The following is a 288,358-nucleotide window of genomic DNA, read 5'->3' on the forward strand; positions in this document are numbered from 1 at the left end:
ACACGCACGGCACAGCGGACACACCAGGAACCGCGGTGTTGGCCGTCGAATGGCGCTAGCTGCGCAGCATTTGTGCACCGCCGCCGTCAGTGTCAGCCAGTTTGCCGTGACATACGGAGCTCCATCGCAGTCTTTAACACTGGTAGCATGCCGCGACAGCGTGGACGTGAACCGTATGTGCAGTTGACGGACTTTGAGCGAGGGCGTATAGTGGGCATGCGGGAGGCCGGGTGGACGTACCGCCGAATTGCTCAACACGTGGGGCGTGAGGTCTCCACAGTACATCGATGTTGTCGCCAGTGGTCGGCGGAAGGTGCACGTGCCCGTCGACCTGGGACCGGACCGCAGCGACGCACGGATGCACGCCAAGACCGTAGGATCCTACGCAGTGCCGTAGGGGACCGCACCGCCACTTCCCAGCAAATTAGGGACACTGTTGCTCCTGGGGTATCGGCGAGGACCATTCGCAACCGTCTCCATGAAGCTGGGCTACGGTCCCGCACACCGTTAGGCCGTCTTCCGCTCACGCCCCAACATCGTGCAGCCCGCCTCCAGTGGTGTCGCGACAGGCGTGAATGGAGGGACGAATGGAGACGTGTCGTCTTCAGCGATGAGAGTCGCTTCTGCCTTGGTGCCAATGATGGTCGTATGCGTGTTTGGCGCCGTGCAGGTGAGCGCCACAATCAGGACTGCATACGACCGAGGCACACAGGGCCAACACCCGGCATCATGGTGTGGGGAGCGATCTCCTACACTGGCCGTACACCACTGGTGATCGTCGAGGGGACACTGAATAGTGCACGGTACATCCAAACCGTCATCGAACCCATCGTTCTACCATTCCTAGACCGGCAAGGGAACTTGCTGTTCCAACAGGACAATGCACGTCCGCATGTATCCCGTGCCACCCAACGTGCTCTAGAGGGTGTAAGTCAACTACCCTGGCCAGCAAGATCTCCGGATCTGTCCCCATTGAGCATGTTTGGGACTGGATGAAGCGTCGTCTCATGCGGTCTGCACGTCCAGCACGAACGCTGGTCCAACTGAGGCGCCAGGTGGAAATGGCATGGCAAGCCGTTCCACAGGACTACATCCAGCATCTCTACGATCGTCTCCATGGGAGAATAGCAGCCTGCATTGCTGCGAAAGGTGGATATACACTGTACTAGTGCCGACATTGTGCATGCTCTGTTGCCTGTGTCTATGTGCCTGTGGTTCTGTCAGTGTGATCATGTGATGTATCTGACCCCAGGAATGTGTCAATAAAGTTTCCCCTTCCTGGGACAATGAATTCACGGTGTTCTTATTTCAATTTCCGGGAGTGTATATATACATATATATTGAAGTCTTATTGTTCTGTATCTGGCCTATAATTAAAGGAACGTTTTTTTGTAACTGTAACTCATGCTAAGAATCAATATATCTTCCCTACTTCATAGTTATTGAAAATTGAAATTACTTTGTTATGAACACTGATGTTACAGTTCGTATGATCGTTCAAAAACACAAGTTTGCAGTGGATTTTATTTCTCGGTAAAATACTATTTCATACCACAACTAGCCCAAGAACATGAGACTCTCATCAAAAAAAAATACGTTGTCACTATAAAGTTTGCCAGACCAGAACGGAGCACAGCAAGATTCCTATCAGATTCTGAAGGTACATTAACTTATTTGTACTTGGTACTATATCCTATCAGCAGCCCGCGTCAACCTGCAACACATCATAAAATCTGCTGATCTGCACTGCCAGTCTGGGAGCTAAAAGAAATAATATTATTTTACTATTATTTTACCGCTTCCTTGCGGTATGCTCGACTATATTGTAAGTCGTTTAAATACGCCGCGGCAGCGGCTCTTCGTTCTCCACGCAGCTCAGCACCACAGATAATATTTATATAACTGAAAAATGTCTCAACAGGATGGGATAATAGGCAAGCAAGCTTTAACAATTAATAATACAAGTTTTCATTTAAACAACTCTATTAAAACATTTAAATATCTCAGTGATTACAGACCTTTGTGAATTCACACGTAATGGCGTACATTGCTTAGTCTCGACAAAAGAATGCTACATTAGCGTTCTCTACGACAACACAGGAGATCTTACTCGCACAACTTCCAAATTAAGAAGACAAAGACATTCATATTCATCACGTATTATATACTAGTTCCTTTTTTAATCTCTGTTTAACATTTATCTTCTGTGTCGGTTTTATTACTCGCCGACGCAGACGTTCTCAAAAATAAATAATAAAAAAAATACATAATTTTATACAATGACACAATATGATACACCTAATTTTCTAATTACTACATAATATGTTGTTTTTGTTTCTTACTAGACGTTACAAAGTGTACGCAACTGTTAGTGGTAAGTACTTATTTTTCTAATACAAGTAGGGAGGTCGGGTTTACTGATGATGTGCTTCTATCCTTACACTATAAACAAGTGCTTCTACTTCAGGAACGCTTACACATAATTTGAAAGAGGAAATTAAAAAATATATATATGTTTGAATTTATTAATATCCGAAGGTTTCCAGTTGCGTCATATGTGCCTGTAGCTAGCATGTTTTCGACACAGGACTATCAAACTCGCGTTTAACATTGGACAAGAACGATGAAATTATTTTTATATCTGGAGTCACGTTTGCTTCGTACAGTTTACCTTTTGGTCTCGGTAGACTAGTGGTAAAGCACATACTTGGAAACCGAAAGCTGATGGTATCGATCCTGGTCAGGTCTTAAAATTTTTGAGCGTATATTTACCCTAACCTTCACCTCTCAGTTATATGAACGAACACCACGAACAAAACTACTTAGTATTCCACATGAAACTGTACATCCTCTTCCCCTGGTAGCTTAGCTGGTGGGGGTTAGAGTCATGGAAGTCGCTGAAGTATCCACGAGCTTCCAACCAATCATGCTTTATGACTATTTCTTTATCTGTAATTTATTTTGTTATGATGAAACAGTCCACATGAAAAGGTGATGAACTAAATAGTCTTACTAGTTATTATCATCACTAGGGCCCGGATTTTAATTACCTAAAAAAACAGTGAAATATGCAAGTGTTTATGACCTAAAACTTACATAAATATGACCTTAAAAAAATAAAATATTACTTAATAGAAGTTTATTTAAAGCATTCTTGTTTGTTTATTTAATTTTTTATTCACCATAAAGTAATAAAAATTCATTTCTCAAAATATTGTAAGTATAGTTCTTTCTTTCTGTAGGGTTTGTGGCTAATTTGCACCTATTTTTTGAATGTCTGGATGTTTTATTTTCTAAACAGAAAGTACAGTGAAAAGACCATATATCGAAACAGTAAAACAATGTTTTTATTTCTACATAGTATTTAAAGCGTTTCACATTGTTTAATACTATATGTCGATCTTCAGTATCTGCAAAGTTGCACTGGATCACAAGGTGCATTTTCAGGTTTTCTATTGTCAAAGGTCTACGGTTGTCGTTGAGGATATTTTTGTACCTGGAAAAGCTCCTCTCCACTTCACAAGACGTCACTGGAGCGTATTTGAAGCCAGCCAGGTCACTGGAGTTCAGCTTTGTTTCAATATCTTCAAATGTTACGGCATTCCCTGAAAGACTCACTAATTTTGCACAGTGTAGAATATCCAGGATTCCGTTGGAGAACACTTTGCAATTTGGTTTTCACTTTATCAGCCACATGACCACGAGCTCGACCCAAGTCATTCTGCACATGTTGCACAATTCTCAGGGCCTCACATAGGTGAGTACCAACAGCTTCCAGTCGTTTGATGGCTTTTGATATCACTGAAAAATTGGCGTAGATGTATGCCAGGTTTCGAGACAATGTATCTGTAAAAACTTCTTTCACAATTTTGATAGCACTTGATTCATCGCTATCAAGCTCACAGAAGATTGTCTTAATTTGGATGTAGTTGGTGTAGTAATACTCAGCAGCATTAAGCCAAGAACCCCATCGCGTAAGAACAGGTTTAGGTGGGAGAGGCGTTGAAGGTGCTTGTTCCTTGAATTTCTGCACCCGTAGCGGAGCCTTCACATAGATTTTCTTGCCACAGGAAATTAATTTCTCCACGTCAGGGTAATTTGATCGCAGGTCTTCGGCAACTCTGTGCAACGCCTGTGTAAGGCAAGTGGCGTACACCATACTGGCGTAGATAATCTGAAGCCCTTTGGCTGCTTTAGCCATATATGAAGCACCATCTGTTACAAGCAGCAAAACGTTGTCTCTTTTCACACCATCCGGCCACAGTAGCTTCAGAGAGTTGTCAAACAAAATAGCAATCGTCGAATTGTTTACTCTATCGAGAGCTTCACACGTTAGTAGGAACATATCTCCACGGCCATCAACTTTTAGAACACCAACAACAACATTTGCAATATATCGCCCACTAATATCCGTAGTTTCATCTATCGGCAGCCAGATCTTTTGCTCAGCATATAGTAATTCGTATTTTGTTGAGCACATCATTGTAGCATATGGATAAAAAGTTCTTTCTCAGTGTAGATTCATCTGGAACTTGATGTGTTGTGTACTTCTGCAAGAACCGTCTGAGGCGTGGCTCCTTCAGCTTTTCCAATGGGATGTTGCAGGATACCATCATCTCACACAAATCCTTGCAGAATGATAGCACGGTTGACGATTGATTTGTCTGTTCAAATAACAGCGTTTGCCTGCTGTTATTTTCAGCACTTCGTTTCACACAGCTGCTGTGTTTAGCGGTATTACAGTGTTGTTGCACATTAGAGCGCTTTTCTGCACTAACTTTAACTTCACACAGTTTACAAAATAATATTTTCCCATCAGTACTAAAGAACTTCTCTCCAAACTCTCGAACATATCCTCGCAACTTCACGCTGTTGGAGCACTTTGCTTTAGGCAAAGGCTGGATTCAAACTGGTTACTGGCAACACCTGTGCGACTGCGATGACTATTACGGCAGAAGCCGCCTTTGTTGGCTCTGAGAGCGTATTGTCGACTCTGCGCAACAATGTTTTATGTTCGCGAAACGACTGTTGTGATACACCGATTTTCTGCTACAGTCCTGAGAAATAAAGCTGTGTACTAATTTATCTGTTTATCTTTCATAATAGCACATTAAATATTGTCTCGTGAGCAACATATTCTTTTTCATATCCGTGTGTCCCGTGAGATACCAGTAAGATACGAGAAAAACGGTATATGCTTTTTTGGCAAAAGTTGACGGAAATATTACCAGTTATATTAAAAGTTAGCCGCAATATGACCTATCACTAAAATTTGTTGAAATATGACTTTATATGCACAATCAAAATACATTTTTCGACACTAAAATGTCTTGATTTGTGTATAAATTATTCTAAAATTCAACCTGTAGTTCAGAAAAAAATGTGACTTGTCATTAAAATCCGGGCCCTAATCATCACAGTGTCTGGTAAGTAATACCTTTATGAATGAATTACTATGACTGAATCATTCATCCATTAATCTTTTAAGATAGTCTTTTAATACCTTTATTAGAACTTTTATTAAGAACAGGAGCTGATAAAATGTCCAACATTGGATGATTTCAGACTTGATTTTTCCCCATTATTAGATGATTCTTATTTGCATTGAGAGATATTTCTACACGAACATTTGATTCTTCACTGATAACATGATGGAGCAGCCAGTTCAAGGAGTTGATATTGATACCATAAGACTGTAGTTTTATAACAGACGCTACAAATCTTGTTAGCTTTATGATTTTCCTTATTTAATTTCAGGATGCTCTTTTCTGTAGAGTAGCACTTCCAAAACTACACTGATGGATCATAAATAAGGCTGTGTGTGGAAAATTGGTCTGTACTCTCTTAAATTTTACTTTATCAAAAGCTGGAAAACGATGGAATATTTTATCACACTTATTCGTCCTTTGTAAATAAATTTCAACTACCATATATTTAAATTTACCATGAAATACGCCTCGAGTCATAGAAGAGTTTACTAATAGCTCAAAAGCTTGGACAACATTTTTAGACATTTGGAAAATTCTCTTTTGTTATCAGAACTATTACACTAACGATTTCAGAAATTATATTGGGTATTGTTCAATTAAAGCAGCTGTCTGTTAGTCATAATACAGCAATTGAAAATATTTTATGATTTATGTTCAATGCCTAGCGGCTGCCCCTGTAGTGTCTCGACAATTTCGGGGTAAATTATAGAGACATTCGTAATTCCACCGTCTCGAACACACGTTATTTTAGGGATAAGTGTGGTAAAGTAGAACTGTGTCTACTGCCCCACAATTATGTGTGTGCAGGACGGATGATCAGCGTGAGCAGGTAGTCGCCGAGCCCGCCTAAGAAGATACACGGCCCGCTCAAGGAATAAACGCGTCGTAGTCTGTGCGACCTAAAACATTATTGTTGCGAACATCTAAAGGTTGTTGAAAGAAAAGAAGGGACTTTTTATTCATTCATTCTCTCACTTACTGTCGTAAAGTCTGGACAGTTGTTTTGTTAAACACGGACAGATTAATAGACTGTATTTATAGAAAAATGATTGTTACAGCTTCTGTAGGACCGGAAGGTGTAGAGCTTACGGGAAATGTTTCCGTGTATGAAAACTGTTATGTGTTATGAAAATACAGTGAGATTGAGCCCAAAGTATTCTCAAGTGTACCGAGTTATTTAAAAGTATAGAAAATTCCTCCAGAGTAGCATCTATTCTTCGGAGAAGAAGCTGGGCCGAATATCGCAGCCGACTATCTTGAAAGAAGATCGGCGAAGCGACTCCAAGTACGTTCGACAGCCAAGGGGGAGTGTGAGCCTTGCACACCAGTATCACACTGCCACCCTTAATCACCGGAAACCGCCAGACCCCTTCTATCACTACTAGGAATAATTAATAGAGTTAGTCGGCCACTACTATGTTGGAGTGCATCTGATTTTGGTTACATTTGTTATTTGTTTTCTGCACGTTATTGCTTCTGATCGATTTTTGGTTTATTTGTAAAATTATATATGTTAATTGTGTTGCTCAGCCCTTTTAACTTTTTAACCATGAGATACTGAATTTTGAAATTTGCTCATGTCGAAACGTGTTCTTGATAATTGTTAGTATACTCCAGTGATTTATATCTCCGTGTTTTCTACGTGAAACTGTGTTGTCAAGACTCCTATTTCCTGACTTTCCTCTGTTGCACTCATACTGACAGTAATCTCGTTTGAATTCGCGTCATTTCTGTGCTTGACTTCAAAACCGTTAATTAGGTTTAATATGTAACAATATTATTCTTTGCAACCAATTAAATAAAAGAAACGTTTCCTAATTTCCTTCAAAATATGATGACAATAACTTCAACACAATGTTGGCTTGTGACACAGTGATAAGACAAATGACAAACTGTCGAAATGCGGAAAATAACAATTGAAGTCTTATTCACAAACAAATAATACACAACATGTGCTCATGCATTCCGTAACTACCATAAGTAAATTATTTTTCCATTTGTTTACTATAACTTAGTTCCAAACAAAACTTATCAGTTCACAAATATTTCCTCAAAGCAAAAAAATATTAGCATTTAACAATATATTAAAACTTATGTTGAGAAATCCATTTTATGAACTGAACAATTTTTAGTGCGGCCTTGGGAAGCTGTTTTACATTATATACGCACTTCTTAAAAGTTCACGACTATCTGGGTTCTTGATGTCTCCTGTTGCATCAAAATTGTCGTCTAAGTTGTTGGATTAGGATGGACGACGCTTTTACTACTGATGGAGAGATTATTCTGTGGCGAGCTCTGCAAGCCCCAACTTCAGCAACATATGCATAGTGATGAGCCAATGAAAAACAAATTAGCGCAATCGTCTAAGGAACAAATATTACTGACTCCAAACTCCATAAATGAATTTTTCCATTTTTGCCGCGAACATTTCGTGGTACAAACTTCAAGTGCCTGAATGTCTCACGTTTTTACAAAAGTACTGCGGGCAACAGATTCCTGATGAATCAACATTAAAAGAAAACCAGATTTTTGTTAACAGGAGGTTGAGAAAAGTGCGTGGCGCTATATAAGTAATTACCATATGTGGATAGCCATCGACGAAACAGTGGACATATGTGGACATTTTATTGGCAATCTCATTGTTGAGAGACTCGAAGAATAACCCTCGAAGTTATTACTAATTTCTTGCAAAATGTTAAATGACAGTTATGGCGTGAGACAATTCAAGAAGAAAAAACTACTGTGTACTCAGACGCTAAGGCCTATATGCTGAAAGCTGCAACTGCCCTACGTGTATTCAATCCGCATTTAACCCACTTCAACTGTGTGCCCCCTACTCTGCAACTTATCGCGGAAGAAGCACAGCAGCTACATAAAAATAAAATAATTTCATACACTCAGAAAGCGTATCTCACTTCCCAGTATCGTGTGTCGCTCTTTAGAGGGCTGCTGCCGAACCTAGCATTTCCCTCTGAGCCTGTCCTAACGAGGTGCAGTACATGGATTGAAGCTATCAGGTTTTATAACGAACATCTTCAAGTCGTGAAATCAGTGCGTGATTCATTTCCGAGAGTGTCTTTATCTTTAGTACGAAGACACAAAATGCTCCTGCGTACATCCGTAGCAGTTTCGGCCCCCTTGTCAGTAGCGTTACAGAATTATAATTTATCAGGTTGCCTTTGTAGAAATCGTTGGAAATTGTCAGAAGACCATATCGCAAGCAGACTGACTTTAGAGACGACAGGGGTAAAGATAAATTTGACGCTGTTTTCGCAAGAAGTCCAGACTACTCGACTTTTCTTAACTTCCTCAGTGTGGGAGAAGAAGACGTTCCAGTAGACATATTTCCGCGTATATTTCATCTCCTAAAAACATTGTTTCCGATCGGGGACATTCTAGGATTACAGGGAATTTGGAGAAGTACCTAGCTCATTCGTTTCAAAATGAGAAGTAAAGTAGGGTAACTTAGTAACATCTTCAAATTTAAAAAAAAGACACCAGCCTTCCTTTTATCTATATGGGGCAGTCAAAAACAGTACGAAGAGCTTGAAAGAGTCTTGCAGGGTAGATTGTTCTGAGAATTAACTGTTAAGAAAAAAATTGGATAAGTTGCGCCGTTTCCGTGATAATTGCCGGCCTGGGTGGCTGAGCGGTTCTAGGCGCTTCAGTCTGGAACCGCGAGACCGCTACGGTCGCAGGTTCGAATCCTGCCTCGGGCATGGATGTGTGTGATGTTCTTACGTTAGTTAGGTTTAAGTAGTTCTAAGTTCTAGGGGACTGATGACCTCAGATGTTGAGTCCCATAGTGCTCAGAGCCATTTGAGCCATCCGTGTTAATTAGCATTGCGCGCGCCAATTCAAGTGGCGCGTCAGATGCCGTTAGCGTCAGTTGTTCTTATAGCGTAGGTGATAAGCGCATGAAACTGCTCAGCCTTTGGTTCGGGTTCGATCCTTACTACAATTTTTATACCGTTCTCTCGTTCGGTTCTAGCAAAGCAGCTGAAGAACACGTTTTGCAACACCGTCTCTGTCTGGCCGCTTGAACTTGAGCGCGTAACGGCCTGAATGGCTAATTTTAATGCCAATTAACTAGGAAACGGCGCAACGTATCGATCTTTTTCTTAACATTCGTTTTCGTGGCGAGCGGCCGGCCCACGAGACTAGCTGCTGTGTCCGCGGAGAGGATGACGGGACCTTCTAGTAAACATACATTGAGGTGACAAATAATAGCAAACATATACAGATGGCGGTAGTATCGCGTACGCAAGATATAAAAGGGCAGTCCTTCAGAGGAGCTGTCATTTGCACTCAAGTGATTCTTATCAAAAGGTTTCCGACGTGAGTATGGCCGCACGACGGGACGTAACACACTTTGAACGCGGAGTGGTAGTTAGAGATAGACGTGTGGGACATTCTGTTTCGGAAATCGTTAGGGAATTCAATATTCTATGACCCACAGCGTCGAGAGTGTACCGAGAATACCGAATTTCAGGCATTACCTCTCACCATGGAGAACACACTGGCCGACGGCCTTCACTTAACGACCGTGAACCGCGGCGTTTGCGTAGAGTTGTCAATGTTAACAGACAAGCAACATTGCGTGAAATAACCGTAGAAATCAGTGTAGGATGTACGACTGACGTATCAGTTAGGACAGTGCGGCGAAATTTGGAGTTAATGGGCTATGGTAGAAGACGACCCACGTGAGTGCCTTTGCTAACAGCACGACATCGCCTGCAGTGCCTCTCTTGGGCTCGTGACTATATCGATTGGACCCTATACGGCTCGGAAACCGTGCCCTGGTCAGATGAGTCCCGATTTCAGCTGGTGAAAACTGATGGTAGGGTTCGAGTATGGCGCAGATCCCACAAAGCCATGGACACAAGTTGTCAACATGGCATTGTGCAAGCTGGTGGTGGCTCTATAATGGCCTGTGCGGTGTTTACATGGACTGGAATGGGTCGTCTGTTCCAAATGAACCGATCACTGATTGGAAATGGTTATGTTCGGCTACTTGGAGAGCATTGCAGCCATTCGTGGACTTAATGTTCCCAAACCACGATGGCATTTTTGTGGATGACAGTGTGCATTGTCATGAGGCCACAGTCTGAAGAACATCCTGGACAAGTCGAGGGAATGATGTGGCCGTCCAGCTCGTCCAGCATGAATCCCATCGAATATTATTGAGACAGAATCGAAAGAGCAGTTCGTGCACAAAATCCAGCACCGTCATCACTTTCGCAATTATGGACGGCTATAGGTGCAGCATGGATCAATATTGCTGCAGTGACTTCCAACGACCTGTTCAGTCCATGCCAGGTCGACCAGCAGCGTTACGCTGGGCAGAAGGAGGTCCGACACGATATCAGAACGCATTCCGTGACGTTTGTCACCTTAATGTAGTACCGTTTGTCGCAATAGTTATTCCTAACACTTAAAAATAAAAGTAAATTACATATATTATGCTAGGAGTTGCTAGAAGTGCGTCTCTTCACCGTTCAAGCATTTCCGACTGGAGCTCATGACTCTCCGCAGTTTCCTCTGACAAATGGCTGCAATTTCTTGGCGAATGTTAGTTTTAAGTTCATCTAAAATGCATGGATTTAATTTGGACTCTTTCTCTTTTAAATGTGCCCCAGAGATAAAAATCGCACAGAGTTAAATCAGGGGAATGAAGATGCCATATATCGTTACAGATAACTCTATCTTGAAACACGTCACAAATTTGGTGTGATGACAAGTTGCATGTATGTGCTGTCGCAGAATCCTGCTGGAAGGTAGCGAAAGCACCTCCAATCTCATTTAATTGGTCTAAAAAAGGCCGAAAAATGTTTTACACATATCTCTTACTGTTAATTTTTTTCTTGGATGAAGTAGGGCCTATTATTCTCTCACCGCTAATAGCGCACCACCCTCCTATTTTTTTCGATCATACGGGAATGCCTCGTATATTACGTTAGGCTTTCTAAAGCTTCAATAACGATTCACTTCTGTAGGAGCATGATTCAGCCAAAAAGAAACTTAGGTAAAGGTCAATTTCTCCCTCATGCTCTTTATTCAAAATCGATTCACACAACAGCAACCCTTTTTTCAGGGTCACCCGGTTTATTTCTTGCACTGCAGTTATTTTATAGGTCAGTAACTTCAGTGATTGTGTACCCGTTTGAACAGAACACATGAAACTCCCATTTACTTTAGAAAGACATGGCAATGATTTTTTTGGAGATCTTTCCAGAGTGTGCCAAGTGTTATCCAAAGTTTCTTCTGTGATTACTGTACGCCATTGTCTACGTTTACAGTCGGCCAGTGTGGCCGAGTGGTTCTAGGCGCTTCAGTCTGGAACCGTGCGACCGCTACGGTCGCAGGTTCGAATCCTGCCTCGGGCATGGATGTGTGTGATGCCCTTAGGTTAGTTAGGTTTAAGTAGTTCTAAGTTCTAGGGGACTGATGACCTCAGATGTTAAGTCCCATAGTGCTCAGAGCCATTTGAACCATTTGTCTACGTTTCCTGTCAGTAAGACTTCCATTCCGCGAAATTTGTTTATCAATAAATGATTCGTGCTCTGATTAGGAACCTGAACATCAAGAAATCCCTCTTGAAATAATAATCTTATTACACGTATTAATTCTGTACGCACGTATGAATCATATATGAATAATCTTTGGCGAATGGAATCCTTGTATTTTGCCCTTTTACTTGAAACACTTTCACTCAGTACACTGTATTGCGTCATTTAACAAACATGTGCTACTGCGCAAGCAAAGAACTCGCAGCGGAGTGGTGTCATTCTCCCCGCCAACGCCGTCACCGGCTGGCTGCCGACAAGGCAACAAAATCCCCGCCATTTTAATGCGTTAAGGATTAATCTCCCTGTACTTCATCGCCATGTGATTCGTCGACTTATTGAGAAATTTCGAGAAACAGGCTCAGTTTTAGGTGGCGAACGACGTGGAAGACCACCTAAACTAAATGAACAGAAGTTGTCTGATATTTTTGACTCTGTGCAACACAGCCCAGTTAAATCATTGCACAAGTCGGCACAAGAAAATGGTATTGGGCTTGCAATCGTGCATAAAATGATGAGGTTAATATTCAAATTTTTGCCTTATAAAGTGACAGCAGTGCAAGAACTGAAAGCTGCAGATCGTGAAAAGCGAATCCGTAACTGCAAATGGTTTATACTGTATGTGCTACTGAGAGGAATACCACTGATATTCTTGATATCACCTATTATATAGGTCAGGCGTGGTTGCACCTTTCTGATCACGTTAGAATACGAAAAACGTTATTATGGTCAATGAAGAAAACTCGTACTGTGCTTGAAACGCCATTGCGTGATCAGAAAATTGGAGTGTGGGTAGAAATATTCAGAAGGTGATTCTGCAACTTCATTCTTTTTTAAGAAAAAAGGAGTGAAATGTTAGTAAGAGGGTCTGTGACGATCTTCCAGGCTTGTGTCACGTCCACGGTAACAATGGGCACAGTTGTGGAGGAATTTGGTACCTAAGTGTGACATCATTAACCCAACTTACATCTCACGTGAACTGAGCTCTGGCCTTCTTCTCTCACGTATCGACACCTTGCTCTTTGAAGCGTCATCGAGCTTGAGGATTACGTCACAGCTCATCAAGCTTTTGTATCTCTACACAGGAAGGTTGTAGGCACCTTCGAGCCAATTTTCAAACTTCTGCGTCGTAATGGAAGACAGTTACTGGGTTTCAAAGAAGTAACACTTTAATTATGTTGCGCAGCGAGACACACCGTCAAGAGAGGAAGTACTCGTTAAGCGTTACTGAAATGGCGGAATCCATAGCGGGAATATGCTATAATTACCAGCCATCTGCCAGCTTAGATGGTCATAGGATATTTTCACACTGAATCTCAGGAAACAGGTACACTATGTGTTCAAAGTATCCGGAAACCTGGCTGAAAATGACTTACAAGTTCGTGGCGACGCAACGTTCTTCTCAATACACCACTGAACAATAACTAATAGACAAACAATAATGAAATTTCCGGCAGTTGCACATTAAACACAGCCGTATGCAGGGGTGCTCACCGCATTTCGCTCTAGCACACCATTGGCGCAAAATTACGAATGTTCCGGAATTTCTGGAACAGACTACCCTCATACGTTGTCGTGAGTTGACTGCAACGAGAAAATCCGAGAAATATGTGCCACTAAACAGCTAAGGCGGTGCAAGATGGACTATCCCAGTTGCAGGGTGTCTACGTGACAGCTCCTAGAGGAAACAAAAATTTGTTTTTCTATTTTTCATATCATTTTTGGCCAAACTTAAAAATTTAAAATGCTGTTATCTACTCACTAAGAGTTATGAACTTATATTAAAGGTTTAGCACGATACGTGAAGTACCAAAATTCGAAACTGTCTATATGTCACAAGATTTGGTATGTAGGGCATCCGCAACTGATATGCATGATAAGTAAGTTAGATCCCCTTCAGTTGTATTAATATTTATTTGAACCAAGACCGGTTTCGCAATTTTAAAATCCTATCTTCAGGTGTATGGAATTATAATATCTGGTAATACATAACATGCGTTCTATACGTGCTGAGGCAACGTTAGCCTCACGGCGCGCATGTTACCCAGACTATATTCAGCCAGTATTTGAGAAAGACGCCACTTAGCTTTTTCCAGCAAACTATATACATAATTTCGAACCTTTCAGAAGATTTTTCTCGCTGACAGCCTCCTCCGCCCACCACAAAAGCATGAAAGTAACGGATGATGATAAACAGAAGGCCGAAATTCTAAACCTATCTTTCAGAAACTCCTTTACGGTAGAGGACTGCAGCACCATTCCCCCTTTCAATCATCGAAGAAATGCAAGGTCGGCTGACATAGTGTTTAGTGTATCTGGGATTGTAAAACAGTTAAGATCCTTAGACGCCTGAAAGGCATCTAGTCCAGACGGTATCCCCGTATGTTGATTATGCTACAAATATAGCACCATTCTTATCCATCATCTATCAGACATCATTGGAACAGCGGAAAGTTCCACGGGACTGGAAGAGGGCCCAGGTCATAGCAATCTACAAAAAGGGTAGAAAGTCGGATGCACATAATTACCGACCAATTTCACTGACATCGATTTGTTGTAGAATCATGGAACATATTTTGTGTTCAGACATATACTCGGAGAATCTCATCTGCAGAAACCAGCATGGTTTTAGGAAACAGCGGTCGTGCGAGACACAGCTGGCCCTTTTTGTGCACGATATACAACAGGCTCTAGATACCGGCTCCCAGCTTGATGCCATATTTCTCGACTTTTGAAAGTCGTTCAACTCAGTTCCCCACTGTCTCTTGCTCCAAAAAGTGCGCGCTTGCGGTCTATCCGATGACATATGCGGTTGGATAGAAAGTTTTCTAACAGACAAAGAGCAGTATGTCACCCTGAATGGGGTGACTCCAACAGACACAAGCGTAACTTCAGCTGTGCCCCAGGGCAGCGTAATAGGTCCGCTGCGTTTTACGATTTACATAAACGATCTGGTTGATGGTATTGACAGCGGCATTAGACTGTTTGCCGATGATATTGTAGTCTACAGGAAAGTAGTATCACACGAAGGTTGTGAACTGATCAATGAGTATTTGCAGAAAATAAATGCGTGGTGTAATGACTAGCAGTTATCTCTCGATATTAGTGTAACCTACTGCGTATAACAAGGCGAAAATCCCCATTAATGTACAAGTACAAAATAAATACCCAGTCTTTGGAAGCGGTAACAGCCGTCAAGTATCTGGGTGTGACTATTCGAAATGATCGCAAATGGAATGATCAGATTACACAAGTAACGGGCAAGGCGAACTCTAGATTGCGGTTTATTGGTAGAATCCTGAAGCGATGCAGTCCTTCAACAAAGGCAATTGCTTACAATACGTTAGTTCGTCCAGTCTTAGAGTATTGTTCGTCTGTATGGGACCGTTACCAGCTGGGTCTGATTCAAGAGACTGAGAAGGTACAAAGAAGAGCAGCAAGATTCGAGACTGGTACATTTAGCCATCGCGAGAGCGTTACAAATCTCATAGAAAGTCTGAAGTGGGATACACTTGCAGATAGACGACGCGCTAAACGGAAGGGGCTGCTCACTAAATTCCGAAATCCGATCTTCGCCGAGGATGTAGAGCATATATTATTACCACCAACTTTCAAATAGCGCAATGATCATGATCACCATTCAAAGGTAAGGTAAATTAGAGCTCGTACTGAGGCGTTCAGACAGTCGTTTTTCCCTCGTGCGATCTGTGAGTGGAACAGAGAGGCGTAAAAATGACTTTGGCGCGAATTGTGCCCTCTGCCACACACTGCTTGATGGCCAGCGAAGTATACATGTAGACGTAGAAAGGAAAAAACATTATTGCTTACTGCTGAGGTATGGCGTGTTTAATTTATTACTTCTTTACTACAAACGTATCCGCTACACGTTTTGCAGACGGTATGCATACACACCACTGAATGAACCTGCAAAATCAAATCACTGTACGACAAGTAGTTCAGGAGATATGACGTCATAAACATTGAAATACTTCAGATGTTTTACACGTAGGAGTTGGCTTCTTTAAGGAATTTGGGGCCGAAGGGATTACTGCTTAGAGCTAATACGGAGGTTTGCCGACAGTGGTTCTTCCCGCGCATGACACGCAAATGGAACAGGAAAGGCGACAACTGGTAGTGGTTTCAGAAACACTCTCCACGACACACCCGTGTGGTGGCTTCCGGCGTTATAGATGTAGATACGAGTCGTGTTTTTTTAAGTAAGTACAGTTTTGAAATTAAAAAAAGACGTGCTAAGATACCTCAATAATTTTATTGTTACATGAAAGCCTGTACCTTAATCTAAGCACTGACGCCAATACAGTCTGTTTCTTCCTTGTTTACATTGTGTACTGAGTGTTTAAGATGCCTCCGATAATCGTATGAGTCCCTGCGACTGTGATGTAGGGGCTGTTATAAGATTTTTTAGTGCTAGAGGTCTAAAAGCGATCGATATTCATCGTGAGATCTGTGCAGTTTACGGAGAAAACATTATGAGTGATGGAATGGTACGATAGTGGGTGAGAGCATTTAAAGATGGCCGCACAAATGTGCATGTTGAACAGCCGTGGCCGTGGCCGTGCGGTTAAAGGTCTCTGCAGTCTGGAACCGCAAGACCGCTACGGTCGCAGGTTCGAATCCTGCCTCGGGCATGGATGTTTGTGATGTCCTTAGGTTAGTTAGGTTTAACTAGTTCTAAGTTCTAGGGGACTAATGACCTCAGAAGTTGAGTCCCATAGTGCTCAGAGCCATTTGAACCATTTGAACAGCGGAGTGGGCGTCCTTCGGTCGTTAATGAAAGTTTGGTGCAGGAAGTGAACAATAAGGTGAGAGAAAACAGACGATTTATGATGTCCTCCTTGCGGGATGACTTTCCTAATGTTTCTCGTAGTGTTTTGTATGGCATTGTGACCGCGCACTTGAATTACCGAAAATTGTGCGCACGTTAGGTACCGAAAATGTTGACGGATGTGCACAAAACCAAACGTTTAGACAGTGCATTGACTTTCCTTGTGCGGTACCACAACGACGGGGATGATTTCTTAAGCCAAATTGTTACGGACGATGAAACATGGGTGGCCTACATCACACCAGAATCAAAGTCCACGGAAGTTGAGCAAGGGCATCGTTTTGCTGCAAGACAATGCCCGTCCTCATGTGGGGAATCAGACCAAAGATCCCATAACATCTTTTCGATGGGAAACTCTAGATCAGGGGTCTCCAAACTTATTAGTCCGCGGGCCACATTGACTCCTCCACGAAGTCATAAGGGCCAAAATCTACTTAGTGGGATTAAAGCACAGTAGCACTCCATTATCACTGTTATGTAAGGCTAAAGGAAAGATGAAATCGCAAAAATCTGAGGTTGTGGGAATAGCTATCACTGAAACGAACTACGATTTTTATTTAGTTACATAATTTTGATTGCTGGACGTACCTGACCGAAATTCTGGCGTATTTTATTCTGGCGAATTTCACCGACAAAAAGGTATGTCACTGCACATTCTTCACGAAAGCGTCCTGCAACGTTAACGAAATCTCAAAATCATTGTTAGCAACACTATTACTGCAAGGCGTAACAGAGGTTGAGTATGTCAACGCATTGTTATTTCAAGCGGTGCAACAATAAGTTTAGTTATGTAGTCTTGTTGCGAGTAGCAGAGCCAGAGCATATATTTGATAGTTCTGTTGCGTGATTGTGTTATGTTGCGAGTGTCTCACGAGTTTTTTAGTGTTTTATGCGCTGTACTACTAAGTGAGACGACGAAGTGTGGGTCAATTCAAAGTTTGAATTCGAAGAGACAAGGAAAATCTGAAAATCGAAATTAGTATAGCACAACTTGAGTATTTTTTCACTGTATTTTTTAGTGGAACTACAGTGTAATTGTGAGTATTTAACTTAGTAATTAAAGTCGCGATTGGCCTCGAAACTCAATTGTTGGCAGTATAGGTACTAGAGTGCTGCAACGTTCAGTGTTTGACCGGTCACGACTCGCCTGTTGACGGGGGGACCGAGCCTCTCGTGTCCGGTTCCACACGGCTCGGTTCGGCCACGTACTCGCCCCATGTCTGTTGTCCGGATTCCGGACACGCGGATAACCGAGCATGACCGGTCACCGCTGTCTTCTCACATCGCCTCGCCCCGGCTCGCTGCACTGTACTGTACAAATCCAACGCCCCCCCCCCCCTCTCTCTCTCTCACTCTCTCTCTCTCACACACATATACACACAATGCAATGTATTTATTTCTGTCTCTCTCTCTTTCAATACAGTAACGTTTCCAAGAACGGGTACGTGACACAGCTAAATTCATAAAGCACTTGGAAAGTAAAATGATATTTCAGTACAATCGCGGATAGAAGACGAGTCTCATTTCCAAACAGAAGATATATTTTTCCTTTCATTAATAGGAAACATTAAATACGTGCTGTCCCTGTAAAGACAACCACCTTCACAAAGAAAGCATTCAAAGAACATTAAACATTTACGGACGTAACTTGTCATACTTTTCACTTGTTTGCAACAGAAACACAATTACAGTTATTGTTGAACAGCAGTGAATCATTAACGTGTTCCGGGTTTTATTGGCTGCGGCGATTTGTTAGTAACATTCCGGCTTTACCAAAGCATCTTTCACTAGGTTTACTTGTTGCTGGGATACGTAAAATACGTCTTGTAACTGCAGCCAGGCCTGGAAGATCTGTTTCATGTCTGCTCCACTACTTTACGATGTCATCCTCATCTCCGGGGTGCATTAAAATGTAGAGATCTACTTCATTTGCTGCGGCTGATCTGTTCTTATGACAATGAACAAAAGAGACAAGTAATACAGAAATGATGTGGAAATCATCGCAACGTTCCCGTAAAAACGAGGTGTTTTACGGTAAGGAAATATACGAATTATAACATTCCCGTTTCTCTATAATACACTATCCACTAACCATGCAAAATCGATTATGTTTATGATTGCATGTTGTACCTGCGTAAATAGCACACATTTCTCGCACATTGCTAAGAATTTCCTGCTATTCAATTACTTCAAGCATATTATATCACGGAAAGACGGCCAAAGAAACGTAGCGATTTTATGCCTGGAAGTGATCACAATCTTCTCACAAACGATAGTCAAGGCTCGATTTTTAATCCTTTGTACCTCCTGTTGAATAATACATATCTGTTAGTACACATCAATTGCGCTAGTTAATTATAAATCCATCGCGTATCATAATGAAACAGTGCTTTTAACTGCAGTAATTACTCACCTGATAGTCAGTGTCATTGACACTGCAAATTTGTTGCAGTTTGTGAAACCAAAGAAGAAATAACTGGGTTGTCGGTTCTTTTTCGCCTTCTAATTCATCTGTAGCCTCTTTAAATGGTCTCAGAAAATGCGCAGTTTTTCAATCTGTAAGCACCGTCAGCAAAGCAGCAACTTCGTTATACTGAGTGTGTAAGGATTCCAGCATAGTGTACAAGCTGTTCCAGCGTGTGCAGACCTCTTGTTTCAACGATGATTTTAAAGACGAGCAGATGCCATTTTTCTTAATGTACCTTACAATGCATTTTGCAGTATTTGTTGTTGATGCGATGTTCGGGGAATGATTTAACAAGAAGTTATCTTCATCGAAAGCATGGCTAAGTGCTGTATTTATACAATGAGCAGCACAAGGAATCCTTTAGTGATTTTCCAAAGCCTTTATTACATTGGCACCCTGGTCGGAGACAAATACAAAACTGTGCAACATGTCCGGCGAAATGTCCCAATCAGCTGCCGGCCGGAGTGGCCGTGCGGTTCCAGGTGCTACAGTCTGGAATCCTGCCTCGGGCATGGATGTGTCTGATGTCCTTAGGTTGGTTAGGTTTCATTAGTTCTAAGTTCTAGGCGACTGATGACCTCAAAAGTTAAGTCGCATAGTGCTCAGAGACATTTGAACCATTTGTCCCAATCTCTTCAATTTCTCCCGTCTTCTTAACGTCCGGGAATTCTGTTGTAAATAAAACATTGATCACAAGAGACCAATCTGTGTTAATGTAATATGTTGTAAGCGTCAAATAGTGCACCTGATTATGCGAATCAGTCCACATATCAACTGTCACAGCAGTTGTTTTATTAATAACTTCCGCACTAACAGAAGGCATCACACTGTATCGTATTGCATCAGCTTGTTCTTTGACATGTCTGCTTATAGTAGAGGGATGTGGCATGACATCTGCCACATTCTTATCCATAATGCGCACCTAGATGTATTAATTCTTGGCCTAGTTCTGTGAAACCTTCACCAGAAACAACATTAAAAGGTCTCATATCTTTAGCACACACTGCAACACAAAAGTGTGTTGCAGTGTGTAATACTAATTTTATTACTACCGGTATCCCTGACGGAGCAGTATCTTTGTGAGGTTTCTTGCAACTTTCTTTAAATGAATGATTCCCGACTGGAAACACAATAATGTGGAGCAGTTTATGCACGATACGTACCCAGCAGACGCACTGTTTTCGTCTACAACCAACAGAAATGTACTCCATACTTGGCTTTTTAGACCTTCCCGTTCCTTCAATGTGTAAACATTGATTTCAATCTTACGTCTCACTGCACTGGCTTCCTCGCGCTGCATGTTTACAGAGAGAGAGACACACCACAAATGAGAAGCCCATACTGGCTGCAGTCTCACACGGATAATGACACGTGTAATGTGTCTGAAGTTACGTGCTACGTATTCGGTCACGGCTTCTATGCTCGGTCACTGGAACTAGTGCGGGCAGCCTATCCAGTTAGGGTGTGCTCGCCCCACCTCGTATTTTGTGCTCGCTTACCCGATCATGCAGGACTCTAATAGGTACCACCTCAAATATTTGGCGGGCCGGATACCGGGGATGTCCGGCCAGCTAACGCGGGCCGGTTTGCCGGCCCTCGCGGGCCGGTTTCGGCCCGCGGGCCGTAGTTTGGAGGCCACTGCTCTAGATAACCCTCCGTACAGCCCCGATCTTGCGCCCAGTGACTACCATCTGTTCCTGTACTTGAAGAAACACCTGGGCGGTCAGCGTCTTCAAGACGATGACGAAGTCAAAACAGTGGTGACGCAGTGGTTAACAAGTCAGGTGGCAGACTTCTATGAGGAGGGTATTCAGAAACTGGTTCAACGTTATGACAAGTGCCTCAGTATTGATGGAAATTATGTAGAAAAGTAGATTAAGGTACAGGCTTTCATGTAAAAATAAAATTACAGGGATATCTTAGCACGTCTTTTTTTAAATTTCAAAACGGTACGTACTTAAAAAACACGCGTCGTACAACTTCACACACCAGTCGACTGTGTTGGAAACGATTGTAAGGTATTCTGCTCATTCCACCACTCCAAGAATCCCCCGCGCGAAGTACCAAGTAACGTTGTGCGTACGGTACATTCCGCCGTGGGCGAACGACACTCACACGCATCGTGGCGACATCACCAGTAGGTGGATGAATGCGACAGATGCAGACGGGGTGGGGAGGCGTCCGGCGCTGGCGGTATATTGGAGGTCGGCCTGCAGCGCGGCGTCAGTCGCCGCCATGACCCCCCGGCTGCGGCGCGCGGCGCTGTGCACCCTAGCCGCCGTAGCGGCGCTGTCCGCCGTTCCCGTCGCCCTCGCGTCACGGAAACTGCGTGAGTACCGGCAGCAGAGCGTCTGCGGACAAGCGCTGCGCTCTCCTACTGACCACTCACCACGGAACGTTAAGCCGTCGGCACACGGACCGTGCATCCGAGCGTTGAGCGTGCCGAGTTTCTGGCGTCATAGCGTGGAACAGCACGTTCGGGAGACTTTCCGAACGTGCGGACCAATATCTGGCTTGTCAGATACTCTGAGCGTGCGTCTGAGCGTTGACTAATGAGATGGCACAACGCCACCTGCGTCACACGTACGCCGTCTCCCTTCAGTACAGAGTTGCGAGGCGTCATATTGACGTTCATTTCAAGCCTATATCTATATATGCCATTTGTGAGCATCAGAAAATTGAGAATCACTGGAAATCCCGTTGTTAGTTGTGTGATTCGTTCCAATAAAATAATGAGAAAAATCATATTCGTGGCAAAAGAATTATTGTAACTTGCGTATTATGAGAGTTTGCTATTTGAAGGCAGCGACACACTGAAGATCCACCCAAAACGCATTGTTCTAGGTACAATTTGTTATAATTAAATTTCAATTAGCAACATAATTATCTACGATTAACGTTTTTTAGCAGGAGCTAACATAATGTCGTTGGTTTAGCGTAACGAGCAGCGTCTCTGTCCAGTAATGAGATTTTGTCGGGGCGGTGGTTTGCGTCGTAACACATCCAAATCTTTTTTCCTAACATTCCCGTTTTTATTAGATTCTGATACTTTATTATTAGTTTAATATCAGTATATGCTATAATGTTTGATGTTATGTAAATACAAGTTCACCTTTTTTTGAGGGGTGACTTTGTTCGATTGGCTTAATTTAAGCTACAGGGCAGCTTGCGCTACTTGTATAAAGATATTTTGCTCCTTTTTCTTTTACGCTTCGTAATTCACATGTTGCAAGGAATCTGCTACTGGGTAGGAACAATGATCAAGTAAGACCGACATTGGGGTTTTACTAAAATGTGGGAATGATGAAATAATGTTTATCTTATGCGGAGAAATATTCCAAATTTGTACCGCACTGTTTGTAATGGAACTTTTATAAGCCTGTGTGCTTATTGACGGGACATGGTACTTTCCTTTTCGTGGACGATGGAGGAAATGTGCGCTTTAATAGAGCTAACGAGGAAATTTTACGCGCGCCCGTTGAGTGAACAGTGCGATTTAGGAACTAGAAACATCCCTCAAACTGCCGCTGGAGTGCGTTGCGATCGCGTGTACCACTTTGGGGCCCATGTACCGTATGCACAAGTCGCATCGTTCCTGAGCGTTCAGCAGCACGTTGAACTTGGCACGCTCAACGTTAACGTTCGACAGCACGGTCCGTGTGCCGACGGCTTTAGTGTCCGGGCTTCAAGTGAGGCTCAGTGCGTAGATTTCAGCATGCTGAGTTCGGCGACTTTGTAACAACAGATCAGGTCGAGGTTGAGAAACATTACAAGGTGTACAACTTTGCTTCCGCCGTTTTTTCCCCAACATTTGAGGCTTTAATGAAACGAATTGGTTACACACATATCATTCAAAGTATTTTCCATCGGTGGCCACTACTTTCTCCCATCTTTCGGGTAGTGTACGAATCCCGAAAAAATTGTTCATCTTTTGAAGCGACCGACGAGTCGATCCAATTTGTGGTTTCTTCATGAGATCGGAAGTATTGGTCAGCCAGGCCATGCGCCATTTATCTAAACAGGTGATAGTCAGAGGGAGCAATGTCTGGAGAATACGGCGGGTGGGGTACGACTTCCCATTTTAACGTTTCCCAAGTGCGTTTTGACCTCTTTTGCAACGTGGGGTCGAGCGCTGTCATGCTGCAAAATAACTTTATCGTACCTCTCGCTGTATTGTGGCCATTTGCCTTTTAATGCTCTGCTCAGACGCATTAATTGCGTTCGATAACGAGCACCTGTGATTGTTTCACTTGGTTTTAACACCTCATAGTACACGTCGCCGAGCTGGTCCCACCAAATGCAGGGTATTATCTTGGAGCCGTGAATATTCCGTTTGGCCGTCGGCGTGGAAGCATGACCGGGATATCCCCATGATATTTTGCGTTTAGGGTTTATCGTAATGAACCCATTTTTCGTCCCCGGTCACAATGCGATGCAGGAATCCCTTCCGTTTTTGCCTCTGAAGCAACTGTTCACAAACACGCAAACGCCGTTCAACGTCTCTTGGTTTCAGCTAACACGGGACCCAAGTTCCTTCTTTCTAAATCATGCCCATAGCCTTGAGACGATCTGAAATGACTTGCTGTGTCACTCCCACGAATCGTGCCAATTCTTCTTGAGTTTGACGCGAGTCTTCACTCAGCAATGTCTCCAATTCCGCATCTTCGAAAACATTCTCTTCCACCACAGTGCCAGTCTACGACGTTAAAATCACCGTTCTTGAAGCGTTGAAACCACTCACGACACGTTCTTTCACTAATAGTGTCCTTACCATACGTACTTGAGACCATTCGATAAGGCTCAGGCGCTGTTTTCTTCGTATTGAAACAAAACAGTAACACCTCCCGCAAATGACGAGAATTAGCCTCGTAAACTGACATTTTCAATCAAGAACAACTTTATGATGCATACACAAATCGACTAATGTTTGAATTAGGTTATGTTGACCGAGGTCCAGGCTAACTGCCTGACGTCTGCGATCTGTTTCTTTCTACCCCTACTTACAGTTGTCGCCACCTATCGGCAAACGGCGGAAGCAAAGTTGTACACCTTGTAGTAAAATTTGAAAATATGTTGCCAGAAAATGTGTTTCATTACTGCTGCGGCGCATGTGCAATAGAACTTCAATAGACGGATGAATCATTGTCTAGTGAAATATCGAAAATTGGCTCAACCACATAAAATTCGTGATTAGGTCTCAAGTCACACGACACCTTTCGAGACCAGTCTCTCATTTTCAGGTAAAATAAACGGGAATCTTAAAAAAAAAAAAGAGCCTAAGAATGAAGTTACCTCAGATTGCAATTAAATGATCTCAGTTGCATTTTAACATGGTCGATTTAGAGGCTTAAGCCTAGCGGCTTCTAGCTTCAGAGGTACCTGCTTACGTAAAAGAATTATAGTAAGTCAGAGCATATACAATACAGTTGTATTAGTTATTGATCAGATGTTAACAGTTTTCTTGAATTCGTCCGATCGTCTCATATTCGCGTACAAAATCTACACACAATCACTGTTTCATATAGTCGTAGGCAAGAAATATTTATACAGTGATACTGTCCAATGTACGTATGTTGAATATCATTGATCGTACTGACGTAGTTTATACTATAAATTAACAGACATTTACAATGTGAGTCTATGTCTCACACTCCAGTGTCATAGCGCGTTTTTGAGAAAGAAAAAAAAGTCAAAACCAGATTAACATCTTACCATAAAGGGCATAGAAATGTAGCAGTCATACCAAATCAATTTCTAAAATATAACGGTAGAGTCTTGCATTTAAATTGTTGTGGAAATATCTACATGGATACTCTAAAAATCACATTTACGTGCCCAGTAGCCCATTTAAGTGTCCAGTAGCTCCACGTTATACGATGCAGGCACACTATTCACAGCATCGTGCTAGATCATGTTTCGTGGACTGTTCCATCTGTGACGTAAAAATTTATACTATTTTATGTTACGTGATTCACTTGTGAGGGCATTATAAACAACAGTCACTAAAACCAACTAGGAACCATATATACTGTATATAGATATACATTTCAACCTCTGATCGTTGTGAAAAACGGAGACCACAGTGAAAATCAAAACTGTATTGTTTGCAACATCTAGTTATATCTTCCAGCTACTTCTCTACATAGTCGCCGCTCCGTCTTAGACATTCGTCATAGCATTGTACCAACTTTCCGATACCCTCACAGAGCGAGGTGGCGTAGTGGTTAATACACTCCTGGAAATTGAAATAAGAACACCGTGAATTCATTGTCCCAGGAAGGGGAAACTTTATTGACACATTCCTGGGGTCAGATACATCACATGATCACACTAACAGAACAACAGGCACATAGACGCAGGCAACAGAGCATGCACAATGTCGGCACTAGTACAGTGTATATCCACCTTTCGCAGCAATGCGGGCTGCTATTCTCCCATGGAGACGATCGTAGAGATGCTGGATGTAGTCCTGTGGAACGGCTTGCCATGCCATTTCCACCTGGCGCCTCAGTTGGACCAACGTTCGTGCTGGACGTGCTGACCGCGTGAGACGACGCTTCATCCAGTCCCAAACATGCTCAATGGGGGACAGATCCGGAGATCTTGCTGGCCAGGGTAGTTGACTTACACCTTCTAGAGCACGTTGGGTGGCACGGGATACATGCGGACGTGCATTGTCCTGTTGGAACAGCAAGTTCCCTTGCCGGTCTAGGAATGGTAGAACGATGGGTTCGATGACGGTTTGGATGTACCGTGCACTATTCAGTGTCCCCTCGACGATCACCAGTGGTGTACGGCCAGTGTAGGAGATCGCTCCCCACACCATGATGCCGGGTGTTGGCCCTGTGTGCCTCGGTCGTATGCAGTCCTGATTGTGGCGCTCACCTGCACGGCGCCAAACACGCATACGACCATCATTGGCACCAAGGCAGAAGCGACTCTCATCGCTGAAGACGACACGTCTCCATTCGTCCCTCCATTCACGCCTGTCGCGACACCACTGGAGGCGGGCTGCACGATGTTGGGGCGTGAGCGGAAGACGGCCTAACGGTGTGCGGGACCGTAGCCCAGCTTCATGGAGACGGTTGCGAATGGTCCTCGCCGATACCCCAGGAGCAACAGTGTCCCTAATTTGCTGGGAAGTGGCGGTGCGGTCCCCTACGGCACTGCGTAGGATCCTACGGTCTTGGCGTGCATCCGTGCGTCGCTGCAGTCTGGTCCCAGGTCGACGGGCACGTGCACCTTCCGCCGACCACTGGCGACAACATCGATGTACTGTGGAGACCTCACGCCCCACGTGTTGAGCAATTCGGCGGTACGTCCACCCGGCCTCCCGCATGCCCACTATACGCCCTCGCTCAAAGTCCGTCAACTGCACATACGGTTCACGTCCACGCTGTCGCGGCATGCTACCAGTGTTAAAGACTGCGATGGAGCTCCGTATGCCACGGCAAACTGGCTGACACTGACGGCGGCGGTGCATAAATGCTGCGCAGCTAGCGCCATTCGCCGGCCAACACCGCGGTTCCTGGTGTGTCCGCTGTGCCGTGCGTGTGATCATTGCTTGTACAGCCCTCTCGCAGTGTCCGGAGCAAGTATGGTGGGTCTGACACACCGGTGTCAATGTGTTCTTTTTTCCATTTCCAGGAGTGTACATTGGACTCGCATTCGGAAGAACGACGATTCAAACATACGTCCGGCCACCCAGATTCAGGTTTTCAGTGATTTCCCTAATTCACTACTGCAAATATCGGGATGGTTCCATTGAACGGGCACTGCCGATTTCCTTCCCCATACTTGCCATCATCTGAGCTTGTGCTCCGTCGGTGTTAAACCCAATTTCCCTTCCTCCCTTTCAATACCCTCGTCACCGAAGGCAGCCGCCTGTGCTTGCCAGCCAGTTCTCCACGCCGGTCTATAGCTCGTTTTCTGTTCCAAAACCATTCACCGAAATTTGAACGTGACCAAAACCAGCAAAGGGTGTTAATGCTTTTGCTTTTTCAGGATTCGTGTTTCGCGCCCTCTTGTGGCCCGATCAGGGAAATGTGCAATATTGACAAATGCATGGATAAAATGGCAAAGGGTCCTTCGAAGATCCTACAGAAAGGCAACACCCTCAGTGCCACCCACGTACCTTTGTTGAGCACTATAAAAATGTGCCTGTACAGAGACTTCGACACCCATTCAGCTGTATGGTGTTCCGCTACTCCTCTAACACCTGCTCAGAGACATGTGAAATCTTCAGTAAGTGCTGTAAATCCATGTTACCGATATTGATGTGCATTTTCCACAAGATGGTCGTGAATGCTGGTGGAAGGAAACTGATATGTAGAAGGAAGCAAGTGTGTGGGCTCAACGGTGCAGCCAGATATGAAGAGGACTGTGTGTAAAGGCGAATTTTTTTAAAGTCTCTTGGATATCCTACCTGAATATGAAAGGTACTATCGAAATATGTCGTTTGATTTATGATCTCCATACGAATTTTATGTAGATGAGCCAAATTTTAATATTTCACTAAACAATCATTCATCTGTCTATTGAAGTCCAATTACTCATCGCCACAATAGCAATGGGATACATTTTGACTCAGCATAGTGACTCGGGAATATGTCTGGAAAGTGCATAACACGAGCATTATTGAAAGTTTTCATTTTTTTCCCTTGATTCCTAAGGAAGAATTAACCCACAGGAAAATAGAAAACAGAGTAATCATGCCACGTCAAAAAACGAAAATGAGACTTTATAACGACTTAACAGCGGCAGTCGAATAGTTAAAAAAAAAAAAAAAAAAAAACAGCGGTCGCGCGGTTCCAGACGAATAGTAAACAGGGGCTACACTTCACAAAAGCAAATTGGACAAAGTAATCTGCCAAAAAAACGCACCATAACCCATTGTATAACATGTTTTCAAGTAAACACTCAAATAATTCCGGGTATCATGTAAGCTATTACCATTTCGCTTGTGATTAAAATTGATGTGATTTGCACGGAGGATTACTACCCATACTGTGACATTGCAGCTTTTTGTCTATCGTTATTGAGATAAGAATAAATTAACTACCACAGGGTCGTAAAGTTGAAACGCTCCTTAACGGAATTGTCGACGCTTTACATCGAGTGATGCTCGCCTTTCTACTGCTTGTCGCTTTTGATTATTATTAATAGCTTCCTTCCAAATGTGACCAGAGGGAAAAACCATTGTTAGTCCGCACCTAATCCCCAAAACCGTCAGATCTGTTTATATCAAGTAAAATATTGTAACGTTGCCTTTTCTCACACTACGAAATAAGCATTCGCTTATAAATATGGGTACTGGAGTTTCGAATTGATTCCTGCCAAAACTGTGAATTCGTCTGACGGAAATTTTCAACCGAAGAAACAAATTAGAATTCTTTTCTTGCACATATTTTTTGTTTTATAGATAATCGCATTAAACTTTATTTTGCTGTCAGGAGCTTATTTAAAGTAGAATAATGCTTGTAACTGCTCCAACTGACGCCAAGGAACCAAGGTCTTTAATCTTTTTGTTCTATAAGAACTCATTGAAATAATTTTGCAAGATGCTCTTTTAGTCATATTAACATTTTACCTTTCTTAAACATATGTACTTGGGGGCAGAGCCTCTGTGACTTATTATTTAATGTGTGGTCAACATGTACCATTTTTCTCCTGGGAGCAGCGGGTGGAACTCTTTCCTAGTTGTCCTGATTTTAAAAAATATTTTTTTTATAAATCTACGGCTGTACATTGTGAAACGTCCCCTTAGAACAATTATGAACGACAGTGCTGGAAAAACTCTTAAGTTATTTGATTTTCAAATAGCTGAGCAAAACTGAACGTACTCAAACATTTCTCTCTTTACTTATTCTGATCATCACTAAACTGACACGCAGTATTTTATCGCAACGCAATCTTACTTTCAATAATCCCTACAAAAGAATGGCCGTGACTAAGAATAACCTATACCTTTCATGAATCACTTACCTCACAAAAATCTTCATTACTCGAACTACTGCAATACAGCGAGCGCCAATACTGCCAGCTAAATGAAAGATTCTAACTACTGAAGGCACTAGCTACTGATAGGCACAGTTAGCCAATGAAAGATTTTGATAGAGAAAAAACAATTTATTTACCTTAATAGCGTTCAAAAGTCATAATATATATATAATTTTGTGACATCCAATTAAACAAATTTCCTTTTTCTGGTGGACACACGTCCAGATCGTCCGGTCAAGACTCTGGCATCTCTCTCCCCACATCCACCACTGCTGGCGGCTCACCTCCAACTGCCCAACGCTATTCGCTGTTCACATCCAACTGTCCAACGCTACACAAGCGAATAATCCAACAATGAGTCCAACCAGCCACAGACTGCACACAGCGCAGTCAGCGATTTTCATACAGAGCACTACGTGGCGTTACCAACATGAAAACCTAAGCAGCCTACTTATAATTCGACTGTGGACTGACATTTATTTTGTGAGCAACTTTGTTTATAGGCAGACGAAGCTTTCTAATGCGATTTTCATTGGTCCTATCTGGGCAACGAGGTTGACATTCATAGATAAATGAATAGTCTGTAATTCATGGATTGGGGCACATTTCAATTATGAAAATATGCTATATGATCAAAAGTATTCAGACATTCTCATGTAATTGCGAAACTGACCACTACATGTCAAGAGAGGCGGGCGCGCCAGTATAAAAAGAGGCGGGGAGTTCTGTGTTGTTAGCAGAGAGTCAGTAACAGCTGAGTGACTTTCGACGTAGATTAGTCATTGGATGTCACCTGAGTAACCAGTCCATTAGCGACATTCCAACCCTTCTAAAGCTGCCCAGGTCGACTGGTGGTGATGTAACTGTGAAGTGGAAACGAGAAGGAACAACCTCAGCTAAGCCAGGAGCAGAAAGACCTTATGTACTGACGGACGGGGACCATCGAACATAGCGTAGTGTGGCTGTAAAAAAAATAGGATGAAATCAGTGGGAGGAATCACTCGTGAGTTACAAAGTTAAAAAATAATGGCCTAGAGTGGTTTAGCAGTTCCTCATAAGGCACACATTTATGTAGCCAATGATAAGAGAAAGTTGAGGTGGTCTAAAGAGCAGCGCACGACCGTGGGTGACTGGAAACGAGCGATTTGGAGTGACGAGTCACGCTATACCCTGAGACGATCAGATGGTAGGGTTTGGGTTTGGTGAATGCAGGTACAGGTGCATGTGCGGCGTACAAGTAGACGAATAGATTACAATTAAACTGCCTCATCATTCTGTTACTCACAGTTCAGCCAAAACCTTACGAGCTGGCCACAGTTCAGTAGCGAACGTGGTAATATTGATGCTTATTTATACAAGCAGGTACTGATTTATCCTCTCGAAGCTGTGGATGACTTGTTCGTGGTCATCCACCTCAGTAAAATCGAGCTGGGTTTACCGTGCATCGAATCTAGAACTTCGGTGATATCCAGTTTTGAGACTGAATATTAGGGCCACGGTAGTGAACAAATGCCCTACTATACTTGTGACATTCCGACATGGCTATGAATTCTTCGAAGGATCTCGTTGTATATTCTAAATACACAGGCGTATCGGATAACAACTGTTTTACGGTTACGTTCTTTCTTCTTTGCGTTTGAAGTAAGTGGATCTCACTCTTTAAGAGAAATCTTTTGTTCTCTCCGCCATGCACTGTGCTCGTACAGTGTCTTGAAAAGTATGTACGTAGATGCAGAAGTACTAGTGACAACGCATCCTAGTGGTAGGATTTCGATCGCCTCTTCAAGATCGAATCACAGAGGCTTAAAGCCTACGTCATCACTACCGTTACGCTCTATTCAACACCGTATCTCTGACAGCCATAGAGCAAGATTGCAGATTCCTTCCAAGACATTCACTGCACACGTAAAATCTGGTAATGAGATCGAGAAGGGGTATACGCTGAGTGCTTTTCAGATAACGTATTTGACTTTCGCGTTACTCGCTTTATAATTCTCCTATTTATTGTTGTTTTTCTCATTTTCTCCTTAACTTACTGAAATCCCTATATTACACACTTTACACGTAACACAGTTTTCATTCATTCTCGTTACGTACTGGAGTCATTTATTTTGGTATTCATCAATATTTGTCTTATCGAATAGATATCTAATGTTTGGTGCGATCATTTGTTATATGACTTCTTTTTGGACCAACCCTTTGCTGTACATAGGAACTTCATTTCTGCTGCTTTGATCTGGCATTGACCTCTTAGTTTTAGTATCCCTGTTTCGCTCCCAGAAAGACAGAAGTTGAACAGCTATTTCTTTCGTGAAATTTTACTTGTGTTTCAATACAGTATATTGCTCCCAATGGTGTTTCAGAAAGACATAAAGTTTCCATCGTGTCTTTGATGTGTCGGTAATAAACGTAGGTCATCATCGAGGCTTCGAGAACAAGGTGTCAATTTTCTCCGTACTCACAGGAAAGGTGTTTATAGTGTATAACTTGTTCTAATATCACGCAGTCGATACTCATTTCGATCAAGTATAGTCTTCGTCTTAACATCTCGAGTTAATCTTGGAGCCAACCCCATCACGGCCCCATGTTACATCTGAGGACATGATTTCTAATGGATCTGGAACCGGATGCGTATCAGACAGCTTTCGTCGCCTCTCAGAGCTGGTGCCTGCTGCGCAATTCCTCGTTAACGACAGTGGTTGGCGGTTATCAGTCGCAGTGGATCATAACAAGCGATCTGCCCACTAACGACAACCCACTTCCGTGACGCTGCGTGCCCCTGTTACCCCTGAGACAAGGATGTGCTTAATGCCCAGATCAAAGCTGTAGGGAAAAGTTGTGGGAGACAAGTGAAACGTAACGTCTGACACAGCGTTCATTACGCTTTTATATTATTAGCTGAGACAACACTAGTAGAGGAGGGAGGACAGGGGAGGGGGGGGGGTATTTGTCGCAGTAGATAAGAAACTCAAATCTACAGAGATAGACACTGAATCTGGATGCGACATTGTTGGGGCAAAAAGCAGTATCAAGGATGGACATAAATTTATAATCAGATCATTGTATTGAACACCAGATTCACCTCTGCATGTAACTGATATCTTTATAGAAAATCTTAGTGGGCTGGTACATAAGTTCTGCAGTCACACTGTCATCATCGGAGGAGACTTTAATCGTCTAATAATGAAATGGAAAAATTATAGTTTTGTAAGTGGTGTTGGTGAGAAGACGCCCTGTGAAATATTACTAAATGCCAAATCTCAAGACTACCTAGAACAGATGGTTCACAAACCAACTCGCGATGGAAAGACACTGGATCTAATGGCAACAAATTGACGTGACCCCTTTGAGGATGTCCGCACTGAAACTGGTATCAGTCACCATAAGGCGGGGGGGAGGGGGGGGGGGGTTCAAGGGCCTTGTCACGGCAGGAGTGTCACAGCAGTCAGCCAGACTGGCACACTTCCTCCACCACCACGCCGTGCAGTCCGAGGGTGAGAAGTGGGAAACAGCGAATGCGTTGCATTTAAATGGCAATGTAGTCGCACTGCACGTGACTTGGTTTTGTAACTCACATTTCTCAACAACATAGACCACAAACAAAACCAATTTCCAGTATTATTTAATTACTTTTGGTGCGCTGAAGACGTAATATAATTTTTATTCGGTACAAATTGTGAGCATACAGACAGACGCGGACAGTTTCACAGATTTTCGCTCCCAGGTTGTTACATAATCGTTCCTTATTCAGTTTCATAGTCGAAAAGACGTCTTTCAAACATATATGTTGATCGAAATATTGTAGCATTTTTGCAACGTCATTATGGAGACGTGGAAACTCTACCTGAGGAAAGCAATGCATACGTCCCGGACAGTTTTAAAGTTATGGGGATTTGTCTGTAGAACGGGAATTATCTTGCACATCAATCAGTTACGCCTGCACATGCAGATGCAGGCTTTCAATTGAAACAGCAAACGGTCTCGAAAACAGGTGTAACATTGGCATGTCCTCAAAACGTGTAGGAAATTATCCTTGTAATTCTTTCAAGGCCGCAATGAATTCTTCAAATCTCCCGTTTTCTTTAACGGCAGTGAGCTTAACGAAATGGACTCTCTTTATCACAATGTCTCCCTTCTGTAACGCGTTTTTTTTAATGCATCTCTATCAAATCAGAAAGAACTTGTTTCTCATCTTGCAGTGTCTTATTGTGGGCAATATGCAGTCAAGTTCATTTAAAATGCGAGAACTGCAATCCAGTCCGGATGTTCTAATTTTCATTTCGGCACTCCATTTTCCTTCATAAATTCAACAACAGCGAGTTTGAAGTCGAAAAATCGTTCCAGGCATGCTCCTTGATTTAAACAATTTATTTCAGTTATACATAAAGTCTCTATACTCTTCGTTCAGTTCCATCGAAGACAGTTACAACTGACAGTGGAGTAATTCCCGCACGTTGACTAATTTTTCTATTCATACATCAATATCTTCACATGCTGTATGTCTGTGAATGTCGCACAGACTGCTTCCCGACGTACAGAACGATGAATACCATCTGTCGATCGTTTTAATTTTTTGCTCTATCGCCGGCCGGAGTGGCCGAGCGGTTCTAGGTGCTACAGTCTGGAACCGTGCGGCCGCTACGGTCGCAGGTTCGAATCCTGCCTCGGGCATGGATGTGTGTGATGTCCTTAGATTATTAGGTTTAAGTAGTTCTAAGTTCTAGGGGACTGATGACCTCAGACGTTAAGTCCCGTAGTATTCAGAGCCATTTGAACTTCTTTTTTTTTTTGTCAAATAAATATTTAAATTCTTTCTGCGTGGTATGGAATGTCGTTTCGTAGCAAATTTGTAGTACCCATTATTTGCGCGTTTGCGAAATATACGTTGAGAGCTCCCATCCCTTTCTTCTGTCATTGCCATTCATCCTTAAAGCCTTATGACGATAGATCACTAGCTGTCTCTTTTTGTGCAAACAATACTGGACCCATGAAAGTCCTCCATATGTACTCTTGTGCAGAAAGGTGTAAAGGTGTGCAGTATACTGCTTCATCCACTTTCAATAAGCTACCACAAGAATTCAAAAATCTTAGCAGTAATCCACGCGCTTTCAAATCGAAACTGAAGAGTTTCTTCGTGGGTCACTGCTTCTATTCTGTTGAGGAGTGCCTTGAAAAATTAAGTTGATTCTTATGTTACATTGTTGACTGCGTTTACTTAAATTTATGGCTTGACTTTCTTTGGGTTCACAGACATCTTATTTTGATCTTTTATTACTTTCAGATTGTAGTTTCATGTACTGACACGTTGCACGACCTTGGAGATTTGCTGTTCAGTTTGATCCTACGGAACTAGACGTGTAAATAAATAAATAAACCACGAACAAATAGCGACGGGTATATAGTGCTGAAACCACGATTCTGCCGAATTGAAGAGAGTTGTGACGACCGAAAAATGCCACAGCGCAATACTCCAATAAAATGTCGCGCTCCTCCGAGTACTTCCGAGCAGGACTGAGCAAAGCCGAGACGCATCATGCTTTGGCCCTCCCGCGGCCCGTACGCGTGAAGTCTGGCACGCCTTGGCAAGCCCTGCCATAAGCAACTGCAGCAACGACGATTAGTGAAATACAAAGGGCAACTAAAACAACGGAACATTTTTCTTGCGTCAGTAAGCTACATAAAGAGGCGCTAGCGTCATTTCTCAATAAGGAACACGAAACATTTAGCTATGCAGAAGAGCATGTAGAAGAACTGTGGCTCAGTTTTAAAAGCATAACTCACCACTCACTTGATAGATATGTTCGTAGTAGAAAAGTTCATGGTAGCAGGGATACTCCGTGGCATCCAGTAAGTGAATAGAAACCTCTAAAGAAACGGAGACTACTGCGTAACAGGTCTAAAATTAAATAACATTGGGCTATAGATGGAGAGATGTAGAAAGACACGCGTTTACCTGTCAACAGGCAAATACGTTAAGCCTTCACCGTCTACCGTGGCAGGATATTGTCGAAAGATCGCTCATATATAAAGGCCAGAGTTAGTGCCCAGGCACTCATGAACGAGAATGGAACGGAAATTTTGGGTGGTAAAGCAAGAGCAGAAATGCTTAACTCCGTTTTCAAATGATCCTCTATAAAGGAAACTCCAGGCGTATTGCTCCAGTTCAAGTCTCGCGCCACTGTAAAGATGATTGATGTAGATATTAATGTCAATGGTGTTGAGAAACTACTGAAATCGCTTCAATGAAACGAAGCTAGGTCCCTTCGAAAGTCGGATAGTTTTCCGGAGATTCCATTCAGGCTTGCGCTAGTTTGAACGTCTTAGACTATCTGCTGTAAAAACCTTACCGTAGTAGAGACAGAAAAAGCTGAAAATACGTGCAGGCCAATACTGACGTAGAGGATGCGGGTGTGCTCTGGTGGAGTTTGGTGGGTCTAAGTGAGTCAAAAGCCACTCGGTGACAGCAGAATCTCTGTAATAATTGCCAACAGTTCGTATTAGCAACTCAAGCCCACATCTGGGCCGGCCGAAGTGGCCGTGCGGTTAAAGGCGCTGCAGTCTGGAACCGCAAGACCGCTACGGTCGCAGGTTCGAATCCTGCCTCGGGCATGGATGTTTGTGATGTCCTTAGGTTAGTTAGGTTTAACTAGTTCTAAGTTCTAGGGGACTAATGACCTCAGCAGTTGAGTCCCATAGTGCTCAGAGCCATTTGAACCAACCCACATCTGGCGGATGTATTACTGGTGTAAAAACAGGTTCGATGGGTCACTAGAAGATATTTGCAAGTCGATTACCTTGCACCCCTTTTCGCTGAAAAGCTACAGTTTTTGCAGGGAAAACTCCCCTACCTGCAGTGTCAATCTCGGGTTCTCGGATGAACTGCAGACTCAATTGCCAATCAGATATTTTGATGGCTGTTTTAGTTATATTAGCTAATTAAAATGTTTTCTACAAATAGACCACTTGTATAATTTCTTGAGCCAAAACGACAGTGTCCATCTATTAGCTGAAGTTCTTTTAAACTTGTGATGAATACAATATGAAAATGAGCGTAATATTAAAACTTATTTACTTGATATAACTTTTCTCAGAGCCACCTTAGAAAATTGCATGCTCATTTCGACCATTTCCTTTGACAGAAAACCGCAAAAACAAACTATACTTTTAGCTTGTTTTTACATGTTTCGAGTAGATGTATGCTTGAATTTTTTTATTAAATCAGCAGTAACTTAAAATGAGATTTTCACTCTGCAGCGCAGTGTGCGGTGATATGAAACTTCCTGGCGGATTAAAACTGTGTGCCTGACCGAGACTCGAAACCTTAGCACTTCGCGGGCAAGTGCTCTACCATCTGAGCTACCCAAGCACGACTCACGCCGCGTCCTCACAGCTTTTCTTCCGCCAGTACTTCGTCTCCTACCTTCCAGACTTCACAGAAGCTCTCCTGCGATGCTGCAGAACTAGCACTCCTGGAAGAAAGGCTATTGTGGAGAGATGGCTTGGCCACAGGCTGCGGGATGTTTCCAGAATGAGATTTTCACTCTGCAGCGGAGTGTGCGCTGATATGAAAGGCAAAGGTCCCGAGTTCGAGTCTCGGTCCGGCACACAGTTTTAATCTGGCAGGAAGTTTCAGCAGTATCTGTTTAAAAGCTGGAAAAATTACACAATGTAATATCAACAGTCTAGCAATAGCAGCACAGCAATTTACATTTCATTACACCAGTAGAAACTGAAACATACCAAAAATACGTCGCAGAATTGCGCGTCCCACGTGTAATAGCGCTGTTCCCGAGGCAGACGCTGTTCCTTGGTGATGTCACACCGCCAGGCAGCGAGGCCCATGAATCTTTCTCGTAGCCAGTAGCATCTTGTTTTTCTACGGGCCTTGGTCAGGCCGAGTGCGGATACTGTGACAGATACCGACTCGAAAACTCCACGATCCGATGACCTGCCTGGTTCTACGGGCAGTGTTTACACTGTTTGACAACTGCTATGGAACAGCTGCCAATTGCTATGGAATAAACGACAACTGCTACAGAACACCCGGCCAATGATATTAAAAGGTGATGTAGAGGGTAGGACGTGCAAACTGCAGCGAAGCTTGTGCACGAACGCTCTGTATGTGTTCGATAGCCGGCCAGAGTGGCCGAGCGGTTCTAGGCGCTTCAGTCTGAAACCGCGCGACCGCTACGGTCGCAGGTTCGAATCCTGCCTCGGGCATGGATGTGTGTGATGTCCTTAGGTTAGTTAGGATTAAGTAGTTCTAAGTTCTAGGGGACTGATGACCTCAGATGTTAAGTCCCATAGTGCTCAGAGCCATTTGAACCATTTGTGTTCGACAGTTCATGCAGTATGGCATTTCACGAAGGTCGTTGTGGAACCGATTAGAGAGACATTCCGTGTGCTACGGCAACATGTCTGCAATACATCATTTGAGTGCTCACAGTTGTGGACGAGCAGATGGACTGCTCGCAGCTGATCAAAGTGTCACTGCTGTTGACACAGTAGTGGGTATGCCCTAAAGTGTCATCTCATGATACAAAATAAAGGGCTGCTGAAGGTGGAAAGCTATGCGAAAGCATGTCGATGCTGACAGATGGACAACCACACTGCAAGAGGATCGACAGATAGCCCTAGTGGCGAAAAAGAACAGACATCTCACTCCTAGGCAGATCACTGCAGACGTGCACAAGTGTTTCTTCAAGTGGTTCAAATGGCTCTGAGCGCTATGGGACTTAACTTCTGAGGTCATCAGTCCCCTAGAACTTAGAACTACTTAAACCTAACTAACCTAAGGATATCACGCTCATCCATGCCCGAGGCAGGATTCGAGCCTGCGACCGTAGCGGTCGCGCGGTTCCAGACTGTAGCGCCTAGAACCGCTCGGCCACCCCGGCCGGCGGCCGAACATCGTTGCATATCTTTGCGTGAGGTATCACTACAGCACAGCAGTATTGCAGGAAGATTATTGTCGATAAGTCCGTCTGTTTAGTTGTGCGGTAGCTCGACTTTCTTTTTATGGACGACAGTGCCGGGCCATACAGGACCGCTGAGTCGCCGGACACATTGCAAAATGAAGATATGGAACTTATGGAATGGTCTGCATACTCCCCAGACCTAAACCTTCTAGAGCATGCCTGGGGTGCTCTTGGTAGATGTGTTTCTCGACGAGCACCCCCTCACAGAACTGTGCAAGAACTGAAAACTGCCTTGAGAGACAGTTTGCGAGCCAGCATGAATAACAAGTGCAAAATGTGCATTAGTTCCAGAGGAGGGTATACTCCATACTGAGAGTCAAACTTTAAGGTTATTTATGCCTGTTATCCTCCTTTCCCATGGAGTGAAATCTGTACCATTTTTCGTTATAGGAGTGAATATACCAATCCATCCTCTAATGCATATATTCTAAAATATATGTCTTCCTTCATTGCCTGCAATTAATCCCGTCCAAAAATGTGTCTGTTCCTTAGCAATTGTCAAGCGGTGTATACGCGCCAAAGTTGATTTACTGTGGTGTTGCTGTTCCAAATGTCACATACGCCACGTACTGATGGCCCCCTTTTTCATTAACTAGCCGGGCACTGACCTGTAGACGGATGGCGGCGCACAGCGGGTGTCGTGACGGAATGCAGCACCAGTGTACAGGGGCAAGCGTCCTTTCTATGACATGAAGCCCTCTTGCCTAGTTTCGCGCGTTACAGGTAGATCTTCAGTGTTAAGAGGCTGTTTTCATAGCAATACTTCGTTGAAGTTATTGTTAGGACGACACTTGAGGGCAATACAATGGCATTATATTATAGTTGCAACTTGCTGTTTTAAATTTCTGATACTGCAAAATGACAAAGCAAAAACACACTCTAAGACAAAAGCAACGATGTAGCACGAAGGAATTATCCAAATGGGACGGACGTCAGTAGATGTGATCTACATGTACAGACAAACAAATCGTTACAGTTTCAGGAAAATTGGATGATTCATTCAAGAGAAAGAACTTCACAGATTGAGGAAGCAGTTATTCGACTTGGCTTCGATTGACAGAGTTAATGGATGTTCTCCTGAGGAATATCGTGCCAAATTTTGTCCAAATGGCGCATTAGAGCGTCAAAAACACGAGCTGGTTGAAAGGCCTTGCCCATAACGCTCGAAAAATTCTCAATTGGGGCGAGATGTGGTGACCTTGCTAGCCAAGGTATGGTTTCGCAGGCAGAAAACAAGCAACAGGAATTCGCCGTGTGTGGGCGGGCATTATCTTGCTGAAATGTAAGCCCAGGATGGCTTCCCATGATTGGCAACAGGAATGGCGTAGAATATTGTCGACGTATTGCTGTGCTGAAGGGGTGCCGCAGATGACAACCAAAGGGGTCCTGCTATGAAAAGAAATGACACCCCACACCATCACGGGCTGTGTGGTGGGCGACAGTCATTCTGGTATCCCACCCATGTCCAGGGTGTCGTCAGACACTTCCTCGCCCTGGAATCTCATTGACTGGAGCAGAACTGTCTTCAGTGATGAGTCCCGCTTCGAACTGAGCCACGATGACCAGTGACGACGTGTCTGGAGAGGCCCCAGACAGGAATAGGATACTACCTTGTCTGTCGCCCGCCAACCAGCAGTGATGATCGGGGGTGCCATTTCTTTTCGTAGCAGGACAACTTTGGTTGTCACTGGCGGCATCCTTACGTCGGCGATATTGTACGCCCCGTTTTGTTGCCCTTCATGGTAGTCCACCCTGGGCTTACATTTGAGCAAGATAATGCCTGCCCGCACACGGCGAGTATTTGCTGCTTGTCTTCGTACTTGCTAAGCCCTACCTTGGCCAGCAAGTTCGCCGGACCTCTCCCCAATGGAGAGCGTTTGGAGCATTATAGGCAGTGACCTCCAACCAGCTCGGAATTTTGACCATCTAACGGATCAGTTGGACAGAATTTGATGCAGTTTCATCCATGAGGACGTCTAGCATCTCTATCAATCAAAGCCATGCCGAAAAACTGCTTGCATAAGCGCCAGATGTGAACGAACGCGTTATTGACTTTCTCAATTTATGAAGCTCTTTCTCTTGAATAAATAATCCATTTTTTCTGAAATTGTAATCTCTTGTTTGTATTTACATGCACATTAGATGTAGCGATTTCAGTTCCTTTCAGATAATTCCTTCTTAGTGCGTCGCGTTTTTGTCTCAGAGTGTATAAACTGAAGAGCTATTTGAAAAACTCTTTGCTGTACCTATCAAACAATGGAAAATCCAGGATGGAATGTAACAATATTATGAGAAGCTACTCACCTTATAGCGGAGATGCTGAGTCGCAGATGGGCACAACAAAAAGACTCTCACAGTGGCAGTGTGGTTTCAGTTGTCTGAGACTGCAGACGTGTGTGTGAGTTGCGTTTGCGTAGTGTGTGTGTGTGCGTATGTGTGTCTATTGTTGACGAAGGCCAATGGCCGAAAGCTTTAATTGTGAGAGTCTTTTTGTTGTGCCTATCTGTGACTCAGCATCTACGCTATATGGTGAGTAGCAATTTTCCTTCTGATAATAGTAGAAATGTTGGAACACGTGAGGCAATACTAAGCTTACGATTTATCTTAGAAGAAAGATTAAGAAAAGGCAAACCTACGTTTCTAGCATTTGTAGACTTAGAGAAAGCTTTTGACAACGTTAACTGGAATACTCTCTTTCAAATTCTGAAGGTGGCAGGGGTAAAATACAGGGAGCGAAAGGCTATTTACAATTTGTACAGAAACCAGATGGCAGTTATAAGAGTCGAGGGGCATGAAAGGGAAGCAGTGGTTGGGAATGCCTCATGTCGATTAATCACGGGATGCCTGAAGCCTACAAACCGTGATCTCCTTTATATGTGTTCTGGAATAACCCCCCCCCCCCCCCCCCACAGATCAGACGGCAAACGTTGGCGATGGCCGAACGAAGCAGGCAGTGCGAAGATAGAAGACATCCCTGTACGCACATCAGCCAGCGGAGGCAAGACTTAAATCTAGGAAAGACTTCATAAAAGTTGAACGTCCACTAACCGAAAGTCAGTCTACAACTAGAGAATCAATGTGGAAACAGAAATTGGATAAAGGCAGTCTGAAAAGTTGGAACATTAAAGAAAAACTTCCTGCTGGATCACAATTGGAATGGAGAGTCTGGAAGAGCCTAAATAGACTTAGATGTCAAATGGGAAGATCACAGGATAACCTGATCAAGTGGGGATACGCCGAAGAAGAGCCCTGCCAATGTGGAGGAAAACAAACCATGACACACCTGCTGACCTGTCCATTTTTGCTGGCCCCATGCACTTTCCAAGACCTGTGGTTGGCCAACGACGCTGCAGTGAAGTGTGCCGAACACTGGAGAGAGATATGAGCCTTGCTTTAGACAATAATGACGACTTACAATATGTGAAGATCATGAATGTATATATGAATGAATAACTATCATTTACTTGTATTTGTAATCTAGCGTATATAGCGTATTAATTAATTACAGATGTAGCTCAGACACGATTAAATAAAAAGTGGTTGGGAAAGGAGTGAGACAGGGTTGTAGCCTCTCCCCGATGTTATTCAATCTGTATATTGAGCAAGCAGTAAAGGAAACAAAAGAAAAATTCGGAGTAGGTATTAAAATTCATGGAGAAGAAGTAAAAACTTTGAGGTTCACCGATGACATTGTAATTCTGTCAGAGACAGCAAAGGACTTGGAAGAGCAGTTGAACGGAATGGACAGTGTCTTGAAAGGAGGATATAAGATGAACATCAACAAAAGCAAAACGAGGATAATGGAATGTAGTCAAATTAAATCGGGTGATGCTGAGCGGATTAGATTAGGAAATGAGACAAAGTAGTAAAGGAGTTTTGCTATTTAGGGAGAAAAATAACTGGTGATGGTCGAAGTAGAGAGGATATAAAATGTAGACTGGCAATGGCAAGGAAATCGTTTCTGAAGAAGAGAAATTTGTTAACATCGAGTATAGATTTAAGTGTCAGGAAGTCGTTTCTGAAAATATTTGTATGGAGTGTAGCCATGTATGGAAGTGAAACATGGACGATAACCAGTTTGGACAAGAAGAGAATAAAAGCTTTCGAAATGTGGTGCTACAGAAGAATGCTGAAGATAAGGTGGGTAGATCACGTAACTAGTGAGGGGGTATTGAATAGGATTGGGGAGAAGTTTGTGGCGCAACTTGACTAGAAGAAGGGATCGGTTGGTAGGACATGTTTTGAGGCATCAAGGGATCACAAATTTAGCATTGGAGGGCAACGTGGAGGGTAAAAATCGTAGAGGGAGACCAGGAGATCAATACAATAAGCAGATTCAGAAGGATGTAGGGTGCAGTAGGTACTGGGAGATGAAGAAGCTTGCACAGGATAGAGTAGCATGGAGAGCTGCATCAAACCAGTCTCAGGACTGAGGACCACAACAACAACAACAACAATAGTGTTATATCTTTGCTGTACAAGTTTTTTGTAAAGCTTGTACATATCATTTCTCTGATGGTTCTAGTCGGGGTATCATCGAGTGAAAGAGTGCAGTAGCTAATGTCCTGGATTCATATTTATGAGGAAAGAGCTTTAGATCCTTATCTGACTATTCTAATGCAGAATTTTCGTGGCTTTCACGAATCCCTTCAAGTGAATGATGGAGTGGCTCATTAAATACTTTACGGCTGATTTCATCCCCATCATTCGCCAGTTGAACCAGAAATCTTTGTGTAATGACACAGATATCGTAGGAGCATTAAACTCTTTAACTTTTATTCCTTCTTTCATGATGGATTAAGAAACTCCTTACAACAGTGCTACAGTATCCCTTCACTGTTATCAGTACAGTTGCGGACTTCTTCCATATTCAGTGTCCGCAACGTGATCTTGAGGTCCCGGCTTTGATTATCGACGCGGTCGGAGATTTTCTTCGCTTGGGGTGCGGGTGTTAGAGTTGTCTTAAGCATTTCATCTCATCTTCATCAGAAAAATGCGCAGGCCACCGAGGTGCCGTCAAGTAGAAAGAACTGTACCAGGCGACCAAACAACCCCAATGACGTCATGTCATCATTTAATTTCATTTTCCAAATTTTGTAAGAAAGTCCGGTACCTTTACAGTAGTTCTTTCACCCAGTTTCTGCGATATTTGTCTTACATGACGGGTATTGTTGATATTATTGAATGTTAAATGTACACATTGAACGAGATGCTGTAAAGTAGCAATAAAGTGTAACCGCAAGAGACTAAATTCAACATACAAAATTCGAGCTTTATCGAAAAGTAAGAGAAACGGTATTAGTGGGTTATCGGTCTCGTTAAACAAGTAACACGAGCGTAATTACTTCTGTGAAAAATGCTCCAATATGAGATGACACAGTGTTCAACTGGTAAGCAATCAGATTTGATTTTTATGTTGTAATGCTTCTGATAAAAGTTTAAGAACCTGGGTATTTCTGAGATAGTGTTGGCAATAATCTTTTTTTAATAATTTATTTTTGTTGCTTGCCTCATGCATGTATGTCAATCGGTGTAACGTTGTTAGCCTAGCCTGCCAACTGGTCCCACGTTGTGTTACAGCGCCGTACATCAAGCCGTGCTCCCGGAACGACATCCATCTGGACGAGTGTGCTCTACACAGTGCTCGGACTGCGCTGCCGGACATCATCAAAGGTCAGTGCCGACACACTAATAACCACCTTGTTGTTCGTAGTCGAACCGAAAACTACATTTTTTAAGTTTTCCAAAAGTGTAACAACTGTATTCCACTTGGGGATGTTGCAAGGCGCCACTAGCATTAAGGCTCTAGTCCATCTAATGCACTCAGTATCCCCGCTCTTGGTTCAAGTCCACCCACTACGGTCCAGGTGTATGTAAAGGTATTGTGCACAAGGGAATAGAAGGAAAGGGATGGCCCTAACACGTGGAGTGTAGCTGTATGCCTTAATTAAACATTAATAATTATTAAGTAGTGATGGGAACCATCAACTACTGTAATGAAAGAAGGGCCACAAATGCAAATTCAATGGTTTCTAAGGACAAACAAGGATAAAATACTCAACCCGGGAGAATGTGATAACTGTGGATCTAAAGCAGGAAAGGACCGAAAGAGCTCTCATAGAACAGGCCGAAAGGTCAAGGAGTCATATTAACTGACTATTGACTGCGAAATTAGATTAGCGGTGATGACTGAATTGGAAGGTTAGTGAATAATGATAAAGAAAACCCCAAAGAGCAAAATCACGGCCGAGAGTTCATCTTACAGTAAGTGACTGCTTAGTATCAAACAACGTTCCTATCATCCTGTATGAATTTCGTGTGCCTTTTTGCTGTGAAACTTACATTGGACGAGGCTGGACGAATTCACAAGCGGAGACAGGCGCTGGGATGGTGGGGCCCATCTGCTAGCAAATCGACTGCTCCTCTACAAGTTCGTCCGTCTCTCCATTGCTAGCGACGAAGCAGTCCTCTCTCTCTGCCCATCTAGGTGAAGAAATGCCCTCTGTCTGCGACACACGGCGAAGAAGCGTCTGATAATTCATTCTTCTGCTCCCTCGCGGCGTGAGCCCGCCAAAATTGCCATTTTGGCCAATACAAGATTGCGGACTTCATTTCTTCAGTCCGAAAACTCCTTACAGTTTTGTTCTGGAAGAATCAGTCACTTTTCGGAAGATTTCTATCGCCGAGTTATCACCACTCATTTGCTGTCCTATGACAGATCGCTGCTCCCAGAGAGTGTGAACGCAGACCTACCAAAAAGTATCCCGCCAAAACTTTCTGTAACTTTGCCTTCTCCATATTTATGCTCTAGGCGACAGGTCGGAACGAGACAACAAACTTACCTGTGGAGGCACCCCCTGGCTGAGAGCAAGGCGAAATGAATGGAAACTGCAAAGGCCATGCTTTCACTCCCTGCTAACTACCAGAATAATGAATTCGACATGCATTTTAGAATTAAAAAGAAATTAAAGAAAATCCTCTTTAATCATCATGAATACCTCTCTTTGCATATGCATTTGAATTTATCGATCAGTTAGACCTACCATAACGAGGTATCAAATGTGCTGAGTAGAAAAAAATGAAACGTGAAGCTGGACGCAGCCAGATGTGATTCAGTGTCCATATCATTTAAATCTGATGGTCAGTGGGATTTTCTATCACTCCTCGAAAACGTACAGCGCCAGTTTCTTCAGAGATGCTGGAGAAGTGTACCGGATCCTCAACTGTCTTTCTAATATACCCCGTGAGTCCAAAAGCTTCGAGGTTGGTTGAATAAAAACATAGAGAAAAGTTAAGATGGTGGTTCTAATGCTTTCGCTATACTACACAGTCTCCCTCCTCCTCCCCCCCCCCCCAATTCCGCACCTCTGCCCCCCCCCCCCCCGCCCCCCCGCCGCCTACCTTGAGTACGACACACAGGACGTTCATAAAACCATTCACACTCGCTTGTCACATTGGATTCAGTATCGGTGTTGTCTCGTAGCGTTGACCATTCATTTGAATTTCTGAACTTGCTAGTTTCCTCGTAGGTTCCTGTTTGTAACACCAAGTCTCGTCACCCGTGATGGTTTTTCCCAGAAAAGAATTATCCACTTTTTCCATTGAAATCAAGTCACGGCTTGCGTCCACGCATCATTGCTTTTGTTCGGACGTCAACGTGTGCGGGACGAATTTTGCTCACACTTTTCTCTTCGTCAAAACATTCTGGAGAGTGTCCTGAACACCTGATTTAGAGCTATTGCTCCACTCTGATTTGTGACACAACAACGTTGACGAGTTAGAGACGCACGTCCACTGCGTATCACTGCCTGCTCCCAACTGGCTGGTCGAACGCACATCTGCTGTTTACAGTCGTTAATTCAAGCTGCCGTAGCTTATAGACCAGGACTAAAATCAGTCCCGGAAATTTTATTAAGGACACTGTAGGCCATAAATGATAGCTAATGTTCCAATCTTAAGGTTGTGGAGAAGCCGGCCGCTGTGGCCGAGCGGTTCTAGGCGCTTCAGTCTGGAACCGCGCAACCGTTACGGTCGCAGGTTCCAATCCTGCCTCGGGCATGGATGTGTATGATGTCCTTAGGTTAGTTAGGTTTAAGTAGTTCTAAGTTCTAGGGGACTGATGACCTCAGATGTTAAGTCCTATAGTGCTCAGAGCCACTTGAGCCATTTGATTTGATTGTGGAGATCAGCGAGGGTGACCAGTTGCTTCCTCATGCTTATGACACTAGTCTCGGTCATTTTCATTCTTGCGAATAGAACGTCATCGTCCTTGGAAGATGCAGTTCCATGCTGGGAACAATTACTATCCCATTGGGTAAACATAGTCAAAAAAAATGGTTCAAATGGCTCTGAGCTCTATGAGACTTAACATCTGAGGTCATCTGTCCCCTAGAACTTAAAACTACTTAAACGTAACTAACCTAAGGACATCACACACATCCATGCCCGAGGCGGCATTCGAACCTGCGACCGTAGCGTTCGCGCGGTTCCAGACTGTAGCGACTAGAACCGCTCGGCCATCCCGGCCGGCTAAACATAGTCATCTGAAACTTATTCACTGGGCTTACCAGTGACCTCTCATTTTATTGTGACTATAGCATATTCTTAGGAGAGCAAAATAACTTATAAATTATCATTGTATCTAAGAAAAAGGAAAATGACGGCACAAACAAATGCTTACGACTCGAATATTGTATTACTCTGTGGAAAAGTTGATGTGAATTATTTCAACTATGAAACAAGGACTCTTGCTGATCCAGATATTGACTAGTGTGGACGTTTTAGGAATTTGAGAGTCATTATTGGCCGCCATTAAGGAAAATTTTTCGTGTAAAGCATTTCCATTTAATATAAAGAGATTGTGTTGGAAGAATTCTTTCTAGAAAATAGCTGTATGATTTCCTGAATGCATTTCAAGTGATTCAAAAGCCCAAATGGAATTTATTTCCTTTTCCATATATTAGCTTGTCTGGATATGAGGCATCGTAATTTTGTTACTGAAGTTACTGAAGTGACTCCTCTACGAAACGTACGTACTTACAAGGTTAGATCACTGAATGCTTAATTTCATCGATGATCTGAAATGAACCTACGTTAACATCTATGTCATTTTAGCAATATTTTACGGACCTGTCACAGCGTTACTGACGGGTGCCGTTGTTTCTCTCCGGCGAAATAACCTTCCTTACAGACGATCGTGAACTTCGAGGGCTGCTGCGGACAGACCTACGATATCAACGGAGACTGTCGTCGCATCTGCAACCACACTCTTCATTTCTTATTAGGTAAAAGTACAATTAGCAAAGACTTGGTTCTACAAAAATTCAGAATAATAATTAAAGTCAGGCGTTCAATCAGTTGAAGGACTTTAAAATACTCTTACCAACTATAGTAATAATTAGTGCCAGCAAACTTTCTTTTCGCAGGAGAACATGATAATCATAATCCTAAATAAATTAATTAACTCTTTGATATTGTCCTATCAAAGTTAATAATAAATGAATGAATAAATAAATAATTAAAGAAATAAAAATAATAGTAATCACTCGCTAGTTGACTTGCTGGCACTTTAAATGAGTTTACAAATATTTATACATAGCTATGTTAAAACCTCCGCCCAAACCATTGTAGAATCTCCGTCATACGTGACGATTGGAAGAGACAATATGGGCTGTACACTTCCTTTGGTCTTGTTTAAATTTTACTGCTAAATTCGTGTCACAATATAGAACAGAGTAAAAGAATAGCCGTCAGATCTTCTTAAATACTTCACTTGGGCAGTAGTCTAGGTTTCGTGCAGTCTGTACCATCAAAATGTTTGTTTTTCAGTAACCTGAGTACATCATAAACTCTTATCAACTTAAGTACGGCTACATGAGATTTCAAATAAAATTTCTAACTGGATTGACGATTTCATGGAAGAGAGGGCACTGCATGTTATGTTTGACGGAAAAATCATCGCCAGATGTAGTAGTGCCTCTGTAAGTACGTTGAGATCCTTGCTGTTCTTGTCATATATTAATGACTTGGCAGACAATATTAGTGCTCAGTAATCGATGGAATAAGTATTTCACAAGCCAGTTATTTCGTGGATAAATTACGTTCTGTTTCAACCGCCTGTGCCTGTCCCTATCGTCGACTCTCAGCGGGTCTCACTGCATTTTTCTGCAATCTTCATGTAAACAGTAACATCGACTGCGAATAGCTAGACGGAGCCTCCAGTCTTAACCGAAAGATCATTAACGCGTGCTGTGAATCAATACAGGAAACTACAGAGGGCGCAACGTGGACTGATCAGAACGTGTTTAGCAACACCTGGGTGCAGCTACGAATTTGCGGAGTGTCTTTAAAGGAAGTTGTCAATAATTGGGCAGTAAATGTCCAAGAAACTGATGTTTGTTAGTGTGCACTGTTCGTTGAGGGTCTTTTTCCTATAGTTTTCGGGGCGCGTAAATTTCTGTTTCTTCATATATAACCATTAATCCAGAGAAAAGACGCTTTACAAGCTGTGTACACAAAGAAACACCAGTTTTTATGGACACCAGCCGCCTCATTATCAACAACTTCCTTTACAGATACTCCATAAGTTCATAGCTGCATCTAGATATTAACACTGCCGGAGAAAATGTAACACCCTCACGGACAAGGTCATTTTATTGACAAGTGAGGTGACAGGCAGTTCATCATTGTACAAGTATATGATAACAATGCAGATCAGATGAAACACGCATGTCGCAGTAAAGGGTGCCACGCCAGTTGTATCGGTACACCGTGTCCCCCCTCTGGCGGCAACGCAGGCGCGTATTCTCTCATGCAAATGATCGCAAAGGTGCCGAATGGCATCCTGCCATTGATTGTCCCAAGCATCTTGCACCTTTCGTTCCAGTACAGCAATGGCTCTTGCACTGAAGAACGAGTAAGTTCCATCTTTATCATGTGACATACGTTGCTGAAGATAAGATGGGTAGATCACATAAGTAATGAGGAGGTAGTGAATAAATTGGGGAGAAGAGGATTTTGTGGCACAACTTAACTAGAAGAAGGGATCGGGTTGTAGGGCATATTCTGAGGCATCAAGGGATCACCAATTTAGTAATGGAGGGCAGTGTGAAGGGTAAAAATCGTAGAGAGAGGCAAAGAGATGAATACACTAAACAGATTCAGAAGGATCTAGGTCTCAGTAAGTACTGGGAAATGAAGAAGCTTGCACAGGATATAGTAGCACGGAGAGCTGCATCAAACCAGTCTCTGAACTGAAGTCCACAACAACAACAACGTCTTCAGTTGGGGAAAGGTCTGGTGATCTTGCTAACCAGGACAGCTGTTGTACACCACGAAGAACACGTTGCGTATGTGGACGAGCATTGTCGCCCTGAAAAAGCAGATAGTCCTTCTGTCGTAAAAATGGCAGTAGCATTGGTTAACACCCTAAGCGACGTAGCGGTCCCTGGTTACTTTACCCTACGGAAATACCAAATGTGACCCCACATCAACAAGCCTGGAACGGAACCTATGTGGCGTGAACCATTTCACTCTGAAATAGCCACCTAACCACATTTACACCCGCACACAGAAAGAACCTACTCTCATCACTAAAGAGAACAGAGGCCCATTGCATTATCTTGTCAACCCTTTCACGACGCCAAAGTGGCCATGTTTGGTGGTGTCATGGTGTCAGTGGTAGCCTGGCCAGAGGCAAGCAGAAGGTTCCCACTGGTCGCTGATGACAGAGCAGATGCAACATGTGCTCGGATTTAGACTCTGGATAATGTTCGGTCGGCCGCCAGTGCTCGCACAGTGTGTCGATCTTGACGTGTCTGCACCATGTCGACGTCCAGAAATTGGTCAACAGGTGTGAGTATTTTCCACAGGTCACTGTTGAAAGCAGCGACATATCACCCATACACTATGCCCAACATGTGCAGCAGACTGTCTGTACATCCATCCAGCTTCCCGCAGGTCCACTGTGTGACCCCCCTCAAATGGCCGAAGCTCTTCGCCAGGAATACGTATTCGTCGGTGGGCCATGGTTATACCCTAGAATGAATGTTGTAAACATTGTTCACCTCTGAACTCAGCAAAGTTAGAGCCTGCAGAGTGAAGACGGAGGATGTACAGACAGGCCTCCTTAGCACCATCTGAAGATCGTGACAAGCAAATCACTAACATGCAACTCCTCACTATGCACATATAATATTCTGGTGCCACTGAACACAGCCCTTCAGGCAAATGTATTGCTTTTTGTTTTTTTTTTTTTTCGGCAGTGTATATTCTTGTAAGCCGTTCACGTTGCGCCCAACACACGCTGGCGTCTCTACAGTTCCGTATATTCACTAGTGTCCGCTCACACAAGAGGACGTACTGTATATTCGACCTGGACGCGCCGTCCACTGCAACTATTTAGACTTTTTTTATTAAATCTAAAAATCATTTTAGCTTTTTTTTTGCTAAAGAATGAAAAGTGAAATTTCGGACATATCGGAATATATCACCTTTTAATGTTAAAGCATCTTAATACTTGCAATGTATCGAATCGTACAACTTTTATAACCATGCAGCCCCGAATTTTTTCGCAACAGCATTGGGCACCTAACTTTCACGTGCACCAGACTTCTATTTTTTATCATTTCACTTTGCTTCTCAACAGCACAACGGAAGTTATATATTCTTTCTTTCCATATACTTTACACAGCTAAGCTTCGTTTTCCATCTCCTGATATGTAAAACTTTTTCTGTATCCATCACCTAATGCATTTACAGTGGCAGTTTCAGATTTCCTTGAAATGGCCTGAATGTGAGGGCCAAAAACGGTCGTGGTCTTAAATAAAGTACAATGGGCGAGCAAAAACATTTCCTTTCGAAGGCCATACAGTCCAGAATCGTGTGCCAGTTAGGTAAAATCGCCGTGAGCACTGAGGCAGCGAAGGACCACGTTGAAGATACCCGTTTGGTAAAACACAGAGTCCTGCTGCATGAAGATGTCTGTAACTGAATGATGCACATCCTCGTCCGACAGGAACTGTCGACCCCTCAACGCCTTTTTTAAAGGATCGAAGGCGTGATAATTGCACGGGGACTATAGGGCGGGTGCTCGAGTGTCACCCACTTGAGTTGGCGTAACTTTGCTGCCCTCCCACATCGAGTAGCGTCTTGTGTCGAATCGCGAGCAGTACGAAATTTTGTGCACGATTCCACAACGGTGGTTTTCGACAAACATGCTGCTCCACTCACAATCTTCATTCTTCGATGGATGTTCAAATGGTTCAAATGGCTCTGAGCACTATGGGACTTAACATCTATGGTCATCAGTCCCCTAGAACTTAGAACTACTTAAACCTAACTAACCTAAGGACATCACACAACACCCAGCCATCACGAGGCAGAGAAAATCCCTGACCCCGCCGGGAATCGAACCCGGGAACCCGGGCGTGGGAAGCGAGAACGCTACCGCACGACCACGAGATGCGGGCTTAATGGATGTCTACCAGCGTCTGTCCTTCGGCGGCCAAGAAAAACACGACGGTACGTTGGCCCTGTTTGGACGCATTTGGTAATATAGTTCACGTTGTATATATGCAGACCGAAGTGGCAAATGAAAACTTTTTCCAAGCCCAGGGTGAGAACCTGGGGCTCCTGTTCACTAGGAAGATGCGCTAATCACTACGCAACCTAGGCCCAGTTGTTCTGCGCGACTGCACGGACTACCCTAGCATACCTCCCTCCTCAATCCAAATTCCCATTCACGCCTCAACCCACTTGGTATTCCCCTAAACTCAAACAGCGTTGCAGAGGCTCTCCAATTCCATTTGAATAGACACCTCAGCGTCGAATGAAATGGGGCATCTTGCCTAAAACCCAGGCATAGGTGTTTTAATCAAATGAAACTATTGAAACTTCTTAATTTATTTAATTCTGAAACTGCTGAGTGAAACTGAATGCAAGTGAACCTGCTTAAACTGCTGAGTGAAACTGAACGTATTCTCACTTTGCTTGTCTTCATCGTTTCATTTCTTACCTACAGAATTATTCCTGACAAATACAACTCAAACGCAATCTAACTGCTCAAAAATGATAAACTGACTTCTAATAATTAATACAAAAGAATGGCCCTGAATTAGAAGAAATCCTAACAATAACCCATAGATTTCATAAGTCACTTACCTCACAGAACATCTTCATTACACGAACTACAGCAATGCAGCAAACACCAACAAAGTCAGCTAAATAAAAGATTCTAACTACTGTAGGCTCTAACTTCTAATAGGCATGTGGTTAGCAAAGGAAAGATTTTGTTGCAGAGCAAACAAAGTATTTAGCAAATTTTACCTTAGCAATGTGACATCCAGTTCAAAAAATTATATAATCGTCTCTGATATCCAGTTCCAAAAAATTATATAATCGTCAATAATTTTAAATCTCTACGACAGATATGCATTCAGACCATCCACTCGTGCTAATACTGCAAACCTCCAACACTGCTAATTATTAACCTCTAACCTCCATCACTGCTGACTACTCTTTCCCAACTTCCATCACTGCTGGCTGTTCACATCCAAGTACTAGTCCGACCAGCCACAGAGTTTTCTACAGAGTGCACACAGCGCTGTCAGAGTTATTAATGCAGAGTACTACATAGTGCTGCCAACATACAAACACATAAACAGCCTACTTACACTATATGGCTTCAGAGATCTTTTCAAATCTCAAATATCTATGATGTGTGGATGCAGACTGAAGCAACAAATGAAAGTTTGTACCAAGGACAGGATTAGAACCTGGGTCTTGTGCTCAGTAAGCAAATGCGCTAACCACTATGTCACCGTGACACAGTAGTTTTGCATAACTGCAACAGATTACCATAGCAACTCGAACGGCGTTGCATAGTATCTCCAGTGCATGCATGATCCCCCATTTCTTCGATGCTGAAGTGCTATTTCTGTACAGTTGGAGAGCATGTGCAACGCTGTTTGAATTTAAGGGGAATACCTAGTGGGCTGAAATGTGAATGGGAATTTGGACTGAGGAGGGAGGAGAGCTAGGGTAGTCCATGCAATTACGCAACGCCACTGTGCCAGGATGGCGTAGTGGTTAGTGTGTCTATCTAGTGAGCTGGAGATCTGGGCTCGTATCCCGACATTGGAACAAATTTTTCACTCGTCAGTTCAGTCTGTATAGATCGATGATGGATGTTTGAGAATGAAAAGATCTCTGGAAACATATAGTTTCATTTGATAGTTCACTTTTCTGCATTTACCGCACGCACGTTGGAAAGACACGAAAGCCATACTAATCCCTTTCCTACATGTCAGTGGTTATATACGTACATGCATCGCAGTCGCGCTACGTTTCGTGTTCGCTGCAGCAAAGCTCTCAGACGGGAACTTTTTTATTGCCCCTTATACGTGTCATCAACTGGAGCGGCTTTTCGTTTATTGAATATACAGATGCGGTATAAAAGCACCTTCTGAAATTGAGAAACAATGAAATTAATGTATTAGTGTGTTCCCTAGCACTAGTGGAATAGCTGTATTTACTGCTGGAAGTAGTCGCAGAGTTGGCAAGCTGTTAAATCGACCATAAAGTGCTATGACAGTGATGATTTCGTAAAATGTAACGTAATATCATCCGGCGAATGTTCTCTAAACTGCTTTCCCGATCTGCATCTCGACTTATGTCTCATCCGACCTACCTCACTCACTGGGGCTCCTCGGTGTTCATCTCAATGGCTCCCCAGCCTCTTTTCGCCACTGGCTAGACGCAGCCGTGAAGTCTAACAGTCTTCTGCACCCTATGTGAACTGATCACTTGTTAAATAGCATTCACACTTTTTCTCTGCGGAGGACACACAGCTCACATCATGAAGAAAGAAGGAAAGAGATGATGGCATCGTTTGCTATGAAACCCTGAGGATTTATTCAGCTGCGTAATCGGAAAGTGCTTTTCTACCTCCATACACAATGGCCCCTTTCTATGCTGTATGTGAGACTTGTGTCCTAAGTGAACAAAAATATGGAAACACCAAAAACACAACACATTGCGAAGCCTAATACGATGAAGGAAAGCCGTTGGCATTCAAACCAGCTTCCAGTCGTCACGGAATGGTTAAATACAGGTAGTATGTGGTTTTCAAGGGAATCTTATACCATTCTTCCTGCAGAATAGTGGCACGTCGAGGTATTGACAGTGGAAGTTGATATCGATCACGTATTCTTCTCTCCAAAGTAGACCACAGAAGGCTCCATGATACTGAGTTCTAGTGCCTGTTGTGGCCTGGGAAAATACGACGGCTCATCCCCGTCCACACAAAACCACTGCTGGACGATGCGAGCTGTGTCAACAGAGGCCCCTGTCGTTTTGGAACTCGGTATCACCATTGGGGAATAAACATTGTACCATGGGGTGGATCTGAACAGTCAAAATGGTCGCATAATCCTTGGAAGTAATGCAGCCTTGCAGGTTAACCGTGGTGCCCATGAAATACCATGACATGGCTGCCTATATCATCCCCGAACTTCCGACATGTTTCACTCTTGGGACTTCTACTCAACTAGAAGTTGAAAAACTTCATCCAAGACTTATCCAACGAAACGACTTTCTTCTATTGCACCATAGCCCAGGTTTTATAGGTTCGGCACCTGTTTCGTGTTATGGGCATTTGCATCACTGATGAGGTTTTGGAATTACAGCTCACCCTACGGTTCACTGCTTGTGGAGCTCCCTTCGTATTATTTTGGTGCCGTCAGGGTTCGCAAGGGTGACATTGAGTTCGGTAGTGACTTCTGCAGCTGTCTTCCTCCGTTTTGCGTCACAATCCTCTACAATGAACGACTGTTACGATCACTGAACGCACACTTTCGTCGGCATTACGGCTTAGCGCATAACGTTTTTAACCTTTCCCTGTATGCGATATAAAACTTCGATTCAGTGCCTCTTGAAATACCGAACACTTCGGCTACCTTTGCGACGAAAGCCCCCAACATACGAGCACCAATAATTCGCCCACGACATAATGCACTCACAACTACAGAGAACCCTGTTCTGACAACAGACGACAACTCTAGTGTCCATTCGTGGTGAAATACAGCACGGAACCTGCACGCTCGGTTAGCACCTGTATTTATGTTCAAGCATGTACTTCTCCTTGTGTTTCCATATTTTTGTCCATCCCCTTTGTTTGTGCTGTCTGCAGATGATGGTACGGGATGTGTGTATAAAGTAGTGTCATGTTTGTGTGATGATGAAAGACGGGAGTGATTAAACTCAGTGCGGGAATTAGCCTATTCCCTTGAATATCACCAAAGGGGTCGCCAGGCTTAATGTCCCAATATGATGGATTGTTCACCATCAACTGTATCACATACTCGCACTTCATGAGACACTTTTATTTATTTATTTATTTCATTAACAGTACAGGGTAACCCACCGCCTTGAAATGTAAGGTGGGTCGGATGCTTCTGAATCTAACAGCAAAGACTTCTCATTGTTACAGTCTTATTGGTATACAGTTGTTAATCCTTTTTTTAAATAATATAAAGAACATAATACATAAAGATTTCTCTGAGGTTACAGCGAATTGAATGCTTAACAGTTGTTAAAACGGTTCCATATAATTTGTTACTACTTAGTTGATGAGAATATAATTTAATTTATACAATGCAAATGTCAAAGAAAAATAAAAAAAAGAAAATGTAACACAATTAGCGTGGTTAAGAATAATTTGTAATACACTCCTGGAAATTGAAATAAGAACACCGTGAATTCATTGTCCCAGGAAGGGGAAACTTTATTGACACATTCCTGGGGTCAGATACATCACATGATCACACTGACAGAACCACAGGCACATAGACACAGGCAACAGAGCATGCACAATGTCGGCACTAGTACAGTGTATATCCACCTTTCGCAGCAATGCAGGCTGCTATTCTCCCATGGAGACGATCGTAGAGATGCTGGATGTAGTCCTGTGGAACGGCTTGCCATGCCATTTCCACCTGGCGCCTCAGTTGGACCAGCGTTCGTGCTGGACGTGCAGACCGCGTGAGACGACGCTTCATCCAGTCCCAAACATGCTCAATGGGGGACAGATCCGGAGATCTTGCTGGCCAGGGTAGTTGACTTACACCTTCTAGAGCACGTTGGGTGGCACGGGATACATGCGGACGTGCATTGTCCTGTTGGAACAGCAAGTTCCCTTGCCGGTCTAGGAATGGTAGAACGATGGGTTCGATGACGGTTTGGATGTACCGTGCACTATTCAGTGTCCCCTCGACGATCACCAGTGGTGTACGGCCAGTGTAGGAGATCGCTCCCCACACCATGATGCCGGGTGTTGGCCCTGTGTGCCTCGGTCGTATGCAGTCCTGATTGTGGCGCTCACCTGCACGGCGCCAAACACGCATACGACCATCATTGGCACCAAGGCAGAAGCGACTCTCATCGCTGAAGACGACACGTCTCCATTCGTCCCTCCATTCACGCCTGTCGCGACACCACTGGAGGCGGGCTGCACGATGTTGGGGCGTGAGCGGAAGACGGCCTAACGGTGTGCGGGACCGTAGCCTAGCTTCATGGAGACGGTTGCGAATGGTCCTCGCCGATACCCCAAGAGCAACAGTGTCCCTAATTTGCTGGGATGTGGCGGTGCGGTCCCCTACGGCACTGCGTAGGATCCTACGGTCTTGGCGTGCATCCGTGCGTCGCTGCGGTCCGGTCCCAGGTCGACGGGCACGTGCACCTTCCGCCGACCACTGGCGACAACATCGATGTACTGTGGAGACCTCACGCCCCACGTGTTGAGCAATTCGGCGGTACGTCCACCCGACCTCCCGCATGCCCACTATACGCCCTCGCTCAAAGTCCGTCAACTGCACATACGGTTCACGTCCACGCTGTCGCGGCATGCTACCAGTGTTAAAGACTGCGATGGAGCTCCGTATGCCACGGCAAACTGGCTGACACTGACGGCGGCGGTGCACAAATGCTGCGCAGCTAGCGCCATTCGACGGCCAACACCGCGGTTCCTGGTGTGTCCGCTGTGCCGTGCGTGTGATCATTGCTTGTACAGCCCTCTCGCAGTGTCCGGAGCAAGTATGGTGGGTCTGACACACCGGTGTCAATGTGTTCTTTTTTCCATTTCCAGGAGTGTATATAGAGGGAAGTGATATGCTGTATTTGGATGAGTAATACAGTCTAAGTAGCATGTTGTTTAGTAGTGGCCTATTTCTAGCCATTTCAGATGAGAAGGTCTCGGTACAACCTCGAGCTATTCTCATCTGAAATGGTTTGCGCTAATGTATGTTTACACATATTATACAGATTAAATGCTGATTGAGCCCTTCATACATGGAATACATGAATTTTAGCTTCACATGAGAAATACACTAATATTTGTAACTTGTTAGTTGAGATAGAATATAGCTCATTGCTAACTGATGCATTATTCCTTAAATAACTTAATACATTTCTGATATATGAAATTCATTGATTATAGCTTTGAATAGAGAAGAGAATATACTTCTGTCTGCACACAATAAGACGATCAATACATGACTGCTTGTGTGCAGTGTACTTTAAACACTATACCGGATGCCATTGGGGAGAAGGAGTCTCGGAATAAAAGTTCTTCGAGCCTTGTCCTCCCAAGCGACATTACCTTATTACTACAGTCTTAGTACGCGGTGCTGGTGTTTATTACTTTTATGATTGTTGTGTTGTTTGTGACTGTGTTGTGGCATGCAGCGTCATACATTGTTGGTTTTGGTCCCTTACATGTCGATCCCTTCTGAGTCATGTTCATTTAGTGTTCCTTCCTCTGTAAGTAGGCTGTTTAGGTTTTTATGTTGGTAACGCAACGTAGCGCTATGTATGAATATCACTGACTGTGCTGTGTGCAGTCTGTGGCTGGTTTGCATTGTTGGAATATTCTAGTGTTGGGCGGTTGGATGTGAACAGCGCGTAGCGTTGCGCAGTTAGAGGTGAGCCGCCAGCAATAGTGGATGTGGGGAGAGAGATGGCAGAATTTTGAGAGCGGACGATCTGCACGTGTGCCCATCAGAAAGAGTAAATTTGTAATACTGTATATCGTGAACTGATATATATATGATGACACTGACGGCGGCGGTGCACAAATGCTGCGCAGCTAGCGCCATTCGACGGCCAACACCGCGGTTCCTGGTGTGTCCGCTGTGCCGTGCGTGTGATCATTGCTTGTACAGCCCTCTCGCAGTGTCCGGAGCATTAAGGTAAATACATTGGTTGTTCTCTATCAAAATCTTTCATTTGCTAACTATGCCTGTCAGTAGTTAGTGCCTTCAGTAGTTAGAATCTTTTATTTAGCTGGCAGTATTGGCGCTCGCTGTATTGCAGTAGTTCGAGTAATAAAGATTTTTGTGAGGTAAGTGATTCATGAAAGGTATAGGTTACTGTTAGTCAGGGCCATTCTTTTGTAGGGATTATTGAAAGTCAGATTGCGTTGCGCTAAAAATATTGTGTGTCAGTTTAGTATTGATCAGAATAAGTAAAGAGAGAAATGTCTGAGTATGTTCAGTTCTGCTCAACTGTTTGAAAATCAAATAACGTAGAGGTTTTCCAGCACTGTCATTTATAAATTTTTCTAAGGGGATGTTTCACCTCGGTTTCGGACTCTGTGGTCGTGTTTGTGTCCTCCCATGTGACACAGTGGAGATGTCTGGAATTTAATATGGACATTGGCGCATAGGCTGGATATCAAGAACTCAAACTCCACCACCACTCCCCCCTGTAAGCCAAATGCTTGAAGTGAAAATTTTTTCCACACCCAAGGTTCGAACTGGCTACCTGCGAGCTGAGCTTCACCGAGCATTCGCACGTTTTCAACCACGGCTACAGAGGCTCACGCCGTAATTGCCACACTTATAACATGCGGTGATCACATTGATGTGTTACTGGGGCTGCCACCTGAGCGACGCGCCTGTTGTTGGTAGGTGACCGCAGGTACGGACTGCAGCCACTGGACCCGCTGCGGCTGACGGAGGTGCTGCTGGAGCAGGGCCGCGGGCTCAGCCTCGCTCTCCGAGACGTCGACGTCATCGGCCTGCACGCCACCGACATCAACAGCGTACGGTTAGTACCCGCACACATCTCTCTCCCAGTCACTCTCGGGGCATAAATACACTACTGGCCATTAAAATTGTACACCAAGAAGAACTGCAGATGATAAACGGGTATTCATTGGACAAATATATTATACTAGAACTGATATGTGATTACATTTTCACGCGATTTGGGTGCATAGATCCTGAGAAATCAGTACCCACAACAACCACCTCTGGCAGTAATAACGGCCTTGATACGCCTGGGCATTGAGTCAAAAAGAGCTTGTATGGCGTGTACAGGTACAGCTGCCCATGCAGCTTCAACACGATACCACAGTTCATTAAGAGTAGTGACTGGCGTATTGTGACGAGCCAGTTGCTCGGCCACCATTGACCAGACGTTTTCAATTGGTGAGAGATCTGGAGAATGTGCTGGCCAGGGCAGCAGTCGAACATTTTCTGTATCCAGAAAGGCCCGTACAGGACTGTTCAAAGTGCCGTCAATGCGAACAAGAGGTGACCGAGACCTTTGTACCAATGGCACCCCATACCATCACGCCGGTTGATGCGCCAATATGAAGATGACGAATACACGCTTCCAATGTGCGTTCACCGCGATGTCGCCAAACACGGATGCGACCATCATGACGCTGTAAACAGAACCTGGATTAATCCGAAAAAATGGCGTTTTGGCATTCGTGCACTCAGGTTCGTCGTTGAGTACACCATCGCAGGCGCTCCTGTCTGTGATGCAGCGTCAAGGGTAACCCCAGCTACGGTCTCCGAGCTGATATTCCATGTTGCTGCAAACGTCGTCGAACTGTTCGTGCAGATGGTTGTTGACTTGTAAACGTCCCCATCTGTTGACTCAGGGATCGATACGTGGATGCACGATCCGTTACAGCCATGCGGATAAGATGCCTGTCATCTCGACTGCTAGTGATACGAGGCCGTTGGGATCCAGCACGGCGTTCCGTATTACCCTCCTGAACCCACCGATTCAATATTCTGCTAACAGTCATTGGATCTCGACCAATGCGAGCAGCAATGTCGCAATACGATAAACCGCAATCGCGATAGGGTACAATTCGACCTTTATCAAAGTCGGAAACGTGGTGGTACGCATTTCTCCTCCTTACACGAGGCATCACAACAACGTTTCACCAGGCAACGCCGGTTAACTGCTGTTTGTGTATGAGAAATCGGTTGGAAACTTTCCTCATGTCAGCACGTTGTAGGTGTCGCCACCGGCGCCAACCCTGTGTGAATGTTCTGAAAAGCTAATCAATTGCATATCACAGCATCATCTTCCTGTCGGTTAAATTTCGCGTCTGTAGCACGTCATCTTCGTGTTGTAGCAATTTTAACGACCAGTAGTGTACGTTTTACAGCTTTTCTTTATCTGCTGTGAGTACTCTATGTGATCAAAGGTATCTATGCGTCAATCACTGTGTGATATCCCCACTTGTTGGATATGTCACTTCAGTTAAAAAAAATAATAAACCCGGTAAAAGACCAGATACGCACAATGGCCTGCTAATACCACTAATTCAAAAGTGGATTACAAACCATCTCGGCACCAAAAACATTCATTTCAACAGTAAATATTCTCAAACCCTCATACTGAAATATGAACGTACAATGGATTTAGAGCGATGTTTTGCTATAAAACAAGACGAATTGAAAGTGGTGAGCCGCACGTGGTAGCCGCCTGGTCTAGGGCGCCTTGCCACAGTTCGCGCGGCTCCCCCCCTCGTAGGTTCGAGTCCTCCCTCAAGCTTGTGTGTGTGTGTTGGCTTTAGCGTAAGTTAGTTTAAGTTAGATTGAGTAGTGTGTAAGCCTAGGGTCCGATGACCTCAGCAGTTTGGTCCCATAGGACCTTACCACAACCACCAAAGTTGCGACAGCGACAAGCTGTTTTGTTGCAACTTGCACGTCGACACCTCGACGCCGTATCCATGGTAAATAAAGGCGTCACTCAATCAGTATTTCCACTGTCTCTACGATCTAGAAGCAATCTCCAATTCCTGGAATGCGTTTATACATATCGACCTGTATTGCAGTACGCATGTAATATCCAATGGCTGTCGCAGCTCTGAAATCGTCTTCTGCTGGATAGTATATATCGATACGACGACGCCATCTGCATGGGAACCTTTGACATCACTTAACCACTACTGTCTTTGCTGACATAAATCTGGGAGTTTATGATAAATCCCCACACGTGGCTATCGGTGTTCTCTGCAGATTATCATTGGTTATCTCTTTTATATATATTTTTATCACGTATGGAAGAAATGCTGTTTATAGGAGTTACTTTATATAGAGTAATGTACTTATTTGTTCATTTGCTATTACCGTTCGTGTAACTGTGCTGTATATACTTTATATTAACAATGTCTTACGTTCTGTATACCTTATTCGCTGTCGCTGACGCAGAGCATCTCGTTTGTAAACTACAACTACGTTGCTCTCCTTATCAGTTGACGCTCGTGGAATTACACCAGCTTCATTCACCCCCACCACCTACTATCATGAGTATAAATTCTTTTTTTAACATTTGTTATATATGATGCATTTTATATATTACTACTGTTATCAGACATCCCTCTAAATCAGTGCTTCCCAACCTTCCTTAGATCATTACCCCTGTGTACAATTAGATATTAGCTAGTACCACCGCCCTACCTCCATCCCCCCATCCCCCACCCCTGCCATCCGTTGTCCCCCCTACCCCACATTATCACCAACTTTAGCACCTAACTAAACTGTAGGATGAAATACTTTTCTTGGAATACTCTTACTTTTAAAATGAGGAAAGATGGATGATATTTAGCGTGTATGTGTGTGTTTGTGTGTGTCTGTGTGTGTGTGTGTGTGTGTGTGTGTGTGTGTGTGTGTGTGTGTTTGTCTGTGTGTGTGTTAGGCTGAATGACGAAAGAATTCATGGTGCATCGCAAATGCTACCCACAACTCCTTATCGGGAAAGAAAGCTATCTATCCACACAAGGGTAGACACTTGTTACAAAACACACTTCACCTGCATTACTTCTCTCCATTTTGGCACTTGCTTGACCTGCATACTGCAGTCCTGTTTAAAATCAAATGTGCGCACTATGCTTACTGTTCGTGCTGCATTCCTTACCTCTGAAATGGCAGAAATTGGAAGACTTCAGACTGTTAGTGCTTTGTGTCTGACCATAGCCACTAATAGTAATAGTAATAATAATAATAATACAAACATATATATACAACTACAGAAATCCGTAATTATTGATACATGTTCAATTACCCGGAAGTTCCTAAATGCAATATAACACATACCGTACAGTTAATAGGAAGTGACGCTTGATCAAGGTCCGCGTCACTTTCCATTCTTAACCAGACTTAACGTCTGAGAAAGTAAAGAAATAATAATAATAATATAAAGTCCCAGGAGAAGATGGAATTATTGCAGAACTATGGAAACTAAATGATGTAAGATTAACAGGAAAAATTCACAAAATCATATTAACCATTTGGGAAACAGAACAGATCCCTTCTGAATGGAAATGCGCACTCATCCATCCACTCCACAAAAAAGGGGACAAAACTGAACCAAATAATTACAGGGGTATCTCACTCGTACCGGTCACATATAAAATCCTATCAAAAGTTCTCATGAATAGATTAGAAGAACAAGCTGACCCACAAATAGGGGAATACCAGGCTGGTTTTCGCAAGGGACGATCATGCACAGAGCGGATCTGGAATCTGAAAATGATTCTCCAGATGAGAAACACCGGAAACACAGTGGTCACTTTTGTAGATTTTAAAAAGGCTTACGACTCAATAGACAGAGTAGCGCTCTGCAAGACGCTGGAAGAATTCAGCATTGACAGAAAGACAAGAGCAATCATTCGGGAAACATTAACTGACAGTCTCCGAGGTTAAATTTATGGGGGATATCTCGGAACCATTTGAAATCCAAACTGGAGTGCGACAGGGTGACGGACTTTCACCATTACTCTTTAATATCATTCTTGAAAAAATTATCAGGACATGGGAAAAAGAAGTCAAAGGAATCCAAATTGGCATTAGAAAAGATAATAGATTCAATGTGAAGTGTTTAGCTTTTGCGGATGACCTTGCAATCCTCACAAATAATAGAAAAGAAGCCACTAACGCCATAGAGAAGTTACACGAAATTGCACAAAGAACTGGCCTGCAAATCTCATATGAGAAAACCCAGTACATAGAAGGAGTGCCACAAGACAAATTGCCTATTGTGACAGCCCATGGGAAAATCGTACAAGTACCACATTTTAAGTACCTGGGAGAAATCATCCAGCCATCAGGGATCAACCTAAAGGCCAACGAGGAAAGAATAAAAATAACTACAGAAAGCATATAAATTCACGTGGAACTATTATAACAAAAAGTCCATATCCATTAACGCAAAATTGAGGCACTACAGCACTGTCGTACTTCCGGAGGCACTGTATGCATCTGAAACAACACAAAAAGGTGGGCAAACTAAAATCAAAGAAACAGAGAAACAATAAAGGAAAATTCTCAGGAAAATTTTTGGCCCGATACAAGAGCAAGGAATCTGGAAGAAGAGACCAACATCAGAATAATATAAATACACAGACAAGATTACAGATACAATAAGGAAAAGAAGAATGCAGTTCTATGGACATATCCACAGGATGAATGAAAAGAGAATTTCAAAGCGAATTCTTAAAGTCATCAGCTCAGGCAGGGGAAAAACTAAATGGATAAAAGAAGTTGAAGAGGACCTCAGACAAGCACACATAACAGTAAACGATGCAGAAAATAGAACTGAATTGAGGAACATCATCAAAAAACATAAATTTGACACCACAACACAGAAGAGAGCAGGATGCAAATGGGCAGCGGAGCGAAAGAAACAACACAGTGAACACATGAAGAAAATTTGGGCTCGGAAGAAACATAAACAAACATCATAAAGGAATTCAAGTTCAAACGCTCTCTTAAATGGGAATAATCGAAAGTAATAATAATAATAATAATATTGTGTACAGCACTATAGTAGCCCTTATGTAGTTACTGCTGTGTCGTGCTGTCAATTAGCTCATTTATCTGTTTCGAAGCGAATAATGGAGCAATTTCTGGAGTATTGCAGGTACTGTCTACAACTTGCAGAAGGCATTTTCTTGAGACACTTAGTATTTGTTACGTATATGTCTCACTTTTATCATGAGCTATGTACAGGACAATGCACAACATACGTGTGTAGGGGGTGGACTACGTCCAGAACCTGTAACCTTCACCGGATTAATGCTACTAATTCAGAAAAAGAAATTATTGATGACTTGTATATTCAATATTAGTCTCGCAAAATTGTGACAAATAATTAGGTTCGTGACTGAAACAGAATCGCATCGTTTAGTTTTTACTCCTCAGAAAATTTCGTTTTACTCCTCAGGGGGTATTTGCCCCAGGTTGGGAACAACTGTTCTAAATCCATTCTATGTTAGTATTCCAGTATGATGGTCTGAGGATGCTGAAATACTGGTTGAAACCGGTTACCATTGCAATAAATGTTTTTGCGGTGGGGAATGCTTTTAATCCATTTTTAAACTACCTTTAGTCAGACCGCTGTTTCTCCACGAGAAATGTTCTCAAAAATTGTTAATGTCACTAATGTTTATTTCTCAACGATTCAGCTCTGGTTCAGGAAACACCACTGGTCTGTAACACAGCTTATTAATGTAAACAGTTCTATAGTAATACTTCGGTCTTTGGAGTCTTTATCAAGTGGGCATGTCAGCACACTTCGAAAGAATTCAGATACACGTTGCTAGAATCGTAATAAATCTGTGTGGTCTGTATGAATGTGCAACAGACTTGCATGGGACTTAATGGAAAGTTGAGGAAGAAAGGCTTAGTTGATTGGATATAACTGATGTAACTGACTGAACATTCCGCAGGCTCGTAATTAGGAGATTTTTGAGGATGTTGAACATGACAAGACAACAAAAATAAGGTGTCTTTATACGGGATGGGAGAGGGACCTCAGCTGTTCAGTATAAAATGTCGAATCAAAAACACCTTCAGCCGTCTATATTTCCAATTTTATTCTATTTTTGTTGCCAGTTTTGGCATTACACTATGTCATATTTAGACCCTGTGGAAAGACAACAATAATAACACTGTAAACAACATAACAAAACGAACGATGTAAAATTTAAGAAATCAAATTATATACTGTGGTAATTTGTTGTAAACATGTAACAAAAACTGAACTGTTCAGGGAGTGACATCAAAGTTGAAGACAACTTAAGGAATAAAATGAATGAACAGTTGCACACTGTATGAGTATAAACTAGGGAACAAAATATGTATGTTATTTAACAGTACAGAGAACCTACTAATCGGAGGTCAAAGTCACATGTTATGCATAGATAACGGTGTCACATGTTGACAAACAACCAGATGTAATGTTAATGTCAATGTCCGTGAATCAACTGAAGCAAAACAATCACAGTCATATGCTGATGGGTATGATCCAGATAAATATTTTACCTTCAGACCGTACTCGTCAGCATATGACTCTGATGATTTTGGTTCAGTTGATTCACGGGCAGTGACTTTAGCATTACGTATTGGTTATTTGTCAATATGTGACTCCGTGGTTATCTACGTGTAGTATGTAATTTTCACCGCCGATTAGTAGGTTATAAAATGACTTTTACCTTAATAATATGAATATATATGTATGAGTTTGGAGAGAGAGAGAGAGAGAGATTGATTTTGATTGAGACTTTAAGTCGTAACTGGTACCTGAATTTTGGTTGCTGCCTCCTTAAATGATCAGCTTCTGCACCAGTTGATGACGTATTATAATTTGGAGAAAGTTATTGTTCTTTAATATTTAAAGTACGACTCTGTTGGTTACCTGGCCATATTGCGGATAGCTTTGAGCCCAAGTTTTCGTAGCTTATCATACCTAAGGGACCACTGTTGTAAGTAAATACGATCAAACAGCAACCTGCTTTTCGCGAGAAAAGGAGATTGCTTGGCACACAAACTTCCTTCAAACTACACGTCCTGCTACATCAAAATTGGTCAGTGGAGTTCAGCACCATACTATTGTACAAGAACATAATCCGATTAAGAAATTATGAGAGGTTGTTACGTATTGAATGAAAACTATAGAGAATGCATTTCCTTTGCTGTATTTTAGTGAACTTTGTACACTTACAATTCTGTCGATTGATAGCCGGCGACGACAATGAAGTTCACCTCCTTTTCCGAAAACAAGATGTTTCTATTCTTCACTTCCAGAAAATTTGTATACATAAATGTTTGGTAACTCTTACTCGTACTTTAGTCAGTTTTATCACTACAACAACATGTAACAATACGTTCTGAGCGACGGCCTAACAACACGTCCTCTTTCCACAAGATACAGATTAACAGTCCTCTTTTTTTAATAAATAATTTTTTTGTAGTCCATACTCAAAGATTTACAACTACTATCGTTGTGGGGATTGCGCGCTAAAGAGTTTCTTGCTGTCCAGCTGCGCTTCGCTTCACTTCACTTCAATTACTTTTTGATTCACATTTACCTTTACGGTATTTACATACATTACTGAGCTTCTCAGAATAAAATCATGCACAAATTAGTTTTAAAAAATGGCAGTGAGGCTCACATAACATTACAAGGTTCTCTTTACTGTTGTTGTTGTGGTCTTCAGTCCTGAGACTGGTTTGATGCAGCTCTCCATGCTACTCTATCCTGTGCAAGCTTCTTCATCTCCCAGTACCTACTGCAACCTACATCCTTCTGAATCTGCTTAGTTTATTCATCCCTTGGTCTCCCTCTACAATTTTTACCCTCCACGCTGCCCTCCAATACTAAATTGGTGATCCCTCGATGTCTCAGAACATGTCCTACCAACCGATCCCTTCTTCTAGTCAAGTTGTGCCACAAACTCCTCTTCTCCCCAATTCTATTCAATACCTCCTCATTAGCTATGTGATCCACCCATCTAATCTTCAGCATTCTTCTGTAGCACCACATCTCGAAAGCTTCTATTCTCTTCTTGTCTAAACTATTTATCGCCCACGTTTCACTTCCATACCTGGCTACACTCCATACAAATACTTCCAGAAACGACTTCCTGACATTTAAATCTATACTCGATGTTAACAAATGTTTCTTCTTCAGAAACGCTTTCCTTGCCATTGCCATTCTACATTTTATATCCTCTCTACTTCGACCATCATCAGTTATTTTGCTCCCCAAACAGCAAAACTCCTTTACTACTTTAAGTGTCTCATTTCCTAATCTAATTCCCTCAGCATCACCTCGTTTTGCTTTTGTTAATGTTCATCTTATACCCTCCTTTCAAATCACTGTCCATTCCGTTCAACTGCTCTCCCAAGTCCTTCTCTTTACTGCTATACACATTATGAACATTAATAACAGCGACTAACTTCAGGGCGGATTCCTGACTGGAAACGGAGAAAGAAAGGTCCTATGAATATGTGTCCAGAACAGCGCCGTTGCGACGATAGATGGCGCTGACGAATGGAAGTTCCCTTAACCACGTGTTGTGTGTTCCTTATTTGTTATTGGCTCTGTGATTGAGGCAGGATACTGTAAGAAGCAAAATTGTCCGGCATTCATGTCGGGAACAAGCCGAGATGGTATTGGTATACGGCCAAGCAGATAGAAACGGTCAAGAGGCAGCACGGCTATGCAAAGAACAAGTACTCTCACAGACACCGACCACATCACACAACATTTCAAGCCTTTTTTGGGCGTTTTTGAGGTATTGGGTCCTTTCAGATAGATGATCATGCAGGGAGGCGGCGGACTGTGTGTACACCAGATTTGGGTGACCAAGTTCTACAGGGTATTGAGACGAGCCCTAGTACAAGCTTCAGGCAAGTGACCCGCCAACATAGCGTAAGCCAAAGTAAGATTATGTGTACGTTACATGACAGGTATGTGTGAACGCGTGCATTGCATTCCACGGGGGCCAGTTTGGACGTCCATTGTGACGTGGATGCGATGCAGCTCTATGGTGTGTTCCGGGACGATTTGTTGTCGTTGCACGCACACCGTCTATTTACGGATATAAGTTCATAGGACCTTTTTTCCCTCCATTTCCAGTCAGGAATGGTCCCTGCAGTTTGTCTCTCATTTTAACCTTAATTTATCTTTAACTTTGATGTCACTCGCTGCACAGTTTGGTTTTTGTCACATGTTTACTATGTATTACGACTGTATACAATTTGATTTCTTAAATTTTACACCGTCCCTTTCGTTGTGTAGTTTACACTGCTGTTATTGTTTGTTGTCTTTACACAGGGGCCTGAAGATGGCGTAGTGTAACGCCGAAACACTTAGCAAAAATAAACTAATATTGGAAATATAGACGACTGAAGGCGTTTTTCGTTTGATGTTTTACAAAAAATTAGGTGCATTCAAAAAGGAACGAGCCGAGTGCTGTAAAATGAAAACCGCCGAAGGAATTCTAATGCCAATGTCTACGGAAGAATGAGTGGTCACTATAAGAGCGCTGAGGACACGAACTCGCCGCTAGAGAGACATGGGATCGCACTTACGTGACGGCAGGGTGAAGTCGTGCACACGTCGACGTCCATAGCACTCAGTAGTGCTGAAAACAGAGAAATAGAGGCTGTAAATTAAGAGCAAAGAGATGGGGTGCGTTTCCTCACAGTGGAAGGAGTGTGGCGAATGGAAATTCATCGAAGAATGTCACAAGTGTACGGAGAATACTGCATGTCCGTAGCAGTTCTCATGCTCAGTCTGACCTCTGTGGGAATGGCTGTCAACGTAACTCACCGGTCTTCACTAATAAGGGCGTCCAACGGCTGGACCGTGGCATTGGTCAAGTGGTGTGGATTTCCAGTCCGTTCGTCGTTGACCAACGGCTTTCATTCTCTTTTGAATCATTTGCGCAACGCCCTGACCCTTGCAACGGACATGCAGCGCTCTTCGAACACTTTTACCATTCTTTGATGAATTTCCATTCGCTATGCTCCTTCCGCTGTCAGGGGACGCACTATACCCCTTCGCTTTCCTTTTGAACTCTCCATTTCTCTGTTTTCAGCATTACTGAATCCAGTGGACAATAGACGCGTGTACGTGCTCGCTCTTCGTTCGTTCGTGTTTCCCCGTGTCACTCTAGCGACGAGTATGGTTCACAACGCTCTTACAGAGACTACACTTTCTTCGATAGGCGATGGCATTACAATCCCTTCAGCGGTTTTCGTGTTACAGTCTCTGGCTCGTTTCCCTTCGCACTAAACTATACACAAATTAGCTGTCTGAAAAAGTACTATACGGTACTGTTACTTCCACAGGTCCGAAAAGTTCAGTTTTCATTTAGACATTCGTTAATAAGTTTAAATGTATATGAGTAGCAGTCAAATGAAAATCCAACACCCGCCACAAAGTGACCATAGAATGGTTCCATTCAAAGGTAACCACCACACGTGTCAAGACATTTATCTCACTGGAGACGAGATCCACAACCGCAACCAGAGTTGCACTTACTCATCTGACAGTAACTGACGTCCACGCATGTCTTTCTTCAGGTCACCAAAGATATGAAAATCACACTGTGAATGATCCAGGCTGTACGGAAGACGGTGCAGTGCTTACCAACCAAATCTACGAAGCATAGCCTTCGTCCTGTTGGCACTGTGGAGGCAGGTGTCATCGTGCGACAGTATGATTCCGTCCGACGGCATTCTGACAGCTCGGGTGCTAGGGAGCGGGAGGTTGCATGTTCATATCACGTCAAAAAAATTTTCAAATGTGTGTGAAATCTTATGGGGCTTAACTGCTAAGGTCATCAGTCCCTAAGCTTACACACTACTTAACCTAAATTATCCTGAGGACAAACACACACACACACACCCATGCCAAAGGGAGGACTCGAACCTCCGCCGGGACCAGCCGCCATATCACGTCAGGGTCACCGGTGTGAAAGTGGGGTACTAAGGTATACTAGAACCATCACCGAATTACATACGACACGGCATGAATGGTTTTATTGCACAGAGCGAATTTACAGAGCTTCCACACCGTTACAACGTTGAAAACGCACTGATTGTCTCTTCTTTTTCTCCCTCAACGATCTTCTCCCTGGGGCGTCAGAGAGGTTTTCGCCTTTCACAGCTCTCGATGTTCCCACATATTCATGCAAACAACCATTTTCAAGCATGAGCCTTCTCAAGAATAAACTGAGAAGAAGTCTTATTGATTAGAACTTGGAATTACGCCTGAAATTAAAAACAATGGCATAGAAACGTGACTTACTCAACTGTCCATGGAGATGCAACGCCATTGTTCACATTAGTGTTCTTCACTCATTGGCATGATTTAATTTCATAGAAATCTCATAATTTAATTTTACAACTAAACTACATTTTCTAAACTGCAGCATGCTGCAGATAAAATATAGGTCTGCAATTGGCAGGTTTACTTCTTTATGGAGCGGGTGCTGCCGCACTTTTTGGTCTTGTGTTATAGTAAACACATGTAACTTCTTCAGAACTGGACATCAATTATGTTTAATGCATAACAGTACAACTATTCAGCGCAGCTCTTGCAACTGTAGCGTCTTTTGCAAGTAATGTCATGTCGTGACGTAACGCATAGAACTTCGCCGTAATTCGACCCATTGGAGACAAATGACTGGCCTTAACAAAAACTTTTTTTTGCCATCGTGGCGTTTTTAAGTCTACATTAAATTAATGAAAGAAAAAGAATGCACTGTTTAGTCAGTAAACATTTTTTTTTTTTTACGCGCGCCGCTGTCAGCGGCCTCTAGGGTCCAGGGCTACCGTCTTTGATTAGTTATCAAAACATCCTCGGTCCTGGGTTCGAACCCCGCCATCGCTTAAATATTTAATAAAAAATCATCAGAAATGACATTAGAAGTCACCCTCATTCGGCCAACGGCGTCATCAAAGAGGGCGCAGGTGCAGACTGAGGTTCAGCCCTTGGGAGCTACCCCTAAAGGCGGAAGAATCAGCAGTAATCAACAGCTGAGGATGCAGAGGGCAATGGAAATCACTGCTTGAAAGACACATAATACGTATCCACAGGACATGTGCCCTGTTACTGAAAAACTGTCATGAAGATCTCTCCATGAGCAAAAGATTCTGGACTAGTCCCCCACCTGTCCGCAGCTCGTAGTCTACAAAGGACTTTCCTGGCCAAGAGAAGTCCACTAGTATCAAACGTAGGCCTTAAACTGAGGAATAAACTTCTGAGAATGTACGTTTGGAGTGTAGCATTATATGGTAGTGAAACATGGACTATGGGAAAACAGGAACAGAACAGAATCGAAGCATTTAAGATGTGGTTCTACAGAAGAATGTTGAAAATTAGGTGGACGGATAAGGTAAAGAATGAGGAAGCCCTCCAGAGAACCGACGAGGAAAGAAATACATGGGAAACACTGACAAGAAGAAGGACCAAGATGGTAGGATATCTGTTTAGACCTCACGGAATAACTTCCAGGTATTAGAGGGAGCTGTAGAGGGTAAAAACTGTAGAGGGCAACAGAGATTAGGGTATATGGAGCAAATAATTGAAGATGTAGGCTGTGGCTGCAATGCTACTCTGAGATGACGAGGTTGGCACAGGAGAGGAATTCGTGGCGGGCCACATCAAACCAGTCAGAAGACTGATGACTCAAAAATTAAAAAAAAAGCATGGGTTTTACACGGTAACCACCGGTGTCTGTGCATACCATTTCTCCAATGCCTGTCTTGTGTGGTCTACTTACTTTTGTTGAGTCGGCCAGAGTACAACTTTTACCATCACTGCAGGGGGAGTTTTGTACATAGACTTCTGCCTGTATTGTCACACATACAATACGGTATGCAATTAATCATGCAACTCATAAAACTAAATAACCATGACAAATCTGTATACCTCGCATATATATTAGTTTAATATAATTGTATTGCAAATATGTATGTCTTGTTTGTATAAAACTGTCAGGCCAACTGTGATTTTATTTGTAAGATTGTTTGAAAATGGGCAAAGGTGTCCAAAAACAATCACCATCAAGAAATAAAAAAGCGACTTATGATGAAACTATAACCATTATATCGCTATTGTGATATTGCCATTCATACTTTAACTAAGACTTAAACCTTTACTTAAAGTTTATTAAGTTAATTTTAGAGAGCGTTGTGGAGTGAGTGAAGGTGCGGGGTCGAGTAATGAGAAAGATATGTTGAAATTGTTTGAATATACAGAGGATGAAGGAAAGGAGAAAAAATAAATAACTTCTCGTTTCGTCTATTTATTTAATCTTCACAGCCTATTATCTGGGAAACTAACGTAGGCCACGCACTTCACATTCTTATGGGTAATAAATATGTGTATATTAATTATTTATTCGTGGTACTTATAAACATTATGAAGTGTATGGGAGAGTTGGAAGGGGTTGACCTCAGAGAATGTATCTCAGTGAGACTGAAAACGTTCATAGCAAACGCTAGTTCAATAGTACCGTAATCCATTTCATAACAATGTGCTATCTTTGAGTAAAAGTATAAAAATTTGGCTTTCGAAAGAAATTTCAGTAATTGTATTGCCGACCTTTGGGATAGTGTTTCTGATTTGGCTGTGTTCCCGCTCACTAAGTTATAACAGGTCTGACATGCCAGTTGTAACTATTGAGATATCATGACATCATATCTTTCCCAGTAGATCAGCGTCTCCAGAAGCGTTGTCAGTGTTGTAATGTGTCATATCTTCTCTTTTCATATGTGTTGGGACAGTGTGTTCTGCAATGTCAGATCACTGAGTACATCTTATTGACTACTGAAGAACTCCTTTTCCTTTGGGGTACCTAGTTATTGAGATGCCTGGAGTTACCCTCCTCATGAGTCGGTTTACTGGGTGCATTGCAAGAGTAATTTTACCACGTGGAACTGTGGCGGAACACCCCAGGAAAGAAACCCATTGCCAGAGGACAGTTTTTCAGCTTGAGGAGAACTCCATTTCTCTTCGGTACCTCAAAAAAGCTGGTTTTACTGGCTACAGCTTAGTCCCTCGCTTTCAGTGATTCTTACTCTCACTGACACATAATTTGGAATCTGAACAGCAAGGTGTTGGCATGCAAACTGATGACGCATTTTGTCAATGTCACTCCTACAGGTACATTAACTGCACAAAAGCTAACTCATCCTCCTGAATTTCCATGTTCCTAAATTCCAGGCTGAATGACACTTTCTCTCAATGTTTTTGTGGGCAGATAAGGATATTGCACACCTTCTGGCCTTATTTTTTTTTTGTTAGATAGATACACTGAATAGCAAAAAGAGAATCGCCACAACGAAGCATTTCTGAGTGTGCTGACGTCTCATCTGGTCAAGTACCCTCATAATACCATTGTGCATTATAGGCTGCTGGCCATTAAAATTGCTACAACACGAAGATGACGTGCTACAGACGCGAAATTTAACCGACAGGAAGAAGATGCTGTGATATGCAAATGATTAGCTTTTCAGATCATTCACACAAGGCTGGCGCCGGTGGCGACACGTACAACGTGCTGACATGAGGAAAGTTTCCAACCGATTTCTCATACACAAACAGCAGTTGACCGGCGTTGTCTGGTGAAACGTTGTTGTGATGCCTCGTGTAAGGAGAAATGTGTACCATCACGTTTCCGACTTTGATAAAGGTCGAATTGTAGCCTATCGCGATTGCGGTTTATCGTATCGCGACATTGCTGCTCGCGTTGGTCGAGATCCAATTACTGTTAGCAGAATATGGAATCGGTGGGTTCAGGAGGGTAATACGGAACGCCGTGCTGGATCCCAACGGCCTCGTATCACTAGCAGTCGAGATGACAGGCATCTTATCCGCATGGCTGTAACGGATCGTGCATCCATGTATCGATCCCTGAGTCAACAGATGGGGACGTTTACAAGACAACAACCATCTGCACGAACATGAAACTTCCTGGCAGATTAAAACTGTGTGCCCGACCGAGACTCGAACTCGGGACCTTCACCTTTCGCGGGCAAGTGCTCTACCAACTGAGCTACCGAAGCACGACTCACGCCCGGTACTCACAGCTTTACTTCTGCCAGTACCTCGTCTCCTACCTTCCAAACTTTACAGAAGCTCTCCTGCACGAACAGTTCGACGACGTTTGCAGCAGCAAACAGAGACTATGGCTGCGGTTACACTTGACGCTGCATCACAGATAGGAGCACCTGCGATGGTGTACTCAACGACGAATCCGGGCGCTCGAATGGCAAAACGTCATTTTTTCGGATGAATCCAGGTTCTGTTTACAGCATCATGATGGTCGCATCCGTGTTTGGCGTCATCGCGGTGAACGCACATTGGAAGCGTGTATTCGTCATCGCCATACTGGCGTATCACCCGGCGTGATGGTATGGGGTGCCATTGGTTACACGTCTCGGTCACCTCTTGTTCGCAATGACGGCACTTTGAACAGTGGACGTTACATTTAAGATGTGTTACGACCCGTGGCTCTACCCTTCATTTGATCCCTGCGAAACACTACATTTCACCAGGATAATGCACGACCGCATGTTGTAGGTCCTGTACGGGCCTTTCTGGATACAGAAAATGTTCGACTGCTGCCTTGGTCAGCATTCTCCAGATCTCTCACCAACTGAAAACTTCTGGTCAATGGTGGCCGAGCAACTGGCTCGTCACAATACGCCAGTCACTACTCTTGATGAACTGTGGTATCGTGTTGAAGCTGCATGGGCAGCTGTACCTGTACACGCCATCTAAGCTCTGTTTGACTCAATTCCCAGGCGTATCAAGGCCGTTATTATGGCCAGAGGTGGTTGTTCTGGGTACTGATTTCTCAGGATCTATGCACTCAAATCGCGTGAAAATGTAATCGCATGTCAGTTCTAGTATAATATATTTGTCCAATGAATACCCTTTTATCATCTGCATTTCATTTTGGTGTGGCAATTTTAATGGCCAGTAGTGTAAATTGCTACTGTATTAGGTAAGAAAGTATTCAGTATACAGTCAGGAATACAAGTGAGGAACTAAGGGAATTTCCCAGTTTAGATCTATCAATACTGCAGTAGTCACTTAAAATTTTATAATACATAGACTTAAAAATACACTGTCTGACAAAAAAAGCGTCCAGATGGGGAACAGAAAATGAAATGAAACTTTATGGGTTGAGAGGATATGTGATAGTATTTCAGTGATTTCAAAAATTTGCAAAGATCTTCGCAGTACAAGCTCACTTATCAATATGATGTTGCCCCCTCCCCTCTGATCTGGATGCATGCTCGTATTCGATTGGAAAGGGATTCGTAAAGCAATTGTATCCTCTTCTGAAGCATGATGGCCCATTAACTGCTGCGTCTAGCACTGGGACGCAGCTAGTGTTCGAGCAGGTCCCTCACATCTTCTTTCAAGGACAGCTCTGAAGATCTTGCTGGCCATGGGAGTACATCAACTTCACACATCCAGTTTACAGAGACATGTACCATTGGTGGGGAAGTATTGTCCTGTTGAAAAAAGGCATCATGATACTGTCAGTCGAGGAATAATACACTAGGATGCAGGGTATCCGTGTCATACGATTGTGCTGTCAATGTTCCTGGAATCATTTCCCGCCGTCACCGGATGCCCCTCGCACTATGACGCCAAGAGTGACACTGCTGTTCCTCTCCAAAACTTTAACAGAATGGGTTCTTCAGGTTGCCACCATGTTCGCTGACGGTGGTCATCTGGGATAGTGCAGAACCATGATTCATTGCTGAACACAGTAAGATGCGACTCATCAGCAGCCCTTGCTTCCGAATCATGACACCACTTCAAAGGCAAGTGTTTGTGTTGTGACGTTAATGGCAGCCCACGTATGGCATGGTAGTTCCCTGGCCTGGCTGCTGCTAGTTCCCGATCAATGTAACAGGAGGACACATGAAACTTCCTGGCAGATTAAAACTGTGTGCCCGACCGAGACTCGAACTCGGGACCTTTGCCTTTCGCGGGCAAGTGCTCTACCAACTGAGCTACCGAAGCACGACTCACGCCCGGTACTCACAGCTTTACTTCTGCCAGTACCTCGTCTCCTACCTTCCAAACTGCAGAGTGACAATCTCATTCAGGAGGACACATGTTACAGGGAGTCCATTACTTGCTCTCAGATGGCACGTACAGATATGAAGGTATTATAATGTGCTTAGCGCATAATAAAACGATCCTCTCTCGTGATAGTCAGATGGAACCTTGACAATAAATATGCCTACCCTCATGTTCCTATGCAGTCCAATATTTGGCCACTGTCACATACAGCCGCCTAAAAATTTGGTTATTGTTCGATTTGATCAGCCATCTAAATGGAGACACGCAGTGAGGCCTTTTCAAACTCAGTCAGATGCTGATAATGCTGTCTCAAACGAGTATGCTGCATCCCTTGCCCTTCACAGTGAGCACTTAACATCTGGCGCTATTCATGCCTCTTACATAACATAACAAGTCCTCTAACAACAACGAATAACACTAACACACTCTGCTGGCCGTTACACAGGATGGCAACTGTAATCGTTTACAAACCCGCCCATGGTGTGTACGTGTATGAGTCTACCTATACATCTGACCATGTCTCGTGGGTGCCCCCTCTTTTTTTTTTTTTTTTTTTTTTTTTTTTTTTTTTTTTTTTGTCAGGCAGTGTAGATTCTCTAGCATGATACTGTCTGTGTTTGTGAAGGTGTAGAAGGAGGTTCGAGCTTTTTAACAACCAGAATGGCGAACAACATCAGCCACGATACCTGTATTTTGCTTGAGAGAAACTGCTGCAACAGCAGCTTTCCTTACAGTTAAGGACATCTGCTGTAATATATGCTGAACTTTTATGATCATTTTGAAAATTTTCCTCCCTACCCTCTGAGAGCATAAGATGTCTAGCAATTATTCCCTGTTTAACTTTCCAGATTGGAAATACCAACGCACACTATGAAAATCAACCTGTCTGTACCACATGTTGAAATTGTGGGAAACTATGAGATCCAGGGGAAGGTATTGGTGGTACCGATTACGGGAAAAGGGAAAGCAAATATCACTCTTGGTAAGCAAGTTTACAGCTCACTGTTAAATAAGAATGGAAAAAATCAAAAAGTGCTGTAACAGCTTGTCTCTTCAGAGGGCACTGTGTGTTTCAGACGGTGTGCACGCATCTTACACGTTCAAACACGACCTATTCAGGAAACCTGACGGCAAGCAGTACATCAGAGGCAAGGAGCACACGTTAAGGGTGACTGCAGCTAATGGTGGTGCACACTTCGAAAACCTCTTCAACGGCGACAAGAAACTAGGTATGTTGCAACGGTACTTCCTGTAATGTCCATGTTTTCAGCCTAAATAGCCACGATTTTAATAACGTTTGAGTAATTTCAGAGGGTCAGATTTTACCACAGTTTTTGTCACTTTCTTCTACTCTTATTTTCAAAAATATTTCTCATTTCCACGTCACTACGTAGTTGAGGCGTCCTAAATGTCCGATGCATATGTTCCTTTTAGACGTTTTGCAAATGTTGACACTCCAGTCTGCCTATCTAATTTTCGGCATTGTCCTGTAGCACTAAATTCATTTCAAAAGCTTCTATTCTCATCTTGACTGAATTGTTTATCGTCCATGATTCACTTCTTTCCAAGGCTGCACTCCGGACAAATACCTCCAGAAAAGACTTCCTAACGTTTCAATTTATATTTTGTCAATCTGCGTTTTATATTCTCTTTACTTCGGCCATACTCATTTATTTTGGTGCTCAAAGAACACAAGTCATGTACTATTTGTAGCGTCTCATTTTCTAACCTAATACCCTCAGAACTGCAAGTCTTAATTTGGCTACAGTGCATTGCCCTAGTTTTACCTTTGTTCGTGTTCATCAAATAATTTCCTTTCAAGACATTATCTACTCCGTTCAATTGATTTTCCTGGTCGTTTTCCGTCTCTGACAGAATGTCGATGTTATCGGCAATCCATAAAGTTTTATTTCTACTCCCTGAACTTAAATTTCCTTTCCAAGCTTGTCCTTGGTTTCTTTACTGTTTACTCAAAATGTAGATTGAATAACGTCAGAGATAGGCTACAAACCTGTCTCAGTTCCGCCTCAGCTACTGTTTCCCTTTGATGTTCTACGTCCCTGTATCTTCCCCAAGGTGAACTTCTACCAGTTTTTACATTATCCAGTAAGTAACTCTCGTTGATATCTTGCAACCATGACTTATTATTAAAGGTACAGCTGGATAATATTTAGACCCGTCAGGGCCTGGCTATTTTGGAATTGGAATTATTATAATATTCTAGAAGTCGGAGTATTTCGTTTGACTCATACATCTTGGATACCAGGCGGAACAGTTTTGTTACATCTCTCTGAAGAAACTTAATAATTCTGGGGAAACGTCTTCGCCACGGGCCTTTTTTCGACTTAGGTCTTTCAGTGCTCTGTCTAATTTCTCTCAACGCATCATATCTCCCATCTCATCTTCTTCTGCTTCCTATTCCCTTGGCATAATGTTGTCTTCATGATCCTACCGTTAGGATACATATTACAAGTCAAGTACTCCAAGTGAAAAATCCCTACGAAGAATCCGTGTAACAAGCACATGCTAGACTTCTCTCCAGTCACTAAATATTTTGTGGGCGTATGAGAAATAACACGAACACGGGTTCCTTTTGGCTTCATTTACTCTGAGAGCCATGAGCTAATCGCCACACAGGGTTGTATTATGTTTAACATTGATGTACGAGTTCTGATAAAAGGGATAGGAGACAATTCGCATTACTAAGAAGCTATTTGTCGTACAGTATTAGTACCCGACTGTTTTCCCGTCCATACAAAATCTAACTTGTTTGAGTAGCTCAGCGACAATGAACGACAGCAACAGAAGAAATGGTAATCAGTCTCCTCAACAGTATCATTGACTGGTTTTCTGCAAATGGTCTCACTCTTAATTTTAAAAAGACAACATTTTCCGTTCTGCACATCTATAGGTACTACACTAATGATAAGCGTAACACACGACGAGAAAACAATAAAGAGGGAGGAAAATTCAGAAATTTTAGGTGTCCATATTGACGAGAATTTAAACTGAGAAAAGCACATTTTAGAACTCCTAAAAGAACGTTTGCACTTAGAATTATTGTAAATATTGGGAAGAGACAAATCGCTAAGTTGATATACACTCCTGGAAATTGAAATAAGAACACCGTGAATTCATTGTCCCAGGAAGGGGAAACTTTATTGACACATTCCTGGGGTCAGATACATCACATGATCACACTGACAGAACCACAGGCACATAGACACAGGCAACAGAGCATGCACAATGTCGGCACTAGTACAGTGTATATCCACCTTTCGCAGCAATGCAGGCTGCTATTCTCCCATGGAGACGATCGTGGAGATGCTGGATGTAGTCCTGTGGAACGGCTTGCCATGCCATTTCCACCTGGCGCCTCAGTTGGACCAGCGTTCGTGTCGGACGTGCAGACCGCGTGAGACGACGCTTCATCCAGTCCCAAACATGCTCAATGGGGGACAGATCCGGAGATCTTGCTGGCCAGGGTAGTTGACTTACACCTTCTAGAGCACGTTGGGTGGCACGGGATACATGCGGACGTGCATTGTCCTGTTGAAACAGCAAGTTCCCTTGCCGGTCTAGGAATGGTAGAACGATGGGTTCGATGACGGTTTGGATGTACCGTGCACTATTCAGTGTCCCCTCGACGATCACCAGTGGTATACGGCCAGTGTAGGAGATCGCTCCCCACACCATGATGCCGGGTGTTGGCCCTGTGTGCCTCGGTCGTATGCAGTCCTGATTGTGGCGCTCACCTGCACGGCGCCAAACACGCATACGACCATCATTGGCACCAAGGCAGAAGCGACTCTCATCGCTGAAGACGACACGTCTCCATTCGTCCCTCCATTCACGCCTGTCGCGACACCACTGGAGGCGGGCTGCACGATGTTGGGGAGTGAGCGGAAGACGGCCTAACGGTGTGCGGGACCGTAGCCCAGCTTCATGGAGACGGTTGCGAATGGTCCTCGCCGATACCCCAGGAGCAACAGTGTCCCTAATTTGCTGGGAAGTGGCGGTGCGGTCCCCTACGGCACTGCGTAGGATCCTACGGTCTTGGCGTGCATCCGTGTGTCGGTGCGGTCCGGTCCCAGGTCGACGGGCACGTGCACCTTCCGCCGACCACTGGCGACAACATCGATGTACTGTGGAGACCTCACGCCCCACGTGTTGAGCAATTCGGCGGTACGTCCACCCGGCCTCCCGCATGCCCACTATACGCCCTCGCTCAAAGTCCGTCAACTGCACATACGGTTCACGTCCACGCTGTCGCGGCATGCTACCAGTGTTAAAGACTGCGATGGAGCTCCGTATGCCACTGCAAACTGGCTGACACTGACGACGGCGGTGCACAAAGGCTGCGCAGCTAGCGCCATTCGACGGCCAACACCGCGGTTCCTGGTGTGTCCGCTGTGCCGTGCGTGTGATCATTGCTTGTACAGCCCTCTCGCAGTGTCCGGAGCAAGTATGGTGGGTCTGACACACCGGTGTCAATGTGTTCTTTTTTCCATTTCCAGGAGTGTATTTCCATTCAGTAATGGCATATGGAATTATGTTCTGGGGTAACTCGTCTTCAAGATAGAAAGTCTTCATTGCTCAAAGACGTATTGTAAGAATAATATGTGGTGCTCACCCATAAACATCGTGCGGACGTCTGATTGCGAAGTTGAGCACTCTGACTGGTTCAAATTGCTCTGAGCACTATGGGACTTAACATCTGAAGTCACCAGTCCCCTAGAACTTAGAACTACTTAAACCTAACTAACCTAAGGACGTCACACACATCCATGCCCGAGGCAGGATTCGAACCTGCGACAGTAGCGGTCGCGCGGTTCCAGACTGAAGCGTCTAGATCCGCTCGGTCACACCAGCCGGCAATATTCTAACTACGGCATCACAATATATTTATTCCCTCATGAAGTTTATTGTAAATATCTGTAGTTACGAGGAACAATGATGTACATAATTACAATCCCTACTAGAAGGAAGAATGACATTCATTATTCCACTTTAAGGTTCTCTTTAGCACAGAAAGGGGTGCTCAGTGCTGCAACTGGAATTTTTGATCACTTACCCAGTGATATAAAATGACTGACAGACAGCACAATACAATTTGGAAACAAACTAAAATAGTTTCTCCTTGACAACACTTGCAGTCTGTAGAATAATTCGTGTTATCGTAACGTATAAAAAGCGGTGGCTAGAAATTATTAACTCACATCTGTGTATTTAATGATAATAATAATAATAATAATAATAATAATAAATTATAAATATTCAGAATTTGGCTATATTCACAAATTAATTTGCGATGTGAATGAAAAATGACTTCTTCCATATTACTATTTTTTATCGTGCAAATGATCTATTGAACATTAAACTAACTAATAATCAGTTTACTATGAATGTATTATATGTGTTATAGCTCTCTCCCGGAAGAAAAACACAGCGGAGCCTTTGAAAATGTCATTCAAAAATGTTGTAAGCAGTGCAAGGAGACGTGTGTAGACTCAAACAAGTTTTATTTTCAAAGTGAACACCAATAACAAAAATATTTGGTAATAGCCAAATTTAAACCGTCAGTCTCAGTTCATCACTGTTAGAAATCGAACTATAAATGTATCTTTTCTTCTTTGTTGTTCTCCTCCCACTGTTGATCTTTACTTTTACGTAAAATTCAGTTCACAACGAATATAAAATTCTTTCGAATACATAACACTGGCTGCTAGAAAATTCGTAACACTACAGGTTATTAATGAGTTTACTGCTGGTTTTTAAAAAAGATTATCGCTTTAGTGGCAGCCAACAACAAGGTTGTGCGTTGTTCTTTGGCTCTGAATTTATTGGCCTTCTACAAAACGTGTTTCTTTTCTTTTTTTACGCTTCTTATTCTCTACTCTAGAGAGTAGAGAGGGATGTTTGAGATCTGTCTTATTATATTGTCGCGGTTCTTTACAGTATTATGTCCCAGTGCGCTTGGGAGCGGGGTAGATTGGTTCCCATTTGGAAAAAATGGGAGGAGATTACCTGTTCCGGCATTCGCCTGACAATTGGACTGAGGGAGTAGAACTATATCAGTTTATTTCTGGGACAATATCATCCATCGTGCCGGTCAGACATTAAAATTTTGTGTATGTGTATGTATTTATTTGTGTGTGTGTGTGTGTGTGTGTGTGTGTGTATGTGTGTGAATTGATGTTTGCACCGTTTATTTTGCTCGCAACTCTGTTTACTGTCAATATTTTTCGGTGCCCAAAGAGGTACACAAGGAAGCTGGCGAGTTATGCTACGATCTCTAGTCCACTGGCTGTCTATAGCCAGTATAGCGATTCCTCAATTTTGAACATAGTGAAATTCACAGTTAAAATGATCGATAAAGCTCAATGAGTGATGCATTGCTGTAATTTAGCAGTTCCCAGGAATCAAACATCCATCGAACGTTTTGTGACAGGATGGATATTAATTGCTCCCGGCCACCGGTTTCATTCGTAATTGAACACATGATCGATCGCTTACTAAATCCGATGTGCAAGTATGTTCTCCTATAATTTAACCACACACTCTTATTCTTCCATTCACAATATTGTTTGTACAAATGACCCCTCCAATAACGTTCTTTCTTATAAACGTAGGCTTCCGCGGCCATTGTCACAGTCAATAAATTTTTTCTGGGTTTTTGATCATATTGTCAATATATAGTTTTACGTATTGACAATGTGGTCACAAACCCAGAAAAATTGTATTGACAACGTTCTTTCTTGTTTAATTACAGCACGGCGAATAAACACGTTCTTTAGCAATTCCTCTTATACTTAACCCTTCAAAATCCAACAGTCTAAAGTCATCTTAAACTGCTTTCCTCAAAAATGATAAACTTTTTGTGTTTTTTACAAATGTCTCTCAGGCATCACGTCACCAAACAATTTACCAGAATGCCATTTCTCCTGCCTTGATTTTACCGTTCTTGACTTTCAACATCATTCTACACAAATAATAGCTCTTAGTATCATTTCGTGTAACTTTTTGGCCCTCTCGCGCATCGTGCCACCGACCAAACCAGCAAACGCCATATTTCTCTCTCGACTCCACTACTCCCTGTTACCCTGATTGTATATGGATTTCAATAGGCACTGTTCTTAAATTACAAAATATATACAAGTTCAATATATAAAAGATACGAATTTCAGATAACGGAAAAAATTTAACTAAAGTAAACAATAAACACGCAGAGAAAATTCTGTCTTAATACAACATATTCTTTTTAGTCATGCGAACAGCCTCGTCTTTTTCATTCAATTTTTTTATTTATTGTCTTTTTCGTCAGGCGTTGTTTAGAAGACGTCGATACAGTATACCCCATTAACACTCAACAAGTAATAATTTTAAAAATTGTTCTCGAAATTATATTACCCTCAAAAATTCGAAAATGGCATTACGTATGTCAAAAAGTAATCCGTGCGTAAACTTCTGAAGCATGTTGAAACAGCCGTTTTCCTCCAGTATCACCATTGCGCTTTACTCAGAAAATACGAGACTGGTTCAAAATGTAAGGTTTTGTTCGAGATACCAAAGACTGTAATTCGATAGTAGGTGAATATGGATGGGGGGTAAGAAATGAAACAGGAAGCCGCCTGGTAGAATTTTGCACAGAGCGACACTTCATCATATCTAACACTTGGTTCAAGAATCATAAAAGAAGGTTATATACATGGAAGAAGCCTGGAGATACTAAAAGGTATCAGATAGATTATATAATGGTAAGACAGAGATTTAGGAACCAGGTTTTAAATTGTAAGACATTTCCAGGGGCGGATGTGGACTCTGACCACAATCTATTGGTTATGAACTGTAGATTAAAACTGAAGAAACTGCAAAAAGGTGGCAATTTAAGGAGATGGGACCCGGATAAACTGACTAAACCAGAGGTTGTACAGAGTTTCAGGGAGAGCATAAGGGAACAATTGACAAGAATGGGGGAAAGAAATACAGTAGAAGAAGAATGGGTAGCTCTGAGGGATGAAGTAGTGAAGGTAGCAGAGGACCAAGTAGGTAAAAAGACGACGGCTAGTAGAAATCCTTGGGTAAGAGAAGAAATATTGAATTTAATTGACGAAAGGAGAAAATATAAAAATGCAGTAAATGAAGCAGGCAAAAAGGAATACAAACGTCTCAAAAATGAGATCGACAGAAAGTGCAGAATGGCTAAGCAGGCATGGCTAGAGGACAAATGTAAGGATGTAGAGGCTTATATCACTAGGTGTAAGAGAGATACTGTCTACAGGAAAATTAAGGAGACCTTTGGAGAAAAGAGAACCACTTCTATGAATATCAAGAGCTCAGATGGCAACCCAGTTCTAAGCAAAGAAGGGAAAGCAGAAAGGTGGAAGGAGTATATAGAGGTTTTATACAAGGGCAATGTACTTGAGGACAATTTTATAGAAATGGAAGAGGATGTAGATGAAGATGAAATGGGATATATGATACTGCGTGAAGAGTTTGATAGAGCACTGAAAGACCTAAGTCAAAACAAGGCCCCGGGAGTAGACAACATTCCATTAGAACTATTGACAGCCTTGGGAGAGCCAGTCCTGACAAAACTGTACCATCTGGTGGACGAGATGTATGAGACAGGCGAAATACCCTCAGACTTCAAGGAGAATATAATAATTCCAATCCCAAAGAAAGCAGGTGTTGACAGATGTGAAAATTATCGAACTATCAGTTTAATAAGTCACGGCTGCAAAATACTTACGCGAATTCTTTACAGACGAATGGCAAAACTGGTAGAAGCCGACCTCGGCGAAGATCAGTTTGGATTCCGTAGAAATATGGGAACACGTGAGGCAATACTGACCCTACGACTTATTTTAGAAGAAAGATTAAGGAAAGGCAAACCTACATTTCTAGCATTTGTAGACTTAGAGAAAGCTTTTGACAATGTTGACTGGAATACTCTCTTTCAAATTCTAAAGGTGGCAGGGGTAAAATACAGGGAGCGAAAGGCTATTTACAATTTGTACAGAAACCAGATGGCAGTTATAAGAGTCTACGGGCATGAAAGGGAAACAGTGGTTGGGAAGGGAGTGAGACAGGGTTGTAGCCTCTCCCCGATGTTGTTCAATCTGTATATTGAGCAAGCAGTAAAGGAAACAAAAGAAAAATTCGGAGTAGATATTAAAATCCATGGAGAAGAAATAAAAACTTTGAGGTTCACCGATGACATTGTAATTCTGTCAGAGACAGCAAAGGACTTGGAAGAGCAGTTGAACGGAATGGACAGTGTCTTGAAAGGAGGATATAAGATGAACATCAACAAAAGCAAAACGAGGATAATGGAATGTAGTCGAATTACATCGGGTGATGCTACCGGAATTAGATTAGGAAATGAGACATTTAAAGTAGTAAAGGAGTTTTGCTATTTGGGGAGCAAAATAACTCATGATGCTCGAAGTAGAGAGGATATAAAATGTAGACTGTCAATGGCAAGGAAAGCGTTTCTGAAGAAGAGAAATTTGTTAACATCGAGTATAGATTTAAGTGTCAGGAAGTCGTTTCTGATAGTATATGTATGGAGTGTAGCCATGTATGGAAGTGAAACATGGACGATAACTAGTTTGGACAAGAAGAGAATAAGAGCTTTCGAAATATGGTGCTACAGAAGAATGCTGAAGATTAGATGGGTTGATCACATAACTAATGAGGAGGTATTGAATAGAATTGGGGAGAAGAGCAGTTTGTGGCACAACTTGACTAGAAGAAGGGATCGGTTGGTAGGACATGTTCTGAGGCATCAAGGGATCACCAATTTAGTATTGGAGGGCAGCGTGGAGGGTAAAAATCGTAGAGGGAGACCAAGAGATGAATACACTAAGCAGATTCAGAGGGATGTAGGTTGCAGTACGTACTGGGAGATGAAGAAGCTTGCACAGGATAGAGTAGCGTGGAGAGCTGCATCAAACCAGTCTCAGGACTGAAGACCACAACAACGAAAGACACACACAACACTGGTACTTATTACTTTTCTCAACGTCACCATGGTCATCTACGTATTTGTACCAGCGGTAAATCGATCTGTTGAAACCGGCATAAAGGAAAACAGGCCTCAGGTCTAAGAGTCACAGTACAACAACCATCTGAAAGTCGACGTTCATTCTCCAGTAGGGACTGGTCAGATGCTTCTCTAACAATTCTGAGAGATGAAATTTCGTTGTGAGACAACACAAGCCCATCAGTGGCACCGAGGCAGGGCCAGCTCTCATTAGAAAGCGCAACTGACCTCCACCCTGCCCTCCAGTGAACTCCCGCATGACGCCATTGAAGTCGCAAATGTCTGTGTCTTGGCGGGTCAGTGGAATGCACGGTACAAGGCGCCTGGCTCGGAGCTGCCCTCCATGTAACCGATCTGTAACCATCCGTTGTGTCACTTTGGTGCTGACTGCTGCTCAAATTGAGGCTGCAGATGGAGTACGATGCGCCAAAGCCATACACCGAACACGATGGTCTTTCCTCTCGATAGTGCCACGTGGCCGTCAGGAGTCCCGTCTTCTTGCTACTTTACATTCTCCTCACCAATGCAGTGATGTACAGTAGCTACATTCTAGATCTACAGATCTACTAGATCTACATGCATACTCCGCAAGCTACCTGACAGTGTGTGGCGGAGGGTACCTTGAGTACCTCTATCGGTTCTCCCTTCTATTCCAGTCTCGTATTGTTCGTGGAAAGAAGGATTGTCGGTATGCTTCTGTGTGGGCTCTAATCTCTCTGATTTTATCCTCAAGGTCTCTTCGCGAGATATACGTTGGAGGGAGCAATATACTGCTTGACTCTTCGGTGAAGGTATGTTCTCGAAACTTCAAAAAAAGCCCGTACCGAGCTACTGAGCGTCTCTCCTGCAGAGTCTTCCACTGGAGTTTATCTATCATCTCTGTAACGCTTTTGCGATTACTAAATGATCCTGTAACGAAGCGCGCTGCTCTCCGTTGGATCTTCTCTATCTCTTCTATTAACCCTATCTGGTACGGATCCCACACTGCTGAGCAGTATTCAAGCAGTGGGCGAACAAGCGTACTGTAACCTACTTCCTTTGTTTTCGGATTGCATTTCCTTAGGATTCTTCCAATGAATCTCAGTCTGGCATCTGCTTTACCGACGATCAACTTTATATCATCATTCCATTTTAAACCACTCCTAATGCGTACTCCCAGATAATTTATAGAATTAATTGCTTCCAGTTGCTGACCTGCTATATTGTAGCTAAATGATAAGTGATCTATCTTTCTATGTATTCGCAGCACATTACACTTGTCTACATTGAGATTCAATTGCCATTCCCTGCACCATGCGTCAATTCGCTGCAGATCCTCCTGCATTTCAGTACAATTTTCCAATGTCACAACCTCTCGATATACCACAGCATCATCCGCAAAAAGCCTCAATGAACTTCCGATGTCATCCCCAAGGTCATTTATGTATATTGTGAATAGCAACGGTCCTACGACACTCCCCTGCGGCACACCTGATATCACTCTTACTTCGGAAGACTTCTCTCCACTGAGAATGACATGCTGCGTTCTGTTATCTAGGAACTCTTCAATCCAATCACACAATTGGTCTGATAGTCCACATGCTCTTACTTTGTTCATTAAACGACTGTGGGTTCAAAATGGTTCAAATGGCTCTGGGCACTATGGGACTCAACTGCTGAGGTCATTAGTCCCCTAGAACTTAGAACTAGTTAAACCTAACTAACCCAAGGACATCACAAACATCCATGCCCGAGGCAGGATTCGAACCTGCGACCGTAGCGGTCTTGCGGTTCCAGACTGCAGCGCCTTTAACCGCACGGCGACATCGGCCGGCAAACGACTGTGGGGAACTGTATCCAACGCCTTGCGGAAGTCAAGAAACACGGCATCTACCTGTGAACCAAATCTTTCTGCAGTATCGTAGAAAGAACATCCAGCTTGTCGTAAACCGATTACACGACTCGTTCAAACTTTGAGAGGTGCTGATAATGGCGTCTTTCTGGCCTTATAGGTACTCTTGACTAACATCAACTTCACTTCACGACGTCCAATCTCAAAGGTAAATGAAAATGGAAATGAGCGTTTGGTGTCATTGGCCGGGAGGCCCCTTGCGGGGCAGGTCCGGCCGCCCTGGTGCAGGTCTTATTACATTCGACGCCACATTGGGCGACCTGCGCGCCGGACGGGGATGAAATGATGCTGAAGACAGCACAACACCCACTCCCTGAGCGGAGAAAATCCCCGACCCAGCTGGGAATCGAACCCGGGCTCGTAGGACGGCAACCCGTCACGCTGACCACTCAGCTATGGGGGCGGACAGTCTCAAAGGTAACTGACGTTCAAGACAGTTACAGCGCGTATTTATAGCAAAACTTATTTGCATCCTCATAGTGGCGCTACTAATGCACTCTTACGCTACTGGCGCCAAGTCTCAACAAACATCACCTTTCAGCTGTAGAACACGCCTACTAATTTTCGTTTATGTCACCCAACTCTTTCTTGGTGCTGTGATTTTTTTCCGTCAGTGTATTTCCGTGACATTGCACTGGTCAGTATGAGGGGTAGTCATTAAGTTTAAATTAACACTTCAAAAAATCAAGCTGCGACCATGAAACCTGGTGACGGTGTTGATCATTCCCTACATACTCACCTTTCAGTGCGACAATTTTTTCCCAATTATGGATGACTGGGCGGAGACCTTCGTAGCAGAACTCTGCATTTTGGTAGTTAAGGAAGCTTTCCAAGACGAAAATTACTTTGTTGTCACTGTGTAAATGTCTGTCACGCAATGATTTCTTCATCTGTGCAAGGAAGAAAAAGTCACCGGGTTCAATATGACGAGAATGTTGGTGGGGGGAGGGGGACTGGAGTTGAAAGAGGCAAAATATTGTAGCAACATATGGGCATGTGTCCTGTGCAGGATTAGTTGGGACGTTTTCGTGGATTAAACCACACCCTAGGACACGGGTGGCCGCTATTGGTTTCAGTCCGGCTTGTAAAAGAAATTCGTGAGGGACAGAGAGAGAGGGGGGCGGGGGGAAAGGCGCTCGCATTGGACTCCGCCCGGTACACGTTTTCGGACACTCCCACCGACGCTCGACTGTCCTCGGTTTTACGGCTCATTATGCAGACCAGTGAGAGTTTCGATTACTCAGTGCATATGCAGAGCCATTTCACCGCCGCTGGATTTTTGACAACAAAGAGAAACACCATTCCAGTCTCAGAACGAAGTTATGGGCCATGTGCTGACATGCGTGCGGAAAGTGGAGGAAACAGCTTACTGCTTTGAAGGGTTGCGCGGAGAAGTACACTACTGGCCATTAAAACCGCTACATCAAGAAGAAATGCAGATGATAAACGGGTATTCATTGGACAAATATATTATACTAGAACTGACATGTGATTACATTTTCACGCGATTTGGGTGCATAGATACTGAGAAATCAGTACCCAGAACAACCACCTCTGGCCATAATAAAGGCCTTGATACGCCTGGGATTTGAGTCAAACAGAGCTTGGATGGCGTGTACAGGTACAGCTGCCCATGCAGCTTCAACACGATATCATAGTTCATCAAGAGTAGTGACTGGCGTATTGTGACGAGCCATTTGCTCGGCCACCATTGACCAGACGTTTTCAATTGGTGAGAGATCTGGAGAATGTGCTGGCCAGGGCAGCAGTCGAACATTCTCTGTATCCAGAAAGGCCCGCACAGAACCTTCAACATGCGGTCGTGCATTATCCTGCTGAAATGTAGGGTTTCGCAGGGATCGAATGAAGGGTATAGCCACGGGTCGTAACACATCTTAAATGTAACGTCCACTGTTCAAAGTGCCGTCAGTGCGAACAAGAGGTGGCCGAGACGTGTAACCAATGGCATCCCATCCCATCGCGCCGGTTGATACGCCAGTATGGCGATGGCGAATACACGCTTCCAATGTGCGTTCACCGCGATGTCGCCAAACACGGATGCGACAATCATCATGCTGCAAACAAAACCTGGATTCATCCGAAAAAATGACGTTTTGCCATTCTTGCACCCAGATTCGTCGTTGAGTACGCCATCGCAGGCGCTCCTGTCTGTGATGCAGCGTCAAGGGTAACCGCAGCCATGGTCTCCGAGCTAATAGTCCATGCTGCTGAAAACGTCGTCGAACTGTTCGTGCAGATGGTTGTTGTCTTGCAAACGTCCCCATCTGTTGACTCAGGGATCGAGACGTGGCTGCACGATCCGTTACAGCATGCAGGTATGATGCCTGTCATCTCGACTTCTAGCGATACGAGGCCGTTGGGATCCAGTACGGCGTTCCATATTGCCCTCCTGAACCCACCGATTCCATATTCTGCTAACAGTCATTGGATCTCGACCAACGCGAGCAGTAATATCGCGATACGATAAACCGCAATCGCGATAGGCTACAATCCGACCTTTATCAAAGTCGGAAACGCGATGGTACGCATTTCTCCTCCTTACACGAGGCATTGCAACAACGTTTCACCAGGCAACGCCCTTCAACTGCTGTTTGTGTATGAGAAATGGGTTGGAAACGTTCCTCTGTCAACACGTTGTAGGTGTCGCCACCGGCGCCAACCTTGTGTGAATGCTCTGAAAAGCTAATCAGTTGCATATCACAGCATCTTCTTCCTGTCGGTTAAATTTCGCGTCTGTAGCCCGTCATCTTCGTGGTGTAGCAATTTTAATAGTCAGTAGTGTATTTTCGCCTGTAGGTCAGTGCTGACCACACATGCAGGTCATTTGCTGCTTACTGCCTACGTCTGTGCTACACACTGATAGATCACAAGAGTAGTTAATGGGCAACAACGGCACGAAGATTACCGACTATTCGCGAAATCTGACGATTTGAACAACAGTAGCAGACGCCATAACTTGCTGAAAAAATTAGTTATCTGCTGTCAGTTAAGTGTAGTTTGTTAATTTCATGCAAGTGTTTACATGCGTCTTTACTGTCGATGGAAAACTAGATAATGAATGTCGTCATTAGTAGAAATAGACGAAGAATTATTTCTTTGGCTCTGAGCACTATGCGACTTAACTTCTGAGGTCATCAGTCGTTTAGAACTTAGAACTAATTAAACCCAACTAACCTAAGGACATCACACACATCCATGCCCGAGGCAGGATTCGAACCTGCGACCGTCGCGGTAGCTCGGCTCCAGACTGTAGCGCCTAGAACCGCAAGGCCAATCCGGCCGGCTAATTATTTCTTCAAAGTGCACAAAGATAAACCTGTTTGTTTGTTGTTTAGAGAATGATTACCCCTTGTGAAGTAACATAGTACGCAAATGTACTTTTCTACTAAACATTTTACTCAACAACAGCTTATAGCGAAATTGCAAGAAGACGAAGTTAAAAATGTCCATTTCCAATTTGGACAAGCAACAGTAAATTTTGCCAAATCGAAGACACAGTGCGACAATTCGGTTACACCTAGTTTCATAATAAATAAAAAAACTGTCTAATGGTTGAAGACTCTCGCTGAGGATGAATTTGTAAAGGAGTGCCGTTTGGACACTGCAGATATACTATATCCCTATAAAGAATAAGAGTCCGAACAAATAAGTTTATCGAGACAATCTGTTATTCGACCAATTGTTATGAAGGCCGATGACAAAGTTCGTGATTTTGTTGCCACATTCGAAGTATTTGCGATCACTTTGGACGAGAGCATTGATTTGTTAGGGACAGCTCAGTTAGCAGTTATTGCTCGTGGTGTAGACGGTGGCTGCAATATAACGGAAGAATTATTAGCATCACAGCTATCAAAAGGAACCACTACTGGTGAAGATATTTCTAAAGAAGTGAAAAAACTTAACGGAACGTTCAATCTGCAGTAAAGTCTGATGGAGCACTTATAATGGTCGGTTCAAAAAAGGTTTTATTAGCATAATAAATAAAAAATGTGCTGAATGAAATAAGAGGAAAAACAGTTAAAAAATTCTTCACTGCATTATTCATCAACAAAATTCATGTGCGCCTTAAGAACTCAAGTAAGTATGAGAATCAGACCCATGGGACACCAGAGGTTGCCCTAGGACCTAGACACCTTTCCTCGGCAGTTCATTTTCAGAGCCGCCTGCATATTCGTTAGGAGATTTCGGTAGTATGCCCTTGAAACGGGTAGCTTATTATGAGCATAATCCGTTAGTACCACACCCTAGCAGCCCCAAAAACCAATCATAACTTTTCCCAAAGATAGAAGAGTCTTAGCCTTTCTCAGCAGTGGTGGAGACGCATGTTTCAAAAGAAAAAAAGGTTCAAATGGCTCTGAGCACTATGGAACTTAACTTCTGAGGTCATCAGCCCCCTAGAACTTAGAACTACTTAAACCTAACTAACCTAAGGACATCACACACATCCATTCCCAAGGCGGGATTCGAACCTGCGACCGTAGCTGTCGCGCGGTTCCAGGCTGTAGCGCCTAGAACCGCTCGGCCACCCCGACCGGCACGCATATTTCCACTGCTTGCTTAGTTCTTTCGTCTCGGGGTCATAGTGATACACCCAGCAGTCGATCACTGTCCATAGTGATTAGGTGGCTAACGAAGTCACCTGGGGCCTGACATTGCCGTTGCTGCCTCCGTTCGGTGAACTTTTTGAATGGGTGTAAGCAGCTGCCACCCGGTCACGAAACTTAACAACGGCCGAGAGAGCTGTGTGCTACCAAATAAATGCCCCTTCATATCTGCATCCAGTGACGCCTATGGGCTGAGGATGGCACGGCGGTCGGTCGGCACCGTTGGGCCTTCAAGGCCTCTTCGGACCGAGTTTGTATAAGTAGTTACGGAACCTAACGGGCGGTGACCATTGTCAATTTCAAAATATTGTGCTAAATGTTGAAAATTGACGACCGGCATATCAGAATCAGAATCGATGCAATAATGAAAAAGTCTTGGAACATTTTCAAGACATTGCACGATATTTTGAACATGACTAAGATTCCCCCCCCCCCCCTCCCGGCGGTTGGTTTCCGTGACTGCTCACTTCCATTCAGAAATCACACCGAATATAGGCATCTCCAGCAATGTTGCAATGTTGTTTGGGCACACTGGAAGCGAGGGCACTAATTAGTGTGCTGTATGATGGTGCATTGGTGCCATACGCTTCCACCGAATCAGCATAGAATGTTGCAGTGTTCCGTTTCATGTACAGAAAACAAATTATCGCATGATACTTTACTGTTTCAGTTTGCTGTACCGCATTGTTTTGCAGACATGTCCCTGCGAACAAACAGAAAGTTGATGAGGTGACTCTATTTTTTCGAGGTAATAATTACGACTGCGTAACTACGCCTCGTAAACTACCATTAGTTACCAATGAATTGCAGCTGGAGTCGTTTCCTATAAACAAAAAATTATTACTCTATAAGCTACTTAATGTCGACCATATATCCCTCAATGCCTCCATCTTGAAGCTGCATTTCGAAACTAAACTGTACAGCTATTTCCATCTATTGGCAGCGCTTAAAGCTATGATGGTATCTTCTATGTAGATTTGGAATTTAATGTGCACCCATGTGAGTCCTATTACCTTTCTTTTTATGAATAATTTCTGTACAATCACGTACAGAATTATCATGGCCTTTTTAAGGCGTTAAAACCTGTGCAAAGAACTGAGCGTCCATTTCCACAGATATTTTCTGTGTTGTAGCATGAACTGTCTTTCGGACGATAGTGCCATATCTACAATTTATTTAATATTTACATTATGAAAGCATCATAGAACCTGAAGATCGTGTAACAATTTCATTTCAGAACCAATTAGTGTAACTGTATTATTTTATCCCTTAATAATCTAATGAATTTTATTTGTTGTCACTTACTATCAGTTGTTAGGTTCTCTATACGGTCTTACAAATTTTTTTTAATCGGAAATAATACCTACATAATACAGTCCTTTATGGAGCATATGCCCGCCAAATAATTTAGGGAAGGCTTCCCAGTTCTGATAGAATTTAAGTGGAGTTGTTTTCTTTTTCTGTAGACGATGAAAACTTGCCGAAGAATCTTTAGCCAAGTCATTCTGGCATGTATCCAGTGTTCAATTCACCACAAAGATTCAGGAGAGATCTACTTTCTACTGTGTGTATTACACTCATCTCCTAACGAGGAGGCAATCTTGGACGTCGGGAGAAAAAACTTCAGTAGTCTAGTCTAGCAAATGTACCGCAATGCATTCACATCAAGATGCACCCAAGCTTTGGGGGCAGAAGTACTGAGATCATTAACCAGAAACATTCCTGTCCCAAACAAGATGGTTATTCTCTACAACGGTCTCATAAATGCCTGTGTTCATTTCACCTTCGACTATAAGTACTGTTCCCAACCTAAACTAGAAAGGTAAGCTCCATTCATCAAGCCACCTGCATCTTACTTTTGCATCGCTACAACACGCTGCATCCATCATGCATCCAGCAAGCCCATAAAGGTTCATCTGACTCATCACTCTACGTCAGTGATTCTCAACCCGGTGGTAATAAACCCCTGAGGGGTAAAACGTAATTTTCTGAGGAATATAGACAAAAGGATTCAATTGCGTTTCAATCACGAAATTAACTTTCTAAAAGGGCATTGCTGTCATCACTACTTCATAAGACTGAAGTACTGATGACATAAATTACCAATAATTTCACTTGTCGTCAACATGAGACGAAATATGGCAGAGGTTACAGCTTGTGAAGCGATTGCATAAACATCTTTCTCACACATTCCACGAACTACACAGATACTTTGCACTTTGCACAGTGTATCTGTGACAATAAAATGGTTCAAATGGCTCTGAGCACTATGGGACTCAACTGCTGAGATCATTAGTCCCCTAGAACTTAGAACTAGTTAAACCTAACTAACCTAAGGACATCACAAACATCCATGCCCGAGGCAGGATTCGAACCTGCGACCGTAGCGGTCTTGCGGTTCCAGACTGCAGCGCCTTTAACCGCACGGCCACTTCGGCCGGCTGTGACAATAAAAATGAGACATATACATCACATAAACTTAAAGCATATTATTAAAATCCTTTCCCCAATTTGTAGGTAGTTACCACAATAGGCTAGAAATTGCTTTACTATTCACTTTGCAACAGTAAAACAGTAACTATGTAATGGATAATACACCGCTGTTGGGCCTACACATAATAATAATAATAATTATTATTATTATTATTATTATTGTTCTTACTACTACTAGCTGTTTCCGGACACATGTTCTTGTGGAAAAGGAAGAAAAGAGAAAGCACACTTTTCAAATAAGCATGGGGAGTGGATATATGTCCTAATCTCCCTCTCCCCCCCCATTTCCTCCTGCTTCCCCTCTCTCTATCCATCACCTCCTCTTCCTTCTCTCTGTCCATCTTCTCCTCCCCCTCTCTCTCCACTTTCTCCTGCCCTCCCTCTCTCCCCCTCTATGTGTCCACCACCTTCTTCCGCCGCTCTTTCTCTCCATCATCTCGTCCCCTGTCTCTCTCCATCTCCTCCCGCCGCTCTCTCTCCCCCTCTTGCTATCCATCACCTCCTCCCGCCTTTCTATTGTCCACCTTCTCCTCTCCCTGTCTCCATCGCCTCTTCTCCCTCCCTCCTCATTTTCGCTTTATATGTCGATTTCCACCCACCCCTCTGTCCACCTCCTCTTCCCCCCTTTCTTTAACTTTGAACCTTCTTTATAGTCAATGAAAGTTCAGATTCTGTAGTAGTATTCTAATCATAATCCGATAATCCATAATATAACTTTCCTGTTTGCTAACAACGTTTCGCTATAAGACAGGGTGCCCCACATAAAAACGATACAACTCATGCCCCGTTCAACTAAAAACGAACTAACTAGAAGAATACAGGTAATAGTAACGTTAAAAAAACATGTAGTCACCTGCCTGCTTACAAGAGATGACGGAAGTGGTGGCCATGGCCATCCAGGCATCGCTGACTTCGTGTGATGACGTTACCAGCAACACCCTGTAATTCTGCAGATATGATGTCGTTAATTTCTCTAGTAATGTTCGATTTGAGATCCTCTGTTGTACGAGCATTGTCAGCATAAACTTTGCTTTTTAGTGTGCCCCATGAATAAAAATCACGCACTGTAGGGGTTCTTGGAGGCCAGAGGACCGCTCTGAAAAGTCTGTCTTCAGGGAATCCAGTGGTGATGTGCGCTGTACTTTGGTTGGCCATTTGAGTGGTTGTTCCATATTGTTGGGATACTGCATACAGCTTCTCTGCATCTGTTAAGCGTGCATAGAAAAAGTGAAAGATCTCTTGATATCGGGCACCGTTAATGGTGTAACTGGAAAAAAAAGGGGGCCAATAATGCACTTGCCGAACAACGCACACCAAACACTTATCTTCTCTGAGTGGAAAGGTTCTTCACATACAATATGTGGGTTGTTATTGATTGGCGACTCCATAGTGTCCTGTGCACTACGACCAGATAATGGGTATACTTGATAGGAGAGACAGCATTGGTCGTATATTTTTGTTTATTATCGCAAAATCGATTTTCGGTCACTTAGTGACCATCTTCAGTGCTGTAATATATAACTTAAATTAGTAAGCACTGGTGTCAATAAGCTTACGGCGATCACGTAGACACCAGTGCTTACTAATTTAAGTTATATATGACAGCACTGAAGATGGTCACTAAGTGACCGAGAATCGATTTTGCGATAATAAACAAAAATATACGACCAATGCTGTCTCTCCTTTCAAGTATATGTGGGTTGTCCTGCGACCAGTATCTGCAACAAACGAAACTAGGCCTCATCTGACATGAAGTAAAGCAAGGGTTCCAAGTAAACATTAGAAATTGGCGTTAACAGCCAGTTACAATACACCACATTCACAATATAGGCTTTAAATTTCACATCTTTTGGTATACAATGTACGAGGTACACCATCCTCCTGCAATAAACTCCTTACCTACTCGCGGGGCTAGCGGGGGCTTCTCGTAATTTCCATGCGAATTCTGTCTACAGTTTCTCAGGTCTTCACTGTCGGTCGCCTGCTCCTCTTCATATTCTGAGCGGATTACACAGCTCTCCAGTTCTTGTACAGATTTTAAATAGCGCCGGTCGTGGGGAGTTTCCTACTAGGATACTTCTCTTGAAACATTTCTTTACATTCCTTGATGGAGCCTGCTTTTATGTAACACCCCACAATATCAATTCGCTGCTCTAATATATATATATATATAGGTTTCGGCGTGGATAACTACACCTTCTTCAGAACAACAATAAAACCCACAAGTGTCTAAGAAGACCTTTGTCAATGATTAAAAGAACACCATAGCCATACATTTATAAACGATACCTAGGTTAACACTAGGTGCTTTTTTCGCAATCGAGGCGGGTTTTTAGTTTTTTAATACACTCCTGGAAATTGAAATAAGAACACCGTGAATTCATTGTCCCAGGAAGGGGAAACTTTATTGACACATTCCTGGGGTCAGATACATCACATGATCACACTGACAGAACCACAGGCACATAGACACAGGCAACAGAGCATGCACAATGTCGGCACTAGTACAGTGTATATCCACCTTTCGCAGCAATGCAGGCTGCTATTCTCCCATGGAGACGATCGTAGAGATGCTGGATGTAGTCCTGTGGAACGGCTTGCCTTGCCATTTCCACCTGGCGCCTCAGTTGGACCAGCGTTCGTGCTGGACGTGCAGACCGCGTGAGACGACGCTTCATCCAGTCCCAAACATGCTCAATGGGGGACAGATCCGGAGATCTTGCTGGCCAGGGTAGTTGACTTACACCTTCTAGAGCACGTTGGGTGGCACGGGATACATGCGGACGTGCATTGTCCTGTTGGAACAGCAAGTTCCCTTGCCGGTCTAGGAATGGTAGAACGATGGGTTCGATGACGGTTTGGATGTACCGTGCACTATTCAGTGTCCCCTCGACGATCACCAGTGGTGTACGGCCAGTGTAGGAGATCGCTCCCCACACCATGATGCCGGGTGTTGGCCCTGTGTGCCTCGGACGTATGCAGTCCTGATTGTGGCGCTCACCTGCACGGCGCCAAACACGCATACGACCATCATTGGCACCAAGGCAGAAGCGACTCTCATCGCTGAAGACGACACGTCTCCATTCGTCCCTCCATTCACGCCTGTCGCGACACCACTGGAGGCGGGCTGCACGATGTTGGGGAGTGAGCGGAAGACGGCCTAACGGTGTGCGGGACCGTAGCCCAGCTTCATGGAGACGGTTGCGAATGGTCCTCGCCGATACCCCAGGAGCAACAGTGTCCCTAATTTGCTGGGAAGTGGCGGTGCGGTCCCCTACGGCACTGCGTAGGATCCTACGGTCTTGGCGTGCATCCGTGTGTCGGTGCGGTCCGGTCCCAGGTCGACGGGCACGTGCACCTTCCGCCGACCACTGGCGACAACATCGATGTACTGTGGAGACCTCACGCCCCACGTGTTGAGCAATTCGGCGGTACGTCCACCCGGCCTCCCGCATGCCCACTATACGCCCTCGCTCAAAGTCCGTCAACTGCACATACGGTTCACGTCCACGCTGTCGCGGCATGCTACCAGTGTTAAAGACTGCGATGGAGCTCCGTATGCCACTGCAAACTGGCTGACACTGACGACGGCGGTGCACAAAGGCTGCGCAGCTAGCGCCATTCGACGGCCAACACCGCGGTTCCTGGTGTGTCCGCTGTGCCGTGCGTGTGATCATTGCTTGTACAGCCCTCTCGCAGTGTCCGGAGCAAGTATGGTGGGTCTGACACACCGGTGTCAATGTGTTCTTTTTTCCATTTCCAGGAGTGTATATTAACCAACGATTGCTGATGCGCTGCAATGTTGAAGGTTCTTATATATATATTTGGCCAGCTATGGACTGCATACAACTTAAGACTTATGGTGTTTCTTTTTCTTCCGTTCTTCCCAGTACTTCTTCATTTTCTCGCCAACTGCTCCTCTCTGCTCATGTGTCCACACTCTCTTGGGTCGAGGTTTTGGCTCATCTTCTTCATAGTTTGCTTTTTCTGTAAGTAGCCTAAAGTGATTCCTGTCACGTATCATTTCTTCTGTAACACCTATTTTGTTGGCGTCTTTCTTTACTGCTTCTATCCATCCTACAGTTTTTTTCAGCTTACTAACGTAATTAAAAATTTTCTTAGTAATCCATGTTTCTTCCATTCTTTTTAAATGTCCATAAAATTTTAGCCGTCTCTTCCTCATTGTATCTGTGATCTTTTCTGTATTTTTCTATAGGTCTTCATTTCTCCTTTAATCCACCTATTTTCCTTGTTTTTCTCAGGACCTAGAATTTTTCTTAGTATTTTGCTCTCTCTTTTTTCTAGTTTTCTTAAGTCATCTTTCTTATTCAATGTTAGGGACTCTGATCCATATAATGTTTAATCTTCGCTTGTATGGATATTGATTTCTTATTTTAGTAGTTTTGTGTTAATTTATATGCAAATTCTAACTTTTTTTATTCTTTCCTTATTTGTTGTGTTATCCGGTCCATTATTAGAGTATTGTGTAAAGGTTTGAAGTAAGTCGGTGAAGAACTTTTAGATACTTTTGGTAATAGCGTTTCCCATTTATATATTACATTTTTATTTACGATTTGTATTAAATATGTATTTAAAAATAGGTATTCAAAAACATGCGCATATTCGAATCCAACTTTGCGCCAAAATTTCGAAGAAATCGGTGAAGAACTTTCAGAGACATACAATTTTGAACAAATGAACATTCACATTTTTTATTTATATGGATTACCATTAACGTTAGTGGTAATTTCATTCAGTTCAGAAGTAAGAAGTCTTGAAAAAATGTGAAATGAACACAATAGGCCTAAGTGTAGTGTATACATTTAAACTTAGGTGGTTTTAAATCGGGGTGCAGGATTTGGGTGAAGCGAGAGCCGCTAAGGAGATGAGTGGTGCAGAAGAAGCACGTTTTGTAACAAGCGTCTACCCTCAGTGCTGGTAGGTAGTTAGCTTTCTTTGCGGAGAATGAGTTGAAGATAGCACTCGCGATGCGCTGATAATTTCATCATCATTCTACATAAAAGGTTGTTAGAAACAGGCAGTACCAGTTGTCTCATTGACTAATTAGTCTGTGGTTTAATAAAACACCTAAAAACCTAAATCCCATTTACTTTAGTTATTTTGAAGATGAAATTGTCAAAAGAAGATTCTTTTTCCTTCTAAAATTTTGGTAGACATTAATGTTGATGATCATGAGGGAAGGGGGGAGGCGGAGAAGGTAATAGCTAATACATGATTGCACTCATGGGTAGTGGTTTCAGAAAGATTGGCAACCACTAGTCTACACGTACATCTGCACTCAGCGAATCACTGCGTAACATCTGAAGGAGAGAAGTTTTCTTATTGTTACATTCGTGGGAATTGCAGTTTTTACGCCTTTGCAGATGTTATTTGCCTGGTTTTAATTGCACACTCTCCGTATATGTACGAGTGCGACTGAAGAATAATGCTAGTTTCTGCCATGAAAGATGGTTCTTATAGCTATCCAAGCAGCTTCTAATGGGATGTATGACGTCTTTCTTCAAATGTTTGCCAGTTAAGATTTGTGTCTTAAAGTCTCTAGGCAATTAAGCACGTCTATGGCCATACGTGCCGCACAATTCTGGGGAGTTGGACAGAATGCTCTTTATCTTATTGATTCATATCCAAACAACTGAGAATAGTTAGTAACTACAAATAATCAAAGATCAGACCGCTTACCTCCCACAAAAGGCGTCCCACAAGGCTCGATACTCCGACTTTTCCTATTCACTTTATACAGTATATACGGTGGAAATGATTCATCCTCATTCTTGTCATGTGAGGCATTAATCTATACAGGTGACACAACTCTGTCCACATAAGTTGATAATTTAGTGGAGCTGCTAGACAACGCAGATACAACAATGGACAATGTACTAATTGATTCCAGGCAAATTGGTAATAACATTGAAGACATTGTTTTCAATTTAAGTGTTTTCACGACGATTCCAAAATAATTAAAATATTGGGTTTCCACATACATAAGAAACTCAGCTGAGCGAGTCACGCAGAAAAATTGTGCTCCAAACTGTCTAGAGTGATTTACCTGTTGTGTAAACTGAGGAAAAATGTGAGCAAAAGACTATTACCGTACGCATATTTTGCATTTTTCCACTCCCACCTTACCTATGGAATTCTTCTGTAGGGTAAATGCCCTGGCTCAAAAACTGTTTTCAAATGACAAAAAGAGGCTGTCAGATGTATAAAAGCACTTATTCCAACAGAAGCACTTAAAATCATTTCAAAGAGCTTCATATTATGACACTACCTAGCCTGTTTGTGTTTAGTTGTCTCCTCAGTGTTAAAAAGAGTTTAATTAGTTTTAACTGTAGGTTGTCAAAACACGAACGCAGTACAAGAAGTGGACAATCAATTAATTTACCCTACAGTAGGCTCCTTAAGGTTCATAACACCCACAAACAACTGGGTCTCAGAGTTTTCAACAGACTTAAAAAAACTAACCATTGTGTCCCCTACAGCACATTTAAAATCGTTTTAGCAGAGTGGTTTAAGAAAAGAACATACTACTCAGTAAAAGTGTAAGAGGAACCAAATTTAAGTGACATACAAAGTTCTGACTCATTACTCTCACACTAAATTGTAACACTACAGATTACTAGCAAATACTAATAATCTATATCAAATGGTCTATTAACAGGTTCATGCTAACATAATTCTGAGATTATGAGTAGCGCTGTACCATTGATGTAAACATTATGAAATTTTAAGTATCCCTCCTCTTAGCTTTATATGTAAATATTTACACCAATAATATATAAAATGTTCAAAGGTGAATGAATAAATAAATAAATAAAAATGTTGAGTATCTTTTTGTTAGTCCATCAGTGGGTCCCACACTGCTGAACGATATTCAGGCATAGGTCATACAAATATTTTGTAAGAAATATCTTTTATATGCAAATGTCAGTTTATTAGTGTCCTATCAACGAATCGCTTTTCCTCCAACTATGCCAATACGAACGTTCCACTTCATATTTCTACACATAGCTACTCACAAATGATTGTATGCTATGACTGGCTCTAGTTGTGACTCATTAACCTGGTAACCAACAGACGCTCCACTTTTACGTTGTCTGAAGGGCACAACTAGGCATTTATCTACATGAAAAGTGTACCAGTCTACAACACTTGTATTTAACATATGTGGAGAAGGACAGCCTTGTTTGCGATCTTGCGGGTATTGGAGCAGATGAGATGTGTTCCCAGTCTTAAGTTTCTCATCTGTTCTGACTCCCTGAGTGCCCTTCAGACCATGCAGCACTTGTACTCAGCGGATACGGTCGTCCAGAACATCCATGATGCCCTACTCCACCTGCAACGGCAGGGGAAGGAGGTTTCTTTCTGCTGGGTGCCGGGGGCACGTGGGTATTAGGGGAAACGAACTGGCGGATGTGGCTGCCAATGATGCACGTTCCCTCCCTCACGTTGTTGAATGTGCCGTCCCCCTCCATGCTGTTACCTCCCTTTTGCGTTTTCGTGTTATGCGTCAATGGGAAGAGGAGTGGATGGCAGTCGGTGAAAATAAACTGCGTCTGGTCAAGGCCACCACGCGGCCATGGCGTACGTCCTACCAGTCATGCAGGCGGGATGAGGTTCTCCTCACTCGCCTCCGCATCGGTTTTTTACTCCGGCGAGAGGACCCCCCAATCTGCAGCCCTTGTGGCGTCCAGATTACTGTCCGCCACATTTTACTTGACTGTCTTTTATTCTCTGACCAGAGGGCGGTGGTTTCCTTGCCACCGGATTTGCCCTCTATTTTGCAAGACGACGCAACGACTGTGGTTAAGGTCTTACGGTTTTGTGTCCTGTCCAATATGCTGCCTCGGATTTTAGGGAGAGGATTTTAATGTGCTGCTGGGTGACTGGTTCACCCAGGTTTTAGGTAAGAGGTCCGCCAGTCACGATTACCTACTTGTTTCACTTCGATTTCTGTTCTCTTTTCCTTGTGTTTCCTTTCCTTTTTTAGTGCGTTTCTTCTCCTCTTGTCTTGCCTCTGTATGTGAGGTTTTGGAACTGCGTCAGGTCTTTGTCTTTTATCCGTTTTCCTTGTTCGCTGTCCGTCTTCGTCCTTTCACCGCATGTGTTCCTGTTTCTATGCGTTTGGGCGCTGATGACCACGCTGTTTAGCGCCCGAAAACCTCAAACCACACACACACACACGAATGTACACTGAGGTGACAAAAGTCATCGGATAGCGATAGGCGCATTCATAGATGGTGGTAGTATCGCATACACAAGGTATATAAGGACAGGACATTGGCGAAGCTGTTGGGTTGGGTTGTTTTGGGGGAGGAGACCAGACAGCGAGTTCATCGGTCTCATCGGATTAGGAAAGAGGACGGGAAAGGGTGTGGGCCATGCCCTTTCGAAGGAACCCTCCCGGCATTTGCCTGGAGCGATTTAGGGAAATAACGGAAAACCTAAATCAGGATGGCCGAACACGGGATTGAACCGTCGTCCTCCCGAATGCGAGTCCAGTGTACTAGCCACAGCACCACCTCACTCAGGTGATGCATGTTGAAAGGTGTCCGTTGTGATTATGGCAGCTCAACGGGAATTAACAGAGTTTGAGCCCAGGATGATAGTTGGTGATAGACGCGTGGGCATTGCATTTTGGAAATTGTTAGGGAATTCAATATTCCATGACCCACACTGTCAAGAGTCTGCCGAGAAGAGCATATTCCAGGCATTACCTATCACCACGGGCAGTGCAGTGGCCGACAGCATCACTTACCGACCGAGAGCAGCGGCGTTTGCGCAGAGTTGTCATTCAAGGAAAACTGCGTGAAACAGCTGCAGAAATTACTGTGGGCAACGAACGTATCCGTTAAGACAGTGCGGCGAAATTTGGCGTTAACGTGCTATGGCGTCAGACGACCGACACGAGTGGCTTTGCTAACAGCACGACATCACGTTTAGCGCCTCTCCTGAGCTTGTGACCATATTGGCTAGGCCGTAGACGACTGGAAACCGTGACCGGATCAGATGAGTCCTGATTTCAGTTGGTAAGAGCTGACGTTAGAGTTCGCGTGTGGCGCAGACCCTACGAAGCCATGGACCCACGTTGTCAACAAGGCACTATGCAAGCTGCTACTGCTTCCATTTTGGCCGTGTTTACATGGTCCTCTGGTTCACCTGAACTGACCATTGGCTGGAAATGGTTATGTTCGGCCACTTGGAAATCATTCGCAGCCATTCATAGACTTCATCTTCCCAAACAAGGATGGGATTTCTATGAATGGCAATGCACCATATGACCAGGCCACAACTGCGATTGGTTTGATTAACAATTTGATAATTTGAGTGAATTATTTGGCCACCCAGATCGCCCCACATGAATCCCATTGAACATTTATGGGAAACAATCGAGAGATCAGTTCGTGCACAAATTCCTGCACAGGAAAAACTTCTGCAATTATGGACGGCTGTAGAGGCAGCATGGCTCTGTATTTATGCAGAGGATCTCCAAGGACACAAAAGAAAAGTTCGGAGTGGGTATTAAAATCCATGGAGAAGGAATAAAAACTTTGAGGTTCGCCGATGACATTGTAATTCTGTCAGAGACAGCAAAGGACTTGGAAGAGCAGCTGAACGGAATGGACAGCGTCTTGAAAGGAGGGTATAACATGAACATCAACAAAAGCAAAACGAGGATAATGCTGAGGGAATTAGATTAGGAAATGAGTCATTTAAAGTAGTAAAGGAGTTTTGCTATTTGGGGAGCAAAATAACTGATGATGGTCGAAGTAGAGAGGATATAAAATGTAGAATGGCGATGGCAAGGAAAGCGTTTCTGAAGAAGAAAAATTTGTTAACATCGAGTATAGATTTAAATGTCAGGAAGTCGTTTCTGAAAGTATTTGTATGGAGTTTAGCCATGTATGGAAGTGAAATGTGGACGATAAATAGTTTAGACAAGAAGAGAATAGAAGCTTTCGAAATGTGGTGCTACAGTAGAATGCTGAAGATTAGATGGGTAGATCACATAACTAATGAGGAGGTACTGAATAGAACTGGGGAGAAGAGGATCTTGTGGCACATCTTGACTAGAAGAAGGGATCGGTTGGTAGAACATGTTCTGAGACATCGAGGGATCACCAATTTAGTATTGGAGGGCAGCGTGGAGGGTAAAAATCATAGAAGGAGACCAAGAGATGAATACACTAAGCAGATTCAGAAGGATGTAGGCTGCAGTAGGCACTGGGAGATGAAGAAACTTGCAAAGGATAGAGTAGCATGGAGAGCTGCATCAAACCAGTCTCAGGACTGAAGACCACAACAACAACATCTCCAACGTTGCTGCACTGGAGGTATCCCATGACTTTTATTACCTCAGTGTATACTGTTTGACTCACGGGATTATCACAGAAACGCTGAAATACATGAACTGGTGGGCGCTTGAAAATATCAGCTATCCCCCGAAACCCTTCGTAAAATGTGTCGAGAGCCAGTATCACGTGAGAGCTCTAGGAATACCGGTATATTACTGGCAACTACGTATGGCTCCCGCAGTGCGCACAGGGGCTTTCAGTCAAGTCATTCTTCCGCGTTCCTCCTGCAATCGGAAGGGTACGAAACCCTAACAGCGATACAACGGGATAATTATGTGTTCTACCATGCACTTTACACTGGTTTGGAGTAAAGTAGATGGATGTAGACATAGACTAAGAGTCAGTTGCCAGTTGTTTCACCATTATTATTTGGCCCAGAATTAACCGACTGCTGCATAGGAGGTATCCCATGACTTTTATTACCCCAGTGAATACTGTTTGACTCACGGGATTGTCATAGTCGCAACCTGTTCCAGTCGCAAATAGCCCGCGGGAAGAATGGTTGCTGATAAGCCTCTGTGTGATTTCGATTGCCTCTAAACTTAAATTCACGGCTTTTTCACGGGATATACGTGAGAGGATGCAACATATCGATTGACTCTTGCAGAAACGTACACTCTCAGGATTTTAACAGTAAACCACACCGTAATGCACGACGTCTCCTTTGTAGCATCTTCCACTGCAGTTGGGAAAGCAACGCGGTAGCCAGTAAAAAAACGTGCTGCTCTTCTTTGGACCTTCCACATTTCCTCTATCAATCCTATCTGGAACGGATCCCAGACTGATGAACAATATTGAATTACTGATCGGACGAGGGCTTTGTAAGCTACCTCCTCCATGAGTGGACTACAATGCCTGATGATTCTTCTAATGAATCTTTGTCTGGCGTCTGCCTTGCCTGCTATTAGTTTTCTGTGGCCATTCCACTTCGAATCCCACCGTACTCACACTCACAGAAAATTAATGGATGTGACTGCTTCTAATGATTGTTCTGCCACCGTGTAATCATGGTCTGGTTGGTCTTTCTGTTTATTTATGCGCTGTATATCACATTTCTTTAGCTGCCAACCCCTGCACCAAGCGTTGATCTTCAGCGTATCTTTCTGCATTTAGCTACAATTTTCTAGGATTGCAACTTCTCTGTATACAACAGTGTCATCTGCGAATTGACTCATGCGACTTTTGACATTTTCCACTCTGTCATTTATACATATATTGTGAAAAGCAGTGTTACTAGAAAATTCCCTGAGGTACACCCATAGTTACTTTTACATCTGAATATATCTGTCCATTAATAGTGACATGCTGTGTTCTATTTGCTAATAACTCTTCACTCTAATCACAATTCTGGTTTGATATTCTATGTGGTCACATTTTGTTCACTGGGTGAAACTGCCTTCTAATAGAAAAGAAACACATCATCTTGGGTGCTGTGGCGTCTGCTGCCTTCTGAGTCTGCTGGATAAACAGAGTGAGATGGGTTTCACATGACTGGTGCTTGTGGAGTTTATGTTGATTTCTACAGCGCACATTTTCAGTCTGCAGAAATATCGTATATGTGAGCATAGAAAGTGTTCCAAAATTCTTCAACAAGCCATGTCAGCGATGTGGATCTATAGTTTATGCGTCTTTTCGACAACAATTCTAGAAAACAGAAACGAGCTGCTCTTTTTTCTCCATTACTTTACTCCTCCAGTGACCAACATTACACTGTCGTTAGGAAAGGACCAAGTTTTTTCACATATTCTATGTAGACTTTTTATATTTTATTGAGTCGAACCGAAGATATATTACCACACTTATTTTGGACTCAACTCAGGACATAGTTCTTAAATTACTTAAAAGTCTCAGTAGTTTACTGAAACATTAACCTTTATTTATTCAGTTGTGTACTTCACTAGACATGAGTCTTTCATAAATGGGTTGTTTGTTTTAATTACATTATAACATTGACATCAAGAATCCCCTGAATTAATTTTAACATTTGGCAAATGTTTAACAATAGATGCTGAAAGTTTACCCCTTTCTGCAGACCAAATGTTCCCCATTATCGAAAAAATAATTTCTGAACTGGAGAAGATGCCTTTAATATCAACCTTTCCCTTTCTTCTGCCCGCATCTCGTGGTCGTGCGGTAGCGTTCTCGCTTCCCACGCCCGGGTTTCCGGGTTCGATTCCCGGCGGGGTCAGGGATTTTCTCTGCCTCGTGATGGCTGGGTGTTGTGTGCTGTCCTTAGGTTAGTTAGGTTTAAGTAGTTCTAAGTTCTAGGGGACTGATGACCATAGATGTTAAGTCCCATAGTGCTCAGAGCCATTTGCACCATTAGCCATTTTCCCTTTCTGTGCAACAGAAAATTCTCAAGTACGTAGAGTGCAATGAACACATTCATTGCTACCATCATTACAAAGTTTCAAAAATTTGTATTCCTGTTACAGGTTAACATTAAATACACACTTTCTTTTACCCCTCGCTAAACAATGAGACAAAGAAGGAAAAGAAATTAAAAAGATCAAAAACATGTGGAAGTTACTTCACACACGAGTATAACATACACTATGTGATCAAAAATCTCCGGACACCTGGCTGAAAAAGACTTACAAGTTCGTGTTGCCCTCCATCGGTAATGCTGGAATTCAATATGGTGTTGGCCCACCCTTAGCCTTGATGACAGCTTCCACTCTCGCAGGCATACGTTCAATCAGGTGCTGGAAGGTTTCTTGGGGAATGGCAGCCCATTCTTCACGGAGTGCTGCACTGAGGAGAGGTATCGATGTCTATCGCTGAGGCCTGGCACGAAGTCGGTGTTCCAAACCATCCCAAAGGTGTTCTATAGGATTCTGGTCAGGACTCTGTGCAGGCCAGTCCATTACAGGGATGTTATTGTCGTGTAACCACTCCGCCACAGGCCGTGCATCATGAACAGGTGCTCGATCGTGTCGAAAGATGCATTTGCCATCTCCGAATTGCTCTTCAACAGTGGGAAGCAAGAAGGTGTTTAAAACATCAGTGTACGCCTATGCTGCGATATTGCCACGCAAAACAACAAGGGTGCAAGCCCCCTTCATGAAGAACACGACCACACGATAACATCACCGCCTCCAAATTTTACTGTTGGCACTACACACGCTGGCAGATGACATTCACCGTGCATTCGCCATACCCACACCCTGCCATCGGATCGCCACATTATGTATCGTGATTCGTTACTCCACACAACGTTTTTCCACTGTTCAATCGACCAATGTTTACGCTCCTTACACCAAGCGAGGCGTCGTTTGGCATTTACCGGCGCGATGCGTGGCTTATGACCTTGAAATCCAAGTTTTCTCACCTCCTGCCTAACTGTCATAGTACTTGTAGTGGATACTGATGCAGTTTGGAATTCCTGTGTGATGGTCTGGATAGATGTCTGCCTATTACACATTACGACCCTCTTCAACTGTCGGCGGTCTCTGTCAGTCAACAGACGAGGTCGGCCTGTACGCTTTTGTGCTGTCTCTTCACATTTCCACTTCACTATGACATCGGAAACAGTGGACCTAGGAATATTTAGGAGTGTGGAAATCTCGCGTACAGGCATATGACTCAAGTGACACCCAAACACCTGACAACGTTCGAAGTCCGTGAGTTCCGCGGAGCGCCCCATTCTGCTCTCTCATGATGTCTAATGACTTCTGAGGTCGCTGATATGGAATACCTAGCAGTAGGTGGCAGCACAATGCAACTAATATGAAAAACGTATGTTTTTGGGGTGTCCGGATGGTTTTGATCACATAATGTGGACATGTTGCCCTGTTCTGTTGCCAAATGAATAAGTGAAAAGCCAAGACTCTCCACCGATGTCCGTGCCTGCGAAAAGGTCGGCTGTGCGAGGGACGCCAGTAAGAGAATGTTTAAAAACACCATGTTGAACATGAATGTCTAAGATTTAAAAAAATTCTCACCAGTCATAAAATTCTCAAACCCTGGACATTTCTGCAATACTGGACATTACCCCAGACTGCAGTAAAGAACCAGGACTGCCCAGGCTAATACCGTATGGTAAGCATAACTCAATGCAGAATCGTATAGGTACTCGACCTGCATACATACAATCATGTTTCCTCTGTTTCCCGATTTCAGCTGATTTTATATCCTGTAGCCAGTTATTTCGATATGTCTTTTTGATGCTCTTGCAATGATTTAAAGGAGGAACTGCAGTATGATTTTCCTCGGTGAAACAGTTTTTGGAAAATAAATTTAGTATTTCAATATTCCCTCTGACATTGCAATTCTGTCAGAGACAGCAAAGGACTTGGAAGAGCAGTTGAACGGAATGGACAGTGTCTTGAAAGGAGGATATAAGATGAACATCAACAAAAGCAAAACGAGGATAATGGAATGTAGTCGAATTAAGTCGGGTGATGCTGAGGGAATTAGATTAGGAAATGAGACACTTAAAGTAGTAAAGGAGTTTTGCTATTTGGGGAGCAAAATAACTCATGATGCTCGAAGTAGAGAGGATATAAAATGTAGACTGTCAATGGCAAGGAAAGCGTTTCTGAAGAAGAGAAATTTGTTAACATCGAGTATAGATTTAAGTGTCAGGAAGTCGTTTCTGAAAGTATTTGTATGGAGTGTAGCCATGTATGGAAGTGAAACATGGACGATAAATAGTTTGGACAAGAAGAGAATAGAAGCTTTTGAAATGTGGTGCTACAGAAGAATGCTGAAGATTAGATGGGTAGATCACGTAACTAATGAGGAGGTGTTGAATAGAATTGGGGAGAAGAGGAGTTTGTGGCACAACTTGGCAAGAAGAAGGGATCGGTTGGTAGGACATGTTGTGAGGCATCAAGGGATCACAAATTTAGCATTGGAGGGCAGCGTGGAGGGTAAAAATCGTAGAGGGAGACCAAGAGATGAATACACTAAGCAGATTCAGAAGGATGTAGGTTGCAGTAAGTACTGGGAGATGAAGAAGCTTGCACAGGATAGATTAGCATGGAGAGCTGCATCAAACCAGACTCAGGACTGAAGACCCCAACAACAACAACAACAACTCTGTCATCTCCTTTATCGCTGCGCTTGTGGTCACAGAGTGCCTGGACGTATGCTTATATTTGTTTACTAACTATATAGACCAAATGGTCTCAGTATTTTCTTTCAGATCGGTAGATATAATTTTGCATTGAAGTTCACTGAATGCATCACACAAGGCTCTTCTTATGTTTATTTTGGCTTTGTTTCGTTTTTATTTGTCTATGGAACTATCGCTACGTTTAAAAATGATGCAAATGGCTCTGAGCATTATGGGACTCAACAGCTGACATCATCAGTCCCCTAGAACTTAGAACTACTTAAACCTAACTAATCTAAGGACATCACATACATCCATGCCCGAGACAGGATTCGAACCTGCGACCGTAGCGGTCGCGCGGTTCCAGACTGAAGCGCCTAGAACCGCTCGGCCACCACGGATGCCTGCTACGTTTAAAGCTGCAGTGAAGCATTCTTTGCTTTCATAGCAGCTTTCTATAATTGCTGTCGAACCACAATGGGTCTTTCCTATCTTGCACAAATACACGCGATACCAGAGCTGCACCGCGCTGATCCTGTCCTCTTGGCAGCACTGCCAAAGCGGTTCTCCCCTCCCACACCCCTCGGTAACAACTACCTATCTGCGATTTTTTTCTACACAGATTTTGGAAATTTTATAATCTGTAAAGAAAATTTAATAAAAATGATCGTATTTTCGATGGAAAACGCTCAGCATACAAGGCAATAGCATCTTCAACATTTCTCCTACATTCTCCCTAACTCAGGATCATTTGAAATTTTCTTTTGTGGTTATCGACTATTTACACGTCTGTTCTCCAAATGTTAGGTAGGTGTGCAGGCAATAAACACTGCGCAAGTATTGTAATGTTTAGAGCCGCTATCCGTTCTATGTCTGTCTGCACGATGCCTGTGCTCCGGTCGCTGTGTACTGCCTTTTGTGATACGTCGTAGTTCGCCGTATGGCCACTGTGGCGCGTCTAGTACTACCGGTTCGATGTGTCGGAAAAATACAACGTTGCGAATGGGGTTTCTAATTAGAACTTATGAAATGCTAGCCTGTCCTAGCTTGGAGATGGGGTCCCACGTGCCACTGAGTAGTAAGTCGTAAATCATGATTGTGTACCCATTTCTATTCCTCCGATTACAGCACGATCTGTGGGGAAAAAAAGAAAATGCGTTGGACAAAACGTATGTACATTTTGCCATATAATCGTAATCTGCAATAAAAAACGGGTGTTCCAATTGAAGGTTTCAAAGTTGTCCCCCCGCCACACCACCACCACCCCCTCCACCACCACTGATGCACGGGATAGGATAGAGGGTCGGGTGTGGCATCGTTGGATGTCTTCCTCCAAGATATACAAATTGGTTTTATACTTTTTTTGTCTTTTGATCCAATGTGTAGTTTTCGAGATATTTCAGGGTCTTCAGTCAAAATCAACACCCTGTGTAATACATGCATCTGTACCACAGTTCATTCTGGCCTTTTGTCCAAATTCTCCACAAATAATGCAGATTTCAACATTTTCATAAAAAATATTGAAGACTAGACGGTGGTCTGAGGTACTCTGATGAACACTCGCCAGTCGATATGCAGCAAGAGAAGTCACACTGCGTTCAGAGTAAAGACACTTCGACTATCAAAATTTTATCAGTAAATTGCCAAGTATTCGTAACAAGGTCCCGAATTTACTTCCCTCCAGGAAAGCTCTCGCGCTCAAATTATTCTTGGGACCGAAAGCCGGCTAACACCCGAAGTGGAAAACTGTGAGATATTTAGCGACTCGTGGTACGTACATTGGATAGACAGTTTGGAGGCCATAGCACGGGGTGTGTTCATTGCAGTCGACAAAAATATTGTCTTTATTGAGGTCGAATTGACGTATGACGTTGAAATTATCTGGACGTGTGTAACTGGTCTAGGTGAATCCAAGTTAATTGTTGGATTTTTTTACCGGTACCCGATTCTGCTGTGACAGTTCTAGAATCATTCAAAGAAAGTCTACGGTCAATGACGAGCAAATACGCAGATCATGCAGTACCCGTTGGACGCGACTTTAACCTACCGAATATAGTCTGGGATGTCTGTGGATTCATTGCGGGGGGTACTGACAGACAATCGTTCAAAAGACTTTTGAACGCTTTTTCTGTAAACTATCTTGAGCAGCTAGCTCGCCAGCCCACACGCAGTGAAAATATCTTAGACCTTGTAGCTACAAATAGGCCGGATCTTATGTCAATGTCAGTATAGAAACAGGGATTAGCGACCATGATGTCACTAAAGCAACTATGGTTACCAAAGTTAATAAATCAGTCAAGAAGACTATGAGAGTGTTTCTGCTAGATAGAGCAGATAAGCAGTTGTTAGCATCTCACTTGGTTCAAGTAAGATTGACGTAGAGGACTTATGAGCAAAGTTCAAGCAGACTTTAACTCGTGATCTGGAGAATTATGTGCCTAGTAAATGGATTAAGGACGGAAAAGATCCGCCATGGTTTAGTAACGAGATTCAGAAAATACTGAGAAAGCAGAGGCTGTTGCACTCTCGGTTCAAGTGAGAACACGCAAATGACGACAAGCAACGGTTGGTAGAGATATGTGCGTCTGTGAAGAGATCTATGCGTGAAGCGTTCAACAACTATCACCGTCATACCTTAGCAACAGATCTGGCAGAGAAGATGGCAAAATTCTGGTCCTATGTAAAACCGCTAAGTGGGTCTATCGCTTCTATTCAGTCACTTGCTGACCAGTCTGGTGTGACAGTTGAAGATAGCACAACGAAAGCCGAAGTCTTAAGTTCCACGTTCAACGAATCGTTTGTCCACGGCACAAACAAGAGGTCGTTCGACTACCGAACAGATTTCCATATGGACGACATAGTAATAAGCATCCCTGACGTAAAGAAATAATTTGAGGAGGAAAACAAATGTCACAAGGCCCGGGTGGAATCCCAGTTCTGTTTTTCAAAGAGTATTCTATGGCATTGGCCCTTTACTTAGCTTGCATTTATCGTGAATTTCTTTTCTTTCGCTTACGCCATAGCCCCGCAACGATCGCAGGGTCGGCATGGTTACAACGGATTTGGCAGTGTTAGTGTTAGAGATGGCCGGATGCCCTTCCTGCTGCCACCCCGAACCCTCCAGGATGGAATCATTGTACCCGAACTGTCTGCGTCTAGTGTGCATCCTGAGATAGTGCGAATGTGTTTCAAATGTCTGCGATACATTTAACTGAGGCGGAACGTGGAGATCAGCCCGGTATTCACCTAGTGGGATGTGGAAAACCGCCTGAAAACCACATCCAGGCTGGCCGGCACACCGGCCCTCGTCGTTAATCCGCCGGGCGGATTTGATCCGGGGCCTGCGCGCCTACCCAAGTCGAGGAAGCAGCGCGTTAGCGCGCTCGGCTACCCTGGCGGGTTTATCGTGAATTTCTCGCCCATTGCACAGTCCCAGGCGACTGAAAAAAGTGCAGGAGACGCCTGTGTGTAAGAAAGAAAAAAGAACGGACCCGCAACTACAGACCAATATCCCTAACTTTGGTATGCTGCGGAATCCTTGAACATTCTCAATTCGAATATAATAAATTTTCTTGAGACTGAGAAGCTTATGTCCACGAATCAGCATGGTTTTAGAAAGCATTGCTCCTGCAAAACTCAGCTTCCCCTTTTCTCATATGATAAACCGCAAACTAAGGATCAAGGGCAACAGGCAGGTTCTTTATTTCTAGATTTCCGCAAAGCATTTAACATGTTGCCTCATTATGGGTTGTTAACGAAGCTAGAAACATATGGAGTAAGTTCACAGATATCTGAGTGGCTCTAGTACTTCTTAAACAATAGAACCCAGTATGTTGTCCTCAATGTCAAATGTTCATCAGAGATGAGGGTATCGTCAGGAATGCCTCAGGGACCACTGTTTTTCTCTACATACATAAATGATGTGGTGGATGGTGTGGGCAACAATCTGCGGTTGTTTCCTTATGATGCTGTGGTGTACGATAAGGTGTCGAAGTTGAATGACTGTAGGAAGATACAAGGTGACTTAGACAAAATTTCTGGATGGTGTGGTGAATGGCAGCTAGCTCTGAAGGTGGGGAACTGTAAATTAATGCGGATAAGTAGGAAAAAAGACCTGTAATGTTCGGATACAGGATTAGTAGTGTACTGCTTAACACAGTCACATCGTTTAAAAATGCACAGCAATATGAAATGGAACGAGCGTGTGAGGACTGCAGTAGGGAAAGCGAATGGCCAACTTCGGTTTACTGGGAGAATTTTAGGAAAGTGTGGTTCATCTGTAAAGGAGATGGAATATAGAACGTTGGTGCTACCTATTCCTGAATACTGCGCGAGTGTTTGGGATCCATACCAGATCGGATTGAACGAGGACATCGACACAATTCAGAGGAAAGCTACCTGATTTGTTACCGGTAGATCTGAACGAAACGTAAGTGTTACGGAGATGCTTCGGGAACTCAAATGAGGAAGCCTTGAGGGAAGGTAAAACGACCTTTTCGAAGAACACTATTGAGAAAATTTAGAGAACCGGCATTTGAAACTGACTGCTGAATGAGTCTACTGCCGCCGACATACATTGAGCGTAAGAAGCACGAAGATAAGATACGAGAAATTAGGGCTCATAGGGAAGTACATAGATAATCGTTTTTCCCTCGCTCTATTTGTGAATGGAACAGGAAAGGAAATGACTAGTAGTGGTACAGGGCACCCTCCGCCATGCACCGTGCGGTGGCTTGCAGAGTATCTATGTAGATGTAGATGTAAATCCTGATAATCAGAACAAATTTCTTTTATTTCCGCCACTGATTACAAAAATTTTGGTTCTTAGACTACCGGTTTTGCTCAGCAAATACCATCAACATATTGGGAGAAAAACTTTGGAAATTAAATACAATAGCAGACAGTTTGCATCCTGAAAACAAAACAGAACACTGATGGCACTGATGCAACCACTTTAAATCATGTTGTGGAACTGTTTCCGAGACCAGTAACAATAATGCAGCGGTGTGACTAAAAGTCGTCACATCCCTATTCCACTGGTGGCAAAGATGAATAGTGACTGGTACTGAGATTATCAACCCATAATGAGAGTGATGATTAAATTTACTTCTCTATTCGACTTTCCACTTCACAATAATATCGTTAACACTGAACCAAGGAACATTTAAGCTCTCACAGAAAGTCCAAATTGAAAGCTAGTGCCACCATACCTTGTTTGAACCCCTTCAATTCTCTTCGTAATCTTGATTATGCTCTTTCCCACCCTGAAGGTGATAAGTGTTGCTGCATTTATAAATCCATGTGTAACGTGAGACTGCATAATCGTGTGGTATGAGATGAACACACAACTCACACACACACACACACACACACACACACACACACACACACACACACACATACAGATCAATCAATCAATCTCTTTATTCATCTGTTAACTGTATACATTGTATGAATGTAGTCAATTACAATATAGTTTCTTATCTTTAATTTGTTTCAAAAACTTGTATAATAAATACAAATGTTTTATGTCAGTATATACAAATAATATTACTTTTCGATATTCAGATATTCTTCAATGTTATAAAAGCTATCTGTTAGTAAAAATTGTTTAAGATCTACCTTGGATTTATGAAATTTTATAATTTTCTTTATTTGAGAGGGCTATTCACTAAAAAGTATTTTGGACTGGTAGTTTACACTTTTTTGGTAGAGTGCTCCTTTGTGGATGTCTCTGTGAAAATCATCCCTGTTCCTTGTTTCATGGTTATGAACCTGATTATTTAATGTTGAAAATTCCTGGTGAGTTTTCAGAAATCATACACATTCATAGATGTATAAGCTAGGAATAGTCATTATTTTAAATTCTTTAAATGTTTCCCTGCATGACAATCTGCAGGGAACCCCTTTCATTATTCTAATAGCCCTTTTTTGAAGTTTGAAAGCTTGTTTTGCCATACCTGTATTTCCCCAGAAGATCACACCATATCTAAGGAAACTCTTCACGTAAGCATAATAGGCACACAGCAATGATTCATGTTGCAACATTCCCAAAGCATTCTTAGCACATAGCATTTACTTAATTTTTTACGCAAAACCTATAGATGCTTTTCCCATCTCATGTGCTCATCCACCCATATACCGAGGAATTTTGTGTATGGAGCTTGTGCAATAACATAGTTTGCTAACTCAGCTTGTACTCTTCTTCTAGCTTTACTTTTAATATTACTGAAATTCATCAATACCATTTTATCCTTATTTATGATCAAAGCAGTATAGCTAAACCATTTTCTTGTCTCATTTATTGTCCTAGAGACACTCTGCTGTAGATTATCCTCAGCGTATCCTTTTATAAAAATGCTAGTGTCATCAGCGAACATCACTGTTTCTGCAACTGTCAGATGGTTTAGCCAATCGTTTATGTACATAAAGAACAACAGAGGGCCTAACTCAGAACCCTGGGGCACTCAATAGCTATATTTTTTTTAATCTGATGGATACTCTTTGCCTTCATGACATATTTGTACTGTCTGTTGTCTATCAGAGAGATAGGACTTGAACCATTTGAAGGCAAGTCCCCGGACCCCATAAAATTCTATTTTCATAAGCAATAAGTCATGGATGATTAAATCAAATGCTTTAGATAAATCTAAGAATATCCCACAGCTTAATTTGTTCTTGTCCAAGGCATTTAGAAACATTTTCATGAATTGGAAGACTGCCATTTCTCTGGATCTGTTCTTTCTAAACCCATTTTGAGCATTAGTCAGTATTTTATTTTTATTCAGGAAGCCAGCTAGCCTTTCATACATTACTCTTTTCATTACTTTAGAGAAACTTGACAATAATGACACTGGCCTATAATTATTTATGTCAGCTGTGATATTCTTTTTGTGAATTGCCTTTATTATGGAGAGTTTTAGTTTTGATGGGAACAACCCTGTCCTGAAAGAAGAATTAATAATGTCAGTTAGGTGAGTATCTATACTGGTAGAACTATGTTTGATTACCTTGTCTGGAATTCTGTCAATACCACAAGACATTTTATTTTTTAGTTTATTAATAGTATTTGCAACTTCACATTCTGTTGCTGGTTACAGAAACTTTGTCTTTTCACAAGTTGGTACTTTTTGTTGTTTGAATTGCACAGACTTTTAATTACGTTTGGTGCTATCTTCACATAATGTTCATTGAATATATTGGCTACCTGTTGAGCATCTTCTATAACTTTGCCCTCACTTTTAATTTTGACATTATGGGTCTTGGTTTTACATCTTCCTATGCTATTGACGAGCCAAAAACCTTCTTAATAGCATACTGTCACACCTATAGAAAGTAATACATCAGCAATTATGCAGGGAATACATTCGATAAGTCCTTGGTAGGTTTCCAGAGGTATGCAGCACCATGTGTCAATACACTTATTATGCAGTTTGTAATGGTCGCCTAGTCGTTGATATTGCTAATTACTATAATCGCACTATTTCACTCCAATTTACGGAGCTTGTTAGCACTTGATGTTAGGTTGGCGCCATTAAAATGCATTGTAGTAATCGCTGCTGCTTGCTGGATCGCTGCTATGTCTCGATGCTGATGCTGGCTCTAAATCTGGTTTCAAATGGACAAATGTCAATGTTTACTTTAACATATGGATAACCTAGCTCAACATCTTTGTCTATTTCAGTATTTTCAAACAATAGATCATTTTCAATTTCTTTAGTTCCTAAGTCTAATCCCTCTTTCCTACACTTAGACACATCCCTCTCTGTTTGCAAGGCATTGACATTTAAATATAAACCTTTGTTTTGATCTGTTCCTCTTAACACTGTGTTGCCACTAAACAAACTACTGTTTTCACCCCATTTTTTATGAAATCCACTACAGATTCTTGTCCACCATGTAGGATACCAGGTTGCACTTACCTTTGCTAATTCTTTCCAAAAGGCATCTTTGTTTCTACAGTTTCCATAGTTGTTCCACAAAAGTCTAAAAACTTTTCCCCTTTTTCTTGAAAACACACATTTACATTCCATCCCTTTATATTTTCTTTAGTATTATTATTATTACCATTCTCATAGATTAGTGTTTCATAGTTCCCAATAGGCAATAGCTTGTCCTCAGATACACATTCCCTAGTCTGCATTTCACTCAAATTAACCTCATTATTATCCATGTTTGTCACATCAATTATCTTTACCACATAATCACTTTTCAATTCTACAAATACTTTTATTTCTTCCTCCACACTCTCATCAATATCATCACTTGATTTAGGATCATTATTTAAATGTCCCTCTATTACTTCTTCCTCCTTCTCCACAACAACCCCATCTTCAGTTTCCCCCCTATGTATCTGAATCTCAGCAACTTTGACTCCATTAAACACTTTGTCATCCCCCTTCTTGTCAAATAAACCCCCCAAAATAGATTCTATTTGTGGTGTGTCTGACTTGTTATTAACACCAGTATCTTTTTCAGCCCAACTATGGAACTCTGCAATACCTTCAACTTCTGCACTTTCACTAACTACCTGTGCTTGAACACTGTTTTTATTAACTGTATCACTTTTACTCATAGTATCCCAAAACCTTTTATTAAATTCTAATTTATTCATTCTAACAACATCAGTATTTTCATGGTACTTACTCTTTACATTGTATCCTCTCCTTTTTCCAGTTTCGATTATGTGTTTTCCTGTCATAATATTGTCTAGCCCCAAAACTACGGACATCTAGTGGGACTGTCCACCGTTTCCTGGCTGGTTCCCTCGGTGTGTCCGTTTGTAGTTGTCGTTTTGTTCACTAGTTTCAACAAACCCCCTTCTATCTTGTTCTCTTCCCCAATACCTATTTCTATCATTCCTGTTATATCTCCTCCATCCTACCTCCTGTGTATTGTTTCTGAAATCATTTTCATATCTCCTCTCTCCCCTATTTGGAGCATTATTTCCAGAATTTTCAAAGTCTCTCCTCCCATAATAATCTCTATTTACATTCCTGTTCCACCCCCCCACCCCCCCACCCCCCCATACTGGTTGTTGCCAGAGCCAAAACTTTGGTTCTTTTCTCTTTCCAAGGCCCTATCTAATCTATCTACAAATTTCAGGAACTCTTCCACTGAATCGTCTGGTCCATGGACCAATTCCCATTGCAGTCTCTCTGGTAACCTTCTTTTTAAAACATCAATTTGTGTCATAATATCAAAATAGTTATTCAAATGAGCAAGTTTTTTCAATTGATCTCTGCAAAATTTTTGCATTCCCCCTACTTTCCCTCTATACACTGGTCCATTTAGAAATTCTGACTTTAATCTGGCTTGTATGGACTGTGACCAAAATTTACAAATAAATTTAGCTTCAAACTCTTCAAAAGTATTCCAAGAATCATTATTCTCATTTTCCCAGGATAGGGCCTCCCCTTCCAGAAACCGTTTTACTAACTTAATTTTTATGTTATCTGACATTCCTACAACAAACATATCCTTACATTGGTGAATAAAGTCAATAGGTTGCAGATTTTCACCAGGAAAGCATTTCACTTGGATGTGCCCATACATTGTATTTTGATTGTAAATCGTTTGTTTGGTCATCAATGCGTCCTCCAATTGTGTATATTTTCTACTTTTGTAGCTACATTAGTGGTATACAGGTTGTATTCTTGTTTAAGGTTTTCTGATGTTTTGTCTATTCTCTGATCTAATCTTTCAACTTCAGTATCTACTCTGTTGTAGATGACAGCAATGCTGTCTGTGTTAGCTTGTATGTTTTCATTTAAGCTTTCAACTTTAACTTGAAATTCTTTTCTGAAGTGTATCAACTGCTCTCTAGTGTCCTTACTGAGGGTAGTTTTAATTTCCTCACACTTCTCATTGAGATGAGTACTTAATAGATCAAAATTCAATCTTAACTTATCCACTCTATCTGTGTTTTCTTTAAGTTTCAAACTTACTTGTTCACTCGATTGTTTAAGTTGCGAGCTTATTTGAGTTGCAAACTCTGCTAGCCACTCTGTTAAGTTTAATTGTTCACCATCCTCTGGTGCAATTTTTGCATTTCCTACGATTTCATCACTCTCAGGTAGAGACATGTTAACTATTAATTTTTTTTTAATGGCAACAACAACAAAATACCTTGCTTTATGTAGCTATGCTATGATGTGATCGGTGTTCTTGTTGGCTTTCTTCACTTCTATTCGGTTTCATCGAAGCTGAAGTCTTGATTGATGAATTCAATTGACATAATCCAGACGTTAATCTTCCAAGCGGTGTGATGATAGTTTTTCGTAGTCGCACATACACACGTTTTTTTTTATTTTTGTTTTCTTTTCACTTTGACATATTTTCACTGTTGCCACACTGCACAAATAAACTTTTTTGGAGTGCTAAGCACTTACGAAATTTATCGCTGCACTATTGTCATCGATGCAATTAAAGATCCCGGACGAGCCCCCACTTTTGTAATGGTTGCCTAGTCGTAGGTAATGCTAATTACTATAATCGCACTATTTCACTCCAATTTACGGAGCTTGTTAGCACTTGATGTTAGGTTGGCGCCATTAAAATGCATTGTAGTAATCGCTGCTGCTTGCTGGATCGCTGCTGTGTCTCGATGCTGATGCTGGCTCTAAATCTGGTTGTCTAGGGTTAAAAACATGAGGTCCCATGTTTTTTATGTGCTGTTGATGATAAAGAACGAGCGAAACCAACAAATAAGTGAACATCAAATATTTATTACTCTGGTGGCCATCTTAATTCCACTGTCCACCAAAGACCATGACACAACACAAAGTAGTACTTCCTGTACATGTTCTTTGCATTGTTTATCCACCTCAAACAATAACACACAAACACACTTTACCAAAGCGACATTCCGACTGCGCCCCGACCATTCTTGCTGCTTGTATTTATAACATTGTCAAAGAACTACTAAACAGAGATATAGTTTATAAGTCACATGTACATCTGTTATCATAATTTGTGCAGAAAAGTTATTAATTTGCATCGAGTGACATAATTTAACATGTTATTAAAAGGACAGACAGAGTTGTTGACTTGCCAGAATAATTCTTTGTTACAAAAAGGCCGTTTTATAGAAGTTTGTCAACTGACTTCTCTAATTTGCATAAATAAGTAAATAACATGAATTATTAAGAATTACATTGGTTTTCGTCTAAAATAGGATTGATTACTTGAATACTGAGTGAAAACGCTCCTAGTGAACAAATAGGTTTCACTAGGTGATTTTTATTTAAGGAGATCCAAAATACCTAAGTTGGCCACTATTTTTCGTACTTCATATTAATTATTTAAGATGAACTTAGTGTTTTTACATGATGACATTTGCTGTATCAGTGGTCAAGTGATATTAACTTTTGTGTGGGTCAGTTATTGAGTACAATTTAATGGGTTGACTGTTTATGGAGACATGTTATGCAATCATTGTTAAAATACACAATAACTTTTCTATAATCATAAATACTCGTTAAACTGGTTGAATTTGGAGAGTATCGCATACTTCGGTAAAGTAAAGCCTTTAATATGTTCCGTTACAAGTTCCCATAAATTATGGGTTTTTTATTTGTGAGCCTGAAGCTGGCACCCAATAGCATCCCAGAAGTGTTCTGTTGGGTTTAGAACAGGATAATTTTGTGGCCTAGACATCAATGTGATTTCTATGGTGAGCTCCCAAAATGACTACAGCATGATTCTGGCCTTGTTATTGTCACCTAGCTGGAAAATGCTATCACCTCAGTAAAGATATCAAGCATGAAGTGACGCAGGCAGTACACAATAATATTCAGATAGTTATACCTCTCGTGGTGCCCTGAATTACTGCTACAAGTCCCATGGCAACCCTGGTGATTGTCTCTCATAACATAGCACTAACCCTACACGCCTGTGTCTGTGAAACAATGTTTCAAGCATCTGTTTTCTGGATGACAGTGCTCCTAGATGCGATCATTGAACTTGTGTAACATTAAATGTTATTTATCCAACTAGGACACATGTTTCAATTGATCCATAGTCTAATCATGATAATCACACGCGTAGCACAATCATAATTGATGAAGTTATTGGGTCAATATAGGAATATGTAAGGTTTGTCTGCTGCAGGGCACAACGTTCGACAATTTTCACTGAACAGTGTACTCTGAAACACTTGTGTCTGCACCAGCATTGTACTCAGTCATTAGATCTGTTGCAGATCGCCATACATCCTGCTTTACAGAGCAAGGAAGCATCTGACCTTCACAATCAGTGACAAGTTGTGAACACAAAGACGATCTCATCAACTTGTTGCTTCACTATCCCTCAACCATTTCCATATATGCTCATGGCAGTAGCATACAAACAGATAGCCAGCTCCACCATTTCCAAGATGCTCATTTCCAGACAATGGACTTACAAATAGTCACTTATGTCAGTGGAATTCGCAATTTGTGGCCCATGTCATCATTGGAAAGTTTCTCCATCCATCTCTGGTCTACTTACTGTTTCCCCCCAGTTCCCTGAACCGGCCTCTGAGTATGTTTTTGAGTTCACACCACAAATAATTCATATAAAATACTTTAGGGCTCATAAAACTTTAGCTTGGCTTTATGAGCTACCCAAGAAAAATTTATTCTGCATAACGTTATGGACTGAAAGTAAGCAAATAACGCTAGCTTTTTTATTTTTGTAATGCCTGTGACTGGAAATATACATGTTGCATATTTTTTTACATGTTTCAGCGATTCTGTAGTGTGATCCTCTAAGATCAATCTGTTATGAAATTCTAATCCCAAGAGTGTAACATTGTCAACTCCTTCTATCTGCTTGTTGTCAAAGGTTAGACATGTACTGGGAGGAAACGTCTTACAATTGCTGAACTGCCTATAGTGTGTTGTTATTAAGTATACTACGAAATAATTGACTAGGAACTGTTTTTGATGTTCATGGAAATTTCAATAATCAATATTTCTAAAACTATACTTGATTTTTGATTAATTACAAAGTTAGTATCATCCGCAAACAAAACAAACTTAACATCTAGTGATGTTACTGATGAAAAGTCAGTAACATACACACAGAAAAAGTAAGGGGTCTAAGTTGGAGCCCTATGGGGCACCACAAGTAATTAATTCCCAGTTGGGTGATAACTGATAGCTTCAAACAGGGCTATCTCCTATTGATACCCTTTGTTTCCTATTCAAGAGACACAAATTGAAACATTCTGCGACACTTGCTGTTACACCATAATATCCTAGTGATATTGCATAGTAGAACATCTTTGACAGCTCACGGAATCCGCTAGTAGTCTAAAATTTATTGTTTAATGAATTAAGTATATTTTTATTGTATTTGTGTGTAACCATCTCAACATCAGCACCCTTTAGAAATATGAACTGTGGCTTTGAAAAAATATTAATGGGTTTTGCAGTTAGACAATTAAGAAGCCACTCATACATTGCCTCTTCTAAAACTTTCAAGAATGCTAGCAAAAGTGGTATTGGATGGAAGTTTGATGCTTTTTGTTTATCTACCTTCTTATACAGAGGCTTAATTTAAATTTTTACCAATCAGGAAAGGTTCCAGTGATAAACAATTTGTTACACACATAACTAAATGTCTTACTAAACTCGGAGGAATGCTCTTGAAATAAGAAATATAACTAACACAAGTTAAAAGATCAGTAGAGGAAGATCATGGGACAAGTCACTCACACATATTCTTGTCTTGGCAATCTAGTTGCAGCACCAGAATGTTTCTTTCATTCCCAACCTAAAAGCCTGCCAATTTGATGTGTTACTTAATACTATCACTTTCCCTTTCTAGGAGATTCTGTCAACAAATTCATCAATGAAAACTGGAGAGATGTGATGCAAGAAATCCGTGCTCCCATTGAGGAGACAATCATACAAGTTGTGAAGAGAATCCTAACCAGCTTTGCCAATGTCGTACCCTATGATGAAATCCTGCTCCCAAAATAATGAAATATGAAGAAAACAGCACCTGTATATCACTGTGTATCACAGTCAATAAAACTATTGTCATGTTTAAGCAATATTTTTTTTCATTGTTACAGGAATGCTTTCCCCCAGCACATCAAGTAACCATTCATCACAATCTAAAACAATTAAATCCTTTTGTTCTGAAATCTGGGCTTGATATCACTAACTGGCTTTGTTTATATAACGAAAGAAGTAAAAACAACAAGACATTGTACAGTTGAGGAATGTATTGTTAATAGAACATAAACAAGAGTGAAAATGTTGCCAAACCTTCAGATACTCTCCTTTTTCAGAGCTAACTAGCACACAATACTTTTTTTCTTCAGAGATAGCTACTACAGAAGCGGCTTTCCCTATTTATAATCTCTGAAGGACATTGTCTGGAAGCTTATCAATGTTTTCCCTCTTATCTCATACCAACAGCTACTCAGTGTGACAACTGCATGATGAGTTTTTACCTCTACTCCTTTCACTATTTATATTCTGTCAAGGACTTTGCATTACCAGGTTTATTTAAAAAGATAGGCAAGTTATGGAGAAAAGACAATGATCACATCCAATCATTTTCTGTGGTCGTTAAAATATTTCCTTGTGGGACCACAGAAACATATGGTAGTTGTACCATCAAAATATTAACATACAAAGAAATTGATCATGAAACTGAATATTTTAAGGTTAGTCACGATGTAAATACCATAACTGCCCTGTCAATGTTATTTCCAACATAATGGGTAAGATCAGAGAGAATCTGTGTTTGTAGCAGTAGTGAATAGTAGCTGGATATTATAATCAGAAAATCATAAGTGTTTCCCTTAGGTCAACACAAAGTAGCAGACTAATTTGCAGTCTTGTTTAAGCTTGGAATAAATTATGTACAGTACGGTAAATTCATTTAATCAATAAAATACGTCACCTATCTTTAATAACTGATATTTGATGACATACATTTTCAACTTGTTCTCTCTTGATGGAACATGTTTGATTATTCATGTCTGTATACATGACTTAGAGTTTTGTTGCACAAGAGCCATCCAGAAGCTAAAGAACATTTGCAAATACAGTCCACAAATTTGGCTTGTGGCACCTGCTTCATGGTGTGTAGTGTTGAGTGAGATGCAGACAGCTGCAGCATGCAGTTGTAAGTTGGACCTCATGACGCGATAACTGCAGAGATATCTGTGACTATGGCTTGCAAATCCCCTGACTGTGAGGTGCCAGGTTTATTCGTTTTCTATAGGCATAAAGTTGGACTATCTGACATTCACCACTGTCTTGTTACCATTTAAGTCAAAGCTGTAATGAATGCAGCCAGTGTCCAGAAGTGGTGCATAATGTTTAAGAATGGAAGAAAAGATGTTCATGACAAAGAGAGATCAGGGGCACCCTCCATCATCAGAGATGAGCTGAAACAAAATTTGGATCACTATCAGCGACATCCATGAACAATGTCACATAGAGTTTCGTTCAATTTTGCATGTAAGTATTACTCAGCATGTAGCATGCCATGAAATCTGTGCACAGTTGGTGCCCTGCATCCTCACAGGTGACGAGAAAACTATGAGAATGGGTGCTGCATTAGCATTACTAAAGGTATGGCAACATATTCATGACCAGCTTGTTACAGGAGATGAAACATAGGTTTCTCATAACACCTTAACAATGAAATGGCAGTCTACAGAATGACATCATCCTCAGTTGCCACAAACCACACAAGTTCAAACTAACTGCATCAACTCGAAAACTAGCTTCAGTACCCTGGTACAGTGAAGTGGTCCCACTCATCGATATCATGCCCCACAAGGCAGCAATCAATAGAATACAAAAAACACAAATACAACTAGCAGATTGTCTATGGCTTAAAAGAACAAAATAGGCAGTAATGAAAAGTATTACCGACATACATGTGAAAGTTATGTGCTTTAACTATGACGAGGCATACCTGTTTCAAAAACAAGTCATAATATAATGGAGCCATAGTGGTATCATCAAAAGATAAACACAAAATCAGCTCGGCATCATCAGACATAAATGAAATATCCTATATACTAAGAGTCACTTCGTTAACAGCGCTACTGTTCAAGACAAACTGCCGTACAGTAGCCACACAATGTTTGTGTCACAAATTTGCCCAATGTCACTAGCTGTAGGTATACACATATTCTGTAATTATATACTTGAGTGATATGGAACAAAAAGAAGAATACAATTGGTAAAGTCTACGTAGGCTTACCAGTTATGTAAGACATTACAGTAATAAAATGCAATACATAAAACATGACCAAAGTTAGACTGTTAAAAAGGAAATAGTTAAGTGACAATTATTCTCATACACTCTTGTGGCTAATTTTAGTACAAATATAATGACATTCACAAGCAAAAGGTTACAGAGTTCAAAGAATAATACACAAATGACAAAACAAATACTGAAAGAAGCCAAATGAATGAAAACAGACCATAGTAAGTTATCAGGCTCTCTATTGGCATGAGCGCCAGAATGCCGCATAGGCCAAAGTGATCACTGTAACTTAACCGTCAGAGTGCCCCTTGCACTCTACAACATACTGTTCCTAGAAAAGAATGATAAAACACCATACCAGTCAATTAACAACATTATCTAGCTAAAGAAGCTTATTGTATACTCAGAGAAAGGACAAGAAAATGTGATACCGAATATGCTCAACGTGAGAAAATGAAGTAAACAGTGTAAAGCTCTCTATACTAGACAAAGACAAGATGTACAAAAGAGGCATGTCAAGTGAAATGAGCACATCTCAAGGGTTGGATCCCCTCACTTCCAAATCAGAAGATTTCCCTGCCTGGGCTACTCTCAGGGTGCAATCGACGTTTATGGAAGAGCCCCCCTCCCCTCCCCCCTCCATGTTGTCTACCACTGCTGTCTACTGATGCCGTCAGTCCATTCATCTGTCTGCCAGCCGCCATCCATCTGTCCATCCATCCGTCTGACATTCGCCACTGCTGGTGCTCGCCGCTACTGCTGCCACCACTGGTGCTCACTGCCACCGCCATTGCTGCCCGGTGGTCATCGCTATCCGTCTGTCCATCCATCCATCCATCACCATCCATCACTGTCCTTCTGTCATGTCCATCGCTGTCCATTTGTCACCACCTTTGACATGAGCCCTCCCACGTCCACTGTCATCTACACCCACTTCCACTATCACTTTCCAGAGTGCCGCCCCTGGCCTTCCCCTTTACACCTCGCCTCCCCTCCCCCCACTCACCCATTTCCCCATCTCCTCCCCTGCTGCCTATCCCCATCTTTACTCTCTTCCCCCAACCTCCACACCTGCAACAGCTCCCACTCTGGCCCCCGCCCTCACACATGGCTCAGCTGTCACCTCTGCTGCAACCCCTCATGTGGTCAGCTTCCCCCCTTTCACCCTCCCCGTCACTTCATTGTGTGCCATCCCCACCTGCATTATGCCACGTTGGGCCACAATTGCCACCACTGAACCCATGGCACCTCCCAGCACCTCCACCATACCTACAGGATCTGCCGCCCACCACCTACCTCACCTTCCCATCTCTCTCCCCTCCTCCCAGGCTACCCTCACCAAAAAACCCCAGAAGCACATCAATGCAAACTCTGCTGCCACCCCTTCCAACAAGAAAACACAGCCCCCTCCCCCTCCTGCCATCCTCTCTGATACCACCCCTCCTTCTGTCACCCATACCATGGCCTCCGCCCTCCATACATTTGTCCTGTCAACCCTGGACTCCAAGTTCCTCAATGCCCGTACCCTCACTAGGGAAATACAAAAGTATCTCCCAGGTGCTCCCATCTCCCAACTGATTCCCCACAGGGATTCTGTCCTCATGAAGTCCCCCTCCCCTCCTTTCACACAAACCTCCTCTGTAAACTCCCATGCATCTTGTTGGGCCCCCACACATCCTTGATATCCTTCCTCTCCTCTTGCTCTCCTTGTCAGCCTCATTCTCCCTGTCGCCCCGCAGCCTACACCACCATGATCACCAAGCTCAACCCAATGATCATGGAGGATAAGGTGCTGGCTGAACTAAACTCTCACCCTAACATTGAAATCTGCCCTGCCCACTGTATCCACAATACCTTTGGTCCCACTTACCTCATGAGGGTCTTTTTGGAGTCCGCCCCTTCCATCGACCACCTCCTCACTCACAGTGACCTGATTTTTCACCTCCTCCACCCAGTTGAATCTTCCCAATCCCCTCCCCAATCCTATCACTAATTCTTCCAGAACATCTGCTCCTTCCACACCAACAAATACCCCCTCATGAACACCCTCTCCTAACATCAGGTTGACACCTTCCTCCTGAATGAAACCTTTCTCCAGACCCACCATACTGTCTGCATCTCTCCCTGTATCCTCCACTAAACTGATGCTCCTGGTCCTCGAGCGCAGGGTAGAGTCATGATCAGGCACCTTAAGCACATCTACATCTACATCTACATGGTTACTCTGCAATTCACACTTAAGTGCCTGGCAAAGGGTTCATCAAACCATCTTCATACTACTTCTCTACCATTCTACTCTCGAATGGCTCGTGAGAAAAAGGAACGCCTAAATCTTTCCATTCGAGCACTGATTTCTCTTATTTTATTATGATGATCATTTCATCCTATGTAGGTATGTGTCAACAAAATATTTTCGCATTCAGAATAGAAAGTTGGTGATTGAAATTTCGTAAATAGATCTTGCCGCAAAGAAAACCGCCTTTGTTTCAGTGACTGCCACCCAACTCACATATCATATCAGTGACACTCTCACCCCTATTGCACGATATCATGAAATGAGCTGCCCTTCTTTGCACTTTTTAGATGTCCTCCATCAATCCTACCTGGTAAGGATCCCATACCATGCAGCAATATTCCAGCAGAGGATGGACAAGTGTAATGTAAGCTGTCTCTTTAGTGTGTTTGTCGCATCTTCTAAGTGTTCTACCAACAAAGCGGTCTTTTCTTCACCTTCCCCACAATATTATCTATGTGGTCTTTCCAATTTAAGTTGTTTGTAATTGTAATGCCTAGGTATTTAGTCGAATTGACAGCTGTTAGATTTGGGCGATTTATCGTATACCCAAAATTTATCGGATTTCTTTTAGTACCCATGCACTTTTATTTGTTTAGTGGTAATTGCCACTTTTTGCACTATCAGAAATTCTCTCTAGATCATTTTGTAATTGGAATTGATCCTTTATTAGTTCCAGTACGGTCCTATTTGCAGATGACACAATCTTCCTAAACTACAATTATGACCTGAATAAGCTAAAACAGTCTGTGGGCAATACACTTCCCCAAGTAAAATATTGGTTTAAGTCAAATGGTTTTCTCCTGAATGAGAACAAGACAAAAAAAATGTTATTTAGCCTAAGGGATAAAAGCCATTTTAATGATCCCACCTATGTAAAGTTCTTGGGGATATACTTAGACAATAAATTGTCCAGGGAACAACACATAAAATATATTAGTATCAAACTGTCTAGAGTAATTTATTTATTAAGGTGTCTTATAAAATATGTACCAGCAGCCTATGTTAAGACTTCGTATTTTGCATTCTTCCAAAGTATTGTGTCATATGGACTTATTCTCTGGGGAAACTCAAACCATGTTCAAAATATATTACTTCTGCAGAAGAAAGCAATCAGAGTCATTACATGTTCCCAGCATAAAGCACATTGTAAGGCCATGTTCGCCGAACTCAAAATAATGACTGTTATAAATCTATTCATATATCAAGTGATAATCTATGCAAAAAATAACCTACATGAAGTAAAACATAGAAATAATATCCATGTCACAACACAAGGAAAAACAAGTCCATATATACATCATACTGTAGATTAGCAAAGACAGTCAATAGCTATGAGCTAGTGGGCCATAAACTATTTAATAAGCTTCCGCAGACAGTACAAGATCTTCTAGAGTTTGAATTTAGGAAAACATTAAATAAGTGGATTTTTGCCAACTCCTTTTATGAATTAAAAGAATTCTTTGACTGGGACATTGAATTGTAAGTCAATAATGCTTTATTATTCTGTTTATTAATGGAACGATTCAGCTGTACAAAAATTTGTCCATTGTGCAAAAATTTCTCTATTGCTGTAATGGCCTAATGACAATAAAATTATCTTATCTTATCTGATGATTTTACTAGATGGTAAATTACAGCATCATCTGCAAACAATCTAAGGGGGCTGCTCAGATTATCACCTAGATCATTTATGTAAATCAGGAACAGTAGAGGGCCTATGACACTACCTTGCAGAACGCCAGATATTATTTCTGTGCTACTCGATGATTTACCATCTTTCACTACAAACTGTGACCTCTCTGAGAAGAAATCATGAATCCACTCACATAACTGAGACAATACTCCATATGCACACAATTTGATTAATAGTCACTTGTGAGGAATGGTATCAAAAGCCTTCTGGAAATCTAGGAATATGGAATCGATCTGAGATTCCTTGTCAACAGCACTCATTACTTCATGGGAATAAAGAGCTAGCTGTGTTGCACAAGAACAATATTTTCTGAATTCGTGTTGGTTATGTATCAATAAGTCATTTTCTTCAAGGTGATTCATAATGTTTGAGTACAGTATATGCTCCAAAATCCTACTGCAAACTGTGGTCAGTGATGTGGGTCTGTAATTCAATGGGTTACTCCTATTTTCTTTCTTGAATATTGGTGTGACCTGTGCTACTTTCCAGTCTTTAGGAACAGACCATTCATCAAGTGAGTGGTTGTATATGAATGCTAAGAAAGGCGCTATTGTGTCTCCATACTCTGAAAGGAACCTGATTGGTATGCCATCTGGACCAGAATACTTGCCTTTCTTAAGAGATTTGAGTTGTTTCGCAACACCTAGGATATCTACTTTTATGTCACTCATGCTAACAGCTGTTCTGGTTTCGAATTCTGGAATATTTACTTAGTCTTCTTTCATGAATGAATTACAGAAAACTTTATTTAGTAACTCCGCTTTAGTGGCACCTTCATCGGTAACGATTTCCATCACTATCATGCAGTGACGATATTGACTGATTTTCACCACTGGTGTAATTTACATACGACCAGAATCACTTTGGGTTTTCTACCATATTTTGAGACAATATTTCATTGTGGAAACTATTAAAAACATCTCGCATTGATGTCCGCATTAAATTTCGAGCTTCTGTGAAACTTGGCCAGTCTTGGGGATCTTGCGTTCTTCTGAATTTTGGTATGCTTTTTTCATTACTTATGCAACAGTGTTCTGGCATGTTTTGTGTACCATGGTGGATCAGTCCCATCTCTTATTAACTTATGTGGTATGAATCTATATATTGCTGTTGATACTGTATCTTTGAATTTGAGCCATATCTGGTCTATAATTACATAATTAGCTTGGAAGGAATGGAGGCTCTCTCTTAGGAAAGCATCAAGCAAATTATTATCTGCTGTTTTAAATAGATATATTTTGTGTTTTTTTAGTGGTTTTGGTTGATATGGTTTTGAGCCTCACTACAAGTACCTTGTGTTCAGTAATCCCCGTATCCATCATACACTCTCTATTAGATCAGGACTATTTGTGGCTAAGAGGTCAAGTGTGTTTTCGCAACCATTTACAATTCATGTGGGCTCATGAACTAATTGTTCAAAGTAATTTAGTGAAATTTCAGAAGATGTTTTTTGTCTACCACTGGCTTTGAACATGTATTTTCACCAAAAAATCGAGGGTAGATTGAAGTCTCCACCAATTATAACTGTATGAGTGGGGTACTTATTTGTAATGAGATTCAAGTATTCTTTGACGCGTTTAGCTATTATATCATCTGAGTCAGGGGGTCGGTAGAAGGAGCCAATTATTATTTTGGTACGGCTGTTGAGTATAATCTCTACCCATTGTAATTCACAGGAACTATCTATTTCAACTTCACTACAAGATAAACTACTATCAACAGACACAAACACACCACCACCTACTTCATTTAATCTATCCTTTGCACCTCTGTAAAAATTTCGGCAGAGTTTATCTCCGGCTTTAGCCAGCTTTCCGTTCCTATAATGATTTCAGCTTCAGTGCTTTCTATCACTGCTTGAAGCTCTGGTACTTTTCCAACACACTTATGACAATTTACAACTACAATACCGACTGTTGCTTGGTTGATTCTCGTCGTTTCTTTGTCCTGCACCCTTTGAGACTGGAGCCCTTTTTGATCTTTCCCAAGACTGACTAACCTAAAAAACCGCCCAGTCCACGGCATACAGCCCCTGCTACCCGTGTAGCCACCTCCAGTGTGTAGTGGACATCTGGCCTATTTAGCGGAACCCAAAACCCCACCATCCTATGGCATAAGTCGAGGAATCTGCAGCCTACACGGTCGCAGAACCATCTGAGCCTCTGATTCAGACCCTCGACTCGGCTCTGTACCAAAGGTCTGCAATTGGTCCTGTCGACGGTGCCGCAAATGGTGAGCTCTGCCTTCATCTCGCTAGCAAGACTGACTGGCAGTCTTTACCAACTTAGATAGCCGCCGGAAACCAGAGAGAATCTCTTCCTGGACCCTTTCCACATCTTGGGTGACTCCCCCCCAGTATGCACACAGAGTGCACATTGGTTTTCTTCCCGTCCTTAGCTGCCATATCCCTAAGAGGCTCCATCACCCACCTAACATTGGAGCTCCCAGTGACAAGCAATCCCACCCTCTGCACTTGTCCGAACCTCTCGGGAAGACGCGAGGCCACCCTTGCTGGCTCAGAAGTACTTTCAGCAGTGGGCAGCACCTCAAACCTGTTACAGTGGCATAAGGGTACAGCCTTGAGGCCAGCACCAACTTTTGCCTTCCGCACAGGGATTCGTGAGCCCACCACGGTTTCGCCAGTCACCGTCGGGCAAGTGTCAATCAGCAGGAACGTCCAAATCCGAGGGCGCAGTGGCATCAGAGATCCCAGGTGATGCTGCAGGTTCCAGAGCTGCCAAAGCGCTCACCTTGGGTGTCCCGATGTCACTGCAGCCCAGGGCTACAGCCTGGAGCCTGTTGACCACAGCCAACACAGCTTCCAGTTGTTTACAGACAGTGGCCAATTCCCCCTGAATCCGTACACAAGTCGCAGTCCCTATCCATCCCTAACAATGTTTTTTTTTCCTTTCTTTTATCTCACAAGCCATTCAAAACAAACAGATGGCTGATGACTACCTGAATTTTCACTATACTGGTACTAAAACACCATGCTACAACTCTCAATTACTATAATATGCCAGAAATTTGTGAATTAAACTATGCAAGTATCCAAAACACGCAAAGAAATTAAGAATTAAACTATGAAACAAATAAGTGAGCTAAGAGTGTGACTTGCTGCTGGCTGCTGCTTATCCAGCAGCGGCAGGGAGCTCACATCCCCATCCGGCCACAACCCCTCCTCAATGACCCCACTGAACACCTCATCCTTAACGTCTTTTTCCCTTCCCTCACCATCACCTGCACCACCATCTATGTCCACTCCACTGCTCCTATTCCCTATGAATTCATCTCCCACACTGACCGCACCTTCTCCACCTATGTCATTGCTACCGACATCAACATCCCCCACCGCTCCCCTGCCACCCTTCGGTGGTGGCATCAGTTCCTCCCCACGATCCAAGGTGACCTTGTTCCTCTTCTTCAGCACACCTGTCGTGAAAGCAACACCACCTCTGATGTTGTTGTTGCCTCTGCCAACCTCCTTGGGCATATCACCCTAGACATCCTTGATCCCACAGGTAGTGACTACCTCCCTGTCCTTCTTACCATAATGTCTGATCACCACCCACCTCTGGCTCCTCACCCTGCATCCCCTCCCAAGGTAGTCCATAACTACTGTCACACTAACTGGGATGCCCACTGGGAATCCATTGCCACCCAGGTCAAAAGCCACCCTCCTACCTATCACCATCTCAACAACATCACCCACGCCTCATCCTTCCTTTGGAAGGCCGTTACTGACGCCATAGAGGCCCAAGTTCCTATTAAAATCATCCACTCCCACCATCCCACTCTCCCTCCGCAGAATGTCCTCCTCCTCCATGAATCCCACAGCCTCTTTTGCTCCCTCCTGCACACTAGTGACAGGAATACACTCCACCGCCACAGGCAACTCCAGCAACACGTTCGGAGCGTAATGACAGCAAAGAAATGCCAGGATTGGCACCAGACCTGTACGTGACTCAACACCACCCTCCCTATAAACTCCTCCAAGTACTAGTTGGCCTTCGATCGCCTTACTGGTTCCCATTCAGCATCCCATTACCCACTTCTCCATAACAGCCACCCTCTTCCCGACAACATCAGTAAGACAAACCACCTCACTTCCCACCTTTCTGAGGTCTTCTTGGTCCCTTATGATCCCCACTTTAATTATTCCCTTTTCTCCACTGTCATGGAACACACCAATACCTCAGTCGCTCCACTCGCTCCCAATCTCCAGTATTTATGGCAGTTACCCCCTCCGACATTTACACTCCAATCACAGCACAAGACATTAAACTTATCCTCCAGTCAAAATGCAACATGGCTCCTGGTCACAACTGTGTCACCTACCACCACCTCAAAGAATGATCCTTCTCCTTCCTGACTGTCCTTACCGATTTATATGTCATCCTCTCCACCGGCTTCTACCCTGACCTGTGGAAGACTTCCCGCATCCTCTTGTTCCTCAAACCCATCAAATCCCCTTCTGCCACCTCTTCCTATCATCTCATCTGCCTCACCTCCATCTTCAGTAAGTTCTTCGAATCCATCCTCTCCTGTCATATCTATCACCATCTTAATCAACACCACCTCCTCCCCCTTACCCAGTGTGGCTTTCGACCCTCCTTCTCCACTGAAGACCAACTTCTTAACCTCATCCACCTTCCCTCCCTCCAACCTAACTCCCATCACTCTGCCATATTTGTTTCCCTCGACCTCCAAAATGCTTATGACCGTGTATGGCATCCCAGTCTCCTCTTTAAACTCCAAACCTATGCCCTGCCTATCATTTTTGTCTGTCTGGTCACTTACTTCCTCTCACACTGTCCTTCCTATGTCACCTCCACAATACCAACTCCCGTATCTTTTATCCCACTGCTGGTGTCCGCCAAGGCTCCGTCCTCTCCCCTCTACTCTATCTCCTGTACACCTCTGATATGCCCAAGCCACGCCCACCTGTACACCTCCTCCAATATGCTGATAACACCGCCTTCCTGGCACTCTATCCTATCCTTCAATGGCCCCACTTCAACCTCCAAACCCACTTCGACCAGTTCACCACTTGGTACAACCAGTGGTTCCTTCGTATCAACGCCTTCAAGATCCAGACAATCATCATAGGCTGCACCACCTGCTCCTTCCGTCTCTCTGATTTCTACCTAACTATTTATGGTCATCGCATCTAGCTCACCCCCATCCTGAGATATCTTGGCCTCACCCTCGACCGTCACCTCACCTGGACCCCTCATCTCCTGACCATCCAGTAGAAAGCACACATTCGCCTCTGCCTCCTGAAACTCCTGTCCCGTCGGACATGGGGATTGCATACTCCCACCATCACTGACACCTACAAATACGTCATCCGTGCTATCCTCTGTTATGCCAGTGTGGCGTAGAGCGCCATAAATATCGATATCTGTTCTGTGCGTAAGTGTGCTATCTTTGAGGAGAGGGCTTTGGGCAGGATGTTGGACGCTAGCGGCAGTTAGCCTCCGGACTTGTATCTGTGTAGAAGCTAAGTGTGAATAAATCTGTATCTGAGAGAATTCTAGTTGTTTACCTACAACTAATCCATATTCCCTCACTGGTGACCCCATTTTTGTGTAATACGCGTCCGAGTTACCGCTCGAAGGTTATTTACGCGCCTACCGCGTCGGGTTTCTCCGCGATCGCGAGGGCCTTTGTTTAGCTCCAGACAATGGCCTTTCAGCATTCACCGCCGCCCGGATTCCAGCAACATCTCTCCAGCACTCCTGCCGTCGTAGTGGACATGCCGCAAGAATCTTCGGAATCCTTCAGCCAGAACATGCAGTGGAATTCATCGAGTGCCGCCAGTTTCTTCCAAACGCCAACGGTCGTGGACTCTGGCTTTGTTAGCCTGGACCTTCCCACGTGTTCTCCACAGAGTGTTGGTCGGAACATTCCTACTCCTGTGTCGAACACACAAATCAATACAGTTCGTGGCGTCGAGCGAGGTTTTGCTACTTTGGAAAATCCAGTAGTAAATTCAAACTCGAATCAGTTCCCGCCACGTGTGTATCCTTCCGCGCCGGCTAGTCAACAGGTGTTCAATGCTCGCCAAACAGCAAATATCACACCGAGTGTGCATCCTAGTGGACGTGTGTGGGATCCTTGTGTTGCTTCTAATCAAGTCAACATTTCTGTGCTGGACAGTAATTACTCCGACATCTACAACCAGCCCCACCACTCACGGTCGAGTGAATACTGTGTGCATAACAGACATTCACCAGCGTACTTAAGCACTTGTGGCTTCTCTCCGAGCTACCACGTCAATGAGAATGCACATTTTGACTGCGATCCTCACACCGTTCGAGCGTCCGTCGCTTCTCAGCCGCCCCCCTGGCGTCAAGTGAATTTCGCGATTCCCACATTACGGGTCGCCAATAATTCGGACTCGCAATCTTCTGCAAGCTCTACTTCCGTCCGAAGTAATAGGCGCACCTCCGCAGTGACTGCAGTGCCGAATCTGCCGAAACTACCAGACTTCAAACCCGCTCACCCGGAGTTCTGGTTTAACCTGGTTGAGCAAACATTCAATGTCTGTGCTTTGGACGACGACGCACGCTTCACCTGCCTCATGAACCATCTTCACGACCGCGTCGATTTAATTTACGATCTGGTCAAAGCACCCCCCCTAGCAGGGAAGTATGCTGTGGCGAAACAGACGATACTGGAGCGCGTCTCTAAAACCAGGAGAGAAAATGTGCGACAGCTCATCTACGAAGAGCATCTCGGCGACAGGTCTCCGTCCCAGCTGTGGCGGTGCATCCGTCTTCTCGTCGATGAGCAAGTTATGCCTGATGACACGCTCGCAGAAATCTGGACTGAAAAGCTGCCTTTGCCTGTCCAGACTGCAATCTCTGCGTATGAAGATAGGCCAGTAAATGAACGTTTACGCGCCGCCGACAGAGCATACTCCACCAGGCAACGTGAGCTCCGTGCACTGCAATCTGCACGTGACCGCACTAAGATGCTTTCTGACGCCATGCCCTTGTCTGGTGCTGCTGATAACAAGTTTGTTAAACTAGCCGCCCTGCCTGCACCTTCAACTCCCCGCAACGACAGTGCATCGGCCTCTGTGGAAGACTCTGGGGCACATACTCCGTCACCTAGCAACTACCCACAGGAGCACAGGCCCGCCCAACCTTACTGTTTCTTCCACGCGAGATTCGGGGAGCAAGCTCGCAAATGCCAGTCACCGTGTTCTTACCCAAACTCCAACCGCAGGTAGGCTGTGGTGCCACCTCCTGCGATGTAAACAACGGGCACCATCCCACATTGCACTCCGTTTCGGACAATAACAGTAAGTGTGGTCGAGTCTATGTTCGCGATTTACGATCAGGTGTATGTTTTCTGGTAGACACTGGTGCAGACGTCTCTTTGCTGCTGGTTCGCCTAGCAACCAATAAAGTGCAACCACACAAAACAGTACTTCGTGCAGTGAACTTGTCTACCCTACAGTGTTTGGGTTCCACTTCGTATACAGTGAAACTTTCGCCTGAGTGCAAGCTGGAGTGGACGTTTCTAGTGCCAACAATTGAAGAACCTATTCTCGGAATTGATTTCCTCAAGCACTATCAGTTGTCACTAGATTTTGTGCAAAATACTGTGTTTTACCCCCTCCCCCCCTTACCAAACATATTCCTTTCGCTTCGCCGAGTGACAGTTCGGCTAACACCAAACATGTGTGCTGTGCTAAGAAGTGTGTAAACCTATCCTTGGAGCTGCAATCTTGGACAAACAAGTGGCTAATGGAGTGCACCAAGTCTTCGAAGTTGCGGATGGAACGTACAGAAATGCTGCTGCATCTCCGCGACATGCACCACGAGTTGGCCTCCACACAACAACGCCTCGCGGCACTACAAGCAGACGACTTGTTGGCTACAGACAAGGTCAGTCCATGCCAATCTGGTGTTCCTGTGCCCGCGCACGTTAACGACAATGTTGTGAACTCTGTAAACTGTGTCAGCACCCCCTTTTGTAATGATAGGGTATGCTCGAGTGCTCATGCTCCTTGCGTTCCGAATGGAGAATTAACTTGCCAAGCTCGTGGCAATGAACTACGGCCATCTGCTGTTCAGCCACGCCCACTCGTGCCTACAGCGCTCGTAGCGGCACGGCCCGCTACCAAGAACCAGTGTACCAACCTCGCCCATGTTAACACGTGTGCGGCCTTTACGCAGCCTACGAGCGGGTCGCACACCTGTACTTCCGTGCCCTCAGTGCCACAGCTTGGCCCGTCCGCCACTGCCTGCTCTGCTTCATGGACATCTGACTGTCGTGCCGCACCACGTATTGCAGTAGTCACTAATGGCACAGTTTATCGATTACGTCTAACTGATGGGCCGCCCATATCGCAACGCCCATGCCGCCTCAAGCTGGAATTTATGAAAATTGCAAAAGAACAATTGGACGATCTGTTACAAAAGGGAATAATTGAACCTTCTTCCGGTTGCTGTGCTAGTCCTATCCTGTTTGACCAAAAGAAAGACGGTACTTGGCGTATGTTCGGAGACTATAGGCGTTTAAATGCCCGCACCATGATTGATAAATATCCGGTCCCACACATTGCAGACTTCAATCATGCGCTCGCAGGTGCAAAGTACTTCTCTGTTTTGGACCGTAAGCACACATTTCATCAGATTCCTATGGCTCCGGAGGATATTGAAAAGACTGCCATAACCACTCCCTTCAGGCTGTTCCAATACAAATTTATGCCGTTTGGGTTGAAAAACGCCCCCCAAACGTGGCAGCGTTTCATCAATCAAACTTTATCCCATCTAGACTTTTGTTTCGTATACATGGACGACATATTGGTTTTTGCTTCTACTTTGGAACAGAGTGAGGAGCGTGTTCAAGCCGTGACAGATATTTTAGCAGCCGCTGGTATTGAACTGAACAATAAAAAGACTCAATTGCACCATTCATCCGTCACATTCCTAAGTTATGTTGTGTCATCGGACGGTCTGACACCACCACAGGACAAGATCAAGCCTGTTCTCGAGATGCTACGCCCTCAGACCTATAGGGAATTACGCAGGTTCATCGGAACAGTTAATTATTACCGGAAACATTTGCCAGCCGCTTCTGTGGTGCAGGCTCCTCTCACAGATGCTCTCGCTGGCCCACAAACTTCTGGCACCCGCCAGGTACCATGGACACCAGACATGGACAAGGCATTTAATGAACTCAAACAGCTGTTGGCCTCCGCTGTCACTATTGCTCACCCACGGGCGGACGCCACAATGTTTATCACTACTGACGCTAGTGACAATGCTATCGGCGCAGTACTGAGTCAGACATACAACGATGTTACAAATCCCCTGCAGTTTTTCTCAAAAAGCTAAACAACGCGCAGAAGAAATACTCAGCATTCGACAGAGAATTACTTGCAGTTTACGAGGCCATAAGACACTTCAGAACTGATATTGAGGGACGAGATTTCTATGTGCTCACTGATCACAAGCCGTTGGTTCCTGCCATAAAAATCCTGCGGTTGATCCGCCCCCACGACACTTTCGTCACATCGATTACATCTTGCAATTTACAAATGACATTCGCTACATCCGAGGAGCGGACAATGTGGTCGCTGATTTTCTCTCACGTGTTGGTGCTGTCACAACCTTAATTGACTTAACTGACCTACCTCGGTTGCAATCGGCAGACCCCGATACCATGCAGTTAATTTCAGACCACAGCTCCTCTCTCTAACCGGTACGCTCTACTTTCCCTGGCATATCTGACTTAGTGTGGTGTGATGAATCGACTGGTACGTTGCGGCCATTCATTCCTAAGCCCCTTCAACGCCAGGTCTTTGACAAACTACACACATTAGCACACCCCGGTGTCAAAGCTTCCACCCGTCTGGTAGCTGAACGGTTTGTCTGGAGAGACATGCGCTGTGACTGTCAGTCTTGGGCAAGGGCATGCATGGTGTGTCAACAGAACAAAGTTTCCAGGCACACTTCTCCACCCCTTGGCTGTTTTGCCCAACCGCCAGGCCGGTTTCACCATGTTCATGTCAACCTCGTAGGCCCTTTGCCCCCCTCCGAGGGTTTCCGTTACTTGTTTACAGCTATTGACAGGATGACTCGGTGGGCTGACGCTGTGCGTATTCTGAACATTACCTCTGAGACAGTAAGTTGAGCATTCTTAGATTCGTGGATCTCTAGATTTGGCTCACCTGTTTACCTCACCACTGACCAGGGGCGACAATTCGAGTCTTCAGTTTTCTCTGACTTATGTAAAATGTGCGGTATTGTCAAAATTCATACTTCTGCATACCACCCCCAAAGCAATGGGCTTGTTGAGCAATGGCATCACACCTTAAAGTCTGCCCTGTGTTGCCATGACTCACTATGGACAGAGGCACTGCCCTTCGTGCTTCTTGGCCTTTGTGCGACTTTCAAGGAAGACCTCAAGGGTTCCGTAGCCGATTTTGTGTATGGCCAACCTCTGGTTTTGCCTGGAGAATTAGTCACTCTGACCCCACTTCCACGGCCCTCTGAACTCCCTTCATTTCTCGAGCGGGTGCGCTTGCACTGCAGCAAAATTCAGCCGCCACCTCCGGCTGCTCATACACCTCCGCACGTGTACGTACAGCGCACGCTAGACTCTTGTGAGTATGTGTTTCTCAGAGACGACTAAGTCAAAGCCCCGCTTCAGTCGCCCTACACAGGTCCTTACAAGGTTGTCAAACACTCTGAGAATAACATGGATCTCCTCTTAAAAGACTCTGTAACCACAGTCTCACTCAACTGAGTGAAACCAGCTTTCATTGAGCCTCAGGTGAACCTCCCTGATTCTGCCCCTATTTCTCCCACTCCTGCTTCGAGCGGCCATCCATCTTCCCACACCATGCATTCGGGTATTGATTCTCCACAGCGTGCTTCTCTGCCGAGCACTGCTCCTTCGCCGCGTTCATCTAATTCGAGTGGCCAATATTTTCGGGGCTTCACTCCTCACAGCCCTCACAGTTGAACTGCCAACCACTCAGATTCTACCATTGTGTTACCATCTTCGTGTGACAGCTCTTTGTCACGCCGTTCAATCCACGCTGGCTCCTCGTTGCCTTCGGTCACGCTCCCTCGTCAGTCAGCTGATCGCCCGAGGTTGTCTCCTGCGCAGTCCAGTGCACCTGCCACCCCCCTCTTAGCAGATGCTTCCCCCTGCCATGGCTTTCCCACACCTCCCTGCCTCCCTACCATTGCTCGTACAGGTGCCATCCAAGAATTCACAACACATGTGCACCCTGATGACATACATAAATTATCTGTTGTCGTAGATGGCGATACGGTGTGTGTGGTACTCGCGTGTGACAATATTGAGGAAGGAAGTGCAGAATCTCGTGTGGTGCGCTGCTTTAAATTGAGCAGAAGTGCTGCGTGTGGCAATTTGCGTGCTTTGTTAGGTCTTCTGGCAAGGTGATTCTCTGCCTGCCGGCTGATGAAGTGCTACTCCTCCACTCCAGGACGGGACGTCAACTTCAGCCGCCAGCGTCGCTTGCTGACTTCACCGTCGACGTACCGGGTTTCACCCCCCGGTCTCCTACCAGTCGACCGCTTCCGCCTGATGCAGAAGAACTGTGCGTTACCTTCCTAACTTCTCACCCGCCCCCCCCCCCCCATTCACAGGGACGTACCCCATTCTGTGCGGGGGGGGGGGGGGGGGGGGGACTATGTGGCGTAGAGCGCCATAAATATCGATATTTGTTCTGTGCATAAGCGTGCTATCTTTGAGGAGGAGAGGGCATTGGGCAGGATGTTGGACGCTAATGGCAGTTAGCCTCCAGACTTGTATCTGTGTAGAAGCTAAGTGTGAATAAATCTGTATCTGAGAGAATTCTAGTTGTTTGCCTACAACTATTCCATATTCCCTCACCAGCATTGCCTGGGTCTCTGCCCGCTCTCCACCTCCCCCCTCCCCCCCCCCCCCCCCCGGCTTTTACAAGGCCATCCAAATTCTGAAACGCCACACTCTCCACCTTGCCTTCCGTGTCCGCCTTCCGCTCCACATGGCTCCAGTATGACCTCGTCCCCTTCCCTCACTTCCTCCTTTTCCTCCAACATACCCTCATTCTTTATACTGTCTGCAGGCTTAATCTCCCCCACCCCCTGGTGTCCTTCTTCCTCTCCACTCCCTGCCCGTTGCTGCACCTCTATTGCTACATTCCTCCCTCTCTCCTCCTCCACATCCTCCATATCCTTCATCAGGGCAATTTCCAGCACCTGCCCCTCCCGAATGATGAACTTCACAGTGATGTCTACCCTCCCTACCTGGCCTTATTCCCCTGCCCTCTCAAGGCCCCCCCCCTTTTCCCTTCCCCTCCTTCCCCAAGAGCAGTTTTTCTCCTCCCCCCCCCCCTCAAGTCTCTGCCCACCCTCCTCGGCTGCTTTCCTCTCACGTCCTTTCCTCCCCAACCCCTTTTGGTCCACCCCATCGCCCCTTCTCTCGCCCTCCCTCTAGCACCATCCCTTCCCTCCTTTCTTCCCTTCTCCCTCATATCTCTACCCCTGGCAGATCCTCCCAGTCTGTTCTTCGCCATTAGTCTGCTACATAATCACAACTTTTATGCTCCAGTTGTACTTCACCTTGTGTTCTTTTAATCCTTACAGTGAGCGTTTTTTTTTTTTTTTTTTTTTTTTTTGTAGAATATCTTTTTAGATTTTTATTTCCATTTTTACAGTCACCCCTTTTGTATGCTCTCTTCCATGGGATGCCAGGGTTCTGTAAAGAAAGCTACAGAATACTTGCATAACACCTTAACTAACAAAATAGATGAGATGCATCTTTGAAAAACTACAGTGATAGAATTAGAAAAAATAATTATGTCTTTAAAATGTAAAAATTCTGCTGGAGTTGACAAAATTTCCAGCAAGTTACTGAAATACTGTTGTAAAGAAATAAGTACAGACCTCTGCCATATTAGTAATACGTCATTTGGAGAAGGTGTTTTTCCCGACAGGCTAAATTATGGGCTTATACGACCAATTTATAAAAAGGGAGAAAAGACTGAGGCTACAAACTATCGACCAATTTCATTACTCTCAGCTTTCTCCAAGGTACTACAGAAATTGATGCATAGCAGAATGGTTGAGCATCTTAGTAAATATAACATCCTCAGCAGTAGCCAGTTTGGCTTTCGGAAAGGGGTGTCAACCGTGGATGCAATACATGCCTTTGTTGACAATGTTATGGAAGCCATAAATAATAATATGATGACGGTTGGAATATTTTGTGACCTATCAAAAGCTTTTGACAGTGTAAGTCACCATATTCTCTTGAGTAAAGCCAAGACTCTTGGAATGGGTGGAACCATAGGCACGTGGCTTGAATCCTATCTGTGTGGTAGAAAGCAGAAAGTAATCGTGGGAAGGACTGCATGGTGGCCAGGTATCTTCAGAATGGGGCTCCTTTACTGCAGGAGTACCTCAAGGCTCTGTATTGGGCCCACTGCTCTTTCTAATACACTCCTGGAAATTGAAATAAGAACACCGTGAATTCATTGTCCCAGGAAGGGGAAACTTTATTGACACATTCCTGGGGTCAGATACATCACATGATCACACTGACAGAACCACAGGCACATAGACACGGGCAACAGAGCATGCACAATGTCGGCACTAGTACAGTGTATATCCACCTTTCGCAGCAATGCAGGCTGCTATTCTCCCATGGAGACGATCGTAGAGATGCTGGATGTAGTCCTGTGGAACGGCTTGCCATGCCATTTCCACCTGGCGCCTCAGTTGGACCAGCGTTCGTGCTGGACGTGCAGACCGCGTGAGACGACGCTTCATCCAGTCCCAAACATGCTCAATGGGGGACAGATCCGGAGATCTTGCTGGCCAGAGTAGTTGACTTACACCTTCTAGAGCACGTTGGGTGGCACGGGATACATGCGGACGTGCATTGTCCTGTTGGAACAGCAAGTTCCCTTGCCGGTCTAGGATTGGTAGAACGATGGGTTCGATGACGGTTTGGATGTACCGTGCACTATTCAGTGTCCCCTCGACGATCACCAGTGGTGTACGGCCAGTGTAGGAGATCGCTCCCCACACCATGATGCCGGGTGTTGGCCCTGTGTGCCTCGGTCGTATGCAGTCCTGATTGTGGCGCTCACCTGCACGGCGCCAAACACGCATACGACCATCATGGGCACCAAGGCAGAAGCGACTCTCATCGCTGAAGACGACACGTCTCCATTCGTCCCTCCATTCACGCCTGTCGCGACACCACTGGAGGCGGGCTGCACGATGTTGGGGCATGAGCGGAAGACGGCCTAACGGTGTGCGGGACCGTAGCCCAGCTTCATGGAGACGGTTGCGAATGGTCCTCGCCGATACCCCAGGAACAGCAGTGTCCCTAATTTGCTGGGAAGTGGCGGTGCGGTCCCCTACGGCGTTCACGTCCATGCTGTCCGGCATGATACCAGTGTTAAAGACTGCGATGGAGCTCCGTATGCCACGGCAAACTGGCTGACACTGACGGCGGCGGTGCACAAATGCTGCGCAGCTAGCGCCATTCGATGGCCAACACCGCGGTTCCTGGTGTGTCAGCTGTGCCGTGCGTGTGATCATTGCTTGTACAGCCCTCTCGCAGTGTCCGGAGCAAGTATGGTGGGTCTGACACACCGGTGTCAATGTGTTCTTTTTTCCATTTCCAGGAGTGTATTTATAAATGACTTAACACTATGTACAGAATATGGGAAAATACTCATGTTTGCTGATGACACCACTTTATCAGTTAATAATCTCTCAGGGAATGTGTCAAATGAGGCTGGAAATAAAGCTTTTGCAGGTTTGACAAACTGGTTTGAAACCAATGGCCTTACAGCCAACCTAAAAAAGACAAATTACATTCATTTCTCTTCTAACACAAATGTTACTAATGAAATGAACCTAAAAATGGGTGAGCATGAGATTTTGAAGGTTGAGTCCTCCAAGTTCTTGGGTCTGCATATAGATAGCAAAATGAAATGGCACCACCATATTCGAGATCTGTGCAAAAGGCTAAACTCAGCAACGTTTGCCTTAAGAATAATTTCAGACACTAGGGAAATGAGCACAATAAAAACTGCATATTTTGGCTATTTTCACCAACTTATGGACTATGGTATAATATTTTGGGGAAATCAACCAATAGCAAAAAAAGTATTCCATGCACAGAAGCGAGCAATAAGAATTATGTGTGGAGTACATCCTAGGCACTCATGCAGGAATCTGTTTAGTGCTCTACGAATCCTTACAACACCTGCCCAATATATTTTTTCCCTGATGTGCTTTGTTTAAAAAAATAGCAACTTATTCAAAATCAATAGCTCATACCACAGTTACAACACCCGAAGGAAACTGGATATCCATTATGAGCTAAAAACGAAAAGCATGGTCCAGAAGGGGATTTTATACAGTGGCACCAAGATTTTTAATGCCCTCCAATCGCACATTAAAGAACTGGTTGGAAACATGCCAAAGTTTAAAGAAAATCTGAAGCAGTTCCTTTTAGATGAATCTTGTTACAATATTGATGAATTTCTTAGCAAAAATGCATAGAATCTCTTGTTTGTGCTTAAACCTTACTGTGTGACCTCTACAATTGATTAATCAACTCTGTAAGTACAGTGTAACTTAATACAATTCCCAAATTTATATATGTCTGTATATGACACCTGTATGACTTAAGAATAATACCCAAATTTATGTATGACTGTATATTCTTTCAGATGTCCTGTATCTTAACTAATATGTAAGGGTATATGCTAAACTTCACAGTTTCTTTAATCTAATGATAAGATCAATGTATCTGTGCACAAAACAATAATCTGTAAAATAACTTGACTCGTTCTATATCCAGGGACATGTTTCCATATGGATCTATGGAACATGAAATAAATAAATAAATAAAAAGTTCCCCCTTTTTATATCTATGTTCTGCCATATCTTCTCCTATATGTTGTTTTAAATGTCTTCTGTTATATACTTAATGTCTTTTGGCTGAAGAACAGTGCCTATGCTTTGAAATACAATAAAGGGAAAAAAATATGAAATGAGCAATACTTTGTCAAATGAGGCAAACTAGGCATTATGAACAAAACTGCCCTGCCCTCTGAGCACTTTTTCCAGTGGCCGGTTTGGCCGATATAACATTTATCACAGTTATTATAATAAATTCTATATACTCCACAGCCATCAAATTTATCATACGTCCTTCTCAATTTATGTTTTATTGCAATTTAAGGATGTTTTTAACTTGAAATCCATATCTAACATTGGATTTTCAGAAACATTTCTCTATTTGCTGGGTCATTTTGCTGTGAAAATTTCATTGGAATGATTGTCATTTGTTCTTTATTGGTTCTCTTTTCTAGTTGAGTGTGCATCTGTCTGCTGTTTATTATATGTTCCTTTTGCTTATTGTAAGGGAGTGTGACATCATTTACAGAAAAACCTTTAGCTATTTCAATTTGCTCCAAATGTTGAATTACATATGATCAATAGTGATGCATACTGTGCTACCCCTGAATGTCTTCATCTGGCTATCCATTATTTTGTTTCATGACAATGTATGTCCACATACTGCCTGGCGGTCACAAGTCTTGTTGCATGTGATATTCTGGTGGGACATCTTTGACCATCCTGCCTACAATCCAGACCTGGCACTGTCAAACTTCTTCCTGTTTACAAAACTAAAGGAGCACCTTGCTGGTAAATGCTTCACAAATGATGATGACCTGAAGTATGCTGGTATGCTGTTGTAACGTTGTTGAATAGCCAGGCAGCCACATGGTATGGAGAGGGTATACCCAAATTGGTGCCAACCTGTGACAAATACCTTGAAGTCAAAGGCAATTTCATGTAAAATTAGGTGAAGTCTGTGTCAAAACATGTACATTCAGTTTTTATATTATTAAAGAATATCTTGGTAGAGTGAAATGTTTCTTACCTTCTGGATGGCCCTTGTATTGAGCTGACAGATCCTACAAGAATGTAACATTATCCTTGGACAAATAAATTACTGATACTGATGTGTTCTGACATAGGGCTAACTTATATATTTAAAAATAGTGCACTGGCCCTTGTATTGAGCTGACAGATCCTACAAGAATGTAACATTATCCTTGGACAAATAAATTACTGATACTGCTGTGTTCTGGCATAGGGCTAAATTATATATTTAAAAATAGTGCACTGGTCTCATTTATGTCCTTACGTACCATTGTACCTGAGCACATCACAATACTGAATGCAGATTCAGACTGGGAAAAAACCAGTATCCCAATAGTTTTTACTGCTTTTTTCTGTTTTTAATAGTCAGCAACTAGTGTTAAACAGGAAAAACAAAAATGTTAACTTTGCTAAAAATTCTCTTGTGGGTGATAAGCAAACAAAGGATCAGTCAAATTTCAGTTTTGTAGCTCAAAGAGTATAGATTGTGGCACAAGGATGAAGAGTACAACAATATAAAAACTATGTAATTGGGAAGTTAGAAACAAGATGTGTGAAAAACAGTTTTAAGATTAGTGTCGACTTTGATCTAAAAGACAAGATAATGATAGGTATAAACTAAGAATAAAAATTTTGTGGTTTGGAATTTTTTTATTTCAGAAATTGACCTGTGCGTAAATAATACAGCCTACCCAAAGGACATATTCAATGGAATCCTGTGTGAGTGGGAAAGAATACTAAGTTAAATGAATTTACAGTTACAGCCCACTTGATGTGTTGTAATTTTTTGCTGAGGAAGTGAAGCCAGCTTGTGAACACTGGCTGGTGAAACAATAAGGTCAATACTATAAACACTGTGAGTACCTGAACATGATATCAAAAAACAGCTCTTCATGGTGGTGTGGATGTATAAGCCAACAGTAGCTTCACTTACAGGTGTAGCACTGATTTAAATTTAGAGATGACTGCTTTGTAGCTCCTAGGTTTTGATGCACTGTCATTCCATTTTACTATTCCACTGATGATGACATCATGAACTTCATCCCATACTGTTACCTTATTTGAATGGAAACACAAACTGGAATGTATGATAACTGCAATGAGCATAAACAAGAATGAATGAATGAATTTCATAACCCCATTTTGACTGTGGTAAATTATTAGTAGTTTCTAGGAACCCAGTATGATTGTATTATTAACTTAACAGTTCCACAAGTTAGTGCTCACAAATCATCTGGAAATTGCATTATCACTGGTTGACTGACAACATGAAATTTATGGGAAAATGGAAAGTGATAAATTAAAAACTGAAATGAATGACCTTAGAGATACATTTTATGGCATTTTCCCATTTGTATGTAAGAGGTGTCCCATGAGCAAAACAGACACAAAAAGTACACTCCAGCAAGGCAGTTTGGTACCTAGTCAAGAAAAATATTATGGAACCTAGAGCTTCTTTAAATCACAGGTACTATAGTTCTCTTTTAGTCCAAAGGGTGCTTTGTGAGAATAGCAGGAAAAAATTGTAAATTAGATTCCAGATTTTATTATAGCTACTGTCAGATAAATTGTATGAAACAAATGTTATTCCATGAATGAATGGAAAGAAATGCATCCAAATGATATCATAAACAACAAGAAAGTTTTGAAGCATTTAGCTTGGCCATGTGCCAACAACATTTCATATGTTGCCATACAAAAAATTATTTTTAAAATTGCAAGACCACTAGCCACAGTAATAAACAAAATTTTTTCTGGTGTTTTCCCAGAGTTTTTGAAACAAGCGCAACCAGCACTGGTCTACAGAAAACGGTGATCCATTGTTATTTGACATCGTCAAATCAGAAGACAGGTGATCTGCTATGTTAAAATGTATGAATAAAAATCCTTTATTGATCAATAAAGGGATTTTAGCGACTTGGACTTAGAATGTTTATCCACACATATTAAAAGGTGATCCAATGGAAGTTTCACACTATTATCAGTAATTCCTGCACTGGCATAACTGATGGATTGATATGGAAAAATTGACCTTTCAGTTGCTTTGAAGATAACAGCATATTTCATAATTCAAACACAGATTTTAAAAAAGGATCACCAACACTACTGCAATGTCTGGTTTGCTAAGAAAGATAAGTTAGACATGTGAAGAGAAGAAATCGATTGTATTAACACTTTGTGACCTTAAGAAAACATTTTTATGAACATAATTTAAAGAATTGTTAAGCAAGTTCTTTGGTGTAACCGGTGTTGCCATACAACCTTGGTGTCCTACTTTTAAAACAGACTTTATTCAATCAAAGAATAATGTCATATGAACAGAAGTTAGAATATGGCATGAACCACATAGTGGCCTCTCCTATTTCTAATGTTTGTAAATGGCAGGTCTTATTGTTCACCTGTGGACTATGCTCCTTAGGGGAGGGAGGAGGGGGGGAGGATCTTGATAAACAGTACCATATAATAACAATAAGGGGGTACTGGAAATGGATGGCTTAAACTTAAACCACAGTTAGATGAGGAAGACATTACCCTAGTTCTCAAAAAGGCTTGTATATATCGGACTTCGTCCATGAGGTGAACAAAGTATTTTAAATACTGGTTGCTCAAATTTGATCACCAGGATACTGATTCAAAACCTGTATCCAAAGTAAATAATGTAGTAAAGTAAAGTGAGAGAACGTTAAGATCTATATTTCACTGAATATGCAGTACTTAGTTTTCACAATTGAAGTGATAGCTTTGTAGTGTGATAGGTTGCAATCCATAGGTAGTAGATAAAAGTTTGCATCCCAGTTCTTTGAAAAAATGTTGTTTCACTCCTCACTTTCTCTGCTGGCAGGCTGCAGCTACTACAAGAGCAAGTGGATTTGTCTAATCGAGATCATTTTGCTAGCATTCTCTGTCTCTCTACTGTATTCAGACAAGGAAACATTATGCCAACTGCACTATGTGAATTACTGTCATATAATGGCTTTTAAATTTATCTGCTCAGTGAATCAATGCCCTGCTATGCTTCATTCTGAAAATAAGGATGTAACCAGTCTCACATGTGTGCAACATTTCCTGATTTGCATTAGTTTACTTACATCACCAGTAGAACTATCTTATAATGATTTCCTTTCACTTAAAGGCTGTAATTCAATTTCTGAAAGAAAATAAATGGTCTGAAATCTGATTAATTAAAGCGATGAAATGCTTTCTTATGTTATTTTCTAACATTTCAATTAATTAGCAACATCTATTATTTAAATTCTCTGAAAAATTTTTCAATACTCAGCACTACTTCCTCCTCAAAATCTCACAACAAAAACCTTTTCTGTGCAAATAATATCACAGATCAATTTCATTATTATTTCAGAAGGAGGCAGTACTTTCCTTTCACCATCCAAGAAGCAAAAATGTTAATAAAAGTAATTAATTAATACACTGCAGTATCAAAGGATGATTATTGTTTTTATAATTACATTTATTCCAGTCAATTTTTTAAAAAAGCTCAATGGCTCTGTTCAGGTTTTCTCACTCACTCACAGATATCATTCCCATCAACAGTTCATGCTCTCTCTATTGAGCCCTCCTTAATCCCAACAGATGGCAGTGCTCTCATCTGCGCTCCCCCCCCCCCCCCCCCCCCCACCACCACCACCAAAATCATTTGCAGCATGAAAAATAAAGTAAAATCTATTTTAACTGAACTTCCTCTTTATTTAGATACTTCAAAAAATTCTACTGAAATTATATGTCATTTGCGTGCTGCATTACATGCAGTACAAAAACACACAGTTTGTGAACAAAATTCGTGTAAAAGTATATATACAAAAAAGTGTTACCTTGCACTTGCAAGTACTGGAAAAAAGACATCACACATAAATGAAGACATTGTGTCACTCTTCTATTGCTTTGAACAACATGATTCATCATGTACAATGTGCACCATACATCCAATCTGCATAACAATAGCTCTAGGTAGCTAGGAAAAGACAGATAAGATCCAAAGAAATGCCCCCTACAGGCAATAATATTAAAATCCTACATCTAAATCTACATTCAAGGGTTGAATGAAAAGAAATGCCTCCATCTTCATTACTTGGGTTTGGATGGGAATATTTTAATAAATCAAATACAGAACTAATGCTTAGAATATGATCTTTGATTACCAATATTCACTTTTCCACATAATCACCAGCCAATTGGATACATTTCAGCCAATGATGAAAAAGTTTTCTGAAGCCCTCATGGAAGAAGTTGACACTCTTTGTGTCAATATTCCATAGACTGATGTTTCGTTTCCGGGTCGTAATGGTGTACCGACAATTCGTCTCCTGTCACAACTGAATGGAGAAAAGCGCCTCCTTCATTCACATAAAGAGAAAGGAGTTCCTAGCAAATTTGAAGTCTGTGTGCTTTCACTTCAGGAGTCAGCATCTGTGATACCCATGGTGCACAGATCTTCTGATAGCCAAGCAAAGCTATGATGTCACCCACACGTTCTTGTGAAATGCCAATTGTGCTTGCAATTTCTCTTTGAGTGATATGAAGATCATCCTGAATCAATCTGTCAACATTTTGCTTGTGAAACACGGTGGTTGCTGTCACAGGACATCCAACTCTTTATTTGTCATGCAGGTCAGATGTTTCCACCTCAACATCTATAAACTTACTCAACCAATGACACACAGTACTCACATCAACACAATCACCATAAACTGCTTTCATTCTCTGATGAAGCTCCTTTGGGATGACCTCTTCTGCTGTCAAAAATTCAATGACTGCACATTGCATAAATCGCATTGACTGACCATCTACACAGGGTTCCATACTTTACACTGTTAACAACACAACCGTTCAGTGCTAAGGGTTCCCAAATTCAAATGGCTCTGAGCACTATGGGTCTCATCTGAGGTCATCAGTCCCCTAGAACTTAGAACTACTTAAACCTAACTAACCTAATGACATCACACACATCCATTCCTGAGGCAGGATTCGAACCTGCAACCGTAGCGGTCGCGCGGTTCCAGACTGAAGCGTGTAGAACCACTCAGCCACAACATAAGGGTTCCCGCCAACTGCAGATGTAGAGAAGAGGCTATGGAACAAGACAGTACCTGCCACATACCAATGCTGCTAACTGTTGAAGAGTTACGAAAGTAGAGGCATTACTTTTCAGTCAACCCTCGTACATGCTCCATAATCCATGGCAGAAGATACCTAGTACCATTACTAGTCATTTCCTTTCCTGTTTCATTCACAAATGGAACAAGTGAAAAACGATTCTCTATATGTCTCTGTATGACCCTTAATTTCTCTTATCTTGTCTTTGCAGTCCATATGCAACGTGTACATTGGCAGCAGTAGAATCATTATGCAGTCAACTTCAAGTGCCTGTCTTCTAAGCTTTCTTAATAGTGTTTTATGAAAAGGACATTATATTTCCTCCGAAGATTCCCATTTGAATTTAGGAAGCATCTCCATAATACTCACATGCTGTTTGAACCTACCGACAACAAATCTAGCAATATTCCTCTGAATTGCTTCAATGTCTTCCTTTAATCCAATCTGGTGGGGATCCCAAACACTCAAGTGGTACTCAAGAATGGGTTGTATTAATGTTCTATATGCTGTCTCCTTTATAGGACAGCTGCCCTTCCTTAAAATTCTCTCAAATCAACTGAAGACAACAATTTGCTTCCCCACTACTGTCCTTACATACTCATTCCATTTAATATCACTTTGCAGCATTACATCTAGGTATTTAATCAACATGACTGAGTCAAGAAGGACACTAATAATGGTGTATTTGAACATTACCAATTTGTTTTTTCTACTCATCTGCATTACCTCACATTTTTCAACATTTAGAGTCAGCTGCCATTTATCACACCAACTAGAAATTCTGTCTAACTCTTCTTGTATCATCTTAGAGTCACTCACTGTTGGCTGTGATTAATTACCAAAGCATTTGCAACAAGGTATCAGTGTATGAGGCATTCCTAAAAAACAGAGGAACTCACATAATACCAAGTACAGAAAGCTGAGTAGAACCTTAAATCGACAGTAGTGGAACTTTTTGGGGAATATCGAAGTGCATATTGAACAGACAGATTAATGGTGAATGGAGGTGGTACATACAGGGCGTACATAAAGTCTGGGAACACTTTCTATTATTTATTGCACAAGAACCAAACATTGTACAGATATCATTCATATGTCATTTTGAAGAGAAACCTTGAAAGTTTTCTTTTTTGTGTATTGCCGCAGCATAGTTTGGTAATTTGCTGATGGTCAGCACTAGTCACAAACATGGCTTTCTGTGTGTTAGAGTTCGACAAAAATGAGTGTGCTACAGCTGTTCAGTGGATGTTTAGAACCAAGTACAGTAAGAAGCCACCAACAAGGAAGGCCATTTACCACTGGAACAATAAATTCATTACAATGGGTTGCTTGTGACCGGCAAAGAGAAGCGGACATCCCAGTGTGAGTGAAGTGAATGTGGAGCACGTACGAGAGACATTCATACGGAGTCCAAAGTAATCAGTGCGTCCCGCGAACTCTAAATGGCTCCAATTACAGTGTGGAAAGTCCTGCAAGAGAAGCTGTCTGTGAAACCATTCAGATTGGAGCTAGTGCTGCTCAATGCCTCAGTGCTCAATGACTATGGCAAAGACAAGCATTCTGAGTTTTGTTCGCAGTTGCAACAATTGAATGAGGATGGGGATGGCATTGTTGATCGCTTAATTTTTAGCGACAAAGCCACTTTTCACAATAATGGGAAAGTGAACAGGCATAACTGTCAAATTTGGGGTACAAAGCATCCACACGAATGCAATGAATTTGAGCGTGATTCCCAAAGGTAAATTTTTTTGTGCCTTGTCACGTCGAAAACTGTATCGACCAATCTTCTTTGCCGAGAGCACTGTCATTGGATGTTCCTACCTGGACATGTTGCAACAATGGCTGATGCCTCAAATGCAATTGGACTCTCCGTTCATCTTTCAGCAGGATGGGGCTCCACCCCATTTTCATCGTGAAGCTGTGGGTACCAGAACACAGAGCTGCCGCATCGATGGATCGGCCATGCTACAGAAGGGGACAGCTGTTTCTTGAAATGGCCTCCCCAGTCACCAGATCTCACTCCATGTGGCTTTTTTCTGCGGGGACACATTTAAGATCTGGTGTATGTGCCACCTCTACCACAAGATGCAGCAGAACTTTGGGAGAGAATATGGGAAGCAGCTGCCATAGTTGATTTTGCCATGCTGGGATGGGTATGGCAAGAATTCGATTACCATATTGATGTCTGCTGGGTCACTCATATTGAATGTTTGCAAAAAAAGCTTTCAGAGTTTCTCTTCAAAATGCAATATGTATAAATCCTGTACAATGTTTAGTTCTTGTGCAATAAATAATTGAAAGTGTTCCTGGACTTTATGTATACCATGTATGTTGCAGTTGACAAGAAATTCAACTCATCAAGATTGATTGAGTGAATGATTTTTATTTGGTTCTATTTGACTACATTTCGTATAAAGCACGTACTTGTAGTATAGGACAAGTCAATTTATACCTATCTTCTTGCAATATTTAACCTATTTATTACAATTTAATATATCACAGTGGCAATACCTATAATAATGTTGCATATATTTTTCACGCATTTTTTAGGTCCTGAAAATTATTTACATACTACATTATACTCATATTTACATTTTTCTCTCAGTATTCAGGTTATCAAGTCATTTACATATCATAATACGTTCAATTAGTTACAGTACTTCTATAAAAGTAATAGCATTTTTCATTCATTGATACATGTACTCTCCTACACTATAAAATTCTTTTTCCATTAAATAATCCTTGAAAAGTTTTTGGAATTTCTTTTTGCTCACATTGTCCTGCAAACTCTTTGGAAGGCAATTTATGAGTTTGACACCTGAGTACCGAGGACCTATTTCTGCAACTCTCAGTCAGTGTTGTATACTTCTTAGCTGACATTTATTTCTTGTTTCATATGTATGAACGTCTACATTTCTTTCTAGTGCTGCATTTCCTTTTATTAATGATATTATTGTTTTGTAAATGTATAGAGATGGAGATGCCAGTATTTTTAGACTACTGAAAACAGTTCTGCATGAGTCTCTTTGTTTCTTGTTCAAGATGGTCCTAACAGCTTTATTTCTTTTCTTTTTTTTTTTCAATATAAATATTCTTTCTGTATTTTTGCTGCTGGAATTTTCCCAAACAGTAATTCCATATTGTAGGCATGGCTCAAATAGAGCCTGGTACACTGTACATAGAAGCTCCTTGTTGGCATAATGTGCAAGCTGTTTCATAACAAATATTGCAGTGCTTAATTTACAAGAAACATTATGTATATTTTGACTCCACTGGAACTTATTGTCAACTGTAATCCCCAAAAAATTAATAGTCGTAATTTCTTTCAGTCTTGTTTCATCTATGAATGTATCTACGTGTTCTTCCTTCTCTCTGTTTGTGAACACCATGAACATTGTCTTTTTTAGATTTAAAATTAAGTCATTTTGTATAAGCCACTGTGCTGTGTTATTTACTCTCATAAATTCACTTCTTTCCAGTGTTTCCAGATTTCTTTGTATATTCATTATTGTCAAGCCATCTGCCTATAGTATTTTTTTTTTATCTTTCTCACTGACATCAATATTGTTTACAAATAGGTTGAACAGAAGTGGGCCAAGTAGAGATACTTGAGTAATTCTGTACTTAATATTTCTGATTTCACATCTGCATCCAGTTTCTGTTTCCACATACTGCTTTCTGTTGCTGATGTATCATTTTATCCACTTGGCTACATGTCCATGAATACCATAGCTTTCAAGTTTTTCAATGAGTGCAATATGGGTGATTGTGTCAAATGCTTAAGACAAATCCAGAAACATAGCAGACACAAGACTTTCTTTTGTCTAATGCATTTATAATGTATTTTGAGAGACCTGAGATGCTTTTTGTAGATTTCCCTTTTTGGAAACCATGTTGTACTGGAATCAGAATACTGTGTTTCTCCAGGAATGTGGTCAACATGCTATGCATGAGCATCTCTAGTATTTTTCAGAAACCAGAGATTAAAGACACTGGTCTGTAGTTATTTGGATCATTTTTCTCTCCTTTCTTAAATATTGGTACTACTTTGCTTACTTTTAATTTTCTGGGAATACTCCTTCTCTAAATGAGCAGTTTGCAATATCCAAAAGAGGTATGATTATTTCTTCATTCACATGTTTTATTAAATAATTTGATACTTCATCATCTCCTGCATACTTTTTGGGTTTTAATTTCTGGATTATTTTTATGAGTTCTGTTTTTGTCACTGGTTCCAGGAACATTGAGTGGGATGGTTGGCCAAATGCTTTAGCATACTTTGACCACTGAGATTTTTCCCCTTGTAAATTTTGTTCAGCATCTATAAAGTTGTTGTTGAGTATATTAGCAATTTTTATTCCATATGTAACTCTATTGTAATCAGTTCTCATTGACTTAATAAAATTGCTGCTTTTTACACTTATTTGGCTATATCTTTCACTGTTGGTTATATTCCATGTTGTTTTACTTTTTCTATTTGAATTTGCTATGGCTCTGTTTATTCAAATGGCTTTTGCTTCTCTTATTAATTGCCTATACTTCTGATACTGTTTGTATCCTTCCCTCTAGTGCTGAGTTCAATTATTTCTTTAGTAATCCATTTCTTACTGTGACTCTGCTTTTTCTGAAAGAATTCTTTGGGGAAGACTACATGAAAGTGATGCATTAGTTTGTTAAGAAATGTGTCATATTTCTCATTTGTACCTTGTGCTTGTGTTGTTTTGGCCCATTCTTCTATCCTCAATGTTGTTTTGAAAATTTTCATGTTTTGTACATTGCTGATCCTGACTTCTTTCTTATCTTGCATTTCTTCTGTTTTTGAGCTCCTATTTATGTGGATGTGAATTATTAACCCATGATGGTCAGAGATTGCTGTCTGTAGAACTTTTGCTTCACATTTACTGTTTTCAATATTTGTGATTATGTTGTCAATGATGGTCTGACTATGATCAGTCACTCTTGTAGGTACATCTATTATTGTTTTCATGTTACACTGTAATAATGTCTCTTTCAATTTTTGTTTTGGTTTTGATTCTTTAGCCATATCTATGTTTAGTGTCGACATATTACAACATCTTTCATTTTAATCTTCAGTAATAATTTTTCTAGTTTTTTCAGAAATGTTGTAATATTACCACTTGGGGATGTTTATACACAGATAATTCTGAGCTCTTCACTCATTATGTCAGTAATTTCAAAATCTTTCTCAATGCAGGCTGGAAGGTTTACATATTTACAGTGTTCGGTATCTTTTAGACTTCCAATTTTCTTCTTGTATGTAGCAACACCTCTGTCTTTATGTTTTGATCTACAGAAATAATTAGTCAAATCATAGTCTCTTATTATTAGGCTGCTGATGTGAGATTGTTTGGACAAGAACACAGTATCAGGAGTAGGCATGAACCTTCTATCGACCACCAGACTCATCCCATGAAGTAAAACTTTAGAGAAAACTTAAGTTTACTTATCTGTAAGTTGGCAAACCATTGGAGGAGGCATTAATCATCCTACAATCAGTTGGGAAAACTTAAAGTTCTGTAAGTGGTGGGAGTGATAGGATTCCCCACACAACGTTACAGATTCCTGCCTTCTCTGAGAGCCACCTAGGACAGATCAGTCACAAGCCCACATGTCATGGAAAGATATTGGATCTAATAGCAATAAATAGACCTGACATCAATGTGGATTTCCACAATGTGGATATCAGTGACCATGACGCAGTTGTAGCAACAGTTATTGCCAAAGTACAAAATATCACTAAAAGAAGTAGGAGGCTCTACATGTTCAGAAAACTAGATAAGAACAGCTATACATTTTTCTCTGGAGAGGAGTATGTAGAGGAATTGTAGGTTTGGGATATTTGACCATGCACTTGATTCATATGCATGTAGTAGAACAGTTTGTGATGGAAGGGATCGTCTATAGCACACGCTCACTGTTAAGAAATTTCTGAGAAAATGTAAACTGCTACATAATAAGTCTAAAACAAAGCTTACAGCTACAGATAGGGAGATGCTGAATGAACACATGTAGCTGTCAAGAGGGCAATAAGTGTAGCCTTCAGTGAATACCACAGCAGAATATTATTTAAGCATATGGCAGGGCACAAGCTGATGCCTGGTACTGAAATTCAAACACTTGCCAACACATGTAGCACTTATGCCATGTCACCAGCTCCATCCATTTTTGGGGTAATGGCCTGTATTTTGAGACATTTTGATGGTGCTTGGGGTCACATACATAAATTCAACCACAACAAGACCTGCCGTCTCTTGTATAAAAGCTGGCCATCTGGCCAGGCTGGGCTGCTGACACAGATGGGCTTTGAATCAGTATCCACTGTGTATTGATTAATGCTGCAAGGCTGCCAACATACTTCCTTCCGCAGACCACTGTCAGATGGAGAGATGGTTGAACTGATACCCTCCTAGTCACTGAGCCATGGGGTGTGTGACAGCATCAAACGCTGGCCTCAGCTGGCAACCACCTCACCAGAAGCATAACAATAACAGTAAGCTGCCACATCTGATACAGTACTATTGAGATATGCTAACTATGCAAGGCCTTGACACTATATGGACAGCAGTATTGATATCCTTATGAAATCATTTTGCATCACAGTGGGCCATGATATCAAACCTGAGCATGTCTACGGAACATCTACACAGTGGGTCAATGCTGGACCATGCAACCAGAGGAGAGCACACACTTGTAACTGATGTAGCTTGTTGGAGTAATAAAGAGTTTAAATGCAAGCTGCCTGTCTTGCTGCAACTACCTTCACCTTCAATGGCCAACCCTTTGAACCAATCATTCCCACATGAAAAAGCCATTGTTGTGTTGACCACTAGAAGAACAACTCTTCCACCACCACTTCTTAGCGATCATTGCACTTCTGATGTGCTACATGTTGACACGCTGTGACATAAATGTAACCATGCATCTTGCTGTACCATTACATTCTAGTGACAACAATGGGATTGGTAAAGATGCTACGGTCGTCAGCAACACAAGTAAGTAGCAGTATGTGTTCATTGAAACCATTTGCAGGGGTCCTCATTCCCATTTTTCTGGCTTTATGTCCATCCTCTTTCTGTGTATAATATATTGGGAACAAGGGCAGGTGTATTTTGGGGAGGTATAGACAAGTGTAAGCAGGAGATAACTGTGAAAATGGTGTATGAGTGTAGATGTAATTTAATGTTGTCATCTAAGTTACAAGTTTAGGGGTTCTCCAAGTGACTCAGCATATAAATATGTGGTATGATGTCCACAAAGTGCCTGAGTTGTGTATGGAGCTATTCTTTCCTTTTTCCATTTCTGTGCCACACACCTACTCCTTATTCTATTTGCTAGTAACATAATTATAAATCATGGGACAGCACTGATAAGATAAAATGTAGATCAATATCACAACAGTATCTTTTTTGTGTCTTTGCATCATGTGGAACTAACTAAAAGCAGCAATACACTGAAGGCACTACATGGATTTGAGACAGTTCATTGTCTCTGACTTCAACAATTAAACCGCTCCAGGTGTCGAGAAAGAGTGTACACAACAGCAGGAAATCCACTTAGGATACCTGTCAGAATTAGTGTAAGGGAGAATGTATCAGGTACTAGGAAGTTTTGTAGAGTATCATAGGTGTTTTAAGAGACACAGGTTGCAGCTGGGAAGTGCCTGTGATTAAGAAAATCAGTGATATTAAAGAGTGCATGCAGCATGGTACACTGAACAGACCTCTTGGGGTGAGAGATACACTTCAAGATTAAAGTGATAGGTCTCCCGTTCTTCTGTACATTATAATGTGACTGTAGTGACTCGACCATAGATTACTTACTTTTTATAAATAGTTTAGGTTAAGCTCTTTTTCTGAACATTTGTGTGTCTATCTTATGGGTATGTCTACACTTGAATGCATTTATCAAACAATGTAAACTCCAGGTTAGATTATTAACAATATGAGGAAGAGAGAGACTGCTACTTACCATAAAGATAACATGTTAAATTGCAGACAGGGGCAACAACAAGACACTTACACATTAGTTTTTGGCCAAAGCCTTTGTCAGAAAAGGAAACACACACACATTCATTCACACAAGTAACCACACCTCATGCATACATGACCACCATCTCCGGCAGCATGGATTGGAGCTGCCGAAGATGGTGGTTATGCGTGTGTGAGGTGTGGTTACCTGTGTGAATGAATGTGGGTGTGTGTTTCCTTCTCTAATGAAGGCTTTGGCTGGAAGCTAATGTGCGAGTGTCTTTTTGTCATGCAGGTTCGCAACTTAATATGTCATCTTGATGGTAAGTAACCATCTATCTCTTCCTTATATTCTTGAAAGCATTTAGGAATGCCAAATGTTGCATCCATCCAAGAGGCTTGGATAAGAGTGTTGTGCTGCTACCCAGTCTTTTGACAGAAAATGAATGTGGGTGTGTGTTTCCTTCTCTAATGAAGGCTTTGACTGGAAGCTAATGTGCGAGTGTCTTTTTGTCATGCAGGTTCGCAACTTAATATGTCATCTTGATGGTAAGTAACCATCTATCTCTTCCTTATATTCTTGAAAGCATTTAGGAATGCCAAATGTTGCATCCATCCAAGAGGCTTGGATAAGAGTGTTGTGCTGCTACCCAGTCTTTTGACAGAAAATTAAAAGGCTTTAGCAAAATTAAGGAGAAGCATCATGGGAGTCTCTGCTGAACATTAATAGCTGCACATTGGTAGCCATCAGTCTGGTGCCATGTGGGTCACAATGACAGACACATCAGTGGATTGATTGTGAGGCACAAATAGCCAAACACTGCACTGTATAGAGGTAACCATGTAGGAAGTGAAGTGATGACAGCACACCAGGGTGAGTCTTTTGTTATGGGAGACGTGACTATGTGCTGGGTTTTAGTGAAACAAATGGGCACCAGAGGCACAAAAATAAGTCTGTATTTAAAAGTAAGGGTCAGTTCTCAGCAGCACCACCATGATGCCAGAGCTATGCTGAGCAGTGAGATGAGTGGGCTCTGCCAGCAGCAGCCATGGGTTCAACATCGTGCTGCACCTGACATCAGCACTAAGTTCTTCACAGGACTTGTCATAGGCCTGTCATTCATGCCTACTGCCACTGACACCAAACTTCTAGTGAGCCTTGGCACCACAGCACCAGACGCTGTCTGATGCCTGTCCAAGGGCAGCAGGTTACACCCACTGTACAACAGATTCCACATGTTGCTACCAATGCCACATGTGGAGCTGAGGAACCTTCCCCCTAGTGGACTGCCATCGCACCACAGTATGTAGTGGCACTGATGTCAGTGGCTGTGGTCTCCAAAGGTGGCCAGCCTCAGCAGTGCAGGGCACCGGCTCAGCAGCTATGGGCAAAAGTGTCGCCTGTTCATCAGTACCAGCCAGGGGCAATAGACAGAGGCATACCTGCCTCACTATATCATGTACTGAAATCAATAAGAGTCACTTGTAACTGTCAACAGCATTTCACGTGGGTCCCCAAACTTTTAGATACAATATATAATTACAGGGAATGTGTAGTGTTTGTGGAAACTTACCATGCTTAGCATAGGCTGGCACTATGTTAATGATTTTGTGAAGTGTGGTAACTAGGTTTGAGAGGATAAATGCTGCTTTTTAAGGTTAAGCAGGATGGCACATGAGAAGAAGTGGGTACCTAGTTTTGCAATGCCATAGAGGTCTCCAGGATCCCTATATTCCTATCCTTACAAGGTGGTTTAACAGAGCTCCCAAATAGAAAAGTGAATGATGTGGACTGTAAGTGTTTTATGGATTAACTTTGTCTAGAGACTCAGTGGAGCAGCATAGAAAATTTTGCAGGAAACAGAGAGTGGACATTGAAAAGTAGTCTGAAGCATGATTAGTGTGGAGAAGAGTAACAAATGGAGTCAAGTGTAGTAGTATATACCAGAAATATTACTGTTGTGTCATATAATTTCAGAATCACCTAGTGACTAGAAGTATACAAACTACAGATAGACTTATCATTCATAATTGTGTCCAAGTGTCTGAGCCCAAGAAAGTTGAACAGTGAAAATAGTGTAAATATAAACAGAGGAATGATGAGTACAAGCATACAGTGGCTAAATTAGAACTTGTACTACAGAATGGTGTTTTGTAGAATATGGACTGTAGGAATAGCTCCTTTGTTGCAGCCAGACTTTAGCTACTCATGAATTTGCAGGGACGAACTGCTCTAGCAAGGGGTGAGTAGTGCCATGGGCACAAGCTGTGGTCCAATTACCAACGTTTGATGGGCTGTGTACATGACCTTGACTGCAACAAAACCTGCCTTGCCTTGTATAAAGGTGGGCCTAACAGCCAGGATGGGTTGTCAACACTGTCGCGCTTTGAATCTGCATCTGCTGTGTATTGGCTACCACTACAAGGCAGCCAATATTCTTCCTGCTGCACATCACTGCCAGGTGGGAGTCAGGGTCAAACTGAAGCTCTCCTAGTTACCAAGCCACGGGGTACCTGCCGGAGCCCGTCACTCACCTCAGTTAGGCATGACACAGCCGCCTGCCAGCAGTGTAACAACATGAAATATACAAAATTGGAGTCTAATCCTTCTGTTATATTTTCATCTCCCAAGAATAACAACAAATTTCCTCTTTCATTCTATGTCTAATGCAGCTGCACACATAGTAGGTAATCCATACAGAAATATCTAAAGTTGTTATTTATGTAAAATCTCAAGCATATTTCAGTTGTTTATATTTACCTACCTGATTACAATGATGTGAATGGTTTTACTAGAATCATGAGTAATTAATAGTTACAGCTAATTGAAGTTATTATATATCATATAATAGTAAAACCTTTTCAGCTAATAAGCAGCAGTGGAGGTATTCTACATCTGAATCTACATCTACATCTGGTAGCGGGTTCATTGAACTGCCTTCGCAATAATTTTCTATTATTCCAGTACCATCCAGCATGTGGAAAAAATGAACAAAGATATCATTCCTTGCGAGCTCTGATTTCTCTTATTTTATTATGGTGATCGTTTCTCCCTGTGTAGGTTGGCATCAATAAAATATTGTCGCATTCAGAAGAGAAAGTTGGTGATTAAAATTTCATGAGAAGATTCTGCCGCAATGAAAACACCTTTGTGTTAATTATGTCTATCCCAAATCCTGTATCATTTCAGTGACACTCTATATCCAATTTCGTGATAGTACAAAATGTGCTGCCCTTCCTTGAACTTTTTCGATGTACACTGTCAATCCTATCAGGTGAGGATGCCACACCATGCAGCAGTATTCTAAAAGAGGATGGACAAGTGTAGTGTAGGCAGTCTCTTTAGTAGATGTGTTACATTTTCTAAGTGCCCTACCAATAAAATTCAGTCTTTTGTTTGCCTTCCCCACAACATTTTCTATGTGTTCTTTCCCTTACAATTCATAAACATTTTATTCTTTTTGTTTTAAATGTTCACATGGTGTATTACTTATCGTACAGCAGACAGACTGCATATTATCCTGTCTTCCTCCTTTAAGCTCTCAGGTTTTCAAATCTCATCTGATTCAGCCCCAAAAATCAGTCTTTCCTTATCATCCTGTACAGTAAGTCTCCCCTCACCCATGGTTCTAGGTGACTTTACTGAAATCTGCCCCTTTTACAAGACCTCTCCAGTCCCTTTCCTTCACCCTTCTTCCTTCCCCTTCAACCCTTCTGCCTGAAGGGAGAGCCACTGGCTCAAAAAGCTTGCCAATTACAAGCATCTTTTATGTGTGTGTTCTGCCACTGCTTAGTGAGTAGATTTTTTTATCTATCCAATTAAATAATTTTGTCATTTTATAATGTGTACAACAAATATGTTTGTGAATAATAGGAAGCAGAATAATATCTTTGTATCTTAAACTCTTGGGCAAGCTAATAAATACACAACCTGAAAGTGCTAATGACCTGCAAATTCTAGCTACAGGACAGTGCTGTTAGTACTGGTGACCATACTACAAATTATTTAGTGCACACTGTCACTTCAATGGTTCTGTCAGTGCATATTATACCACTGTGAAAGCCGGCCGAAGTGGCCGTGCGGTTAAAGGCGCTGCAGTCTGGAACCGCAAGACCGCTACGGTCGCAGGTTCGAATCCTGCCTCGGGCATGGATGTTTGTGATGTCCTTAGGTTAGTTAGGTTTAACTAGTTCTAAGTTCTAGGGGACTAATGACCTCAGCAGTTGAGTCCCATAGTGCTCAGAGCCATTTTTGAACCACTGTGAAACTTAACAAATATTGTGACTGTGGTTACTGATTGGGTGAGTTTTCTTCCATATGTGTTTGAACACATATAATATAATGCGCATACATAGGGGCAGAAATCCATTCCAGTACGATTATGCCATAGGTGGTAAATCATTGGAAGCGGTAACGACCGTAAAATACTTAGGAGTTACTATCCGGAGCGATCTGAAGTGGAATGATCACATAAAACAAATAGTGGGAAAAGCAGGCGCCAGGTTGAGATTCATAGGAAGAATTCTAAGAAAATGTGACTCATCGACGAAAGAAGTAGCTTACAAAACGCTTGTTCGTCCGATTCTTGAGTATTGCTCATCAGTATGGGACCCTTACCAGGTTGGATTAATAGAAGAGATAGACATGATCCAGCGAAAAGCAGCGCGATTCGTCATGGGGACATTTAGTCAGCGCGAGAGCGTTACGGAGATGCTGAACAAGCTCCAGTGGCGGACACTTCAAGAAAGGCGTTACGCAATACGGAGAGGTTTATTATCGAAATTACGAGAGAGCACATTCCGGGAAGAGATGGGCAACATATTACTACCGCCCACATATATCTCGCGTAATGATCACAACGAAAAGATCCGAGAAATTAGAGCAAATACGGAGACTTACAAGCAGTCGTTCTTCCCACGCACAATTCGTGAATGGAACAGGGAAGGGGGGATCAGATAGTGGTACAATAAGTACCCTCCGCCACACACCGTAAGGTGGCTCGCGGAGTATAGATGTAGATGTAGATGTAGAACAGAAATAGATGTGCATGTCTTTACCTGTAAAAACTGTGAATTTTAAAACTGGAACTGGCCATCAACTATGGTATAGTGTAAATAAAGTGAGATAAACCACTTTTAAAATTCATTTATTGTTCAGTCTACGTCATTTGTCACTATCTTTTACAGCATCAGTTTCCAGGGTATCTTTTCAGTGCAGCAAGAAATGTAACTTTAAAATTTGTCAAAACTGAGTGCATGATTAAGAAGCAGATAAAGGATTCACAGCAAACAACATCAGGCTGCCGCATATGATGCAGCACTACCAGGGTATGCCGACAATGCAAGGCCTTCACACTACTGAGACAGCAGCTACCACCATCCTCATATCACCAATTCGCACCACTATGGGCCACGAGATCAATGCATGACCACACCCACGGAACATTGACATCATGGGTTGACATTGGGCTGTGTCACCAGATGAGGGCACACACCAGTTACTGCTGTAGCTTGTTGGAGTAATAAAGAGTTAACATGCATGCCACCTGTCTTGCTACAGTCACATTCACCTCTGACAGATGCCCACAGTCCTTGCCAACAAGATCCACAATGCTCAGAAGGGGGAGCCATCACCATACTGACCATCTGTTGTAGAATCTTAGAACATATTCTAAATTCAAATGTAATAAGTCATCTTGAACGGAATGATCTCCTACATGCGAGCTGGTATAGATTATGAAAACACAGAACATGTGGAATCTAACTCGTACTTTTATCACACGACATCCTGAAATCTATGAATCAAGTCAGTCACATAGCATTTGACCCAGTACCACATCTACACTTATTATTGAAAGTACAATCATATCAAGCAGAATATCTGATGGGATTGAGGATTTCTTGGTACAGAGGACACAGCGTGTTATCTTGGATGGAGGGTCACTGACATGTACAAGCAACTCCAGATCTGCACCAGGGAAGTATGTTGGGACCACTGCTGCTCATGTTGTATATTATACATAATATTATATAATTTATTTATTTATATAATTATAATATTAATGGTAACCTCATACTTTTTGCAGATGGTGTAGTTATCTATGATGAAATACTGCCTGAAAAAAAGGGCACAAATATTCAATGTGATCTTGACAGGATTTCAAAGTGATGCAAAGACTGGCAACTTGTTACATGTCCAGAAGGGTGAAATTGTGCACTTCACTAAATAAAAAAAAAGTAGTACGCTATGACTACAATACAGCTGGAATTGGTCAACTCATACAAATATGTGAGTGTAACACTTTGTACGGATATGAAATATACACATCAAAAAATATTTTGCATCACCTCAGTTCCGAGAGTTCCAGAACCTGTACAGAAAATTGGAACAGAGATCAACATAAACATCATTTTTGCCATTTTTATTGCTCATTAAAACTGCACATTGCATGTTGTACCACAGTACAGTGAGTCCTTCAGAGGTGGTGGTCCAGATTGCTGTACACACCGATACCTCTAATGCCCAGTAGCATGTCCTCTTGCATTGATGTATGCCTGTATTTGTCGTGGCATACTATCCGCAAATTCATCAAGGCACTGTGTGTCCAGATTGTCCCACTCCTCACTGGCAATTTGACGAAGATCCCTCAGAGTGGTTGGTGGGTCACATCGTCCATAAACAGTCCTTTTCAATCTATTCCAGGCACCTTTGATAGGGTTCATGCTGGCCACTCTAGTTGAGCGATGTCATTATCCTGAAGGACATCATTCACAAGATGTGCACGATGGTGGCTCAAATTGTCATCCATTAATATGAATGCCTCGCCAATATTCTTTGCTTATATAGCTTTTTAACATTCAAAATATGACAGTATTCATTGTTTGAAACAGTAATTTTGAAGTTATCAATTAAAACTTGATTGGTTTCCTAAAACAACTTACAGAATTTAGGTTTACAATTTTTTTCAATCTTTCCAGAATAATTAACATGTTGAAATATTACAGTAATCATCACCATATAACATGAAATACCTTTTCGCAATAATGTTTCATTTATAAATCTTAATAACTTTTTAAATACAGGTTTGATTTTGATACTAACATGAATCTTTCATCTTTACACTTAGCTGAACAATAATTACAATCAGGTTTCTGTGTACAAATTTTGCAAGTACAGGTTTTAAAATTTGTTTACATTTGTTGCACATGTTTTCAAATAGTAGCTATATTTTATCGCATTTTTATTACATTCCATCACATTCATATTCCAGGTATCCTAAATACATCAATATATTGAATTCATAGAATTACAGTGTATGGTCTGAGTCTGTACTACTTTGCATGAACATCGCAAGACAATATCGGGTACATCGAGATAGTCATAACTGCATTTTTTGCTCAAGGCTGTCGCACTCAGGTACTTTAAACCTACTTCCCCCAAAGATAGATTGAAATCAAATCAAACCCAAAGTGGAAGGAAAGAATGGTTAACAACTGAGATTACAACATTGCATGCCATCACATATACAGAACAGAGGGCCAGTACAAATCTCTCAATGAAAATACATTACAATAAATACAGGGTTATTACAAATGATTGAAGCGGTTTCACAGCTCTACAATAACTTTATTATTTGAGATATTTTCACACACATACAAAAACTCAAAAAGTTTTTTTAGGCATTCACAAATGTTCGATATGTGCCCCTTTAGTGATTTGGCAGACATCAAGCCGATAATCAAGTTCCTCCCACACTCGGCGCTGCATGTCCCCATCAATGAGTTCGAAAGCATCGTTGATGCGAGCTCGCAGTTCTGGCACGTTTCTTGGTAGAGGAGGTTTAAACACTGAATCTTTCACACATCCCCACAGAAAGAAATCGCATGGGGTTAAGTCGGGAGAGTGTGGAGGCCATGACATGAACTGCTGATCATGATCTCCACCACGACCGATCCATCGGTTTTCCAATCTCCTGTTTAAGAAATGCCGAACATCATGATGGAAGTGCAGTGGAGCACCATCCTGTTGAAAGATGAAGTCGGCGCTGTCGGTCTCCAGTTGTGGCATGAGCCAATTTTCCAGCATGTCCAGATACACGTGTCCTGTAACGTTTTTTTTGCAGAAGAAAAAGGGACCGTAAACTTTAAACCGTGAGATTGCACAAAACACGTTAACTTTTGGTGAATTGTGAATTTGCTGCACAAATGTGTGAGGATTCTCTACTGCCCAGATTCGCACATTGTGTCTGTTCACTTCACCATTAAGAAAAAATGTTGCTTCATCACTGAAAACAAGTTTCGCACTGAACGCATCCTCTTCCATGAGCTGTTGCAACCGCGCCCAAAATTCAAAGCGTTTGACTTTGTCATCGGGTGTCAGGGCTTGTAGCAATTGTAAACGGTAAGGCTTCTGCTTTAGCCTTTTCCATAAGATTTTCCAAACCGTCGGCTGTGGTACGTTTAGCTCCCTGCTTGCTTTATTCGTCGACTTCCGCGGGCTACGCGTGAAACTTGCCCTCACGCGTTCAACCGTTTCTTCGCTCACTGCAGGCCGACCCATTGATTTACCTTACAGAGGCATCCAGAAGTTTTAACTGCGCATACCATCGCCGAATGGAGTTAGCAGTTGGTGGATCTTTGTTGAACTTCGTCCTGAAGTGTCGTTGCACTGTTATGACTGACTGATGTGAGTGCATTTCAAGCACGACATACGCTTTCTCGGCTCCTGTCGCCATTTTGTCTCACTGCGCTCTCGAGCGCTCTGGCGGCAGAAACCTGAAGTGCGGCTTCACCCGAACAAAACTTTGAGTTTTTCTACGTATCTGTAGTGTATCGTGACCACATGTCAATGAATGGAGCTACAGTGAATTTATGAAATCGCTTCAATCATTTGTAATAGCCCTGTACTTGAGAATCCTAACACATAATGAGGAGCCCAAAAGCATATAGTATTCACAAAAAAAGTTAACAGGCCAAACATAACATAAAATTGAAACAAGCATGGATACCACATAATTCCTTGTTAATGGTGCAGACCAGGAGAGAAAAGAAGTCACAGCCATGAAATTCAATGAATTTTTTTCTGACTGTTGCCAAAAAAGCTGGGATACATACTAATTCATGTCTCCTACAGAACCACAGATCATCTTTAACCACCGAGTGAGGTGGTGCAGTGGCTAGCACACTGGACTCGCATTCAGGAGGACAACGAATCAATCCCGCATCCTGCCATTCTCATTTCGGTTTTCCGTGATTTCCCTAAATTGCTCCAGGCAAATGCCGGGATGGTTCCTTTGAAAGGGCATGGCCGACTTCCTTCCCCGTCCTTCTCTAATCCGATAAGACCTCTGACCTCGCTGTCTGGTCTCCTCCCCCAAACAACTCAACCCAACCCAGCCCCCATCTTTAACCATATGCAAATTACATCATACAAAGCATTTCATTTGAAAATTACAAACTACTGTTAAATAAATTGAAAAATCATGAATTAGTGTAAAACTGTTCAACCCTATGGATACGATGATGTACCAAGAATGATTTTAAAATCATGTGCAGACTTAATCAGTCACATGTTGTGCTAATTGTGTAACCAATTAATGAAAACTGCAGTATTTCTGAACAGATTAAAACATGCACTAGCGACATCAATCCACAAAAATGTAGAGGGACATGTAATATCTAACTACCAGTCAACCTCTCTGCATCCCATGTTCTCGAGTGAATGATAGGATCTATAGCTAAACTATACAAAAAGCTTTACTGACATCCTCACAGTTCAGTTTTCATAAGGGGTTCTCCACTCACGGAGCTATATTTAGTTTAACAGATGAAATTGAAGGTGAATTAAGTTTCACAAGATATCAAATGGGGATCTTCTATGACCTTCTAATGCATTCCACTGCACAGATCATAACATGTTTCTTACAAAGCTTCCATACTGTAGCATCTAACTTACACAACAGAAAACGAAGACTTGTTCCAACAGAGGCAGATGTAACAATAAACTCAGACTGGGGAAATGCAAAGTGTGGACTGCCCAGGGCCTGATCCTTGAGATACAGATTTCCTCCATTTACATTAATGATGTACCAATTATGATCAATAAGAGGCAAAAATAGCGATGTTTGCTCATTATGCAAGTATTCTGATCAAAGAGTCCAGACCCACAATGCACGGCACAGCCCAAACAGTCACTAACTCAATACACCAAAGTTTTTTAAAAAATAAAAATATCCTGTTCCAACAGAAAATAAAAAAATCTTCAAGTTTGTGATATGAATATTAACAATCAGAGAATTAACAAAACTTCAACATGTACAATTTCAAGGCATTCAGATGGACAGTCACTTAGATGGAATGGGCAAACTGATCAGCTGCTCAAGAAACTTAGCTCATCATGATTTGAATTGAGAGCCATTTGTCACTTTCTTGGCAGAGAACTAATACTGTAGTCATATTTCACATATTTCCGTTTAGTAACCGCCTATGGTACAATCTTCTGCGGAAATGTTGCAGGAACTGAAAAAGTTTTCAAACTTCAAAGACAAGCAGAGAAATAAATACATGGAGTTAATAAAAGAACATCCTGCAGAGTCTCTTCAAGTCTCTCAGGACATTTATGTTTGCAGGTCAATATACATTATGCACCAAAATATTAGAACCACCTGCATAATAGCATGTTGGTCCACCTTTAGGACATGATACAGCAGTTTTTACATGTGGCACCTATTCAACAAGCCTTCGATAGGTTTCCAGAGGTAGTGGCACCAGATGTCTATATGCAGGTCATGCAAATTATGGGCCAAAGGCTCATGGTGCAGAGCTGGCACCTGATAGAATACCAGATGTGTTCAATTAGGTACAGAATCAGGCAAATGTGGTGGCCAAGACATCAATGTCAGTTCCCCATCATACTCCTCAAAGAACGATTCTGGCCTTGCAGCGCATATAGTTATCCTCCCAGAAGATGCTATCATTGCTAGAAAAAACATCAAGTCTGAAGGGATGCAGGTGGTCCACAATAATGTTCACATGGCCCACAGTTATTGTGGTGTTTTTGACTACTGCCACTGTTTCCATGGAAGCACAGGAAAATATCCCCCACCACATAATACTAACCCTACTAGCCTACGTCTGTGACAGTTCATATTTCAAGCAACCTGAATGATGGCATATCCGGACACAACCGTAGACTTAGTATAACAAGAAATAGGATTCATATAACCAGGTGACACATTTCCACTGATCTAGGGTTGATCTCAAAAGTCCTACATTCACTTGAATTGTAATTGATGATGTTGGTGGGTCAACATGGAAGCATGTATGAGTTATTTGCTGCAGAGCCCAATGTTCAACAATACACACTAAATGGTGTGCTCCAAAACATTTGTGCTTGCACCAGCACTACTCTGTTGTCAGATTAACACGTATTTCAGTTAAAAAATTGTGTGATTTGTGTGCCAGGAGGAGCTGCACATGGAGAACACCAATGTCACAAGTAACAATGAGGAACACATTCTGAGTAGTGTGACATTTTGTTTCCAAGTTTGCATTAACTAAAATGGAAATCACATTTGTCCTGTTTCATGATGAGAAACATGTTCTGTGTGAGGATAGCTTTACTCCTGTACCTTAACAAGTGTTGTTCTATGCCATCAGATCTGACACAATCACTGCCAATCATGCTTTAAGAGTGGGCAAGCCTCCAACCTCCACATTCTGTGATGAGGTGGTTGATGTCCAACATCATGTTTCACTGACTTCAACCACTTTCCATAGGTGCTCATAACAGCTGCACATAAACAGCTGACCATTTGCGACTAATATCATCCCTATAATGATTACCTATTGATCTCTCCTCTGCTTGTGTACTTTCCTTACCACATCACAGTACCCACAATACCACTAGGTGGAATTTAATCTTGTGGGCAGTGGTCATATTGTTTATAATATTTCGGCTTATCAGTCTCTCTCTCTCTTTCTCTTTTTTCCTCTCTCTCTGTTCACAACTGTGAGAAAAAATAATGAAAATTCATTTTCACCAATGCTCTGCAATATAAAGATGGAGATTAAATATGCAGAAGTATTCAAAATGAAACAAAAAACATTCCTTGTAGATCAAATTTATGAAAAGAACACATTATTAGAGTTAAAAGGCGTTCTTTAGTGTAAGAGAAGAGGAATCTACTAACATGAAAAGACACTCTGAAAAGGAAAAAAAATACTTTTATTTATGCCACAAAGAAAGAAAAGTTGTAATTTAATTTAATTTCTGAGGATAAAATAGTACCATAAAATGGGGTAAATAGGATCATAGGGGTGTATAGGATCAATTCTGATGGAAAAATTTTAAAACATTAGAAACTACACAGGATTGCAATAAAATATGGAAACCAGTGCGTCAATCGGCAGTATTGCCCTTGAGGAACACATTCACGAACATTTTGTGTTTCAATAGTGGCTACCCTGGCTTTTAGAGCACTGTAAACATGTGGGTGGGGATTCCCATGTTTATGTATGTTCCGAAAACTTGGTATACAGTCGTGTCTGGTCTGAAGTTGTGTATCATCAAAATCAGTGCTTCTACCAAGAATTGAGTTCTGAATTCAGGTCCTCCTTTGTTTTTGGTGAGTATTAAATATATTTCTTGATTTCATTTTATTTCGCTCGAACGAATGCACTTTAAAAAAAAGAATGCGGTGAATAGGATCTGCATAAAATAACACTATTATCGGGCTTACATTTGGTCATGGAATACTATCTGCTTGTGTTTTGAATGTTTCATTCTATTTAATTAATGATTAATGATTAAAATGCCCATAAATTACATTCCTGATCCTTGTGGGAAATCCTACACAAAAAGAAGCAAGGATGAATTAGCCCAAGCCATTGCTGCTGTTAAAGGAGGGGGCAGTATTAGGCAAGCTGCCAGAAATTTCAGCATTCCATACACAGTTCTCCACTGTCATTTGAGGAATAAGAACGTGCGCCCCCACGGGGGACAAACTGCACTCTCCGCAGATGAATAGGTGTTGACTGTGGACAGGCTCTCTATTTGTGCCAAGTGGGGCTATCCCTTTGACTGGTTGACTCTGCGATTGTTTGTCAAAGGATTCTTGGACCAGAGAGGTAAAGTTGTTAGAAAATTCAAAAATAATTTACCTGGTCATAAATTCATTGTTAGCTTTTTGAAGAGGCAAAAAGAAAAATTGAGTCTAAGACTGAGCCAGAACATAAAAAGAGCATGTGCTTCTGTGTCGAGAGCTCTCCTGCGGGAATATTTTGATAATTAAGAGAAGGAAATTAAAGATGTTCCCCCTAAGAAATATTGTGAATTTCGATGAAACAAACTTAGCAGATGATCCGGGACGTGCGAAAGTGATTACGAAAGGAGGATCAAAATACCCTGAGAGAGTCAATTATGTTTGCTGCTGCAGCAAATTGTTTGTTGTTTATCAGTCAAAGCACTGGTATGCTTCATGCAGGGATGGTGCTCCCAAAGACACCAAGATTTAATAGAAGTGAAAATGGGTGGTTTGATGCTCAGTGTTTTGGTGACTGGATTACCACAATCGTTTTGCCTTATTATAGGAAGTTAGGAGGCCCCAAAATTTTAATCAGTGACAACCTTTCCACTCATGGCTTCAGTCAAGGCTTGTGAAGAGAATAGTGTAAGAATGATTTTTCTTCCCAAAAACTCTACGCATCTCACTCAGCCTCTTGACATGGCATTTTTTTGTCCACTGAAGACCAGCTAGTGAAGCATTCACCAAAAATGGAAGTTGGGCTCCGGTCGTAAAGAGACCACCATTCCAAAGGATATGTTCCCCTGATTACTAAACCAGCTTGTGAGGGCTCTGGAAGTAAATGCCGAAAGAAACATCCAGGCTGGCTTCGAGAAATGTGGGATTCTGCCATTCAGACCTGAGAGAGTAATTAGCAGAGTTCCTGGTGTTGAAGATGATGGTGAAGGACCCACAAATCCACAGGATGTTGATGGATCCTTCATAGAATTACTCCAAGAATTTTGAGGAAGCGATGAAAGGCCTGTGAGACAACGGCGAACCAGGGTTCCAGTGAAGGCTGGGAAAAGTGTGTCAGTACATAATTTCCTTGATGATGAAAAGAGTGATGCCTCAGACAAAAGTGATGATGTTTCTGGAGATAACGGCTCACCAACTCTCTCCACCAATGAACATGAGAACCCAGGTGAAGGCACCAGTGCAATCAGTGGATCTGAAATCTTCTTGCCTTATGAACTTCAGCATGGTGACTTTGTCATTGTTAGATTTGACACAAAAAATGGACACAGGAGGTTCATAGGCACAATTGTTACTGTAACTGAGTCAGCAATGACTGTTAAGTGCCTTCGAAAAAGGGTTGGGAAAAAGAACACTGTCTTTGTTTTCCCAGATGTGGACGATATATGTGAGGTGACCCCAATACAAGTGGAGAGAAAGATAAAAGTCACTAACATTCAAAGGGGCCAACACACCTTTTTTGTGGATCCCATGTTTTTAGAATAAGTTGTAGCATTATTTTAAGTTTTCTACGTAAAATGTATTTCTTATTTTCAATAAAATAATTATAATCATATGTATACTTCTTTTTTCTATTTTGCAATCATCTTCTACTTATTTTAAAAAATAAGCCAGTGATCCTAATCACAAAACAAGCATCTTAATGGAATAATTTGGGAAAATACTATGACTGATCCTATTCACCGACCTTCCGAACAATAGGATCAAAGCATTTAAAAAATTATTAAAATTCATCATAAACAATAAAGAGAAAGCTGTATATTGGATTCAAAACTACAGATGAAGACACATAAAATGGCTTTTGTTTCATCGCTTTACATTAATTGGTTGAGGAGATACACATCTTTGAATGTGAAAAGTGATACTATTCACCCCGTTTTACAGTATATTTCTTTATTTATACTATAAAAATAAAAATAAATACTTTAATTTATTCTCCATTTTTAAGCATCCACATTAACTTATACCAGTAAATTGTCGGTTGTAACATTACATGCGACCAATTTTTCTTAAAAAATAGGTAAAATAGTAAATGTGCGATAACTAAAATTCTCATGAAACAAATGCTCAACTAACTTGACTTGGTCAATATTATTAGCACACTACTTATTTAACATGTAATCTACAGGACAAAATAAAAATCATATCATTTCACAGATGATACAACTACTATCAAGTGAGAAAGATTCTTGTCATGCAGTTCATGGAGCATATACAGTATTGACTATGGCCAAATTGTGGTTAATTGCAAACAACTAAAAAAATAAATAAAACACTGAAGGTCATCCAGGAGATACTGTGGTGTTGGATAACACAGATACTGCCAAACATTTTGGTTCCAGGATTAACAACAAGCTCACCTAACAAAAACACATTGTATGTGTATGTGGGAAGGTTTCACATTTTATGCACCTCCTATGAAAATTGAGAGGTACATTTCTGTACTACTTGGTGCAGGTAGAACACAGTTAATGATCACTCACATAGGCAGTGAAGCAGAAACCTGTGGAGCAAACAGGCATTTCCTGTGGACGATAATGGCAGAGTTCACACAGTGAGACAGAAACAAAGTCCAAAGCATAGTGAATGTCCTCCTAACTGTGCACAAACAGTATAGAGAATGATCTGAACCAAAACATGTAAACTCAAGCACATACCAAAGGCCTCAGAAAGTAATGAAAACTGCCGCACAAGTGCAGGATCGTGTCATCCACAGACACTATAATGTCAATTGATTGGCTCATGTGCCCTGCCCAGGGAGGCATCCTCCACAGAACCAAGCTGCTGCTGTGGTAAGAAAAAAAGTATCTCCAACCTTTCCTCTATATTGATACTCAGGGGGGAGATGGAGAATTAGGATCACTGTCACATTCTAGGTCCTTCACCTCTCTAATTGACATACAGTGCTGGAGATGGCAGTGCTTATGCTGAGTTTGTTAAGGAAGGAGAGAAAGAGATGCTGAAATCCTCATCAAGAGCTCCCACAGTACCTCCTCTTTGCAAACATCCAGGTTGGATGTCGGTGCTATTTGTGGAATTGCCAGCCAATTGATGGTTTCCAGGATGCTGCTTTTTCCTGCCTGCTGGGTAGTGGGTGTCAACAGTAGTTGAGATGAGGACAATGGTTTTGACTCTGTGTGCACATCAGACCAAGAATGCACAACCTCTGACAAATGACTGATGGATGGAAAGAGGAGGTGTTATGTCGTATTGCAGCTGGAGCTGATAGTAGTGCCTGACTTTGTGCTCCTGGCTGGCCACAATCTTGAACATTTACTAGTCCCTACTGCTGATGATGATTCCTTGTGTCCACCCACAGTTCCAGTTGTGTCAGGCACAGCAGGCCAAAGAGAGTGCAGGGTCTGCATGTGTATAAAATTTTGTCCAGACTGTACACCATTTATGGAGGCAGACCAGTAATTTGCAAGGAAGCTGGTGGGTACTTCTCTAGAGTCAGCTGTTATCATTATCTTGAGTGTTTGCATTTTGGAAGTTCTGACTACCTGCTCAGCTTCCAAAATGGATGCTGGATGGAAAGCAGTAGTGGTCAGATGCTCAATACCATTGCATTTACAAAAACCCTGAAACATTGATACCTCGAATTGAGGATTGTTATTTGAAACCAAAGTAGAAAAAAAAAATGGTTCAAATGGCTCTGAGCACTATGGGACTCAACTGCTGAGGTCATTAGTCCCCTAGAACTTAGAACTAGTTAAACCTAACTAACCTAAGGACATCACAAACATCCATGCCCGAGGCAGGATTCGAACCTGCGACCGTAGCGGTCTTGCGGTTCCAGACTGCAGCGCCTTTAACCGCACGGCCACTTTGGAACCAAAGTAGAAGATGCCTGCTCTATTGCAAGTATGATGGAGAGTGCACTGTTGTCATAACAGTAGTATCGTGTCACATATGGGAAGTTAGGGCATCGATAATTAGTAACGACACTGTTCCTCAGAATGGTCCAGTCAAATTAATATGTACTCTTTGCCATGGTTGGTCAGGGGGTGGACGAAGGTTGAAACACTGTGCTGGGGCTGACTGATTATGGGTGCAGGCCTTGCTGTTCTGGGTCATATATTCTATGGTGATGTCAACACTGAGCCAATATACAAGACACCACATTACTACCTCCATTCAGAAAATTCCTCAATGTGCACTATGGAGAAGCTACTTTTGGCGGGGGGAGTGTGAGCAGAAAAACCACCTAGCATTCAGTCTCATCCATAGCCAACAATAATACACTATTAATTGCATTAAGTTGCTGATGTAATCGATAATATATGTGCCATGCAGGGTCTGTGCACTTAGACAGGCAATCCAGCCAACCCCAATGTACAGCAAACAACACACTGGAAAGCAGGTTGTTTCTGTTGCTACTTCGTGAATCATAACTGGGAATTCATCAAGGGTGTATCACTGATTGGAGTCTAAGGTAAAGCACAGCACCTTTGCCTGTCAAACTTTGCATCTGGACAACATAGCAAGCAGGAAAGTGCACATATTTTTGAGTAGCTATAGTTAGTAAGAAACAATGCCCACCACTGTACTCACCGCGCCATCATATCAGAAGTTTGAATTGGGGGTCAAATAGCAAAATGAATGGATTTTGATTGGTGATCAGGTGAAATTTGATACCACAGAGATATACATGAAATTTCTTGATGCCATTTACAGTAGCCAACGTTTCTTTCTCTATTTGCAAGTAACTTTTCTGTGGTGCATTTAAAGTTCTACATGTAAATGCAGTGGACTGTACTGTGCCACCGGCAAATTTATGGGACAGCACTGCACCAATGCCAGAATCTATGACATCAATGTCTAGTGTTAAGTGGATTGACCATTGTTTTACAAGGAGCCAACCTACAATACTTTTTAAGTTGCACAGCTTTCTGGCATGCCTCTTACCAAGTGAATTTAACTTATTTTCTGAGCAATGGATTACACAGCTGGGAATTCTGGGCCAAATTGGAATGGATTTCACATAATGATTAAGTTTTCCTAAGAGTGTCTGCAGTTCTTTGAAGCCCTTGGAACTGGTAAGCTATTGATTGTGTCCACAAGATTCTGTGTAGCCATGAGTCCTCCTTTAGTTAATATACATCCTAGGTGTGGTGTCACCGCCAGACACCACACTTGCTAGGTGGTAGCCTTTGAATCGGCCGCGGTCTGCTAGTATACGTCGGACCCGCGTGTCGCCACTGTCAGTGATTGCAGACCGAGCGCCGCCACACGGCAGGTCTAGAGAGACGTCCTAGCACTCGCCCCAGTTGTACAGCAGACTTTGCCAGAGATGGATCAATGACCAATACGCTCTCATTTGCCGAGAAGATAGTTAGCATAGCCTTCAGCTACGTCATTTGCTACGACCTAGCAAGGCACCATTACCAGTTTATATTGAGATTATAATTATGTATCATCAAGAGCGATGTTCTCCAATTATGGATTAAAGTTAAGTATTCCAAGAGCTTCGTACTTTATTTATTAGACTCAACTCCTTTAATTGTTCCAGACCTCACGCCAGTCTGTGTGAGCTTAAACGCGTGCATTTCGGCCTCCTCTAGCAACACGGTGTTGGCTCTTCTGCCATCACATCACTAGGTATTTTACATTGGCTCAAAGCAACACACATAATGAGCATCAATGTAGACTATGGGCTAGAAGCCATTCCAAATCCCACAGATGCTGCTCCCATGCGGCCCCACTAATTACCAAGTCATCTAAATAATTAACATAATTTTGGATACTTTGTATGAATTGCTCAAGATATCTATGAAATATTGTAGAATGCTTGTGACTCCCAAATGGCAATCTGTTACAGTGATTGGACAAAAGTATGGAAACACCAAAAGTAACACACAAAACCTTACCTAAAAAGGTGTAGGAAACCAATTGCCATTCAAAACAGATTCCAATCACCTCAGAATGGATAAATACAGATTGTGTACGGTATTCTAAGGACTCTTATACCATTCTTCCAGCAAAATAGTGGCTCTTTCATGTAACGATGGTGGTGGTGGACAGCATTCATGCACATTTCTCTCCAAAGTAGACCACAGATTCAATAATATTGAAATCTGGTGACTGCAGTGGCCTGGGGAGATGTGACAATTTATCCTCCGGCTTCAAAAACCAATTCATGATGATGCATGCTGTGTGCACATCAGCTCTGTTGTCTTGGAACACAGCATCACAATTGGGGAACAAACATTGCACCATGTGGTGGACCTGATTGGCCAAACTGATCATATGAGCCTCAGCAGTAATGTGACCTTGCAGAGTCACCATGAGGCCCATGGAACCACAATATGACTACCCAAATCATCACTCTATCCCAAACATGTTACATTCTTGGGCTGTAAACTTGGCCAGAAGTTGGAAACAGTGTGAAACAAAACTGATTCAACCAAATTACTTTCTTCTGTTACTCCATAACCCCACTTTCATGTTACAGGCATTTGCCCAACTAATGAATGATTTTGGAATTCTACCTCACCCTATAATTCCCTGCTTATGGTGCTCCATTTGTGTTGTTTTGGTGCAACATTTAGTTCGACAGTGACTTTTTCATCTGTAGGCCTCTTATTTTTTGTCACAATCCTCTTCAATGACCATCTGTCATGATGACTCACCACATACTTTTGTCTGCATTGCGACTTGGTGGATGATGTTTTTCCACTTTCCCTGCATGTGGTATAAATCTTTACTACAATGCTTCTTGAAACACCAGACACTTTGTCTATCTTAGTTACAAAAGCACTCACCATACAAGCACCAACTATTTGCCCACATTTGAATTCACTTAGCTCTGACATGATGCACTCACAAATACGTGAGCACTGTTCTGACCACAACTGTCTCTTACAATGTACTGAGGATATTGCACAGGTGCTGTTTGTGGTCAGAAATAACAGCATGAACTTCAGGCCTGGCCAGCATCTAAATTTATGTTCAGACACACATTTCTGACGGTGTTTCCATGTTTTTTTTTTTTCTTTTTTTCCTATCTCTGTATAACAATACATGTCAAACAGCATATTAATCTGTAAAAACTGTTTTGTCTGATCATCTACAGACAACTGAAAATAAGCATCAATGAGCTCTATTTTAGATAAATTATGGCTCCCAGCCAATTTTGCCAACAATTCCTCTGCCATAGGATTTGGATACAGATCTATGTCAGCATGAGCATTAATGAAGGTCACAAGTTTTAAGTGATCCATTTGGTTTTGTACCTACTACACTGGCTAGAGGATACTAGGATATTACTCCCATATTTTACAATATAGTTAGTTTCACTTTAACTTGACTGTACATGGCAAAAGGCAATGGACATCCTCTACAGAACTTAGGCACTGCTGATTGACTTAAGGGCATGGAACCCTACTGCACAACCCAGTATAGGTTCAAGCAACTGCTTATATTGTGCACATAATGTATCAGTTCTGTGAATTGTATCACTGTTGTAACTAGATTTACATTAGCCTGAATTTTTAAAACCAAGAAATGCAAATTTGTCTAAGCCAAAAATGTCAGTCGCTCTCTGGGAGTTGACTACTAACAGGGTTAGTTGCCAAGTGACAATTTTATACATCGCCTGGGCTAAGCTCTGACACCTCTATATCAACTGTACACTGTACATCACCACTCTGTACTGAAGATAATGCAGCTGTGGGGAGCCAAATTCACTTCACTTCAAAATTTGTTTGCTAGCTGGTACATTTTTCTGTATTGACAATATGTTGAAGTTGTAATATGTTCTTTTATTACAAGATCTTAATATTTGCACTGAATATGGTCACACAGTGCCTGAAATTGATTTGCTGTAATAAAGGAGTTTGAACCTCGAATGACTGATGCTGCAAATTTTCTTGTTTACAATAGTAATATTGTGGTCACTGAGCACATGGTTCCCAATGGAATGTGACCTCATAAAGAAATTTGCCTAAGTCTAGATTCATCCATCTGAACACAATTGATTAATGCCTGCATGAGAATCTCAGCTAATGATCCCATTAATTCCTATATCTATTTAGCAATATTTTGATGTTTTACATTACGTTATCTTGATTAATGTAGGAGCGTGGCACCAAAATGTGTAAAATTGTTGTTTTGACTAGTTTAACTGCAGCCCCAAATGTGGTGAGTACAGTTAGTCATTATTGCTGGACTTACAGTTACATATTGTAATATGAGGTTACAAATTGATCAATATGAATATTATGAAATGTACGGATATTATATTTTGTCCATTTTTCATGTTTTGTGGTTATGTTGTTAGGCAATGAGGTGAGTTGCATAGTGGTCATGTGATTGAGCTTAAGGTACACATGCAGAACAAAGCTGGCAGTCTTTTATCGGTGAGTTGTCAGTTTGGTACAAGCTATGGAAGCATTGTACAGCAGGTAAGCCACCTGGACTTCAGTGTGTTATTTCAGACTTAAAATATTTTGGTGCATGCAAGTTGAGAACATAGAATATTTTCAGGACTTTGAATTTTGTTGGACTCAGAATGGTAAGCCATGTTTCAGTGATTGAATAATTTATAAAACCATGAACTTTATTGCTGTTTATATATTTGTAGGTAGGTGGTGAAGTGCCTTATGTAATTCATTATTGGGATGAACTTCAACGGTTTTAGTCATACCAGTGGTAATAAACTTCACCTTTTGCATTGGATGGTATCAATATTTATGCTGTCAAACTTTAAGATATGGCTATAGAGTTTTACAATTTTATTGTGTGGTTCCAAAAACTTATTGTGCACTTGCTGAAATCTGTCAATGCTCTGCTTGTGCAACATATATAATTTAATTTTGTTATCTAGATTCACTGTGCAATTGATGTGAGGCCACCATTATCACATATTTGTGAGCTTATTTGAATAAACATACAATCAAAAGTTTAAGCTATATGTGATAGACAATATTATTATCCCATGGGATTATTTTCATGTTGTTTACCCTTCAATTTTATTATTCATTTAATGCTTATTTATTTATTTTCATATTCACTAATGTCTGTGCTAATGAGACAGCTGAATGGTTGATATAAACTTCTTTTGAGGACTTACTGTTGTATCAGGATACTTGGTTCCCCCACACACCAGGCAGGCCAAATGGACAGTTGTCCAACCAAGAGGATGTAGGCAAATAATATTTCCTTGTATGGCCTGGGCTGTTTACCACAGAGTTACACATAATCTCCACAGTGCCTGGGTGTGCCAACCTCACTGACAGGCAGTGTGCCTGTTGCAGCACAGTGTGTTGTCAACAGGGCACTATCTACTATACCAAGTCATGTGCACTCACAGCAACACAAAGATTCCCACCACTCCCACCTATCCAGGCCACCAACAGACCATGTGAAGTCAGTTAAGCCCCATACAGTTCCATCCAGTACATCAGCAGTTCAATCCCAGTGCTAAAAGTTGGAAGAACCAGCAGTTTCATCTCAGTTCCCCATGCCGGCAGACCTAACCCGGTTCATCCTGGTATGCACCAGCAGCATGTCAGCCATCACATGACAGCAGCATCGGCTCAGTAGTATCCCAGGTCTTCACACTGCTACCTACCATGACTCTATAATTTGTCGTGTAGGTCTATTACAGACAACATCATAGGACAGACATTCCTGTTATATGTAGTTGTGTGGATATTCATACAATAACGTAATACCTGAGCTCCTTTTAAAAACTTATTCTTTTAAAGTGTCTTTGATCACTCCTTCAGTATGAGGATACTTTATTTATAAAACAACAGGGCATAAACAATCCCTTTCAATTCAGTGAGCCACTGTGAAGTTTCAAGATCTTGTAGTAGATTGATCATGTTTGTGGGTTAACCATATCTGCATATAACTCAGTAGTGTTGCAAGGTAATGATGCTATTGTTGGTTTTGCAGTAGTTGTAACAGCAATTCCTGCAATTGTTGTTGGAATCCCCACTGTTTTGCTTGCTGTTATTGCAACTGCTGTTGCTGTTGCAGATACAACTGCTACTGCCGTATCTACAGAAATTCACGATACATGCTTCACAGTGAATAGCTGCACAGTGAGAAACTGCTGCTGCTGCCGTATCTACAGAAATTCATGATACAAGCTTCACAGTGAATAGTTGCACAGTGAGAAAATCCTCATTGTCTCTCATCCATCCTACTCATCATTAAAAGAACACAATTCAAGATCACTCACACTGGTGGTGGCACAGAGACCAGGAGGGCAAATGGTGGTTTCTGTGGTTGATGGCAGCATAGTTCACAAAGTGGACAGCAAGCCAGAAGTGGAGTAAAGGGTGTAGTGAAAGTCATCATAAGAGTGCACAAACAGTCCACTGAGTGATCCAAATCGAAATAACATAAACACAGGCAAGGTCAGTCACTCTATCATCAATGGTGCGAACTGAAGGCTTCAAAGAAAACTGAGAATGCCAGAAATTGCAAGGCTGTGGTGTCTATACATACTGCCATGTTGATGGGTGGGCTTATGTGACATGCCTGCAACAGCAGCCTCCACAGGAGCAAGCTGTGGCTGTAGAAGGTAACCTGAGTAGCTCTCACCTGTCCTCCATATAGGTACTCCAATAGGGCAGAGAATCCATAACACTGTTAGATATTAAAGGTAAAATAACACATTACTTCTTATTCATGCACCAAACACTATCACTCATCCAGTTAAGTTACAGTTTGCCATATAGAGACACTCAGCAGACTTCAGAATAATGCAGTTAGAATTACAGTATTAAGTAATAAACTGGACCACTGCAGACCTATCTTTACCCAACTAAGAGTAATGATGTAGTTCAGTCATTATGTCTTCAAGTGCCTGAATTATGTACAGGAGAACCAAATAACATTTCCTATGAAGCATGATCCAAAAAACAGAACTATAAGAGCTCTGAATTGTTGATAATACAAAGCAAATGAGCTGTCCTATAATGAAAATGAAAACATTTAATGTGTAGCCTCCAGAAGTACAGTGCTGCTACTGGGAAAATTCAGAAAAGCTTTGTATTCAGTTAATGAAATGTTTATACTTATTTCACGTACTGGATGTGCAGAATGGCTTTTGCATGTATCTAAACCAGATTTTGCTATTACGTTATAGCTAATTATATTATGTGTGTCAAAAGAAATGTTCACTTGACAAAACTATAAAATTACAATTAACAAAATGACTGGTTGGCATTTACATACAGGAGGTAAACCACAAAACTGTTGATAGTCACTCACAAAAGTGAAAATACTAGAAAAAAGGACAATCTGCTGTACACTGTAATCAAATACAGACAGCTGCTGAGCAACCAGCATACGTGTTTCTCACTAGTATTATCAGCTTTATGTGTGTCCACTGGTAGTACTGGAATTTCAACTCTTGTTTTCACTTTTCTGTGTGTCTATCAGCACTACTCAAATTTTACTTCCTGAAGAGAAGTTTGCTTAGCCAGCAACAGAGAGATCCACGATGAGCACTATTACAAGAGCCATGAAAACAAACAACTAGATTACAAGGAACAGACGGGATTGAAAAATAATTATGACTGCAATGAAAATCAGAGGTGGGCACGACATGTGGTTAGACAAAGGCATGGTAAATGTACATGAAGTTGTTTGCTGGATTCCTACATGTAAGAAAAGTGTGATATGATACGACAATAGAAAGTGAGTAGATGAAATTAGAGAACTTGCAGGAGCATCACGGATACCTACTCGCACAGCTTAAAACCCTATGCATGGAAAAGTCTAGAGGTGGCCTTTATCTAACAGTGAATGTCAAATGGGTGATGGAGATGACTGATTCCACTGAATTATTGAAAAATCAATAAAACAGTTGTTAACACACATATTTCTATCACAAAGACTTTTTTGCAGCTCTTGTAAATGCTTCAATTACTTACATCACATAGTTCACAGTTGCCTCAAACACATTGAGCTGAAAACTAAAATCTAAATTTTTCATCCACATTAAATATACTCCTTGCCATATGGAACTACCCTTCTGCCATGAGGCTGCATCACATAGAGAACAAGGACTTACAGCTTAATTGTAAGTAGGGAATGATGTAACATGCTACAGATAAACAGGTGCAATGGGTAGATGACTATTGTTGTTGTTGTCTTCAGTCCTGAGACTGGTTTGATGCAGCTCTCCATGCTACTCTATCCTGTGCAAGCTTTTTCGTCTCCCAGTACTTACTGCAACCTACATCCTTCTGAATCTGCTTAGTGTATTCATCTCTTGGTCTCCCTCTGCGATTTTTTCCCTCCACGCTGCCCTCCAGTACTAAATTTGTGATCCCTTGATGCCTCAGAACATGTCCTACCAACCGGTCTCTTCTTCTTGTCAAGTTGTGCCACAAACTCCTCTTCTCCCCAATTCTATTCAATACCTCCTCATTAGTTATGTGAGCTACCCATTTAATCTTCAGCATTCTTCTGTAGCACCACATTTCGAAAGCTTCTATTCTCTATTAAACAGGTGTATTTGTTACCGCTTTAAATCATTTGCTAAATCTTTCTGTTCTTTTGTGCTTCGTAGTATCCTCTGAAGCAAATAGTATCTTTAGTAGTTAAGTGTTAATATTTAGAATGGTGAGGGAAAAATTCAATGTTTCTATATGTCATAAGAGATGGTTACCAATTATCAAGATCATTAATTTAGTGACCAGTAAGAAAGCAGATTCCTTTTAAAGCATTTCCTCGTGCCCATAAATTGACAAAAGTGAGTTTATTTCACAGTACAACATATTTGTCTTTATTTCAGAGATTTGTCAATCACAGTATTACAAAGGCAGTAAATTGTGGGAAAAGCATTATGCAAATTCGAAAACTGAGACTTCAATAAGTGCACCCCACAAACTGCCCTTCATACCTCTAAGAAATGATGCCAGTTATCAAAAGCTGAGCAGTGAGCAAATTTTTATTTTTTATTTATTTTTTTTTTTTAATGTACTCCAATCTCTATCTTCCTCTACAGTTTTTGCTCTCTACAGCTCCCTCTAGTACCACGGAAGTCATTCTCTGATGTCTTAGTAGATGTCCCATCAATCTGTCCCTTCTCCTCATCAATGTTTACCACACATTCCTTTCCTCTCTGATTTAATGCAGAACCTCCTCATTTCTTACCTAAGCAGTCCTCCTAATGTTCATCATTCATCTGTAACACCACATCTAAAATTCTTCTGTTCTGGTTTTCCCACAGTCCATGTTTCACTACGATACAGTGCTGTGCTCCAAGTGTACATTCTCAGAAATTTCTTCCTCAAATAAAGGCCTATGTTTGATACTAGTAGAATGCTCTTGATCAGGAATGTCCTTTGTGGCAGTCCTAGTCTACTTTTGATGTCCTCCTTGCTCTGTCCATCATCGGTTATTTTGCTGCCCAGGTAGAAAAATTCCTTAACTTCAATCACTTAGTGACCATCAATCCTGATGTTTAGTTTCTCACTGTTCTCATTTCTGCTACTTCTCTTTACCGTCATCTTTCTTCAATTTACTCTCAGTCCATATTTCCTACTCATTAGTCTGTTCATTCCATTCTGCAGATCATGTAATTACTCTTCACTTTCACTCAGGTTAGCAATGTCATCGGCTAATCATTTCATTGATATCCTTTCACCATGAATGTTAATCCCACCCCTGGATCTTTCTTTTAATCATTGCTTCTTCAATGTACAGATTGAACAGTAGGAGCAAAAGACTGCATTCTTACACCCTTTTTAATCCAAGCACTTCGCTCTCGATCGTCCATTCTTATTATTCCGTCTTGGTTCTTTTACATATTGTACATTACCCATCTCACCCTATAGCTTATCCCTATTTTTCTCAGAATTTCGAACGTCTTGCACCATTTTACATTGTCGAATGCTTTTTCCAGGTTGACAGATCCTATGAATTTATCTTGATTTTTCATTGGTCTTGCTTCCATTATCAACTGCAATGTCAGAATTGTCTCTCGGGTGCCTTTACCTAATGACATTATGTTACAGAAATTACAGTTCTATGGTATAAATGGAATAGCATATGAGTGGTTTAAGTCATACCTACAGAACAGGAAGCAAAAAGTTTCCTTTTATGGGTCAAGTGATTTAAATAAGTTTGCCACTTCATCTAACTGGGGTGAAAGTACATTAGGTCTTCCACAGGGTTCAATCATAAGTCCCCTTCTGTTCTTGATATATGTGAACGACCTCCCTTCCTATCTGAAACAGGTAGCTGAACTGACACTGTTTGCTGATGATACAAGCATCATTATTAATCCAGTAAAAGACACTACAATTGGACATGATACAAATAAGGTCTTTGGAAAAGTCATTAATTGGTTTTCTGCAAATGGGCTTACTCTAAACTTTGAAAAAACACAGTACATCCAATTTTCTGCTGCAAAAAGTACAGTTCCTTCAATAAATATAACACATCAACAGAAATCAGTAGACAGGGTAGAGCATACTAAGTTTTTGGGTGTACACATAGATGAGAATCTTAATTGGAAAATTCATATTTTGGATCTTCTAAAGCGACTATGTTCAGCAACTTTTGCAATCAGAATAATTGCCAATTTTCAGGATATAGAAATTAGTAAGCTAACATACTTTGCATACTTTCACTCTCTGATGTCATACAGAATAATATTTTGGGGTAACTCAACATTTAGACAAAAAGTATTCATTGCTCAAAAGAAATTGGTTAGAATAATGTGTGGGGTTCATGGTCACACACCTTGTAGGCATCTTTTTAAAATATTGGGAATTTTTACAACAGCCTTACAGTACATTTACTTACTAATGAAATTTGTTCTCAGCAACATGGACCAGTTTAAAAATAGCAGTGACATTCATGGTTATAATACCAGAAAAACAAAAGACTTTCACTATCCTTTACTCAACCTATCTTTGGCACAGAAAGGGGTAAAATATGCTGCTATAAAAATGTTTGACAAATTACCAAATGAAATAAAATGTCTGACAGACAACAGTAATAGCTTCAAAAATAAATTGAAATCATATCTCCTAGACAACTCCTTCTATACCATAGATGAATTCTTGAATAGGAATGAATAAATCCATAAATATAGTATATGCATTTTGTGCCATTTAAGGGAATGGGGTAAATAACAGAAATATTAATCTTTAACTCTGTATTGTAATATATATATATATATGGAACATGCAACCAACTAACTCACTAACTAACTCCTAGAGCCAAACTGACCATCATCTAACTCATCCTCAATTTTCTTTTCCATTCTTGTGTATATTATTCTTTATTAGCAACTTGGATGCAAGAGGTGTTAAGCTGACTGTGTGATAATTCTTGCACTTGTCAACTCTTGCAGACTTCTGAATTGTATGGATGATATTTTTCCAAAAGTCAGATGGTATGTTGCCATACTTTCTACACACCAATGGAATGTTATCTGTCCCTTCTGCCTTATTTGATCTCAAGCCCTCCACAGCTCTTTTAAATTCTGATTCTAATTCTGGATCCCCTATCTGTTCTAAATCAACCCCTGTTTCTTCTTCTACCACATCAGACAAATCTTCCCCCTCATAGAGGCCTTCAGTGCATTCTTTCCACCAATCCACTATCTCCTCTGCATTTAACAGTGGAAGTCCCATAGCACTCTTAATGTTACCACCTTTGCTTTTAATTTCACCGAAGTTCGTTTAGACTTTCCTGTATGCTGAGTCCGTCCTTCCAACAATCATTTCTTTTTTGATTTCTTCACATTTTTCAAGCAGCCACTTTGTATTGGCATCCCTGCACTTCCTGTTTATTTCAGTTCTCTATTCCTGAATTTCCCTGAACATTTTTGTACTTCCTTCTTTCGTCGATCAACTGAAGTATTTCTTGTGTCACCCATGGTTTCTTTCCAGTTACCTTCTTTGTACCTATGTTTTTCTTTCCAACTTCTGTGTTTTCCCTTTTTAGAGACACCCATTCCTCTTTAACTGTACTGCCTACTGAGCTACTCTTTACTGCTGTATCTATAGCGTTAGCGAATATCAAGTGTATCTCGTCATTCCTTAGTACTTTCATATTCCACTTATTTGCTTATTGATTCAACCTGACTAATCTCTTAAACTTCAGCAGACTCTTCATCACTACTACATTATGATCCAAGTCTCTGTCTGCTCCTAGGTACATCTTACAATCCAATTTCTGATTTCAGAATCTCTGACCATGATGTAATCTAACTGAAATCTAATCTAATTGAAATCTTCCCGTATCACCCGGCCTTTTCCAAGTATACCTCCTCCTCTTGAGATTCTTGAATAGAGTATTCGCTATTACTGGCTGAAATTTATCACAGAACTCAATTAGTCTTTCTCCTCTCTGATTTCTTGTCCCAAGCCCATATTCTCCTGTAAGCATTTTCTTCTACTCCTTCCCCGACAACTGAAGTCCAGTTCCCTATGACTATTAGATTTTCGTCTCCTTTTATGTACTGTATTACCCTTTCAGTATCCTCATATACTTTCTCTCTCTTTCCATCTCCAGCTGACGATGTCGATATGTCTACCTGAACTATTGTTGTCAGTGTCAGTTTGCTGCCAATTCTGATAAGAACAACCCTATCACTGTACTGTTTTCACAGTAATTCACTCTCTGCCCAACCTTCCTATTCATAATAAATCCTACTCCCATTACACCATTTTCTGCTGCGTTTGATATCACCCTATTCTCATCTGACCAGAAATCCTTGTCTTCTTTCCATTTCACTTCACTGACCCCAACTATATCTAGACTGAGCCTTTGCATTTCTCTTTCCAGATTTTCTAGCTTCCCTACCACACTCAAATTTCTGACATTCTATGCCCCGACTCATAGAATGTTATTCAATCTTTCTCTGATTTTTGCCTCCCCATTGGCAGTCCCCTCCTGGAGATCTGAATGGGAGACAATTCCGGAATCTTTTGCCGACGGAGATATTATCATGACACTTTTTCAATTACTGGCCACATGTCATGTGGATACACATTATGTGTCTTTAATGCAGTCGTTTCCATTCCCTTCTGCATACTCATGCCACTGATCATTGCTGATTCTTCCACATTTTAGGGGGGAGTTTCCCACCCCACGGACAAGAGTGTGCCCTGAACCTCTGTCCACTCCTCTGCACTCTTTGACAAGACCATTGGCAGAATGAGTGTGAGTTCTTATGCTGGAAGTCTTCGACTGCCAATGCTGATTATTAACACGTTTGCTGCAGTCACCAGTGCGGGTCGCTAACGCTCTAGGCAGACGCTTGTAAGCGCTCGTGAGCTGAGAGCTGAAATCATACCCCTGCAAAACCTCTGAGCTCATGTTGTGCACATACGTAATATTGACAGCAAATGTAACGTCTGTGCAAGAGGTGGTGCTAGATATAGAAATACAAGTATGCTTTAGCTGCATGCCGATCACATGATAAATGCTGCATGCTGTCTGATGCTTATAAGTGTCATATGCATTTATTGCAAACAATTCTAACAACACCTCTGATTTATTTATTTTATTGCAAAATGGGAAAATAATGCAATTCAAACATGCAATAAATCTGCTCCATTGAGAAAGAATTAGAGTCTGAAGACACCAAAAGATTTACCAAATGGAGAAAAGGAAACAGTACTCGTCTGCAATGTGGTGCTATGGAAACCCAATCCCATATAACAAATAAGTTTGCAAGGTGTAGAGGTGATGTATTTATAGCAAACCAACCACAAATAAGTCCACATATTGTACACAAAACTCATGTGTTGAGCAATCAACGCAACAACATATTACTTGGCTATCAAATGAAACAAATACAAACACTTTACAAATCAAACACGAACAGATCTTCCACTGAAGATACGACATCCCATTAAATTACAGTTGTATAATTGTGCAGCAGTTCAAACATTGTACATTGCTTCCTCATAACTTGCTTCTTCCTTTCAGTTGCTTCTCGCTTTTGCACCACGTGTGTGTCTTTATGATATTTGTTACGCACACCTTTTGTAATATCCATTGGTAGAAGGAGTCCCTTTGTTAATAGTATTCTATAATTATACAATGTCATTTTATGCCCTGAGTATTTATTATATAGGTAATGTGAATCGAACATTAGCGTGTCGACTACATGGAAGAATAGTTTCTTTGGCCAGTGTATAGTCTTTTGTTCACATAAATAATACAACAACATCTGGTCCTGCCTATCGGTCCCAGATATACAACTATTATATTTGATAATTGGCAGTGGTTTCAAGACTACTTGCTGGCATGCATTTGGTACATGTCCATTTGTATTACGATATTCTGTGGAAATATGGGAGACCTCTCACCTATTCTTCTATTTGATGATCATTACGTCATCCAAATATGGTGCAATAGTGTCTCCTTTCCCCAGTTTTATGCATGCCACATCTTTCGGGGTATTTCTCCTATTTACCTTTAGTATTTTGGTGCAATTTACCCTTAGTGTCCTGGTGCAATGTGCTTTTGTATTCAACAGGGTTTTAGCTAAACCAAAGCTGTTGTAAAAATTGTCCATGTAAACATGATGGCCAACTTGCAGCTTCTCTTCCGACAAATGTAATATTATCTTTTTAGCTTGCCCTTTTCCCCCCATATCACCATGCATCCCCGTGTACACAGTGCATTTATTTACGAAACTGTCTGGATTATTTAGCATGTAGAGTTTGATGCCATATTTATTCCTTTTGTTCTTTGTATATTGTCTAAATGACAATTGTCCCCTCCAAAGAATCATTGATTCGTCTAAAGATGGATCCCTACCTGGATAATACACCTCACACATTCTGTTATTAAAATAATTCAATATTGGACGTACCTTATCCTCTGGTTTCGGGTCTCCTGACTGGATTTTTCGCAAAATGCAGAGAGCATAAGATGAGCAAATATCTGTCTCTGCACACACTCATCGCTATTTCTATATTTTCGAACAGTGTGTCTTTCTTCGAGTAGTCTTGTTATTGGGCATATTTGACATTACCCAGGAAGACTAGTATTTCTCCTATACTTACAGGTTTCCAATTACTAATCCTAGAGCCCTCTTTTGTATTTTCGCTCAAAAATTAATAGCGTACGTTACCGTTCATTTCATCAACTATGAGCTGTAGTATGTCATCTGTAACCTGTAGCCTAAAGAAACCCATTGGCGTATTGCCAGCAGGATTTACCTGCAAACTGCTATTGTGAATGGATGATACTGCATCCCATGTGGTTCTTCATGCCAAGTCGCACCTGGTTTGCTTACTTCTGCGAGCACGGGTCCTTTATCGTCAACGATTTCCTCATCATCATCATCCGTATTGTCCGATTCCGAACTGTCACGAAAAATATTCGACAGTTCTGTTTCCATACTGTCATCATTATGGTATGTTTCTGCAGTCTCCAAATTCCAGCCACTCTCCTCTGGTTTGTCCCCTCTGAACTCAACATCACTATATTCTAACACACTCAGTTAACTCATGGTCAGTATATTATTCACTCTTCCTACTCTTTTTTGGATTAGGAGGCCCTGGTGTTGGTTGATTCTCCGCAATTGCAAACAATGCACAATACAGACGACTAAAGACGAGAACACACAACTGCAGACACGAAAACGTTACATGATATTTCATTGGTTACTTGTACTAACACGAGTGCACAGCCAAACTGAGTACTCAGCTAGCGAACATACAGCTTATAAGCGTTACCCGTACTGGCGTATCGATCGCAGAAATGCTTATAAGCACACAAGGGTGTGTTGATCCCGGAAATTGCACTGGCGTTTTGATTGCGGAAATGCTAATAAGCGTCAGCCACAGTGAATGTGTTAATCAAAATTTAAGCGGTGACTGGTTTCAAACCTGGGATCAAGGATGTTTTGATTATTAATCAAAGACCTACCCCTAGACCACGAGTGCAGTTAATTATTGACCATATTAACCCCGTATAAAGAAGTGGCAAAAAATGAAAAATAACAGATCAGAGATAGTTAAAAAGGAGGAAACTGAAAACTGTTGCCATTGGGTGTGTTTTTAAAGGAAACTAAAAAGAGCTGTGCATAATTTTAGTTATTAGAGTTCAGCTGCTTTCTATGGGAAGTTAACACATTTATGTGGTCAAATTTAGCTCACTGCAAACAGACAGGTACAGTGAGGTTTTTATTATTGGGGGGGGGGGGGGGCTGAAAAAAAGTGTGTCTGAAAAATATTTGGTTTTGTGCTGTTGCTTTTTATGATGGGTAGATTCCCAGAGAAGTGAGGTGTCTGATATTACCTGCTCTCATTACTTCCATATAGGTTTCTTGTTTGTTATGGATATATTTGCTTTAAAAAACCCACCGCTGTGTAATATATCGAAAGTTCTACAGAAAATCCCCAGACACATCTATTATGATTCTGACAGCTTAATTAGTAGATACTTGATGTCTGAATATTGGTGTATGCTATTGTATCAAATTGTTAGTTTTGTAATCTACCTCACATTCTCACTACATATCTTTTTTTTTTTTTTATGTTGTCTTATGTTTAAGTATGTCTTGTTTGTGGTTTCATTTTTATAGTTCTAGCTTTTGTCCCTGATATGCCATCAGTATGCATGCATAGCAGCTTCTGGAGATGCCTAATGTAGCGTTGCTCCTGCTTCTGTTGTTTCCCCTTAGCACTGGGGAACATGTATGTATTTGGCTTCCTCCTTGCATATGAAGTCTATTTTTAATGTGACCTTGTATGTCGGCTGTGAATTTTCAAGTTTCCAAGAAGTGTATAGCTTCATATATATATAGTTACAACATTTGCTATTAGCAGGAAATGTTAGTAGTGTTATTGGATGTGGGATGATGTTCTTTTATGTGACATACGTTTAACAGAAGTCTTTGATATTTTGTCATTATATAATGCTGGGTGGGAAGTATGGGATAGGAAGTGTTTGCAACTGGCTGACCAGGTGGTTTATGGCAGCTATTAGGCTGATAAGAATATTCAATTTACAGTTTTCTTGAGATCTCATAGTTTAGTTTTCTCTTACATTATTCTTCATTATTTGCATTTGTCTGAAAATAACTGTTTTCTCTTCAACTAGTTTTGAGTTTTAACATGAATGGCACTACATTCAACATATTGTATATAATTAATAAATCAGTGACTTTCATCATTTGCTTATTTGTTTAATTATGTAATGAAATCTTATATCAGCATAGTATTGTTCTTTAACATTTTTAGTTGAATTTTTATAATTACTCGCAAAGACAAGAAGTAAATTTTGTATTTGGTACCTTTGACAATTTTATGTTACACTTAATGATAAGAAAAAAGAGATTGCCACAAATAAAACGTTCATAGAACAATTCTTCTTACTTTATTTCTGATACAATATATTTGAAAAAATAACAGCTTGTACTTTGTTTTCACAGTAAAAAATATGATTCTTAGTAACTTATTTATATTAGATGGTCATCATGGTGAAATTTTATGCCTGTTATATATCATTTGTCACAGCAACATTAGTACAATGACTTCACTGGAGACTGAATTACCATTAGTCACATAGCTTGAAGTGTGTGACAATGCACCCAAGCTGTAAGGCCTTGTCCTTTTGGTGATATTGCTCAACGTATGTTTTCCTGGATACTGTGGGATAGTGAGCTGCAGTCCCATCAGCAAAAATGAATTTTCAAGGCAATTCCTCTAATCAATGAGTTATTCTGTGATGTGGGAACCAGAGTTCCAGTTATTTGCTGATACTTACACAAAGTTTAATAAACCCATGTGCAAGGAGCAGATGTCACAGATAATGGAAGACAGGCACAAGACAGGTGGGAGAAAATACTTCTAGCTATCAAACGAAAATAAGATTTTCAAAAACATATATTGGGAAAAATAATATTTATTTCATGCCAGCTACAAATAGGATGCATGCAAAAAAGTAAGTAGTTTCATTAGACCAAAAGCAAATCCCATATTAATTAGCACACAATACTGTGATATTGTAACCCACTAAACAACAAGCACAAGTACATAAATAAAAAGCATTTTCAAAAAATGTCAACAACAGTTTATAAAAGCTGCTTAGGTAAGATCAACAATAGTTTATAGCTACAAGACGAACTCTCTTTCTTGTATCATAATTTTTTAACAAATAAAATACAGATTTATTAGCATCTTATATTGCTTGACTATAAACCACAATTAGTTTACCACATAACTTAAAATGGTGGAAGACCAAACCATTCAGGTCTAAACTCTTCCAAGGACTTGAGAACAATAGTTGCATCTTGCTTCATATCATCATTAACTTGCTCATCTGGTGTCATAACAACTTGCATGCCAGCAGCTCGCGCAGCTTTTACTCCATTTGGTGCATCTTCAAACACGAGACACTAAAACGAGGAAATGAAGTTCAATTTCTTTTCATAAAAAATTTCAAAATCAATTGAGTGTCTGAAGAATGACAAGGAATGTCCAACACAGCACTTTTAATACATACACCGTATAGGAAAATGAAATCTTCAGAAGCTACAACAACAATGAGGCAGTCTACAGCAGTTTTGAAAAAATTGCTGTGAGAAAAGGCAACAGGTTCTAAATATATAATGTTACAGCTCTTCCTGCCACAATGAAGGTGCAGTACGGAGGAAGATCTGCGTGTGTAAATGGCATTACAGGATTGACAGAGAAGAGTTACATACTTCTCTCATGTGTCACTTCACCACCACATCCACAATACAGGCTGACGGGCCAAAAAGACTCTGTGGTGTTCTCTTCTGCAATAGACCAACAATTATCAGGGCACAATTACACTTGGAAACATTTCCCATTGTTAAAATATTATAAATAAACTGTGATTTACCAGCTCAGACACTTAACAAGTATATATTCTAGTCCCACTTGACACACTAAGTGTTTCTTTTTGTAGAAAGAATACAATTTCAGTAAATTTGTAACAGGCCAGTCTCCTGTGCATATGTTTCTTTTCTTTCTTTTATAGCGTCTGTGTAAGGAAGAAAAATCTCACACAATGTCTAGTTGCTCAATGAAATGTAATAAAAAAATGTATTGTGTGACACCATAGTGGAAAATTATCGATGGTCAGCATTGTTGAAATGGCCTGTCACTAAAACAGTTAAAAGTACAAAAAAATTTCTCTTTCTTTTTTCTAAGAATGCGTCTTCACTCACTTTTGTTTAGTCTTTCGTAGGGGGTCTGTTGTTGTGAACAGACATGCTATGTAAGATGGTTTAAAATTCATTGTTTGCTGGCTTAAAGTCATTAAATGTGATATCTATTTAAAACTTCTGTAATTATATCTACATATTCCTAGTGCAGATAAATACTTTACTTTCACTATTGTGTGCCCTAAGATTAAGAGCCCATAATTTTAACGTAACTTGTGTTCATTTCATGCAAGAAACATTATGAATGATCCAGTCATTTGTTTCCAAACAACAATGCTGCCAGTCTTTGCTCGTGTCAGACATCGACCTCAGTTGCAATAATTAGATGGTACACTATCCTAAAATGATGTGTTATCCTCCCGTGAAGTTACAAATGTTAAGAAAAATAAAGTAATATAATAGAGGGAAACATTCCACGTGAGAAAAATATATCTAAAAACAAAGATGATGTGACTTACCAAACGAAAGCACTGGCAGGTCGATAGACACACAAACAAACACAAACATACAAACAAAATTCAAGCTTTCACAACAAACTGTTGCCTCATCAGGAAAGAGGGAAGGAGAGGGAAAGACGAAAGGATGTAGGTTTTAAGGGAGAGGGTAAGGAGTCATTCCAATCCCGGGAGTGGAAAGACTTACCTTAGGGGGAAAAAAGGACGGGTATACACTCGCACACACACACATATCCATCCACACATATACAGACACAAGCAGACCAAAGAGATAACATGCCAACACTCAACTTTATTCGACTGCAGCAGAGGCAAATAGAGGATCTCAACCTCTCATATGAATCATGTAAATTACAGAGAAATCACAGAATAACTTCTGTTCTGTTACAGACCTTTATAAGCAAGCCACTTGAGCATATGCCAGTATCCACCAAAACTGACATTAACCACTCTGCTACATACAAAGTAATATCATGAGTCGTACATTATTTCACAGTTTATTGGCAGTTACAAGAATATGAATATGAAGGCCCAATGTTAGTGGGTTCCCCAAGAATTCAGTCAAAGTGCTATTCTTTTTTGTTCTAATATGTAGATTTTCATTATTAAACACAACAAATACTGAAAGAACTATTCATGTTCTGTACAAGGTGTACTGATGAAGTTTGAGCTATTCAACACTAAAAATTAATATTTTCAAGAGAAAAAGCTTTTACTGGTAGTTTTAGTTACCTGCAAACCAACTGATTTCACTTTTCCACCTATTCACTACTCACTTCAAAGCACTTTTCACAATGTTGCACGAGTTTCTTCAACCCTGCATGCATATAAGTTCTCTGTCTGGGAAATGGACCAACTGAAAAAGGAATCCTCATTTCCACATCATCTTCAAAGTGAGAGGTGCAAGAAGTAAGAAAGAGTTTTGCATTATATGGTGAGTGATTGAAAAGATCCTAACAGAAAAGCTCAATCTTATCCTTGGTGTGGGCAGTGGTGTTTGGACATACACTGTCATCGAACGAGAGTATCCCAGAGGACAATTTGCCACACTGTCGAATCTGGATAGCATGTCTCCGTTACAACATTATTTTGCATTACACATCAATGTTACAGGAAATCTTTCAAAAGAATGCTCTTTTCATCCCGGAAAACAGTGGGCATCATTTTTCAACGAGAGTAAGGTGAATAACTGCCTTTTTCTTGGTTTTGGCCAAGTTGAATGGTACCACTTCATTGACACTTGTTTTGATTGTGAGCTTATGTAGGATATCCATGTCCCATGACATGTAACAATGTGGGAAAACAAATTATCTTCATCTCATCAACGGCAGTCCAAAGTGCTTGTCCAATTTTCATTCTCCGCTTTTCCCTTTGGTAAGATTTTCAGTCCTTACCTTATACACAATTTGCAACAATGGTGTATATAATGGTACATTCAGCATGTGAAAGTTCATCAGACAGCACATTGATCATCAATTGTCCATCAGATCACAGATACCGATCCACTTGTTGCACAATTTCATCAGTCTGGATACTGGGTTTGCTACTCTGCTTCTAATCATGAAAAATTTTATGGCCACTTTTTTAAAAGTCTTAACATAATTGCCTAATCTTTCCTTCTTTCCTTCGCTAAGTACCATAGCCACAAAAATTACTAAGTAATATCAGTCACGATCTTAGTTTAACAATTTCATTTACATTTCGTCAATAGTTGAAACACATTTGTAATTTACAAATTCCTCTTTTGCTATTATTTCACTGCCAGCCGGTGTGGCTGAGAGGTTCTAGGCACTTCAGTCTGGAACCGCATGACGCTACGGTCGCAGGTTCGAATCCTGCCTCGGGCTTGGATGTGTGTGATGTCCTTAGGTTAGTCAGGTTTAAGTAGTTCTAAGTTCTAGGGGACTGATGACCTCAGATGTTAAGTCCCATAGTGCTCAGAGCCATTTTTTTTTTTATTTCACTGCTATGTTTATTTGCAGTTCTTCCATCCCTGTATTGTCTATTTTTTTATGATACCTGTTTACAGACAAGTAATATCTTTTACTGTGCCTAGTACTTTCCTTGCATTATTGTAATCTCTACTTCTATGATCCCCCCATATTATTTATCATAATACTGGCCTCCATTCTTTCTTAAACTGTGTATCTTTCTACTTCTCAGTCTTCTACTGTGTTCTCTCTAGTCTGTGAGTCCTTTCTAATTTACAGAAAATTTTCATTCCTTACTTCTCCACTTCATACATTTAATGACTCTCACCAATCACATACATGTCTGGTAACACAGTTCTAATCTTTTTGAATGACGATACCAGTCCAGTGGCATTATTGTGACCACCACTTATGTTCGAAGTCAACATGCAACAACCACTCTCATACAGCTGGTGACAGCACTAACAGTGGAGGGAACATAAAGCGTGTTGAGGGGAAGCGAAAAAACAGTGCAGTTGTTGTTGCAATGTGGAAACAGAGTAATTTATCTGACATTCAAAAGGGCATGATTATTGGCTTTTCAGCAAAGGGCGGAAGTGTTTCCAAAGTGGCTTAGTTTTTAAAGTGCTCATGTGCTGCCATCGTTAAGGTATACCATGCATGACAAAATGGCACTATTCAAAACTGTGGTGCACCATGGGCCACAGATGACACAGGTGAACAATGACAGCAGAGATGGTTATGAACGAATAGACATGCAACTGTTGAGCAATCAACCCCCTTCCACCACCCCCAGATGAACCATGAGGCTACCAACATTGCCTCCTCAATGACTGTTCAATCAATGTTGCTGCATATATGTTTCCACAGCAGGCACCTGGCGCAATGTATGAACACAAGTATGCATCTATCCTTGGGGGACCACGCCCATCCCACATGCAGTTTGTTTTCCCTCAGCATGATGACATCTACCAGCAGGACAATGCAATGTATCACACAGTTGATAGTGTACATGCATGATTTAAAGAATGCCAGGATGCATTTGCTGTACTCCCTTGGCCACCAAACTCCCCTGATTTAAATCCAATTGAGAATCTGTGGGACTACCTCAATTGGGCTGTTCACACGATGGATCCTCAACCAAGAAACCTAGGGCAGCTGGCCACAGCATGGGTTGGCAAGGCTCCATATCCGTGTCAGTATCTTCCAGAACCTCAGTGACTCTCTTCCTGCACATCTCGCAGCATTCCATGCCACAAAATGTGGTTACTTAGGCTTCTGACAGATGTTCACATTAATGTGACTGGACTTTTATTTACACAATTGATGACATTTATTTGAAAATAGCCTATAGTGAAAATTGCAGTAGAAAGTTTGAATTCAATAAAATAAAGTGCACCCAATGGTGACAATGTTGACACTTCAAACTTTTAACACCACTTTCATTACTTGAGAGGGCTCCATGAAAAACAAGTGATTGTAGGATAATGAAACTTTGTGGAAACATTTTTAAGGACATGCAGAAGAGAAATAATAAACAAACCATTGCAAGAAACACATTTTAATTTCCACACCAGAGAGAGTTGTGTACTAATGTTCACTTTCCATGTTACAAAGATGCTCAATTTGATGACTATCTGCATCCACGACAGTCTGAAACTGCATTAGAGAAACCATTTCATGATTGATGAAGTCTTCTCGGGTTATCAGTTAAGTCAAGGTGTCATTCTGTGGCAAGGTTGCAACAAGTTTCCTACTTGTCATCTCCAGGCGAAGTGTCAGGTTTGAGTCCTGTCTGGTTCTTTATAGCCACTGGACTGCCAGCTCTTCTGCCTCATTGTGTCCACAGCACCAATCATGCACCTCCGGAAGGGGTGTTTCGGGCCACGGTGGAGGCAGTTGTGGCTGGTGGTGGTGAGGGCTTCCCCGTGTGCTGGTGGTGCGGGTGTCACATCCTGGTGGGTCCTATCCATTCCGCCCACCGCCTTCACCGGTTTTGCACTGGAGCGTTCTTGTTGTATTTTTGTTATTGTTGTGTCCCTTACGGTGCTAAGTTGAAAATTACTATCTTAGTTGACAAGGTTATCGTGGACTCTTATCTCCACAGCCTCTTTAAAGATTGAATCCCAGAACCTGTTCACCCTGCACAGCAGCTTTGTTTGTTCGAAATCAAGCATAGGGTTTTCCTTGAGACTGTGTTCCACCACTGCAGTTTTCTGTGTTTGGCCTAGGCAAATGCCCCTTATGTGTTCTGAGCAGTGCTGTGATATACATCGCTGTGTCTGGCCGATGTACTTATTGCCCCATTTGTGGCTGATGCTATAGACTCCACGTGTCTGTATTCCTAGTTTATCCTCCACTGAGCCCAGCATATATTCTTGGTTTTGGCTGATGAGTCAAAGATGGTTTTAATGTTGCTGTTTTCAAATATCCTGGCAATCTTTCCCATGGGAGGCCCAGCATAAGAAGGAACGCCAAGTGCTTAATGTCTTCTTCACACCATCATCTCTCTTCTTCTTGCTCGGTTGGAAAGCGTGTCTTACCTGCTTCTCAGAAAAGCCATTCTCACTAAAGGTTTCTCTCAAGTACTGCAGTTCAGCAGGTAGACTCTCCTTGTCACATGTGCCTTGTACTCTGCACATCAAGGTGGTGAGCACGGATTTGCATTGTGCTGCATGGTGGCAGCTACTGGTGTTACGGTAGGTGTGTGTCTTCTTCCTGTGAACAGAATGACCTAATGTGTTGTCAGTCTTCTTCTTTATCATGATGTTGACGAAAGGCAGACATCCATTTTCTTCACCTCCATGGTGAAGTTAATATTATCATGTATGCCATTGAGGTGGTTAAGAAATTCTTGTAAATTTTCTTTGCCATGCAGCCAAATGACAAACGTGTTGTCCACATAGGAGAAGGACACCTTCAGTTTCAGGCGCGCCATTTCGAGAGATGTTTCTTTGAAGTGTTCCATGTACAGGATTGTGATACATGGCACCAGGGGGGAACCCATGGCCACTCCATCTATCTGTTGGTAGAATTTATCACCATTGCAAGTATGTGTAGTGAGTGTGTGGCATAGCAGTTCCCCACATCATCATATTAGCACTGGCACCTAATAGTAAGTCAAGACACTAACACTCCTAAGAATGTAAATCCTGCAGAACAGTCCGAACATCATTCCTACAAAGTTGGGTACTCCTACAGTAAACAGCTTTCCACTGACTCTGCCTCAAGTACAGAAAGTCTAATTATAACCACCCTGTATGTTAGAGAGCTACCAGCATTATTTTCTTGCAGACTCTGTTGCATCAGCTTTGGCTCCTTATCCTACTTTCTCTTCAGATTTCAAAGCAATAAGCTCTGATACTGAATATGAAACACTTAAAATGAACAAAAAGATTTCACACAGGTTGTTCATACTTTTATTTATAATTTATGTTGGCACTGAAGTTGTCACTACTGATGTGTTCACGGAGCTAATGTATTTTGGGCATTACACTTTTGCACACTACAATATAATTTATTTTAAAATTAAGTAATCAAAGTTGTCCCACACACTGAAAGATGAAAATTATCAACAATTTGTTACCTTTTCTGGGTCCGGATTGTCATCAAATCTTGAAGCACAGACAAGGAATATATCTGGAGCTGGCTTTCCGTGCTCAACTTCAGGATCTGTACTTGCACACACAATGTGGTGGAATAAACTCATCAGTGGTTTATGATGACTTGTTTTAATTTTCACACTTTCTGCTCCACTGCTGGTTGCAACTGCTATTGGTATGCCACGTTCATGCAGATGATGTATCAGTTTATCCACTCCTGAAACCAAACTTTGTCAGATACCAGTTGATAGGTGACATTGTTCATAGACTTGAGACCAAAGTTAATATTACAATTTTTAATATATATATTAATTTCTATGTATTAATCTCTGAGCATGTCCAAATTTCCACCCACAATTAAAAACTAAAATCTGTAAAAAATTATAGCCTACTCTGTACCTCGCATTAAATTTACTATACAAGGAGTGTCCAAACACATTTTAAGAAAAATAAATAATTGTAACGGCAGAACTGTACAGCTGTAGTGGACAGTGGGAGAGCCGCCGCGCTATGCACTTATCATGCGGAATGCTGACGGGAAATGCAATCTGAGTCGTGCGCCGTGGCGTGTACACAGCCACCAGCTACGGAGAACAATCTGAGACCGGCCAGTTGCGAAGATGTATCACTCTCAACACAGTGATGATGGGTTACCAGACGCGCGTAACGCATTGTCGCACCGTCTTTATTAATAAATGGTAAAACTAAGTTTTCCGTGTTCCACATTCTGCACTACTCGGAACTACTGCCCACGCATCCCATCCTAACAGCAAATGGAAGTAATAACATTTTACTCGGCCATCCAAAAGACCCCGTTAGAAAAGTGGTGCCAGGTGTGGGATTATTTTCGGAAAACCTACAGTCCTGAAGAGCGCAGCGATGTGTAAACTTAACATCAGAGCATCTTCATGAAAACACAGCAAGCAGCAGTAGCCAAGGACATCGTCCGACAACACGGGGACATCCAGCGCTGGAATTCAGGTTAGTCTACTCATATTGGCTTAAAACGAAAGAAAGTGATGGATTTTAAATTTTTCTGTACTGAGTGACCGGTATAGACTGCATTCAAAATGGTAGATGCAAACGTGAGTAACACGGTCGATCTCCAAACCATTATAGAAGAACTACGAACAGAGATTCAACAATTAAAAGCAGATAAAAGTGAGCATAGCCTTCTTTGTAAGTATTCATTAACTATTACATATAGCCAGCTTAACCAGAGAATAAAATACAAACAAGCAAGTTAGTTTCACATGAGAAGATTAAAAGTGAGAATGCACCTAAAAACTAAAATGGAATAGAAATTGATAGAATTATTGAGCAAAACGTCAGACATCATAACACTGATTATACAGTCCAGACATGAACAGTTCCCCGGTGGTAAGAAGACCTGAAGATAGAATGACAGAGTGAACTTTGAATAATTCCTCACCACCTAGAAAAACTACAAAAACTGAATGTATCTATAGTAACAGTGTAATCATAACAATTAGTTATGTACCTTGACACACTTTAGTTGGCACGATTCAGTCACCAGCCATTCCCTCCCTTATTCTGTAGTGCATTTTTGTTTATTTAATTTAAGTGCAGTCCCCCTGACATTGCAACATAAATACAGGATGAATCGCATACAACTTGCACTGCAAATGTTGTGGAAATGGTAGGTCTATCGATGTGTAGTTTTCACAGAAAGGTTTGGTAGTCAGGGGCTCGTATTGTTAGCCAACAAACAGAATGTAATAATATTTAGAAAATGTATTTTTTTGCAAACTTACCCTCTTTTAAATGGAACAATGCCTATTGGCACTAACAAATTAAAAATAGGGTAAATTAGAACTGCAGTGTGGTTTGTTGCAGGATTCCACTGTGAGTCATTTACGAGATGTGGTATTTTGAAAAGTTCCTTCACTGACACTCGTACAATACCCCTGGTAGCACACACTAAAGTACAACACAAATGCATACATCTACATAAATATTCCACAAGTCACCATACGGTATGTGGTGGAGGGTACACTGTACCACTATTAGTCATTTCTTTGCTGTCCCACTTGCAACTAGAGCTTTGGAAAAACGACTGCCTATATGCCCCCGTGTGAGCCCTAATTTCTCGTATCTTATCTTCGTGGTCATTACATGCATTGTATGTTAGTGACAGTAGAATCATTTGACAGTCAGTTTCAAATGCTCGTTCCCCAAATTTTCTCAATAGTGTTCCTCAAAAAGAGCATCACCTTCCCTGCAGGCATTCCCATTTGCATTTCTGAAGCATATCTGTCACACTTACGTGTTGTTCAAACCCACCTGTAACAATCTAGCAGCCCGCCTCTGAGCTGATTCAATGCCTTCTTTCAATCTGACCTGGTATGGATCCCACTCATGTAGTACTCAAGAAAAGGTCACGCCAGCATCCTAGATGTGATCTCCTTTACAGATGAACCACTCTTTCCTAAAATTCTCCCTATAAACAGAAACTGACCATTCACCTTCCCCACCACAGTTCCCACATGCTCATTCCATTTCATATCACTTTAGTCTTTACACCCAGATATTTAAATGACTTGGCTGTGTCAAACAGGACACTAGTAACACTGTATCTGAATGTTGCAGGTTTGTTCTTCCTACTCATCTGAATTAACTTAGATTTCTCATGTTTAGAGCTAGCTGCCATTCATCACACCAACCAGAAATTTTGTCTACATTGTCTTTTATGTTCCTACAGTCACTCAACTTTGACATCTTACCGTACACCACAGCATTATCAGGAAACAACCGCACATTGTTGCCCAGCCCCATCCACTAAATCATTTATGTATATAGAGGAGAACAGCAGTAGTCCTGAAACTTCCTGGCAGATTAAAACTGTGTGCCAGACCGAGACTCGAACTTGGGACCTCTGCCTTTCATATCAGCGCACACTCTGCTGCAGAGTGAAAATCTCATTCTGGAAACATCCCCCAAGCTGTGGCTAAGCCATGTTTCCGCATTATCCTTTCTTTCAGGAGTGCTAGTACTGTACGGTTTGCAGGAGAGCTTCTGTAAAGTTTGGAAGGTAGGAGACGAGGTACTTGTGGAATTGAAGCTGTGAGGACAGGGTGAGAGTCGTGCTTGGGTAGCTCAATTGGTAGAGCACTTGCCCGCAAAAGGCAAAGGTCCCGAGTTCGAGTCTCGGTCTGGCACACAGTTTTAATCTGCCAGGAAGTTTCATATCAGCGCATACTCCGCTGTAGAGTGAAAATTTCATTCTAGAGCAGTAGTCCTATCACATTTCCCTGGGGCACTCCTGATGATACCCTCGTCTCTGATGAACACTCGCCATTGAGGGCAACATACTGTGTTCTATTACTCAAGAAGTCTTTGAGCCACTCACATATCAATGAACTTATTCCATATGCTTGTACCTTTGTAAACAGCCTCCTGCAATGGGGTACCATGTCAAATGCCTTCTGGAAATCTAGAAATATGGCATCTGCTTGTTGTCCTTCGTCCATAGCTCACAGTATATCATGTTAGCAAAGGGCAAGCGGCTTCCTAAAACCATGCTGATCCATGGACATCAGCTTCTCAGTCTCAAGAAATTTTATTATATTGAGACTGAGAATATGTTCTTCAAGGATTCTGCAGCAAATGGAAGTTAGAGGTATCAGGCTGTAATTTTACAGGTCCATTCTTTTACCCTTCTTACATACTGGAGTCACCTGTACTTTTTTCCAGTCAGTTGGGAAAGTGTGTAAATACCCAGATCATGCATAATAGTTGGAGGTGACTTTAACCTATCTAGTATAGACTGGGATGTCTATGGATTCATTGCATGGGGCTACAGACAGACAACCATGGGTGAGAGATTCACGATAAATGCAAGCTAGGTTAGGGGCCAGAGCCGTAGAGTACTCTACAAAAACAGAATTGGAAATTCATCCAGACCTGGTGATTTATTTGATTTAGATCTTTCAGTTGTTTCTCTATGCCAGGGATGCTTATTTCTATGTTGTTCATACAAGAGTCTGATGGTCAAATGATGATATGTTTGTACAATTCTCCTGTGTGAATGATTTCTTGAATGCAAAATTAATAACTTTGGCTTTCATTTTGCTGTCTTCAATTGCCGCGCCAGACTGGTGAATAAGGAATTGAATGGAAGCCTTAGACCTCCTTAGTGATCTTAAATAGGACCAGTATTTTCTCGGTTTTTCTGCCAGATCTTTTGCCAGGGTGTGAAGGTGATAGTTGTTGTATGCTTTGTGTACAAATCTTTGCACAGTTGCATGAATCTCTACTAACCTTTGCTTGTCATCATTTGTGCATTCTCTTTTGAACCAAGAGTGCAACAGCCTCTGATTCCTCAGTATCTTCCAAATTTCATTATTGAATCATGGAGGATCTTTTCTATCCATTATTCACTTACTAGGCACATAACTCTCTAAACCATGATTTACAGTCTGCTTAAACTTTGCCCAAAATTCCACTACGTTCATCTTCCTGGAACTAAGTGATGTCTGTTCACTGTGTAAGTGAGATGCTAACGACTGCTTATCTGCTCTATCTGGCAGAAACACTCTCCTAGTCTTCTTGACTGGTTTATTACCTTCCATAATTACAGTTGCTATAATGACATCGTGGTAGCTAATCTCCATTTCAATACTGACATTGTTAATAAGGTCCAACCTATTTGTAGCTACAAGGTCTAAGGTATTTCCATTGCATGTAGGCTGCCAAGCTAGCTGCTCAAGACAGTTTTTAGAAAACTGTGTTGAAAAGTATTTCGCATGGCTGTCTATCTGTACCCCCATGCAATTAATCCATAGACATCCCAGTCTATACTAAGTAGGTTAAAGTCGCCTCCAACTACTATGGCATGATCTGGATATGCTACTGACCATAGTTTTCTTCAAATGATTCTAGAACTGTCACAGTGGAACCGAGTGGCCAGTAAAAATATCCAACAATTAACATTGTTTCACCTACACCTGTTATACACAACCATATAACTTCAATGTCACACCCAACTTCAACCTCAATAGAGACAATATTTTTGTCAACTATAATGAAACCCCCGTCCCTCCTATCGCCCCTAATCTCTCTTAGCAATATACATTCCACAACTCATTAAATGTCACAGAGCTTTCCACTTTGGGTTTCAGCCAGCTCTCCATCCCAAAAATAATTTGAGTGTGAGAGCTTTCCTGGAATGCAGTAAATCTGGTAAATAACTTTATTATGAATATTTTGACAGTTTATTGATGAAACACTATTTATGTGGATTCTGACCAGTAATGAGACAACTGATCATCACAAATTGTGTTCGAAACAACTCCTGGCAACGGCCCAACATGTTTCAAGTCTGGTAGTGAATGACTTCAGCACACTTGCTGGTATTTCAGTGGAGATATCTGAGCATACTACAATAATACATTGTTGCATATCATTGGGTGTAGTTGGTATGTCCTTGTAGGCAGCGTCTTTCAGCTTTCCCGATGGAAATAAGTCTACAGGCGTCAAATCTGAGGAGCAGGCCAGCCAAGGTACAGGTCCTCTGCGTCCAATCCAATGATTTGGAAACAATTCATGAAGACAGGCTGTAATACTTCTTACACTACGGGTTAGACAGCCACCATGTTGGTACCACAGGTTCCTTCTAGCCAGCAGACAAACATCTTCTAGCATCCATGGGTGATGGTCTGTTGGGAGGCTGCGAGACCTGTGTATGTTCAGTGTTCCATCTATGATACAGGGCCTATGAGCTGATGGTTCACTATCCCACACCACACATTTACATTCCATGGATGTTGACATTCCACCTGACAAAGCCAACAGGGATTGTGAAAAGACCAATAGTGTGTGCTTCAGCAGTTTACCTGGCCATGATTGGTAAATGTGGCTTCATCACTAACAAGACACACAACATATCTGGAGTATCCTGTCTCAATGCCTTTGTGCAGAAGTTAACATGATTCTAATATTCATTTTCATGCAGCTCTCGATGGAGCGAGATGTGATAGGGTTAGAACCAATGTCAATGGGGAATGACAAGCCTGTCAGCTTTTTCTGCATTGCTAAATCCCATCATCCACTCACGACTCGCTGCTTGGACAGTCACACAAAAACTGACTAACAAGTCACAATGCACTCAAGGAAAATATTAGCACACTGTAAGCAAATATAACTACGCAAGTTGATTGGCACAAAAAGGAGTAGGTGTGGAAACTTTTCAAAATATGATATCTGTCAAGTAACTCTCACTAGAATCCTGCAACAAACACCACTGACATTATAATTTACCCTGCTTTTAGTTTGTTAATGTCATTAAGCAATGTTGCATTTAAAAAAAGTGTATGTAGTTTCTAAGTATTACTAGAATCTGTTCATTGGCTAACAGTAGGAGCTCCTGACTACCGATCCATTAGGTGAAAATTGTACATCAATAGCATTTTCCATTTCCATATCTGCAACACAAGTTTTAGGTGATTCACCCTGTATATTATGTGTCACTTGCTACTGCCCATGTGGTACAAGTTATAACAAACATTATTAAAAATATGTTTCTCACATGTTAATATTGCAGTCAACAGAAGACATGGGCACATAAAATTTAAGTTGCCACAAATGATGTACCATCTTTCAAACAAAAAGAAAGGGAGCATACAGAGAAAAATGGGGGAATTCGAATACAAAACTCACCACACTTGCTAATTATAATATGATCACATATTATACAGAGTTTGCAGCTTACTGCATGTTAAGTCCAAAAGTTAGCAAAAGGAGTTGTTAACACAGACATGCAAGTCAAACTAAGTTTACACGATGGTAATGAGTGGAAAATACCATTCCCCATATATCAAGAGATATGCACTTGTGGCATCTGATTTAATTTCATAAAGTCAGACACTGTGCAGTGTATAATGAGTTATGTCCTATAGCTAGCAGTTTGCACTATGGTGGAAGAACAGTCTACTGGGAACAGTGTGTTACTCTTTCTGTTCAGATCTGACACATTATACCCTGTAATGTCAACATATTCTGAAAAAAGTGGATTACTACACTCTACAGAGATGATGCATTGAGCTGGCTGCAGGCACAACAAAAAGCCTGTTACATATTGAGCTTTTGACCAAAGCCTTCTTCAGAAAGGTAAGTGCACACACATTCACACAAGCAAGCACACCTCATGCACATACGACTGCTATCTCCAGCTGCTCTGGCCACATAAAATGATAAGGGTAGTCTGAATAGTCCCTTATGATGAGACTACAGGAAATGTACTCTGGCAGGTGAATTACTGCAACAGAAGAATACATTACATCACTGGGTCATTAGACTTAATTAAATTGATCAGAATAATAAATAAAAATAAAAATTGTGGATTTAGGCAAGTTCATGTGAAATACCATATTGAGTACAAAGGGCTGAAAACAGATACCTGCAATTCATGGTTTTAAAGATATTTTGTGACACTGGTAGATTTGTAGAAAGGGTAATTAAAAGAAAAAAATAGATGAATCAGCAATGGTTCAACATAACTGTGGAAGGTCTCCTCAGAGAGAAATAAAATAGCAGAAGAAATAAAAGGAGCTGTCTGTAAGTTTATAACTAAAAATCCCTGAATATGAAAGCTGTTTTTCCAAAAGATACTGCGAAAAAAAGGTTTTTATCACTACACTTGACAATAACAGTGTTGTATGAAACATACTCTAAAGGTTTTGCGAAGAAACAGCTCCTGTATCATTGGCTATTCTGTGGTGAATTCCCTGTGATGAAACTATCAAGACATTGATATTTGTTTTTTTACAAATTAAACCACTTCACAAAGACAAAAGGTGCACTAAAGAAATAATTTGACATGCATCACAATCTTGCCGATACCATTTTCTAATCAAAGATGAAAGATAAGGAACTGTCAAAAGCCGATGGACAGAGAGAGACAAAAACATTTAATTTGTAGCAGTTTGTACCAATATCTTTGTACAGATTTCAAGTGGTTTTCTATGAGCAACTATTGACTTATAATCTCACTATTAAGATAGTGGATAAATATTCTGCTTTCTGAGGAAGGATGCCTGACAGCAAGAGGAGTTAATGAGACAGAAATGTATTTGTTTCAGATCAACACAAAGTAACTGAAATATGATGTGATGTCTGCAATCATGTATTTAAACACATGTGATGGAAAAAACATGAACACTCATGTTGCTGTAATGTGCCTGATGGCATAGCAGAACTTGTTACTGAAAGAAACTGGTCATCATTTTTTTACTGCTAGGATACATGTACGTGGAGTGAAATGCACGACATAGCTTGATCAAAAGAAGAAGGAAAAATATTTGATTCTATGGTTCTATTGAATATCTCCATGGCTTATCACAGCTCATTCCGAAATGTCATAAAAACAAGACATTCACTGTTACGTAACTGACTTAACAAAGCTCGCTATATTATGAAAAATTTTTAAAAATTTAGTTACAGTAATGCAGTGTAGACAGGAACAGTCACGCTTTCAGTTGGAGAAATGGTTATAAATTTACTCAAGATGACTGTGGAATCAGCAAAATAACAGCTGGTAATTATGTACCAGTTAAGATTTTGAAGTGGGAAAGTTGAGAATATGCCTCTCAAAGAACACTGACCCGCATTGGATCTCGCAAGAAAGGAAGTCATATTTATTGGTTATCATTTTGCCGTTAAATTAAGTTTTGTCATCTAGCTTAAACTGCATGGCTTTTAAGCAGCTAGCTGCTTGCTTCAGTGGTTCATGGGAGTTGCATCACATAATGATGTGAAAGCTGCACAATGTTTCAATGAAACAGTTGCTCATAATCTTCATTTGCTATCTGATGCGTTGCTGCAGTAGCTTGCCAATATATTTGCGGGATCACTAGAAAATCACCGGTGCCATGGGGTAGGGCTGTAACATCGTCAATCATAGAGGACACCAACATCCAGAATCCCCAGCCAAAGAAATAGGCCACAGTTTTCACATGCATGATGTGGGGAAAGTGCGCAAGCAAACTGCGGCCCAGCGTGTGCCCTGGCGGCATATTGGTGCATGCGTGCTATGCTGTGACTTGCAGCTGCACTTTTCCCACATTGTGCAAGCGAATGTCGTGGCCCATTTGTCTGGCATGGAGCTCTGTATGTTGATGTCCCCTATGTTTTGCCTGTGACGACGTTATAGCCCCACCCCCTCGCAACTTCACTTTTCTAGTGAGCCACTGAATATATGGGTGAGCCACTGCAGGAACACATCAGTAAGCACCTGAAGATGATGATCGGCTACCTCATTCAAATACTGTGCTGCTTTCACAACATTATCTGACATGATGGCCATGAACCACAGAAGCAGTTATTATATCAGGGGAGTCCCAAACAGCACAGCTAGCTGCTTCTTGGTACATGTTGCAGCATTATATGCAATATTTTTTAATAGTGGGTAATAGTAATCATTATTTTTACTGTTTTATATTTTTCTGTAACTTGTATGCAGAGAAAATGAACAAAAAATATAAACTAAATCAAAGTGAAACTGACAACATTGAGACTGATCATATGAAGTAGTAATTTTACTAGTTGGATGAATTTTATCTTTATAATTCCATTTACAATGTTCTTTCAAAACTGAATTCTGATAAATAAATCCTGTTGTTATCAGCGCTGCACTTATGATTCCACAACAACCAAGGAATTGTTTATTGTACTTGCTGCCCAGCCTACTATCCTGCATGTCATCGTGGCATACTATGGGGGTCAACAATGCTCAGACATGTAGTAACTGGAGCCACAAGTGACCACTGGCATCGAGCAATGTTGTGGACCAGCATACAGCATCATCAGCCCAGTGAGGTGAATGAAACCAGAGTGTCTCCGATGGTTTTCCCTTCAAATAGCGTGCAGTGGCATGCAAATCAAACTGGAGGACTGTGTTCAAGGTGACATTTGTGAAGGTTAACAAGGGCATAGATGTGAACTTGGACAGAGTGGATACACAGGGAACTTATACCAGCATGCATCCTGTCACACACAGGCAATTTAATTTGCTAGGTCACAGTGCTCCCTGTACACAGTTATCCCCTGCAGCATTCTTCACACATAGATGATACAGAAATTATGCCAGACAGTGCAACAAGTGCATATGGTTCACACTTTGGCGGAGAAAGTAAATTGAGTTACAGTATTGCTAAAATTAAGTGTGTCTGTGTTTATCCAATTGTGTTCATCCTATTGTTTGTCTTTGTGCATTAGGTAAAGGCTTTGCAGTGAATGATCCAAGGACACAAATGGTTACCACTCAGATAGATAAGATAGCTCAACTCAGAATGGATAATACAAACCAGCATAAGCAGTCAGATGCTGTTAAAGAGGCCATAGACTTATCTTGTTTATCTGTACCCAACCTAAATGGAACAACTGCTAGCTTAGTTGATCCATTTTTAGGCAATACAGGAGAAGATGTATTAGCACTTGCAGATAACCTGTGGCCAGCTGCAAAGATGGGTTTTTAGACAGACAAGCAATTGTTGCAAATGGCCTAGTTACATTTAAAAAGAGATGTGAAACCCTATGTACCATGAGGACCTGAGAAATGTTCAGTCATTTGATGTACTTAGGAGAGATTTAGTATAGTGGTATGGAAGACAAATAGCTGTGGGTACTACTGTGAGCAGTTAAATAGTGTCTCACAGAAGCAAACCTCCAGAGTTTCTTGGACAGAATATGAAAACTCAGTGTTAATATGTATGAGTCAACAGACAGTGATAATGCAAATAAGGTCCTTCTGCAGGAAGCAGAGTAGATGGTGTTAGAAGCATGTTTATGGAGACTGTCACCCACTGTGGCACGAAGAGTACACGCAGAAATTCCAAAGGACTTCACATGCAGCTTTGGAAGAAAGAGATGTGATAACTCAGTTCTGTGACAGGAGAAATTTTTTTTCCACTGACATCAAATGCTACTGTTGTGGATGTCCAGACAACATATGAAGAGGCTATTTTCGACCAGTGTAAGAAGAGTGGGAAAGGTGGACACTGAGAATGGGGCAAAGGGCACTAACAGTAAATTTTAATGCTACAGAAACATGTGCAGATGTGGAATGTTGCTCGACTGGTACAGTGGATTATAGGGAACATAAACTTCTGATATATGCAGGTGTGCATGTGTCTGTGGCAAGTCTGGACCTCACAGCAAACTGGTGGTAAAACCCTCCATGATACAGGTTATCCGTAATTGTGGATAATGACTAGCATTTGCTGGGTTTGACAGTATTAAGTTTTCAGGTGGGAGCAAAGCAATTCTGGGGAAATATGGAAGCTTTGCCTCATGTATGTGCTGGGTATTACGTGATTCTTTGTTTACGTTTCCCATGTAAGCATCACATTAAAATTGACATTGTATGGTAGAACTGGGCGAACACCATTCCCTCTTGGGAAAACTGTTGTTAGTGACATACTGCCACAAGGTTCATCTCTTGTGAAGAGTTAACCAGTTAAGCTGTGAGCATCAGCACTAAGGATCAGTTCACATGATTAAGTACTGCAAGGCACGCAGAAAAGTCTGTGTGTTGTAATATATCATGTGCTTTCTGTTTTAAAATGTATTTAAAATATGTACCAATATTAGAGAAGGAAAGTTGCTACTCACCATATAGCGGAGATGCTGAGTCGCAGATAGCACAACAAAAAGATTCACACAATTACAGCTTTCAGACATTAAGGCCTTTGTCAACAACACACACACACACACACACACACACACACACACACACACACACACAAACGCAACTCGCACACACGACTGCAGTCTCAGGCAACTGAAACCACACTGCGAGCAGCAACACCGGTGCATGATGTGAGTGGCAACCAAGTGGGGGTAAGGAGGAGGCTGGGGGTGGGGGGAGGGGGGGAGGGATAGTATGGTGGGGGTGGCGGACAGTGAAGTGCTGCAGTTTAGACAGAGGGCAGGAAAGTGGTGGGGCAGAGGGGGGAGGGTTGGAAGTACCGGAAAGGAGAGAAATAAAATGAAATAAAAGACTGGGTGTGGTGGTCAAATGACTGCTGTGTAGTGCTGGGAACAGGGAGTGGGGTTGGATGGGTGAGAACAGTGATTAACAAAGGTTGAGGCCAGGAGGATTATGGGAACATAGGATGTATTGCAGGGAAAGTTCCCACCTGCACAATTCGGAAAAGCTGGTGTTGGTGGGAAGGATCCATATGGCACAGGCTGTGAAGCTGTCATGGAAATGAGGGATATCATGTTTGGCAGCGTGTTCAGCAACAGGGTGGTCCACATGTTTCTTGGCCACAGTTTGTCAGTGGCCATTCATGCGAACAGACAGCTTGCTGGTTCTCATGTCTACATAGAATGCAGCACGGTGGTTGCAGCTTAGCTTGTAAATCGCATGACTGGTTTCAAGGTAGCCCTGCCTTTGATGGGATAGGTGATTTAAGTGATCTGTCTGGAGTAGGTGGTTGTAGGAGGACGTATTGGACAGGTCTTGCTCTCTAGATCTATTACAGGGGTATGAGCCTTGAGGTAAGGGATTGGGAACAGGGGTTGTGTAAAGCTGGATGAGTATATTGTGTAGGTTCGGTGCACAGCAGAACACCACTGTAGGAGGAGTGGGAAGGATAGTGGGCTCCTTTCAAGGCACGACGAGAGGTAATCTAAACCCTGGCAGAGAATGTAATTCAGTTGCTCCAGTCCTGGATGGTGCTGAGTTACGAGGGGAATGCTCCTCTTGGGCCGGACTGTGAGATTTCGGGAGATGTGGGAGACTGGAAAGATAAGGCACGGCAGATTTGTTTTTGTACAAGGTTGGGAGGATAATTATGGTGAGTGAAAGCTACAGTGAGACCCTCGGTGTATACCGAGGGGGACTGCTCGTCACTGCAGATGTGACTACCATGGGTGGCTAGGCTGTATGGAAGGGACTTCTTGGTATGGAATGAGTGGCATCTGTTAAAGTGGTATTGCTGGTGATTAGTAAAGGTGCTGATGAAGCCATCTCCAAGGTGGAGGTCAACATCTAGGAAGGTGGCTTGTTGGGTTGAGTAGGACCAGGTGAAGCAAATTGGGGAGAAGTTGTTGAGGTTCTAGAGGAATGTGGATAGGGTGTCTTCACCTTTGATCCAGATAGCAAAGATGTCATCAATGAATCTGAACCAGGTGAGGGGTTAGGGATTCTGGGGTTTTTGGAAGGATTCCTCTAGATGGCCCATGAATAGGTTGGCATAGGATCGTGCCACGAGGGTGCGCACAACCGTACCTTGGGTTTGTTTGTAGGTAAGCCTTCAAAGGAGAAGTAATTGAGGGTGAGGATATAGTTGGTCATGGCGACTAGGAAGGAGGCTGTTGGTTTGGAATCTGTAGAGTGTTTGGAAGGGTAGTGTTCAATAGCAGTAAGGCCATTGGCATTAGGAATGTTAGTGTACAGGGAGGTGGCATCAACAGTGACAAACAGGGCACCGTATGGTAAAGGGACACAAACTGTGGAGAGTCAGTGGAGGAAATGGTTGGTATCTTTTTTATAGGAGGGTAGGTTCCGGGTAATAGGTTAAAGGTGTTGGTCTACGAGAGCAGAGATTCTCTCAGTGGGGGCACAGTAACAGGCCACAATGGGGCGTCCTTGTTGGTTAGGTTTATGGACTTTAGAAAGCATGTAGAAGGTAGGAGTGAAGGGCGTGGTAGAGGTAAGTAGAGAGATGGATTCTGGGAAGAGGTTCTGGGATGGGCCTAATAATTTGAGTAGTGACTGGAGATCCTGCTGGATTTCATTTAATTTTATTTCTTTTTATTTCTCTCCTTTCCGCTACTTCCCCCCGCCCCTACCCACCCCTCCCCTGCCCCCCATCTAAACTGCAGCACTTCACTGTCCGCAACCCCCCACCATACTATCCCTCCCTGTCCCCGCCTCAGCCTCGTCCTTACCCCCACCAGTTACCACTCCCATCATGCACTGGTGCTGCTGCTCGCAGTGTGGTTTCAGTAGCCTTAGACTGCAGACGTGTGTGCGAGTTGCACTTGCGTGTGTGTGTGTGTGTGTGTGTGTGTGTGTGTGTGTGTGTGTGTGTGTGTGTGTGTGTGTGTGTGTGTGTGTATGTATGTATTATAGTGTTGACAAAGGCCTTAATGGCCAAAAGCTATAATTGTGTGAATCTTTTTGTTGTGCCTATCTGTGACTTAGCATTCCTACTATACGTTGAGTAGTAACTTTCCTTCTCTAATATTGCTACATTCCATCCTGGATTTTCCATTGTTTGATTTAAAATATGTACAAGTGGGCATCTGGCATAGCATTAATATCTTTACTTTCAGCAGCTGCCTTCAGAGAAGCTACATCAGTTGTCAATGTTGAGATTCCATGCTGTTAATGGCATCTGCTTGCTGGTTCTCTACATAACATAAGATTAAATTTAAAATGGCTTGAGAGCCCATTTCTTGAATTATTCTTGCTGACTTCCACTATATAAGAAGATGATTGTTAGATGTTCAGGTATGTTATTCTGAAGAGACAATAATCAATGTTATCTTACATGCATGTTCTTTTTTAGTAATATACAGTGAACCATGACCTTTATCCAAAAGACTGAACTCTGTACCATCACCTGTGATATATTAAATTAGGCAAAAAGCCTTCAGCTATTCAAATATAATTTAATCAATGAGCCTTCAACTCTGTTTGAATTTATATTTACAGTGTACTCATGCTGATCCGGTGTGAATTATTAATATGGAATTCAATCATTTGATTATTTTGCACGACATAAATAAGAACTTGTATTCCTTTAGGAACTCCAATAGTCAAGTCTGCTAACATTATTACAAGATTTAACATTATAGGCACCAGATAGGACTGGTATGGCAGGGTACAATATAGCATGATCATGGGAATGGATCCACCTGTAAATGCATTATATGTGGTTGAGGCTCTGGCAGAAATTGATATGTTACACAAATTAGAAATAATTTTGCATCATCGTGGTTACCGGAACTCCTGAAGATAGACGTTGACTGTGGATGTTGTATCAGAGACACAATCCCTTTGACTACTCAGAGATGTCACTAAACCCGCCAAAAGATGTAAACAACCATGCATGAGACCGAGGGGGTCCGACAGCTGATCAGTTCCAGTCATTCCATCAGGTAGGAGGTACACAGTTCGTGTTGTCTGTAGTTCAACCATGCCTAGATGGTCAATACCACAGTTTGATTATGTCCGCATTGTTACTTTGTGCCACGAAGGGCTCTCAGCAAGGGAAGTGTCCAGGCATCTTGGAGTGAACCAAAGCAATGTTCTTCGGACCTGGAGGAGACACATAGAGACAGGAAATGTCGATGACATGCCCCCCTCAGTCCGCTGAAGGGCTACTACTGCAGTGGATGACCACTACCTATGGATTACGGCTCAGAGGAACCCTGACAGCAATGCCACCAAGCTGAATAATGCTTTTTGTGCAGCCACAGGACATCGTGTTATGACTCAAACTGTGCGCAATAGGCTGCATGATGTGCAATTTCTCTCCTGATGTCCATGGCAAGGTCCATCTTTGCAACTACGACACCATTGCCGAATGGACCATTCAGGATTGGCATCATGTTCTCTTCACCGATGAGTGTAGCATATGCCTTCAACCAGACAATTGTCGGAGATGTGGCAACCTGGTTAGGCTGAAGGCCTTAGACACACTGTCCAGTGAGTGCAGCAACGTGGAGGTTCCCTGCTGTTTTGGGGTGGCATTATGTGGGGCCGATATACACCGCTAGCGGTCATGGGAGGTGTTGTAACGGTTGTATGATATGCGAATGCCACCCTCTGACCAATAGTGCAACTATATAGGCAGCATACTGGCCAGGCATTCATCTTCATGGACGACAATTGCACCCCCAACATGCATATCTTGTGAATGACTTCCTTCAGGATAATGACATCGCTCTACTAGAGTGGCCAGCATATTCTCCAGACATGAAACCTATTGAACATGCCTGGGATAGATTGAAAAGGGCTGTTTACAGACAACATGACCCACCAACTACTCTGAGTGATCTACGCTGAATTGCCGTTGAGGAGTGGACTATCTGGACCAACAGTGCCTTGATGAACTTTGGGATAGTATGCCACAACGATTACAGGCATGCATAAATGCAAGAGGATGTGCTACTGGGTATTAGAGGTACCTGTGTGTACAGTAATCTGCATCACTACTTCTGTATGGTGGTACAACATGCAATGTGTGGTTTTCATGAGCAATAAAAAGCACGGAAATGATGTTTATGATGAGCTCTATTCCAATTTCCTGTACAGGTTCTGGAACTCTTGGAACCATGGTGATGCAAAACTTTTTTTGATGTGTGTGTATATAAAGCATGGTGTTTTGTGTGCAGTTCTATTGTGTGCATATGGGAGATAGACAGTGAGCAGGTAATGCCTGTCAGTAGTGATAATTTTGGGATGGAACACATGGATCTGTCTAAAGAATTGTTGATTGCCAATTACAATGTTCTAGATGAAGATGATTTTGATTTGACAGATTCAAACCATAGCCATAATTAACCTCCCAGTATAAATGCACAACATGCATAGAAGCACTTAAAAGGAATGCAAAGAGTAGTGATAGAAGAACTACTGTTATAATTTGAGGACTTGTTTAATCCTCATGAGTCATTACCATCAAATCTGGAGATGCAACACAGAATCCTAATTTGGAATAAATCACTGGTGCTTTGTAACCCATATTGGGTGCCCCGCCCCCCAACCCACATACAGCCTGTGATGGAGGAATTCATTAACCAACAATTACATGGTGGTATCGTTGAGGAAATTACCAGCGCATAAGGTGCACCTATGGTGGTAGTCCAAAAAAAGCTCTAATGGAATGAAGTAGTATTGATTTTGTTGTGACTGCAGGTACCTCACTAGTCATATCTAATTCCAATTATAACAGAAACCCTGCACAATTTGGAGCAGTGTAGGTATTTCTCCACCATAGATTTATGACTGGCTATCAGTAGCTATTAGTAACAGAGAACTGGTCAAAAACTGCATTAACAGTTCCTTGGTGTAACTACCAATATGGGCTTATGCTGTTTGGGTTGAAGGCTGCACCAGCCACATTTTCATGTTTGTTGGAAGGAGAGTTTGGAGGATTAAACCGAAACAATGTATCAATGTACGGTGTATCTAGACCAAACAAAGTGAAGTGTGTGATGTGAACAATTGCATATCATTGCATGAAATTACGGGATTTTGATCTTAGACACACAGTGAATTTTTATGTTTTTAAAGAAAATAAATGTAATTTATTTAGTCAATACTGTTGTTATACTTTGCTTATCTTAAGTCAATTGTATTCACATCTGTACACTGCACTGGTTATGCTGCTAGAGTGGGACTACTTTATAATACTGCATCTTTTGTGTACTGTTGATTGTGTATGCTTTCCTCTAAAATTCAAAAGATTAGCAAAAATTTTTCCTCTCTTATTATTTTTATAGCCTTATTTAATATTTGTTTCAGTCTGTATATGCTTCTTAAACTTTATTGCTATCCCTGTTCACCACCAAAGGACTCGCACACTGTCAGATAACAATACAGTCTTCCAGTTCAACTTTGTATATTGCTTTTATTCCATTCTGGACTTTCCACTGTTTCAGTTCAGTTTTATCACAGATGTGTTTTGGAATAATGTAAAAATTTAAACTGCTGTCCCAATATTTTCTATTACAGTATTATTCAACTCTTTTTATATGGATATGTTCACTGTACAGAGTGGTCCATCCTTGAATGCAAGTAGTGAAACCATCGAGCCAACACAGAAAGTAGTTCAAAGGTAATATAGTAATAATTATTTATCTAACGGTTTTGTTTTTGGTGCCCACTCTGTGTGTGTGTGTGTGTGTGTGTGTGTGTGTGTGTGTGTGTGTGTGTGTGTGTGTGGTGAAAAACTCAGAGATGTTGCTATTGTTTCCTGTACATTGAAACAACATTTGTCAACAAAATATTCCTCTCTGTTAAGTAAAGATGTAGGTTATTTCTGTCAGTTGTTGGAACAAAATAAAAAACAAGTGAAACTCATTATTATGTTGGTACACGTATCACAAATAGTACAGAAAGCTAGCTGAAATTACCCAATATACAAACACACACACAATGGCTGAAACAGCATTAAGTCCCACAAGAAAAGAAATGGTACAAATAGTCCATGGTTCAGAAGCTGATACTGATACTTCAAAAATTTCTCTCTCTGCTGGCACAATCAGCCACCAAGCTGTTGACATGTCCAGTGGCACTGAACACATTTTGAAGTAGAAAATAAAGAGCAGTTCATATCAAAGAGTCCACCAATGACGGCAGTCACACACATCATCTTTCCTATATAAGGTACAATGATGGGTATGTAACTGCATTTTTTTTTTTTTTAATTGCTGCTAAGTCTTTGCTATCTGCTCTGAAAATTTTGATGGATGAAGTAGTAAACGCTGTGATATTCACCAAGTCACAGCCCCTAGATATGCGGTTTTTAATGTTTTGTGTCAAGAAATGGGATCACAACACACTACACTTCTCCTACATGTAGAAGTAATGATGGTTGTCTTGAGTACAGTGTTAACAACAATGTTTAAACTTAGAGGTGAGGTACTTGCATTTTTTACTACTGAGGGGCAGGAGAATTTGGATTTATTTGCAAATGATCAATGGGTATCTAACTGGCATATCTTTCCAATATGTTCATACACTTAAATGAATTAAACAGAAAAATGCAAGGTAGAAACAAACACTTTCTGACTGGTATGGATAATGTTTAAGGATTTATTAAAAAGTGAAATTTGTGGATACAGACTAATGAAAATGGATTGTGTGAGGCATTTCTAATTGTATGGCCCATTACTGGTGATAATAAGGTGCTGACGGACTTAATTAAAGAACATTTAGTACCCCTGAAGCAGTATTCCAAAACACAATTTGGAGATAGTGTTGAAGATTTGGACTGGGTTCATGACCCATTCATGGATTCTATACATCTTCTGAATAATATAAGTTTAGGCTTACAAGAGAAACTGGTAGATTTGAGAGCAGATACATTTTGAAGTGCCTTTGGATATAGTTTTGTTGTCAATAAGCAGTGAATATCTGGCTATCTCCCAGGTGTCAGTTAGTGTGTTATTACCATTTTCAACTATATATCAGTGTGAAATGGGCTTCTCAATTGTGACTGAAATTAAAACATCAAAGAGAGGGAGAGGGGCTGAAATCCATCAATGAAGAAATGAGGCTTGCTTTATCAACATTTTTACCACGACTTAGCTGTCTCTGTGCAGCTAAGCAGGCTCAAGTATCATACTGAAGATACGAGTGGAGTTATTTACTTCAAAATTCAGATTATGAATGTCTATTTTCTACAGTGAATTAAAGTTAATAAGTTCTTGGTAAATGTAAGAGTCTTCCTGTTTTATAATAATAAGAATAACAGATTACATAATGATGTAATACTTCACTATTATATTAAGACTCATGTGATGTTGAGGGGACATAAATTCTAGTGTGCTATGTTGAGTCTAGGCCTGTCTGGATGTACTGTAAGTAATGTAAGACTGTGGAACACTGATCTAGATGGTATTGCCGTGTTTGTGAAAGGTGTGGAAGTGCATGTGCAACAATTCAAGGAGGTTTTTAAGATATTACACACACCACACATAACTCTTCTTGCGGAAAAGGGACATTTTTCACTGCAAGAAGTAAATTACATAGAGCACATAATTAGTCAAGATGGTGTATGAAGAGATCAGAAATTGGTTGAACATCGTACAGTTTTCCAACACATCAGACAAGTAAAGAATTGTAGGTATTTTTGAGGTCAGCAAATTATTACAGGAAATTTTCCCAGGGTTTGTGGAAATAACATGACCCCTCATGCACTTATTAAAGAAAGATATAAAGTCCCATTGGACATCGGAATGTGAATGTGCATTTGAAAAACTGAAGGAACTGTTGATAACTAGTCCACTGTTGATCTTTCTGACTTATGGAAAGTAGTTCCTGTGATCATGTTATGCTAGTAATCATGCACTGAGCTGTGTTTTTAGTACAGAGGTAAAGGGTAATGAATATTAAATAAATCATAAACAAACTATTCTACAAAGGAGATGTTGAGCCTCATATGGCATAACATATTTCTGCTGCTATTTGCATGAGGAAAAGTTTAAGGTGGTAATGGATCGAGCAGCATTCTAGTGGTCATTGGGGATTAAAGGATTTGTCTAACAGCAAATCCAATTTCATAGTAGTCTATATGCCTGGTAAAAACACACAGTAATGCAGATGGTCTCAATGGGAAGACTGATGTATTAGAAATCTTAAGATGTACTATCACAGAGAGACAAAGACTACAAACTGCTGACGACGATTCCAAATTATTTGCAACACAACCAAAGTTGGTCATACCCAGCTCTGTATTATGCAAGACAAAGCTTGGGCCTTGTGTTGTGGCCCCTGTCACTCTGTGAGGAGAAGTGGTAGAACAGGCATATGATCACGTATTACCCAGTCATGGAGGGCGTAGAACCATGAAGCAATGAGTAGCCAAACATTACTGTACACATAGACAAGATTTTAACAGTACATAAACTTTGTGCCATGTGCACAATGGGCAAAGTCAATCAATCAGTGTCTTCCACTGCAGAATTTACCAGAAGCCAGTAAACCTCTTGAAAACTCAGGGATAATATTTTAGGATGTTTAAGCCAGACATTAGAGGGGAACCACTGTATTCTGACCACAATACATGGCTGCTATAAATGATTCATTTGTTTTCAAAGTTCCATATTTTCCAAAGTGTTACATATTCAAACATGACTGATGCATGAACAGAATCTCAACCTCATCAAGTTCGCATTTTGTGCCACTCTTGTGACACAACACATGTCCGAAAAGTAGTCAAGTACATTACACGTATGTAATAAGATGGTCATAACAGCAACACTGATGCGGTATCTGTGACGTTGCCATGTTCTTGGCAGAGGGGGTACGTAAACATTGTCCTTAATGTACTCTCAAAAGGAAAAAGTCACAAGGCGTTAGGTGGGGCAAACTGAGGTGCAAGTATGTCCAATCCTCCTGCAATGCAGAAGTTTATTGTTGCGGTAGGGAGGAACATCAATGTTCTAATGAGGAGGTGTCTCATCTCGTTGGAAGATAAATTCTTGGTATCAGCAGTTACTTGGGGAACAACCACAACCACAACTGCAACATCTCAAGGTAAGAAGTACTTCTCACAGAAGAACAGCCCATACAGCTTCATCTGTGACACTGCTCAGAAAATATTTATCTTTGTTGAATCTCATTTATGTGCTTATGCACAACAATTTCATGAGAATGTTCAGTGCCTCACACTCTCACATTGTGGCAATTAACCTTTCCAGATAAATCTAATGTTGTGACACAACACATGTCCGAAAAGTAGTCAAGTACATTACACCTATGTACTAAGATGGTCATAACAGCAGCACTGATGCATTATCTGTGACGTTGCCATGTTCTTGGCAGGGGGAGGTGAAATATTAAAGCGCTGCAAGAACTGTGATGCAAAATTGAAGGCACTGGCCATGTAACTGTCATCACAAAATCTTCCACACAGTTTGCTGCAGTAATCCAAAGCTCATGATTTGTGCAAAATATTGTTTTTGACTGCATACAGAACTTTCCCTCACCCTTTCCACATTTGCACCTGGTACACTTGGTCAACCAGTGCTTTTCTTTTTCCAGAGATAATAAGTGACCCTAAATTGTTGAAAGCAAAGCATAATGCTTTGTTTACATAGTGGTTCTTTTCCACAGTTCCTTCTGAATGCAATCAGCACTAATGTAACAGACAAACATCTTGCATATTCCAATGCACAGAAACTCTACTCTTGCTCTGTTGCAATTTTGTCAATGCACAGCACTCCAGCACTCGTACTGTCAACTGGGTAAGGGGGGAAAGAGGCAAAATACAAACTCTGTGAGTTTACAACTCTATTCATGTATTAATCACATTTGTACATGAAACACTTTGGAAAATATAGAATTGTGAAATGAAAACAAACCTTGAAAATGCTATGTGATGATGCTTGCTATCGCTAATCAGCAAGCAATGGTGAATAGCTGGTTACTGAAGTTCAGTGTTCAGGAATTGATAATTGTGGATCAGGCTACCATTTTTATATCAGAGCTGATGAAAACGTTGTGCCATTTATTGTGTATGCATAAGTGAAGGACAAGCCCACAACATTAAGATGCCAACAGAAGAACAAAGTATATATTGAGCAGTAGGCAAAATGCTACACCACTATGTGAATAGTCATCACAATGATTGGTCTGACTTCCTGACATTTGTGGTTGCAGCTCATAATACAAAAAGTCATGAGAGTACATGACTATTGCCATATGAGATGTGTATGGGCAAAAATGTCATCAAAATGTAATGTAGTACAATAGAACAGTATAAAACACACAGTACAATTTCAAATATATTAGAACTGTGATTATATCATGCGAAGTTTGCATGCAGAAGTTTAAATTTTACCATTGCTAGTTTACTGTACCCTTGAAAACTAGTTGGCTTGTAATGATATTAACCCAACAGGATTCAGTTATGATCAGTTCATAGGAAGATTGTACTCCAAATCAATAACATATCAAACCAAATGCAAACATATAGAGTGAAAGCATCCTCTGCACAATTATTATACAAAAGAGTAATAGTAGTAATGATGCAGCCCATTGTAAAGATTTATGTTAGGAGCAGAAGTCACACTGAAACTGTAAGGTAATTAACAGAAATAATTAAAGTATTGTTATGATGTATACTTCATGAAATTTCATTATAAAAACTGAAATACTTAAATATACTAATTATATCAAAGACATACTCCTGATCTGTAAAGGAAAAACCTATAACCAGTTTTATGAAAGTGTATAAATTTCAATTGTCTGTTCAATTATGTTCAGTTTTGTTCTGGATGGTTTACAGGAGAGCTTCTGTGAAGTTTGGAATGTAGGAGACGAGGTACTGGTGGAATTAAAGCTGTGTGGACGGGTCATGAGTCGTGCTTCGGTAGCTCAGTGGTAGAGCGCTTGCTCACGAAAGACAAAGGTCACGAGTTTGAGTCTCGATCCAGCACATGGTTTTAATCTGACAGGAAGTTTCATATCAGTGCACACTCCGTTGCAGAGTGAAAATCTCATTCTGGATATGTTCAGTTTAAACAATACATAAAGCGATCGTGTAATTCTTGTCTGTTATAATAGAACCGGTGGCTGTAGCCATACTGCATAGCCTTGAATCAGTTTAGTGAGCACTAAACCCATGTCAGTTTTATAGGGGCTGTAATCCAATAAACATATCTTGAAAGTATTTTCTGTGTTTCAACTACATTATTTATTGGTGAACACATCACAAAGTTCCTGTCAATGTGTAAAACTGAACCTAAATGATATTTTAAATGGCGGAACTATATTAAAATTGAGTTACACATCTTGACATCTATTTGATGATCACCAAGTTAAGTAACTGAAATGTGGACACTAAAGCTGGTGATGTTTTAAATGGAGTTTGGCATTGGATGCACTAAAAAAGTCAGGACTGACATGTTAACCAATTTTTGAGTTTCAAGTTTCTTTGCATAAAAAAAATAAATAACTAAATAAAATTAAATATCTAAATTATGGGCACAGTCAGCACCTAAAGCCTTGTTAATAAAAAATGAAGCACATGGATTGACAAGAAATGTGATGACTAACTGACTGGAATCAACTGAGTGAGACATCGTCATCATGGACAGCAAAAAAGATAAGTACTGTAATAATTACATTTTTTATATGCAGAAGCAGAAACATTGGTTACGTCATGTGAACGGTGTTTTTTTTTTTAATTTTTTTATAGGTGTGTTAGGAAAAACTGTTCAATATGTAAAATTAAAATGAAGCAGCTAATTACACCAATATTACAAAAATTTATTTGATCTTATTAATGGAGTATTTTGAAAAAATTGACAAAGTAAGTAAATATTTCAGTAATCAGAATAAAAATTTCGGTGAGGGGGAGAATCGAGGCATCAGTTAAGTAAACCACATGGGTGAAAAAAATCAACACAACAAGAAGTCAACTAAGTAACAGTTTGATACAGTCATGGATTAGACTAAATCAGTCATTGAGTGGGGGGGTCGTAAACTTGATATTTTGAACAATGGTGTAAAAAATTTGGAAAACAGATCAAACTTTAGCAATCAGTTGACAGAACTAAAAAATGAACTTGTGGTAGAATCAGAGCACAAATAATCAGATGCATGGTTTGATTTGGTCAAAAATAATATCGTAAATGTAGAATTAGCTCATAAAAATGAAGTTGAAAAGATGCATACAGGAGGGAATGCCATTCCGTCCAAAAATACAGAAAACATAATTTTCAATGTTGACACATCGGCGATAGTGGATGACATTTTCAATCAACAGTTTTTACACATGTTGGAAACAAAATTAATTGTACTGAATTTGTACCCATAGTTCATGCAAATGTTGACAGAAACAGGAGCACAAGAAGTGAAAAGTAGATAAAACATCAAGAAATAATCCAAAAGTAATTATTTAAGCAATTGTGAGATATTAGAAAGCATGCATGTCAAATATTTTTTTGAAAGAAGGCACTGTGGGATTTGTAAACATAATTGAAATGCTGCAATGAAAATATTTATTTGCCTAAAAGAATGAAGAAGCTAAAATATTACCAAGGGTTTGTGGAGTACAAAACTGAGCAGTAACTATAAAGCATACAGTTATACTAAGAAATATTTAAAGTCAAAAGTATCTTCCAAACATTTTCCTATTTTTCGATGTGTAATGTGCTTTCCAATAAATTTATGTTAGAACTAAAAGCAGGTTATTTTGAAAAGAGTGATGATTTATGTATACCATTAAATTTCAGTGACTACAGATGGGTATACACCCACTTGTATACTATGTGACTGCTGAATACAGAGAACTGAGTTAATGTGGATCTTACATAAAAAATTTCAGTTTCCAGACATACATCCATTCTCTGACTATTCCATAAACTGTAAATATTTCAATTTATCTTCCACATCATGCTATCCTTCTTCAGTAGACACTAAGTGTACATAAATGAAGTGTAATTTGGACAAATAATATTTATCCAAAAATTTCTTACATTCTTTAAGTGAAGTTTGTGTCTGGTTGGATAAATCTGAGAATATTTGCAACACAGTTACACTAAAGGCATTTTACACCTCTATGTTTGAAAAATACATTCACAGTTATGTTTGTATTGTGAAGAAATTGTCTTGCATTTAATGAAGTAACACATTCTAACTGCTTTAAAGGAGAAATATTATTATTTCTTTCCTTTCTCAGACATTATGTCTGGTTAAAAATGGAAAGTGACACGGACCTTGACCAAGCGTGACTTCCTTTTAACTGTACGGTATATGTTATATTGCATTTCGGAACTTTAGGGTAATTGAACATGTATCAATAATTACGGATTTCTGTAGTTGTATATATAACTTTGGATGTAGCTGTATTGCATTGATGTACTGGTGGATATTGTGTGGTATGACTCCTGTAGTTGGTAGTATAATTAGTATAATGTCAACTTTATCCTGATGCCACATGTCCTTGACTTCCTCAGCCAGTTGGATGTATTTTTCAATTTTTTCTCCTGTTTTCTTTTGTATATTTGTTGTATTGGGTATGGACATTTCAATTAGTTGTGTTAATTTCTTCTTTTTATTGGTGAATATGATGTCAGGTTTGTTATGTGGTGTTGTTTTATCTATTATAATGGTTCTGTTCCAGTATAATTTGTATTTATAGCTTTTGTCTTGTTTCTTGCTGTCAATTCTGTTTTCAGTATTTTTGTTAGTCTTTGTCTATATTTTTCTTTTAGTTCTTCTTTAATATTTGTATTATCTATTCCTATTTTTTGTCTGTACCCTAGATATTTATAGGCATCTGTTTTTTCCATCGCTTCTATGCAGTCGCTGTGGTTATCCGATATGTAATAATATTGTTTAGTGTGTTTTCCCTTGACTATGCTATTTTTCTTACATTTATCTGTTCCAAAAGCCATATTTATATCATTGCCGAATACTTCTGTTATCTTTAGTAATTGGTTGAGTTGTTGATTTGTTGCTGCCAGTAGTTTTAGATCATCCATGTATAGCAAATGTGTGATTTTGTGTGTGTATGTTTGGTTCAGAGCAAGGCAGAACCAGAAAGGACTTAATGAGTCTCCCTGGTATATTCCACGCTTAATCTGTATTGGCTGTTATGTGATATTATTTGAATGTGTTTCGATATTAAGTGTGGTTTTCCAATTTTTCATTACTATGCTTAGGAACTGTATCAATTTAGGATCTACTTTGTATATTTCCAATATTTGTAGTAACCATGAGTGGGGTACACTATCAAAAGCTTTTTGGTAATCAATGTATGCATAGTGTAGCGACCTTTGTTTAGTTTTAGCTCGATATGCCACGTCTGCATCTATTATCAGTTGCTCTTTACATCCTCGTGCTCCTTTGCAACAGGCTTTTTGTTCTTCATTTGTAATTTTGTTCTGTGTTGTATGTGTCATTAATTTCTGTGTAATGACTGAAGTTAATATTTTGTATATTGTTGGTAGGCATGTTATGGGGCGATATTTAGCTGGGTTTGCTGTGTCTGCTTGATCTTTACGTTTCAGATAAGTTATTCCATGTGTAAGTGTATCAGGGAATGTGTATGGGTCTGCAATGTAACTGTTAAATAATTTAGTTAGATGTGAATGTGTTGAAGTGAACTTCTTTAGCCAGAAATTTGCTATTTTATCTTTTCCAGGGACTTTCCAATTGTGAGTAGAATTAATTGCTTAGGTGACTTCATGTTGCAAAATTATCACTTCAGGCATTTGTGGTATCATCTTGTATGTGTCTGTTTCTGCTTGTATCCACCGTGCATGCCTGTTATGTTGTACTGGGTTTGACCGTATGTTGCTCCAGAAATGTTCCATGTCTGTTATGTTTGGTGGATTGTCTATTTTAATGTGTGTGTTATCTATTGTCTGGTAAAATTTCTTTTGGTTTGTGTTGAATGTTTGGTTTTGTTTCCTTCTATTTTCACTTTTTTTGTATCTTCTAAGTCGTTTGGCCAGTGCTTGTAATTTATGCTTCTTTTCATCTAATTGCTCTATCGCTTCTTGTTGTGAGATTTTACCTAACCTTTTTCGTTTTTTTTCTGACATTTCATTTCTTATAAATTGTGTTAGCTGCCCGATCTCTTTTCTCAGTTTTTCTATTCTGATCTGTAGCCTGTGTTGCCATGCTGGTTTTGTGGGTTTCTTCTGTGTGTTGGTTGGTTCTGATCTCTGCCTAGTGTGTATATTTAGTGTAGTGAGAACTCCTATATAAACCAGTATTTGTAACTCTTCCATAGTTGTGTTTTCATTTATTTTGTTGTGTATGATTGTGTTGATAGTTGTTATTGTTGTTTCAACTTGTGGGTTATTTGGTGGTCTATGCAAGAATGGTCTAATGTCTGTGTTTGTGTCTTTGTATTCTATATATGTCAACTGAAATTTTTCTTCTATATCTAACATGTGTGTCACTTCGTGTTCTATTTGTGCTTGTTCTGGTGGCTGTCTTAAGATTTCGTTTTCCTCTGATTGTTTAATTGATGCGTGTTGTTCTTTGTTTGCTCTGGGATGTTTGAGTCCATTTCTGTATTTTCTTCTTCTTCTGACTGCACAATATTTTGTTCCAGTATTTGTTGTACTTGTTGTTTGATGTTTTCTAATTCTGACTGGGGTATCCTGTTATTTTTGATTATTACACGGATCTGATCAGCTAGTCGTTCTGTTAAAAATTTTAATTCTGGGTATCTGGTAATAAATGTTGTGTATACTTGTGATCTGTATCCAGTTGTGTTGGTTCCTAGGTTTGTTGCTTGGTAATAACAGAACATGAGGTGTCGATTAACTTCATCTGACCATCTCATCCTCTGTCTTTGTTTTCCTTCTAGGATGGTTGCAGGAAGCATATCCTGCAAAACACCTCTATTTGGATTTAAATCATTTTTCAGTTGGCTAGCAGTGTCGTTACCATTGTGGGCGGGCATAGGGTTGAAGCGTCGTCCCCGACCATGACGGCACTTGTCCGAGGCTTCTTTAGTTCTGTCCTGAACCAACTAATCACACTAAAAGGGGGGTTAGCCCTATTAGTGGTTTGTACTTTTCGTCGCCTTTTACGACTGCAGAACATACCGGAGGCCTATTCTTTTCCCAGGCCTCCACGGGGTTCATTATTATTATTATAGTTATTACTATTATTATTTTGGATTTGATGACATTCGAGATACTTTTGAGCTTCTGTGCTGTCTGATTTTATGAAAATTGCACAAATGCAGATTTGGGATCTATTTGTGGAGCCTTTGTACAGGATGATTATAATAAAAGAGCAACTACTCACATAGGTCCAGTGTAGGCTGTAATTATCGTATGGCAGCAAAACTTGGAAAATACTGTAAGGCAATAATACAGAACTGATTTATACTGGAAAAAAGTAGTTCCAATTTTTGCTACCAGGTGCAAATCTGGAATTGTTAATGCAAGGAACACATACAAAAATATTTCCATATATAATGAATTAGGAAAGGGATTTGGGTAGTAAAGGTCAGAAAAGTGAGAAAGGATAATGCTGATGATGTTATTAACCACTGTTTACACTATTTGTTCATTATGAGCACCAAATGCATCAAGAAGATGCTCTACAGCACCAGATTTGTATCTGGTAGCCAAAATAAGAATTAATTCCCCCCCCCCCCCACCCCCCCACCCCCACCAGCATAAATCAGTCCCGCATCTACCAAGTTTCACTGCCATACGATAATTACAGCCCACATTGGACCTCTGTGAGTAGCTGCACTTTAATTACAACCACCCAGTGCTATATTTATAACTGTAAAGATAAGAAGTCAGACTTGGTAGCTATTTTGATTTTCAAGACTTTTAGTCAGCAGGTGAATACAACTATTATAATGAAAGCACAGGTAAGGATTTTGTTATGAGAAGAGAATACTGAAGTTCAAAGTATAACAAGTTTTGTGTGTTATCTCAGGTGCATTTTACTGTGGATGGTACACAGAATGAGAAGATTATTCTTCAGACCACACTTATATTTTGAAAACTGTAATAGGTGAGAACTCTGTTGTAAATGTGTAACTACAAGTAAACTGTGTTAATGTTTATCTATTACGGAGAAAAGATTTTGTCATTTTTGGAAGTACTGAGCAAGTGCTAGATGTTTATGATTTGAAAATTGATACATTATGGTCAGCATATTTTATAATATTGAGACAATAGGGTGAATATTTATACTATGAGAAGTTAGCTATGAGGATAATGATATTAATTTGAAGTAGGACTATGTATATTGTCATGATTAGATACAGAGATTTTCTTCGTGTTTTAATGAGATACTGTTGAAGCACAGGTTGTACTGTAGTATTTTGGGGATGATGATTAACACTAGGTTGCTTTGCATTAGGGAACTTCTATTCTGTACTGTGGTGTGTGATGATCAGTTGTGTCATGTAGTATATGTTGTGGTGTGTGATGATCAGTTGTGTCATGTAGTATATGCTGTGGTGTGTGATGATCAGTTGTGTCATGTAGTATATGCTGTGGTGTGTGATGATCAGTTGTGTCATGTAGTATATGGATGTATCAATAGATACAATGAAGGCATGTATGCAGTTTATTTTGAGTCTTACGGGAATATGAAGAGGTATATAGAATATATTTCATGGATATACCAGGTGTACTGGTATGAAATGAGCGTTAAGATACAGATGTGTCGATAGGGAACATTTGTTGTGAACGAGCCTTAATCTTTTTTTGTTTGGTTGGTATGACAGCTGTCAAAGATATTTAGTATACATCAAGTCATGGAACAAACAATATCATATATTTCCACTGTGTTAACAATGTCGAATTTTGTACCAGAAAGTGATGATTTGCGGAAAGCATTAATTTTTTGTTTTCATTTGAAAAAAAAAAAAAGTGCTGCAGAGTCGCATTGAATGCTTGTCGAGGGATATGGTGATCATGCTCTATCAGAAGCAACATGCAAAAGATGGTTTCAATGGTTCAGAAATAATGATTTTGATAAGAAATGAAGAACGTGGAAGACCACCAAAAAAGTTCAAAGATGCTGAATTGCAAGCAATATTGGATGAAGATGATACTTTGAGTCAGAAGCAAATGGCAGCAATGCTAAATGTTGCACAACAAACAATTTCTGACCGTTTGAAAGCTATGGGAAAGATCCAAAAGTGTGGAAAATGGGTGCCACATGAATTGAATGAAAGACAGATGGAAAACCGAAAAACCATTTGTCAAATTTTGCTTCAAAGACATGAAAGAAAATCAATTTTGCATCGAAAATTGTTACTGGCGATGAAAAATGGACTTATTTTAAGAATCCTAAATGGGAAAAATCATGGGTTAATCCAGGACAACCATCAACATTGACTGCAAAACCAGATCGATTCAGCAAGAAGACAATGCTCTGTGTTTGGAGGAATCAGAAAGGTGTTGCGTATCATGAGCCTCTAAAACCCAGTGAAACTGTGAATACTAATTGCTACAGACAACAAATGATCAATTTGAACTATGCATTGATCGAAAAAAGACCAGAATGGGCCAGAAGACATGGCAAAATAATTTTTTTACGTGACAATGCACCTGCACACAAAGCAAAACTGGTTCAGGATACAATCAAAACACTTGGCTGGGAACTGCTACCCCACCCGCCATATTCACCAGACTTGGCCCCTTCCCACTACCATTTGTTTTCATCAATGGGGCATGCATTGGCTGAGGAACACTTCAATTCCTATGAAGAAGCCGAAAATTGGGTGTTGGATTGGTTTGCTTCAAAAGACGAACATTTCTATTGGCATGGTGTCCACAAATTGCCAGAAAGGTGGTCAAAATGTACAGAAAGCAATGGTCAGTACTTTGAATAAAATGTTTTTACTTTTCAATTCAAAATTAGTGTTTCATTTTCACAAAAAAGGCTCATTTCATATCAGTAAATTTGGTATAATAGAACATGTCCTGAGATAATGAAAATAATAAAACACTTATTTGTGGAAAATGTCTGTATGAAAGTAATGTTGTGCTGACTAATTTTTGTACCAGTTGAGTGTCTGTTGTAACAAGTCTACACTATTAAAGAGAATAACGCTCAAGGATGATTTTTTTTTTTTTTTTGGGGGGGGGGGGGGGCGAGTGGCGGCGCAGGGAAAGGGTGTTCACACTGAAATGAAACCAGAAAACCATTTCTTATGTAGAAAAGATGTGGCGGTTGTGGGGGGCAAGAGGTGTATTCTTTGATGCTACACAAAAAAATTTTATCACTTTGAAACAATTTTATAAAAAGGTCATAATCATAATGGAACACTAATGTCCAGAAACACATATGAATCTGAAACTGCTTTGTGATTATACGTAGAGTTTTTGTGCCATTAGTTGTAAGTAATGTAAGTAAGTTATGAGGATACTTCTCAATTTGTTTTAAGAATTCATTCAGTAAAGAACAGATTCTGTCACTTTGTCACATTCTCAGAATTACATTTTGTCGTGTATGAGATATATACATGAACTTGAGTTAATACATATTCTAAAGTATTTTGAAGTCTTAAAATCTATTCCTGTTAGCACCAAAGATTGACCAACAACATTTTACATTCAGCATATTTTGGTTTATTCTAAATAACATGGATTGATAAACAATTCCACTTGCTTGGAACAGCTTATACCACTTAACTATTATTATTTGAGATATATTATTTTTCTAATGATGGTTTTTATGTGGGAGGTCTTGCCATGTCGATTACAAGCAGATAATGTCAAGTAAAAATACCAGTTACATATTTTGGTGTAATATGCTCAGTTGACTAATGTTTATGTGAATTCACCTCAACATTACGTTATAAATATGATGGAGATTACCTATAATTTTTTTTTTTTTTTTTTTTTTTTTTTTTTTTTTTTTTTACTATATGAACAAATTCAAATTCTTGCCATGCTAAGCAGAACTTTGACATTTCTTATTCCACTATTAAGCTTGAACACTTATATACACTATGTTGACTGAAGGACAAAGATGTTACTGTACTAGGAAGGAGTATTCTAGTTGAGACTGAGTTATCACTGGAGTGTGTTCCCATAAGAAAATATATAAAATTGCAGCAAAATAATGTCACTGTAAAAGGAACAACTGAGACTGAAGATATAGGTGCACGAGCTACTATCTGTCAATTTAGGGGGCAATGTTATTGAACAAGCAAAGTAAGGCTGGGAAAAGGAGAAGAAGACAATTTAGATTTCATTTAACACTTGAACTGTCATATTGTGAATGCTACTTGATGAATTTGCAAAATAATCAAATACATTCTAATTGGAAATACATCTGATTAGCATTTTATCTTGTAAACCTTGTTGCTGGCCGCGGTGGCCGTGCGGTTCTAGGCGCTGCAGTCCGGAACCGCGGGACTGCTACGGTCGCAGGTTCGAATCGTGCCTCGGGCATGGATGTTTGTGATGTCCTTAGGTTAGTCAGGTTTAAGTAGTTCTAAGTTCTAGGGGACTGATGACCTAAGATAAACTGCATCAGTTACTTATTTTTCATGGTTAGCAATACATTTCGAGAATTTATTCTCATTTTCAAGTGCATTTGTCTACACGAATATTTTTGGTGATGTTTGCACGAACACACCTACAAAAGCAGAAAATCACACATCCCGACATCACCAAAAACATTCATGTAAACAAATGCACTTGAAAATGAGAATAAATTCTCGAAATGCATTGTGCTAAGCTTGAAAAATAAGTAATTGGTGCAGTTTTTCATTATCTAAATCATGAAACCAAACAGCTAAACAATGAATTTCTATCGTTATAATTGCGTATATTTTTCTATAATTGTACTCTGACTGAACTTTGGTAACAGAGGTGGTGTGTTATTTCTGAGAAGAACATAACATCTGAGTGGAACTGAGGAGAAATGAGACACTGAATGATGATGATGCCTGGTTGTACATGCGAGTTCATGGAGTGCGGGGAAGAACATTCATAAGGCATTTACAACAGAAAAACATGTGTTAATAATCTATGTAATGATATATGCATATGTTACAGCAACACTTTGTACAAAATGTCTACATAATGTAAACAATAGACTAAATTTGTCACTAATTTATTTCACAAGCACCTACAGACACTACTGTCACTTTGTACAACAAACTACCTATTCAGGTGCATGCATGCATGCCATGGCACTATTCTTATGTGCAATACTTTGGGGGGATAAGTTATATGACAGGCTAGAGCAGTATAAAATGCAGAGCACTATTCCACACATATCGGAGACTGCAATACTATCAGGTAAATTTATAAACCTGCAGAAGTTTAATCTGTAACGTTGCTAGCTTACTGTATCTATGAAAACTAATTGACTGGTGATAAAATTAACTCAATAGTATTTAGTTCTGATCAATGTATAGAAGATTTTACTACAAATCAAATATATGTTAACCAAATGTAAGAATACACCAAAAGCATCCTTTGAACAATTAATATACAAAGGAGTAATAGTAATAGTGATAATGATAGAGACCACTGTAAAGGCATGAGATTCATGTTAGGACCAAATGTTATAGTGTAATTGTAAAGCAATTACTAGAAACAATTTAAGTATTGTTATTAATGTATACTTGATGAAATTTCATTATTAAAACCAAAATATTTCAGCATACTGATTGTATGAAATATGTAGTCACGATTTGTAAACATAAAATCAATAATCAGTTTTATGAAAGCATATAAATTTCAATTTTCAGTTCAATTATGTTCAATTTAAACAATATGTAAGGTGATCATGTAATTCTTGTGTGTTATAAGAGGACCAGCAGCTATAGCCACACCGCATAGCCTTGAATCAGTTTGGTCAACACTAAACCCATACCAGTTTTATCTGTGCTGTGGTGCGATGAACATATCTTTAAAAGTATTTTCTGTTTTTCAACTATGTTTTTATTGGTGAAGATATTGCAGAATGCCTAAGATGATATTTTAAGTGGAGGAACTATTAAAGCTAAGTTACACACCTCAACATCTCTTCAACAGTCGGCAAGTTAAGTAACTGAAAAGTAGCCACTAAAGCTTATGACATTTTAATTATTTGGAATAATCACACCTAAGCTGGGGAAAAATAGTGAGCCAGTTGAAATTTTACGGAAGATTGAGAGAGGTATGGAAGTGAGTGCAGAAATCCAAAATCCAGGTCCTTGAACGTCAAGAACGAATGGGGCAGCAAAACTGCCGGGATGTCATTTAGGGCAGTGAGAAGAGAAAAATGAAGAAGTTCATCATTCAATATCAAGATCCATACCACATAACTGATATGCCCTCAGCTCACCACTAAACATCAAACTGCAGCTTCTGAGGCATAGAATGGGCATATACATCCTTTTCAGGGTGCCCCAGATTCATTGTGCACAGGTACCAGGTGGCACTCCCACAGCAATCCTCCCCACACCCTCATAAAAAAATGGGTGGAGGGGATACAAAGAAGGGGAAACAGGCTGCACCCATGCAAGCTACAAACATGCTACTGTATGCAATGAGGTCACAGTAGTAGTAGTAGAATATTAAGATTTTAGTATTTTATCGAGAGTATCTGTTGTGTCACGTACCATGTTAACAAAGATGTGAATTCAGTACAAATGATGAAGCAGATTATTGTGGTATTTTTAGGCATTAGTCATAGATGATAATGTGTGTGGGTAGATTTCTTTTTTTGATAGGTTGACAGTTATTTTTAGGGACATCTCGTATGTAGTTCACTTGGATTGATTTTTCATGTTATTGCTATTGTTGTAATTTGGCGTTTTGCTGTATTTGCAAGGGAATGTGAGACAACAAGGATGGAGTTAGTTAGTTGTATGAAGAGCACAGCTGTTGGTATTATTTTTAGATGATACACTTAGACCAAAGAGGGAAAATTGACTACTGCTTCTTTCCTCCATGTGACACAATCGGTGAGGATAACTGTGGAGTTCATCATATTACTTGAGTGATACACCTCTACAGCTGCAAGGCATGAGTACGCTTCAGTAGTGACCACTGAAGGGACGGGTGCCTTTCATCAGGCAGGAAGACGTCATCTTGACCACGCACCAGGGGACGTTGAGACTGACCTACAAGGCATGGGGAGTAAGGAACAAGGTGCGAAGTCTGGATGAAGCTTTCTCGGAATTACACGTGGGAGCCTGGAAGAAGGTGGTCTTAAGTGAGATACAAGAGGAGTACTGGGTATCGTGTCTCTTGTACAAGTATCTCTATGATCAGATCACAGGAAGCCATGGACTTGGTATTATGTACATTAAAATGATGGAAATGAGGGTGGATAGATGCAGGAGACACACTGCTAAAAACACTATCTGAAAATGCACATACCAGTGACACAAAACATAACAACACATTAAATGCAGGTGCAGAGGGATGCAAAAGGTACTAGAACCCTTACAGAATGGTACGCAGCTAACAAATCAGGAGCAAAGAGTGTTGAATAATACGATAATGCTTCATGGGCTAATGAGTTACATGAGAAACGCAATCAAGTCTGTGAGCTGGGATTTGAGTGTAATACAGGCCTGGCTGGACTTATTGGATACTCAAATGGCTGTCGCAAGGCTCTTAGGCACACTTTCTGATAATGTAAGGGAAGCCCATATTGTGACAGCAGAATTACAGGAATCTATACAGCACGTGGTTCATGGATAATTAACCTCTACCCTGTTGCCACGGGGGCCACTTCTGGCCAGCTTGTATCGGGCACGGGAAGAACTGCTAGCAATATTCCTTTGGAAGGGAGAACCCTATGACTGTTTTACCACCTCTATCACTAAAGATCAGCAACAACTGTCCTCGCCTGCATGCACTAATCCATTCCTAGTAACAGATACCAATGCCCAGAATAAGTACTATACCATTAACCCGTACCCTGTGAGAAGGAGAGACTTTATGAAAGTTTCTGAAATCAGCACAAAAGAAATACTGCTAGTTTTGTGATGTACTAAAAACCATGCACTAATGTCCATCAGATTAACTGATATGCTGCCAACGACAGTAAATTACAATATATCCATCCCAATACTGTCACAGGGGCACTAATGTCCATCAGATTAACTGATATGCTGCCAACGACAGTAAATTACAATATATCCATCCCAATACTGTCACAGGGGCATGTGGAGTAGAACTAGTTTTAGGAAGGACAGGAGTGGAGGAGCATCCACGAGACATGCTTGCACCATAACCCTATTTCCAGAAGGTGTCTACACTGGGTGCATAATGATTATCATGAATATTTAAAAGTTGGGGAAAGCTTAGAGACAGAACAGTTGGAACTGCAAAGTAGTGGAACACTGATAATCAATGCGACTTGTGATATTTCTGGACAACTTTTTGCTCACAGCAACGTGAATATGGTATGTCTAATACCCTACATGATTGACAAATCTTTAGGCATAGTTCCTGACCAAAACCTGACCTTTCTGAACAAACCACCGCCAGGACTGGCAAGGTGCTGAACTATCATTACAAAAACTTCCGGCCCAGCACTGAAGTGAGCACAGTTACTACATGCCGAATGCTACCACGTGTTATCTGGGCCCCTTACATGTAAGGAAGTTGTGCCTTTTCGTAATGAATGTAAGGCAAGCCAGTATAAATGTTGGACACACAGACCCAAGAGTAACTCATATTTCAATGCGAGACCCACCTTGTCCTTTGTTCATCATGCAAGATGCATTTCTAGTACTGGTAGCTATTTATTTGATCACAGATTATTTTACAGTGATGTAGGGTATCCCATCTTAAATAAGACAGACATAAACATAAGACATACATACATACATTACATACATACTGACACGCATACATACATACTTACAAAGAAATGTGTACACCTGTGTAATGAGGAGGCCAATATCTTAAATGCACTATTCACTTATAGCAAATGTAAAATTCTCACCTACATCTACATTCATACTCCGCAAGCCAACTGACGGTGTGTGGCAGAGGGTACCTTACGTACCTCTATAGGTTCTCCCTTCTATTCCACTCTCATATTGTTCGTGGTAAGAAAGATTGTTGGTATACCTTTGTGTGAGCTCTAATCTCTCTGATTTTACCCTCATTGTCTCTTCACAAGATATATGTAGGAGGGAGCAATATACTGCTTGACTCCTCGGCAAAGGTATGTTCTTGAAATGTCAGCAAAAGCCCTTAGCAAGCTACTGAGTGTCTCTCTTGCAGAGTCTTCCACTGGAGTTTATTTATCATCTTCATAACGCTTTCGTGATTAATAAATGATCCTGTAACGAAGCGCGCTGCTCTCCGTTGGGTCTTCTGTATCTCTTCTATCGACGCTATCTGGTGCGGATCTCACACCGGTGAGCAGTATTCAAAGCAGTAGGTGAAGAAATGTACTGTAACCTACTTCCTTTGTTTTCAGACTGCATTTCCTTAGGATTCTTCCAATAAATCTCAGTCTGGCATCTGCTTTACCGACAATTAATTTTATATGGTCATTACATTTTAAATCACCTCCCCCCCCCCCCCCCCCCATGGACCTTGCCGTTGGTGGGGAGGCTTGCGTGCCTCAATGATACAGATAGCCATACCGTAGGTGCTACCACAACGGAGGGGTATCTGTTGGGAGGCCAGACAAACGTGTGGTTCCTGAAGAGGGGCAGCAGCCTTTTCAGTAGTTGCAGGGGCAACAGTCTGGATGATTGACTGATCTGGCCTTGTAACATTAACCAAAACGGCCTTGCTGTTGTGGTACTGCGAACGGCTGAAAGCAAGGGGAAACTACAGCCATAATTTTTCCTGAGGGCATGCAGCTTTACTGTATGGCATGGAGAGCTGCATCAAACCAGTCTCAGGACTGAAGACCACAACAACAACAACAACAACATTTTAAATCACTCCTAATACCTACTCCCAGATAATTTATGGAATGAACTGCTTCCAGTTGCTGACCTGCTATATTGTAGCTAAATGATAAAGGATTTTTCTTTCTATGTATAACTCAACAACAATGAAAACTTAACAACAATGAAAACTTAACAACAATGAAAACTTAACAACAATGAAAACTTAACAACAATGAAAATAAAGAAAACTGTTCATTTAATCTCTCCTCACTTGGTAGGTGTACCACCATCTGGGAATCACTGGCCTATGATATTAGTCAGTACCAGGTAGTCCTGGTCTCGTGGAACACTAACTTTCATTTGAGCCTGGTGGCCTGAGAGCAATTTAAAGCTCCAAATGGAAGGATTATTATATATTAAACCTAGCAGGTAAAATATCCAGCACCAGACTTTATGTTTGTTTGTTGCTAAATTGGGTTCTCAATGACAAGTTTATTAGCACCCCTGCTAAACTTGTTTGATACAAAGGAGATTAAAAAATAACAAATTCACCTAAAATGCACTCACTTTCTTCCATTTTGATCTCACTAATCCATACAGCCATACTTCACTCTAACTGCAAATAAGGTTAATGTTCTAAAATCGGGATACAAAAATCAAAAGAAGATTAAAATAGAAACTCAGAAAAGAGAGGCTGTTTGGAAAGATAAAAAGTGATGGTGAAATTATTGTGATACTACATTAGAAATTTCCTTCCAATAACTTACAGACCAGTCATACTACAATCTTTTAAAATGTAGTATACTGAAATCTGTACACCACCAGCACTGCACACTGGTGGCCCTTCTCACAGGCAGAAGGAAGCCAATGACCAGTAGAGACTACATGCTACAGATAGGCAAGTGAGATGGACTGCATCTCATCTGTATCAAACAATAAATTTATCTGCTAAATTGGCTAAGTACAAATCATAAGTACTGATGTTGGTCATCAGTGATTTAGGGAAATCAACTCCATAGTAGAAAAAACAACAGTTTGGTACAATGGTGATTCTGGAACAGTGAAGAATCTCAATTTGTATCTAAGCACACTGCCACTAGATGCCAGAAAATAGTGATTCACCAGATCCAATAATGAGGCTGGGTGTGGAGCTCACTGGTGCTGTAGGCAACAGTACACAGCTAAATACCTCACAGTGAACAGTGCCTAAGTTCTTGAGGTACCAAAGTCTTGCAGGTCCAATAACTGCACACCAATAATGGCAGAGAAATTCTCAATACGTATGAGCTAAGAAAGTGGTTAACTCCACAACAAATCCAATGTATAATATAATCTGGTAATTTGTTCTCTTTGAGTAATCTTAATTTTTTTTTCACATTTTTGGGCAGTGACTCCCTGTTTGTTTCTACACCACTCATTTGTGAGAGTTTATGAGGTCAAATAACATTCCAGTAATAACATTATTGTGTGATAATGCCTTTAAGGATAAATTTAATATTTTGGCTTTCTGTCATCTTCAGTTTCAATATCTGACTGCTCCCAAAAGAGACTGGAAAGTGTCAATGCATTCATTGACATCATATAGGTTCCAAACTTGTCACGATTTCCTCATAGATCTTTCGCCAGTAACTGACTGTGGAACTGCTTAACCTTTCATGTATAGTCCTCCTCCAAGATGGATGAGAAGCTGTTAAGTTCTCTATATCAGCTTCACTACATTCTATTTTCAATGGAAAAGTAACAGTCTCTGTTTACACAACATTCTATGACCGTATCAAGTGATTAAAATTACATGAGCTTTTGGTCAAGCACTCCTTGACCATTCTCAAATGGTATGACTTCAGTGGGCTACTGGTACACCCCTTATGTACAGTAGCCGCCAGATGTGACATCAGGGAATACACTGACTTAGCATTTGACGTGTGATCGCTGGATCCCATGCCAAGCTGAGCTGAATAACACTATCTCTATTTAGGGTATTACCAGTGATTTTTATTTCAATGGCTTATTTAATTACACAATCCCAGAAGCCACTAGTGCAAGCCACGACAGATGTTTCATAAAATTTTATCTGGTGTCTATTTTCAAAGGCGTGCTCAGCTAAAGCAGATTTCTCAAGATAGTGAGAGCAATTTAAAGTATCTCGTGTTCCTTCCTGCATTGTATACGGTGCATGCTGTTTGTCCAGCATAAGACTGGCCACACCTGCAAGGTATCTCGTAGACCACAGGTGTTCCACGACCTGCTGTGCATTTAACTGGTCTCAGTAACTGATACATTTCTGTCAGAGGCCCGCAGATCGATTTGATCTTTTGTCTTTTCAGCAGGTTACTTGTCTTGCCCAACATGGAGCTACAGAATGGCAACATTGCAAGTTTCTTTTCCTGATCCTTGTCATTTTATCAGCTTAATTGTTACAATCATATCTAGAGGGTGATTCATGATGTGTCTGAGCTTTAACCAAAACTCTTGTTTATCTATCAGAATTTAGGGTTCTCAGTTACTTTTAGATACATTGTTTGTAGCTGTGATTCATCAATTCCATGAAAACAGGTATACTCCTGGGTCCTACCTTTCTTGGTGAACTTTTTGCATTAGTGATCAGTATCACTGCAATAACTTCAGTCACTAATCAATTCTGATAAAACTTTCAACAAATAGATAATCTGTCAGATGGCTGCCTGAAACACTTCTCACATGTGGACTTTCACACTAATTGTTCATGGCATATTTCTACTTAAAATTACAACTGTAATCTCCCAAAACTGTAAGACTTTAGGACAGTCTGTAGCGTATGCAAGAACTGAGCAACATGAATACAATGTGGCAAAGGCAGAATTCAGTATTACCTAACAAGACAAGTTACCCTTACCACTGAAAATGGATGCCAACACTACGTAATTTATTGTTACCCCCCACTTCTACCTTTGCCACAATGTATTCATGTTGCACAGCTCTTGCATAGACTACAGTATGTCCAAAAGTCTTAAAGTTTTGGAGATTACAGTTGTAATTTTAAGTAGCAATATATTTTAGAAGAATAGTCATGTTACAATTTATGTAAATGTCTTTGTTTTCTGAAATTTATGTTAAATGTATTCAATAATATCACAGATGTGATTCATATCTTCGCCTCCCATTCTGCGCTAAGTAACTATCATCTAAATGTATTAGCATTTCAACAATGTGCTATTCCATAGTACTTTTCCTGTAGGCAGAAAGGGGGTAGCTTCCTAGTCATTGTAATTAATAAAAGATCCTCACAACTGATGTGTGTTCTATTACTATTAGCTTGCCTAATTTCTGTAGGGGTGTGTTCAGTAAGGTATTGCTCACATCATCTCTTGTTGAGTTCAAAGTCAGTCTTACTCATTAGTGCTACTCATGAAACCACTCAAGCCACTTCAAGTTTTTTTTATAGAAAAAGTTGTTATAACCAGAGAACCAAGTGAAGCTAGGGATATACAAGCCACTTCTCTGATTAAGCCTAGGCCTAATATAATTGAGATGTGGCGCATGACATTTGCCCTCAAAATGTGCCTAGCAACTGCACCTAAACAGTCAATCAGCTAACTTCATTATAGTTTACCTTGAGGCTTCTTTTAAATATTTTCATAGAGACTTCATACTATGCTCACAACTGGGTCCTTAGGGACAAGATTCTCCTTATCTGTGACACACAAGAATGCCCAGAATCCCGAGTTCACCAAACTCATTCCCACTTAGGTCTGGTCGAGTTCAATGAAGTGCTCACAATTTGAAGTGCCCTGTGGGGTACATGTAACTTATCAAATGCCTTGGACAAAGCAAACACTACCACTCTCTAGTAGACCATCCAGGCTGGTTTTTGGAAGAGCAACCAATACCGAAATTTGACAGTAGGCCTATCCTGTTCCCAACAAGGAATGAAATACTACAAAGATTCTTAATAATTTTCCAATTAGATGATTAGGTTCACACATCACATGTGGCTTTAACAAATAGGATAGCAGAAACTGTTCATCAAATTATTCCACATTCCACAGCTTGTGCATTGCCTGTTGTACACCAATTTATTTTAAAAAAAAAACATCAGAAATGCCAATGATTTTCATAATCTAGTATAGAATCAACATGGCGAAGCAAATCCAATCACTACAGTGGCTGTATTACAAGATCTAATGGAGGACAGATAATGTGAAAATTTACATGATGTTGAAATTTAATTTCATATCCTAAACAATAATATTAAGATAATAAGTACTCTTTTTTACTTTATTCTACATGTTTCATTGCTGACATTTACATAAACACAGATCCAATACTGAATAAAACCTATCTGCAGTAAACAAATAAAGAGTAAACAGATGGACTGCTCCAAAAATAAAAGAAAGACATAATGTTCAGGAGTAACGGAAAAAACCTACTGAAACAGAATTGATTAAGCTTTTCAGATTTATTAGCATACTTTGATGTACCTCACTTCCCATTCACTCATTTTTTCCCATATAATGGCAATGTGTCTGAAGCAAAGAGCAAATTGGGCTGTTCTGGTGATATTCTAGATATTGTTGAAAGATACCATGAATGTAATGCCATTCACTCCACCATACTTCAGATGAGTTCGTTACATTTGGTATCTATTTCTGGATTGGTGGTTTGAAAATCTTTGACTGTACTTTCAATTTAGTTGGCACCACCGTTGCATTGAACTTATGAGATGACTGTTGTTAAATTGTATTTCACAATCAAAACCACTATTAAATAAGTTTTGTAATAATTTACTGACATGATGCATTTTGAAGACTTGCTTCTTCATTTTCATATGATGGTACTTTATTATTTAACCCCTTTTTGCACAAAATAGTTTTGTGTAAGGCCTACTGTATCTGCGAATTTCTAATTAATTTTCCATGAATGTAGTTCACAATAGTGTAGACCACATCAACAATATGGTGTTTTCATTATCTGCTGCAGAGGTCTTGCATGTATTCTTGACCGAATACATATGAAGCATGGTGGAAAATCATCCTCTTATGATGGAATAAATAATTATAAAAAGTGAATTTTTGTCATTTGGATTATGAATAGCATATGAGTTAGCTTATTTCCATCATCTCAAGTAAAATTACAGGGCTTCTGAAATTTAGTGTCTGAATAAATGTCAGACATGTTGTGACACCAAGTTCAAAAAATGTGCATTGCTAAATTTGGTTTTACGGATATTGTACTCCACTAGGTGCATCCTATGGGTTGCACAGTAACACTGTTTATAAGTAGTGTTAATTACTTATTATCCTTGCATATGCACCATCACAAAAGTTATCTCTTGCAAGTACTGAGGTGTGAGCCACTTGTGGCCCAGCAAACCATGCAGCACTGAAAATAAAAGGCTGGCAAACTCCATTTCACTCGTTTACTTATGGAAAACAAACATTACGTGACTGAGTAGAGAATTACAAAATGTGCCAGGAGAGAGAGTAAATAATTCCACAACTGTTTGCAACATGCCTAACACAGAAAAGATCATAATTGTCTTGGAGTGCATGGAAAGCCAGAAATCTACTATGATGTGTGTGTGTGTACACAACATTCCACGACTTCTTATTCTCCGTGTATATGTAGAGATTTCTGGCTTTCTGTACATGCGAGCAGCCAACATACAGCTGTCCATGTGAAAAACATGGTGTGTCCAGATTAATATGTCACTTTTAATGTTTATCCTTGACACTTTTTTAGTGATCGAGAAGGCCACTTTCAAAGGGAACGGCAGTGTTTAAACTGGAAAGGCAAGTTTGTGGGGATAACAGGAATTCATGAACTCAATATCGTCTCTCTTTTGGCTCCACCGGTGATGATCGTGGCCTCCATAGTATGCCTTCTCAGGTCTGTGATGTGAAAACCTGGTGCCACTGTACAATTTTGGTACATTAAAGTACTGAGAAATATTTTCATACACATACTTTACATTGTTCATGATTTTATCTGACAGGATTATTTCTGCTGTCCTAGATTTATGCACATACTTATTTCATTTGTCAAAACAGTTAAAAACTAATCTCTATGCTAAATGTCACGCATTCATTTGATAGTTAACTTTCATGATACCCGTCCCATAGAAACAGTGACTTTTTTTCTGAAAAAAGGTAAGCCGTATGTTAATTCAGGGTATGACTATCACCATTCCAAAGTTCATCCAAATTTGCCCAGCTGCTTCAGCGTGATTGAGTAACAAACATGCTAACTCCTTGAAGAAAGAAAATTAGCAAATTCTAGTTAGGTGCAGTGCAAATTTTATAATATTTGTACATGCAATAATATCATCTGCCTTTGTGTGTGTGCCTGTTACCAGCAAATATGTTCACATATCACAATCAAATTCACCCTCACTAAAAGCTACCACATTCTACATGTAAAGGCAAGATGTCTTTCTGTCGTACAGTGTTTAAATGACACCATCATCATGAGCCTTCAGATGTCTCGGAAGCTATTAGATACATCTGATGGTCAGTGGCTAAAAAGAGAGAAGCTTTCATGGAAGTAAGGATTAAACACTTTGAGGACTGTATAAGCATTGGAGTCATTACATTGTATTGTAGAAGCATGTTCACAAATATGATAAGAGTTCGAAAGTCAATGAGTAAATAGCTTTTTCTAAGAGTAACTGTTGTTCCACATTTCCTGGTATATCCTTCAAATCAATACTCTTTTACTACACACTTCTAAAGTATCCTATATGTAAATTCAGAGTATAAGCCGACTCCATTCCAGATTTCTTTCAAATCCATTCAGCTACTTCACAGCAAAAGAGTAACAAATATACACAAACTGTCACATTTGTAATACATATGGGACTCAGAAGTCGATTCAAAGCAAGAAACGCTTTGCATAACTAATGCATTTGGTTTGCACCAATCTTTCTCGTTCACCTTACAGTAATTAGCATGTGCATATCATACTATTTATAGTCAAACAATGCAAATTCCAGGCAGGAATATCAACAATGTAGGAAAAGACAGATTGCTACTTACCGTAAAGAAAACACATTAAACTACAGACAGGCATGCTTAAATGACACATACATAGAGCTTTCCGCCACAGCCTTCCATCAGTCTCTCTATAAGTGTGTTTCAAGTGTGGCTGTCTGCAGGTTCTGTCTTTTCCTATGTAGATAATATTTATATTGTTGCAAAATCAGTGAATACGTGTTTGCGTACCACAAACTTGCAAACATAGTAGTATCTAAAATTATAAAATCATCGTAGCACCATCAGAACTCGCTACAGAAACCAAATAGTGTCACATTACTGTTGACTGCTGTGACAACACTATCCAGAAGCGGCTAGTCATTATCAGTGCCATGTCCTGAGACCATGCCAGAATTAGGCATATGAATTCATCCAGGGACAGTTTGAGTCAGTTGAAATGCAATCTATAAAGTATGCAGCAAGTGTGCTATTGGTTTTGGCTAAAGTGTTTGGGTGCACTGTAACTGGCAAAGCTCTAATACTGTGCGAACTGGATCTGAACTGCATTGCTTACTCTAAGACAACTTGTTCTGTTCATGGATTGTTCAGTAACAGAGCTCAGATTGTCTAATAAATCTCAGTTACTTTTTGTTAGTTTTGTGTGCAATGTGCCTTTACAAAAATGTCAATGGCGATGGGATCTGTGACGTGTGAGATCAGACTTAAACTGTTTCGTAATTAGGAGAGATTTTTTTGTGATTATCAAGGAGGAATTACAGCTACTACTAACACAAACCACATAGGGTTAATATAAACTAACAGCAGCAATACTGTGAGCAGTGCAAACATTACCAAATGTAACAGTAACACCTTCAATGCTGCGCATATTTAGCTTCTCCATCAAGTACTCTGATGGCTTACTACTGATGACTGCAGTTTCAAGGCTTGCCAAATTTCCGGCATGGAAAGACAAATTCCTAAACTGTATCACCCAATACAGAAACTAGAGGTCTTAATGAATCTGGTGAAACTTGAGCCGTCTATGGTATTTTCTTCATCGCAAGAATGTTTATCAAAAAAGGAACTTGGCAGCCAAGTTATAATTTTATTAGTGGATAAAGAGCCTCAATCAATCTTAGACAGACTGGACCACTGACCTAGAGGAATTAAGTAGAAGTTGCAATTTTAAAAATTTGTGGGGCAGAACTACATGGACAGTATTCAGTCACATTGTTGAGCATCTTACCCCCAGCCTGGAGATGAGGAACCATGCACTGATGAAACTAGTTCCTTCTCCAATGGAACTAATATGAAAAGCTCAGGCCTATGACATTGCCCACGCAGCATACAGTTTGTTTATGACGGAAGAAGAAGCTGCAATAGCCGCCTCTCCAACACTCATTCATGCGAGACATCACGCCACTTCCAACAGCCACTCACATGTATCATGGACTGACAACCTGTAAGTAACTACACCAGCAGCAACAAGACAATTAAGCAGTAGCACAGTGGCCCAACTGTAAACACTGCTACCAGTGTGTGCTCCCATTGAAGTGCAACATGCCATAGGTGTGCAGCAGAAAAGGACACTTACAACAGGTATGCCACAGTTCTCATGCAAATATGCTCCAATCTGTGGCAGTGAAAAACGTGAGTGATAATCTTCAGACGTGCAAACTTCTCGAAATGTAAACCCAGCAAACATACATTCATAGGAAAACATTCAGGAAAATTGTTGTTTGACACTGATGCCTCTGTCCCCTTGGTAAATCAACCCATTCACTTAAGTTTAGGGTCACCACCCATGCATTCAGCTGAGACACAGCTTTGGGCCTACTGAAACCATTGTGTGCCATGTTACAAAAACTGTCAGTTTTACTCACTTGCGGTAAAGTCACTGATTCGGTACATTTTCTTGTGGTAGCTAATCCTAAAGTGAGTAAGATTTTTGGAATAGACTGTCCACATTTTTGGATTTACGATTCATGAAACAATAAATGCCATGCAATTCAATGTACCTTGCACTCCCCCAAAGTCTCTCTGACAGATAAGATCAAATTTTGTCACCTGGATTAAAGAAGGCAACTTTATTTCGAACCTTGTGTCACTCTTAAGGTGACAGTGGCCCTATACTTTTTCAAAACTCACCCACAGCCCCAGGCTCTAAGGGACACCGGTAAAACAGACTTGCTAATGATGATGTGTTATTGCCTATTCCCTCAGCTGGTAACAGCATGCATACCCACAGCAACTTGAGACCTTGTGGTGATTTTAAAGTGGCAATAAATTCACAAGTGGAAATGGAAACAAAGTGCCTACCAGACTCTTGGATTAACTCTTTGCAACACTGGGCCACAGCATCTTCTTTTATATTTTTTAACTGCCTTGACTGCACAATCACGAGCTTACCTAGTGCTCAATATGGCAGATGCCCCCTATCGTTATATATATTACTTTATGTTTTTAAATCTCTTCAGCAATCCATATTAACAGCATTTTATGGAGCAATTACTACAGAGTATTCTAAACTGTACCACAACCTCACACTCAGAGGTTGGCAGCAAAAGGACTTAAGTGCAATCTGTTGTGTTGTGGCCAGTACACATGAGGAAATAAGGTCCTACACCATACCTAATTGCCCTCTGTGGTTTTCTGTCAACTTAGAGGGATACCATGACTGATGGCCACAGCTCGGTGGGGTGGCTTCGAGGCTGCCGTCATCACACCCACTCAAACATGCTGCTCCTGTCACAACAGCATCTCCCTTCTGGGTGGGCACGCTGACAGAGGTCCATCAGTTTGGACATCACCAAACTGGGATCCACAAGATTATCTCTGTCTGCTACAGGTCTATGATGTATACCAAGGTCTCCATCCACTGACTTCTACAGCACAACTAATTTCACATCCATCAACATGACTGCTTCTCCACTCTCGGCAGACACTCCAGTCCTGTGGCAACTCACTAATGTTCCATTGAATCCATTCCTGCCTCAGTCTTCAGGAAGAACGCCCACAGATGCTGAACTGCCACCTGTCCTGGTGGTGAATTATCTGCATCACACACCACCTGTGTCTTCTCCCCCAGCAGTCACTACTGTAGGAGAAGGGATGTCATTGCACTCCTATGTAAACCGAAAAGCTGGTGCAATATTACTGTTGACCACTGCAGTATCATTACCATGAGAGCACTTGTAATCAGGAGTGCCCTCTCATGAGACCATGCCAGAATCCAGCATGTAAGTTGGCTCATGACCAATCTGACTCAGCTGTGATGTGATCTGTGGAGTCTGCAGTGAGTGTGCTGTGGGTTTAGCTAAGGTGTTTATATTCCTGGTTATTTGTTATTAGTGAAACTCTAATACCATCTAAACTGGACTTAGTCTGGATTGTTTACCCTAAGACAGCTTTTAATGCTCTGGGAATATTTAGTAACACATCTCAAATTTTCTAATAAATGAGAGTCTCTACTAGTTGTGCATGTCACTAGCCTTTCCCAAAAAAAACTGCTACATGTTGAAAGTACAAAACAGCTACATATTGAAAGTACAAAACAGCTACATGTTGAAAGTACAAAACAGCTACATGCTGAAAGTACAAAACAGTTACATGTTGCATGTGCAGAGGCTTCCTGATCTGTGTCTGCCTTATATTGAGGCTTCTCCACTCTCAGATGCCAGAGTCATTTGACTGCCTGCCACTTGGATGCTTGTGTATCAGTTCTACTGTACTGATACTACGCATCTGCTTTCAGTACACAAAAATGAACATGAGTTGTTGCATATATAGGGAGGGTATAATTAAAATGGCACTTCTTGAGCCATTACAAATGGGAAACTGGTACAGCACATTAAATTGACACACAAGCATCAGAGTGCATTATAGTTGCAGGCAGTCAACATGGATCTGGACAAGGTGAGCATGGCTTTACTTGTAAAGCTGTTTTATCAAAATAGCAGCAGTAGGGTTGCTGCTCTTTGTGAGAGCTGATAAATTAAGGGAATATGGAGAGGTCCTCTTTCCACATTGGGGTTGAGAAACATGATACAGGTATTTGAAGCAACTGGTGATTTTGGAACAACTAGCAGAGGCTGATGGCCAGCTGTGCTACAAATAGTTGAAGTTACTGTTGCCAGAGCACTTGACTCAATGTGTGATATTCAAGCAGTGCACAAGCTATGTCACAACAGGTGAACATGTCACAACAGGTGAACATTCCATGGTCCAGTATTTGAAACCTGCTGTGAACAACTGCGAAACGGAATATATAGTGGGATTCCAGACTGTCCTGGATACAGACGGTCACGACACTGAGTGAGCAACATCTGTAAACTGGATCGTAAATATGATACACAGTTAACAAATGTTACTTTCTCACACAGAAATCAAAATGTGTTTCTTTCAATTATTCATTATTTCTCTTTTGCATGTACTCACAAATGTTTCCACGAAGTTTCACTGTCCAATGATAACTCGTTTTTCTTGGGGGCTCTCTTAAGTAGCAACAGTTTATTATTATTATTTCTTACCTTTCTCAGACGTTATATCTGGTTAAAAATGGAAAGTGACGCGGAGCTTGATCAAGCGCGAGTTCCTTTTAACTGTGCGGTATATGTTACATTGCATTTAGGAACTTTCAGGTAATTGAACATGTATCAATAATTACAGATTTCTGTAGTTGTCTATATAAGTTTGGATGTAGCTGTATTGCGTTGATGTACTGGTGGATATCGCATGGTATGACTCCTGTAGTTGATAGTATAATTGGTACAATGTCAACTTTATCCTGATGCCCCATGTCCTTGACTTCCTCAGCCAGTTGGATGTATTTTTCAATTTTTTCTCCTGTTTTCTTTTGTATATTTGTTGTATTGGGTATGGATATTTCGATTAGTTGTGTTAATTTCTTCTTTTTATTGGTGAGTACGATGTCAGGTTTGTTATGTGGTGGTGTTTTATCTGTTATAATGGTTCTGTTCCAGTATGATTTGTATTCATCATTCTCCAGTACATTTTGTGGTGCTTACTTGTATGTGGGAACGTGTTGTTTTATAAGTTTATGTTGTAAGGCAAGCTGTTGATGTATTATTTTTGCTACATTGTCATGTCTTCTTGGGTATTCTGTATTTGCTAGTATTGTACACCCGCTTGTGATGTTATCTACTGTTTCTATTTGTTGTTTCCAAAGTCTGCATTTATCTGTTGTGGTATTGGGATCTTTAATAATATGCTTGCTGTAATATCTGATGTTTATTGTTTGATCCTGTATTACAATTATGAATCCTTCCGTCTCACTGTATATATTGCCTTTTCTTAGCCATGTGTTGGATGTGTCTTGATTGGTGTGTGGCTGTGTTAGATGATACAGGTGCTTGCCATGTAGTGTTTTCTTTTTCCAATTTACTTTCTTCGCATCCATTGATGTTATGTGATCTAAAGGGTTGTAGAAGTGGTTATGAAATTGTAATAGTGTAGCCGATGTATTTATATGAGTGATTGCTTTGTGTATTTTGCTAGATTCTGCTTGTTCTATAAAGAATTTTCTTAAATTTTCTACCTGTCCATAATGTAGGTTTTTTATGTCGATAAATCCCCTTCCTCCTTCCTTTCTGCTTAATGTGAATCTTTCTGTTGCTGAATGTATGTGATGTATTCTATATTTGTGGCATTGTGATCGTGTAAGTGTATTGAGTGCTTCTAGGTCTGTGTTACTCCATTTCACTACTCCAAATGAGTAGGTCAATATTGGTATAGCATAAGTATTTATAGCTTTTGTCTTGTTTCTTGCTGTCAATTCTGTTTTCAGTATTTTTGTTAGTCTTTGTCTATATTTTTCTTTTAGTTCTTCTTTAATATTTGTATTATCTATTCCCATTTTTTGTCTGTACCCTAGATATTTATAGGCATCTGTTTTTTCCATCGCTTCTATGCAGTCGCTGTGGTTATCCGATATGTAATAATATTGTTTAGTGTGTTTTCCCTTGACTATGCTATTTTTCTTACATTTATCTGTTCCAAAAGCCATATTTATATCATTGCTGAATACTTCTGTTATCTTTAGTAATTGGTTGAGTTGTTGATTTGTTGCTGCCAGTAGTTTTAGATCATCCATGTATAGCAAATGTGTGATTTTTGTGTTGGTATGTTCCAGTAATATTGTATCCATAATTTGTATTATTTCGTATGTTGGATAGTGGGTTCAGAGCAAGGCAGAACCAGAAAGGACTTAATGAATCTCCTTGGCAAACTTATTATTATTATTAATTATTATTATTAATTATTAATGTGCGGGTTCAATAGGATCACACGAGGTACAATCAAGCAATGCCGCTTCTGATGGTTGGACTTTCTCTGTGTCCAAATTTGTTTCATCCTTTCAGAATGAAGTCTCTTTCGTCAGGCCATGGTCTTCCAGTCCATTTTCTAATTTCAGTCTCACCAACTTTCCAATCAAATATCTTTTCATATGAATGTTTTTCTATCTGTAACGTCTACCTGAGTTACATCAGCTACTTTAAAATCCTCCTTAATTGCAGCAACCCATTTAATTGGCTCACTTCTGTTTTCGTACAATTCCACTATTTGTTTTGTCAATCCAGTGGGTTCCATTCTTTTAATGTGCCCATAAAATTTAAGTCTTCACTTTCTCATGTCACCATGTATGTCCTTATTACTTCTCACCCTATTAAGTTTCTCGGTCACTAATTTTGCGGCCTAATTTTTGCCTAATAATCTTTCTTTCTTTTGAAATTCTTCAAAATCCCTCTTTCTACTTAAAATTAAAGTTTTTGTTCCATAAAGACATTCAGGTTTGATTACATTGCTGTAATACCTAAATTTACTGACTTCAGAAAGTGTTTTTTTATTATATATATTTTGTGTTAATCTGAATGCAGCTGCCATTTTTTGACAGCAAACTTCGTTTGCAGCTTTTCCAAGACCGTTTTCATGTATGACTCCCCCAAAGTATTTAAATTGAGAAATCCTTTTATTTTTCCATATTTCATGTTCAAAAACTTTGGTGCTTGTTTGTTGCATGTCATATATTCCATGTTTTCAAATTATATTCATAATCCTACTTTTACCGCAACTTCTTTAAGAATTTCTATTTATTTTTGAGCTTTGGTAATATCCCTAGTTACAACTGCTAGACTGTCTGCAAAGGTGAGGCAGTCTACTCTAATATTACTTCTACCTAACTTGATTGATTGATCTATATTTTGACTCTACTTCTGCTCTCACCATTCCGTAATTATCTTTTTTGAAACACAGTTAAAAAGCAATGGGGAGAGTCCATCAGTCTTTATATCAAATGATCCAGAAATTTCTCCCATGAATTTCACTTAATAGAGTGAGTGTCAGTAAATGTTTCCTTAATCGGTGTTAGAACTTTATCATCTGGCCCTTGTTCCTTTAATATTTGGAAAAAGGGATTCATGATCAACTGAGTCGTAGGCCTTTTTAAAATCCACAAATGTACATATACAATATTGTTACTAGAAATCCTTTGGTGCCTAAGGATTAGTTTTAAATTAAGAATTTATTCTGGAAAGGGTCGGTCTGGTATTCACCAATTTTAGGTTCTCACTGTTCTTGGGCTCAATCAAGCGTACATTGCTAGAGAATTTTGTATGTGACCAGAAGAAGAGAGATTCCTTGGTAATTATTAACATCGGTTCCATTCCCTTTTTTATGCAATGGATGCATTAGGGCAGTTTTCCAGTCCTCAGATATTTTCTCAGTTTGCCAGATATGCCCTATTAGTTGAGTGGTCTCTTTTATAGTGTTACGGCCAGCTGATTTTAGTAGTTCTGCATTTATAACATCTTCTCCATATGCTTTGTTGTTTTTACGTCTCTTAATTTGTTATTCATTTCAGTTTCATCAGGTTCTTTAGAGTTAGGGCTGGTGTTATTAGTTTGATGTAGCATTAAATTATATGTTTCTTTTCTTACAGTAAGAAAGGTGTAGTATGTATTTTCAGATTTGTTACAATTTCAATTTTTGAATGCGTCATGCCTAGACTCAACTGCTGTTTCACAATACACATTCCACTAAGGGTGTTTTTGTTTCTTTCAAACGAATCAAATTTAGTGCTGCTCTGATGAAATTTTCTTTTAGACTATGCCAATTGTTGGATTATTTTTTGTCATTTTGCTTTTTAGAATTGGGGTCCTCCTCCCATGAACCATGGACCTTGCCACTGGTGGGGAGGCTTGTATGCCTCAGCAGTCCAGACAGCCGTACTGTAGGTGCAACCACAACAGAGGGGTATCTGTTGAGAGGCCAGACAAATGTGTGGTTCCTGAAGATGGGCAGCAGCCTTTTCAATACTTGCAGAGCCAAGTGTGGATGCTTCGCTGATCTGGCCTTGTAACATTAACCAAAACGGCCTTGCTGTGCTGGTACTGCAAACAGCTGAAAGCAAGGGGAAACTACAGGCATAATTTTTCCCTAGGGCATGCAGCTTTACCGTATAGTTAAATGATGATGGCATCCTCTTTGGTGAAATATTCCCGAAGGAAAATAGTCACCCCATTTGGATATCCGGGCAGGGACTAGTCAGGAGGTTATCAGGAGGAAGAAAACAGGTATTCTACACATCGGAGTGTGGAATGTAAGATCCCTTAATTGGGCAGGTAGGTTAGAAAATTTAAAAAGGGAAATGGATAGGTTAAAGCTAGATATAGTGGGAATTAGTGAAGTTCGGTGGCAGGAGGAACAAGACTTCTGGTCAGGTGAATACAAGATTATAAATACAAAATCAATAGGGATACTGCAGGAGTAGGTTTAATAATGAATAAAAAAAATAGGAATGTGGGTACGCTACTACAAACAGCATAGTGAACGCATTATTGTAGCAAAGATAGACACGAAGCCGATGCCTACCACAATAGTGCAAGTTTATATGCCAACTAGCACCGCAGATGACGAAGAGATTGAAGAAATGTATGATGAGATAAAAGAAATTATTCAGATAGTGAAGGGAGATGAAAATTTAATAGTCATGGGAGACTGGAATTTGATAGTAGGAAAAGGAAAAGAAGGAAAAGCGGCCTGGAGACACTGGAAGGTTTCAGATAGATTATATAATGGTAAGGCAGAGATTTAGGAACCAGGTTTTGATTGTAAGACATTTCCAGGAGCAGATGCAGTCCCTGACCACAATTTATTGGTTATAAACTGTAGATTGGAACTGCAAAAAAGGCATGAATTTAAGGTTGGTTGGTTTGTGGGATTGAAGGGACCAGACTACTAGGGCCATCAGTCCCTTTTTCCATGAACTTGAAACACTCACAAATAATAAAAACAAACAATGGAGATGATAGGAGAAAACACAGGACAAGAAAGACACAGACAGAGACCAGAAAAAAGGAATTAAAATCACACCAAGTGTGACAGTGGTTGGTCGACCATAGAAACAAAAAAGGAAAAGCCAACCACCAAGAAACGCACTAAAAACCCCAGTCTAAAATCGTAGGCCAAAGGCCCAGACTCGACACAAAAGAAAAGGACAAACACTTAGATCAAGCGAGGAAAACCCCCTGCACGAATAAAACTCAAAACTAAATCTGCCATCACAATGTCATCTGATAAAAGTGCAGGAAGCGAATCAGACAGCGCAAACGTCTGCCTGAGCGGAGTTAAAAGCGGGCAGTCCAACAAGATGTGGACCACCGTCAAAGCTGACCCACAGCGACATAAAGGTGGGTCCTTGAGGCGCAATAAATAGCTGTGTGTCAACCAGGTGTGGCCAATGCGCAGCCAGCAGAGGACAACAGAGTCCTTGCAAGAGACCTGCAAGAAGGAGCGCCACGCACCTGTAGCCTCCTTGATGGCCCGGAGTTTGTTGGGTGAAGGAAGGATGCACCATTCTTCAACCCAGGTGCGAAATCCCTTCTGCCACAAAATTGACCTGAGGTCACTCTCCGAAAGGTCAGTCTCCAAGGCTGGTGCACCGACAGTCTGTTTGGCCAGCTTGTCAACATGTTCATTTCCCGGGATGCCGACATGACCCGGGGTCCACACAAAGACCACAGAGCGGCTGCAATGGGCAAGAGTATGGAGGGACTCCTGGATAGCCATCACCAGATGAGAGCGAGGGAAACACTGGTTGATAGCTCATATACCACTCAGGGATTCACTATAGATAATGAAGAACTCACCTGAGCAGGAGCGAATATACTCTAGGGTGCGGGAGATGGTGAACAGCTTGACAGTAAAAACACTGCAGCCAGCCAGCAATGAGCGTTGTTCATAATGATCCCCTAGAGTAAGGGCATACGGGCCCTGTGCCAAATCAAGCCGAAGGCATGGGCGGGGCACACACCACAGAGGTATACGCAGAGGGGCCTGGAAAAGAGGTGGAAGACGGGAAACCTCAAGCCCAGAGAGAAGAGCTCTGATGTGAACCGCGATCGTACACCCTGATCGGGGCCACCGTTCCGGCAGATGGACGACTGACTGAGGGAACAGGAGATGATAATTGGGATGCTCGGGCAAGCTACTAACTTGTGCAGCATAAGCGGCCAATAATTGTTGGTGCCGGAACCACAATGCAGGGACACCTGCGTCCACAAGTATGCTGTTGACAGGGCTTGTCTGGAAAGCTCCAGTGGAGAGTCGGATCCTGCTGTGAAGGATGGGGGTCCAGCAACTGCAATGCAGATGGGGATGCCGAACTGTAAGCCATGTTCCCATAACCTAGACGGGACTGAATTAACACCTGGTACAGCCATAGAAGGGTAGACTGATCTGGCACCCCAGCTGGTGTGACTAAAGCAACGAAGAGCGTTAAGATGCCGCCAGCACATCTGTTTAAGTTGCTGAATATGAGGGAGCCAAGTCAACCGGGTATCAAAAATCAATCCCAAAAACTGATGCGTCTCCACCACAGCAAGAGGTTCGCCGTCAAGATAAAGCCGTGGCTCAGGGTTAACAGTGCGTCGCCAGCAGAAATGCATAACGCAGATCTTGGCAGCCGAAAACTGGAAGACATGCGCTACAGCACAAGACTGCGCCTAGCGGATAGCGCCCTGCAGCTGCTGTTCAGCAGCTGCAATGCCAGTGGAGCTAAAGTATAGGCAGAAGTTGTCAGCATACAAGGAAGCTGAGACAGACGTTCCCACCGCCACTGCGAGCCCATTAATTGCAATTAGAAAGAGGCAGATACTTAAGACAGATCCTTGTGGAACTCCATTCTCCTTAACTTGGGATGAACTATGGGAGGCTGCAACTTGCATTTGTAAGGAATGAAGCGCTGAAAATTTTGTATGAAAATCAGGAGCGGACCCCGAAGACCCAAACCATGAAGTGTACAGAGGATGATGATGCCATGTTGTATTGTTGCCTTCCGCATGTCAAAAAAGACCGCGACCAGATGCTGACGGTGGGCAAAGGCCGTACGGATAGCAGACACCAGGCACACCAGATTATTGGTGGCAGAGCGGCCCTAACAGAACCTACCCTGAGACGGAGCCAGAAGGCTCCGAGACTCAAGTAGCCAATACAACCTCCGGCTCACCATACGTTCGAGAAACTTTCGAAGAACACTGGTGAGACTAATGGGGCAGTAGCTGTCCACCTTCAGAGGGTTCTTGCCAGGTTTCAACACTGGGATTACAATACTTTCCCGACATTGTGACGGGATCTCACCCTCAACCCAGATATGGTTGCTAGGAGGCGTCACTGGCAGTTCACCGAGAGGTGTTTGAGCATCTGACAGTGGATGCGACCTGGTCCGGGAGCCGTATCAGGGCAAGCAGCTAGGGCACTTTGGAATTCCCACTCACTGAACGGAGCATTGTATGGTTCAGGGTGGCGCTCTTTCAGGAAGCGAAAGGCCAGTGGGTAATTCGCAGAAGTGGAACTCCGAGCAAAACGCTCTGCTAAGCAGTTTGCAATTGTGTCGGAGTCAGTACAGACTGCTCCATTCAGCGAAAGCGCAGATACGCTGACGGGGGTCCAATAGCCATAGAGTCGCCTAATCTTGGCCCAAACCTGTGATGGAGAGGTGGAGACATACCTTTCCCAGCACTCCTGCCTGCGTTGGCGAATGAGGCGGCGGGCTCGCGCACGGAGCTGTTTAAAGGCGTTGAGGTGTGCCAATGAGGGATGCCACTTGTGACGCTGGAGTGCCCGCCTGTGATCTTTAATTGCCTCAGCAATCTCGGGCAACCGACAAGACACAATCCTCCGCCGAGGGGACGCAGAAGAACAGGGAATGGCAGATTCGGCGCCAGTAATGAAGCTGGTGGTGACCGAGTGAACCACCACATCAATGGTGTCATTGGTAAGAGGCTCAATAGTGGCAATGGAGGTGAACAAGTCCCAGTCAGCTGTATTCATAGCCCATCTGCAGGGTCGCCTAGAAGACTGACAGAGACAGATAGATCAGAAAGTGGTCACTACCACACAAGTCGTCACACACATTCCATTGGACAGATGGTAATGGGCAAGGGCTGCATTTCAAAAGGTCGATGGCTGAGTACGTGCCATGCGCCCCACTGAAATGTGTGAAGGAACCAGTATTTAAAAGAAAGAGGTCAAGCTGTGCCAATACTTGCTCAACAATGCTGCCTCGCCCTGTTGCCACTGATCCACCCCACAGAGGCTTACGGGCGTTGAAGTCACCCAGTAACAGAAAAGGTGGTGGCAATTGGGCTACCAGCGCAGCCAGGACATGCTGCGGGACATCACCATCTGTTGGAAGATAGAGACTGCAGACAGTAACAGCTTGAGGCATCCACACCTGAACAGCAACAGCCTCTAAAGATGTTTGTAGAGGGACAGACTCGCTGTAAAGAGAGTGAAGGACATAGATGCAGATGCCACCAGATACCCTCTCATAAGCTGCCCAGTTCTTATAATAACCCCGATAGCCACGGAGGGCGGGGGTTCGCATCGTCGGAAACCAAGTTTCCTGAAGAGCAATGGAGAAGAAAGGGTGAAGGCTGAGATGATGTCGCAGCTCAGCAAGGTGGTGGAAAAAACCGCTGCAATTCCACTGGAGGATGACATTGTCCATGGCCGAAAAAGGCGTGAAGGGACCGAAGAGGCAGATTACGCCACTGGTTCACCTGCTGCCACCAACTGAGTATTGATGGGAACAACATCCATCATGTCTGAGGCACTGGCAAGATCTAGATCCTCAGCAGATGCCAGAATCTCCACCACATCCTCAGAGCTTGTAGGTAGCAGTGGAGTGGGTGCGACAGCAATTTTCTTGGTCTTAGGGGTCTTCGATCTCGTTTTCTCACGCTGTTCCTTTGGTTGCCCTTGCGGGGAGGGCTTCTTTGATTCAGTCTCCGGGACTGAAGAGGACCGTGATGCCCTACAACCAGCTACCTGGGGCTTCTTCAGCCCCTGGGGGGTGTCTGGCTAGCCACTGGTAGGAACCTGGGAAGGGAGTGACCCAAGTGATCCCTTCCTAGTGAGAGAAGCCAAAGAAGACTTACACTCTCTGGCTCAGAAGTGGGGACTGGTGTCCCCGATGGTTGGGGGGGGGGGGGGGGTTGCTGCTCCTGAGGTAGGTGGTGCGGGAGCAACAGGGAGGGAAGTTCCCCCCACCATCAAGGGGGCAGGTGTGGTCCTTCGGCTCTGAGAGTTGACTGTATGTGGTGCAACGGATGGAGCTGTAACAGGAGTGACAGTGGTGGCATAAGATGATGTCATGCGCACGGGATGAAGCCGTTCAAATTTCTGTTTAGCCTCAGTACAGGTCAGTCAGTCCAGGGTCTTGTATTCCATTATTTTCCGTTCCTTCTGTAGAATCTTACAGTCCGGCGAGCAAGTGGGATGGTGCTCTCTGCAGTTGACACAGATGGGAGGTGGGGCACATGGAGTATCGGGATGGGATGGATGACCACAATCGCGACATATGAGGCTGCAAGCACAGCGGGAAGACATATGGCCGAACTTGCAACACTTGAAGCACCGCATCAGGGGAGGGATATACGGCTTGACATCACAGCGGTAGACCATCACCTTCACCTTATCGGATAATGTGTCACTCTTGAAGGCCAAGATGAAGGCACTGGTGGCAGCAACCTGATAATCCCTCGGAGCCCGGTGGACGCACCGAACGAAATGGACACCTCATCACTCCAATTGGGTGTGCAGCTCGTCATCAGACTGTAAAAGAAGATCGCTGTGGAAGACAATGCCCTAGACCACATTTAATCTTTCATGGGGTGTGATAGTAACAGAAACATCCCCCAGCTTCTTACAAGCGAGTAACACCCGTGACTGGGCAGAGGATGCTGTTTTTATCAAGACTGACCCGGACCGCATTTTTTACAAGCCCTCCACCTCCCCAAACTTGTCCTCTAAATGCTCTACACAGAACTGAGGCTTCATGGACACAAAGGATTTCCCATCAGCTCTCGTACAGACTAGATACCAGGGCGAATATGTCTCACTGCCATTCATAGCCTTTCATTCCTCCCATAGTGCGACCAGGGAGGGGAACAATTTAGGGTCATACATATTTGCATTAAAGGGAGCCCTCGAACGCTTAGAGACTGCTGGTGGTTGGCCACCAGCAAGAGAAGATGTGCCACGCTTCATTTCGTGTCATCCACCCTGATGCCACCTACTCCGACCAAGGGCCCTCCCCGCAGGCGCCACCCAGTCACAGCAAGGACCACCTGGCAGGATGGCCATTGCCAGGAGTCCCGATGGCCCAGCGAGATAGGCATCTACTCCTTGGCATATGTGGGGAGTTAATGGCGCAGGCATCAGTACAGCAATCCCTGTGTTGTAAGGGGGCTACAACCAACAGGGTACATGGCAACCTCACCACAATGGACTGGCTACCGTCCTGGATATTAGGTGGAAAGTAGTCCATGGTCGTCGTCAGCGCAGAAAGCGACACTGCAGAGTGAATGACGGAAATCACACCCAGGATTGTATCCTCGTCCAAGAGATGAAGAGCGAGCAGGACTGCAATGCAACGACGAATGAGCTGGCTAAAGGTCTCGATGCACGATGGACACAACGCACCAAGTAAGGCGCCCTTTCCCAGTTGGCTCACTCTTCGGAATAATTTTGAAATATGGTGGTCAAACCCAAGAGGGGACCATCACATAAGGACCAAAACGTTTGAGACTCATTTTAGTCACCTCTTACGACAGGCAGGAATACCGCAGGCCTATTCTTACCCCCGTACCTGCAGGGGGGGAGGAATTTAAGGAGATTGGACTTGGAAAAACTGAAAGAATCAGAGGTTGTAGATAGTTTCAGAGAGAGCATTAGGGAATGATGAACAAGAATGGGGTAAAGAAATGCACTAAAAGAAGACAGGCTAAGTTTGAGAGATGAAATAGAGAAGGCAGCAGAGGATCAAATACGTAAAAAAGATGAAGGATAGTAGAAATCCTAAGGTAACAGAAGAGTTATTGAATTTCATTGATGAAAGGAGAAAATATAAAAATGCAGTAAATGAAGCAGGCAAAAAGGAATACAAATGTCTCAAAAATGATATCGACAAGAAGTGCAAAATGGCTAAGCAGGGGTGGCTACAGGACAAATGTGAGGATGCAGAAGCAAATGTCACTTGGGGTAAGATAGATACTGCCTACAGGAAAATTAAAGAGACCTTTGGAGAAAAGAAAATCACTTGTATGAATATCAAGACCTCAGTTGGAAAACCAGTTATAAGCAAAGAAGGCAGAAAGGTGGAAGGAATATATAGATGGTCCATACAAGGGCGATGTACTTGAGGGCAGTGTTATTGAAATGGAAGAGGACGTAGATGAAGATGAGATGGGAGATACGATACTGCGTGAAGAATTTGGCAGAGCACTGAAAGACCTATGTTGAAACAAGGCCTCATAAGTAGACACATTCCTTTAGAACTACTGATAGCCTTGTGAGAGCCAGCCCTGACAAAACTCTACCACCTGGTGAGCAAGATGTACAAGACAGGCAAAACACCCTCAGACTTCAAGAAGAATACAGTAATTCCAATCCCAAAGAAAGCAGGTGTGAAAATTACCGAACTATCAGTTTAATAAGTCACAGCTGCACTACACTAACATAAATTCTTTACAGATGAATGGAAAAACTGGTATAAACCGACCTCGGGGAAATCAGTTTGGATTCCATAGAAATTTTGGAATATTTGAGGCAATATGACTCTATGATTTATCTTAGAAGATAGACTAAAGAAAGGCAAACCTACATTTCTAGCATTTGTAGACTAGGAGAAAGCTTTTGACAATGTTGGCTGGAATAATCACTTTCAAATTCTGAAGGTGACAGGGGTCAAATACAGGGAGCGAAAGGCTATTTACAATTCATGCAGAAGCCAGATGGCAGCTGCAAGAGTCGAGGGCCACGAAAGGGAAGCAGTGGTTGAGAAGGGAATAAGACAGGGTTGTAGCCTATCCCTGGTGTTATTCAATCTGTATATGGAACAAGCAGTAAAGTAAATGAAAGAAAAACTTGGAGCAGAAATTAATATCCATGGAGAAGAAATTAAGACTCTGAGGTTTGTCAATGACATTGTAATTTGTCAGAGACAGCAAAGGACCTGGAAAAGCAGTTGAACGGAATGGACAGTGTCTTGAAAGGAGAATATAAGATTAACATCAACAAAGGCAAAACGAGTATAATGGAACGTAGTCGAATTAAATGAGGGAATTTGATTAGGAAATGAGACACTTAAAGTAGTCAAAGAGTTTTACTATTTTGTGGTTGAAGTAGAGAGGATATACGAGGGTCACTCCAAAAGAAATTCACACTATTTTTGTAAAAATACAGTTTTCCTTCTGCATGTGTGAAAGTTTTACAGTGTGTAGATACATCCTTCCCACTTGTTTTCAAACTTAGTTCAACCTGTTCCCGCGAGTGGTGCCATCACAGCATGTCTTCAAGATGGCTGCTACACTTTACGTTCATCAGAAGCAACATGCTGTCATAGAATTCCTGTGCTGTGAAAACAAGACAGTGGGGAAACATCCACAAGAGGTTGAAAAAGGTGTATGGAGATGCTGCTGTCGATCGCAGTACCGTTAGTCGGTGGGCAAGCAGGTTACATGATGAAAGTGGGCACGACAATATTGAGGATTGTCCTTGCAGCGGCAGGCCTTGTACTGCACACAATCCAGACAATTGGTGACTGCTGACAGATGCATCACAATGAACAAATTGTCACACTACGTTGGGATAGGGGAAGGAAATGTTTGCAGAATACTGAAAGTGTAGGCGTTAAAAAAGGTTTGTGCCAGGTGGGTTCCCAGGATGCTGTCAGTGGCTCACAAAGAAACAAGAAAAACAATATGCAGTGAACTTTTGGAACAGTACGAGAATGGTGGAGACAAATTTCTTGGATGAATTGTGACAGGTGATGAAACATGGCTCCATCATCCGAAGAGGCAATCATTGGAGTGGCATCATGTAAATTCACTCAAGAAAAAAAAAAAATTCAAAACCACACCTTCTGCTGGAAAAGTTATGGCTACGGTGTTTTTCGATTGCGAAGGACTCTTGCTTGTGGACATCATGCCAAGTGGAACCACCATAAATTCTGATGCATATGTGACTACACTGAAGAAACTTCAAGCTCGACTGAATTGTGTTCATCCACATCGGCAAAAGAAGGATGTTTTGCTGTTGCACGACAATTCACAGCCACATGTCAGTGAAAAAACCATGGAAGCGATCACAAAACTCGGATGGACAACAATGAAACACCTGCCTTACAGTCCTGACCTGGCTCTATGTGACTATCATCTCTTTGGGAAACTGCAAGACTCTCTTCGTGGAACAAGGTTTGAAAATGATGACTCCCTTGTGCACGCTGCCAAAGGGTGGTTCCAACAGGTTGGTCCAGAATTTTACCGTGTGGGTATACAGGCGCTGGTACCAATATGGCGTAAGGCAGTTGAGAGGGATGGAAATTATGTGGAGAAATAAAAATATTGCTCCTAAAGGATGTATCTACACACTGTAAAACTTTTAAACATATAGAATAAAAGATGGATTTTAAAAAAAATAGTGTGCTTTTCTTTTGGAGTGACCCTCGTAAAATGTAGACTGGCGATGGCAAGGAAAGCGTTTACGAAACAGACGAATTTGTTAACATCGAGTATACATTAGTTTCGACAAGAAGAGAATAGAAGCTTTTGAAATATGGTGTTACAGAAGAATGCTGAAGACTAGATGGGTAGATCACGTAATTAATGAGAAGGTACTGAACAGAATTGGGGAGATGAGGAATTTGTTGCACAACTTGACTGGAAGGAGGGCTCAGTTGGTAGGATATGTTCTGAGGTAGCAAGGGATCATCAATTTAGTATTGGACAGAAGTGCAGAGGGTAAAAATCAGAGTGATACCAAGGCATGAATACACTACACGGATTCAGAATGATGTGGGCTGCAGTAGTTACTCGGACATGAAGGAGCTTGCACAAGGTAGAACAGCAAGGAGAGCTGCATCAAACCTGTCTCTGGACTGAAGATTACAACAACAACAAGTTGGGGTTATTTTAACAGCATCAAATTTTGGGATAACATTTTTTTGTTTTGAAAATGTTTTTTAGGTTGAAGATTTACTTTTATTCGCATTAAATAATAGTCAGAATCAATATTAGCCAATTTCCAAACTTGGACATTTAAATTTCTTTGTAGTTAGGCTATGAAGTCCCCCCTATGAACCATGGACCTTGCCGTTGGTGGGGAGGCTTGCGTGCCTCAGTGATACAGATGGCCGTACCCTAGGTGCAACCACAACAGAGGGGTATCTGTTGAGAGGCCAGACAAACATGTGGTTCCTGAAGAGGGGCAGCAGCCTTTTCAGTAGTTGCACGGGCAACAGTCTGGATGATTGACTGATCTGGCCTTGTAACATCAACCAAAACGGCCTTGCTGTTCTTGTACTGCGAACGGCTGAAAGCAAGGGGAAACTACAGCCGTAATTTTTCCCGAGGACATGCAGCTTTACTGTATGATTAAATGACAATGGCGTCCTCTTGGGTAAAATATTCCGGAGGTAAAATAGTCCCCCATTCGGATCTCCGGGCGGGGACTACTCAAGAGGACGTCATTATCAGGAGAAAGAAAACTGGCATTCTACGGATCGGAGCGTGGAATGTATGACGAGATAAAAGAAATTATTCAGGTAGTGAAGGGAGACGAAAATTTAATAGTCATGGGTGACTGGAATTCGTCAGTAGGAAAAGGGAGAGAAGGAAACATAGTAGGTGAATATGGATTGGGGGGAAGAAATGAAAGAGGAAGCCGCCTTGTAGAATTTTGCACAGAGCATAACTTAATCATAGCTAACACTTGGTTCAAGAATCATAAAAGAAGGTTGTATACCTGGAAGAATCCTGGAGATACTAAAAGGTATCAGATAGATTATATAATGGTAAGACAGAGATTTAGGAACCAGGTTTTAAATTGTAAGACATTTCCAGGGGCAGATGTGGATTCTGACCACAATCTATTGGTTATGAACTGCAGATTGAAACTGAAGAAACTGCAAAAATGTGGGAATTTAAGGAGATGGGACCTGGATAAACTGAAAGAACCAGAGGTTGGAGAGAGTTTCAGGGAGAGCATAAGGGAACAATTGACAGGAATGGGGGAAAGAAATACAGTAGAAGAAGAATGGGTAGCTCTGAGGGATGAAGTAGTGAAGGCAGCAGAGGATCAAGTAGGTAAAAAGACGAGGGCTAATAGAAATCCTTGGGTAACAGAAGAAATATTGAATTTAACTGATGAAAGGAGAAAAAATAAAAATGCAGTAAATGAAGCAGGCAAAAAGGAATACAAACGTCTCAAAAATGAGATCGACAGGAAATGCAAAATGGCTAAGCAGGGATGGCTAGAGGATAAATGTAAGGATGTAGAGGCTTGTCTCACTAGGGGTAAGATAGATACTGCCTACAGGAAAATTAAAGAGACCTTGGGAGAGAAGAGAACCACTTGTATGAATATCAAGAGCTCAGATGGCAACCCAGTTCTAAGCACAGAAGGGAAGGCAGAAAGGTGGAAGGAGTATATAGAGGGTCTATACAAGGGCGATGTACTTGGGGACAATATTATGGAAATGGAAGAGGATGTAGATGAAGATGAAATGGGAGATAAGATACTGCGTGAAGAGTTTGACAGAGCACTGAAAGACCTGAGTCGAAACAAGGCCCCAGGAGTACACAACATTCCATTAGAACTACTGATGGCCTTGGGAGAGCCAGTCATGACAAAACTCTACCATCTGGTGAGCAAGATGTATGAGACAGGCGAAATACCCACAGACTTCAAGAAGAATATAATAATTCCAATCCCAAAGAAAGCAGGTGTTGACAGATGTGAAAATTACCGAACTATCAGTTTAATAAGTCACAGCTGCAAAATACTAACGCAAATTCTTTACAGACGAATGGAAAAACTGGTAGAAGCGGACCTCGGGGAAGATCAGTTTGGATTCCGTAGAAATGTTGGAACACGTGAGGCAATACTAACCTTACGACTTATCTTAGAAGAAAGATTAAGAAAAGGCAAACCTACGTTTCTAGCATTTGTAGACTTAGAGAAAGCTTTTGACAACGTTAACTGGAATACTCTCTTTCAAATTCTGAAGGTGGCAGGGGTAAAATACAGGGAGCGAAAGGCTATTTACAATTTGTACAGAAACCAGATGGCAGTTATAAGAGTCGAGGGGCATGAAAGGGAAGCAGTGGTTGGGAAAGGAGTGAGACAGGGTTGTAGCCTCTCCCCGATGTTATTCAATCTGTATATTGAGCAAGCAGTAAAGGAAACAAAAGAAAAATTCGGAGTAGGTATTAAAATTCATGGAGAAGAAGTAAAAACTTTGAGGTTCGCCGATGACATTGTAATTCTGTCAGAGACAGCAAAGGACTTGGAAGAGCAGTTGAACGGAATGGACAGTGTCTTGAAAGGAGGATATAAGATGAACATCAACAAAAGCAAAACGAGGATAATGGAATGTAGTCAAATTAAATCGGGTGATGCTGAGGGGATTAGATTAGGAAATGAGACACTTAAAGTAGTACAGGAGTTTTGCTATTTAGGGAGCAAAATAACTGATGATGGTCGAAGTAGAGAGGATATAAAATGTAGACTGGCAATGGCAAGGAAATCGTTTCTGAAGAAGAGAAATTTGTTAACATCGAGTATAGATTTAAGTGTCAGGAAGTCGTTTCTTGAAGTATTTGTATGGAGTGTAGCCATGTATGGAAGTGAAACATGGACGATAACCAGTTTGGACAAGAAGAGAATAGAAGCTTTCGAAATGTGGTGCTACAGAAGAATGCTGAAGATAAGGTGGGTAGATCACGTAACTAATGAGGAGGTATTGAATAGGATTGGGGAGAAGAGAAGTTTGTGGCACAACTTGACTAGAAGAAGGGATTGGTTGGTAGGACATGTTTTAAGGCATCAAGGGATCACAAATTTAGCATTGGAGGGCAGCGTGGAAGGTAAAAATCGTAGAGGGAGACCAAGAGATGAATACACTAAGCAGATTCAGAAGGATGTAGGTTGCAGTAGGTACTGGGAGATGAAGAAGCTTGCACAAGATAGAGTAGCATGGAGAGCTGCATCAAACCAGTCTCAGAACTGAAGACCACAACAACAACAACAACAACAACAACAATAACAACAACAGGCTATGAAGTAGCTACATGATCAATCTGAAATTCCCAATAACTGTATTGGGTGCCCGCAAAGATTTTTGTTTAGAGAGGTTTTTTTTTTAATTTGCTGACCTTTTTTTTTTTTTTTTTGCATGTTTCAATAAGTCTTTGACCATTTTGGTTTGTCCATTTATGCGCAGCAAATCCATCCAACAAAATTTTCTCGTATTTTTTTTCTCTTTACCTAACTGAGCATTAAAACCACCCATTGAAATTTTAACATCGTTTGAGGGAATTTTCGAGATGAAGCTTTCTAACATTTCCCAAGTTTCATTAACGTCTTCAGATTTTTTACAGTTATCCTCATTGACCGGCATTCTTTATCTGCGCATTTACGAGAAGTTGTCATTAGTCTATTATTCATCTCAACTGGGCGGAGAATACAGTCGCAGTGTGCCGAAAGACGTCTGCTTGTCTCTATGCTCTCAAAAAGTTTCGGAACATATTTCCACAGGACTTGAAACGCCAGCTCGTGCAAGCACTCGTTCTACCGAACCTCCACTATTGTGATGTGATTCAACAAGGCATGAGCAGTGAAAACAAAAGACGGCTAGAGCTAACCATGAATGCCTGTGTGCGTTACACCTGCAACATTCGCCGATACGATCATATTAGTGCTTCATACTCCCAGCTAGGGTGGCTGCGGCCGGACAAATTGCGCGACTACCACACTCTATGTCTACTCCACCGACTCCTCGAGGCGCAAACACCCCAGTACCTTGCTTCAGAGATTAAAAACCTGTCATGTCATCATAATCGAAACACGAGGTCACTCTTATTTGGTATCCTAACTGTGCCCACTCACAAAACAAAAACTTTTGCAAACTCCTTCTCAGTTGCCGCTGTCCGCCTCTGGAACAAACTGCCCCTTACCTTGCGCAAAATTCAATCTCCTGCTGCTTTTAAGAAGAAGTTGAAGCATTTCCTACTATCATCCTTATAAAGTTCTCCACAAAATTAATGTACAAGGACAATCCCCTCATCCGTCAAATAGCAAAGCTAGCGTCTCCTATGTTGCTCCTGAGATGCCTTCCTCTTCATCCATCTCTATTAGCCACGCAATATTCTTTTCCTTTATATTTCCTTAATTATGTTTCATCATGTCTCTCTATTCTTCTCCTCCCTTCAACATGAGTCTCCCTCATACTCCCTGCTGCCAGCACTCCTATCTCAAATCTGTCTGTTCAATAATGTCTAATTATAACAGTACTTGTGATCTAAGAATATAAACTCTATATGTATGTATTTTTCCAGGTGTACCTTTCAAATTGTTTATTTCACTTTTTGTACTAGATGTAGTTTAACATGCCTACTAAAACATATGAATGTAAAATAAGTAGAATGCCTGGTTAGATGTAAGAGAGGGCCTGATGGCCCTAATCTTGCCAGGTTAAATAAATAAATAAATAAATAAATAAATTAGTCTATTATTAATTGGCTTTACCTCAGGTATTAAATATAACTCCCAGATGTGGTGTATAATTAAGTATTCCTTTATCATTTTTACTTAAAAAAATAAATAAATAAAAAATAAGAAAGAAACACAGTAATTGCCAAAATCCATGGTGTTACTTACTGTCTGTCGTTCGTGTTTCTTGAAGTACCAAAATTTGAATCTTCTATTCCTTTACTGTATCTTGAGTCTTGCACCATAGGAATCAAGGGAGAGGATGCTGTTTGGTGGCCAATATCCTCTTCTTACTATATAACTGCACACAGGTATTAACAGGGTTCTTTATTTATATAAACAGGAAGCTACTTAACTTTAAGAGTCCAGGTGTTGTCGTACAAGCTCTTCTCTGACAGTCCATGTTAGTCTCACTGCTGGTGAAGTGCAAGTCCCGCTAATCGATAAATGACAGACACCAAACTAGGATGTGATTTAGTGCATCAGTGACTGAGCTAGTGACTGAGCGACTGCGATATTGACTGAGACTGCCTGATCTGAGACTGTGCCCTCCAGTCAGTGGCAGATATCTAAATATTTGCTGTCAAAAGGGCATTGGCGCTGCATTACTTGAGTGTCTTTGGTCTCTCTCCAGATAGGTGCGCTTGATCCAGTGCCTACTATCGATCTTCTTGCTGCTTCTTTGCCGACCGGTGTGCTGGCGACAACTTACGTCAGCACAGTATCTCTCGATATATGAAGTTTACTTGGTTGCAACAATGTTTGTATATTAAGTGTTGCAAAAAATGTATTTGTTTTGGTTTAAGTTGGCCAGATTATTCTGACTTCCTCTGTTAAATCACACTGCATTTTAACCTGGTCACACCAGAATCTGAAAGACCAGTTGCGCCAGTAATACTGGTGGTGGATTAACCATCCGAGGTAATATTGTGATTATCAAAATGCTCCACGATGATTGCAGCTGGTATCACGTTATGTACAGTAGACTCATTGAGCGAACTCACAGTATTAAGACTTGACAGGTTAGTTCCAGAATATAAATTTCAGTTGCACCACTGGTGAACAGATGCTGACCACTTTGCCACATGCTAGAAGGTAGAAGAAAAGTAGATCTGGTTTTGTTTAGCCTTGGTCTGGGACTGCTTATTCTGTATTCGCAGCTGTCCACCATATTTGATGGAACATTCGCTATCCACCATCTGTGACCTGTCCAATACCCTAGGTAAGGTCGGCTTCTTAGACTTTTAGTTACAAAGTCTTCAAGCTACCAAAAGTTTAATAATAACTATCCTCTACACCCTAGGCTATATTTAGGATCTAGATATACCTAGGCTGAAATTGTAAGGAGGGCCCTACTAAGAGGCATTTTCGTGATTATTAATCTACAAAAACCGTATTTTAGAGTAATTTGTGAATTAAAAGCCATTACAAAGCATTTAAGGTTGTTATTTAATTGCACAAAATTTTACAATATAGTTATATGATTTAATGAAATGAGATCAATGATTTAAATTTTTTACATTTCTAAAATATTCAACATGATTTGGAGGAATCAATTATGACAACACTAGTTTTTTGAAGTACAAAAAAGGTCAGTATTAATGTCTCTGCATATGTAAACTGAAGTCTATAAATGCCGGCTGACATCAGGAACTGCCGTACGGATTTTTCACTAATAGGTACACTGATTCATGCAGAAGGTTTGTGTGTATAACTTATAAATGTTTTGTACAATTTGCGTGAATGACGATGAACTAAAGTTAAGTTGTGAAAATGATTCCACTGCCACCTAGCGAACAGCAACCATAATTTGAGAGAGGAACAGTAACTGGAGAGTGCAGCAAGTGTGATCAAATTTGCATTTGTTGTGTTGGTCTGAAAACTGAAAGGTTGAGAGATCAAATCCCACCTGGGGTAATTTTTCTCACGGTGTCTTTTAACCTAGCATTCCCCTCTCAGTGTTGTGGAGATCCACCAGAAATGAAATGTGGCTCGAACTCCACATTACACAGTAGCTCACCTTTCCCCAGGTGGAAAACTGATCGTGGACATACAAATCCATTAGCAATCACAATGCACACTCTTAAACCACTGCAAATTCTTCGAGCAACAGGTAGTGAGCTATTTAAATTTGAAATATCATTATAAAATGCTACAAGTAAAATGGTTTCCGAACAACTACTTTAGCAACTTCAGCAACTTTGCTTCGTTTATATACGGTACATTCTTTCAGCAGCACAGCACATGACAACTTCAAGCTTCCTGCATTTCTTGAATCAAAACTAGATGTGGACATGATGCTTCGTGTAGCACAGCAGAGAAGTTTGCCATAGAGAGTTCATGACAAAGAACTGTACAATGAGTCTCAATGATGCATCTGTGTGTATTAAACATAGAACAGTAGTGCTGTAACTTGAGCTATACATGTAGATAGTGTGTGTTGTTCTTATTTTCTCTTTTATTTGTGACACTTCAGTGAGCCTCAAATACATACTTAATTCCGCCCCCCCCCCCTTTCCCCCTCCCACACCCACACGCAAGATTTGCGTTCAACAGCCACAATGGAACACATAACATGTATGCCTTCAGACAACTTTCCTTGCGTGCACTGCTTGCATCGCATAAGTTTTATGAAAATCAGGATATTCATTTATTTAATATTGTTCTGCCGGGTGGGAAGGAGCGCTTGGTCCCTGGCACAAATCTGCCCGGCCGAATCTGCCCGGCCGAATCTGCCCGGCGGATTTGTGTTGAGATCCAGTGAGCCGGCCAGTCTGTGGATGGTTTTTAGGCGGTTTTCCATCTGCCTCGGCGAATGCAGACTCGTTCCCCTTATTCCGCCTCACTCAGTTACACTATGATGGCGATTGCTGCACAAACAAATTCTCCATGTATGCGTACACCATCATTACTCTACCATGCAAACATGGGGGTTACACTCGTCTGGTGTGAGACGTTCCCGGGGGGGAGGGGGGGGGTCAACCGGGGGCCGAACCGTACAATAACCCTGGGTTTGGTGTGGGGCGGCGGAGGGGTGAAGTGGACTGCGGTAGTCGTCATAGGGTTGTGGATCACTGCGGCTGCGGCGGAGATGGAGCCTCTCCATCGTTTCTAGGTCCCCGGTTAACATACAATACAATACAATACAATACAATACAATAATATTGTTCTCTGAATTTTGTTCGTAACTCTATGCAGTGGGCCTGTGGATACTTAATGCTACCCATGCAAAGCTGGACCAAGTCGCTAGTAATTATTATGAAATACATGGTGGAGAAAAATTGTGTCACAAAATTTTAACCGTTGATAGCTGATGCCCGTAGGAACCAAAATTACTAATGTTGTGTAGGTCAACAATGCACCATTTTTAAACTATGTAAACTTGGTGCCACATGCTCTGATTGGCCGTGGGATTGCTCTGTTGCCATTCGTTGGTTGACAGGCAGCGCTACGGTTGTCGGTTCACACATACCGTATTTACTCGAATCCAAGCTGCACTTTTTTTCCGGTTTTTGTAATCCAAAAAACCGCTTGCGGCTTAGAATCGAGTGCAAAGTAAGCGCAAGTTCTGAAAAATGTTGGTAGGTGCCGCCAGAACTAACTTCTGCCGTCGAATATATGTAGCGCTACACAGGCAGCTTTGCAGGCACGAAGATAAATACTGGCACCAAAACCTCTGCGTCAGTAAATAAATAAAAAGAAAAAAAAGGTTGGAAGGCAAGATTTTTTTCTCCACCCTGAGTTTAGACCACTGCATTTTCATACATTACCTAACGAAGTAAATACAAATTCTGTATTGTTGATCTTCGAATGTAGCAGCATTTCAATGTACTACGAAAATCCGAATGGCAAGACTGTTTGGGACGTTTGTCAATATGGCCAACTCTACGTTCTGAATTTTTTCCTACCTGTGAGGAGAGATGGTTGCTAATAGGAACTTTTATGAATTGTGAATCACATGCAGTGGGCCTATTCTCTTCACCATAAGAATAATACGAATATAAACATTTTGCCATGTATTCTTTCATGTTTGCTGCTATCTCATTTAAATCCTGTCTGCCTAATAAACTACGAAAGTAGAGTAAGACAACAGCAAACGCGGAAGAATATACATCTCACGTCATGTTTATATTAGTATTATTCTTATGCCTAATAGTGATACAGTCAGTAATGAAGCACGGCAACTGATTAGATTTTTAAATCTAAGACGACTCTAATTTTTGTGCAGAATGTAATGTACTAAAGAGGCGTCTGCAAAGATTTTCAAATGGAGAAAAATTTTTTCTAACTATCGTTGAGAACATCTTCTATCATACGCAGTCTATTATTTGGTTCTTGTTGATCATTATCCAAGAAAGCAGCAGTGTAAGTAACAACAAATTGCAGTCTCTTGCCACTGTTTCGCTAATGAGACAGTAGCGCGCACAAAAGCAAGCCATGCTGCAAGCGGCAACAGGCCGTAAACACTCATTATCAGAATGCGGCAAACAATGCATGACACAGTACAGTAATGCATCTTCAGCTTAGAGTGACGTAAACACCTACAACAAAGAGAACGGCACTTATCAGATCAAAGAAAAATAAGCAATCGATTCAAACCATACGAAGGACGTGAAAAAGGAAGGGTACCCTTATTTATAAATAGGGACGGAGCACCTGACACATAGCAATGGCTACCTGGTAAAGCTTAACTGCTAAGCTTACGACTCGAACCAAACTACTGTAGCTTTATCGTCATCCACTTGACCTAAATTGTGTCTCATATTACAATGGACCAACTTTGTTTCGATTTGGAGGTGCGGCCTAAAACTTTTCTCTCCCCTTGAGTTTCGAGTCTCAAATTTCAGGTGTGGCTTAGATTCGGGAAATTTTTTTTTTCTTGATTTCGAGTCTCATTTTTCAGGTGCGGCTTAGATTCGAGTAAATACGGTACACTATGAGGAATTAATGGATTGCATTCAACATGCCGCCAGTCACATGAGGGCAATGCTAGACTAGTTCCAGCACCTGCTTTAAGTAAACAATATTCTAGCTATAAAGAAGGCCCTTTTCAGGGCCAACATAATTTGTAAAAGACTTTCTGTACGTGAACTAACAGCTGTTGATGGGTTTGTTCCCTGTATGTCTTATTATGAAACTACACTGGATGTGTCGGGACCCTGGCGAATTCACCCCCAGGCATCCAGAGTGGAAGGCTGGTGCGCCACCACCAAGCATGCAGGCCGTCTTGGATACATCACAATTTCCGGCAGGCATAGCATTCACGGTCATGTGTTGTCCAGAGCATTCGGCAACAGGGCAATCTCGCGGCCAATCAGAGCGCGTGGCACCAAGGTTCCTTAGTTTAAAAATCATGCACTGTTGACCTTCACAACATTAATAGTTTTGGTTTCTACCGGCATAAGCTATCCACGGCTAAAATTTTGTGACACAATTTTTCTCCACCTAGTATATATACATATACAGGGTGTACAATTTATCTTTACTACCCTAAATAACTGTTTGTCCAGATGCAAATTACAAGATGTTTCAAAAGCAATGTTCTTTAACCGTCAGGAGGACATCAGTCAGTATGATTGCCTTTGTTGTAGCTTTGTTCTTTTTTTTTTTTTTTTTTTTTTTTTTTTTACAAATATATGAACAGCGGTATGCCTTTTAAATGGCACCCTGTATTTTTTATTCAGTAATTCACTTCCTCTCCTAAAGACCGATTCAAAAATATATCAGAGTGTACCATTCACTGAAACACAACATTATTAATTACATAACACAATATTGATGTTGATGCTCCCAGCGCTTAGTGCAGGTACTCGGGATAATGAAAAACATCCACATGCTGATGTTGACAGAGGACAAATTTAAACATAAGTAGAATGCACATCCGTCATTCCAAAAACAATCGTCAATTGAAGAGTTGTGTGAGTAGAATGTACACCAACGAAGAGAGGGTAGAAATGCTACTCATCTATGGGGAGTTTAAGTTAGCAGAACAGTAAGTGCAGTACTATTTTCTTACACGCGGTACATATAGTACAATAGTCAAAACTCTTATCAACCATTATTTTACGAGTCTTAGCAATTCACCAACTGGAGTGTCACACTTCTGAGAGGTTGCTACTGGTAATTCGACACAAGGGAGTATGGATTTGAGGAGTGAATGGTGACTGAATTCATATGAGCTACACTTCAAAAATTCAGGGGAATAAGCAAATACAAAACAACAAGGCACTTTTTTTTTGTTCATGTCAACCCCATATGAAACACCTGACAGTGGCAGCAAATTTGTTGCACAGTCTACTTTGAATACCTGTTACCTAAATTTTCCTGGCTTCATAAAAGCAATACTGTCTCTCTTCCAACGATTCACATTTCAATCCCCTCCATATTTTTATTACTGTATATGTACTGACCTGGTATCATCCCAGCAGTGTGTCGTGAGGAAGAGCTACTAACAATGGAGTAATAGATGTGGGTCATTTGTGTAGGAAAGGCCTGAAAGGAACGGTTCACTAAACTGAACTGAAGGACCAACGAATGACTTCTAAGGGAAGATCATTCACCACTTCTTCAGTTATATCTCGTTCCCACCTCAGTCTTGTTTGATTCGTCTTGTTCTTTTCTGGTCAGATGTTCCTTGTTCTAGTACCACCATTTCTCATTCCCATTAGCCTCATGTAGTCAGTTTCATGTTTTTTTTTTTTTTTTTATGCTCATTTGTTCCTTGTTCCAGTTCCACCATATCTCTTTACCACCTCTGTCACTAGTTCCTCGTTTCATTATACTTTTGTTCATTGTCTTAGCCTGTTCTTGCTCAGTTTCAAACCTTTCACAAAATCTCAACTTGTAGTTCCCTGCAAACATCATTTATGCCCACAGAGAGTAACTGAGAACTTTGTTATAATTATGTATTAAAATCAGGACAAGTAGTCCTGACTTGCTAGAACTGACTTTTCAACATGCTAGTCTGTGTTTTTGAAAACAAAGTGCCCATACTTTCCATTTTAACTTTCATAAATACTATTTATCAATGGAAATGTTTAAGTTTGTAAATACAAGTTCAATAGGTTGTTCAAAAGTAAAATTTTAAAATTAAATTAAATGAATCTATCACAGCAGTTCCCCATATTGTATTCACTAAGACATGACATAAGGGCAGTGGGACTAACTGAAGTCCATTGTACTCTCCGTTTCCTTCATTCAAGTCACCAATTTTTTTTAGATTTATGTGCATACAGTACTTAACGAATACTTCAAATTTTATAATGACAATTGTTTATTACCTACATATACTCATTTTTTATTGACATGGAGTGTACGTTGTGAGAGAGAGTTTTCTTTCTTTTTTAATTTGAATGAAATTTTTATATAACACCCTAATACATGGTGGTTATATAGCAAGGGCATACACAATGGTACACCAGGTGCCTCCCATCCCCTCCCTCTGGCCCGCTTGACCTACCTTGGAAAACTGATCTTCACAAGCCGAACTCACATCATGCTCTGCCACACAGACAGACAGACAGACAGACAGACAGACAGACAGACAGACAGTCTGAAGTAAGGTGAAACATGTAAAGAATAGTGAATAGTGGCAAGTGCACCCGGAACCCATGAAATCTCGAAATTATTTCGCTGTTCCCTGTGAAACTGACATCAGCCCCCCATGCGCACAGCACAGATCAGTACTACTAGTTTTTCCATTTGACTTTTTAAAGCCCATAAAGAAATACATAATTATATTAAAAAAAAGGAAAAGTCGACAATTTAAAATGAACAGTCCTGCAGATGACTTGTTACCACTGAAATAGTTGCAAAGATAAATGAGTCTGCCTATTTTTATGGGCAATACTCTGGAACAGATCCACTAGCACCTCAAATGTGATAACCTTTACAGGTCTACAGAATCCTTCCAACAAGTCCAGTTCTTCCATCCACTGATTTCATGTGTTCATTCAATTCCATACAGCTTCACAGTGTTACTCTTAGATATTTTAATAATATAACAGGCTTGCGTAGTTTAGCACTAATTTTATTATAATTTAATTGGCATATTATTGCAATTATCCACATTCAAAAAGAATTATTTTCAGTATACCACATGAAACTAATTCATGTTATCATCATAAAGTAATGATAGTTCCCTACTGACAATGTATCAGTGGTGAATAACTGGACACAGCCATCAGGCTGGACGGGGGGAGGGTGAGGGGGTGGGGGGGGTGGGGGGGGGTGCAAAAGGAAGCTAGCCGTGCCCCTTCAAAGGAACAATCCCAGCATTTGCCTGAAGTGATTTACAGAAAACACAGAAAACCTAAATCAGGATGGCCTCCCAAATGCAAGTCCCGTGTGCTAATCACTGGGCCACCTCACTTGGTGATTGCTTTATTATAATTCCAATCTTCCTCACAATGTTTACAGGGTGTTTCAAAAAGGACTTCACAAATTTAAAAATACATATATATTTATTGAAAGAAGATATAGATCTGGGCTTAGTATTATTTTGTAGGGAAACATCATTTTTTTTTTACTTTAACTGAAGATGTTGTATGCGGCTTCCACTGGTTATCCTACACACATCCCACTGGAAGTCATTTTTTCCCAAACTCACTGTAACATTGCAGGTGTAACTTGTTCAAAGTTCAGGTAGACAAGCCGGGACAGGAGGTACAAATACGATATCCTTGATGAATCCCCACAAAAAAAAAAAAAAAAAAAAGAATCGAGTGATGACAGGTCTGGGGAACAGGAGGGCCATGCAATTAGCGCATCACGGTCAATCCATTGACCTGGAAAGTGGTCACTGAGAAAATCCCAGCCATCAGCCAGGTAGTGTGATGGTGCACCATCTTGTATGAAGTAAGCATTTCGTTCTTGGTCATCATTGTCGATTTGCAGTATCAAAAATATCCAGGTACACTATCCCGATGATCATTCTCTCACAGAAAAAAAGGCGCCGTACACTTTGTTCTTGCTCAATGCACAAAAAACGTCCAGTTTAGGGCTATCACGAACATGTTGCAGTTGCTAATGTGGATTTTCACTGCCCCAAATCCTACAGTTGTGTGTTTTATCTTGCCAATTAAGTGAAAAGATGACTCATCAGAAAAGATGATTTTTGTCCAAAGCATGTTCATCCTCACATTATCAATTTAACATATCGGCACAGAAGTTCTTGTGAGCAATTTTATCAGTGTCTTTCATTACTTGTATGATCGTCAAACTGTACAGTTTAAAATGCAAATGTTTTTTCAACAAACACTCACACCAAACAGTCATATGCGGTATTTGCATTTCGCTAGATGCGCACCGAGTCTATTATGTAGGGCTGTTGACAAAATGTAGTCTCACTCACTCGATGACATTGTCAGATGTGCTTGGACGACCTGGTGATTTCCCGTGTCTTACTGAGCACATTTACGCCTCTCGTAAATTGTAGGCCTACAAGGAGGATCTTTAGCATATTTGGTATGGAAATTACACTGGACTGTTGTCTTCGACCTCGATTCTTCAAACCAAAACACACAGTTAGCACATTTGGGTCCAGTGTAGGCAGCCATCTTCAACACAACTGCTGCTAATGCTCATTACAGTGCGATTTGGCACTAGCGAACTACACAAGACAAAACTTTATGTGTTTCCCTACAAATTGACACTGCAATCACCTCTGTAGGTACTATGAATTAATTTATATGAGTTTCCAAAGTTGTAAAGTCCTTTTTGAAACACCCTGTATTTGTAATTAGGTAATTCATTTCAGCCAGTGAAGATCATCTTCAGACCTAAGTAGAAAAGTATTGGCGTTACACATATCATGCCATTTCATGTGATAGCACAGTCAGAATCATTGGCCATTTCAGCTTCATCAAACAAATAAAATTACGTACATAATGGGCATAGTTACTGTGCCTCTCTTCATGTGCAGTATTCATGCTTCAATGGTGCTCATTACACACCACAATTTTATTTGTTTGACAAAGCCAAAATGGCTAATGATTTTGACTGCAGGAATGGAATTACAATAAAGCAAATATTTTCCTGGATCACTGAAAACATGTTCACGAGTAAGGCACAACTTGTAAAACCGTTGGTTTGTTTATTGAAAGTGTGGTACTCTTCAATATAAAGGACAGGCCAATGCAACAAGATATGAGGCATCTTGTTTTAAGTAAGTGCTGTTGTGAATTAACAATAAAAAAGTAGACTTTTCTTAGCAATTGTATTTTTAAATGAAAGCCTGTACTTGAATCTACTTTCCTACATATGTCCCACCAATATTAAGGCACTTATTATATCATACAATCAGCTGCTGAATCCCATTCTCCTATAAATTTGTTGCCTGATTAGGCAACAACTGCACAAAGCACACTTCTTGACACTTGAGAAAACTCTTCACCTGATGTCAAAGTCATAATGCAACTGTTCTTTTTCATTTTCACAATCAACTTTCTGCACCAAATCATTAATAATGACTAAAGGTCTCTTACTTCATTCCTCATTATGACCATTCGTATGGCCATCTTTAAAGGCTTTTGCCCATTTCTGTACCATGCCATTGCTCATAATAGTTTTTTCCACACACTTCACTGATCCAGTTTTATGCCATTAGCACTAAGAAAATGAATCACAACTTGCGTTTCACAGTCACTGGGATTCTCAATTTGAGGAGACATTTCAAATGCTCTCCAAGAAATGTAAATACATTACATATTGATGGGAATTATGTAGAAAAGTAGATTAAAGTACAGGCTTTCATGTGAAAATAAAATTGTTAAGAAAAGACTCTCTGCTTTATTTTTATTTCAAAATGGTACTTTCTTATAAAACACGCCTCATATAAAAAACTAATACTGTTGCAATTATGTCAGATTTATACGAGACAAAATGATTGTTTCAGGAATGCATAAATGTATTACTACTAATTAATGGTTTTTTTTTAACTAAAGAAACACTACAAAGCCTACGAGCTGGAAATCGCATTAATCAACAACTTCTTTTACAAGTAAGTTAATAGAACAGTATACCTGGCAGCAGATGAACATGTGGTAGATATCTCATAAAACCCCTTCTTTGTAGTAACAAAAATTCATCAACATTCATAGGTAAATTAAGGTCATCAATCATAAGTTGTGCTGCAGCTACCTCCAACATACCCATCATTTTTACATGAATTTTCCAAGTGAACCTCTTTTTGTGTCTTGCAGCAATAGAATCAAAAACTTCTGCATATATTTTCTCAGAATCTGTGACAAACAACAATAATAAATCTGAATATTATAATAATTAATAACTTCAAATAGATATCTACCTGGTAATACGTTACACTCCGGCATAAGTTTTTGGTATAAAGCCTGTGCTTGTATAATATACTCCTCTACTGTTATTGGTAACTCTAAGGCTTTAATTATATGTTCCGCCGCTTCTTTGCCCGTCATACCCATCTGCTGCTGCTTGATTTCCCAAGTGAAAGTCTTTCCATATTTTTGGCATATCTCCTGTGTAGCAATGGTGTATATCCTCTCGGTGTCTGAAATGTTATCATTTAGAACTACTATTTAGTGACATTCTACTTTCATACCAAGGTATAAAAAAACTGACGGTAATTATGTTCTGTGGCATTCTTGTACTTAGACTATGAATTCAAAATGTTACAAAAGTTTCATGTTCACACAAATATGTATTATCTCCACGAACAGAGGTTACAGTCCTGATTTTCGCCTGCTTCCTCACAATACTACTTAGCTCCTTGTAGCTATTTATCAAAACAAATATTATGTAAACCTGCTTCTTGCATTACTATAATACATATGCGAGTGCAGTGTTAGTAATGTTAAACTATTGATGCCAAAAGCAGAAAGTAGCTACAATACAAAAAAATGAAAGAGAGATTCTCATGATTACTTTAAAAATTGGTTGTTTTGAGCACTGCATTGAAGGGCAAATTTAAATGAAAACACAGTTAAAATTACAAGAAGACAGAATGACTGGCCATTAAAGAAGGCTAAATTCTAAGTACTTCTAACTGAAACATCTAAAGTAGAAAATACTAATCCTAACTCGTGAAATTTTTAAGCCTTACTTTAGGAAGGAAGAAAGGACTGCTTGGGGGAAAAGGTGGAGGGAGGAGGGTGTGTGGCAGGTCACTGACCTCTTAGGTTTAGGGTGTGAACTTCTGATCAGTAATCTGTCCCCCCCCCCCCCCTAATGTTTCCAACCAATTCCCCCCCCCCCCCCCCCCCATGCACAACCTCTTATTGTGTCATTTGGAGATAGATGTCTAATGTAACCTATGCTTAAGAATTACTTGAAACATACCAGCTGCATTAATTCTTTCCTGCCCAATAGCACTTAAAAGTCCCACCCTCTTTCTACTATCATAAAACAGCATGAAGCTGAATTCATGCAGCTGTGCCCTGTGATGACTTCTGTGTCCCTTTGCTGTAGCACAGGACACTATTTGACTGTGATAGCTCAACATCTCTGCTCACAGATGGTAGAGATACCGACTGTGCACCCCTTTATTGTTCATTATGTCATAAGAATTTAGGAGCCCTGGTGACGTGATTAAAGGTAGATACCATGGATTCATTATGAACAGGAAGGTAGGGCAGAAAGTGAATTACTGCCAACAGTTCAGTGATAGCGTTGTTCTTATCAGAAGCTACAGAAAACCAATGCCACCGTTGCCTACTGCTACTACTACTACTGAATGCTCTGCTGTAAACCTCTTAGACAATGCAAGCATTAAACGTTATCGTAGCAAGTTATTTAGGGAACATTTGTTGCAAGTTGTCATCACTGATGGTGGCAATCAACAACAGATTCTACATAAGCGATATAGCTAGCAGGCTACAAGCTTTCTTCAAGCGCAAAGCATGTGTATGTGTCTACTGCAACCATCGCTTGGAACTGGCAACAATGCAATCCCACCATCATTTGTGAATTGGACAATATTACTACTCAGGTACACATGATGAAACCACAAGCACAAGATGTAGAGACAGAAAACATATGAGAATACTGATTAGGTAATTCACTATCCCAAGAAAGATGATAATCTAATAATCATGGAGGACTGAAATGTGGCAGTAGGAGAACGCACAGAAGACAGGGTTATGGGAGGATATGGGCTCGCTAGCAGGAATGTGAGAGGAAAAAGATTGAGTTCTGCAATAAATTTCAGCTAGTAATAGCAAATACACTGTTCAAAAATCGCAGGAGTAGGTGGTATACTAGGAAAATGCTTGGAGACATGGGAAGATTCAAGACAGATTACACAATGGTCAGAGATTCCAAAAGAGATTTAAGGCGTACAATGGAGCAGATACAGGCCGAGTTTGTAATTTAATAACAACAATGAGTAGAGTGAAGTTCAGACTTGCCAGGTTAGCCAAGAGCACGAATGCGCTGCTTCCTGGACTCGGGTAGGCGCGCCGGCCCCAGATCAAATCCACCTGGCGGATTACCGACATCGGCCGGTGTGTCAGCCAGACTGGATGTGGTTTTCCACATCCCACTAGGTGAATACCGGGCTGGTCCCCACGTTCCGCCTCAGTTACACAACTTGCAGACACCTGAACATGTTCGCACTATTCCCTGGATTACACTAGACGCAGACAGCTGGGGATACACTAATTCCGTCCGGGGCAGTACGGGGTGGCGGCAGGAAGGGCATCCGGCCACCCCTTATAACTAACCTTGCCAAACCCATTCCTAACCGTGCCAAACCTGTGAAACTGCGGGACAAGGCACCAGCAAAAGAAAGAAAGAAAGAAAGAAAGAATGAGTAGAGTGAAGTTTAAGAGAATAATCCAGAAGAATCAGTGTTGACAGAAATAGGATACTGAAATAATGAGGAATGATAACATGTGTTTAAAATTCTCTTAGGCTGTATATACTGTGATAATGAATACCACAGTAGGCAGCTCAGTTGAGGAAGAATGGACATCTCTAGAAACTGCAGCCACAGAAGCTGGACAGACACACACAGGTAGCAGGAAGATGATAATATAGAATCCTTGGATAAAAGAAGTACATCAACTGATCAATGAAAGAAAGAAGCACAAAAATATTCAGGGGAAGACAGGAGTACAGCAATATAACTCACTCAGGAATGAAAATCAACAGGAAGTGCAAGGAAGCTAAGGTGACATATCTATAGGAAAAACGTGAAAAAACTGAAAAATAAACAGTTGCTGGAAGGTCTGATACAGAATATAGAGAAAAGTGAAAACAACATTCAATGAAATTAAAAGCAAAGGCAGCAACATTAAGAGTGCAATAGAAATCCCAGTTTTATGTACAGAGAAGAGAGGAGATCAGTCAAAAGAGTACACTGAACACCTCTAAATACAGAGGACTTGTCTGATGGAATGATCAAAGAAGAAATGGGAGTTGATAGGAATACATAGGGGATCGAGCATTAGAGTAAAAGATGAGGGCTCCAGTATTAGTGTAACAATTTATCAGATATTTGGACAATTTGCAGTCAAACAAGACAAAGGAATATGTAGCATTCCTTTGTAATATTGACAAATCACTGGGGAAGCAGCAACCAAATGACTACTCAAGTCTCCTTGTGGAAGACTTAACACATACCATCTGAACTGCAGAAAAATATTATCCACACAATTCCAAAGCCAGCAAGCGCTGATAAATGTGAGAATTGTTGCACAATAAGCTTAACAGCTCACGCTCCTAGTTGCTGAAAATAAGAGTATAAAGGAGAATGGAAAAGAAAACTGACTGTCAGATAATGACCAGTTCAGTTTTCAGAAGGGCACCAGAGAGGTAGTTCTGGTTTCACACCTGCTGATAGATGCCAGACTTCAGAAAAATCACAGCATGTTCATAGGATTTGTCATAACAGAAAAACCATTTGACAATTTACAGTAGTGCAATATGGTAAAAATCCACAAAAAATGGGTGTAAGTTATGGGGAAAGGTGAGTGATATACAAAATGTGTACGAATCAAGAACAACAACAACAAGAATGAATTGCTCTACATAAAAAGGCTGTAAGACAGGGATGCAGTCTTTCATCTCTACTGTTCAATCTATACAATATATCAATGAAGCGAATAAAAGATAAGATTCAGGAAAGGGATTAAAATTCAGGATTAAAAGATATCAATGACAAGATTTTCCGTTGACATTGCCATCCTCAGTGAAAGTGAGGGCATGTACTGTGAGATGAAGAGTCTTATGAACACATGCGCACTATGGATTGAGAATAAACTGAAGGAAGATGAAAGTAATGAGTAGTATTAGAAATGTGATTAGTGAAACAACATCAAAATTAGTGACCAAAAAGCATATAAAGTAATTCTGCTACCTTGGAAGCAAAATAGCACATGATGGATGAGTATCAAACATCAGCCTTAATTTGAGGAAGAAATTTCTCATAACGTACATCTGGAGCACAGCTTTGTATGGAAGTGAATCATAGACTGTGGGTAAACTGGAAAAGAAGAGAATCAAAGTGTCTGAGATGTGGTGCTATGGAGGGTGTTGAACATTAAGTGAACTGATAAGATATGGAATGAGGAGATTCTCTACAGAACTGGCAAAGAAAGGAAGTTATGGAAATCACTGACAAGAAGAAGGGACATGATGACAGGGTCATGCTATCCTATCCTGTTCAAGTTTCTTCATCTCTAAGTACCTACTGCAGCCTAAAACCTTCTGAATCTGCTTAGTGTATTCATCTCTAAGATTTTTACTCTCCACACTGCCCTCCAATACTAAATTGGTGATCCCTTGATGCCTCAGAACATGTCCTACCAACAAATCCCTCCTAGACAAGTTGTGTCACAAATTCCTCTTCTCCCCAATTCTATTCAATACCTCCTCAATAGTTATGTGATCTACCCCTCTAATCTTCAGCATTCTTCTGTAGCACCACATTACTAAAGCCTCTTTCTCTTCTTGTCTAAACTATTTATCGTCCATGTTTCACTTCCATATATGGCTACACTCCATACAAATACTTTCAAAAAAAGAAAAAAAAAACTTCCTGCTATACTCTATTTCTCTTCTTCAGAAACACTTTCCTTGCCATTACCAGTCTACATTTTACATCCTCCTACTTCATCAGTTATTTTGCTCCCCAAATAGCAGAACTCATCTACTATTATAAGTGTCTCATTTCCTAATCTAATTCCCTCAGCATCACCCGATTTAATTCAACTACATTCCATTATTTTCGTTTTACTCTTGTTGATGTTCATCTTATATCCTCCTTTCAAGATGCTGTCCAGTCCATTCAACTGCTCTTCTAGGTCCTTTACTGTCTTTGACAGAATTACAATGTTATCGGCAAACATCAAAGTTTTAATTTCTTCTCCATGGATTTTAATTCGTACTCCAAATTTTTCTCTTATTTCCTTTACTGCTTGCTCAATATTCCAATTGAATAACATTGGTAATAGGCTACAACCCTGTCTCACACTCTTCCCAACCACTGCTTCCCTTTCATGCCACTCAACTCTTAAAACCGCCATCTGGTTTCTCTACAAATTGTTAAGAGCCTTTCATTCCCTGTATTTTACCCCTGCCACCTTCAGAATTCGAAAGAGAATATTCAAGTAAACATTGTCAAATGCTTTCTGTAAGTAAAGAAAAAAGGAAGCAATATTAGGGTTTGATTTCGTATCAACAATGAGGTCATTAGAGGCATAGCACATGCTTGGATTATTGCAAGGATGGGGGAAGGAAATAGACCACGCCCTATCAAAGCGATCATTTGCCTGGAGTGATTTAGGAAAATCACAGAAGACCTAAACCAAGGTCGCTAAATCTGAACCTTCGTTCTCCAAACATGTATAAAGGTGAACAGGGAATAAGTGT

General features: G+C 41.3%; 2 protein-coding genes across 3 annotated transcripts in view; one reads left to right on the forward strand and one right to left on the reverse strand.

The window, feature by feature from the left end:
• Nucleotides 1–21,603: 21,603 nt before the first annotated feature.
• LOC126235188 (protein takeout-like) lies at nt 21,604–125,039 on the forward strand. Its single transcript, XM_049943918.1, has 6 exons — nt 21,604–21,697; nt 43,926–44,018; nt 59,309–59,447; nt 77,402–77,535; nt 77,630–77,782; nt 124,855–125,039. The coding sequence occupies exons 1-6, from the start codon at nt 21,604–21,606 to the stop codon at nt 125,007–125,009; spliced, it is 768 nt and encodes a 255-aa protein (XP_049799875.1). The 3' UTR covers nt 125,010–125,039.
• A 70,658-nt stretch (nt 125,040–195,697) lies between these two features.
• The window catches only part of LOC126236687 (pseudouridine-5'-phosphatase-like), a 112,552-nt gene continuing 19,891 nt past the window's right edge, over nt 195,698–288,358 (reverse strand). The window contains exons 2-5 of one of the 2 annotated variants that reach the window (XM_049946178.1): nt 282,819–283,037; nt 203,460–203,692; nt 196,511–196,692; nt 195,698–196,148 (exon numbers count right to left, since the gene is read on the reverse strand). In XM_049946178.1, coding sequence (XP_049802135.1) covers nt 196,519–196,692; nt 203,460–203,692; nt 282,819–283,037 — 626 coding nt within the window. In that variant the 3' untranslated portion in view covers nt 195,698–196,148; nt 196,511–196,518. Of the gene's footprint in view, nt 196,149–196,181; nt 196,693–203,459; nt 203,693–282,818; nt 283,038–288,358 lie in introns of those variants that run through there. The other variant, XM_049946177.1, reaches the window with a different exon arrangement.

This window comes from Schistocerca nitens, chromosome 2 (assembly GCF_023898315.1).
Source record: "Schistocerca nitens isolate TAMUIC-IGC-003100 chromosome 2, iqSchNite1.1, whole genome shotgun sequence".
Taxonomy (NCBI): Eukaryota; Metazoa; Arthropoda; class Insecta; order Orthoptera; family Acrididae; genus Schistocerca; species Schistocerca nitens.

Coding starts and splice junctions, on each gene's coding strand:
- LOC126235188 (XM_049943918.1), top strand. CDS start 21,604: ATGACCCCCCGGCTGCGGCGCGCGGCGCTGTGCACCCTAGCCGCCGTA. Junction 21,698..43,925: donor CCTCGCGTCACGGAAACTGC/GTGAGTACCGGC, acceptor GTTGTGTTACAG/CGCCGTACATCAAGCCGTGC. Junction 59,448..77,401: donor ACCGACATCAACAGCGTACG/GTTAGTACCCGC, acceptor TTAACTTTCCAG/ATTGGAAATACCAACGCACA.